This window comes from Rutilus rutilus, assembly GCF_951802725.1.
Source record: "Rutilus rutilus genome assembly, chromosome: 5".
NCBI classification, from domain to species: domain Eukaryota; kingdom Metazoa; phylum Chordata; class Actinopteri; order Cypriniformes; family Leuciscidae; genus Rutilus; species Rutilus rutilus.
The window spans coordinates 36,771,484-37,045,667 of record NC_140213.1 but is presented as its reverse complement, the minus strand read 5'-3'; the positions used below and the strand labels follow the sequence as shown (position 1 = coordinate 37,045,667).

General features: G+C 36.7%; 16 protein-coding genes across 41 annotated transcripts in view; 9 read left to right on the top strand and 7 right to left on the bottom strand.

Moving 5' to 3' along the window:
• Nucleotides 1-27,165, bottom strand: part of eea1 (early endosome antigen 1) — a 33,641-nt gene extending 6,476 nt beyond the window's left edge. Inside the window, exons 1-25 of the mRNA XM_084408565.1 lie at nucleotides 26,986-27,165; nucleotides 24,880-24,954; nucleotides 21,715-21,827; nucleotides 21,370-21,421; nucleotides 21,144-21,215; nucleotides 20,963-20,999; nucleotides 20,539-20,643; nucleotides 19,602-19,723; nucleotides 19,328-19,483; nucleotides 14,338-14,454; nucleotides 11,224-11,562; nucleotides 10,758-10,907; nucleotides 10,274-10,393; nucleotides 9,364-9,567; nucleotides 9,071-9,271; nucleotides 7,701-7,814; nucleotides 7,162-7,317; nucleotides 6,747-6,886; nucleotides 5,690-6,020; nucleotides 5,417-5,518; nucleotides 5,130-5,324; nucleotides 4,536-4,718; nucleotides 4,270-4,455; nucleotides 3,839-3,970; nucleotides 854-1,039 (exon numbers count right to left, since the gene is read on the bottom strand). Of these exons, the coding sequence (XP_084264691.1) occupies nucleotides 854-1,039; nucleotides 3,839-3,970; nucleotides 4,270-4,455; nucleotides 4,536-4,718; nucleotides 5,130-5,324; nucleotides 5,417-5,518; nucleotides 5,690-6,020; nucleotides 6,747-6,886; nucleotides 7,162-7,317; nucleotides 7,701-7,814; nucleotides 9,071-9,271; nucleotides 9,364-9,567; nucleotides 10,274-10,393; nucleotides 10,758-10,907; nucleotides 11,224-11,562; nucleotides 14,338-14,454; nucleotides 19,328-19,483; nucleotides 19,602-19,723; nucleotides 20,539-20,643; nucleotides 20,963-20,999; nucleotides 21,144-21,215; nucleotides 21,370-21,421; nucleotides 21,715-21,827; nucleotides 24,880-24,954; nucleotides 26,986-27,009 (3,612 nt within the window). The 5' untranslated portion in view covers nucleotides 27,010-27,165. The remainder of the gene's footprint in view (nucleotides 1-853; nucleotides 1,040-3,838; nucleotides 3,971-4,269; nucleotides 4,456-4,535; nucleotides 4,719-5,129; nucleotides 5,325-5,416; nucleotides 5,519-5,689; nucleotides 6,021-6,746; nucleotides 6,887-7,161; nucleotides 7,318-7,700; nucleotides 7,815-9,070; nucleotides 9,272-9,363; nucleotides 9,568-10,273; nucleotides 10,394-10,757; nucleotides 10,908-11,223; nucleotides 11,563-14,337; nucleotides 14,455-19,327; nucleotides 19,484-19,601; nucleotides 19,724-20,538; nucleotides 20,644-20,962; nucleotides 21,000-21,143; nucleotides 21,216-21,369; nucleotides 21,422-21,714; nucleotides 21,828-24,879; nucleotides 24,955-26,985) is intronic.
• A 3,765-nt stretch (nucleotides 27,166-30,930) lies between these two features.
• On the bottom strand, nucleotides 30,931-55,608 carry nudt4a (nudix (nucleoside diphosphate linked moiety X)-type motif 4a). 2 transcript variants are annotated; one of them, XM_084409349.1, is made up of 5 exons: nucleotides 55,003-55,608; nucleotides 43,915-44,025; nucleotides 38,293-38,337; nucleotides 38,046-38,133; nucleotides 30,931-32,677 (listed from the first exon to the last, which is right to left on the bottom strand). In XM_084409349.1, the coding sequence occupies exons 1-5, from the start codon at nucleotides 55,228-55,230 to the stop codon at nucleotides 32,472-32,474; spliced, it is 678 nt and encodes a 225-aa protein (XP_084265475.1). In that variant the 5' UTR covers nucleotides 55,231-55,608; the 3' UTR covers nucleotides 30,931-32,471. The 2 variants fall into 2 exon arrangements, with proteins under 2 accessions (XP_084265475.1, XP_084265474.1); XM_084409348.1 differs by having other exon boundaries at nucleotides 38,046-38,130; nucleotides 55,003-55,373.
• A 1,296-nt stretch (nucleotides 55,609-56,904) lies between these two features.
• Nucleotides 56,905-65,239, bottom strand: ube2na (ubiquitin-conjugating enzyme E2Na). Of its 2 annotated transcripts, none has more exons than XM_084408540.1 (4): nucleotides 64,852-65,239; nucleotides 60,830-61,076; nucleotides 59,469-59,609; nucleotides 56,905-58,116 (listed from the first exon to the last, which is right to left on the bottom strand). In XM_084408540.1, the coding sequence occupies exons 1-4, from the start codon at nucleotides 64,879-64,881 to the stop codon at nucleotides 58,070-58,072; spliced, it is 465 nt and encodes a 154-aa protein (XP_084264666.1). In that variant the 5' UTR covers nucleotides 64,882-65,239; the 3' UTR covers nucleotides 56,905-58,069. The 2 variants fall into 2 exon arrangements, 1 of the variants encoding a protein (XP_084264666.1); XR_014627343.1 differs by having other exon boundaries at nucleotides 57,966-58,636; nucleotides 58,777-59,609; nucleotides 64,852-65,005.
• A 613-nt stretch (nucleotides 65,240-65,852) lies between these two features.
• Nucleotides 65,853-68,728, top strand: c1qtnf13 (C1q and TNF related 13; the record flags this gene model as incomplete). The annotated part of the gene is made up of 2 exons (XM_084408649.1): nucleotides 65,853-65,880; nucleotides 67,430-68,728. The coding sequence occupies 2 exons, from the start codon at nucleotides 65,853-65,855 to the stop codon at nucleotides 68,512-68,514; spliced, it is 1,113 nt and encodes a 370-aa protein (XP_084264775.1). The 3' UTR covers nucleotides 68,515-68,728.
• Nucleotides 68,729-69,277: 549 nt separating this feature from the next.
• On the bottom strand, nucleotides 69,278-80,282 carry LOC311290937 (chitin synthase chs-1-like). The gene is made up of 19 exons (XM_084409731.1): nucleotides 80,154-80,282; nucleotides 77,453-77,588; nucleotides 77,145-77,333; nucleotides 76,034-77,046; nucleotides 74,562-74,651; nucleotides 74,330-74,488; nucleotides 74,070-74,244; nucleotides 73,897-73,998; nucleotides 73,665-73,806; nucleotides 72,328-72,528; nucleotides 71,954-72,238; nucleotides 71,661-71,840; nucleotides 71,183-71,570; nucleotides 70,988-71,019; nucleotides 70,827-70,891; nucleotides 70,463-70,573; nucleotides 70,130-70,347; nucleotides 69,851-69,923; nucleotides 69,278-69,766 (listed from the first exon to the last, which is right to left on the bottom strand). Exons 1-19 carry the CDS (start codon nucleotides 80,159-80,161, stop codon nucleotides 69,659-69,661), a joined length of 3,675 nt encoding a protein of 1,224 aa, XP_084265857.1. The 5' UTR covers nucleotides 80,162-80,282; the 3' UTR covers nucleotides 69,278-69,658.
• Nucleotides 80,283-83,692: 3,410 nt separating this feature from the next.
• Nucleotides 83,693-100,165, bottom strand: nr1h4 (nuclear receptor subfamily 1, group H, member 4). Of its 4 annotated transcripts, none has more exons than XM_084409721.1 (11): nucleotides 99,947-100,079; nucleotides 99,508-99,629; nucleotides 98,423-98,601; nucleotides 94,674-95,051; nucleotides 91,705-91,845; nucleotides 91,043-91,179; nucleotides 90,483-90,581; nucleotides 90,130-90,229; nucleotides 88,462-88,608; nucleotides 85,481-85,594; nucleotides 83,693-84,934 (listed from the first exon to the last, which is right to left on the bottom strand). In XM_084409721.1, the coding sequence occupies exons 3-11, from the start codon at nucleotides 98,517-98,519 to the stop codon at nucleotides 84,696-84,698; spliced, it is 1,452 nt and encodes a 483-aa protein (XP_084265847.1). In that variant the 5' UTR covers nucleotides 98,520-98,601; nucleotides 99,508-99,629; nucleotides 99,947-100,079; the 3' UTR covers nucleotides 83,693-84,695. The 4 variants fall into 4 exon arrangements, with proteins under 4 accessions (XP_084265847.1, XP_084265849.1, XP_084265848.1 ...); XM_084409723.1 differs by having other exon boundaries at nucleotides 98,423-98,598; XM_084409722.1 differs by lacking the exon at nucleotides 99,508-99,629 and having other exon boundaries at nucleotides 99,947-100,165.
• A 5,571-nt stretch (nucleotides 100,166-105,736) lies between these two features.
• Nucleotides 105,737-116,634, bottom strand: slc17a8 (solute carrier family 17 member 8; the record flags this gene model as incomplete). The annotated part of the gene is made up of 12 exons (XM_084409720.1): nucleotides 105,737-106,270; nucleotides 106,791-106,918; nucleotides 107,164-107,274; nucleotides 108,411-108,543; nucleotides 108,656-108,805; nucleotides 108,907-109,049; nucleotides 109,251-109,337; nucleotides 110,809-110,896; nucleotides 111,343-111,457; nucleotides 112,891-113,009; nucleotides 113,833-114,088; nucleotides 116,537-116,634. The coding sequence occupies 12 exons, from the start codon at nucleotides 116,632-116,634 to the stop codon at nucleotides 105,926-105,928; spliced, it is 1,773 nt and encodes a 590-aa protein (XP_084265846.1). The 3' UTR covers nucleotides 105,737-105,925.
• A 3,998-nt stretch (nucleotides 116,635-120,632) lies between these two features.
• On the top strand, nucleotides 120,633-138,171 carry bmal2 (basic helix-loop-helix ARNT like 2). Its single transcript, XM_084408828.1, has 17 exons — nucleotides 120,633-120,942; nucleotides 129,101-129,227; nucleotides 130,492-130,545; nucleotides 130,647-130,688; nucleotides 130,894-131,051; nucleotides 131,206-131,285; nucleotides 131,458-131,550; nucleotides 132,151-132,268; nucleotides 132,784-132,930; nucleotides 133,777-134,017; nucleotides 134,883-134,989; nucleotides 135,612-135,762; nucleotides 135,870-135,937; nucleotides 136,422-136,539; nucleotides 136,924-137,014; nucleotides 137,115-137,214; nucleotides 137,884-138,171. The coding sequence occupies exons 1-17, from the start codon at nucleotides 120,885-120,887 to the stop codon at nucleotides 138,033-138,035; spliced, it is 1,905 nt and encodes a 634-aa protein (XP_084264954.1). The 5' UTR covers nucleotides 120,633-120,884; the 3' UTR covers nucleotides 138,036-138,171.
• Nucleotides 138,172-144,010: 5,839 nt separating this feature from the next.
• Nucleotides 144,011-148,561, top strand: LOC311291229 (guanylyl cyclase inhibitory protein). The gene is made up of 5 exons (XM_084410149.1): nucleotides 144,011-144,218; nucleotides 147,182-147,314; nucleotides 147,758-147,907; nucleotides 148,053-148,158; nucleotides 148,290-148,561. The coding sequence occupies exons 1-5, from the start codon at nucleotides 144,142-144,144 to the stop codon at nucleotides 148,409-148,411; spliced, it is 588 nt and encodes a 195-aa protein (XP_084266275.1). The 5' UTR covers nucleotides 144,011-144,141; the 3' UTR covers nucleotides 148,412-148,561.
• Nucleotides 148,562-149,882: 1,321 nt separating this feature from the next.
• Nucleotides 149,883-182,760, top strand: ppfibp1b (PPFIA binding protein 1b). Of its 8 annotated transcripts, XM_084409754.1 has the most exons (28): nucleotides 149,900-150,013; nucleotides 156,304-156,387; nucleotides 157,343-157,548; nucleotides 158,206-158,292; nucleotides 159,750-159,863; nucleotides 161,134-161,265; nucleotides 163,255-163,347; nucleotides 163,511-163,603; nucleotides 165,857-165,974; nucleotides 166,356-166,400; nucleotides 167,887-167,948; nucleotides 168,024-168,108; nucleotides 169,584-169,723; nucleotides 170,829-170,929; nucleotides 171,377-171,436; nucleotides 171,643-171,703; nucleotides 171,950-172,121; nucleotides 173,890-174,031; nucleotides 175,740-175,871; nucleotides 176,077-176,227; nucleotides 176,368-176,479; nucleotides 176,634-176,722; nucleotides 177,344-177,466; nucleotides 177,553-177,678; nucleotides 179,240-179,428; nucleotides 179,532-179,699; nucleotides 181,539-181,604; nucleotides 181,744-182,760. In XM_084409754.1, the coding sequence occupies exons 2-28, from the start codon at nucleotides 156,324-156,326 to the stop codon at nucleotides 181,828-181,830; spliced, it is 3,018 nt and encodes a 1,005-aa protein (XP_084265880.1). In that variant the 5' UTR covers nucleotides 149,900-150,013; nucleotides 156,304-156,323; the 3' UTR covers nucleotides 181,831-182,760. The 8 variants fall into 8 exon arrangements, with proteins under 8 accessions (XP_084265875.1, XP_084265873.1, XP_084265874.1 ...); XM_084409749.1 differs by lacking the exon at nucleotides 163,511-163,603 and having other exon boundaries at nucleotides 149,883-150,013; XM_084409747.1 differs by lacking the exon at nucleotides 166,356-166,400 and having other exon boundaries at nucleotides 149,883-150,013.
• An 827-nt stretch (nucleotides 182,761-183,587) lies between these two features.
• endouc (endonuclease, polyU-specific C) lies at nucleotides 183,588-187,476 on the top strand. Of its 8 annotated transcripts, none has more exons than XR_014627428.1 (9): nucleotides 183,588-183,830; nucleotides 184,245-184,304; nucleotides 184,391-184,490; nucleotides 184,575-184,686; nucleotides 185,642-185,763; nucleotides 186,025-186,137; nucleotides 186,234-186,384; nucleotides 186,490-186,866; nucleotides 187,338-187,476. XR_014627428.1 is itself a non-coding variant. In XM_084409269.1 (8 exons), exons 1-8 carry the CDS (start codon nucleotides 183,820-183,822, stop codon nucleotides 186,748-186,750), a joined length of 930 nt encoding a protein of 309 aa, XP_084265395.1. In that variant the 5' UTR covers nucleotides 183,592-183,819; the 3' UTR covers nucleotides 186,751-187,476. The 8 variants fall into 8 exon arrangements, 1 of the variants encoding a protein (XP_084265395.1); XR_014627429.1 differs by having other exon boundaries at nucleotides 183,592-183,830; nucleotides 186,490-186,996; nucleotides 187,196-187,476; XR_014627430.1 differs by having other exon boundaries at nucleotides 183,592-183,830; nucleotides 186,490-187,011; nucleotides 187,182-187,476.
• Nucleotides 187,477-188,805: 1,329 nt separating this feature from the next.
• polr3b (polymerase (RNA) III (DNA directed) polypeptide B) lies at nucleotides 188,806-210,363 on the top strand. The gene is made up of 28 exons (XM_084409268.1): nucleotides 188,806-189,064; nucleotides 189,167-189,199; nucleotides 189,658-189,714; nucleotides 189,917-189,981; nucleotides 190,686-190,761; nucleotides 190,900-191,000; nucleotides 191,113-191,204; nucleotides 191,334-191,451; nucleotides 191,624-191,732; nucleotides 193,395-193,517; nucleotides 194,918-195,034; nucleotides 195,240-195,374; nucleotides 198,154-198,315; nucleotides 198,733-198,933; nucleotides 199,137-199,299; nucleotides 199,892-200,045; nucleotides 200,192-200,266; nucleotides 200,377-200,475; nucleotides 201,614-201,741; nucleotides 203,441-203,650; nucleotides 203,862-204,020; nucleotides 204,118-204,235; nucleotides 204,329-204,471; nucleotides 207,406-207,509; nucleotides 208,960-209,126; nucleotides 209,394-209,507; nucleotides 209,606-209,779; nucleotides 209,909-210,363. Exons 1-28 carry the CDS (start codon nucleotides 188,999-189,001, stop codon nucleotides 210,036-210,038), a joined length of 3,393 nt encoding a protein of 1,130 aa, XP_084265394.1. The 5' UTR covers nucleotides 188,806-188,998; the 3' UTR covers nucleotides 210,039-210,363.
• Nucleotides 210,364-213,136: 2,773 nt separating this feature from the next.
• Nucleotides 213,137-232,458, top strand: rfx4 (regulatory factor X, 4). 2 transcript variants are annotated; one of them, XM_084408864.1, is made up of 18 exons: nucleotides 213,137-213,337; nucleotides 215,884-215,970; nucleotides 216,214-216,274; nucleotides 216,997-217,120; nucleotides 217,925-217,986; nucleotides 218,884-219,097; nucleotides 219,633-219,710; nucleotides 219,872-220,035; nucleotides 220,847-220,947; nucleotides 221,046-221,104; nucleotides 221,217-221,361; nucleotides 221,901-221,995; nucleotides 223,104-223,221; nucleotides 224,006-224,125; nucleotides 226,580-226,741; nucleotides 226,958-227,084; nucleotides 227,188-227,323; nucleotides 231,164-232,458. In XM_084408864.1, exons 1-18 carry the CDS (start codon nucleotides 213,295-213,297, stop codon nucleotides 231,431-231,433), a joined length of 2,166 nt encoding a protein of 721 aa, XP_084264990.1. In that variant the 5' UTR covers nucleotides 213,137-213,294; the 3' UTR covers nucleotides 231,434-232,458. The 2 variants fall into 2 exon arrangements, with proteins under 2 accessions (XP_084264990.1, XP_084264989.1); XM_084408863.1 differs by having other exon boundaries at nucleotides 226,919-227,084.
• An 892-nt stretch (nucleotides 232,459-233,350) lies between these two features.
• ric8b (RIC8 guanine nucleotide exchange factor B) lies at nucleotides 233,351-250,397 on the top strand. Its single transcript, XM_084408504.1, has 10 exons — nucleotides 233,351-233,615; nucleotides 235,519-235,566; nucleotides 235,708-236,325; nucleotides 240,761-240,855; nucleotides 242,462-242,612; nucleotides 242,693-242,788; nucleotides 242,896-243,040; nucleotides 243,170-243,314; nucleotides 243,456-243,575; nucleotides 249,492-250,397. The coding sequence occupies exons 1-10, from the start codon at nucleotides 233,532-233,534 to the stop codon at nucleotides 249,601-249,603; spliced, it is 1,614 nt and encodes a 537-aa protein (XP_084264630.1). The 5' UTR covers nucleotides 233,351-233,531; the 3' UTR covers nucleotides 249,604-250,397.
• Nucleotides 250,398-250,696: 299 nt separating this feature from the next.
• LOC311290180 (NAD-dependent protein deacetylase sirtuin-3) lies at nucleotides 250,697-265,462 on the bottom strand. Of its 6 annotated transcripts, none has more exons than XM_084408509.1 (9): nucleotides 265,164-265,462; nucleotides 263,055-263,127; nucleotides 262,229-262,357; nucleotides 257,269-257,452; nucleotides 255,647-255,826; nucleotides 255,339-255,571; nucleotides 253,213-253,313; nucleotides 252,967-253,128; nucleotides 250,697-252,336 (listed from the first exon to the last, which is right to left on the bottom strand). In XM_084408509.1, the coding sequence occupies exons 4-9, from the start codon at nucleotides 257,442-257,444 to the stop codon at nucleotides 252,049-252,051; spliced, it is 1,140 nt and encodes a 379-aa protein (XP_084264635.1). In that variant the 5' UTR covers nucleotides 257,445-257,452; nucleotides 262,229-262,357; nucleotides 263,055-263,127; nucleotides 265,164-265,462; the 3' UTR covers nucleotides 250,697-252,048. The 6 variants fall into 6 exon arrangements, with proteins under 6 accessions (XP_084264635.1, XP_084264631.1, XP_084264634.1 ...); XM_084408505.1 differs by lacking the exon at nucleotides 265,164-265,462 and adding an exon at nucleotides 259,477-259,597 and having other exon boundaries at nucleotides 263,055-263,252; XM_084408508.1 differs by lacking the exons at nucleotides 263,055-263,127; nucleotides 265,164-265,462 and adding exons at nucleotides 259,477-259,597; nucleotides 260,560-260,658 and having other exon boundaries at nucleotides 262,229-262,359.
• On the top strand, nucleotides 264,731-268,835 carry tmem263 (transmembrane protein 263). Its single transcript, XM_084408511.1, has 3 exons — nucleotides 264,731-265,011; nucleotides 266,608-266,678; nucleotides 267,669-268,835. Exons 2-3 carry the CDS (start codon nucleotides 266,615-266,617, stop codon nucleotides 267,965-267,967), a joined length of 363 nt encoding a protein of 120 aa, XP_084264637.1. The 5' UTR covers nucleotides 264,731-265,011; nucleotides 266,608-266,614; the 3' UTR covers nucleotides 267,968-268,835.
• Nucleotides 268,836-274,184: the final 5,349 nt, after the last annotated feature.

The window sequence follows — 274,184 nt, the reverse complement described above, 5'->3', positions numbered from 1 at the left end:
CTTACTAATCGTAAATAATAATAAATATTAATATTAACAACAAGAACTATTATCAATATAATATTTTAACCCTGGATCACAAAACCAGTCACAAGCAGCATGGGAATATATGTGGCAATAGCCAACAATACATTGTATGAGTCGAAATTATCGATTTTTATGCCAAAACTCATTAGGATATTAAGTAAAGATCAAGTTCCATGAAGATATTTAGCAAATTTCCTACCCAAAATGTATCAAACATTTATTTTTGTGAGTGAATGCAGCACAATTGCGAAAATAAATGGACAAATTTAAAGGCGATTTTCTCAATGTTTCGATTTTTTTGCTCCCTCAGATTCCAAATTTTCAAATAGTTTTATCCCGGCCAAATATTGTCTTATCCTAACAACATACATCATATTTATTTAGCTTTCATATATGATATATAAATCTCAATTTCAAAAAAATTTACCCATGTGACTGGTTTTGTGGTCCAGGGCCACATATAAATATAATAGTATAATATAATGTGGTAACACTTTTGAATAAGGTTCATTAGTTAACATTAGTTAATGTATTAACTAACAATAAGCAATACATTGGTTACAGTATTTATTCATCTTTGTTAGTGTTAGTTAATAAAAATTAAAAAGCTGTCCATTGTTTGTGCATGTTAGTTCACAGTATATTAACTAATGTTAACAAATACAACGTTTGATTTTAAAACATTAGTAAAAGTTGAAATTAATATTAACTAAGATTAATAAATGCTGTGGAAGTATTGTTCATTCTTAGTTCATGTTAACAAAGGTAGTTAACTAAAGAACCTTATTGTTACATACAATATAATGTAATATAATATAATCCGTACCAATTGCTGGTGTAGTTTGTCGGTCTCAGCTTTGAGCAGCTGCTGTTTTTGTTTGATGGAGTCTCTGGTCTTCTGATGCTCTCTCTGCTCCTGTTCCAGAGATGCTTGAGCTGCCTCCACTTTCCCCTGCTGCTCCACCTTCTGCTGGATCAACAGCTGCTTCACTGCCTGAAGCTCCTTCAGCTCCTGCGACATACAAACCATTATCCCAGTTAGAAACACATAGTGGGATTTGAATCTGCACTGTTTTTGGTTGCAAGCCCAGATCATCAAACCATGTTGCATAATGCACAAGAATTCAAAAGTCATCAAAAAAAACTTAGGATAGAAAAATAGACAATTTATGTTATTCTAAGGTGCATTTACGTTCATGTTTCGTGGGCTGATTCAACGTGGTCTTTTACTTTATACTCAAATTTATCAGGATAGATACATTACTATCCAAAGGTTTGAAATAAATGCTGTTCTTCTGAACTTTCTATTAATCAAAGAATCCTTTAAAAAACGTGTCCTGGTTTCCACAAAAATATTAAGCAGGCTCAGCATGACTGTTTTCAACATTGATTATAAGAAATGTTTCTTGAGCACCAAATCAGCATATTAGAATGATTTCTGAAGGATCATGTGACACTGATGCCATCCAAGATATCCATGTCTTTCTTTCCTCAGTGGGAGAGAAATTATGTTTTTTGAGGAAAACATTTCTGGATTTTTCTTCTAACAATGGACTTCATTGGTTACCATCGTTTTTAAGTCCAAATCAATGCAGTTTCAAAAGTCTTTGAAGTGTTTAAACGGGCTGTACGCGATCACAGCTGAAGAAGAGGTTGTTATCTAGCGAAACGATAGGTCATTTAATTTTTAAAAAAATAATTTATAGACTTTTTACCTTCAATAGTTCGGATTGAGCTGATCAACAAACGGACAGGGAACTACGTCATCAAGTTGAAAGGCCGGCAATACTATTTGAACTACTATTCATATTCATCAGAATGTTATTCATATACTATTCATATTAGTATTCACTGAATACTATTACTATATATATATAATAGCAAACAATACTATTTGAACTATCCTCCTACAAACGGTCGCATTGTAAACAGTGGGGCGGTACTTCTGCTGGCGCCGGCGTGACCTTTCTATAAATTATATATATATTTTTTAAAGGAGTCATAATGTAGAAATTTCACTTTTCCACGAGAATCAATGTATGTTATGATTGCATAATGATTATACACTGGCCGGGAAGCCGATATTTAAAAGTGAAGCGTTTGTTTACCTCAGGGTTTGTAAACAAATAGGCCACGTGCACGCGCACGAAAAAACGAGATTTTGATTTCTTCCCCTTCTTGACGTCAAGACGGGGGAGGATATACCAAATATGGACACCGCAAACCTATGCCGCGGGAAGCCCGCCCCTCTCCCCCTCAGATTCAGTTTAGTTGACTCGAGAAAGATGGAGAAATCGAGTGCACACCTGAGATGCTCTGTGGGTGACTGCCACAAACAACATGCAAATGTGTTTTATCTACCAAAAACGGACGAAACTATCAGGGAACAGTGGATGAAATTCATTTTTAATGACGCTGTCCCAACAACTCTTTCAAGTGGCGTATCGTTAGGTGTGTGTGCTAAACATTTTACACCGGAATCTTTTACAAATTTGGGGCAGTATCAGGCGAACTTGGCCTCGAAGCTCCGTTTGGGAAAAGGTGCCATCCCAACCATCAGGGACTTGCCAGAAATTGAAAAGGTAAGACTGTGTTTTTATTGCTCTACTGTGGTTAACAAATAGCAGCTAACTGCTAATGCGGCTATTGTATGTAACGTTACCTTCGAGGTAAACACGGGGAATGGACTCTATGAATGCTAGCCACATCTTTCGACTTTGTTTTACACTAGCAGCTACAGTAGTGACGGTACAGGAGTCCATGCTCAGTGGCTAAAACTGTTTAAATGCAAGTATGAAAACAATATACCACTAAACATTATTAGCCAAACTCATGCAAAACATGCAGTTTGAAAATAGCTTTCAGTTAGCTGCGGTGTCAACCCCCCTCCTTCCTGCAACCAATCAACGCGCCCCTCATTTGCATTATTATAATGACCGTCCACGACAGCCAAAACATCGCATCAGATCTCGCGAGACAATAATGCCTTTAGAAATAAGGGTCTGAGGGGCTCTGTGTTGATTTTTTTTCCACTTTTCTTTTTTAGAAGTGCCTAAAATACTGTAATAGAGCATTTGGGTATCCAAGGTAACACAACATTATGACTCCTTTAAATGACCTATCGTTTCGCTAGATAACAACCTCTTCTTCAGCTGTGATCGCGTACAGCCCGTTTAAACACTTCAAAGACTTTTGAAACTGCATTGATTTGGACTTAAAAACGATGGTAACCAATGAAGTCCATTGTTAGAAGAAAAATCCAGAAATGTTTTCCTCAAAAAACATAATTTCTATCTTGGATGGCATTGGGGTGAGTAAATTATTAGGAACTTTTCATTTTGGGGTGAACTAATCCTTTAAATATTAATATTTTACAATTGTATTGTTTTTACTGTTGTGTATTTTTGATCAAATAAATGTAGCCTTGGTGAGCAGCCTTGATAAGCATAAGAGACTTTTGAACACTAGTGTACAGTCTCACACAAAGGTGAAATATTTCACCATTCCAGAGATACCATTACAGAAGTACCCATCTGTCATGATTCATTTATTCAGTAACCAAGAATGTATAAAAATAGATCACTGAAATAAAGTAATTTTGGCTAGACATTTAATCTCAACATGAGGGTCCCTATGAGGGTGGGGGTGCAGCTTTTTTATGACTCATTCATAATTAAATTATCTTGGGGGGGAAATTAGCAATTAGTAATAATAGTAACTTTTTTTCAATGAAAAAACAGTGCACCTTTAAACAAGTTGCTTTGATTCATAAATGTGTATATAAAGTGGGGTTAGAGGTCAAGAGACTGACCTTCTCATTCTTCTCGGCCAGAGCTTTGAGATCAGCAGACAGTTTGTTTTTGTCCTTTTCCAGAGCGCTCTGGCACTCTCTCAGCTCTTCGCATTGAGCTTTCTCCTTCTCCAGCTGCTCCTCCGTTTGTTCCTGTAAAAGACACAAAGACACACAGTAAGCTGAACAACTCGACATTTCCATAAACATTCTGAAATTATTCTCCATGTCTGTGTTGATAAGCAAATTCAAATTATGACTGTTCTGTTTTATTCCAGACACAGTGAAACAACACAACCTTCTGTTCTAGCCAGGAATAGAGTATCGCCACAAAAATCGAGCCCGGTGGTGTTTATTTCCGTAACTTTCACACCACAGAAAACCCTGTGGTTCAAGGCCTCGCCTGAGGGCACAATGGTTATATCTCAAAAACCTGTAGCATATTTTGTTACCTGTTGTTTCTGGAGTTTCTGTAGAGCCTCCACCTGCTGTTCGATCTTCTCGTCTCTCTTGCCGAGGTCTTTCTCTAGCGTTGTGCGAACAGTCTTCAGCTCCTTGATCTGGGTTTCGTGAGCACCAAGCTGGTTCCTATTGGCCACCAGCTCTTCCTGAGCTAGAACCAGCTTCTCCTCACACACCTACATGGAAAATAACAGATAATAATCAGACACTGCACATAATCATTTATTAGGATGTTCTTGTACTTTATAAAACTGACCTTGAGGTCCTGGCGTACAGCAGAGAGCTCGGACTCTTTGCCGTAGTAATCAGACTGAATGGTGGCGAGACTCTCTTTGGTGCTGTCGCTGGTCTTCTGCAGCTCTGCACAGCGATTCGTTTCAGAGGTTAAATCTTTAGACAGCGCCGTCACCTGCTCCTTCAGCTTGGCCTCCTCTTCGGCCTGAAACACAATTCAATGTTATTTGAAGAAGTAGTTCAGTCAAAATGTCCAACGACATGTCAGATTCAAAGGCATCATCAACCCAACATTTTTAATTCTGCCATCATTTACTCACCCTCTTGTTTTTCTGAACCCATATGTCTTTCTTTCTTCTGCAGAACACAAAAAAAGACATCTTGAAGAATGTTGGTAACCAGTTTTGGTTCCCAACATTCTTCAAAATATCTTCTGGCGTGTTCGACAGAAGAAAGAAAGTTATACAGATTTGGAACGTCATGAGGGTGAGTAAATAATGACAGAATTTTCACTTTTGGGTGGACTATCCTTTAAGAACAGGAAATGAAACAGTCGATTTGGGTGAGTTAAGAGTACATTTATGTGCATTTTATGACTTAAGAAGACTGTACGTGCCTTCTTAGCGAGGGAAGCCTGCAACTCAGACACTTGTGCCTTATGTTTCTTCACTTCCTGGCTCAAGGACCCCTGCGTAGTCTTCAGCTCTGCCTGTAGCTGCTGTGCACTCTTTTCTTTCTCTTTCAGTGTATCTTGAGATTGTTTAAGCTGAGTGTTCAGTAAGGTCAGCTGAGATTGTAGACCCTTTTCTGCCTAGAAAATTCAACAATTGCGAAATATGATTCACCTAACATGGGATTAATGTTTCCTTGAAACTTAACAGGAGTTATATTTCACAATCTTACCTCTGTTGATCTTTCGAGCAGACCTTTAACATGGCTGAGCTCTTTAGAGGTGGTCTCCGTGTTTTTCTGAAGTTCTTGCTGTGCTTTCTGATAGATCTTCTCCTAAAAATTAGAGTAAAGCTGATAATTAAACTTCTTTTTGAGAAATGTTTTGCTTGAAAACTGTTGCCAAATGTATTGAGATTTGTTGTACAATGCCATGACTTTAATTTATTTTTTATACATACACAAGTTTCCAAATACTTTTTGATGACAAACTGTCATGTGACCAACCTTCTCTTCCAAAGTGGCCGTGCTGCTCTTCTTTTCTTTCTCCAGTTGAGTCCGACTCTCTTTCAGGGCTTTAGAAGCTTTGCTCAGAGCCTCTTTCACTGTTGCCATTTCTTTAGTCTGAGCTTCCTTCTCCTCCTGAGCTTTCTGGAGATCTGCACTCAGACCCTGAACTTTCTTGTCTAACTCTGCCTGCCGCCTCTGACTCTCTTGAGACAGTTTATCCAGGCTGGCCTGCAGGGTCACACGCTCCTGCTCTGCCTTCTCCAGCTGTTGTCTTGTTTCGGAGAGGGTTGAGGTTTTCTTCTTCAGCTCCTCTTGCTGGTTGGCAGCTCTGAAACAGAAAGGAAAGGGAAGATTGACAAGTCACATCTGTAATCTATACTCATCAAATTTAAGGTTTGAGGTTGGTGTTTTTTTTAATGTTTTTGAAGTCTCTTTTGATCACCAAGGCTACATTTATTTGATCAAAAATACTATTGTGAAATTTAAACTGTAATAAATTACATTCTAGAATAAATATAATTTATTCCTATGCCGTTAAAGCTGAATTTTCAGCATCATTACTCCAGTCTTTAGTGTCACATGATCCTTCAGAAATCATTTTAATATGCTGATTTGGTGCTCAAGAAACTATTTTTTTCTTATTTTCAATGTTGAAAACAGTTGGCTGCTTAATATTTATTATAATAAAACCGTGAGACTTTTTTGTTCAAAAGAACAGCATTTATTTAAATAGAAATTTGTAACATTATAAATGTCTTTACTGACACTTTTGATCAATTTAACGCATCCTTGCGGAATAAAAGTATTTTAAAATTCTGCCCCCAAACTGTTATGCTAGCACATACACATATAAAAGGTATAATCTTTCTCTTCCTGGAAACTAATTCAACTGTATGTATGCATGTTAATGTTTGTTTTAAAATCAGAATTAACTTTTCGATATGTCCTACTCTAATTTCCAATTTCAATAGGAAATACACAAACATAAAAACTGTTCCAAAACAAAGATATTTCAGTCTTTAACATTGCACATTTTCCAATATGAAGTACCTACCCTTGTTTTTCAGAGTCTAAAAGACGGTTCAGCTCCTTCGTCTTCATCTCCAGCTCACTGATCTGCTTCTTCAGCATCTGCTGCTCCTTCTGAGCTTGTTCCCTTCCAGAGCGAAGCTCAACTATCTCAACCTCAGCTTTCTATGTCAGACAAAAACACACAGAAAACACATCAGATCACAAATGTTTCGTTCAATTAATACAACGGCATGTAGCTTTCAAGTATTTCTCAACCAAGTAAACATTTCAAGTAATTATTAGTCAATAACAAACAGCAAATAAATAAATCAAGACCAATTTCTTGTCAACACTGTTGTCTGATTATTGACGTTTGACATCTAACACACAGCAGGCGTGAAACATTTCTAAAATGAAGTCATGTTGACGAAGCAGAAATGTGCTGCAGTGACGCTGACCTTGGTCTGGGTCTCCAGTGTCTCTATCCTCTGCTCTGCAGTCAGCAGTTTGTCTCTGCTGTCTTTCAGACCGGTCTCCAGCTGAGAGCTCTGCTCCTGCTTCTCCTGCAGCCTGCGGCCCTGCTCCTCCAGCTGAGCCTGCACTTTACTCAACTCCTGTGCAAACACACACAAATGAACTCTTCTATGAACTTACAACCCTCGTGACACTCTTCTATTTGACTCATATAGTTCATCATCATTATGCCGACTAATATAGCGATCAGATGTGCTCCTACAGTAGTCACATTCAAATCCAGACTCAAAACACATCTGTTTAGCTATGCATTTACTGAATGAGCACTGTGCCACTGTTCGTCCGACTATTTGTACTGTATTTTCTTTTCTTTTTTATTCTAAACTGTTTCAATTATTCTTATTGTAAAGCACTTTGAATTACCATTGTGTATGAAATGTGCTATATAAATAAACTTGCCTTGCCTTGCCTTGCCTAATGCAAATATAATAGGATAAAATGGTGTCACAGCAATAGTACATACTTGTTGCTTGTCTTGCAGTGCATTCTGGGCAGTCTCTAGATGGTTCTCTAAGTCGGCTCGCTGAGCAATTTTTGCTGCTTCGGCAGACAAAAGCATCTCTGTCTTGGCTTTCATCTAAGAAAAAAAAAGGCATGAGGTTTTTTTTAGATTATTCAATGATAATAATTTAATATTAATAAACTTGACCAATATTTTAACACATCTAACATAAGAAATCATTAGACTGGGATAAATAAAAATAAAAATCACTCTAATGTCACTTTGCATTAAAGGTACAATATGTAAGAATTTTTGTATCAAAATATTCAAAAACCACTCACACAGTGTTATATATTTCTTTCAATTGTGTACTTACATTATCCTAAATGTTTCCAAGAATTTGTAAATTCGGAGAAATTCACAATTTTAAATAGTGTATTAAATAATTTTTTAATAATCCCTTGTCACTTGTCGCCTGTCAATGACGTAATAGCCGCGTTATCCCTGGTTTCCGCTTGTACTGCCATAGTAACCATGGCGACAGACGTGGACAACTGCGTTACGTCTAGCGGCACGCTCACGCTGTTGTTGTTTCGTTCAAACATTATGGACCATGGCAAGCAGACTTTGGGACAAAAGTAGAAATAAAACGAGGATCAATATCGGAATGGCGTTTTTGAGAAGCCGAGAGCTCCACGACAAACTTAGACTTAACAGAGCTTCACGAGTCACGACTTTACAGAGACGCCGCTCTTGCACGACAGGTGTTTCTTAGACAGGTGAGCAAATCTACATAAAACTAATCAATGTTATATAGCTCAACATGATGAAATGTTAGAATATGATCAGTATGTTATTCTCAAGTTGATCTAGCTTACTGCTAGTCTCATATAGCAAACAAACTAACACATAGATTAACATTATAACTTTCAACACACTCAAGTGCAGTTTAGTATGATAGTGTAACGTCAGACCAAGTGAAACAGCGCTGCGTTGACTGACTCACAAGTTTAATTCGTCTAATAAAATGACCAGTGTGAATAGTAATTCAGCACTTGTGTGTAGTTCGGTAGAATGAAATGTCCTTATTCCTTTATATCCACGGGACTCGTGTGTGGCGCTAATATCTGTCTCTCATTAGCAATCGCGCCCAGCTTCATACCACAGTCATGTTAAAAAACATGAATGTTTTCACTCATCCATAAACATTATTAGATCCATCGGCATGACAACAAGTTCCATGATTCCACTTATCTCTGCGTCATCAATCTACGCCTTTGTTATTATAAGAGGTTAGCGACCCCTAGCGGCGAATTTTTTTTACATATTGTAGCTTTAAGAGGTGCATCAATATTTGGTCAATATCTTATGAACTAACACAACACAAGTACCTGTGTGTCTAGCTGGACAATCTTCTCTTTGCTCTCTGTGAGCTGAGTGTTAAGTTCAGAGATGGTGGTCTCTAGGCCCTGGCATCGGTCTTGCGCTGAACGCAGGTGGGTCTTCTGCTCCTGTACCTGCTCATGAAGGTTGTCCTGAGCCTGTTTGTGGCTCTCTGACTGGTTCTTGAGCTTGTCAGTAAGCTGCGTAATCTAAATGAACACATGAGTGGAAAGCTAGAATCAGAATTCTGCCCTGTTCATAGTGTAGGATTGTCTAGTAACACAAGTGCAGTGTCCAGTACTTGTTCCTGTAGTGAATGATTTTTCTCCTGTAGTTGGTTCAGCACAGCTGCCTCTCCTTCACCGGCCTGGATCTTAGCACACAGATCCTCTCTCTCGGCCTCCAGCTGGCTCACGCTGTCCTTACTCTTCTGCAGCAGAGCTTCAAGATTCTGGATCTTCTGGTCCTTGTCCCCGATCTGACGCAACACCTGCTCCAGGTCGTTCTGCATGGGAAGGTCAAAGAAACATGTATGTATCATGGTTTCCAAAATGACACTAATGACTGGAGTAATGATGCTCAAAATTCTGTTTTACCATTACAGGAATAAATAACATTTTAAATATATTTAAAAAGACAAAGTTTTTTTATATTGTATTAATATTTCACAATTTACATTATTTGTGATCAAATAGACTACTTTCAAAAATAAAAAAAATCTTACTGACGTCAGATTTTTTTAAATATGTTTGAAAGTAGTCTCTTTCATCATAATATATTATTCTTTAACTTTATATATAATTATTATAATTATAAACATTATTATTATATATAATAATATATTATTCTCTTTCATTATTATATATATATATATATATATATATACACACACATTCACACACACACTAAACTAAAGAATAAAGGGTAAAACATTTGTAATTTTCTTTCCAAAAAATACAAATAATTATGTTTTAATCTCAATAACATCTTGAAATAATATAGCAATAATGTCATAAATACATATACACATTTTTGAAAATGGCATATACTGTAAGAAATGGGTCATCTTTAATGTTGAGCCCTGCCAGTTATGATAGCAATATCCTTACATATGTCTGAAGATATTTTCATGCACAGTGGAAAAATAATGTTTTATTTTTTTGAAAAATCCAGTTAAAAGGCTCTTTATGAGATGCTACAGTTATGTTTACCTGTGCTTCTCTAAGTTTGCCATTAGTGCTCTGTTGAAGGGTTTGTAGTTCTTGGTTTTGCTGTTTGGATTTGTCCAGCTGATGCTGTAGGTCAGTAGACTTGGCAGAGGTCTCCTTTAACTATACGAACATGGTCACAGATATATCCAGACATACAGAGAGAGAGAGAGAGAGAGAGAGAGAGAGAGAGAGAGAGAGAAAGAGAGAGAGAGAGAGAGAGAGAGAGAGAGAGAGAGAGAGAGAGAGAGAGAGAGAGAGAGAGAGACATGCAGTGGTAAAAAGTGAAAACAAGACACTCAAGCCCACCATAGTAATAATTATTCTGTCTGGCTTGTGCACGTAAATACACACATTATAAATTTAGAAGCTGATTAAACTAATAATTACTCTTAGTGTGCATCACTGCATTCGTGTGCTCCAAGTCTTCCAGCTTGTATGTCCAATCCTGAAAAAATTCTAATAATCAGCCATTTTCTGTCTTTACCTGTTCATCCAAGCGGGACAGTTTAAGCTGCAGGTCTGCCACCTGCTGCTCCCGATCTTTGAGTTTCTCTCCTGACAGCTGTCTTTGCTCTTTAAGCCGGCCCTGCAGCTCCCCCAACTGACGCTCGGTGTCCAGCAGCTTCGCATGCAGCTGAAGAGGAGGAAAATATGAGAGCCTGATTACGACGATACAGCTTGATATAATATCATCTTAATGTACAAGTATAAATGTGTAATGGATGGATGGGACTGATCCTGGAGAAATGGATTTGAGGTTGATTTTGAATGGATTTGATGTTGATTATGATTGCAAATAAAAAAAAAATGAATTGCATGGATGAATGGATAAATTTGATTCTGAACTAAAAGATGGATGGATTTGACTCTGAACTAAAGGACAGATGGATGTGATTCTGGATAGTTGGACGGATTTGATTCTAACTGGATGGATGGATTCTCTTTCTCACCTTGCTAATCTCACTTTGCTGCTGCAAGCCCTGGTTTTCTTTATCGTCTCTCTGCTGTTGGAGTTGTTTCCTCTCTACCTTCAACTCCTGGTGGTTCCTCTCCAGCTCAGTGAGTTCCTGTCTGAGTCGTGTGACCTCTTCCCCGCGTTCGGTCGATTCAGTCTGGACCCGACTCAGAGCTGCCTCCCCTGATGACACCCGGGCTTGGCTCTCCTGGAGGTCCAGGTCTTTCTGGTGCAGACTAGCCTGAAGACTCTTCTTAGAGGTCTGTTCCTGACCCAGACGCTCCTCAAGCTCCTGATTCTCCTTCTCCTTACGAGATAACTTCTCTGACAAAAGCTAAGGAGTGGCAGAAAGATTAGACACTTACTCTCATTCATACAACATTTATTGTCTTTTAATGACAACCTATAAAAACGCAGTAAAACAAGCATTCATCAGACCAGTCAGCAAACTGTACAGAACATCAAGACTCAATAAGATGGCAAACAACAGTGTTGCGGCATGATGACAAAATGTCTGAGAAATCTGAGATATCTCCCAGACGTCTTTTATGAGTTTTTTGAGGGCAGGGCTGGATAATTGTGTTCTGACCTTTACTTGTGACAGCTATTAAAGGGCAAGGAGGATAAGGGCGCAGTGACTAACACAAAGGTGACACGAAGACGATAAATACATCATATCCTGAGCTTTGCTTCAGTACATAATGTCAAGGTTGAGAGCAGCTGAATACCCTTTCCCTTTTCGTCCAACATCTTTGTAAGCTAAAGGCTGCAGTCTCATTTGGTCATGTGTTGCTGTTAACAGTGTCTTCTTGCATTATTCCATTTTCTATTTAGTCCTCCAAGTGTCTGAAAGAGTCTTAAAGGGATAGTTCTCCCAAAACTTAAACATTTGTCAACATGAGGTTTGTTTCAAACTTGAAATACTTTATTTTTTCCCCAGTTACACTTTCCATTATTTTAGAGCAGTGGTATATTTTATATTTATTACATGGCTTGGTTGAATTCTAATGTAGAATGCGGTCTGTTGTTTCTTGATAACAGACCGCTGCTAAGGATAACACACCGTTGCCATGAAAAACAGAGCGGTGCTATGGACGCAGGATTCTGTCTGAACAGCCTGTCGGGGTTGTATTCGCTATAACAACCGCCTCATTCTACATTATCCCTTACATATATTCAGTATGTATATGTATATGTAAATATATACATATACAGTCAAACCAAAAATTAATCAGAAACCAGATATCATTTGTTATATTTTTTTTTACTAGTGGGTGAGGTGCACATAAGTGGTGCGCAGGTGCGCATGCACGACCAAAAATAAAAAATGCACTGGGTAAATATTTTCAGACAGCTCATTTGCATACCGACATGGTTGACAGCTGTTAATGAACAAATACCATTTTAGATCGACACTGTAATACTGTATAAGATTTCCATTTGTAATGAATGCATTTATGTGCCGGTTTCAAAGCAAAACTGTGACATTCGCTTCATTCGGCAGTGCTAAAAGTACTTACTTCCTGGCAACCCACCAAAATAAAAGCTTGCTGATTTTAGGTTTGAAAATTGTGGGAATTCTTATAAAAAAAATTAATAAAAAAATGTAAATATTAGCATTTTATTTTTTAAGTGTACTATAAAATAGTTGTATTTTAATTTAATAAAAAAAAATGTTTTTAAATATAGTATTATCACACTTTATTCATTATTTTGTTTATTTTATAAAAATAAAAAATAAACACTAAATAAAATGCATGGGTCACAATATGTGCAATGTGAGCACCAACCCGAATCTCCAGGTGCTCATGAGAACCAGACGGAAAAACTAAATAAATTAAACTGTGACATATTATACCCAATAATTCTTCATACAGTGGACTACCAGTAAAATGTATAAAAATTTGGGACAAAAATTTATTCAGACACTTTGACCTGACCATGTTATGCTTAAGTGTATTTTCTTTAATTGCTAATGCGACCTTTTTACACCACATACTGAACAAAATTAACCATTGCTGGGTAACTGGTTGACCTAAATCGGTATCATCTAATTGTGTATTTAAATTTAACAGCTGACAGCGATTCAACCTAATTCATTTGTGACAGTCAAACAGAAGGATGGCTGATTTGATCTGAGTTCTTGTCATATTTTATTACCATTTTCTAAACTATAACGAATAAACTGTGATAATGTAAGAAATGTTGAAGGTGTCTGAATCAATTTTGGTTTGACTGTATGTTCTGTAATAATGGTTCACTCTTCAACATGCCCAAATGCATAAACCTAAGTTCAATTTTACAAATTAAACCTCATTATAAAGTGTTACCAATAAATAAATAAATAAATATATATCTACTAATGTTATGCTGCCTTTAAAAAGTTATAGACTAGATGAAACAAGTGAGTAGCAAGTTTAAGTTCACTCTCTCTCTTATTCCTGTCCTTGAAAGACCTTGAAATTATCGTTTATATATATCCCGCAGTACGTTTCACAGGGATGGTTCTATTAACGACCCCTTAATCGCCCCTATTTCACTTCCCGTCAGTACCATGGTCCACGTTTTCCAGAAGTCAGCGGGCCTTTGGACTCTGATCTCCTAATCCCGTCCTGACAACTTAAACAATGGACTAGAGAGTTGTGGGTCATTACCTGCGGCCGTATATCACTCTGACCATCAAAACAGGCACGAGACGAAACATCCCCTGCTGCTTTAATTACACAGCATCTGTGATGCATATGTCAACACTCTTTAATGGCCAATCAAAACACACAGTGTGCTGACAGGTCAATGGGGCCGGTTTGGACTGGATACACGGGGCCAGCAGCCCGAGCAACTTCCTGAGAAATGTGTCAGGCCGTTTCCTGAAAGCCAACTGGTAGTGATTGTAAACAAGAGGTACAGTAAACTTAAATTTGGAAGTGGGTGCAGAGGCCGGCAGGTCTTAACATAGTCGGCATTGGCGTGTGTTCTGTAAAGCCATAAAGTAGGCCATTAAAATATACAGCTGGATTTGCTGTGAGCATACAGCACATGCCTTGTTGCTTAGGGGGGTCCAGTAACAAGACACAACATATCTGCGTTTGTTTGTGTATGTGAGTGTTACCTGGGTCTGCTGCTGGAAGTTGTTCAGGTTGCTCTGTAATTGGTGGATCTGTTGGGTGTAGACCGCTGCCTCCTGAGGACCTTTCTCCAGTTCCGCCTTCAACTGAGCAATCGTTGTCTACAAACAAGCACACAAATGTGAGACCGCCACAGAAATCAAGTCTTAGCCTGTAGTATGGCCTGTAATTCATTGGCAAACAAAATAGAAGCTGAGAGGGACAGAAGTACAGTCTGTTGCGGTGTTGGGAAACTGGGTGTCAAGCATTCAGCTGATGAAATAAATATTTAAGTGTTTTTTTATTTATTTGTATTACTTTTTTCCCAGTAACAGAATTAAATTGATCAAAAGTTCAAGACATTTATAATGTTACATAGATTTCTATTTCAAATAAATGCTTTTCTTTCGATTTTTGTACTAATCAAAAATTCTAAAGAAATCAGTTTCCACAAAAACATTTGCACTGTTTTTAACATTGATAATAAAAATAAATGTTTTCTGAGCACCAGATCAGCATTAGACTGATTTTTTAAATGATCATGTGACACTGAAGACTGGATGAATGGCTTCTGAAAATTCAGCTTTCCCATCACAGGAATAAATTACGTTTTAAATTGATCAAAATAGAAAGCAGTTAACGGTAATAAAATTCCACAATATTACTGTTTTTAAGAGACTTCTTTTGATCCTAAACTTTTGTATGGCAGTGTATATGTCTATATGCTGTTATGTACATATTCTACGAAGATGACAGCCCTGCTCACAGAATACCAAGCAACATCTGCATGACTCAATTACTATTCATACATCATATCTTAATTTTGCATCACATTACAGACTTCCTTCTTTGTTGATAGTGTTGAATAGACATGGACACGGACTTAAAGACTATACTACCTTCCCTCACGTTGTCATTTTTGCTCACATCACTTTTAATGTCATCTACTCGGTTTAATATTTTTGCATGTGTCAAAAACAAGAAAAGGATTTTAAAAGTGAGTGAGAAATTAAAAAGAGCATTGCATAATGGTGGAGAATGTGGGTAAAAAAAATCTAAAGAAACATAAAAGAATGTATGCTGCGTCCCCATTCGCATACTATCCGTCCTAAATAGTATTCGGAATTAGAATTAGTGTGTCACAAATAGTAGTATGTTGAAATGAGTATTCCAAAGATACCCGATTGGTTTACTTTTTCCGGGTTAGAATCCAAAGTGCAGATCCATGTACACACTTAATGGCTATTATTGCCCACAACCCATTGTGCATTGGATAAGGACTCGATTAGAACAAAACTATTAACATGGCAGATATGTGAGACTGACGTTTAAAGGGATAGTTCACCCAAAAAGTATGTATTTTTTCTTAACAAAAACAGTACTTACTTTTAGGGTATTGTACAAATAGGTGACAGGATGCAGTAATAAGATATTAAGAGGGACTGCTTCAAGAGGGACTGCAAAAAGGTTACCTCGAGTTTATGAATCTCCAAGAGAATGCAAAGCAGGTGCAGTGTTAAGTGAAGGGTGAGAGAGAACAAGGGAGAATGACACACAATACACAAACCAGTGAGGTGAGACAGGACATGCAGTACAATGACAGAGGTGCCAATACACTGCGCCTACAGGTTATGACAAGTACATTGGAGCAAAACACTGGCTGTGTTTCAAACCCTAGTGAGCTGCCTACCTAGGTGGAATTTTTAGTAAGGTTTTTAAAAGATATTCATATTTTTATTCAAGTCTAGAATTTATATAAGGCTAGAATATCATATTAATAAAAATAGCATTGTCTCTGATGCATCATACAAACATGTTATTCGCGGTAAATCAAGAAAACAATGGAATCAATATATATAAGATTAAACATGTTGAGGAATATAGTAGGGCTGCAGCTATCGATTCTTTTTGTAATCGATTAATCTAGCACTTTATCGATCGATTAATCGAGTAATCGGATAAAAAAATTAGTGTGTTTTTAAACAACCAAAACAAATAATGCATAACGAAAATGATGTGGCTGTAAAATAATCAAGCATTTGGCTTTTAGCCTATTTCTCAAAAAAAAAAAAAAAAAAAAAAAGAGCTATTTATTCCAACTCCAACATTTGGCTCCAAAACTAAGCCTATTTATTGTACTTTTTACCCATTTAGTGTTTATAAGTGCCAGTGCCAACAATTATATAACAATACAGTTAAGTCAACTTTATACTGTAAAACATGTATATTATAACATGTAAAACTATGAATACAAACTTAAATAGTAAAGGCCATTTGGCCTTAGTTTTGTCTTCTTAATACAACATTACAAAAAAAGGATCGCACCTTCTGCAAATTACCCACCGGAGAACAAAAATAAATTAAATGAATATAAAATATCAAGCCAAACAGGTAGGCTACACAATGTATACAATTTATAAAAAAATAAGTGTAGCTTTAAAAAGGGGAATGTTTTATTGCAAATATGTTAAAAAGAACAGCATTTTGTTTCTCACTTAGGCTAGTTGAAGTATATTAGCACGTTTTGTAGTATTATATTTTTTGGTTAATTGAAAATGTTCTATGCTCAATTACTTTGGTAGCCGATTATGTCTTCCCCAAAAGTACGAGTGGATTTGGAGAAGCAGGCTGGGGAGTTTCATTTTTTGTTGTTGTCTGTAACTATTTGGCAGACGTGACAAACAAGGTTTGTCGCAAAGACTGCAATGCAATATTTGTTCCTCCATCACGTCCCGGTGTATACAGTGAATGCATGCTGAAATTATTGTTGCGTGACTACATAAAAGTTTGAGCATTTGTGATGCATTGCCGCAATTGGTCTGACTGGCGCGTGAGAGAGACGAGTGTGCGTGTGTGTGTGTGTGTGTGTGAGTGTGAAGGGGTTCTTTTTTAGGCTATACTCTCTTGCAGTTAAACATGAATACATTTACTACTTTAAAACATTAAAGCTAAACATCATATCTAGTAAAACCGCATCACGACATCACTACAAATACAGTAGGCTATGGGATTAAAATCAGCGAACATCAATGTATAGGCTTAGGCACGGGCGGAAATATTGGCGCTGGGTTAAAAAAAATGCGGGGGACAGAATCGTTACCTTGTTTCAGCGACGCTGGAAGGAAGCGATCCCAAACTTTATGGACATCTTTACTCTCCGCCATCGCGCCAACTAAATTCAAAATGTATCACGCGCTATTGTGCTTCCTGAACACTGAACAACGGTCCGTGTGAAATCAGATCCCTGCGCGTATAGTGCGCGTCATAGGAATTTAACGAGGCTTCGAGGCAGAGTTTTTGCCTCGAGGAATTTTTGTAATCGAGTAAATCGAGTAACTCGATGAATCGTTGCAGCCCTAGAATATAGCAATGATTAGTTTTCTATCGATAAAGGTTACAAACAGCTCACCGGTCTAATAAAACCAAAAACATTAAAGCATCTTTGTTGTTTCCGTGGTTTCTACTGAAGTAAAACCGGACATCGAGGGTAAGGCGGATATGACGTCACTGACAGGCGACGAAATGACACGGGACGTTACACTGGTTAAAATGCCGAATTTCTCTGGATTTAAACATTGTTGGAAACATTTGGGGTAATGTAAGTACACAAGTCAACAAAATATATAACATTGTTCTAGTGTTTTTTTTGGATATTTAAATAAATAAAAAAATCTTACATATTGTGCCTTTAAATTGATCAAAAGTAACTGTAAAATTCTATTTCAAATAAATGCTGTTCTTTTTAATTTTCTATTCATCTAAGAATACTGAAAAAGTTTCCGCAAAATGTTAGCAGCACAACAGTTTAACAATTTAAACAATTTGAATAATAAGACCTATTTCTAGAGTCCAAACTAGCATATTATAATAATTTGGAGAGACTGTGAGACTGATGACTGGAGAAATAGCTGCTGAAAATTTTACTTCGTCATCATGGGACTAAATTACATTTTAAAATATATTAAACTAGAAAAGTTATTTTAAATTTTAATAATATTTCACAATTACTGTCTTTACTGTAATTTTGATCAAATAAATGCAGCCTTGTTGAGCATAAGAGACTTCTTTAAAAAATATATAAAAAAATCTTACTGACACTTTTGAAAGGAAGTCTTGGAATATGTTTAGTACTGAAAGAATCACATTCAAAATGAAATAGGTAATCTAACTTTTGGGCGTGTGATTCATGTAAGAAACAAATCAGTTATTAAGTTGCAGCTTATTGCTGTACTAGGCAGCTCTCAAGAGTCTGGAACAGAGACACCATAATGGATTTATGGAGGTATTTTATGAAGAATGAGGTTTGCAACCTTAATATTTCCTTATACAGTCACTAGATGGCAGCCTTTGAATTGAGTAGACCAACCAAACTCAAAAAGGAATATCTGGAAAAAGTGCACTCAAGTAACCTGTGTGTAATGATCTATGAACCAGGACTATTCTGCTTTTGAGGGACCTTATATAATGAGAAGCAATATTTAGGTCAAAAGTGCAGGCGATTACAGGCATGTTTACAGGAAACACTCAGAGGTGGGAGGCCTGGCAGGCAGTTAATGGTTAACCTCAGGAATCTGTTCGAAATGACAGTCAGTGTGACCCTTAGACATTTAACAAACACGTCCAGATACTACATTATGATTGTAACCTACAGTATAAAATCCCTTGAGAAAATATCTTCATAGTTGTTGTCTAGACGGGGTAACCAGTAATCTACAATCGGCTATAGTCTTGGTTTGCGTCAAAGGGCAAAGTGACGTCACTGGTGCACCCATTCAAAGGTCAGCTGCTTATCTCTGTCTCAAAATGACCTCTTATTATCCCTGCCTTCACGAGCTATTGATTCTGGCATGAGTCTACATATTTGCCAGATACTATCAATACCTACATTTTCCGAATAAACAGCACAGAGATCAATTGTTTATAAAGCAAACATCATGGTAACTCCGTCCTTATGTCAGTACAGTCCAGACAAGGTCACAGCAGGTTTGAGCTCACCTCTGAGGTAGTGAAGTTCGCCTGCAACAGTTCGTATTGGCTCCTGAGGCGCTCGGACTCCTCCTCCCTCTCTCGGGTCATGTTATCCATGAGCGTCTGCACCTGCACCAACTCTTTCTTCAACACCTCCACGTCTTCCACTCCAGGCCTCTGAAGCTGGAGGAGAGTCAATGACAGACCGGATTAAGCTGGGAGAGATTGATGATGTATACGCAGCAGCAGCTGAGAGGATGCGAACTCATTAATTATCATGAGACAATAAAGGAGACGTTACCAGCTCCGCCGCCAGTTTCTCCTTCTCCTGTTTCTCTCTCTGCAGATCTTGGTTTAGATTGGCCAGCCTCTGCTCCAACATTTCTCTCATGCTTTTCTCCTCATCATAACGAGATTTGATGTCTGAGATATGAAACACATACTTATTTTGAAGCCGTTTTATATATATATATAAGAAATGTTATATTTAATAACTTCTGTATTTATATATAAAAGAAACAAACTCGCGGTGGCTGAGAGAGCTCATTGCGCATCTTCATCAGTATGACAACATAAGTGCTGCAAATGTTCACAACGCAACCAAATACCAAATGCCTGCAAATACTGACAACGCAACAAATACGGAAACGCGCTGCAAATCACAGCGCACATGCGATCAGGATGTCAAAATAAACAAAATCAGCTACATAAATTCACCAGCTAATCATTCAGAAACGTACTGTTGCTTCTACATGTTGTCACCTCTTCTTGAGTCTCTCCATCATTGTCTGACTCCGGTTTGAACATAGAAGGCTAAAAAAGTTTTTGAAATGTTCAGTGTGTGTCTGTTTGAGGTAATCAGAGCTGCTAACACACAAACACACACACACACACACACTTACACACACACACACACAAGCTCTTGAAGCTCCGCCCCCTGTGCTGGGAGCAGCAGCTCATTTACATTTAAAGGAACAGACACAAAACGGTGCGTTATTGCTAACCCTCAAAAGTGACAATTTTAACATGCTATATAAAAATATCTGTGGGCTATTGTGAGCTAAAACTTCATATACACACTCTGGGGACATCAGAAACTTATTTTACATCTTGTGGAAAGGGCATTATACCACCCCTTTAATTTGCAGGTGTTTTCCTCAGTTGCAGCCCGTTGAGCTCTCTCGGTCACCGTACAAACTGCATAAATATAAAAGGCAGGAACTTTCCTGCAAACTTACCAACTACCTCAGTTGCGAGCTGAGCAGCTTTCTGTTCAAATAAGTCTTTCATCTGTTTGATGTTGAACTTCTCTGTCTCAGATTCGTTGAGCCTTACCTCGAGCTCTGAGAAGATGATACAAAATGATACAATACAAGACACATTCAGTTGTCAAAATTATTTCCAATTATATATATTTTAAATTGATGATACTGTACCACACCATACTTACAGTACAAGTAAACTTGGCCAAAAGGTTTAAAAGCCAAAATGTGAAACTCTTATTTTTAATATACACAAATTTTAAACAATTATATGATTACAGGATATTTCTAAGAATGCAATCATTGAATCAATGTAATCCCACAGATCTATTGATTCAGCTTAACTTTTATTGAACCTGCTACATTCCTTTAAAGAACTAATTAACACTACTCAACTAACCTGATTGTTCTCCACTGGTACCACCACTCTGCGAGACCTAAAATCAATACACATCCAGCCATTCAATTAGAGAACACAGCAAACATTCCTTCAGTAATCAATAGACATTATTAAAAGTGTAAACCTTTCTTAAACCATCTTTGATCTCTGTGTGAAAAACCAAGCATTTCTAAGGATTTACTTTATTAGTCGATAGTTGTCCTTGTACTTTGTCTAACTCTTTTTTCAGTTCCGCAGAATACCAGCGTTCCTCCTGAAAACACACACCACAAATTTCACATCAGCAATTTCAAACCCAATAGACATATCCAATGGAAAATAACATCATTGAGTAATGGTGTTATGAGTAGTGCGCATTTCAGGCATGCTAAGGCTGATAAAAAGGGTGGGAGTCAAAGGCAGAATACCTTCAGTGAAGTTTGTAAATCTTGGACTTCCTGTCGTAGGACTAGATCCTCCCTTAACAAGAAAAAGACATGCCTTTATAATAAACTTTTCATATTATGCAGTTTTCTATGGAATAACTTGTCGCAATACATGATGTTTCTTTGATGGTGAACATGATGTGATGGTCCACAATAAAACAAACTGACTATTTCTTTCTTTCTTTTCTGTATTCCTTACTTCATAGCATATTTCACATTAAGATTAAATTCAGCCTAAATCTCAGGATGGCAAGATTATCTGACTGAGCAGCTGAGTTTTCCTGACGGGAAAGGGAGCAAGAAGGGTTTAATACTACAGAAGCCCACCTGCCAGGGCTGAAGGGGGACGGCTGGTCTCCTGGCTCATGGAACACCTCATAATGTTTGAAGAGCTCCTCAGCAGAGTTATGTGACTTCATACACTGGGGACAAATGAAGCCCTGCAGACAAACAAATTAACACCACAATGAGATTCGAAAGAGCAAAGAACACATGACTTAACATCATCATGCATCCGTTATTAAAATGAGAGTTAAAGAAAGAATTTATATCCTCTCATCATTTATTAACCCTCATTTTTTTCTAAAACCATTTGATTTGATTTCTTCCATTGAACACAATAGGAGATGTTAGGCAGGATGTTCAAGTCAGGAAATCCTTTACCATACTAAGGAGCCAATTACACGGAACGTGTATTTACATCTAAAAAATTGAGACACGGGAATGAAAAATTGGGTCTCATTCACTAAGCATATGTACACACAAATTTGTGCTTAAAATCGGCATACTAACAGAATTTTTCACAAACAAAACATGATTATATCAATAAATATTACAATTTAACTTCATCTTAAATATAGCCTACAGTGAAAGAGTAAGAAAAGCCGCGTTATAGCTTTAGCTGTGAGGTTTAGATAATGCAGATTTACAGCTGAATATTGAGAGGTCTGTAATCTGCGTCTGAATAAAAGGTGTTTATTGTGTTTGAACTGGTTTTGAGAATGACACACTTGGCATTGCTCGAGGATCTGGCGAGAGTGCGGCGTATGTTTGACGAGTGATGAAAGGCTGTAAAGGGAAGGTTGTGTGGAAAGTCCTTATGTCCTATCCAAATGACTAACCTCGTGCACGCGGCCGCTCATTTAGAATACTCGATTCACTAAATTCATGTGCATACGCATGTGTTGTGAAGATTTTTCGTGCAATGTTCTCCTATGCGTACAAATATAACATAATCCACGCAATTATTAGTGAATGAGACCCAGTGTCTAGACTTCTCTTAACTTCAGCGGCACATTTAGAATGCTGTTTCAAATGCAAGACACTGCAAAACATGCCAGACATAAAAGCAACGGTCAAATGTGATCGTCTAGCATGTTTACATAGAAAAACAATGGAAAAGCAGCAAAGTGAAATGCAAAAACATGTTCTGTGTGACCGGCACCTTGGAAAGTAAATGTGACCACAAAACACACACACACACAAAACACACACACACACACACACACACACACACACACACACACACACACACACACACACACACACACACACACACACAAGACTTTAATTTGTACAATTAGAATATGTACATATTCAAATTTGGCACATTTGTGGTTGGATACAAGTCTTGACACTCATTACCTGAATATAAATGCAAATGTCAATGAGATTTGAGAGCTGCTGTGCGACAACAACTTCACTGAAATGTAAGTTTATTCCTCACAATGCTCACATAAAGCTATAATATGACTTTGTAACAGTTGAGTAATATGGACTCATTTTATGGTGCTTTTTTGCCACTTCTGAAGCTTGTAGGGGTGTAACGATACCTTCATGTCACGATTTGATACATATCACGATACTGAACAGACAATACAATATTATTGCGATACTCCAAGATATATGGTAAAAAGTTAACAAAAAAACGTACAGTTGATTAAAATGCTAAATTTAGTATTACACGGTGGGTTTCAATGAATAGGCTTGGACTTGGTGCTGGTAACCCAATGCACAGGACAATGGTGACACCAGAATAAACATATTAATGATTCTGAAGCTGCTTCCCCTATTGCATTATTATACATTATATTCAACATTATATATAGTAGTTTAAAACTAACATTAATACTAATATTAATGTTAAGGCGAGACACTACAGGTGAATAGGGTAACATTTTAAAATAATAGATATCACCATGAAACTTCCTCAGTTGATTACTTACAAATTTCTAAAACTTGTAATACATTTTTTTTATATACTTGTGTATGTTTAATAATGCAAATTAGTCATTATCTCATTAAATATGCACGATTTTGCATATATTTTCGGTAGATAGATCTGAACATATGATAAAGCCAGGTGCAAAATTCTTTTTTCATTTGTTTACACACAAGATGAAAATAAAAATTCAGAGGGATTTCAGGATATATGCTTTCATTACCTAGGAAATCAAAATATACTGTCCATAGCCATAAAAAATAGATTTTCGCCTTATTTTTTTTTATTAAAAAGTCACATAAATCAGGCCAGGAATGATTTATTAACAAATCCCTCTGAAAATATCTTCACATTACTGCTAAGTGTATAACTGGAAAGTTTGGTGTACATAGGTGCTACATGGACTGAGATGTTTGTACTGGAGAATGACAAAAAACTCATTTTGAGAAAACGGCATTTAAAGATTTAAATAGCTCTAAATGAGAAATCGTCGTAGCTTTAAATCCCCCTTTGGACATTCACGATTGGTTACTGATAGAAAGGAAATGCCCATATTTGGGTTACATAGCGTTGTGCAGGAGACTCAGAGCTTTACAACGATACAGGTCATGACAGACTTCAGTAAACAGACGGGAACTCGGCATGTCGCGTTGGAATACTAACTTCCTGGGAAATTCGGGAGAAACTTACCGCCGCAAGTAAACAAAATGTAATAAAATAAACATCTAAATGTATATTTTCAACGTTTTCTTTATAGCAGCTTGAAAGAACACATATTGAAGGAGTAAACTAGCCCAAAATCTCAAAACTGACCACTGCATGAAAAATCGATGTTTTTGCCTGCCGTGTCTCGCCTTAATACTAATACTAACATTAAAACTCTGTAAACTTGATTTTTTTCTCACACAGTCATTTTTATTTTGGGTGAACTATCCACAATACAGATTGTCACTATCCACGATACATAGTTACATTTTTGAATTGCGATATATTGTGACACGATATATTGTTACACCCCTAGAAGCTTGACGGACCCTGGTCACCATTCACTTTCATAAGAGTAGAGTGAACATTTTGATAAACTTATTTTGCAAGAAAATCCTAATAAGAGTGAGGGGCTAAATGATGGCAGAACTTTCATTTCTGCGTCAACTATCCCTAAAGTCCTGAATGCAACACTGATATCATTTTAGCAAATGACAGATAAAGATATTAAGGCAATGAGGCATTTGGCAGTAATATGGTAGGGTTATACATTTAATTCGGCTTACCTCCGAGGACTCATTATTCATATCAGCAGACGGCTGCTCAGACTCCGAGCTCTGGGATCCTCCTTTCCCAGGAGTCTATTTCCACAAAGATATGTGCAGAGAAAGTAGAGAAAGGAAGGATTTGAATCAGATGTCAGCTGCGATGAAACTCATCTCATTATTTCACACTATTCATGTCTGGCACAGCTGATCAGGTATCTAGGCAGCTGATCAAGAATGAGTGCTCATCATATCATGTCATTCACAAGGTGTAAAGGCAAAGATCGCTTTGTTCACTTCTTGGGATGTGCTCGGCATGGCTGTCAGTCATCGGGCTGAAACGGTATACTCAGCAAGAGGGTAGTTTAACGTTTCCCTCGATCTTGGCAACCGAGAGCAGTATGATGTCAAACAATACTGTTCTCTAACATTGATACGCCCTTGACATTTCATATGTGCCTACTGTCAGATCACAAGATGTCACAACAGGGATACAAGTGGCCGAAAACTACGGCTTAGTCATAATTAGACCTTACTTTCAGCTTCCCTTCCACTTCTGAAAGAGAATAACTTTGACACCTCACCACGCAACACACTGGCTTGGTTCAAGAAATATTTTTACTAGTATAAAAAAAAAAGGTATGTCAAATAAACAGGACTTTCAAATGTCAAAACTCTCTGTATTAGAGATGGGAGTTGGGTCAAGAAATATTCATGTAACACCCCAAAATCAAAAGAAAAAAGAACCTTTACTTTGCATAATTTTATTTTTATATAATCTACTATTAAGACCCTTAAAACTTTTTGCACTATGATATAATTTTTAGGACAAATAGTAACATTTTATCCCCCAATTCTCATTTGAGTCATTTACTGTAATTCAGTCACAAACACTGTTTTGCAATGATTTAAAATAAATTAACTTTTAAATAAAGGCAGTTCCAAAAATTGGCATAAATGTATAAATACTTATAATATCTTTTTGAATGAAATTAAACTTTTATTTAGCAAAGATGCATTAAATAGATCAAAGGTGACATTTATAATGTTAAAAAAGATTTATATTTTAAATAAATGCTGTTCTTCGCAACTTTTTATTCATTAAAGGATCTTAAAAAAAAGTATCAGTTTAAAAAGACATATTAAGCAGCACCACTAAGTTAAGAAAATAATAATAAATGTTTCTTGAGCACAGAATCAGCATATTAGAATGATTTCCGAAGGATCATGTGACACTGAGGACTGAAAATTAAGCGTATTCAATAAATTACATTTTAATATACATTAACACATTAAACAGCTATTTGAAATAGTAATAATATTTTATAATATTACTGTTTTTTTAATCAAATAAATGCAGCCTTGGTGAGCATAAAAGACTTCTTAAAAAAAAAAAAAAATCTTTTGAAAGGTGGTGTTTATACACCACACTACACAATTTGCATAGGCACTCCAAGGCACTTCATTACATGTTATTATAATGTTGCATGTCCAAAAAAACTTACACTACCATAATGGATGACCCAACTACTGTATCTGCTGCTAGACGAAAAACCTATGGTCGATCCACAGGATCTTACAGGAATATTATTAAGCAGAAATGAAAGACTCAAGGACTGTCAGCTGCTGCCTAAAATATCAGGTTGTATAACTTAACTATTAGCAATAGGATATGACAGATCAGACATTTGATTTAATGTTCTATTAATGGGGAAATCATCTAGTGTGAGTCACAGCTTGACAGATGACTGAAAAATACATTCACACCAGCTATTTCAACGGGACACGTCTTTGGGACAACATTATCAAAGCTGACATCTTGTTATTGCTTGTCGTTAATCATAAAACGACTTATGAATAAGCAATTCGACAAAGCTATGTAGCTCGCTAACCGGCTAACAGCTCAGTCTCCATGTCAACATTCACCCAGAATGACATCATCAGAATATTCACTGTTCCTCAAGAACAAAAGAGATCTGATCCAGTCGCGATTCGAGACTGTCGTCAAGAAACCACAAGCGAAAAGTCATTTTAATCAATCTTGAGCAAAGGCCATCATTCTGTGTCAGGCCCGACGAGCTACAAATCACATGCAACTGAATGAGTGTCTGTGTGTATTTCACTCACCATCTGTAATATTCGTCTTAACATTCTGGTCCTTTCCCTGGCTAGAACTATGAAAAATCAATTCTTAAAAGTTTTGCGCTAATGAGGGAGTGTATAAATATTGTGTTGTTGACACCTGCAGACACACACTGCTGCTTCTGTAGAAGCACACCGTTTCCTGACAAGTCCCGCCCTTCATCTAATCAATGTTTGCGATGATTGGTCCGCCTGCGTGAATGGCTTCTAAGCTGGCCAATTGTAGGCTGTCTGAAAGGAGCGTCCACCAATCATTGAAAAGAGAGATTAGGTTAAAGGCGGGATTTGTCGGAATGGAGCGCAACAGTGACCGTTCACTTTTCCTTTATTCCGGAAGTATTTTCCCATTCATTTCTTTTTCTTCAATTAGGATTAAAAAAAAAAAAAATCATCTGTAAAACATTCTTAGCCATTAACAAAAGCAACCAGATCAGACATTAATCGCAACGTAACAAACATTATTTTTCAAAAAAGTGTTAGAAAATCGGAGAAGTGCAGAAAGGTAATGAGGCCATGAACTACGCATCCCACGAAGCATTACGAATGACGTAATAGAACGAATTCTACGAATGGAGAAATAGCAAAGAGTATAGAAGTACTTCTATACTCTTTGGAAATAGTCAAATACAGATAAATACAAGTTGTTTGAGAGTGTGGGTCGTCTGACTCGATTACTTTATTTGCATTGCAAATGAGCGTGGAAGTTCCTTGCTCTCTATCCAGCCAAAAGTGTTAAAGAGATTTCATTAAGATATTGATTATTCCTGTGATTTTTGTTCATAAAAAAAAAAAGGGGGGGGGGGGGTGGATATGGGGGGAAAATAGAAAAGGAAATATTTCACGAGTTCACACGTACATGGAATCTGATGTAGTATTTGCGTATTTGGCTTGCTGTCCAGGGGAGGGCTCCGAGCTCGGAATTTGGCCCGAACCCAGAGTACTCCCCCCTTATACTGGGGTAGACCCAGCCGAGTGTGAGGTGATGGGGTGGTGGAGGGATGCTGAGAAACTTGTCGTGAGACAGAAGGTGAGGAAAGGCTTTATTTATACCAGCTTCCTCTTGTGCTGATTGGTTGATTACCTGAACTTTAATTGTTACATGAAACTTCATTATAATCAAGATTAATCATTTCGATAGCTGTATTTAGGCTATGTATTATTCCAATGAAAATAATAATAATAGGCTACAATTTTCTTTTACAATTTTACATAGGCTACACAAAACGAACAAAAACAACAATAGACAAGAAACATGAAAAGACGAGCATGGAGGTGATGGATTGGAAGGATCCACATCAGAGAAAATATACTGATCTGTGAAATTCACTGTTATATGAACTGCATTGAATAATTCCCTTTCTGCTGCTGTAAACAGTTGGCTACTCAAATGAGTTCAAATTGATTCACTTCATATTACACGTGTTATATGTTTTAATTATCAGGAAGTCATGGATTTTTCAACTTTAAGTTTGCACACTTTTTTATTTACACAGGTTAAAGGTGAAGAGGGACGATGATCTGCATTAGGAGGAGTTGTAGTTGCGGTTGTGCTTGTTGATTTACAAGTGCTTCAGTTTCGGATCGTTCATGTAGCGTTCGAGCAGCAACTCTTTTTCTCTTCTCCTCTTTTTTCTTGGCCTTCTCCTCTGCCCAGGTGAACAGAACAAGCGGCACTTTTCTTTTTCACTTTTTCTGGACGTTCACATTGTGCTGGGTCTCATTATTGGGACCATCAGGAGAGGCTACAGAAGAGCTTCATCATGAGCTCATTGATCTGTGAGGCATCATCTGAATGGCCTTGTATGGCCTTGGAGTCTCCCATTTCACTGGGGTCACCTTCCTCTTCCTCAAATCCCTGGTTTTCCACCAAAATGGTTTTCGAATAGAATGCAAACATACTCGCTATGTTTTTGCAACTTCTTAATAAGCTCATACTTATAGGGTGAATGTAGACATGTCATTTAGATACCTAGATATTTTCTTCTTTTCTTGATTACATAAGGTCGTACATATTAATTTGCAAGGTATATACCAACAAAACATTATAGCTCTCATGCTCTCCAGACAAATTTCATTTTGCAACATCCTACAAGGTTAAAAAAAAAGGATGACTAGTAATAATATTCACGTTAATCAGATATTGATTGTGTCCAATGTGTCCGCTCCTACACCCTCATATCAATATCAAATGTATTTCTAGAACACAGTTCCAGTAGTGGGATTGAATGTGAGATTGAATAAGTGCACTCAATAACGTCCACAATTGTTTCAGACTCCCAAATGGCTGTTCCTTCAAATAGTGCCATATTTAAAGTCTCTATGAAAAGTTTTTTGGCTTTTAGTATGAATATGTTAGCCTTACTGTTATCTATAAGCTAGTGTGCTCCAAAATAATTACAAAATTCGCATTTAGAAGATGTTAAAAATGAAAATCAGGTTGATGTCAGAATCCAACGTCAGATTGACGTCAACGTTGGACAGATGTTGTATTGTGGTTGAAAATGAAAACCGGGTTGACGTCTTTCCGACTTTCATTTCCAAACAAAATCCAACGTCTGTCCAATGTTGGATGTTGACGTCAACCTGACGTTGGATTCTGACGTCAACCCGACTTTCATTTCCACCAAAATGCAACCAACCCCTGCAACCAAAATCATCCCCTGACTTACTACTAGTTACCACTTTCTACTCGAGGACCTTGACAGAATTGTAGTGGAATAAAAAGTACGATATTTGTCTTTCAAATGATGAAGTTGAAGTAAAAAGTTTCCAAAAAATATGATACTCAAAAAGTGTAGGATACTTAAGCACAGTACTCAGGTAAATGTACTTTGTTACTGTCCACCTCTGCGTAAAATACACAAGTTCACTCAATTTCAAATTCAAATTCAAAACTGATAGTAAATGTTGTTTACATGAAATTTAATGAAATCTGAATGTCAAAATATTCAGAAATCAGAATGTGTGTGAAAATGAACTCTCAACATTAAAAAATTGACTATAACACATGCAACTACAAGGCTAACAAAAATTTAAGAGGAATATTTCAAATGGTAACCATATATTGTAAAAAAAAAAACAAAAAAAAACTCTGTCTGTTTTCTCTAAACACCTCAAATTAACTTTGTGTCCAAATGTTAAAGCTTTATACTACGCATTTAAATGTTACTCCTCTCAGACTTTCTTCACACCACAGATTAAACTTAATGCTTTGCCTTCCTTTCTGCTCTTTCTTTCCTTTCTTCTATTTCTGACTTGAATTTCCTGACTGCACTTTTTTTTTCAAAAAAAGTAGATTATACACATCAGCTATTAAATAACCAGAGGATGTCAATTTATTTAAAGAATTGAAATATAATTACTGAAGGTTAAAGGTCGCCCACTTTACCTAAACCCCACTGGCCCACTTTATCCAACACATTCAGCCAAAGTGGGTCAGCTAAAATTTGCACCTTACAAGAAAACTAACAAATGTTTAAACATTTTTACATTCTTACAACAATTTTATTCCTTGTCTGCTGTAGTAACAAACAAAATGGTAACTGTCAGAGTAATATTTGTATATATGTTAAAAATGAAAATCTTATGTCAAAGGGTTTTCAACCTTTCACCTTGAGGGAATCTTCCTTTGAGGTGTGGCCACACCCCCTAATGTCATATTGCATCAACCATTATTTGAATATTTAAAGAAATAGAATATCTTTAATAAAGACCATTGTTATGCTCCGAAAGTATAAACCCATTGAGCACAGTACAATCAAGCTTAAACGGCCCACTTTAGCTATATGCCTCCAAGAGAAGACCTGCCACATGACTTTCCAAGGAAATCCGTACCTGATTCGTATTCCCTTTAAGCCATGTTTTTTTAAAGCAATATATGCACACAGATAAGCTATTACAAATCACAGTTAACATCCCGACTTGTTCTTTACAGAGTTCATTCTGAGTTTGGAACAGAGATGAGTTTATTTTGTTTGAAAATTTTGATTTCCGAAGACAGGCAAAAAAAAACAAAAAAAAATTCAATTTCTGTCAAATCACATTCACATTGTGGACATTTTAACACCATAATGTTTTACATATCAAACAGTGTTCATTGAGCCTCGCTGATAAACAAGTAAAGAGCTGAGGTGCCTGTGTTTTTAGCAGTGCAATAATTTAACTTTAAATGTCTAAAACAAACTGTGGGACTCATAATACCAAATAAACTACTAAGGCAGAAGCTGACATTTTTAATATTAAAACATATTTACAACCTAACATGCAATCTTCCCTCTGAAGAAAGGTAAGTTTACCATTTACAGTCTTAATAAAACAGTTTGGCCACATATTCCATCCCGTTCAGTGAATTCCGCATAAAAATTCCACTGGAAAAAACAAAAAAAAAACATAGTGGAAGATTACAAAGGCCTCAAAGGAAAAGCATTATGCACAATTACATAAAATTCCTCCTCAGCTATTTAAACTCCCAAGATTTAGCTATTTATGCGTGAATTGTTGCAATAATCAAAATAAATGTATACTGCATTTCTGCAGATCTTAGAAAAAACTGGTTTGACAAGATGTATTAGGGTTAACATTAGGTGTTTATGCCTTTTTTTTTTCTGAAATATTCAGAATATCACTTCAGGCAATATAAACAGCATAACATTACATAGTCTTTCATGGACCAATGACACCAGACTTTTATTTTTTATTTTTTTTCTCACATTTTACCAAATGCCATTGTGTCTTAAAGAGACAGTGGCTCAGAAGTAATTATAGGAGATGGAAAATTAAACCTTTATGTGCAAAGAGAAAGAAGGGTAATCACATTGCACCGCTTAATGTGGCAAATTCACATTTAAGACCAAACTGTGAAAAGACCTTCAACTTCACAGCATGTTAAACCTATATTACAGGTAGATATCTGTGATGAAGGCATCTAATATAACCAAAAGTAGCCCAAATCCTCTTTTAGACTATTTACGTATTCTATAATTCATGATTATGATATTTTTTTTTACCCCTATTTGGTTCTTTATCAAGAATTTTACTCAATACCTAACAAATAAGAGTAGTTATCTATTAGATATAAATAGACAGCATTTCAAAAAGACCCATCCTTTATCCTTTCTAAACAACAATCAGTCCTTTTCACATCCATCATTGTCTTCCTCCACCTAAAGCATCTGTAAAATAATATTTCTAAAATATCCATCACGGCACGCGTCTCCATTAATATGCGCTTACTTGACGTCACTCTTCTTCAAATAACTTTACCTTATTTGGCTTGAAATGCACGTTTACGAATGAAATATTATGAAAACGACTCTCCTTGTTCTTATTGACCCGGAAACTTGCAGGCATTTCACGACAAGCCTTTGGTTTCTACACTTGAAAAAAATTTCAAATAGTAAACATTGAAATTATACATGCAAAACTGTCTTTTCCAATAGTTTTCCTTGCATCGGTGCCTTCTAGTGGCAGTTCTATCTGTGCAAACGGGCCAGTTCGCAGTCCTGTGAGGCTGTCTGGCGGAGGGGGGCGTTGTCATCCGTGTTCTCCGGCTCCTGAGCATTGCCGTTTGTGGGGCCGCAGTGAGGAGTGAGTTTGCGGAGATACTCTGCGTGGACAGGTTTGTGGCACTGTAGCACCCGGATCGCCTCGTCGATCTTGAACCATTTCCGCTTCCGACCTGCAAAACATATTTCAGAGCATTTTGAAATATTTAAAAGCATAAAATACAGTAGTCTACGGATCCCCTTAAGGGACATGGTGATGGGAAAAAAATTCGATGGGAGGAAAAATTGTGTCAATCCTAGATAAATCAAATTTGTCATATCGTGATATAAGATATTGGTCATATCGCCCTCCCATACTCACGAAAGTTTTGTGTTCCCCTTTGTGCAAAGTATGGGTAGGTGATATGACCAAAATCTTATATCGCGATATGACTATTTTATTTCACAATAACCATATATATCACAATATAGTTATTTTTGCTCTAAATAAGGTTATGATGATATCAATAAATAAAATTACTAGTTAAAATGACTAGAAATTTCATAATTCTTGTCACCATTTTCAATATGACAAAAACAACAACTCTAAAGCTTACTGAAGACTTGCAAAAAGTGATAAAGAAAGAACAAAGACACAAATTGTAAAATTCTGTCATCATTTACTCACCCTATGAATTTCTTTCCTCTGTTGAACACAAAAGAAGATATTTTGAAGTATATGGGTAACTAAACAGTTTTTGGTCCCCATTGACTTCCATAGTATGAAAAAAATACTATGGAAGTCAATGGTGCACCACAACTGTTTGGTTACTGACATTCTTCAAAATATCTTCTTTTTTGTTCAACAGAGGAAAGAAATTCATAGGGTGAGTAAATGATGACAGAATTTTCATTTTTGGGTGAACTATCCCTTTAACTCTTCAAGCCCAGTTTGTCGTCAAAAAGCACTCAGTTCAGTTCTCACGCGCTTTATGAGCAGCGGCTTAATGCGCGCGCGTCTCTCAGACTGTGTTGAGAAATACAGCGCGCATATAGCGAAATGAGTCGTCTTTTGTTACTAACTGCGCTTTAACGCTTGTTTTTAATCAGCAATAGTTAAAAATGCATGCAAACAATAAGCTTTCGTGACTGCGTAGGACAGCCACGTCATGTGAGCCGCGTAACCGCGATAGAGCAGATAGTCCAAAATCCATACCGGTTGAACATTTTTAACCGGTTAATACGTGTATACCGCCCGCCCCTAAGTAAGAGAATGCAAAAGCATTGAAAAAATATTTGTTCCTCATTTTAACCATGTTTTTTGTCTATTGCCTGAGGTGATTCATTTTGTACTCGCAAGAGCTACATTTACTTCTGACATAATGAAAATGCCCAGCTAACAAAAATATGTTCTTAGAATTCTAAGAATCCCGTTAAATTATGAAAATGATATTAGGGCCCGAGCACCAATGGTGCGAGAACCCTCATTTCTGAATGTTCTCTGAATGTTCAAAACAAGTAGTAACATTTAAAAAACATTAGACAAACATCCAACTAAAACGTTTCAGAAAAAAGCGAACAATGCACAAATAACATTATTAAAGACCAAATAACTCTGAATTAATGTTCTATTAACATGTTTGCTCATAACTTTGAGAAAACCTTGCCAGAACATTAGCCAAAGTTGAGTTTATATATATATATAAAAAAAAAAAAACACAATAGCACAAATATATAGTTATCCAACAAGCGCAAATAGGGGAAAGGGAGGCAACAGACATCCAATAAAAAATGTCCAATGTTCTTTATACAGTCCAGTAAATGGAACGATAAGGGTGTCCAGGCATCAATAGTAGCAGGTTTAACCTTGTTAAGTTGTGCATTAATATTTTACTATGTTAAGAAAGTTATATATCCAGTATGGGTTGGTACACATATGTGGCGTAAACCAATTTTGAATTGCTTCTTTTTTTTTCGGACACAAAACCAGCCAACACAAAGATCAGAATCATCATTAGGAAGACACAGACCTGAATTAAAGATCTAGACGGCTTGAAGACTTGCTGCTCAGTTTTAAAAATGCACAGCTTTATTTAAATACAGTACAAAAGGTCAACTTCACAGTAAACTTGACAGACATTTGGCTGCCCAACCATCTGACGGACAAACATTCCACTGTATTTATAGTCCTCAAAACGGTCTCTCACAAAGTGCTGAAACTTAAACATTTCACCTTAAGCATTTTTAAATATGTCACATATGCAGGAAGGTTAAAGGTCATTACTTTGACAATCAGACTATTGAGCTTTTCTATGCATTCAGCTCAGCTCTGTGTCAAGTACACCCGCTTCCTCTCCGTGTATTGAGGTTATGATGCCCTATTTGGCAGCCGAAACTATGGTACAAGCAGAGCGAGGCCAGCGTTAGGGGGGTGTAGTGACGCTAACTGGAAAACAACTGTGCCCCTGCTAACAGCACGCCTCCCTGTGAACAAACTACGGTCTATTTATACGGCTGCTTGGACTGAAGGATTACCTGTTTTTTTTCCTTTCCTCACCATCTACAAATAGTGCAAGTTTTGAATTGCGCTGTCTGTGGGAAAATGTTATTATTGTGTATCCTTCCTGACAACAAAAATTCAGTAAGTAGAAGGTTTTAAGTGGCTAATCATCCACATGCCTGCTCTATATCTGTAATAGCTTTGGAGAATAGTTACATAAATCCCCATATTTGCAGCTGCTTACAGATCAGCAGTTGCGCCTTATGAAAAGAAATGAGCTGGTTATGATAAGCTTGTCTAAAACTATTTAAATTCTGTCCTGTTAGCAGACTAAGCTGTTTGTAGACAAATAAAGTCGCGACTATTGATTTACTGCAGACTTGGGAAGAGGTCACTTTGTTACAGGTGAACTTCTCTGAAGGACCCAATTTCCATGGTAATCAATGCGGCCTGTGTGCTGCAATATTCCAAGTGTTGTTCTGAAGCCGTATGATAGCTTCGCATGAGATTTGAGAACTATGGCGGAGAGGAGGATTTTTAGTCAGCAACTTTGTCAAATGGCTTCAGAAGAATTGTAATTTAGCACACAAATCAGACTACTTTCAAGACGTTTTTTTTTATTTTTAATCAGGCTAAGGGTACATTTACACGAAAACAATGTACTAAAATGGAAAACGGCGTAAAAAGTTTCACGTTTTTAGTTGAAAACGGTGTCGTTTAACACTAAAAGTGCCAAAATTCCATAACTACTAGAACTGCCGCAAGCGGTCATTTTGACCGCTAGATTCAAAACTCTATATCTTTAATGATAAATACCCAATTGAGAGATTAATGCATTTATTGTATTAGGATGTCTTTTAAAAACAAAACAACACCAAACTGTACATTTAAACAAGTTTAATTATACATCTATCAATAATAATATCAGTAGATGTCCTGAACAAAATGACGGAGTAGCCTGTTTTCATGTTTACACTCGATCGCGTCCGCGCCCGCCGACACACAAACACACACACGCACACACATACACACACACACCATAATTCCATTGCAATCTTGACATCGCAGCCCGTTCATTACTGCTCGATATAGTCAGTAGCCTAGGCTACAATTCGTACCATTTTGCGCATGTGAAGGATGATTTTTTCCGTCGATTTTGGAACACGAGTGAAGTACAAAGCCTATAATAAAGAATAGTTTACCATCCAAATACATCGCATGTTGAAACATTTTAATTCTAATTAGAGAGTTACGTGAGCCCAATGGCGCTTACTTTCACTTTCGCTTGAAAGTAGCCTAACCGATTTCATTTTGGCTTGTTTATGGATTATTTATTTGTTATTGTTCTGTTCTGAATATCATTACATTTAAATGATTTGTTGTGGAATATGTTTTGTGTATTTTTTACCACTTTTTATTGTTGTGTATATTGGTATATGTATAATAATACCGCAAAATTCAGTGCGGTCAATATGACGGTTTATGGCCGAAATAGGTAAATATGTTCATTTGTTTTTTTGCCTTATGTGTAATTTATATGAAAAGCATTTTAAATGAAAATACAGACACTTTTAGGAAAAGTCAGGTACCAGCAGGATTTTATTTATTTTTTCAACAAAGTTATTGCAGATATAAAATTCAAAACGGTCAAAATGACCGCCATGGCAGTTCTAGTGTTAAAGGCACACTATGCAGTTTCCGTTTTTCTCAAACAGCGCCCCCTAGAGTCGCTGTGGAGTACTTGTATTTAACGTTTAACGTCTCTGCACTCTTCCGACCGCGCTTTCTTTGTTTTCTTCGTCGACTCTGCCATGATTCACGTCTGAAATGCGTGCTAGTGTCTTCCATAGAGGCTGCTTCATATGTTGTTGATGTATCTGACGTCGTGCCGTAAAGCAAGTCGTGATTTGTCGGGGCGCCACCTCTCAAACTTGCATTGCTGCGAGTTCGTTTACCATCGAAATTATTTCGAAGCTGTTATATTAAAGGAGCTGTATGTAAGAAATGTATTTCAATTAATCATAAAATGGCCCTGATATGTCACTAGACATTAAGAAATCATGTTCATTTCAAATACTTATATCACTGACAACGGTAGTCCGGCCAGGATATTGTCATTTAAAAAGTGAAGTTGCAGCCCTCAACTGATGTTGATGTTGTCATCTTGTGTTTTGGCCTGAAGCCCCACCCTCCACCTATCTACCAATCACGAAGTCAGTAGTGTTTCGGCATCCGGGTTGCCAGCTCTGCTCTAGTTACCACAGCTACGTAGGCTGGATCCTGCAGCCTATCTGGCAACCTCGCGTCAGGGGGGAGGGGGAGGGGATACACCGCTCTATAGTAATTTGAAAGTGATTGCAGTACCAGTTTTGGCCACAATCTTACATACGGCTCCTTTAAGGTACAAATCTTGCATAGTGTGCCTTTAAACAGCCCCTTACTCATCGTTATAATGAAAAGTTCTCAAGAAATTCTACAATATTACTTCGATCAAGAATTAGTAAACCTTTTTTTAACCTTTTAAAATAACAGTTTAGTTTTTTTATGGCTGTATTTATTTGATCAAAAATACAGTAAAAGCAGCAATATTATCTGAATATTACAATTTAAAATGTAGTGTCACTGTCACGTGACCCTTCAGAAATCATTCTAATATGCTGATCTGGTGCACAAAAAACTTGTCATGATCAATGTTGTAAACAGTTGTGCTGCCTAATATTTTTGTGAAAATTTTCCAGGATTCTTTGATGAATAGACAGTAATTAAAATAACAGCATTTATTTGAAACAGAATTTTTTTGCAAACTTATAAAAGTCTTTACTGTCTCTATTGATCAACTTATTGCATCCTTGCGCAGCAGAAGTATAAATTTCATCCAAAAAAGTAAATCAACTCAAAAGCAAATCCAAATCAAATGTGATCTGATTCACAAGTGAACAACTCTTTTGAGTCGGGTTCATTTTAGTGAATGAAAAACAATTATGAATCACATTTCAGCAGTTACTGAATTAATCTGAATTTGTATATACAAAAAGACAGTCTTATTCATAATATCAACTCACCAATATTGACCGAGTCCTCCCAGTCTTCCAGTGTCTCTGTAACAGTAAGCACATACACGTATGTCCGATGCTTGCTGTCCTGGTTCTGCTGTACAGAATGAGAAATATAAAGTTATCACATGGCTACACAATGTGCACTGAGTAGGTGTGAAGATAAGATATTTAAGAATGTTTATGAAATAAAGCCTTGTTTATTGAAGTATCAGTGACAGCGTCTTATTTATATAAGGCAGTTTGGCAGTCTTACCTCAAACACCCCCAATAGCCTGCCAAGGGTACCCCTCACACCAGCCTGTTTAAGCAGGAATAGACACGGAAAAGGCATTAGAGAGACTCACTTTTGTCCCAACCTACAAGCTTTTTCAGTTTTAAAAATGGTTGAGGCATCAAACTGTACATCATACAGAAATATAGTTGAATAACAAAAAATATAGTCCCATAACAAATCAAATGACTTCGGCTATGACATAAGGTGCAGCATGATTCTATCAGTGCTAACAGCGGCTTAACATGAAGATGAACACACCAAATTTCTGGAACCGTACCAGCTGACACCGACACATCAGGCCAAAACATTAGCCCCAGCTCACTGATCCGGGAGACCGGAGCTGCGTGTTTCCATAACACAGGAGACTCCCGGACAACATAATGCTCATAAGGGAACATCATGTCTTCATTCAGACATTGCAAAATGCCCCAACCAACCTGAGCTCACCCTGCAAATTGGGTTGATACGACTGTTCAAAATCGGAACTGACAAACAACAGGGGGCGATTTCAGGGACTATGAGAGATTTGTCTATTTAAAATGCCCTGAGAGTGTTTCTGTCATCTCTGTGTATCCTCATCTGACACGATCATTTAACATGAGCACTGCCCTAGACAAACCCTGAAAATAAACATCATAGCTGGAAAGGGACCAAATTTAAACCTTTCATGTCGTTTTTATGTCCCATTCAGAGTTTTGGCCTAGCTACATTCATTTAAAGAGGACCTATTATGCCCCCCTTTTACAAAGTCTTGATTTAGTTTTTGGGGTCAATTAGAATAGGTTTTCATGCTTGAATGTAAAAAAAAAACAAAAAACGTATTTTTCAAATATTGTTGCAGCACCTCGCTTCCCAGTCTGTCAGTAACTATCTGTTTAGTTCCGGTCTCTTATAAAGCCCCTCCTTTCCCCCTTGATTGGTTGGTTGGACCAACGTGTTGTAATTAATCAACCGCTTCAAACCTGTTTTGGAAATGTCAAACCCTTTACCATAGCTGCGAGTTTCAACACACTACAAATGCAACTCAACCAAGAGGACTTTTTTGTGCATGCCTCAGGCAATAAATATTTCAATGTGGGATGTTTGTGATGTGTACGTTCCCTGAAGAAAACTCAAGATTACACTACTCCTGGGCAAAAACAATAGGCCAAGCCAAAAATGGCTAAATATTTAGTGGTCTTTTAATACTCTTAACCATTTTAATCACAAATCACTGGTCGGGAAATTAGTAAGAATTGCACAAATACTGTAGATAAAGTAACTTAGGAATAGCCTTTCTCCAACTAGCCTTTTTACATGAAGAAGAGTCAGTGTTGTTTCACTGACAGTTCATTAAGAGTTGAAAAATGTCTCCCAGTTCATTTGAGTTTATTGTGAGACCAAATATAGGGTTCAAATCTGGACTCTGACCAGGCCAAAACATGAGCCTCATGGACTTGTTCTCAAGCCACTTCTTGGTTGTCTTTGCAATTTGGGCCGGAGCATTGTCTTGTTGAAAAATAACATCTGATAACAACTTTTCATTTGTGAAGCAAGCCATTCTGCAATATTCTCCTGTACTCAAAGCATTATAAGACTTTTCACAGTGACATAGCTCACCAATACCAGCAGCTAAAAAGGCCACCACACAATGACTCCTCTTCCTCCATGTTTCACTGTGGTAGAGACGCATTCATTGTTATATTTCTCACCAGATTTCCGAAGACACCGCTCTGGAGCGTCACCATGCAACTCATGCTTCATAGTGATTAATCACTCCACACACATAGGAGTGCATTTGCTTACATTTTGCTAATTTCCTGACCAATAATTTGTGGTTACGACAATGAAAAGCTTAGTGTTTAGCCATTTTGGGCTTGGCCCTTTTGTTCTGCCCAGGAGTGTAGTACAATTGAGGCGTTTCAGGGAATTCAGAAACAGTTCTTACTGATATAGAGAATAACTCACTTTGGAGTGGACTTTGTACTTTGTAACTTTGCAGACTTTTTTAATGTGCATTGTGCAAACAGCAAAATTACATACTTAAGAGACTTGGAATGTAATAAAACATAATAGGTCCTCTTTAACATGTCAAGCAAACAAATTTATTAAGTTATCATTAAATAATAAAAAAAGTTCCTTTTTACATGAGGCCTGTTATAAAAAAACGACCCGCTTTGCAAGAGCTTTGGGACATCCCATCCCTGGCAAACCCCCGGGGGGGTAGTAGTTTATGTCCCATGAGTATTGCCATAGCCAGCAGCAGCATGCTGTAATTCACAGACAGGTTTATGGTCTCCTCCAGGGTCTCCCTAACACTCGAATGGCTTGAGTTACACCTTTTAAACCATTATGTAACAAATAAATCCCTCGAAGTACAAAATAAAGTCTTATGCATGAAGGAAAAAATAGGCCAAATATTACTTAGTTGGGCAGGGTTTTTTTTTTTCCAGTGTTATGCAATTATGCTTTAGTTAACAAAAATGTAAAACTCATTCAATCGATTTTCAATTATTGAATTGAATTCAATATGTTATTAAAGAAAGCATTAACGCTGGCTGATTTATTTTGTTATACAGCCAGATAGCGTGTCCAGCCCTGTTGTAAATGTCACTATTCGTTTAGGGAACAATAATTAATTTCATACTTTAAAAAAAACATTGACCGCTGTAATTAAGCTGCATTCACATTGGGCAACTGCAAGTGTCCAAACACCATGACTCTTGAACCTCAGGGACATGTGCATTTCAGACGGACGAGGCCAACGGTAACAGGACACGGTTTCTAAATGTCGCTGTAATGCTTCACAGCTGTCAACAAATTACCCTCTTGGCATCCTCTATGATGGCTCTTCAATGTCATGACACAGCCCATCCTTGAAATGGACCACATAACCATTAGCAGGGCCAAACATGAAAAGATTCATTTAGTGAAGCCTCTTAAATTGAAGATGAAAGAAAACGGGCTGATGTACAGATGGTGAATGATGATTGAGGAATCTATATGGTGGTGGTGGTGGTGGTGGTGGTATCACATGACCATAGCTCTCATACCGAAGTCAAAGGTGTGGGCAAAAACTGAATGGAATGCAGTGTGAATGAGAGAGTTTCATGGACTTTTTATAGATAATTGAACTGCATAAAACATTAAAAAAAAGATAAACAAAGATGTGAGCTTAGTCTTTAGTTTGTAATAACTAAAGTCATTATTTGAGACATTTGTCCACAACTGGATTAAAAATTGGTTTACCAAGATGATGATTGGTTGCAACTTGCTGTACTGTGTTACTTAAAAAAAAAAAAATAGTATGCAGCATATAGTATATACTGCTAAGTATGCAATAAGCAGTATGGCATGGTGTAAAACAAAAATTCCTGGTGACAAGATATGAGACAGCTGCAAACCATATCTCTCACCTAAACATGAGCACGGTCTCTATGTTGGCGCTTTAAACATAACTACAGTACAGTCAAGCCTCATTTAGGACCTTGGACCTACCGACAGACCCTCAGAAGTCTGAGGGACCAACATTACCCAACAGACCACCTGATGATGCAACCCCCTTCAGTAAACCAGAGAAGATAAGACAAGATTTTTATTTTACGCTAATAAATACATAAATAACAGAGATCAACTGATAAGTCACAGTTACTGATAAAAAACAAACAAAAATAACAACTTTATTCAACAATTTCTTCTCTTCTGTGTCAGTCTCCTACGCTGTTGATGTTGTAAACACAGTGTAGCGCTTCCGGGTTCTACGTCAGAACGCCGGCTCATTATCGGCCAGCTCCAGGGTCAGCATCACATGTATGCGTCGTGGTGATTACGTGAACAGCGCCGGCCAATAATGAGCCGGCTATCTGTCGTAGAACCTGGAAGCGCTGCACTGTGTTTACAACATCAACAGCGTTGGAGACTGACACGGAAGAGAAGAAATTGTTGAATAAAGTTTTATTTTTGTTTGTTTTTTACGCACAAAAAGTATTCTCGTTGCTTCATGACATTACAGGGCTGCAGACTGCGACCAAATGGTCGCATTTTGCGACCAAAATTTGAGAGTGTGCGACTAAATTTTACATCCAGTCGCACATGTGCGACCAGTAAATTTCATCTCGTTCATAGTGGGCGACAACCGACGTCGCGTCTGCGATGCTTTGTTTACGACATCACGACAAGAAGACTAGCATGTTTAATTTTTTAACGGTCCTCCATGAAGGGTTCCGAGTGAATGAGTGTGTGTGTGTGCGCGTGTGTGTGTGTGCCCGGCTGCCCGCGCGCAAGTGAGTGAGTGAGTGAGCGAGCGAGCGAGAGAGAGAGAGTGAGAGAGTGTGTGCGCGAGTGAGTGAGTGAGTGCGTGTGTACATGTGCGAGTGAATATGTGTGTGAGACGGCTCGAGATGACTGGTTGTAAAGCAGTGTGTAGTCTGACAATGTTTCTTGTCCAGGACATGACAAGATTTTTAGGAGTCGAAATCGTGTAATCTGATACATTGACTATAATAACAGACAAAAAAATTGCGTATTCTGAACCAGGCATAACTATAACTATGGTATACGGTTATGAAAGTAGCCTACACATCTTTTTACAGCACTTCAAAATTATATCCTATTAAAATGTTTGTTTTTTTTAATGTGTCGACCAAAACATTTTTGTTCATCCTTTAAAGATTGTCTCTATTTATAAAACTGAAAGTTTCAAGAAGTAGGAAAACTCACACTTATTTTTTTTAAAAAGAAGACTAAATTACCATTGTAAACAGCTGCTGAGGGTGCTTATTGGCTATTTTCACTCCCTAATATCTATTTTGTCACTCATTTTGCTTTTGAAATAATATTAAGACATTATGAAGGATAATAATTAAATTTAACTTTATCTATACACCTCAAATTTATCTCAGTGCTTTGTCATCCCACAGTGCTACCAAATACTTTCTGTAGAACTTAGAGCCGCGGCCCTCAGATGTTAGTCTGGAGCCCTGTGATCTTAAAATAAAACTGCACCATAATTTCTGTACGCTTAATCTATTTATTATCAAAGCATTTGTCTGTAATAGTTATTTAGGGGGAAAATGTGAAGGTGTGCCCCTAAATTTTCTGCTTGCGCTCCTAAAATTTTAAGTCAGGGGCTACAGCGCTCCTAATAAAAAAAGTTAGTCTGGAGCCCTGCATTAAGATTGAAGCACTGTAGTCACATGGACTATTTTAACGATGTCTTTACCCCCTTTCTGGGCCTTGAAAGTTGCAATGACATTGCTGCCTATGGTTCAGAAACCTCTCGGATTTCATCAAAAATATCTTAATTTGTGTTCCGAAGATGAACAAAGGTCATACGGGTTTGGAACGTATCAGAGTGAGTAATTAATGACGGAAATTTCATTTTTGGGTGAACTAACCCTTTAAATCTGCAGTGGTCAGCTAGTAAAAATCATAGCTCTCAGAAAATTACGAGTTTACACTTTGTAATTACAAGTTCAACAAGCACGTGAAGGCTTTTTACAGTTCAGAACTGTTACTATAATTATGAAATGGTGTGAAAGCAACTTTCACTCTGCAGGAATTTGGAGCTTCAGGGCTAGAGTCGAGAACCAATGAGGAAGAAACCTCGAGGACAGAGCTCACCTCCTCATAGACCTCTCGAACCGCAGCTCCTCCAGGCTCCTCTTCTGGCTCCATCCCTCCTCCTGGAACGATCCACTGATCTGGGTGTCGACTGCTGCTAACGAGCAAAACCTGCCACACACACACACACACATACACACACACATTCACAAACAGAGCTTAGTCAGCTAGTCCAAATCCAAGTGCTCATCAACACTTTGTCAGGACATCTTGATTGTATAACTAAGCCTAACCTGATACTGCTCAAAGTACCATTAGCAAAAATACCATCCATCTGATAAACTTCCTTGCACTCTAGAAGAAATGTTGGCCTCAGCATGTACTGTAGCAATTCATTTCATTTTTATTAAGAGTGATAGTTAATGTTTTGACAGTTTTTCAGTCTTCAGTGTCAATTGTTCAATGTCTTAATATTCTACATCCCTTAATCCTCCTATCCAATACCTAAACTTAACAATTACCCAACTAACTATTAATAAGCAGTAATTAGGAGTTTATTGAGGCAAAAGTCATAGTTAATAGTGAGAAATGGTTAATTCTGTTAATGTTTTGACGTTTTTTGTCCATGCAATGAATGTCAGTGGGTTCCAAAACAACATTGGACCCCATTGCCTTTCATTGCATGGACAAAAAAAGACATTTCCCCAAATATCTTTTAGAAAGTTTGATCATAGTCTTTTACTAAAATTTGTATATTTATTACAATTGCATTTCTGCTTCCATAATGAGCTAATACATTAATCTCGCTCAATGCTGTCACTCTCCACCACTCTTCTAGAAGGCAATCGTATATCTGTGGAATCACATCTTATAAATAAACTACCGGCAACAGCTGTCTCAGCCATAGCGACAGATTCTGTCTGCTGAGAGTCAAGCTCTGCTTTGGGGTATGAGGTGTGGGAGCAAAAACAGCTGCGGCTAGACCAGGTGACCAAGAGAGATGTGGAGAAATCTCACAGGTTCCGCCTTTACATTTCTCCTGAAGGATCACACGGTTCAATCACAGCCTTGGTTTGGGAAAACCTAAGAATCAATATGCCCACTAACGCAGATGGTTCAGTTACAGTAGTTGTTCAAGGATAAAAATACAGCATAGTAATTAGAGTTAAAGTTGTTCACCTTTATTTTTAGCAATTTAGTGCACTTTCATTTCAGCAAGCATTGCAGTCAATATTTGGCTACGTGAACTGTTTTGCAAAGTTCCCCACCAACTGATAGCTTTGAAAAAAACTTTTTTGATTCAATCATCCTTGCAACTGATAAATTGATAAAACTAAGCCACAAGGTTAACAAATCTTCTGACTACCAGCACAAAACAGCAAAGGTAGATAGATACAATTTTGAATAATTATGGCTGACAGGCAGAATATAATCCCTGATATGTAGACTACATTATTAACCATCAAATCAAGAATCTCAAATATTTTTATTATATTTTACATTGAGTAAATTAGAGCATTCTGGGAAATGAACTGTTCTGCCACCATAGTCTATAACATAAGTTAAATGATTAATAAATATACATTTATAAAATTTATATAAATTAAATTCCTACATTTGGAATTTCAAACGCTTCTAACTAATATAATTTCCTTATTCTAGAAATATGTATGACAACATTTATGGGTATAATTCAATTTTTTTTAATTAAATGCATTATTCACAGATTTTTGCAGTTAGACATTTCACTCCATTCTACTTCAAATTGCAAGAATTCTGTTTGTAACAGTGTTCACTGTATTATTGTTATTTTGGAAATTAGATATTATAGATTTTATTAATATTTTTCATTTTAAGATCTGTTAAAGTTTTAGTAATTTGTTTTATTTGTATTATTTTTTAATGGCTATCTATTTATTAGGCCTATTATTTATTTATTTTTCAGTTTTAGTACATCAAGTTAAGCTAAATGATAATGAGAAATACTGTCTTAGCAACTAGAAATAATATGGGTGTAATTTTTGTTTTATATTTTGTGACGACCCGTGTCTTTAGTGGGGTTTTCCCCAGCGCTGGCTGGATGTCTTCGCCATCCTAAATGGTCACATTGTAGACACCTGTTGCTTACTTCCCTTTGGGCCTTTAAAAGAAGCAAGATGGATGACAGACGCGGGCGGCCTACTTCATTTGTTTCCTTTTATTCTTTGTTTTCTTGTGCTTCTTTTTGCACACACCACAATGCCACAGCATATTACATTTCCCTGCATTCATTTAGCATCACACTACTGATACCTGACTGCTACATTACACATATCTTTTGTATAGTTTTCCTTTTGTAAAACATTTGTTTCAAAGTTCGGCTTTCTCGTGTTTCTCGTTCCTCGTTTTGAATGGTGCAGATTGCACAACCCTGCTGTTTATAGAACACTCTACCAACCGATGACGTTAAAAATCAAGGGTAAAAGGACTGAATCAAGGACTGTCTGAAAGCCACAACAAATGGATAACAGTTTCTATGACTTTAAAAACAGCCCATTCATCTGAATAGCATTACTTGTATAATCAAGCAATTACTCAATATTTTTCTCCATTATAAAAATGATGATTTATTACTCCAACCCCTCATAGACCTGAGCATCTGCTGACATACTGACCCAGTTCAGAGCCCCACTGACACTCAAGATGAAATGCATGTTAAATCCCAGCCTGACTCTGAGGGGCACGTGTGACCCCATCGTCATAAACATGACCAAAGAGAACGTGAATCTTTTCAGTTGGGCAAACCCCAGCAGACAGGCTGTCTTCCAGTCACGATAGGCATGAGGGTCAGGGCTGTGTTTGACATTTCAGGAAAGTCTGTATTCTGTAAATGTATTTGTGGATTTGATTATAAAAGGTTTTACAATTTCACAGATAGGTTGCAAATTTGAATGCAAGACATCATATTTGGCAAATGCTTTTATCCTATAGGCTATTATCCTATTACAGTTTTTCTCGATTGTTTACACACATTTTCTGAAAGCATGCCTCATATTCTCAGAACTCTACACACAAATCCAAAAACACACACACAATGGGCAAAACCCCTCAATTCTCCTGCAAAATGAAACTTTACATTCAAAACAATGTTATTTCTTCTCAAAATGGTATTTTGTTTTCAAATGACACACACAAACCATCATATGAATAGACATTTATAAGAACCAGTTGAACACTGATGTGCTCAATGTAAAACACTATGATGAATGGAAAACACTTCTTCTCCATTCATCATAATGATTTAGGCCTTTTTTTGTTCAGTGTTACACTTACTACAGACAGTACATACATAAGTGTGTTGTAAAATATCTGAGAATATTGTTTTTATACTCAGAACACACAAATACACGGTAACGAATATATTTTATTTTTCCCACAAAAACAATGTACACAGTGTACATCCCAACCATCACAAAGTACATACAGTGGTCTACATACAAAACAACAGAAGAATTTACTGTATACAGTTACAGTAATAAAAAAAAAAAAAATCCAATGTTGGCATCCATTGCTCCATTGAAGAGCTCACCTGTTGCCCTTTAATGCTAAAGCTCTGATTGCTAATTGTAAAACTGTCTGACGGGTGTTTGCCCATGTGATGAGTCAGTGTGCATATTTGAATGGCAGTGTGTTCCTTGTGAAAACAAGAGATTTTCTGCATGAAAATTGTGCCAAAAGCAGAGAATTGTGTGTAGTGTTTTGAAAAAGGTGTGTTTTAGAACTGCAATTTGAGTGTAAAGCAGGAATTGTGCTTGTAGTTTAGCAGAATTGGTTCAGGGGGTTGGTGAATGAGTTACATGTTGTGGTCATTGTGTCTCAAGTACCAGAAAATGTGTGTAAACAATTGAGAAAAACTGTAAGATGTGTTTTGTTCGATCGTATCACAAGTAGACGAGGGAGACACATTCCAGTTCACACCTGGTGTTTTAATCCATCTCTTTTGTCCACTTTCAACCATTTCTGTCCTGATTTCTTCGAGGGGCGGGTAAATGTATGGGCTTTTTCAGATCTTTCGATCTAATGGACAAAATAAGCTTGTGTAATTTACATATGAACGCGCACGGAGACGAAAGAAAAACATACGGAGAGCATCAGCTTTAGTTTTTGATCTGATATCCACAAGACCATGCCGAACGTGAAGTGCATGTTAGAAATCATGGTGAGAGAACATTGTGCTTGGTACGTATTTCGTCTTCAAGCCAAACTTAGGTCTTCAGCCGACAAAGTCTAAATCCAGTCTGGCTAGTGGGCTTCCCATAGGTCAGTATGCGGAGAGGAGGCGACCTTTTGCGGCTGTTCAAACGCATTGAACCACGTGAGCGTCTACTACACCATGAAAGCAATCCGGTCAAATGCATTTTCGACTACTTCTGGAAGTGGTCAAAAGTGGACAAGCTCAAAACTTTTTAGACCCCATTTACACCTGTATAAAGCATCGTCCACTTGTGATCCGATCGACCAAAACACATCTTAATACCAGGTGTAAACAAGATCCTAAACTTCTGAAGCTATATAGGCTATTGCAGCATTAGTATGTGTTCCCTGTGAATCAAACCCACGACCTTCCAGTTGCTAACGTAGTGCTGTCCCAGACGAGCTACTAAAACAACTCACATGCATAATAGCACAAAACTAGGCTACCAAGACATTCACGCTTTCAAACCTTTCACTTCATTTGCAAGTTTGAAATGTAAAGCTCACAAGCTAAAGGAGGAAACGCTTGCGGCTTAAAATCAGTCACGTACAGCACGCAACTGAGTGCCATTTCATTCTGGCTTGTTTTAAGGGTCATTGTTCAGGTTCAGTCCACTGTATCATGTTCGCATTTAAGGGGATCATTGTTGCTATGACAACTCTGGCACAACTGTTATTGAACCAGTCTGCTGAGCTTGACAATTCAAAAACTGAAATAAAGTCCCTGAGGCGAACGTGGTCCTTTTGGTAGACCAGAAATGACTGTTTATCCCTAACATAATTCTTTGTATATTTAAAGCTGAAGTTATAAAATCTGCTTTTGTTTGGGACAACTCTGTCCAAAGAAAAACAGTTCAGGCACTTTACCAAGATGCAAAACAAAGACTAGCAAAGCCACCACATTCAATAAAAGTCTTAAGTGGGCAACAGAATGACAGTTGCTCAACCGAAACACACACCCAAAAACACAAACACATTTTTCAAAAGCACTGTATCAGCAGTATTCTTTCTGAAAGTAAATACACATCCCAACCACACTGTCATGAGGAAAGTCAACAAACCATGTTTGGTAAAATGACATGCTTATTACTGTTGTAGTATTACCATTCAATGCACACAAGCAAATTATTGTTGTTTAGAATACTGTACCTGTACTGTACAATTCAATACGCTCAACTTTTGACCTTTCCAGTGTGATGAATGAACTAGAAGTAATATTCTGCATAATTTTTTAACACCCTTTGAGAGATTATTTGACTGATTATTTGACAAATACGTGCTATATAGTTTACAAGCTATTGACGTCTTTCCGTGGTTGAAACACTGATTCAGCGACTACATGAGACATGAGACATATTACAGATTTTGGTAAGTTGTATTGTATCTTTCAACATACCTTATGATGTTCATTCATGTTTATTTTATCCTGCAACTAGTAGTAAAGAGAAAGAGCTGATCAGTTCACGTGCGCTCTGCATTGCTTGCCACTTCGATTGAGTCATCAAGAAATCCAAATTGACCATATTTACTATAGCGCACATTGCTATTCTTGTGGTGAACAATTAATCCATGGTAATTTTTCCACGCTTCCACGATTCCAAGCTTCCACTCAGGAATAGAGTGGTGCAGGTATGACTTCACTTTGTAGGCCAACCAGCAGTTAGCATCACACTGGTTCCCTCGAGAAAAACCCAATAGGATTTTCCCATAGGCTTTTGGATTGTCGCTAAAAACAAGCTCTGTGATCAACAAAAGTTTATGATACTTACACGTTTTGTTCATAATTTTCACAGATGAACACAACTTTTATGAATTTTGAAGCCTAAATGCAGTCACCAGAAGTAAAAAGCAAAAGGTAGGCTATGAACGAACTAGCGTACATCACGGTCCCACGATTTCAACGTCACCATCACTAAGCTTCCGACAACTCTTTCGGTTATCTTAAAGACTTTTCCCCAGAAAGTTTGGGTTAGAATAGTTTATAAGAGCACAATTATAAGCATAACGAGGCTATAAAAGCGAACTGAGCTTACATGTTCGGCATAATGACGTTTAATCTCCTTGACTGCCTCTGTAGTCCCATTTAGCCAATTGTTAGCAACCGCCAATAAAAGTGTCTTGAGCTTGTGTTCACCAATGACCTTATTTCAGACATTTAACAAAAAACCCATTCAAAAAACCCATTGACTTCGGGACGATGGAACTGGAGGTGCTTAAATGCTAACTCGCGTCCACGTTTTGGCCTACAAAGTGATGTCGTACCTGCACCACTCTATGACGTTCCTTCTCTGATGACGTCAGTTTGACGTCTTGGGTTGAATATCCTTAACCACTTCCCTCAAACCGTCAGTCTGCTATGAGCAAGGGATGGAGAGGAGGTGTGCTAAAGTAAAACCCCAATTCAATATTCTGTTTCACTGGGAAATACGTCACAACACTGAAGTAAAGTCGGTTCCAACTTGTGGTTCACAGGGACTTTAAATAGCGCCAAAATGATATTCATTGTTTGAATTTCATTATAAAATTGACAGAATTTGAAAGCTGAGACTTTGTTTCATTACAACAGTAACAAAGAACAAAGCTTATGGTGCAGGTATGACGTCAGAACCCAGAAGTCTAATTCACCGCTGGTTCCTTCGAGATTTTCCTGTTGGGTTTTATAATGGGAGTTTTCAGTTCATGTCTTGACGATACTTTGACATTTTTTTCTACAACATACACTGCACACACCCAAAACTGTCATTTAGTTACTTATTAGAAACATATGTTTCCAAAAATAAACACAACTGCTTTAAAATTAGCGTTTTCGATATGGGTGTGAGTAATTTACCTTGTAGAACCAAACGTCGTCAAAGTATCGTCAAGTTATGTTTACCACGGGCTTTATTTTACTCATAAATTGAAAAACCCATTAAAAAAAAAAAACATAGGAAATTCTCTAAGGAACCAGCGGCGAATTAGACTTCCGGGGTCATACCTGCACCACTCTATTGCGATTTATTGGATGGCAGGCACGCACGCTACAACGTTTTGTTCATTAATCAACTGAAAACAGCATAGACCAAAAGATCGATTCTTGGGATTTAAGGCGAGACACTACAGGTGAATAGGGTAAAATTTTTAACTAGCAGATATCACCATAAAACTTTCCCAGTTGATTACCTACATTAAGATGAGAAAAAAATTTATTACAAGTTTTCTGTAATTTAATGTTTAAATATGCAAATCAGGCAATATCTAATCAAATATGCACTAATTTGCATATATTTTAAAAAACGATATCTCAGTATTGGATAAAGCCAGGTTAAAATTTATTTTTTCATTGTGTTCACATATTAGATGGGAAAAAAATTACAGAGGGATTTATGGATATCTACTTTTGTTATCCTGTAAATCAGAAAATACTGTCAATAGCCTTAAAAAAAAGATTTTCGCCATGTTTTTTGGAATAAAATGTTATATAAATCAGGCTAGGAATAATATATTTACAAATCCCTCTGTAAATGTCTTCATAATATAACTAGGTACAAGTCTGGAAAGTTTGGTGTATATAGGTGCTACTGAAGTGGAGATTTCGGACTTGGAGAATGAGAGAAAAGTCATTTTGAGAAAACGGGCTTTAAAGATTTTTCATCAGCCAATGAGATTGCGCATTCAGCCCTTTTACTTTCACGATTGGTTGCTGATAAAAAGGAAATGACCATATTTGGATCCGACAGGATTGTACACAACATAGAGAGCTTCCTAACGGTGCTTCTGATGACAGGCTGACGGCAGAGATCGCGGAGCAGCACGTTGATTAAGAACGCGAACTTTTGTTGAATTTATGAGAAATCTACAGACGCAAACAGACAAAGTGTAATAAAATAAAGACCTAAATGTGTATTTCGGACTTTTTTTCAACACAAGTCTGAAAGAAGACGTGTTATTGAAGACAAATATCCCCAAATCTCAAAATTGACCAGTAAAAAAAAAACGATGTTTTTGCCTGCCGTGTCTCGCCTTAAGAAAAAAAAAACGAGAAACTGAGATTTTCCCCCAGCCCTGTTATGAGGCTTTGTGAGGTCTTGTAGGACAAGAGCACAAACGGCAGATGAGCTGAAGGGCAGCACTTCTCTCGAGTGAGCTATGTTGTACCTTGTACTCAGCTAACTATCACCACGGCAGGAATGCATTGACGTCCACAGTGGAGTTCCTGTACTCAACACTTCAAATGATCAGAAGAGCATAGAAATACACAAAAAAAAGAGGTAAGATCCTTCCCAAAGAGGAGGATAAAAGAGAGCTAAACTGCAATCGGATAAAAAATTTGAAAGAAAAGAGACATATTAAAAAAGTGGAAAAAGGACTCGGTCAGGGGACAGTAATTGCTGTCATTCTGGTTCTATAAATTGCTCCTGATATGTCACTTGGAGCCTTAGAACATAGTGTAACTTACCCCCTCCCCTCTTAGTGCTAATCACATGGAGGAGAAACCTAGGAGACCAGGTCCTGTTGCAATGCGGAACATTCAGGGTCGGAGGCTCCCGTGCCTCAACATGCTTTATGTAACTTTGACAACTCTAGTATTACTTAATTAAAGATTCACTGACTTGGTAGTTTGGTCAAGTTCATTTAAGGAAAAGAAAACTATGGGGGAGTATTTGTGTATACAACAGCATTTTCCTGTAATTTCTGAGTGCACTTTCCACATCAGGTCAAGCCCTCGTCTCAGGAGTTCAAGAACACCTCGACTGTGACTGACAAGTTTCATAATAGACAGTATTTTTAGTCTAAGCAGAAACTACTTTCGAGGAGGTCGCAAAATGCTGCGGGTGATAGTACTTTTCAATGAGAGACTAAATTCTGTGGAGCACAAATTATATTTTGAAAGACTTTCAATGCATAGACAAAAAAAAAATACATACACAGATTAAAGTAGGCTAAGTCATTCAGGTTTAGAATGACATGAGGGTGAGTAAATGATGTAAATGATACATTTTTGGGTGATTTAGATCTAAAACTGATTGTTTGTGACTATCCGTTTGACATCTTGAGCCTAAAGGTGCATAAATTGTCCGTACTGTACATGGCAAGCATTCGCCAGTCAATCACAAAAACCTTACGCACTGAATCCAGCTCTATAAAACAACATATAGTTCTATATAGTCGGTCTTAAAAAAATACCTGAGGCTGAGACCAAGCAAACTAGCTCTAAGAAAACAAAATCTCATACTATACAGTACATTTAAAGAGCTTAGGTAACAAGTGCAACCCTGCTTATTAAGAACATTGTGTTCCTTTATTCTCGGTCTCATATACTCATATTGTTACCTGTTTTGAACAGCTGTCATTACTCAGGAGTAAAGCTCACTGCTGGCTTTTAGTGTGCTGATCTCATTGATTACATTTATAAAACCTGCCATCAGTCCTCCATATATTTCTAGACATGAATCATGGATTAGTGGTCACTGAGCGTTGAGAAGCTTATTGTAAAGTGTAATCTTTATTTGTAATATTATTTAGTTACTTTTAACTATTCAGATAAGTATTAGAACATATTCCTGCTTTTGTGATACTAGGCTATTTAAATAGACTCATTCATTTTTCATCTTACAAGTACAATTTTGGTAACAGTTTAGGGTCCAATTCTCACTATTAACTAGTTGCTGTTTATTAGGCCTAGTACTTATAAAGCACAAATGAATGCCTTATTCTGCATGACAATATTCTACATCCCTTAATCCTACCCAATTCCTAAACTTAACAACTAGACTACCTTACTAACTATTAATAAGCAGTAATTAGGAGATTATTGAGGCAAAAGTCAGAGTTAATAGTTAGTTAATAGTGATAATTGGACACAACTAAAGTGTGACCAATATTTTTAGTTGAACTATTGTAGCAATTCTGATTAACAACTGTAATTTAAAAAAATGGTAGGCCTACTGGTAACAACACAGCTATCAAATAAAGCTTAAACACATACTATTAGGATAGTTACTAGTAACAATAAATAAGTACTAGCCTAGTACCTATCAAATAGTTGCTGGTAAATTTGGATTACATAACTGCTGCATCTGTTATAGCCGGAAGGCCATGTTAGCATCGGGCTAATTTACATATTTACATGTTAATATCACAACACAATCCATAAAATTATAAATGATTATATAATACATTTCAACCTGACATATAAAATCTAAAATACATGTGGGTGAACCACTCTGAAATATTCCATGTTAACATGTTTCTAAATAAAAGCATTTTCTAGCTGTATCATAAAAATGACAGTCCAACAGAATATTTGTTTATCAGTCAAAGGAACTTGACGTGAGACATAAAGGAGGAACTTCATAGTCGGAAGATACTCAACAGCAAAAGTTGCAGTGGAACAGTTACAAAGTAACTAATTAGGTGCTCACATGTTACAATAACGTTGCATTAGTGAACATGAACTAACAATGAAACATACTTTTAAAACGTTCATTAATATTAGTAAGTTTATTTTAAACGTTTACTTATAATAAATGATTCCAATCAAGTTCCACTTCCATCTGTTAATATTAGCCTATTTAATGCACCTGAGCTAAAACTAACTAACAATGAACAGTTGTACTATTGTTAAAGAACGTTAAAAAAGATAGTGAAATAAATGTATTGTTCATTGTTTGTTAGTTAATGCATTAATGATACATTATGTTTAAGTGTTATAGAACAAGAATCTAATGATTCTAGTCACTAATTGTTGGTTTACATTGATTTAAGAAATAAGTCCTGGTAAAATAAAATAGCCTACTAGATAGTAACAAGGAATGTCACTTTAAAACAGGTTGCAATATCTATTTCTGACGTGTCTGTAGGCGACAGTAGTCGTACAGTAGTCGATAGCACTACATAAACCAGCAACCACATTTGCACTTTTCTCAGCCTTACCTCGTCCTCCCGATCGTTCTTGAAACATAGACACGCTGCTCGTTTTTTAAAGCCCTCTCCGTCATATGTCCTTGTCTGATTTGGCTTGAATTTCATCATGTGGGGTTTTCTCCGAACAAAACAAGAATACAAGTGTTCTCGGTTGCCTAGTTGTTGGATCGTACGCTCAACGCAACTGCCTTTCAGGCCAAGAGCTGAAAGTCGTCCCAGATTTTCCAGGCTGATCATGCAGTTTGCATTTATAAGACGTGCCTCATGTTGAAGACATAATTCCTCTCTGGAAAGCGGAGATCGTGAGTTGGGCTGTTCTCATCTTGACCATGGTGTCTGGTTGGTGCTGTGTGAAGTGTGAACAGTGAACACTCCTCTGCTGCGGCTCTTCAGTTCTGCGCAGTCGCCTTAAATCAGCTGCAATAGGATCTGCGTTACAAACCCAAGATGCCATCAACAGATAGGCGTTTCCCTTATTGGAAATATGAATGAGACATCATCTCAGCCGCCAGCGGAAGGGGGGAAATGATTCACCGACGCTTGAAGCGGGTATAATTGAACTATGCTGCATCGCTATAAATTTGATACAATCGTCGGTTATTGATTTAAAGTCGCAGAGACAAAAGCAACACTGCAGCGTTATAACTGAGATTGTGATGATGTTGTATTTGCGCCATCTGCTGGTACCTGAGTGTTAAAGGGATAGTTCACCCAAAAAATAAAAAATGTGTCATCATTTACTACTCCTAATGTTGTTCCAAACCTGTTTGAGTTTCTTTCTTCTGTTGAACACAAAAGAAGATATTTTAAAGAACGTTGGTGACAGTTGACGGCATCCATTGACTTCCATAGTTTTTTTTCAACTGTCGGGTTACCAACATTCTTTAAAATATCTTTTTTTGTTTTCAACAGAAGAAATAAATTCATACAGGTTTGTTTGGAACAACATGAGGGTGAGTAAATGATGACAAAATTGACATTTTTGGGTGAACTATCCCTTTAATGGAATAGTTTTAAGAGTTAATCAGACAGTAAACTAATCATTATTTTAAGTCGGATCTTTTCGATGCTGAACCGTTCCACAAACAAAACATTATCTTATAAGTTAGCCTATAACGGACTGAACCGTCCTAAATATTCTTGAATAAACGATTCACTGATTTTTATTTTGACAGGTTACACTTGATAAACCAAGAGTGAATCGAGGATTTGACTTATGGAAGGAAAAGAGCGTTACTTTAATAGTTGAAATGAAACAAATAAAATGTAGCCTACTGGAAACGTTTACGTAAGATTAATTAGGCCTAAGTTACCCAACAGTTTTCTCACCACACAATTTTTTATTAAAGCGTGCAACTTTGCAGCCAACAGATGTAACTTAGTTTAAGAATTGTCTAAACAACTTATTAATGTTCTAAAAGAGACTGACCATACCCGTAATGTCAGGCAGCCTAACGTTAATCGACGAAGCGTTTAACCGTTTCTTTGAAACCAGTTGAGTGAAAGAACCGATTCTATGAAAATAACCGATTCATAGAAAGGAGTCGGACTTAGCGTTACTAACAACAAAAGAGCAATTCTGTGAAATTGCATGGGAAACCAACTTAAATGTGTAATCCGTAAATCCTTAATTATTAACAATTAATATAATTTAATGATGATGATGAACAACCATCTTCAGAACTCACAAAATCCTTTAAAGATGTAGGCTACTTGGTGGAATTTCTTTAAGTGAAATAAATCTGTAATTGATCGCTCCAGGTTATTTTGGAGTCATGATAAACTTTAAGATGTGACTAACATTTCCTTATGAAAGCCTACTGAAAGGTAGGAGAACAGCATAAGAAAAAACAAGCGAGCAGTTAACCTGCTTATCATTCTCAGAAATGTAATAAAAGCACCACATAAATATTTCTTATTAATCAACAGATTTTATTTACAGAAAGAACAGAAATATGTGTGTGGACCGTTGTCATCACATTTTATAAAGTAGGATTTTTTTTTCCCCTTTCTATAGAAAGCAGGAATTTACAAACAGATTTGAAGTTGACATTTTAACCAAAGACCAATCGAGGAAATTGAGACAAAGCCTTTATTGATCTTCTGCAATGTTTCTGCAAACATTCCCACCCCTCATCCCTTTACTAAAATCGTACTATTTATCATTCGTCTCCAGTCTCCTGCAACCTTGGCGTTTCAAAATAAATGCTGAAGGGAAGAAACAGACAAATGAATCTCAATGCACTGGACTGTGATGGACACAAGAATAAAAGCACGCAATGGAGTTTCAAGAGTGCAATTAGTACAGCGATGGCAAGATAGATAAAACAAAACACTAAAAACCGGATATGATGACAGAATTGTTATACTAAAGAAATATTACGCAAATTCTCCCTTCTCTCTAGGCTCTACCTTACCCATAGTCCAGAACAAATTCTACATTAGGGTTTACATCTTCAACAGTTTCTGTGATGGTGGAAAGACTTTCCAGTTGAACCATTTCCTAGGTGAAATTGTTTGCATGTGGTTTCAATCTTGCGTCTCTTTTCCGTTTTAAAGAACCTATACTTTTTTGCTAGGTTTTTTTCTAAGAGGGTAGGTCTGACAAGTGTTCTAAACAGGGGCTAGTCTGCTGCTCCTCATTAACAAAGAGCAATGAGAAGAAAAAAAAAAAGGTTAAAAGAAATATAAAAAGTCCCCCCCACCCCCAAAAAATGCAATGGGACAGACAAAATGACAGTCAGTTTTAATGCACGCTTCATAGCAGAAGTCTGTGGCTACCTCCCCAACCACTGTAAAAGAAAGCCGTATGAGTAGATCATCTGCCCATGCATCAGAACAGCAGTGAATCAGGACAAAGACGCGTGTTTTTTTTTTTGTACTAATGTGCATTTAAATCACAAATTGTCTGAAGTTTTCTGTTTACTTTTGTTAATATATTCTTTTCAGTTTATCATAATTTTTTTTTGTTTCCTAAGACTTGTGTCCTTTACATGAAAATGAATAGGTCTTGGCAGAACATGGAGTTGTTCACTCTTGACTTCCATTTTTTTTTTTTTTGTGCCCCCAAACATTTCTAGACTTCAATATTGTTTCCGGCATAAAGCCTGGTCCATGTTCGAGCTGAAAAAGACAAACAAATGCAGAGTTAATACACCCCCAAATGCTTTCTCACACTCTGTAGAGATAAATTACTTGGCATCTTCAGCACAAAACTGACTTCAACTACAGTTGAGTGAATAAAAAGGGTGTGGATTTTCTCTAATTAGCAATAGCCAAACAATGTACTTCAAAGACAGCTACATGAAAAGAACTATTCTGCATTATCCTTTGCGACAGAAAGATTATCAATAGCCGCTTTTCCATCATCAGGCCAGTGAGAGCCAGGACTAACAGCGTGCCGGCGGGGCCAATAGCCTCAAGGCTAAAATTAAGCAGCGTTTCCATTGTCAGGTCAGTCCCTGACCTAGAGCTACCCTAAAACCCGCCTCCATAGAATAACGTCACACCTAGCAGACTGAAAACTACATAAAAAGAGAACACATACTTATTCTGTCGCACCTGCTTCCCATTTATTTGTTCACATCACATTTCCCATGAAATGATGTGCTCTAAGGAGGTTTAAAAGATCTCTCCTGTCTCACTATAATAATTAATAATAATTCGTTACATTTATATAGCGCTTTTTCTGAGACCTCAAAGCGCTTTACATATGGAAGGGGGGAATCTCCTCAACCACCACCAATGTGCAGCATCCACTTGGATGATGCGACGGCAGCCAACTATACCGTTATCCTTTCAGCCAGAGCAACAGAGGGAGCTCACGGACAGAAAACAGGAGTTATACGTGTTGTTAACCGGAGAGTAATTCATAACAAGTCTAAGTTCAAGTCCGGTTTCAACCGGTATATGATTATATATGAAGGTCTCTGGTATTTTCCATATTCATATGTGTATTTAGTTTCACAATGGTTAGCATAAGCAGCCTTCAGCATCACATATATTTCTGCCTCATACAGTGATCAGAATCCCCATTGGATCGCAATCTGACGTTATTTTAAACACTCACTGGTGTCTGAAAGGAAGTTTGAGCTGAAATTTGGTTTAAATGTTGAGGTTAGAAAACAGCTGTGTTGACCCTCTCCTGACTCCGCCTTTGTTCATGATCACTTCTCAAGCCCCAGTTGGACCGATTTGGACCAAGGTACTTGGTGGGCCAAAAACCCCTGGCTGTTGACCCCGAGGAATCCCAGATGAGGCCCGATCAAGCCCCGGAAGTGACAGTGGAAACGCGACTGGCCCTGGCACGCACTAGCACGCTCGCTTTTGTCCCGACAATGGAAACACAGCTAATGAAGTAGTGCCACTGGCCTCTTAAAGCACCAAGAAAAACCTCTGATTTAAATCAATGCGGACAAATAAACATTAGCAATATCTATTCTTCATTGAACCATCCCTTTAAACGCAGCACCCACCTGTCTCTATGGCTTGAGCTTCGTTAGACTTCCACTGCTCTGCGACATCATTTGCTAGAGGATCATCAGGGTTGGGTGCACTTAGTAATGCCTGGATTGATAGCAGCACTGTGCGGATCTGCAAGGCTGGAGACCACTTATCTGTTTGACATCATGCCGTGGAGAGAAACAAGAGAAAGCGCATTAGGAGAAAAGTACCTGCTAGCTTTCATATGCGCTAAGTCTAGCCATGTACAGTTGAGCAGAGGGATCATTCACTATGGGGTCAAAAGTGTAATCTGAGATCCTCAATCTTCCTAAAGAGATTAAACGGGAACATCTTTCACAGTATGTACATGTCAGGTAAGGGAGCTATAAAATTTAATAGACTCAAACTGCCATTGCTCTGAGGTAAAGATAAAATTAGTATTTTCCAGAAATCATGACATTCATTTTTTTCCCATACTCTCTAGGGACAAGATCCTAATGTCCTTTATTTTAATAGTACATTTTATCACCTACTTCACCTAAAAGGGGGTGAAAAAGACAAGACATCATTTAACATTTCTACTGTCCAACATTTTGCCAGTACTAGCAGACTTCAGAAATAAATAAATATTTTGAATAAAAATGTTAAATATGTTCTTATGTATGCGTTTATTTTTGGCAATTTTCTGCTTCTCCCATTTTCTGTGCTCTCTCTCTATATGGGTATCAGATACAAACATAAAAAATCTTGACAATTAATGATAAATATTGATATTGTAATATCTAGCATTCTCACTGATAAATGAATTGACAATAAGCCATTACTCCAGTCCTCAGTGTCACATGATCCTTCAGAAATCATTCTAATATGCTGATCTGGTGCTCTGCTCAAGAAACATTTCTTATTATTATCATCATCAATGTTGAAAACAGCTGTGCGGCTTAATATTTTTGTTGAAACCATGATAAATTAGATGAATATGTTTCACAATTCTTTGATGAATACAAAGTAGTCCTTAAGATTTTTGTGAACCCCTTGATACATTTTCAGGATTCTTTGATGAATAGAAAGAGATAATCTTGAAATAGAAATCTTTTGTAACATTGTAAATGTCTTTACTGTCACTTTTGGTAAACGTGACGCATCCTTGCTGAATAAAAATTAAGTCTGCATGAAAAAGGCCCTTCAGAATGAATAAATGATAACTGACTAATTGAAAATCTAGTGATCATCTCAGATTAATTTCAAAGTGTAAATATTGCTATTTAAAAAAATAATGGCATTCAATTACAATAGAATTAAAGCATTAAACTCTTAATCATGTTTAGGTCATGATGAGTAAAAATCAGTATAATCTGAAAGTTTTAGAAGATGGAATAAAATGGTCTCTCACCTTTCAAAATATCTAGACATATTCTTCCCAGCTTGTCTACATTAGGGTGATATATTTTGGTCATGAAGCGTACTTTCGGAGCTGCCATGGGATATTCTTCAGGAAGAAAGAGTTCAAGTTTAAAAGTCCCCCCCTCAAAGGGGGAGTCTTGAGGTCCGGCGATGACCACGTGGAAGTAGCGAGCGTTCCCCTCATCTGGCTCTGCCTTTATACCTGGCACCGGCTCTGCCAACAAACGCTGTGTTTCCTACACACACGCATGGAAACAAGATCAATTAGGCTGGCTGGAACATAAGGCATCTCTACACACTCAGCTGATTAGCCAAAGCACTGGCAGTGAGAAGGTCGAGTACACAGGAGTAAACAAAACAGTAGAAAGAGCCAACATATAATGTACACAATGACAACAGAATTTTTTCTTTGGAAAAAAACGGTATAACTTCACCTTGTAACCTTGCACAATGGCTATGTAACAAAAGACAAATTGTCCTGCATCAACAACATTCCAATGGCAAACAAACCTGTACAGCAAAGTGATTCATGGACTGACAGGTCATGAATAATTTTAGGTTTATAATTGTATGAATTTTTTTTTTTTTGATATTAGATATTGGTTTGGCCAGGCCCACATAGACTTTCAGCACTGATTTTAGGGTCAAAATGGGTAAACATGGTAAAATGTGAGTCCTACATTCTCATTTGTAGACAAAACCATTTAAAAGACCTCTAGCTTAATTCAAATAAATGCTATTATTTTGGACGTTCTATTAAATCCTGAAAAAAAAAAAGATCATAACCGTTTTCAACACTGATAAAAATAAGAAATGTTTCTTATGCAGCAAATTAGAAGTGATTTCTGAAGGATCATGTGACACTAAAGACTGGAGTAATGATGTTGAAAATTCAGCTTGGTCATCGCAGGAATAAATGACATATTAAATGTAATTATTTCCCAATAATAATGCTTTTACTGTATTTTGATCATATAAATGCAGCCTTTGTGCGCATAAGAGACTCCTTTCAAAAACATTATTTAAAGAAAAACCAAACTTTCGTATGCACAACTATGTTAACCACGAAAAAAAGTCACAAATTGTATGTGTGCTTAAATATAGTTACCAATGTCAGAACTAGAATATTTACAGATAATACAGTATCCTTAACCTTCAGTAGGGCAGAGGAAGATCTTACATCACCACAAATGTTACTGGTTAGGCACTATAAATGTTTTCGGTAAACACTCTCTTAGTTTGCAGTGCATTAGAAAATACAGTATCTTGCCTTTTCAATATCAAGCACGGTTTTATATCTTTTTATTCCATGATTAGTCTTGATGCAGTCCTGTATCTGCATCTTGCACTGCTCAATGACATTTAACATGGAGTAATATCTCAAAATACATTTTCATCTAAAACCAAGACTACAAGGGTGAAACTGACAGCCATTACAAGCCAATCAAGACAGACACTTTGCATTCAGTTAGAGAGAGAGAAACGGGGCTGACCCTGACAGTCCTTTGGAAACACACACCCATATGACTAATGAGAATCTGATATCACCTGTGGAATGCTTGAGTCTGGAGACGTTGTTCATCTGAGAACTGCTGTACTATGCTGCACTCTACACCTTATAGATTGACTGTTAGGCATCTGAGAACTCATGCCAAAACGTGGATATTACAATCTCAGTGTTATAAACTTATGTTCAAAAGCTACCACACCTGTTCTGCAACCTGGTTCAAAAAAGGAGGGTTCTTTGGCCATATGATAATGAACCTGTAAAACAAGACTCTCTTCTATTTCCAGTATTTCAACTAAACAAATCTAGCATTATATATTTGTATAATCCTGATACTGGTTAATAAAAGCTGTCATATACAATTCAAAATCAATCAACCAACCAAGAAAGAAAGATCTAATGTAAATTACCCTTCAAATGTTTGGGGTTGGACTTTTTTTTTTTTTTTTTATGTTTTTGAAAATTTAATTTAAAATAACTTCTATTTAAATAGATCTCAAAATGTAATTTTTTTCCTGTGATAGCTGAATTTTCAGCATTATTACTCCAGTTTTCAGTGTCACATGATCCTTTAGAAATCAATTCGCTGCTCAAGAACAATTTATCATCATCAACAAACAAGTTTTCAGGAATCTTTGATGAATAGAAAGTTCAAAAGAACAACATTTAATTGAAATAGAAATCTTTTGTAATATTATAAAACGTACACTATAGCGCAATCATGTAAGGAATAATGTGCATTAATCAATTAATGCCTGACTGCATGATCAGGACCTTAATGTGATGATCTAGAGGGGTTTATTGTGTGATGACGACTCTCAAACGGTTTATCATCACATTCATTACATTACTTTGATCCTTTAACCTAGCATATACATTGTGCTCAGAATGAAATTCCTCGCATGTTTCAGATATCCTACAGACAAAACCATGCAGAGCAAACACAGACAAGAGAGGGGCTCCCTGTCATGGTCTCATGCTTGGGGAACGGGCCATCAAGGATGCATTCCCATCCCACCCACTTCATTTCACACGCAAACCTACTGCAACTGTTTCAATGTCTTATTCAGAGGACGGTGCAAATAAAAGAACGTTTCCTCCCTGTGGTCAAACATTCCTGGAAGTGCTCGACATATAAGCATTAATTACTGGACAACAGCAGTAGTGAAGAACGCAAAGCGAGAAACCTTCTTGATAACATACACAAAAGATGCAGAAACATACGCATTCAGACTCACGGTAGCACTTTATTTTACAGTCCTGTTTCGCATTTATACGATGTATGTATTATAGTTGTTACAATAACTGGGTAATAACTAGGTACTAACCCTGACCTTAACCTATTTAGTTACCTTATATTACCCAGTACTTTCTTAAGGACACTGATACATGTAAGTGCACGTACTGTACAATAAAATGAAACCAAACTCAGAGTTGTGATTTTTATCAGGAGGAAGCCATTTACGTAATTTCACTAGCCATAAATCTGTAGTTATTTTCATTGTGTTTTTTAAAAGAAAATTCTGTCATTATTTGTTCACTCTCCTGCTGTTCAAAAGGAATATGACGTTTAGCTGTGAGACTAGAATTTTGCATTTTTTCACACAATGAAAGTGAATGGAGACTTTCATTCTGTCTAACATTTCCTTCTGCGTTCCAGACTGACATAAATATGTTGTTTTTGGTTTGCAACACCATAAGTTAATAAACGATGACGATTTTAATATGATTTTTGGATGAACTGTCGCTTTCCTCCACCGTTACAAATATTGACTTTTTCCGTGAGAATAAACAACAGTTCTCATTAAGGATGGGCCGTTCTTTAATTAATGTTACCTCATGTTGTGTTTTATTTGACATTTCTGCTGTTTGGGGCCTGCAGTCATTAGCTCGTTTAGCAAAAGCATCGCAACAGCTTCCCTAGCCAACAGGAAGCGAGCGAGACAAATTATATTGCAAATGTTCGTGCCCTAAATGGCCAGACAAGACAACCTACACGCAGTGAAAATGGTATACATATATAATCTATATGTAAAATCGTTGTGAAAATAATTGTGACTGCTTAAATCGGATTATATTACAAAGTTTTCACGCCTAGCTAGCCGTCTCTGGAGCTGTTAGCAGTCTCGCGAGCTCACACACACACACAACAGCTCGAGCTTAAGCAATGAATGGCCGCGAGCGAGCCACTCTCATTTAGACTTCAGTTAGTATGGGAACGTTTGTCATTTCTTACTGCTTTTGATTCTGTGCAACATATAGTAATGAATAAGACACAGGCCCTCCGCCATTTTTCACAGCGGTGAATGTATTTTTAACCCACCCATATTCGGGATACGACTGAATGTACCGAAACGGAAGTGGCTAACAAATACAGTGCCAAACGCTAAGCCATCTGTCGCTTCTCTTTGGCTGATAATTACAATGATATTTGAGGATTTCGTGGAGTTGTGATAAAAAAAAGATAGACTAAAAATGTGCAGTGTGTCTCACTTCACGATTACCTTAATGATCCTGCGGGGCAACCCTGCCATCTTGTCTTGAATGCGGATTTTAGCTTTGACTCTCGGTGCTTCTTACTTCGTTTGCATTGACGGCGGAGACGCAGTGCACACACGCCTTCCGGCGCGTTGCGTCTAGACGCACGCGGAAACGTGCGCAATTGATGATGATGATGATGACGATGATGATATCGAAGTTGTTGTAGTTTTGTATTGAGGGAAAGCTGTTTCTTTCACCGAAAAACACACCTGAGTGAAGTTTTTAATACAGAAACTTGTTTCCACGGAATAGAAAAAAAAAGAATAAAAAAGTGAATTGCTACTTTTACATCTCACAATTCTGTGAGACTTTTTTTAGAGGATAAAAAGGTGAACATTTCGAAATGAGCACTTTTAAGAAATATTATATGGGCATATTATGAAGCCTACAATAATAATAACTAAAAATAATTCTGTAAAAAAACGGCAATAACGTAAAATGACCTTCTCGTAAAAATGTTTAGAACTGTAATTTTACATACAATCTAGTTTTTTCTTTAGCTTTTTAAAGTTTAATGAAGGATGTTTACTTGTGTAAAAACAATAAAATTATCTGTAAATAAGGTTGAACACTGCTATATACAAATAACCACCCTTCTAATTGCAAAATAATGTTTATTCTTAGTTTTTATTTACATAAATACTTAACTCTGTACATTTCCATATTTGCAGTCTTGAAATCATAAAACCTGATGACATAAAACGTAATAAAAATATAAACAATCAATTTGATTTAGGTTGAAAAAATGTATTCATGAAGCACCTCCTCTCTCTCTCTCTCTCTCTCTCTCTCTCTCTCTCTCTTTCTCTCTCTCTTTCTCTCTCCCCCTAATACCTCTTTTATTTGGACATGGGAGGCACTAGTTTTTGGAGAGAGTAGATGCCACACAGAATTAACTTTTGGACCTCTTCACAGCGGTGTACAAACCGAGGCTTAAGAGACAAGGGAGCAGGTCATCACAGAAATGAAGTTTCTGCAGATACTTAGACCAGGTATGAAAACTGAAAACTTTTCTTATTGTCTTTAATCAGTAAGATTTATGCTCAAAATATTGTGTTACAGTAATTGGAGACAATAATAACTCTTCTTTTTGTTGTTTGAATCTACAGTGCATTCTACAAAATCATATTCAATTTATATTGAATAACATAACCTGTTTAATAACACCTGTTTAATATAGCAATTCCCATTATTCACAAAACCTAGCTAAAACTTTAAGATTGATAGGCCTATTTTTATGTTATGCTCTACATGTGTATTCTATTATTAAGCATTCATATTTATTTATATTATGTTTATAAGCATTTACATATCAAAATATATTCAAAAGAGATGAGTAGGTCTTAAATTGAAAGACTGAAATTTAGTCAGTCAATTCTCCCTCCCAAATATGCCTTTGTTCCAGCACATAGGAGCAGATGAACCAATGTCTAATCTATTGCCTTTTCCCGGTGCACACTGTGAACAGACAATGCCAGCTGAATTAGAGGGACTACTGCTTCCTGAGCACTTGATATGAACGGCAGAATCCATTCTGACAGCGCTAAACCTAACTTCCTAGCACGTTGATATGGCATTTTAACCAGTTCATTACACATTTAATATGCCAGAAGTACAGAACTTTGATGTTGTTTTTTCGAGTGATTAAAAGTGAAAAAAAAGATTAGATACAAATCTTTATATAACCCTTTGGTATTCCTTATTGTTTCACACTTGTGAACAGGAGAAAAAAAGGATAACTTTTTAAAAAGGAATGTACTATATTTTGGTTTGATAATATTTACTCTTTAATATTTTGTATTTTGAGGGGATTTTATTGTACTAGACAACACACCTCTAAATTATGCACATTTATTTCTACATAAGATAATTATAATATTGTAATATTTATTTTCAATTAATACAGTGTTTAAATTAAAAATAGAGCATGAGTTATTTAAAATGTAATGTAAGGAAGGCAGATTTGTGTCTTCATGTCAAAATCATGTTATACTATAGTGCAAACACTAGATGTCTGCAAATACATATTTGGCTGGGTATTCCCCAGTTGTTTATAAGGGCATTTTTAGACATTACTTACTTTTAGTAGGTTTTCCCTTTGGATATACTTAGACAATATCAAATACTACTTGATTTGTAGACAGTACCACAGAAAATTGCTTTGTATTTTCGTATTTTTTATATTTCCCATTCATTTCCTATGGCTGTCAAGACAATTTAGCCTTTTCTAATCAGATCCACATTCATATAGCGATATAATTTCGTATAATTCCGATAAAGTGAAAAAATGCCATAGCCTACTGACTGAAGACCACCAGAGTTAAAACATCCCATTAACACCCGTTAATCACATGATTAAAATGTTTGATTTTAAAGTAGTATACAGTATTAAAGATTTCATTTTGTACCTTTGGTGCAAAATACATAATGGCACACTGATATATTTTGGAATAATTACTTATTAGAGTTGTTTGAGAACTATTTTTTACGTTTTCAACAGTGCCAAGAAGTGACATATAACGATAATGTATTTTTCTACAGCAGCTGGCGTGACGTTATGGAGACCAAGCAGTGGTGTGTCCTGTTTACTTGGGCTGGTCACATGTCTGGGCTGTGTAGCATCCCTCAACATCCCCCAAATGACTTCAGGCCCGCGCTCTGCCTTTTCCGCCACACGTAGCAGCAGCGTGTTGGGTGGCACTCAGCGGGTCGTGACCTTTGACCGCCTTCTCGTCAACATCGGTGATGACTTCAACCCAGATACAGGCGGTTTCAGATGCCGCCTGCCTGGTGCGTACTACTTCTCGTTCACCGTGGGAAAGTTTCCCAAGAAGATGCTGTCTGTCATGCTGGTGAAGAACGGGATGGAGGTGCAGGCCATGGCGTACGACGGATACCGAAACCAGGGTCGCAAGGTGCAGAGCCAGAGCGTGATGGTCAGTCTGAAGCCCATGGATACGGTCTACCTTCTGCTTCAGGAGAATCCCGACTACGCCATCTACAGCAACGTTGGACCATACATCACATTTAGCGGTTATCTCGTCTACCCAGACTCCACATCATCTGTTGGATATCTCAATAACCACCTATCTCCTCCAGGCCTCCATATTCCAGGTTGTCCTCCCCCTATAGATGCCCATTATGACTGGAGAAGAACAGCAACCATTGAGGAACCACGTTCTGCGTTTTCAGTGGCAAGAACATCATCAGTGCTGGGTGAAAGCAGAGGGCATCGGGAAAGAGAAGCTCTCACGTTTGACGTGGAATACGTTAACATAGGCGGCCACTTTAATAAAACTTCTGGACGTTTCACCTGCCACTTCCCCGGTGCGTACTTCTTTGCGTTTACGGTGGGGAAACACCCTCGTCGGGCGTTGTCGGTGAAGCTGATGTTGGGCAGAGGGGAGGTGCGGGCCATGGTGTTCGACGAGGACTTGTCGCGGAGGAGAGAGATGCAGAGTCAGAGTCTGCTGTTGTCACTGAAAAGAGGAGACAGTGTCTGGCTGTACAGTCAGCAGGATGACGGATACGCCGTTTACAGCAACCAGGGACGTTACACAACATTCTCTGGATTCCTGGTCTATCCTTATGCCGATTCCATGAACATAGACAGAACTTTCCCCTAAGAACCAGTACTGAATAATTCATAGCTCCGCCTTTAACCTTTTGTTTTTGTACTAAATTTGCCAATACATTCGGTCCTCTAACATAGTGCTATTGTTATGTGCTTTTATACATCACAAATTATTATGTAAATATTGTATAATTTTTTCAGGTTAAACTTAAAGATATGGCAACAACTTTCATTAATGACATTAACAAACATTACATTGCATATGGTTAGCAGATCACTAGTGACTGTACGTTCAAATGGAATTCATATATATTCATGTTTGAATGTAAATGAACTATTGATCTAAGCTTATCATATTTATTACCTTATTATTGAAAGCTGTTATAAAGGCTTCCCATTTTTGTATAACTGTTTAGAAAGACATGCTACTGTGACTCTCTCATATTGTTAGAGGCAAAATGCTCTACATAGACATAGTTGGTGCTGATTTTTATTGTACCATTGTATTTACTATTTTGGATATAAACTAATCTAAATAAACTTTAACTTAACCATGTGTGTGGGTGTGTGTGTGTGTTTGGCCAACATTGTGAGGATCAATATAATAAGTGTAGCAAACCTAATAACTTATAAATGTATTTATATGTCAAATTGTCATTTAAACATTAACAAGTAAACACTACCATCGGCCTTTCTACAATTAATTAATACATTAATTTAAATGCACCATTCATATGTCACATCAATGATGGCATAAAACTGTGATCTATTCAATAACATTAAAACGTCTGGAGTCACAATGAGAGACGATTACAAAAGATAATAGATCATTTTTATTTAAACACACTCAACAGTAAATATGTACAAAGAAATCATTTAAAATATTTTTTAGGATTGTTAATTTAAAAGGTCACTCTCTAGAAATGTTCATATATATCCAAAGCTTTATAGGCAGAAATAATGTCATATTTAGCAAAAACTACCCAGTATCGGTGATTGCTTGTGATTGATCTGATTATTAGTTGGCATATCATGTAATTAACTCAATAAAAATCATTAATTGACATAGTTTTTACTCTTTAAATTTTAAATAATTAATAAATTAATAAACTCCTTAAATAAATAATTCAGAAAATGTTATTAGTGCTACATTAGTATCTATAGGACAATAAATCTTTAGATTTAAATACAAATCCTTATACTGAAGTCACATTTCTTCTCAAAACAGAGGGGTTCTGAAAACATAAGGCTGCATCTGGCTCATACGTCTCATACTGGGGGTTTGAGTCCTGGATCTGTGCAACCTATTGAAACGTGGACATCGTTAATAATACAGATAAATAAATATACATTTAAAATGGCAATTTAGTGTGGATCTATTGGCTCACCTGATGTGACTGCTTTCTACAAGCTTTAATTTCTGTATCAGCATATGCCACAAAATGGATTAACGTGTAGACTCTGAAACAAAAGAACATAATACACCATTACTAAAAATAGGAATGATTTATCTTCAGACTTTAGACTGGTTTTATATTTAATGTAGGCCTATTGCATGATCTCCACTTTGTGATTTAGCGAAACACTAAAACAAAAAGGTCTGGCAATTTTAACCATATAAAAGAATCAGTGATAATGATTTTATTCTTTTGTGCATGTTTAGTTACCTGTGGTATAGCATTGCAATAAATTGCACTATCAGCAATAATGCGAAGCTCAGTAGAAACATCAGTGCAATCGGATCAAGGGAAAACACTTCTGTTGGGGATCGAGACCCATTAGGATAAATCTTTGGGATCTTTATGGAGATTGAGTCACCAATTGTCTCAAGGAAGAAAGTTGCCACTAGCCAAAGTGCATTGCAGAAGAAAAAGGCAAATGTAACCTATATGAAAGAGAACAGCAAAACAGCATGGAGACAAAACTTTACTGTTTCAGAATATATAGACAAAACCACATACAAAGTCATTTTTGCATACTGACAAGCGTACGAGGCTTACCTTATTTCGAAGTTCTCTCAGATCATTAGCTATTTTTTCCTGTTGTTCTTTATTCTCTTTAAGAGGTTCTAGATATTTCTTTTGCAATTCTCTCCAGAAATCGATTTCATCCTGCATGTGGTGAAACAGTACATGTATATTATGTGTGACATATCTGCAGCAACCAAGAGCAGGGCCAGTTAGCACAGCCCCCAAAAAAGCGAGTTTCTCCATTGACAACCATTCAAATGTAGCCATGTATTATGGCAGAATAATAATAAACATAATTATTTTTGCAAAAATAAATAAATTATAAAAAATTATAAACAAATATGATATAATATAATTTAATATAATATAATTTATTTCTACCAATTCGTCTTACCATTGGAAGCGCAGATTCATGCAAGGGAAAGTCATAAGATTTCATCTGCAGATGTTCAATCCAAGCTTTTGGAATGAAATATATAACCGTTTTAATCGTAATCTAATTCAATAAGTCAACAGCTAGAATATTAGGATATTAAGTATGGAAGTCATACTTACTTTGATGAGCACTGAGTGGGAACTCCTCTGCCCTACATTGTAGGAATACAGTATTATTAGTGATAGTAGTATTAAAAACATCCACTGTAATCTGAAAGTAATTAATTTGTCAAATCTATATAAAAATTCTACACAGGTGGATAGAAATGAGATGAAACAATGTGAATTTGTGCTATAGTGTGTGTTTTTTTTTACCTTTGTGTTTCCAAAGGAACATGTGGCTTTTCCGTTTCTGTTATGGTTTCTGCAGGTAGTATCTCCTTGCTCGAATCTTCTTCAGATTCCAAACATGGACATTTGCAACATGTGGCATTCATGAACTTCTTCTTGATGGTATCGACTGCTGTAGTCTTAGCCTGGCCGCCGGTTTCACGAGTGCCCCACGTGACATTGTTCATGTTGACTATAGAGTAAATGGCCAGGAGTAAATACCCGCTGGGAATGCAGAGGAAGTATAACAACCCATAGATGACCAGTGAGAACTCCTGAGGGTGTAAAGCTGCCGTAATGATGTACAACACCACCATGCCGATGAGGAAGAGACCACTGGGGGTCAGAAAAGTTTTTTGCCTCACTAAATCCCCTATGAGAGTAGAAATGAGGAAATAAAGTATGTGCAGTCTAAAAATATTGAGTGTCTATAAATAGGCATGAAAAAAGACATAGTCGTTACCTATGATGCAGAGAATTGTTCCCGCCATGAGAAATGCGTAGAACACACTCATAATTGCTGCAATTTTAATCTGCATGTCAGATGTCAGTTTGAAGCACAAGATGAGATAGACAGTAGGGGGCACTACGGCCAAAGCAAGAGCAATATTTTCACCGATTCCCGAAATGAACACAAAGCTTCCTGCAAGATAAAGAAAGCACTTTAATAGCCCCTTTTTTTTCTGCCATAAAACAGCACACTGAATCTAATGCAAATAAATGACTGTCAGTTTTTCTATGCAAGCAAATCCTTACCTGATATCATGAGACAGATAGTGGCAGGGCCCAAGATGGAAGCTGCCATGCTGATAATCTGGTACAAGATGTAAAGTTTTGAGATAGAGCTGTTCCTCTCAGAGGTCAGTCCTCCTGAGCCCAAGAGGTCGATGGTGTTGGCCATGGTAGAAGGTCCCCAGCGTCTGCGCTGGTTGTAGAACTCTTTAAAATCCTGAGGCGCATTGGTGTAGGCATCAGATGCTGCATTATACTCAACCCTCCACCCCTGCTGCAGAAGCAGAGTGCATAACCAGCGGTCCTCACCTGACGTTACACCGAAAAGAGGGTGAATTTGTTTAGTCTAGGCTGAATTGATATTATTTGTCATGTGGTTAGCTTCATGTAGACATTACCTTGATCATACTGGACGTAGTGGCTGGCTTCACTTGCTTTAGTTGTATACCTCTTCATGACGTTGTCGTCCATGAGTGCGGCTCCTCTGAAAAGACTGAAACATCCAGGGCTGCACAGTACACAGCCGAACACGTGCTCTGCGGTCTTTTGCAGCCAGTGGCCTACCGCATATTCAAACTTCTGATACCACACCATGGGCCCTTTAAGCATAATATCTTATTAGTCAGTTTATCACCTTTATGATCTATACTATACGTAAGTAGTCGCAAGTGCAGTTTTCTTTAGAATAGATGAGTGGATCTCAGATTTTACAATGGTCATCAAGCGGCAAAATAGTTAAACATGGTACCATATTTAATGTAGATGTTTCCATAGTTTTCAAAGATGAGTGCATGTCTATATTTGCGACTAGTTTCTACCAAATGACAGATGAATTTGGTGGAAAATACCACCTATGATTATAGCTATCATAACTGGCTTTATCCCTACAGACAATACATACAGCTCAGACATATTTGTTTGTTATCTTGATTTTATTTTATTTAAAAAATGTAATTTATTTATTTAAATTCTCTTTGAATGCTTTTTCTAATTTAATTTATTAGTAGTAGTTTTATCTGGTTAATTATTCTTCACACTTCCTCTGCCTCATACTTTGAAAACCATTCTAGAAAAGTTTTTTTAAAAGTTTGGGTTCCAGGAAGATTTTAAAAATGTTTTTGAAAGAAGTCTCTTATGCTCACCAAGGTTGCATTTATTTGATAAAAAATACAGTAATAGTCATATTCGAGTTTTATGGCTTTTAGTCAATGCCTATTAGCTTCATATAGTCCATAGTAGTGTACTCCTTAAAATTGATGTGAAATAATATTATAATTTAAAATAAATATTTCTTTTATTAATATATTTTGCAATTGTAATTCCTGTGATGGCAAAGCTGAATTTTCAGCATCATTACTCTAGTCTTCAGTGTCACATGATCCTTCAAAAATCATTCTAATACACAGATTTTCAGCTCAAGAAACATTTCCTATTATTATCAGTGCTGAAAACAGTTGTGCTGCTTAACAATTAAATATAACCATGAAACATTTTTTGCTAAATAGTTAAAAGTAACAGCTTTTATTTCAAATAGAAATCTTTTGTAACATTATAAATGTCTTTGAATGTGCCCTTGCTGAAAGTATATATATATATATATATATATATATATATAATAAAATCTTACTGAACCAAAACTATTCTATTCTAGATGTTTAGAAAATTTTACAGTAATGAATCAAAAACAATAAAATGACCCGATAAAAATGGTTTATACTTAATATATATATCCAACCTGTGCCTGTTGGATGAATCCTGCCACAGGCAGCCCCAACCTCTGGGTAGAGTTTCAGTCTGTCAATTAACAGCATGACTGCGGACGGCTGGAAATCAGTATCCCCATCCAGGGCCAAGATATACGTGTTCTCCTTCTCTCTCTAATGAGCATTGCAAACATTCAGAGTCTAGCTGATATTGTATTATTCTGTAGAAATACTAGTGGTGAACTTTAAAGTTAAGCATCTAACCTTCAATTTCTCCTGAAGGTCATCCAGTCCTTCTCCTACCTCAAACCTTTTGAAGTACTGTCTGTTAAGTCTCCAGCCAAAAATGTAATACAAGTACATTATCTGCAAACACAGATGATTAGTGAAGTTCTGGGCGCGTTTTCTTCACCTGCGTTTAGCTGCATGACCCTTACCTGAGACCATCTTTTTTTGTGACGAATAAGTTGCTTGTCTTTGAAGTGAACCATTATCACATTGCCATTAGGAAGGGTGTATTCCAGACGACCTCCATAGGGGGTGTTTATGATCTTCTGCCATGGTAGTGGTGGCGTCTGCTTGAATATACACGGATCCTCCTCACTAAAAATGCTAATGCATGTGAAGTATTATTAGATTAGTTTTTCCCATAAATTCTCAGTAACCATAAACAGATCAAAATAAAGAGGATTCTTACGTGTAAACTTCTTTAATTACATCCACAAGAATTTCAGCGTATTCATTTGCATGGCGCTGCCTTCCATTATCAACATCCATGAAAGCGTCATCAAAATAAATATGGAATTCAAACTGGACATCACTGTGTTTGTCGGTCTTGGGCCTGTATTTATCGAGCCTGGTAGTAAAAGAAATAGTATTCGATTACAAGTACAATTCAATTGAGACTGAATGAGTGAGTGTATGTTTACCTGAACATAGAGATGATTATCTTCATCATTTCATCGTAGGTCTCATGCCACATCGTTGCACACAGAAACACTCTGATGGTTTCTTCTGTGCTGAGGAACACATATTAAGAAATCCAAAGGAAAATTGTAATTCCTCAGAGGTCGCTCTCAGATACATTTCATTTAATTACTAACATTTGTAAAATTACACTGTAAAAAACATTATCGGGATTTTAACAGTAAAAGACTGTAAAAATGCTACAGTGAAAAACTGGTAATTGGTTAACAGAAAGTTTCCTTACTATATAGGGTAAATAACTGTGATAGATCTAATGGTATATTTAATGTAATTTTACTGTAAAATATCGTTAAATTTACAGTTTTTTGGAAGTGAAAACAAATAAGTCATTGTATAATTTACAGTGAAAAACCGTAATTTGACATTCCCACAATTCCCTGCGTGACACTTCACATTTTATGTATTTTTGTTGAAATAACTATGTTTCGGCATAGTTTTCTTAGTTTTTTTCTAATCAGTTATGTACATTAGGGTTTTATGTTACATTTAATGTTGTTAAATTAATGTTTATTGTATTTTTAAAATTTCATGTGTGTTACCATGATGGTGTTTAATGTTTGTGTGAATGACACTGTGTAGCAATATTAACTTGATTGTGTGAAAGCTGCTTGTGATGAGCTTTGATTGATCATGTGACTCTCATCTTCACTGTGATTGATGGTTGTCAGTATATTACAATGGTACAAAACAGATATTAATACTTCAATAGTTCGGTAAATTAACATTATATCAGATAATGAAATACGGCTTATTAATGTAAATTTTAAGTCTGTAAAACCTAAAATGTTGCTACCGTATTTTTTACGGTAAATTTCTGGTAACCACAGCTGCCAGTTTTTTACCGTAAATTTAACAGATTTTTTTTACAGTGTAGAAGCAAGTGAATCAATTGTTAGTTGACATAGAGTAAAAGTATAAAGCTACAAAATTATGGCATAGCTGTGATAATTTGGATTTGGAAGATTGTGATAAGACGTGTTTGAGTTCATATTAAAATTCTTTTTTATTAGAGTTTACTCGAGCAATTCGAGTTTTATTGCAAACTTTGGTATTTTCACGAGTGTACAGTCTGAGATGCTGAAACTCTTTTAAAACTATAGAGGGGATACATGTAAAATTAAAGTCTTTTTGTCAGATGAAACATTTGACAAAAAATCTCATTTGTAAATTTTAATGGGAGCACATTTACTGTATAACATTACAGTATGAAAATGGATATTTAATTACTTTGCATTTAACAGTGGTATTCAAATATTAGTGTTTTTATAGATGGACATGAAGTAATAAATGTAAAAAACAATGAGAATGCACCATTAAATATTCAACATCGATACAGATCATTTAAAAATCTCTAATATTGGCTGATATGAACAATATGCAACCATACTTAGAGTTAGAAAGTTGAAACACTTACCACCGTTTCTCCTTGATTTTCTTTCTGATTTCAAAACGGGTGTTCAGCAACATGGACTGTTCCAGAAACGCTCCTTCATACATGCGTCGCACGAACAGATCTTGGGTTCTTTCTATTCGATGGATCTTCAGGAACCAGATGTAAAATGTACTGAGCATGAGTCCCAACCACCAGCTCAGAGCAGAGCAGATCAAACACGCCAGTCCTCCTGTACTCATTTTTTTCACGATGTTCCTGGCTTGTAGAGTATTTGTAGCATCAGTCAACATCAACCGCAACAGTGTATCACTGGATTTCGACCGAACGTTCTCAAAACAAGTAGAAGTTTGATTAGACCCTGGGAGTTTAAATGCAAGTGGAAACAAAAACACTGCCAAAACTGCAATCGAGGCCATGTACATGGGCAAAGCGAAGCTGCGGTGCAGGGAGTGCATCTTGCAAGCCACAACTACAAACCAGCGGCACAGCGCAGAGGATACAATCTGGAGCGCCACCAACGAAATAATGACTGTTTCGAAGACGGATTTGACCGATTCCCAGTTCTGACCAGACAGAGGAACATAAGCTACAACCACAGCTGCAGTAATCAGGATTCTCATCAAACTGGAGATGATGCACACCACATTACGGGACTGAGCGATGTCTTTGGAAATGTCCTCTAGACATGAGATGGAGAAGAGCGTGCTGTAGTTTTCCCACCAGTTCACAGAAACACAGATGGTCCCCACGATGGCAAGGCCAATTGATATGCTCATCTGAGGGGACTTTTCGATTGCCAGATAACTGACTGCAAAAAGCACATAACCCAGGACGATTAAGAAAATGGAGCATACGGGGAGCATTATAAGCCGCTTCCTCTCTTTGGCGAGGCACTCAGCGACTACCTGGAACACTGCTGACAGGATGCTCACACTGTTTAGGATCATCACATTGGTGACAATGTCAAAGTGTGGCATGGCTACTACTGTTAGAATTGCAGCTCCCAGTGCTACCAGGAACTCAACACACAGGACCTAGAGCAAAGATCAAATCAAAGTCAGAAAGGTTACTGCCATAACAATCAGTTTCTCTGCTACTATACATCTGTTTAACAAAAACTCTGTTTGCTTACCCAAAAAACAGTTTTTTTAGAGGGCATGGCTGCACTCTTGAAAATGAACTTCCATGTGCTTTTTAGCAAAAGGAGAACACTCGGCCCAACCAGAACAAAGCCAATCCCAAGTAGGGCGGCCGGCTTCTTTTCTGAACATATAATTTCAGTTTCATTGTTCCCAAATGTTATCAAAAGCAAAAATGATGTCTGTAAAGAAAAAAAATAGTTTCAGTCAAACCGAGCCTTTTGTGTAATATTCAATAGACAAGTTAATTGTTATCCTATCATCCAAAAATGATTAGCCAATGATTATTAAAGCAGCTCACTTTACTGAGCAGCGCAAGGGCAAAGACAAGTACGCCAACAATGGCACACGAGAACCATTTCAAACACCGCACTCGTTTCTTTGGTATCTGCTCATCTTGAATGATCGGCACTTCTCTGCACGCATCCCAAGGTCGCCTGTTTGGGAAGAAAAAAAAGGGAATAGCTTAATGGAAAATTTAAAGTTCATTTGAACGAGAAATTGAAAAGATGTAAAAAATGTTTTGGTATTTATCATGCTAGAGAGATTGAAGGAATATATGCCAGGAATAGGTAAAGAATTGTTCTTTATAAAGAAAGCAATTTGAGAGAAAGTGGAATATTAAAAATGTTAAATTCGAAAATAAGCATTTAGCTGCATAATTAAATGTTTGTGGAGATCTTAATTTTAATTATTTTATGTAAGTTTGATCAATGAAAAACATAAAATGATTACCTGAATTCATGTCTTTGCTGCTTTTCCATAGTGATGTTTGCAAGGCAGCAAAAACCTTTGATTGACCATATGTAAAACAGACCAGAGCCTTATAACCAGGTGGGAGGGAGTTTCTATGCTGTGACTTCTATATTTATCTTTACACATAAATCATCTACCTGTCCATATTCAGTTTAATTTCCCACTCCCTTTGATGGTGAAAAGAGTTTTTCAAATATTTTAAGCGACTTACTGGATTATACAACTACATGGTTAAACAAATGTGGTAAATCCCTTCTAATTAACGGATTATACTATGGCACACAATTACAGGGAAGAAATATTGTAATGCCACACTATACAGCGACATTCTAGATCATTCTCTGCTTCCAACTAATGGCATTAATTTGGGGGAAATATGGGGGTAATGTGCATAAGGAAATGGAGTTCGTGCGAAAGAACTAGTTGACTTACAGCACACAAAGACCAAGTGAGCATATGCAAAGAACATTAATGTAACTGTCGATATGCAAGATATAAACTGATCAGCCACATTAAAACCACTGAAAGGTAAAGTGAATAACATTGATTATATCGTTACAATGGCATCTGTCAATGTGTGGGATATATTCGGCCACAAGTGAACAGTCAGTTTTTGAATTTCATGTGTTGGAAGCAGGAAAAATGGGCGAGCGAAAAGATCTGAGTGACTTTGACCAGGGACAAAGATGACTGGGTCAGATCATCTCCAAAATGGCAAGTCTTGTGGGGTATTCCCGGTACGCATTGGTTAGTACCTAGCAAAAGTGGTGCAAGGAAGGACAACTGGTGAACTTTAGATATGGTCACTGTCTTCCACTGAACTGCCTCTCTGTGAGTGTTATGTATGTGCAACCAAAGTCTCTTATATAAAGTCTTTGGCGCGACTCAAATGCTTTGCTCTCACTCAGGTATTAAAGCTGTTGTCTGTTAATTTGACGAATGAACATTCACCTCGACTTTTTCAAATGTGATAAGACTTTAAAAATGATTTTACTTTAGTCAATATCACTATGGTTATAGTTGATAGATCCTGTTGTACATTCATACAGAGAGTAGTAGGGGTTATCAAGGGCTTTTCATCTAGAAAAACAAGGAAGAAATGTTTCTAAAGTTATGCAAGCATGAGCACAATTTGAAATGTACTGACTAACTGCCTAGTGACATTTTTATTCAGGGGAAGGGGCCAACTGTAATGCTGTAGACCCTTAGCCTCAGAAATGGACAGTGGAGCAATGGAAGAAGGTTGTTTGGTCTGATGAATCACATTTTTAAGATCAGGTACATGGCCAGGTGCATAGTTTACCTGGGGAACAGACATTTGGACAAATCTGATCCTTGGAGACCCCTCCTCGCATCTTGCAGAACTTAGAGGATCTGCTGCTATTGTTTTTGTGCCAGATATCACATAAAACATTCAGAGGACTCGTGGAGGACATGTGGAGAACATGTGCAGTCTGATGAGGACCTACATGATATACGGCATGTGGCTTTAATGTTGCGGCTGATCAGTGTACAAGGAAGAAGGAAATTAAAATGTAAGGGAGAAATCCCTTCATGATCTAGGGTTTCCATTAATGCGCTATGAGTAAAACATTCATGAGACAACAAGGAAATTGATATTTTGAAAATAGAGTTGGCCTCTGATCAAATTATTTTCTGAGACTCTTAGATCAGGAGTGAAGTTATCATTCTGTAACTTCACTTCATAGCTAGGACAAGGGCTTTCTTAGGACCCACCAAGAGAGGTGTAATCAATCTTGAGACCCAGCAAACACTTTTTAAACTTTAAAAGTTAAAGAGCTAAATAGACCTATGATCTATTTTAGTTAATCTTATACTGTCCTTGTCAAATGACAGAGATGGCTGTATTTATGAGGCTAATGATGCATTGGCATGGAACTAGCTGTTCTGACGGATTCATCTGACTGATTTGGCTACTCAGAATTATTCTTTACAAAACTGACTCAAGTAATTTGTTTCTGAATCTGAAGCCTGTCTAAAATAGTTAGCTACTTTTTTCATCAAATGTGATCCAGTTGTGTCGTAGGTTGTTGTCTCCTATATCTGTCACAATCCTCAGTCACTAGTCCTGTCACCACTGCACTACATTTTCCATGATCCTTCCTGGCTCCCACACTCATCAATCATCCACACCTGCCATCATTCACCTTCATCAGCTCCACTCCACTTAAGTCTGCTTCACACACTCATACCCGATACCTACCCTGTGGAAAACTAGGCCTAACCTATGCATCGAACTGTCTCATCCTTCTTCATCTTCAGTCTCCTGTTCATCATCGTCTGCCAGTCTCCGGTCACTTCTCTCTGTCACCTACAAAAGATAAGACTTTCATTCACATGCCAAGTATCATCAGCAATCCAGAGACTGATCCTGCTGATAACCGGTGTCATTCAATACACTCCATTCAGAGTTTACCTTTGTCTGCATTCTTCTGTTCCATGACAATATCAATACAAACAAAGCAACATGATCTCACGACCAATTCGTACGAATTCGTACAAGTGATAAAAAGGTGGCGAGTGAGGTCGTACGAATTTGTACAATTTGTTTAAATCCACGTGATGGGTAGGTTTAGGGGCGGGGTCATGGGTAGGTCATTTGTATGAATTTATATGAATTGGGCAATTCGTAAAATATGTTTGATTTAGCAAAAATCTAATTTGTACGAGTGAGGTCATATGAATTCGTACGAATTAGCCACCTCGTTGAATTCGTACAAATTGCCGTGACTATTACAATATAAATCAATTAGTGATGAAATCTGTTCTGCAACTTAATCATGATAAATCCTGCATGACTTCCTTCTGTAGAACACAAACAGTGATTAGTGATTAGAGTCAATTGATTCAGTTCACAAAACCAGGTAAAAAGATTTGTTCAGATTCTAACAATAAGCTTATCTATTGTTCAGCCCACTTAACAGCAGTTGACAGCCGGAATATGTTTCAGTAAATGACTTTGGTCTCTTCGTCACACAGTTAACATGTTTGAAATGTCATGAAGATGAGTAAATTATGACTTGACGTTTACTTTTTTGTCGGTAAACTATCGCTTTAATTCAAGTTAATTGCAGTGACACATCTTAAAAGGATAGTTCACCCAATTTTTTTTACTCACCCTCGTGTCGTTCCAAACCCGTGAGACTTCCGTTCATCTTCGGAACACAAACACAAACCTCATTGGTTCTTTCAGAAGCTCAAATGGCTTTGGAACACACGAGAATTACCTAATGCCTTCTCGCGTGTCAAGAGAACATGCTTGAGCTTCCGTTTACCCCAACTGATGTGTGAGTTGATCAATGTTTATATGTAAATAAAAGCCTAAATTTAATCTGTTTATCATTTAAAGAGATTGTCTCTTCGGAAAATTTGGACTAATAGTCCAGTCATTTTATGAAAAAAGGTAGGACAAATTGCAACAGAAGCAAACTCAACTGATTTTGTATCCTCAATATGTCCTGAGTAAAAAAAAAAAAAAAAAAAAAAAAGCCCAGAAGAATCCCATTAGGGGAAAGTTTTGAAAAAGACCCAAATATAGCCTATTCATACGCCTATTCATTATTTTTCTCACGTGAATAGGGTAAAAAATTTAACCTTTAGATATCACCATGAAAATTACTGAGTTGATTACTTACATCAAGACAAAAAAAAAAAATGTATTACAAGTTTTTTTTAATTGTTTGTTAACATGGGCATAATATAATTACGTATGTGCTAATTTGCATAAATACCACAACAGATCTAAACATTGGGTACAGCCAGGTGAAAATGTCTTGTTGAATCTTGTTGACATATAAGAGTAAAAGACTTAATGTTAAGGTCTGAATGGAACCCATTTATGAGCATTAATACATAGAGGCAGGAAGAAGTACTTTAAACCAGCCTTTATTCATTATTATTGTAGAGATGGGGTTTGGGGCTGGGTCCATGGGACTGACTCTTTTTCGAAACTTTCCCCTAATGGGATTCTTCGGGGCTTTATTTTCCTTACTCAGGACATATTGAGGATACAAAATCAGTTGAGTTTGCTTCTGTTGCAATTTGTCCTAGGTTGACCCCCATTTAGCTTATAAAATGACAGGACTATACACCGCTCAATTCATTTGGAATAGATTTACAATCTCTTTATGAATGTTTTGAAGCATCAAAGTGGTAGTTGCGTGTTGCTGTCAAAAGAGGGACCAAAAGCTCTCAGATTTAATCAAAAAGACGAACGAAAGTTTTACGGGTTTGGAACGACGTGATTTTTGGGTGAACTAACCTTTTAAGGTTGGGCACAGGTGTATGGGAAGGGTCAAATTATTTGTAATTATTACAGAAATTGATTACAGCTGTATTACAGGTAGATATTTTTTAAATATAAGTACAATGGGAAAACAAAACAAAAACAAATCATTAACTTGACAAATAAGACACTTAAATGGATAGTTCATCCCTAAATAAAAATTCTGTCATTTACTTACCCTCAAGTTTTTCCAAACCTGTATAAATGTCTTTGTTCTGCTGTAGCCTACTCAAAGGAAGATATTTGGAAGAATGTTTGTAACCAAGCAGATCTCTGGCCCCTATTGACTACTACCATCGTATTTTATTTTTTCCTACTGTGGTAGTCAGTGTCTCTTTGACATATCGACAACACGGTCTTCTCAAATGCAGTTCAACTAGGCCGTGTCCCCTTTTTGCATATTCCATGGGTGGAGATTATTTAAATGAGTAACATTATATGACTTCCAAACGAGTCGTTCGTTTTAGTTCTTGGAAAGTGGATTCTGTTAAATAAAATATCTCCCTTTGGAGTGGAGCTTCGTAACCTTGCAGATCTTTATTATGCTCGAACAGCAACATTACACACTAACTAAATTTGAAAAAGTAAAAAAGCATAATAGCCCTTTAAAGCTCATAGTGGCATTATCTGTAGCCGTCCTGATGTATAATGCAGGTATAACTGGAATCCAGACTTTGTTGGGACAGCATTCTTGCAATGCACGGAGAAAAGCCATTTTTAACTCTTCATCTGTGACATGCTCACTTACAGAATCAGACACTGCCGCAGATTATTATTATATCGCTTGGTTTGTTGGTCCGCTTGTTGGTCATTGAGCGTGAATGCCGTGTTTAGGCCTAAACAAACCCAACTAATAAGGCAAAAAACGCACCAGGTTCCGAAACAAATGCTCGAAACGAGCCAGGTGTGAAAACGTGCTTAGTGGGACCGAAAGCCTTCCCAGAAGAATGAAATTGTAATGGAGGACTAATCCTATATTAATAAAGTTTTGAAATACCGTTCAAAAAAGCACACATGGGTGCATTCAGGTGTCCATGTACTTTTGGCCATATAGTATTTAACATCAAATAGTTTTTGGGCTATGTAGGCCTATACCATTTGATGAAAACGTATTGGATGGAATTCTTTCATTAATTACTCACCCTCATGTTGTTCCAAACCCGTAAGACTTTCGTTCATCTTTGGAACACAAATTAAGATCTTTTTGATGAAATCTGAGCTTTCTGTCCTTCAATTGGCAGCTACATAAATACCACTTTGACGCTACAAAAAGTTCTTAAAGAGTTGAAATCGTAAAGCTAATCCATATGAGCGATTTATTCAAATTTTCTGAAGAGAAACAATCACTTTATATGATGAACAGATTGAATTTAGGCTTTTATTCACATATAAACAATGATCAAATCACACATCAGTTGTGGTAAACAGAAGCTCAAGAATGTTCTCTTGACGTGCGACAACCAATGAGGTTCATTCTCGTGTGTTACCGCAAGAGGTTTGTTCTCGCGCGTCAAGCAGGTTCGGTTCAGCTTTTGTTTGTTGGTCAATGTTTATATGTGAATAAAAGCCTAAATTAAATCTGTTGGTCATATAAAGCGATCGTGTCTCTTCAGAAAATTTGGGCTAAACCGCTCATATGGATTAGTTTTACGATCCCTTTATGAACTTTTTGTAGAGTCAAAGTGGTATTTACGTAGCTGTCTATTGAGGGACCGAAACTAAAGCTCTCAGATTTCATCAAAAAGATTTTCATTTGTGTTTCGAAGATGAACGAAAGTCTTACGGGTTTGGAACAACATGAGGGTGAGTAATTAATGACAGAATTTTCATTTTTGGGTGAACTTTCATGGTTTTGTGCTCTCTCTGCACATGGGTCTGTTGATGTGTCCTCATATATTTGGCCATAATCTGAATCATATTTATAATCTGAATCTGAATCATAATCATATCACTGAATCTGTATGTATTAATGTACTCATAATGCTGTTTATACAGTATACAGTGGTAAACACCAACTTCCAGATAAACACATATTTATGCACAAAAGAAGACTGGAAATGTACATGATTTTCAAAATGTGAAGAGTGACCACAGGTCAGGAAGTACAGATTTTGAGAACCTTAAAATATTTAGATGAATTACACAATACACAAACAGACATAAAGTGTAAAAAGCCATGTAATCCTCAGATTAAGCAGATTTTAAACAAATCAAGTAGCAAAGGCCAGGTAAACATTTACAAAGGTATTACAATATCAAAATGTGTCCCTCAATCTTTTCTTGAAGAGCTGATAACGTCTTAAAATAATTTTTACTTCCTGCTTTACTTGACATTTGACAATGTATACCGTTTACATTTTATACTTTAACAGTCAAATTCTCTCAAAAGTGTGTAAACTCCTTTATTTGGCAGCTTAGTAAAAGTCTTTGGTATTTCTCCTTCATCCACCCATTTTGTCCCCCTGCATTTTCTGTCACAAAGTCACTGAACGTCCCAGATCTCACAGAGGAGGGGGGTGAACTTGTGGTCACTCATGCGCCATGACTCTAGCATTTCGGCGTGGTGGTGGTTGAGGGTGCGAAGCTCAGTTAGACGACCGAGAAGCCTTGCAAAGTGCTGGGGCTCCTGAGGGTGCTGTAGCTTACAGACCTTCCTCAGCACCTCCAACATGGGATCCTGCAGACGCTCCACTGCCTGCTGGTCTTTTACATATGGCCTGTCTGTGGTTAGATAGAACAGTTTCAGTCAATTGGAACACTTTTTTTTTTTTAAAGCTTAAAACAATGACAAAAATGTGGTAGCTTCTCTATTGTGAACTTATTAATCATTAACCATTTAACTTATTATTAGAACAGAACAAATTGCATAATTGCTTAATTACATAAGAACCAAAAGTGGGTTTTAGATAGTTTAAAGGTACAGTAAGCAATTTCTTTGAAACATTGTTGATATTTGAAAATTCAGCTTTGCCATCACAGGAATAAATTACATTTTTAAAATATATTAAAATAGAAAACTTTTATTTGAAATTGTATTAATATTTCATAATATTACTGTTTTAACTGTACTTTTGATCAAATAAACAACCTTGTTGAGCATAAGATACTTTTTTTTTTTCAAAAACATTAAAAAATCGTACCGTACCCAAACTTTTGCACAATTGTGTTCTTTTATTTTGCTCAAATAAGAAATAAACCAAACTAAACTAATTAATCAGCATTCTGCAACTTTTTATTTAAAACATTAAGTGACAGATATCTGCTCACCTGGTGAGAGGATTGTGATGGCAGTAAGTAAAGCATGTTCCTCTTGCATCATCTGCAGCTCCCCAATGCTTTTATAGAAGTTAAACATGGGTGTCATAAACTCTTCAGATATTCCTGAGGAAATAAAGCGCTTCATGAAGATATACACCAAGCTTTGTGGTTATTTTCTAAATCACTCAATTGAAAGTCCAGTAATGACAACATGAAAACAGCAGTCATTTATTACCTCAGCCACCTGTAACCACTCCAAAACATATTTCTTAGAAGCTATAATTACATTTAAAAATAACCTGCTGAGCACAATGCGCATATTTACATACTGGCTATTACTAAAGTTAAAAGAAGCATGCATTCTTTCACGTGGCACTAATCGTACCTCCATACATTTTAATTCATTAAACTTCAATAAATAAATCTGAGTCACACTTTTAAGTATTCAGTTGTAATTAAAACTGTCTTTGTTGAATGTACAAAATGTATTTGTTTTAGAAATGGCCTGTTTCATTCTGGGGCCTCAGGGTGGCAGTGTTGCCTATATTTAAAAGCAACAGTGAGTGTCCTATGGATTTATTGAATCACACAATTTCAGAATCCAGAATCCACCCATCCATCATTAATAAACATTCATGGCTACATTTCATCTTATGCACTATTTAATTACATTTTCTTGTTTTCCCTTTAAAACATGTAATATTCTTTAAACTGTGTAAGGTAAGACTTAATTGTTTTCAGATATTACATCTTGAATTTTCAGCACAAATTTCACTCAAGTTTGGTTTGAATTATACTTTAAATGAGATATACTATTTGCCTGTGAGATAAGGCAAAGACAATCATTTAAAATACATTTTTAAAGGGTTAGTTCACCCAAAAATGAAAGTTCTGTCACTACCCTCATGTCGTTCCAAACCCGTAAGAATTTCAATCATCTTCGGAACACAAATGAAGATTTTTAATGAAATCTGAGCGATTTCTGTCCCTCCATTGACGGTCTATGAGTTCCGAAGATGTACGAAAGTCTTATGGGTTTGGAACGGCATGAGGGTGAGTAATTAATGACAGAATTTTCATTTTTGGGTGAACTAACCCTTTAAAAGAAATATTCATATCTTGTGATAGTAAGTTAAAAGATTATATCTCTCATTTTAAGCTGTTTGGTTAGATTTATTATTTAAATGACATAAAAAAATAAAAAATAAATTGTCAGTGAGCCATAAGAAAAATTAAATTAATTTAAAATCCATTCTTAAAATAATATTTCATATCTTTTTGTAAGAAATGTATACAATTTGACAAAAACGAGAAATAAGATCATCAGGGGTCGTGACCTTGTTGCTTTGTGTTGTCTGTTAGGTCCGAGCTGATCTGAATCTGGCCTCGGATCCCCACAGCTGTGCGTTTCCACATTCAGTGGGATTCTCGGTAACAGCAGTTCATTTGAAGCCTGTATTTGAAGGGCTTTCCTGTGTTTTGTGCGAGGTCTTTGTCTTTATCATTATCATTGATATAATTATCATACTTTGCTGGCTATGCAAGCCGAGAGCTCTTTTCTGATGTAAAGCATTCAGTGTGAAGAGCCGTAAGGGTTTGGTTTACAGACCGACCAATCAGGGAAACCCGACACACCGAAGACGCACTGATGCAGCTGGGACATTAAAAACATGACTTAACAATTCAGCTTTCCAAAATGATAATATTAAAGAAAAACAGTGCTGGAGTGTAACGAACTTTTCAAAAACTCAGTATAAACAAACAGTCGCCACCCGCCTCGAGAGATGAAATGATCACAGCACGCAGACTCCTTTCTCAGTTTCATTCATTTCCCTTCAGATGAAAGGATAACCTTTGTCATAACTTTCCAAAAAAAGAGAGCAAAAAAAAAAAAAAACACACTGACACTGACGCACTTCACGCTAGAGAAATGTCAGAGGCGCTGAGAGCCAGAGAGTGGGACAATAGGCCTCTCGATGTTTAGATAGAGAACAATAGTCTCTTTAGACAGTGCATCTATTTTTCCCCCGCTGGCCTTTTGCGTGAATATTCCCAAGCCCATGCTGGAGGACTCAAAACGGTGTACACCACTCTGCATTCATCTGTCTGTTCAGAAATATCACTAACTGGACGGATCGCTACAGCTTTTCAAATACTGAGAGGCTGAAAGCAACAGTCTTTGAAATAAAGGTGATTCAGCGTGGAGTAAACGTGTGGCAACAACATAGAGATAGTTCACCCAAAATTGAACATTCTGTCATTTACTCACCTTCAAGTTATTCCAAACCTGTAGGGGTTTCTTTATTCTGTTGAACACAAAATATATTTTGAAGAATATGGGTAACCATACAGTTGATGAGCCCCATTGACTTCCATAGTAGGAACAAAAATACTATGGTAGTCAATGGGGCATGAAATCTGCTTGGTTACAAACATTCTTCTAAATATCTTCCTTTGTGTACAGTAGAACAAAGACATGTATACAGGTTTGAAACTATTTGAGGTAAACGATGACAGAATTTGTATTTTTGGGTGAACTATCCCTTTTAAGATGCTTTAAAGTGAGAGAATTGATTGTGCATCCTACTGTAACACAACCAGGTGTTCTACACAATTCGATGTGATATAAAGCAGAAGATATGATATTCACTAGCAACATGCTGTATGAGGGCTTTCCTCTTTATGCTATTCCTGGCAGTCATCCAGTGCTTAGACTTCTGTGAAACCGAAACCAGTTGGACTTTTAGTGTCCTTTTACACGTGTAACATACACCACGCAAATTGGCAAATTTCCTGACGTTATTTAGGGCGGACAGATACATTATTAATATAACTTGCCCATTGAACTTTATGAACTTTGTTCTGGGCTTTAAGGGGCTCAACAAGAAGTTTGAAACCCAATCCCAGAGTAATGATTCCTTTGAACACTCCACAGAAGCAGTTCATGAATCATGCTGTAAATTATGCTGCAATCCAAATAATGAGCTTACCGCTCCTTCTGATCCTGTCCTCCAGCACCTCTGTGTGTCCGTTGGGCAGTTTCTTGGTGAAAACCTGGGCCGAACGCAGGAACATCGCCTCTACGGCAGAACCTTTCAATAAAGCGATCTGATCTTCGTGATCCAGAGACTGAAAACCTGCTCAGAAAACAAGAACCTGAGTATATTTGCTTAGAACTGGTGGAGTTTATTGCAACCTCTTCATAGGACATCAGTGTAATATAAAAAGTGTCACATGACCTTATCTTAAAGGGATAGTTCACTTTGAAATTAATTTTTGGTATGTTTTAGCTTACCTCAAGGGCATCCAAGATGCAGGTGTCTTTGTTTCCACAGTAGTTTCAAATTTGATATTTTTAGGTCAAACCGTTCTTGTCTGTCAGTCATATAATGTAGGTCGCGTTCTGGCTTAGTGCATACGGTATTGTTTTCTTTTACGTCGGTTTAAACATCCCGGATAAGCGCAAATTAGTACCATTTCTATTAGCCGTCAGAACAGAGATTGTAGGTAAGACGGCTAATAGAAATGGTACTAATTTGCGCTTAATGATATGACGCAGCACCTGATAATAGTCCCCAGCTCAGTAGCCTATTATCAGGCGGCATGCGCTACGTCATATCATTATGCCTGCTGGACTCATGGTACGGCAGCAAAGTTTCTTGATTATTACGCAGGAATGAGAGTATAGTTCCTAGCCATATCAGCCTAGAAAATCGCAACTTTTTATTTTCCGTTGGTCTTAGTACACGATGTAACTACAGAAGAGTCAAGTTTTAAATAGGAAAAAATATCGAAACTCTTTGTTCATTTTTTTGAGAGAGTTGCTAATGGTCTTGTCCGGTTCAATTCATTATGCTAAGCTATGCTAAAAGTGGGACCCCCAGACCCGGAGATTGGCTGAATGGATTCGAAAACGGTAAAACTCAACTGTTTAACTCTGGGGGAGTTGTCAAATGAGCCTATTTCCCAAAAAAGTGGAGTATCCCTTTAAACCGACGTAAAAGAAAACAATTACGTATGCTTGCGCAGACTAAGCCAGAACGCGCGCACACGTCACACACCAGGAAGCATGCGCGCCCTCAGATCACTTGGACGTGGTTGTGTACAAGAGGTAAAAACTATATAAATACTGTTCGTTTTCTCACACAACCCGCTCATTTCGTGTCTTAGGCCATCAATGTGTACTTATGATGGGGAATAGTTTAATTTGGACTTCTCTGTGCATGCTCTTTGAGGTATTGACCATAGACCTGCATTATATGACTGACAAACAAGAACGGTTCGACCTAAAAATATCAAAATTGAAACTACTGCGGAAACAAAGACACCTACATCTTGGATGCCCTTGAGGTAAGCTAAAACATACCAAAATTTTATTTCAAAGTGAACTATCCCTTTAAACTATGTGATCTTGTCTTTTTTTGTTTTGTTTTTTTTCAAACAAGTTGTATATAAACTACTATACACTGTAAAGAAATTATATGATCAATAACTTACGACAAGAAGTTATACAAAATTCTAAATTTTTCTAAAAGTCAGTTTAATGTAATATTGAAGTTGAAATTACTTAAACGTCCAAGTTGATTGTACTTAATGTAAGGCAGCAACTTTTTTTTACAGTGTAGAAATAGCTGTTCTAGAATTAGAAATAACAGTACCTGGTATGTTTTTTGTGAACTCAACCAGCACCTGGACATGACTAGTTGCCATTTCGGTCAGTAGAAGGAAGTTTTCTTCTGTGTTAAATTGCTCTTGTAGCTATGGACATTAGAAGGGGGAAAAAATATTAGCATGCAAATGAGCCACTTTTGTGACATTGGGTTGGCAATAACCTTGGTTATATAATGATTTAACAGAGATAAGAAAAGGCAAAGTTGTTTACTGATTTTAACAGTAGCATTTGAATGCTTTGTACATTAATGAATCATAAAAAGATAAAAGATTGTGATATAAAATAAGATAAGTAAGGGCGTAAGGTTGATGGGTTTTTTGTTATTTCCAGAAGACATACCAGTTTTTTTGCCATATCCTGTGGGATGCGATGTTTGTTGTGAGCGTCAACTATATAACTTATTAAAGCCTGCTGGTCTTGGCTCAGTTCTATATTTTCCTGAAATGAGAAAATGTGGCAAAAAGTCAATGTATAAACCTTTTTTTTCTGCATTTGGATAAGGGGAATTCAGATACGTGGACTAAAGAATAAAGGTTGGTGGTGTCAATTTTTTGGTGGTGTCACTGTCAACTAACCAACGTTTGATCCTGCACAGCCATTTTACAACCCTCCATCATATAATCTTTCAGAAGTAAACGTATGTGGGCAAAAGTGAGAAGAATCATTGAGGTTGCCCTTTAACCTTTTATAGCACTTCAATAAAAGTTGCTATAGAACACCCTTAACTTTAGTTTGCAATTATACCTGAAAAGTTATATTATAACAAGCATGGCATCAAGGAAACTGTATCTCAAAAACTAAAGTTGAACGAATCAAAAAGCGACATTTTTGCATCATTTGTTTTGCTAGAAACTCACAACTGATTATAATAATAACCCAATCAGTACCTGCGCTCTTACCTGGGAGGGTTTTGTGGTAGATACAACCTGTTTAGCATCTCTACTATCACCAACATCATCCCCTATACTTTCGTCAGATGAGGCTTTTGTGTTTTTCCTCAGTCTTTTGGATTTGCACTGGATTTCGGTTAACAAGCCTGAGGATGCAAATACAAAAGAGATGCATAAACTAGATTGACATACTGGATACAAGCAATCTGTTTCTTATCAAGGTTTATGAACAATATCTTTTGAACGACAGACTCTGTTGTATGCTAATTAAAAAGAATGATTCTAGGTAACAATTCAATATTTTCATCCATCCTATTCATGTGAAACTTTTCTATACAGGTGGAGCTGGGGAATGTGGAGGGTTTCTGAAAGCACACTGCAACTGCTACAGCTAATGCCATGTATTTGAAGGTTCAGCACGTGAGCTCATTGGCTGCTGATACAGCAGGAACCAATCAGCTGTGCCCTACAAAAAATGATGTGATTATGAGCAGGTTGAGTTAGGACCTATTAGCCTGCGCCATCTAGAGTTTCAAGACAGAACTTTGTATTTATTGAAAATGGCTGTTTTACAGATCAAAAAGGCCTACGAAATCAGAAATCATGTGATCTCACATTATTGCGTGACTTTCAAGCTGACGAGGAACAAAGTTTGCAGTGCTTTTACTCACATTCTGCAAGCATGCCCATCTCTTTGCACTTCCTGAGTCGACACTCTTGGCATTTCCTCCGCATGTACATGTCCATCTCACAGTTTCCTCCACTCTTACACTTATATACAGCATTCTTTGTGATACTCCTTCTGAAGAAACCTTAGAAGAAATACCATTGCATCAGTAACATAGTTATGGACGTCTTCCTTTTCGATAATTGTTTGATGTCTTCTTTTTGCTTATTTTATTATTATTACTAGAAAAAGAAAAAATCACATTTTGTTATTTGCATTTAGCATTGTTTTTTTTTTTGTATTGCACACCTATAGAACAGACCTGAAATCCATTTTGGGGTCACAATTTACCCCCTAAAAATCCACTGTTTTAGTAAATATGTATTTATTTATTTTTTACCCATCATACTATCAGTTGTCTAGCATACAGATGGCAAGAATATACATACAAATTCAGGTGCAAAATTCATTGCTAAATAATTTGCTCTATAACCATTCTCTTATTCTGAAAACTATAGTAAAAATACTAGAAGCAAAAGTGGCTACAAGCCTAGACTATTAGCAGAGACAAGAAGGTCAATTTGTAAACACAGATCAAGGAATAGGTTCATTGCAGCCCAGTACATGTAACGTATATGGTGTAATGTTTAAGACATTACGTTCAGTACTGTAATACCGATACTCCTGGATGCTTGATTTCCAGTTCTAGGCAGCAGACAAACATGTGCAGTTGTTTTTGGAACAGGTAATTATTCCAGCATGAGCCCATGAGCACAATGACACACATTAACTTTGCATGGTGGCGTGTGGCTCTAGTTGCCTACATCATTATTCAGCAGAAAGCTGAGAGGGAACCCAATCCAGACTGAACGTGAAGGTGCAAACCCAGCCAACCCTATGGGACTTGGGACACATAGCCCAGAATCTGCCCTTTGGGCATTGTCCATGCACAGGTGGAATTACACTTGCAGTCATTCAGCCAATGATTTTCCAAAGAGCTAAAATTGGCGCATGCATGGGGTATACATGTCATTTATTACGTCCTTCATAAGTTATGTAGCCATGGCTACACTGTAAGACTAGGCACACTGCAATATGAAGGTTAAAGAGGTCACAGAACAAAGGGTGCAACTGCACGTTATATATCAAATATAAAAAAATGGCAAAGCTATGTTTGACCTTAAAGCTTATGTGTAATTTATATGTCTCTTGCATAAAATAATTGTTTTCAAAACAGCTTTCCATTATGTCTTCTTTGAGTGAGGCAGATAGACCCGCTCCAAACTCACACCATTGGTTGAGCCAATGTTGCTATGTCAGGCTGTTCGGATAAATATATTAAAAAAAATATATAAAAAATTTATTTGTTCAAAATTAACAAAACGTCATACATTTTTATTGCAAAACATGTTTTAACCTGATTAACTATGGTGAACCAACCTATTATACGTTTTTTTTTTTTTTTTTTTACCGGTCGGGATCGTTTTCGCGGGAAATTGCGTAGGCCTTCGTCACTCGAGTGTGCGTTTGTCCTATCCGGTGTCCCAGCTACTTTTTAGGTAAGTTATCACCAGCGAACCAAACCAAAAAGGTTGACATGGAGTAGCTAAATCTTAAACCTCCGGGGAATCACCGTTTAAAACAACAACAACCTCCGAACAGAGCCTGCTGGCAAAAAGAGAATGAGTCAGAGCTCGTAATAAAACGAACAACAATTGGCTCGGCTTTTCGGAAATGGCGTGAACTGAGGAATTTGAAATGTTGTAAAAGCGAGAGATTGTGTTTTTATTACTCAATAGGCGAGTATAGCTATTTTATTGAAAAGATAAATTGCCATATGTAACAGATTGTGGAGCATTATCTGTGAAGCGTCATTTCATTGGGTTACTGTAGCAATGTGCTGGAATTTATTTTCAAGGAAGCAAGTTACCGTGTCTATTTCTAAACTGGTTATGTCTCTAAAGCTTAGTAGTGAATTTTTTTTATGAGCTGTAGGATAATCTTTATCCCTTATAGTTATGAGAAAGAACCATCTGCACAGTCACACAGCTGAAGCATAACCAAAACACTGTTCTTTCGCAAAATACAGTTTTGTTTTTTAACCGCTAGAGGGCCAAAAGTAAAAAAAAAAAGTAGTGTAAAAAAATACACTTTACATAGTGTAAATAAATAAAAAAGATGCAATCCAATAACAGGCTATACAGCAACACTAACACCATATTAAAATTTCAACATATTTAAATGATTCATGTTTATATAAAAACTATTAGCCTACTGAGAAAATCTTAACTTGTATCTTTATCTACATGTTGTCATATGAACAACCTGTAACTATACTGATCTCAGTATAGCCTTTATAGTTCCCATGGAGGGTCACAGCCCTACCGAGTTTAGCTTAAACCTCAGTTAAACACACCCGATCCAGCTAATCAAGTCCTTCAGGCTCATTTGAAAAACAGCGCGTGGAAATGTAGTCCGATCCGATTGCCGAAAGTAGCCTATAATTCATATGCTGGTTCTTTTTAGTCAAGCAAAACCATACACCGCAGCCAGTCTTGTCAGGTTCCCGAACTAATGACTAAGCATATTTTGGAGAATCAAAAACTAGTGTAGTCCGATTCCTGATAATAATAATCTAATGAATCGGTTCTTTTTAGTGAATCAAACACAAACGGCTTACACAGGGGTTTCAAACTCAGTTCCTGGAGGGCCACAGTCCTTTATAGTTTAGTTCCAACTTTGCTCCAACACACATACCTGTAGTTTTGATTCACTTAAAAAAGAACCAGCATAAAAGATTCATTAGTTTGGCAATCGAGCTGTCTGCTTCATTCAGTAGCGGTGTTCCGCGGACGTGGGAGAACCATTTACAGAACCGTGGAACTGAATAAGAACTAAGAACGGTTCCCAGCCCTGTGAAAAGCTTGAGCGTGCCAAATAACGGCTGCACAATAAAAGTAAAATGGGATTCACCTTTACATCCTTCACATGTGAGTGCATTGTAGTGATACCCTGATGCTGTATCTCCACAGACAACACACAGTTCTTCGCCTTTGGCCCTTCCGGAGTGGGCTGCGTGTCTGGACCTTTTACACGCGCTCGGGACTACGGGGCAAGACTCGTCGAGCTCATTATCAAAGCTGCCTTCCAACGGCCCTTTCCTCATCTCAAACACATTGGATGTAGAGTACCACTCCTCCCCACTGTACTGTGAGTAGCAATGCTGATTGGAGTAGTATGATGGTGATGACATGGAGGGCTCCACCGAGGTGTACTGCATGCTGGGATAGCTGGTGAAGGGCATGACCTCCTGGTCATGTAGCAAAGGACTGTTCTGCTCTGCCAGAATATCTGAGGAGAAGATGGCAAGAGTGAGTAGTGCTTGTCAGTTTACATGTGTCATGGAGAAGCAAAGATCAGGTTAACCTTACTGATTTAGCCCAGCACAAAGTGCTAATAGTTCTTATGCCAACAGGACGATTAGTGAAACTACAACACACTGAGGTACTGTTACCTTGCAGACACCCTCAGAGCCATTAAAATCTCCACTACTGATAAGTGAGTATTAAAAACATAACCAGCCTCTATCTAAATAGTAGCAGGAGATTTTGTGACACGTACTGTACATAATACAGAAGTCGAACACACCCAGAAATAAAACAAGAAATCATTAACCAAGATCTTTTTTTTTATATATATATATATATATATATACACAAGATCACTGACAGGGTTTTGATAATATTTTTTTTATTATATATATTTTTTATAACAATTTTGGTTTGTCGATATTTGATAATTGATAATTGTCACTTTTGTGGGTAGTAGGTTTAAAAGCATTCACTTGCAGACTTTTTCGGCTCTATTAATAAACAAGACAAGTAGGGATGCACGATATATCAGCCACCATATTGGTATCAGCCGATATATATTTATTTTTAATTGTATCGTTATCGGCCTGATAAGAAAATCTGTCCGATATATTAAAGCCGATAAATAATGGATTATTTCCTTCAGATGTGCACTGTTTACCATGATGGTTTTGAATTGCTTGAAATATAATTGGAATCACTTAAAATACAGTTAAAGGAGACATATCATGCTTTTAAATTGTTCCTTTTTACATATAAATCATACATTTGTAGTCTATATAAAGCGGAACTGCAATGCTTGGGTCTGAATTCCTCATTATTATAGCTCCACAGGCCCCTTTTTTCCCCTTTTCTGATGTGCTTCTGAAAGCAACTCGTTTTGGTGCGGTCTCTTTAAATACAACTGAGACACTTCATACCCCGCCCCCTCTCCAGGATGCAGAGGTTCAACTCCACCCCGTTCGGCCATTTTTGTAGTCTGATAGCAGAGATAGGATTATCTAGCGGCACAGAAACTTTTATACACACGTTATTAACAAAATGTCAACAACGGAAGACTTGTCCAGCCAGCCTTACATGTTCGAGCCAGAGTCGGAGCTGGAGCGAGATGAAAATGAAGACGACGAACCTGCAGAACAACGTCTTCATATGGATGTATCGCAATGGTATATTACTGTATTTACACATGAAACTTTGGTCTTCCGACCTTTTACCACCGTGTCGATTTATTTTGATTAATATGTGCGAGGGAGAGAGAGCAAGACAGCGTCTAGTTTGGAGACGGTGATGTCTTGTTTACACTTTCGCCTGGCTCTGAAGAGAGAGAGTGAGCGCGCGCGCGACCGGGTCTCTCTCTCTGCTCGTTCTTTCAGTTAAACATGCTCCTGTCACAAGCGCGGCAGTTCATCTACATTAGACGGTGTAATGAAGCGTGTGGGTTACTACATCCAACAACCGAACATTTTAACTTACCCTCTCATAACTTCTGCACCCTTTAGCTTGGACTACAAAATTGCAGCGAGAAATAATAATGGCGGATTGCTCGAAGTGTTGGGCCGGAAGTCAATGTCCTTATTTGGCAGTTCCGCTGCAAATACTGTGACGTATTAGTTCAAAAAACGTCATAGATAACAGAAAAATCTGAACCGGTTGAAAAATATGACCAAAACAGAATATAAAGATATCAACGAAGCACCTGAAGAGAATAATTTCATCTTTTCTGTACTTCTAAACACTCCAAATATACAACAAAATGCATTTAAGGGCTAAAAAAGTGCATTTAGCATGATATGTCCCCTTTAAGTGCAATACGCAGCGCAAATCTGTCATATAGGCTACATAAAATTGTAATGAGAACATTCAAATTTAGATTTATCGGCCAAGATATCGTTTATAGGCCACAATTTTCATATTGGTGCATCCTTAAAGACAAGTAACACTTTATGCATGTACACAAACGGATACAAAAGCGCTGAGCCAATGCATTAGTTTCCACTCCAAGGGAATATCTTATATATTATATAATATATTCATTTCAAATATCTAGTCAGCTTAAATTGAAAACTCACCCTATCCATTTTCTAAATTAAGTTTAGAGATGCTTAATTTTTCTTTTTAATTTGAGCTTGTAATTGTTCATTTTTCCATTGAAACGATGGATTCTCTGATGTCATATGCCGTACTTCTCCAATTATTTCGTATAAGCCCCGCCCCCCTTTCTTACAATCAACTACAAGCTCGCATACAGATCTGCCTCCATCCAATCAACAACCGAACCGATGGATACAACCTAGTCCCCGGCCTACCTTTTTTTCATGTTCGATAATTAACACAGAAGAACAGATTTGTTGCTACTTCTGTTACATTGCGGCTTTAAACCGCATTTGTTATTATTTAGGTTAGTTGCTGTAAACATGTTGACTTTAATTAACTTGCTTAGCAAGATTTTCTTCACATTGACCATAAAAGAAGACACTGCTAATAACCAATACAGTGCCTCATGTGGCAGCATTGAGAATTTTACAAGCACTTTCTTTTACGTATTGCGCTATAAATGGTGGTCTGAACAATTTCAGAACACAATGATGCTGGAAATAAAGTTAGAATAGTGTCTAAAAATGTTGCTTGCATTAAATATGTTTCAAGCCTAGCTCTTTCAGTCATCTATCATCTGCTCTTTTCCTTTTTTATATTCATTATTAACAAATATGAAAAAAAAACATTTATGCCCAAATGTAGTTCAGTTTCTAAAAAAAAATCACAACAAACTCCTTGCAACCTGCATGGCAATTCAATAACTTTCAAGTAAAAAGCCATCTAAAAAGTTTGTACTATATTCATAACACAATATATTATGAGCACTGTGTCAGTATCATGAGTGGTACCGACCTGAACCCTTCTCCTGAACCATGGCCATTTCAGTGCGACCCAGTAAGGGTACTGATGATCATTAGCTGTGTCGATTCCTAACCATCCAACTCTATTCCTTCAACTCCTCAGCATGTGTCTTTGTGTCTCTTTTCACAAAGTATTACTGTTCCTGAACACTCGAAATCCTCAGAAGTGCTAGTGTGAACAAAGGTTGCTATAGTTGCTCATTAACCTGACAGTCACAGTTCCCGGTCTCATAACAGGTAGGATCGATCTAGTTTTATAAATGTCATAGGACAAAACATGCTGACGCGTGGTGGTAAAATTAAAGGTGACAGTTTCTGCTAATAACAGAAATTTGCTTCAGTTAGTTTCATAGTTTCTGACTCATAGTTTTATTACATCACCCATGGCAAAATATATAGGATTAGCAAAACATAAGAAAGAAATCAGTGTGAATTTCCAATATAGCCTACTCACCAAAAAAGTGTGAGCCCTCTGATAGAGGGAATGCATCGCTGGTTGGGATCTGTAAAGGTCCCACCACATTGACGTCATGGCCCACCCACTCATTCATTCAGAAGCCTGTGTGTGTTGAGTCTTGGCGTCCAAAGATCCCTCAGTTCAGAATGGAAATGATGGGGTTAATCCTGTTTCTTCTAGACAAATGGAGGAAGTGATTTCTTTACTTGCATATGGAGGAAGGTTTTATTGCAAATTAAGGTATTGACGCAATCTAGTAAAACACTTAACATAAATTGTTACACTTTGGTTTAGGTGCAATATTCAGGACAAAAAACAGTGATTAACCTTTTATACTACAGCAATATCGTTCAGATTTCATTCAGGTTCCCTTGTGAAACCATTCAGGAGGATAATGTCCTGTTAATCTTATGGTTGTAACTGTTAGAAGTCATTTCAGATATGTAGGACATAATTATCGTGGGTTTTTTTTTATTTATGGGAAATGCTAGAAATAATTGCAGTGACCTTTGCACCAGTTCCAGCTCTGGTCGTGTTATTTAGCACACCTGAACAATCTGGCACTAAATTTCATGATGTCTGCTTTTGCCATGTTTTTCAATAGCTAAATTACCTATTCGTCGTCTTTTGGATTATTCACTCTATGTTTTGATAGCACAGCACAATATTTCATCCAGTAATCTCAAATTCTTCTCTATAGGCCAGGTTAGACCAGGCAACTATATCATTTTTATAAAAACATAGTGTTTATAAAAACCTTTTATAATCTTGACAGGTAGAGAGGGATCATTTAGTGTTCGCCTACCTTATGTGGCTGAAATGAAATCTATATTAGATTCATGTTCAGAAGTTTTACTACATTGGGACTTTAAATGAGGTTTTAATTACTTTAACTTTCAGCACTATGAAATTAGGTTTTAATTACTTTACTTCACAGTGCTATTACTTTAAGAAACCATAAACTGAACAAACTTGTCCAGGCAGGGAAATGTTGTGTGTGCTTAAAAGTTCTTGAAATATCAATATTAGCATGACTGCTTTATGTTCTTTTGAAACCGTATAAAGCAATTCTAGCGCCATACCTTTGAAAACTTTGGAGGTAACACACCATCTTACGCCCAGCAGCAACGCTCTTTTTCCATCAACAGTGCCGTTTTATGATGTTCACGCCTTTCTTGTAAAATAATACAAGATGAAACTGGTTCTTTTAAGAAAAGTAACAGTGTTGTGATTTAGGATATGTGGACAAGGCCACAGTGTCACAAGCTACTATTAGACCAGGCCTCACCCATTAGCGATATTGATTAATACATCAGTCACAACAACCAGTTTCCCATTTTTATATGCAATTAATCCAATCTATAATTTCCCATGAGCTTACGTGCTCATACACACGGAGGGTCTCATAACATAGTGCAATTTCAAATCAGTAAATCTCTTCACCCACCCTCGCCAAAAGTTATATAAGCTATCAAAGCTGATTTATTTTAGTAACAAATATCAGAAATGTTATTTTCTTACCTATTGCTTTAACAGACGCTGTGTGCTCTGTGGTCCCGTTTTGATATTCAAAGCCATCAGTATTTGGGAAGAGGCATCAAGCTTTGTGTGTAACTAGACAGTTCTCGGATGGGGTCATGGGGAAAAGGGACAGTGGTTATTAATTAAACGATCTCTCTGTTTCTCCTCATGAGTAGTAGCAGTCCCTCCCTCTCCCATGTGCTCCAAACTTTGGCTGACAGGCCTACAAACGCAGCATTACCTCCTTAATAGTGAGAGATAACCCGTCCAGCACACCCTTCTTCCCAACACATTCCCCAGTGTTGCACCCCCACATACCGCTCATGTAAACACAATTATTACTGAATAACGCCAGTCTCTCATGCAATTCAAAGCATTTGGATAGAAGCACATCAGCTCTATTTTGGCTCATGACTGAAAACTTTGATATCCGATACTTGTCTTCAAATTATAAGCTTGATCTTTGATGGTTTGGTTCAAAATTATGCATTGCAATTTGGTCACATTACATATTACATGAAGAGAACGGTAGACTACTTCAGGGTCTGATGAATTGCTCAGTGACCAATTATACAGCAACTTGGCTCATGATATTCTAAACGGGCATGATGACACATTTGGTAACACATGGCTGGCTGACACTAGTGTCAATTGCTGGAAATAAACTTTAGACGATCTGTTTCACTGCGCTTCTCAAAGACCATTCCATACTATACACATTTACTAGAAACGTTTGCATCATTTGTGTTCCTAACTTTGAGATTATTAGAATGTTTTCAATCTTCCAAGGAATTTTTAGAAATACTCCATATACTTCATTAATCAAAATTCATTAAAAAAAATTATATTATGCTTATTAAACTATAATTTTCGAAAACATTAAATTGGATTACATTTCTAAAATGTTTTGCATTTTTTTTGTATTATGTTGGGTCTTCTAAATAAATGAATAAAAATAATTGATTTGACAAAAAAAAAAAAAAATACTTTGCTACTTGAATGCAACAAAATTTAAAAACTGTTTGCAGAACCCCCAATATATTTCTCAAAAAAAAAAAAAAAAAATTGAGACAATCACCACAATACACTGTAAAAAGACATGTAAATAAAACTATTAAAGTACGTTTTACAAGAAAATACTACTTAAAATGTCACGTTAAATTCAATGTGTTATTTGCCGTTATTTTACCAGCAATTTAATACTAGTAGTTCAAATAGTTTCAAATTAAATCCTTCATCAATTTATTTTGTGTACAAATGCATAGATGGTGTACTCTTCGAAAAAAAGTTTTAATGTGGTAAAACCCAAGGGATCTTGACTCAATTTTAAAGAACACTTTATGCCAAAAAAGGCATAATACTTTCATGTTGTTATTTAAATTGTATCTGATAAAATATGTTTACACGCTGTTTAATTCATAAAATATAAGTATGTTAAAAATTAATTCATTAAAAGTAAGTCCATAAAATGATGGAAACCCTTAAAAGGCTCTATATATGAAGCGCCTGACAGAAACCCTATAAGGTTCTATATAAAACCAAGAGTGTATAATTTCTTCTCTATGCCGTGACATTTAGGTGAGTCACACCCCACTTGTGAGGTGTAATTTGACCAAAACGTGATGAAGTCCTGCATCTCAGTATAATTGCAAATGTATCTAAAAACAAGCTCTTAATCATTTACCGGCTGTTGCTCCATCCAGAGAGGGCCCTTCTGAGTCAACAGACAGCACTCTGAAATAAACAAAACCTTTGCCATAGGCTGGCAGTCGTTTTGAACATGGAGGGTGGGGGAGGTATGGATGGCCTTGTGTGAAGGACACGCTCATGGCACCATTTAAATATCTTTTAACGCTATCATCAAACACTTCAGCTATTTTGCGAGTCACGCGGCACACACAACAGTCCATTTTAACAGTTTTAAATGCACTTTTTTTAAATGAAATTTCACATCAAAAATACTTTTTGCTGTCTTATTGAGGTGTCCAAGTGAACGTAGCGAGCGCTTAATCTTTCTCTATGTATGTAGTTTGATAAACCTAAGCCAAAGCAAACTAAAAGGTCTGAAATGCAAGAACGAACGTGCTATCTCTAATACATTCTGAGTAATTACAGCTATGGTACAATAATGGAGAGTAGCTATCACCTAAAGCCCCTTTATGTTTGACATCTGATAGTTAATCTCAAATAAAAAGTGCTTACTGTTTTAGAACCGCACATCAAATCATAAAAGGTAGATGTAGAGATAAGACCATCAAACAGTACTACAAACCAGTGAGAGGCTGCATATCAGCATGTCAAACATGAGCTGTCGCAAAAAATGCCATTACACACCATAACAAGGTCCACAACCTTGAACTTTCCCAAGATTTACCCAAAAAAGACCTGTTATCATGCAGTAGTATAGTCAACCAAGCACATCAAATGATGTTACATTGAATTACTGAAAACACACATTGCTGAAGTGTCACTTTACTCTGATCTATTCTTTAGGCTGTGCTGGAACTAGAGATTCAAGAAGGTGAACCTTGAGGGCTGAATAACAAAGTTTCCACATATACGGTTTATGTTTGATTATATGGTGGCACTGTTATTTGCACATTTTATGGTGGCAGTTACATTAAAAGTTTTTCTTTAATGTTCTTAAACTGGATAAAATAAAATTTGCATTAGGGATTTCATTGAATTTTCTTTTTATAAAACATGGCAACCCATCAGAGTTATTTAGTGTATCCATACATTTATTAAAAAAAAAATTTATTTAGTGAAATAAAGCTGAAATTAAATAAAATTTAAATATTTAAATAAAAATATTTAAACAAGACAAATGTTTTAAAAAAATAGTAAACTAATTTTACTAACTAAATAAAAAATAAAACTAAGGTAAGACTGTCTTAAACTAAAACTGAAATTAAATCAATTAAACCTAAATAAACTTTTACAATTATAATTCAATATTAATAAAAACTATAATAGTATATAAATAATATACTAAAATAAACCCATCAAGGGAGAACACTCTTTTCAGTGGACTGCATTTGTTTATTTTTATTTTTTTTACTTGTATTAATTGAGAGTAAACCTTTTTTTAATATATATTTTTTTATATTTATTTAATCTTTTGGACCAATTATGAAATGTATACTGTATATACACTTTTTTTTTTTACGCTCTGCAGTTTTCTGTGACGTTACGTTCAGAATGTCAGTACAAATCCTATTTTTGTGCGTATCCGATTGAAATCAGATCAGATTTAGCAAGTGTGAACAGCCAAAAATCACATGAAATGCATTCAAATGTCTATCTCTGATCGAATTTTGCGTTGTTTAGGTGACTTTCTCACGGCAAGTAAAACGTAAACGTCAGACGTTGTTATAGGAAACATGCTGAAAGTTGCTGCAGAAACAAGGTTGTGTCGTTGCAAAGTGCCAGACAAGCAGAAAATGACAATATAATGGAGACCCTGTTTTGAAACCGGTGGAGACGACAGCACAGAATAAAGCCGCACGTTCCAACCTCCTACTGTTCTGCTGCTGCCGCCTCAAGACGCAGTAGTCCAGCTAGTGTCATGTTGTTAATAAGACAACATCTATTGCAAACCCCTCTATGTTGCTGTTGTCGTCTTTGGCGTAACCTACCAACGCAACGTCATTGCCATAGAAACCAATGCAGATATTAGATCCAAATCGGATCTAAACAGTTACGATACACAATGTGGAGAGTCAATGATTTAGATTGGATACCCAAATAAGCAGATTTGGACTGACAGTGTGAATGTAGCCAAAGTGTCATTTTAATGCCCCAGTAAAGAGATTATTAAAAAATTTGAAAAAGTTGCCAAGTAGTTCACGAAGCTTTGGGTGGTCAGACTAATTTGTTGTGTACACTGTAAAATGCTGCTGTGAGTGTGAACATGTGTTTAAGAATAGCGATAATGCGAAGGATGTTTACTCCCACATGACAGAAACCAGGAAAGTTCTGTTAGCTCCCAACAAAGACAAAGTGAGCTAATTTAAGAATCCCAGCGTAAACAAGCTGTTTGAAAAGCATCTATTTTCTCTGAGAAAGAACATGGCGTGAGTTAGAAGTCTCGGTTACGTGTACTTCGATTTCTTTTGTTCCACACTCAGCTCATTAATAGAGTAAGATGCTGTTTAAAGAAGAGCAACCGCTGCTGTAATGTAATGTGCCAACCAGAATGAATTATGCATGTAATCTGAGCCATATTAAAATGGCATTATTTTCTATCACATATAATTGAATTAAAGTAAAAGATCAATTGAAAGCGTTTTTTTATTCTCCTCCAAATAAACACTTAAAGAGACATCAGTTACAATGATGCAATGGTAAAGTGCACATTTCAAACATCCATGTAAGCGATGAAATGTCTTTTCATAACCGGTATTGTGCAAAAACAAAAGGTGGGGGGAAATCAGGCACATTGTGGATTTTTTTTTTCTTTTTAAATGAAATCCATATTCAATTTAATAAGTTCTTCAGTACTAAAATGGTTAATTTCTACATATTCAACCACACATAAACTTCATCCATGCTCTCCCACCTAAACATATGTAAACGATAAACTGAACAATGAGATATTAATGGTGGTCATACTGCATTTTTCAAAGGCATTCCACTAAATACACATCCCTTTTCAGACCGTTATTAACTTTCAGGATAATACAAGGAACGATATTTTCTGAGAAGTGTTAATCAAAACCAGCTAAAAGGTTTGTGGAGGCTGCACAACTGCATGCAAGAAAAGCCATGGAAAAATGTTTAACCTGCTTATGAACTATACGTCTGCTTTGTTTGCATAGCTGACAAATAAAAAAGAACTGATGCATTTTTTTGCCGTCAGCCTTATAATACGGTAGATATAAAAAGCCTTTGGAACAAAATTAAGATTTACTGTAAAATGAAGTTTAATTTATTCTGGCATGGTCTATTTTACTGTAAAGCTTTTCAATGCATGTGTTTGTTCTTTGTTCTGTTTCCAGACTAAATTACAGTATCCTCAAACGTATTTGGACTTAAGCCAGACTTAATATATGAATGTCATTGCATAGGTACAAAAAATATCAAATCTAGTGGCACTTATTTTAGAAATGTTTAGAAATATAGCACAAGCACACTTTTTAAACAAACGATTCACAAAAAGTTATATAAATACAATTCGGACTATCTGCAAATAACAGTGAAATCCGTTTTGAGAAAGTTCTAGAATTATGTGATAGCAGATGCCACGGTTTGATATTTATTATCTAATGCAAAGGCATTCAGACATTTTTTAAGTGTCACTTTAATATCCACCTTTTGGGACCACTATATATAGACTACATTTTAAATATCTGTTTTCTATTTTAATATATTTTAAAATGTAATTTATTCATTCAAAGCAGCCATTACTCCAGTCTTCAGTGTCACATGATCCTTCAGAAATCCTTCTAATTTCATTTTAATCCTTCTAATCCTTCAGAAATCATTCTTAAAACATGATCCTTCATTCCTTGTGGAAACCGTAATACGGTTTTTTTTCAGGATTCTTCAATGAAAAGAACGTTTAAAAGAACCGCATTTATATGAAAACCGAAATCTTCTGAAACATTATGAATGTCTTTACTGTCGCTTTTGATCGACTTAATGCATCCTTGCTGGATAAATATTAATTTCTTTCAAAAAAAGACAAACTTTACAATGATAGCGTAGGCTCCAGTTGAAACTTTCTTCACGGCTACAAATCTCCATCATGTCAAATTATCTACTCAGATCTGTCTCATGTGACTCTTCCTTCAGGTTCTACAGCAGGGTGAAATAATTAAGGAAGCCATCCAAAATATTTCTTCACAACTCAAATCTACTGTTGTGTCGAACGTCAAGTGAAATGCTGTAGCCCCTGGTTGGGGTTATTTCTGCAGTTGCTTAAATAAATACTCCTACACCTCACCATTCAGTCTTGGGCGTTCGATAACCAAAATGTCATTGCTGGTTCTGATATTCCCCATTTTCATAATGATTTGATCCGTGATCTTCTTCATCAGCTTGCATGGTCACGCCTCTCTTCTTCTTCCAGCCTTGCCTGCGGCCTGCAGAGTTCTCTGTTGTTCCGTAGGTCTTCTGCTTGGTCGCCAGGACACTGTCGCTGCTGGGTTCGGTCTCATCAGCCAGCTCATCTTCCCCGATGATGCCGCATTTCTCATCACTAGTGCTCTCAGGATCAGCCCAGTCCTGCTTCTCACCAGAGGCAAAGATGGCATAGAAGATCACGCCAGTGTAATGCACCATGGACGCGATCATAAACACGTGCTGCCACTCCAGGCGAGTCTGTTGAAGACAGAAATGTAATGAGGTTGAAGTATAATTTCTACCTGATCTGATCAATGAAATGGTGTAACCTAATGTAGTCAGGTTGATTTTATTATATTCCTTTTTTCTTTGCTTACATTAATGAATTGAATGAAACATGTAACCATGTAACATGTAACGATGACACTGCAAAATAAAGTGTTACCTAATACTATAAGAAATACATTTCAATTTACATATTTTATTTTAGATTAGAGATCAATTATTTGAATATATTAATAACAATTATTAAATTAAATACTTTTTTTACTTGAGGCACCCTTGGAAGTTTACTGAGGCCCCCTAGTGGGCCCCGGCCGACGAGCAACACTGCTATAAATATTCATGTCATGTATTTAAATACCCAGGAATATTCACACACTCAAAAATTCCCTTTATCTAATATAAGGAAAAAGACATGTTGCGTGGGCTTGTATCTCTTAGGTTAGAAAAATAATACATTTGGTTCTCTATGCACAAGGATAATCTGATTTAGTACCTTGTGTTTAGTAAGTGCTCCGACGATGAGGGGGCAAACCATGCCAGACAGGGTGCCTACTCCATTAGAGATGCCCATAAGAATACTGGCATAGCGAGGAGCGATGTCCAGATGGTTTACATTGAATCCTGTGTTGTAAAACAGAAATACATTTCACAGATTTAGATTTAGATTTAGATCTAATATTGCAGGTTGCATCATCATGCACTCTATACTTTGTTGTTCTTCTCCTATAACTGAGCAACAAAGAAACATTCAAGAAAAAAAAAAATGTTACCATATTTTGAAGGAAAGGTTAGAATCAAACAAAGCAAAACGGCAAAGGGTGATGTTGATTGACACTCTGGTGACTGACACCCGTCTCATGAGTCACCTGATATCGCAAATCCACTGAAGCCCACTGCCAGGATGAGGAATGAGATGGCCACTGCACGTGTGTGTGAGAACCCGACCACCAGCAGCAACGTGGCCTCCATGCCAAAACCTATGGATGATGGCAGAAGTCAGATCAGTGTGTCTTTATACCCGTTCTCGTTCCTTGCCCTGCGTGCTTCTCGCGTTTTAATCGCAAAAATGCATTCTGTGTGAATAGCCTCAGGAATAGTTCGCCCAAAAATGAAAATTCTTTACTCACCCTCAATTTGTTCCAAACCTTTCTTCTGAAGAAGATATTTTGAAGAATATCGATAACCAAACAGTTGATGGGCCCCATTGACTTCCATAGTATTTTTTTCCCATACTATGGAAGTCAATGGGGTCCATCAACTGTCACCCATATTCTTCAAAATAGCATCTTTTGTGTTCAACAGAAGAAAGAACTTCATACAGGTTTGGAACTACTTGAGGGTGAGTAAATTACGACTGAATTAAAAAAAATTGGGTGACCCTAAACACTATGAAGTTTAACCTTTAAAACGAGACTTTAAAAGCAATAACGCTTTTGTGAACTGATCCTATTTTGTTTTTTTATTATTTTTTACATGTAAATGTGTGTATTTTTATACTTTCTCTTATCCCAATAAAATATGCATACACTCTTAAAAATAAAGGTTCCAAAAGGTGGATTTCACAGAACAAAAACATAGAAGAACAAACCATTTTGGTTATCCCAAAGAACCTTTCAGTAAAAAATTCTTAAAAGAATGTGAAGATCATTTGGTAACACTTTATTTTGATGGTCCCCTTTAGACATTCTGTTGACTATAAGTAACTCTGCACCTAAATGTCAACTAACTCTAAGTTTATAAGTACTAGTAAACTGTCTGCTTAATATCTGCTAACACTTTATTTTTATGCTCCCCCAACAGACATTATACTGACTAAGTAACTTTGCAAGTACATGCCAATTTATTCTTCTAACCCTTTAACCCCTTATTCTACTAGCTCTAATCCTACCCCTAAAAGTCTACTAATACTCAAGGTGGAACGTTATGTACGGTCAAGAGAATATCTAAAATGGACCCTGTTTGTAATCAAACATTTTTCCACTGTAAAGAACTTTGTAATGGAAAAGTTCCATGGATGTTAAAGGTTCTTCATGAAACCATAAGTGTATGTGTAAGTGAATTCTCAACCAATGGTGTGAGTTTGGGGCGGGGCTTCATGGAGAGCTTAGCATACCTCCACAGTTCATGATTTTTCGCACGTTTGTAGTAGAGAGGATTTTCCGACTCCTCAGCAAGTCAGCCAGCTGACCTCCTATGGGCACAATGATCGTCATCACCATGTGCGGCACCGCTGACAAAAGGCCCACCTGAAACAGTCCAACATCAATTAGTTAGCCTATTTTTAGCGGGAATTGGTTATTGCAAAGGACTGTTCATTTAAATCACTGATAGTTCTGTATAAATCACATAACAGCTCACTTTGCTGATGGGGAACCCAAAGACCTCTTCAAAGTACGCTGGCTGACTAATAAGCAGGAGGTAGAAGGTCCAGCTGCGGCAGAAGTTTGCCACGATGATGGCGTAGACAGGCATAGATGTAAAAAATTTACGCCAAGGAGTTTTAAATTTCTACAAAGAGAATATTTGAATAAATATATGGGGAAAAACCTCCTTCTCTGTATAACAATGTGCTTGTTGTACCAAATGCATGACAGAAGACTTAGAACTACCTCAGTAGAACTCATTAAATTGGCTCCTTCCCCAATAGAGGCCTCTATATATGTTCTTTCTTCTTCACTGATGGTGGGATGTATCGCTGGACTATTATAAGCCAGCAGGAGCCAGAAGATATACCATATAATGCCAAACACACCTGGATATGAGCACATAACCACATATCACTTGATATTTGAATGTCACATTATCACACTGTCCACTAAATGTAGGCTACATATTTGGAATGATGAGCTATACAGCTGACTGGGAAATCAATCTAAATCATTGGAGTCATCTCTTATTTTTGGTGTATAAATCATCCTTTACCAATACATTTCAAAAGCTTATCCTAACTCACCATATATATAGAAGACAGAGGGCCAGCCCACGTACTGCACTAATATTCCAGCCAGTGGCATGGCTATCACAGCTCCTGCATAAGATCCTGTCAACCAGAACACACACACACACACACACACACAAGTGTAATTAAGAAAGTTCAATTAAAAGGGAGGACATTAATCAACCTGTAATATTCACCTCGCATGACAGTTCAATCATTTAAAGCCATTGCGGGGGTTTCCTTTTAGATGACAGAGGAAAACCGAGTGGTTCAGCTTTGAGAAAGCAGATTTGGTTTTGGACATTTTTACTAGGGATGCACCGATAATATTTTGTTATTATAATACTGATAACCAATAATTCTTTATATTTGAAAGCTGATAACCGATATATTGGCCCGATAAATTTAAATCCAAATGATTATATAATATTTGAGAGCCTGATTACAAAATCAAAAGTCTAAAAGCCATGTCTCAAGCACACAATTGTAATGTTCTCATTATAATTTTATGTAGCCTATATGACAGACTTGCGCTGCACTTAACTGTATTTTCCTTTTTTGAAGTGATTTCAATCATATTTCAAGCAATTCAAAACCATCATGGTGAACTGAAGTGCCTTAGCTGAAGGAAATCTATCATTTATCGGCTTTAATATATCGGCCAGATTTTCTTAGGCCTGTAACAGTAACATTAAAAACAAACATAATATTTACCGATACCCATATGGTGGCCGATATATCGTTCATCCCTAATTTTTACTGTAATAAATTTTACATTTAGTTTCAGATTCTCATAAGTTTGAGGAAACTTTGTAGCGATAAATGCCCGAAAGCATTCAAGTCCTTAGGAGGAACAGATCTGCATGTGCAACAACTTCACACCTCCGTGCAACACGTGCCTCTGCCTGAAGCAGCACAGCAGCAGGAAATTAGATTTTAATGAAAAGGTGCCTTAATGTATATTTTATTACTGGGATGCACTTGTAAACCTTCCTGTTTGGCGCAGGACAGGATTCTCGAGTGAGCTTTTGAACATAGAGAGCGCTGCTTAATTTGTGTCATCAGGAGAAATCCTCTTAAACATACAGAAGGTGAAGCTGTGTACGGATCTTAATTTAGTTGTCATGTCAAGAGCTGTTTGAATGGCACCTGTTTATTGTGGAATATGGCTATTTGAATGCATTTTAAGGGGCAATGAGCATTGGAATATAGATCCTCCTCAGTTGGCTCTGATACTGGTCAACTGGACTGTGAGCAGTCTTGAGTGTTTACTTCTAATGCAGAAACAGGTACAAACACATCCCTTTCGCAGCATTTTTACGTTTTTGGATGCAGCCATTGAATCATTCACTCATTGATTCAAACAGTGATTCATTCAGGATTCACCACTACTGTGTTGATCAGAGACGTAATGGTTGTTCTGCTTTGGCTTCGTGTGAAACCATTTTTCATTGGTAATGATAATAAATACATTGATAAAGTAAATAGTTTGTGTTTTCTTGTAATTTCTAAAACATTAAACGTCTCCTGACCATTTCTATAAATAATAGGCCTATTTCACAAACCTACTCACCACAGAATGAGGTAGTAGCCAGTCGACTTCTCTCCAACGGAGGAGCCCATTTGCTCCACATCCCATGGCAGGCTGGATATGTGACACCCTGTTAACATCATGCACTGTTATAGTATGTTTTATTATTGTTTTTTAAACCAAAATGGCCATTTAAATTAATACTTGAAACAATTCACTCATATAATGACTTGATGAATAATAAACCTTCATCACTCAAAAGCTACTGTATCGTATGGCTTCAAATGACTTAAAATATAGTGCATGACTACTTTTATGGTGCCTTAAGCTATTTGTAGAGCTTAAATAAATAAGCATATGGAAAAAGACTATGGAAATATTCTCTTCTGATCTTGTGTGAAAAGAAAAAAATGAATTGAGAATGACAGAATTCACATTTTTACTGATCAATAAATAACGTACCATTTACAACGAGTATGTAATATACAAAGTTACGTTATATGTAAATAAATTTTTAAAAAGTTCATAATTTATGACGTGACATATTTGAAGATGAGGTCACTGATGACCACTCACCTCCACCAGACCTTGTAAGATTCGCACAAACAAGACACAGCCGTAGTGAACCCTGGCAGCTGACGGAATAAACATGTTTAGCAATGACGTCAAGAAAATGGCTGCTCCGAACACCCTGAGAAACAATTCAGAGACATTTGGTAATGTTAGTTAATTCAGGTATGGACTGAATTAAAATGAAGCAATGTAAAATCAATGAAGCCAAAAATAATGAAGAATTAAATAGGATTGTTGTGGAAAAACATGCACAGTCAGGACAGGTAATTCCATAATGGTATCTGAATAACTGAATTTAATAAATCTAACAACAGTTCTGGAATTCTGAAAGACATTAATCATTAGTAAATTAGTGACACCTAAAGAGTATTTTTTGTAACTTGAACCTTGTGACAGAACCTTTTAAAGTCACCAATTGACAAGTCTTGCTTTTTTATGCAATATTGCAGTATTTATTATTTATGATTTATCCATTCACATCATTATTTTTTCTTAACAAATTCATGTGCCCTCGTAATCTTTAATCAAAATATATTGCACATGCAACAACATATCTTCTCTGATGATGGGTTTACTGGCACAAAGGCGGGACACAACCTGTCACTCAAATGAGATCATAGCTATGATCTGGGGGAAAAACTACAATGATCCAATCAATTCCTGACGGATAAAACCAAGTTCTGCCCTATATATATATATATATTGTTCAAGAAGCTGTTTCACTCGGACATCAAAAGACTATCACAACTTCCGTTTCATGGCAACTTCAATATCACAAGACAGTATCAAAATGCATTAGAATTTCACTGAATAGTTTGAAGCGTCAGTGCAACCATCATTTTAAATGAATATTGGATTATATTTTGTTTTATTCAGGAACTTTATGTATTTTAATAAGACATGACCAAAGGTAAACATTTTTGAACTATTTAGTCTAGTGGTACAGCTTTTATTTAGCATGCACAGGTTCAAATCCTGATTGATCAAATATGCATATGCAAATGACCTGTGGACAGTGCAACTTGATTGGACTGACCAAATTAAGATTTTTTTTTTTTTTTTTACCTTGAATATTCATGCAATTTAATTATCACAGACCTATTTTTGCATTCAAAATCCACTTTGCTCAAAATCCCATTAGTTTGAATGGGTATGATGCTTGCGATTCTAATGATTTTAGAGGCCCTGCACACTCTCACACAGCTACATCACCGAAGAGAGTCATTTTGGTTCATTCATTTATCCTTTATCTCCATTTAATCCATCCATCTGCCTCTTTTTTTTTTTCCAAAACACTGTGTAAGTGACACTTGTAATATTCTAGTGGCTGGTGTTTCAGCGAGAGATCTGCTGCTGGATCTTTCATTATTAACTCTGTCAGCCACGTGTCCTCTTTTCCTGTGAGGCTTTTATTACAAGACCGCTATCGCCCCTCTAATCAACACACGGCACAAATTTAACCCTCGCGGCCCAAACCACTGTGGTCCCTTGGGTCTTGAAACACCTCTGAACATTGAATGTAATATGAGAGTTATACTATAACATGCTCACCTGTTAGCTGCTAGCTTATTGGAGATGAATCCTCCAGGGATCTGAGTGACAATGTAGCCCCAGAAAAAAGAGCCATGTATCAATCCCACTGTCTCTGGATCCCAATTAAACTGAGCTGGCTAAAGGACACAAACATCAGAGAAGACCATATTAGCTTGAAAATATTAGATATAAAAAAAGAAGAAGAAAAACTACAAACTTGTTGCACATTTTTGTGTATAATAGGGAAAATTCAGGTTGATTTATCACGAGACATACATAGTAAAATGTCCTTGTTAATCTGTGTGTGTGAGTCATGTCTTCTTCCCAATATCTCTTATGAAAGGAAATTACAGGAAATTGTGTCCGCTAACTACCAAACAAATCATTGATGAGAATAAAGAATCTGTCCTGTGAACTTGATAGCTGAAGAAGTAAAATGTATTGTCTTAACAGTCTAAACTTTTCGTGCCAAGGAACTGATTATAGGGACTCACTATGTAAAAAAATATATTAAAGCTGTATATTTTCATGTATTAAGACCAATTGACTGTGTGAGAAAAATATTTACCGTGATCAAATTAAGCAATTATTTTCCAATATATACTCATGTATATATATATATATATATGTGTGTGATTGGAAATATGTGTGTGATATATTCTCTCTCTCTCTCTCTCTCTCTCTATATATATATATATATACACACACACACACACATTCACACAAACACATCTGATTAGGAAATAGATACACTATATATGATTTTCTTTCACAAACTGTTCAAAATTGGAGCTGTCAATATAACAATTTCTACATTTATTTAATTTCCAGCCAGTTTTTTTTTAAATCAGAATAAAAAAAATATATATGTTGAATTAAGATAAATTATTAAGATAAATTTGATTGTACTAAAAATAAGATGAGGGATGTATGGGAATGCCATTATTTTCCTGGTTTCACCTGCATGACGGCAGTCCCGTTGATGTAGACAGTGTTGTTGTTAACCATTTCTACAATGGCCACACCGAGGTTGCAGCGGATACCAAACGAGATGCAAAAGCCAAGTCCGCTGAGCATGGCGATGATGTAACGTTTGGGAAGGCCAAAGCAGCCACAATCCAAAAGGGGTGGGCTACGATTAGGGGCTGCCACTGGCCGGCCATCTTCTGTCAGCTCAATGTTGTCCTCTTCATCCACATTAGAGCCATCAATCTTCCTACCATGGGATAACAAATGGGTTTAGAAATGGCTTGAGTTCACAGACAATTGAGTTCTGTCATGACAACTCTCGGAGTGTTTGGCATGGTCATGGATATGACAATGCCGATATGTTTGGTCACTGCTGCTGCTGTAGGTTATTGCTGCTAAAGAGCAAGTACAGGACTTGCTACTGCCAATACACACATGACACCCTGCTGTGAGCAAGTAAGATGCTGCTGCTGTACAATAGCATACATGAATTACCCATAGCAGATATATACAGGTGGAGCTGGGGAAGTTGGAGGGTTTATGAAAGTGCGCTGCAACTGCGATCAAGTATTCAAGTATTTGAAGGTTGAGCAGTGAGCTCATTGGCTACTGATACAGCAGGAACCAATCAGCTTGGCCCTATAGAGAACGATGTGATTGCAAGCAGAATGAGTTACGGAAATATCAGCTTTCGCCATCTAGAGTTTCATGACAGAACTTTGTATTAATGTTCAAGAAATATATAAGAGATATCAGGTTTTTAATCTCTTCTTATGTCCTAGATATTAAATACAGTATGTATGGATACCAAGAAAGCTATTGAATTTCTGGCCAAGGTTCAAAGTGAATGTATTAGGTTTGTGCATGATGATGTAATGATAGTGTGCTAGATGCCGTGGCAACAATTTGAACTGGACTGCTTTTCGGATTGCAAATTTATCTTTAGCTTTACCCATATTATGATGTACTGGATGGACAGAGTAAATTTTGGTTTCCAGAGTGTGGAGTAGAAAAGGTCACATTGCATTTGGCGCTCGCCCCTCTCGCCTGCACGCACCTGTTCCATTACTGAACCTGCATCTTTCCTCTCATCCCCCACCTCACAGGAATTACTTTCATCTGTCTATTTTGAAATGCACACCTGAGTTCTTCCATGTACAGAAGAAGGGAGCTCACTAAAAGCTGGATACTGGCAGATTGTGAATGGAAGATCAAGAGGAATCATTTTAAGAGCCGTATGTTTGTTAACGCTGTTATTGCACAAAAGCCACTTTAAGATGAAGTCCTGGTCTGGTGCACACTCGAAACGGACCTCACACAATTTTTTTTTTTTCTATTGTGAACAATGCACACACTTATTCAGATCAGAAAAACTTTATTTTCCGTCTCTGTTTTTTGGTTTTGAATGAAAACTCTCCAGACACTTCTTATCATTTTGATTTTTTTTTTTTTTTTTTTTTTGAATTGCCATAAGATAAAAAAAATAAATAATGAAAGTAAAAAATAATCAACAACACAGATGTGGAGAGTTAAAAAACTGTAACCTATATCACCTCTTAAATCATAAGAGGTTGGCTATAGCTGCTCAATGTGCATCGCTGTTGCCATCAACAGATAATAGCAGCTTATATATTAGAAAGATTTAGCCAAGATAATACATTATTCTCATTTCACCACAAAAAAGTAAAAATAAGATGCCATGTAGATACCATTCTATGAGCATTGCATTCTCTCAAATAATACCTGTCACTACACTTATTTTCTAGGACATAATTATAATGATTATATTAATACATATAATTAATTATATTAATATATTGTTTTTGGAAATGGCAGTGCTCTAGAGCAACTGTTACACAAATCTACTTAGTTAATACACAAATCTAAATGTACTGTACAGTTTAAACATGGAAGAATTAAGCAAATTTTAAGTAGGAATGAAAATAAATATTGCATGACTTTATTATTTGGTGTGCCCATATATTCAGTTTTGCCAATCACACTAGCTAGATGCCCTGGCAATATTACTCAAACACAGGAAATTATTTACATTATCTCACATATTAAGCTGTCTAATGTGCATGCAATTTAAGAGACATACATCTCGCTCTTACATGGAATCTTCAGTTTTTTAATCTCTTCAGATGAACTAGATATTAAATATGTATGTATACACACCTATAACACTATATAATGTTTTTGAATTACTGGCCAAGGTTCAAAGTGAATTTATTAGGTTTGTGCATGATGATACAGAGATATTTAAAAGCTTGAATCTTACATTTATAATGTAAGGTTTTCTCATTTCTTACTTTCTTTGACAAACAGTTTGTAACCGTTCTTTAAACATTATGGCATATTGAAAACAAATTATTGAATATATATATATATTTAGCAAAATTATACCAAAATCCCAATACCTATATTATAAACATCATATCTATCTAGGCTATGTACTATACATCCTGTACTTTATTTATTTTACCATTTCATATATATATATAATCATTATTATTATTAGGCAATTTCTCTCAAAAATCAGCTGCTCAATCAATTTTGAGTTGATTTCTAAATTCTATATCATTTCCAATTTCATTCAATATACCAAAAGCATGATACAGTAAATGTGCACAAGCAATCTTCTCACATCTTCCTTTTAGCGCTTAGTTTCCCATTCAACTGCCATCACACTTACTTCTGCAGGTTCCCCAGAGAGTCGCCCACATTGTTCTTCAACTCCTCCTTCCCCGGGTTGAGCTTCTCCTTTAGACCCGCAAACCCCCCCAGTGGCATCTCTCCTTCCCTTGCACTTCTGTCCCTCAAACACTTGTCTTCTCACTCTTCTGCTCTTGCAGAAAAAAACAGCAGGATATCCACTAGGCGCTGGTGCGCATCCTCTCCTGAGCTGGACTGAGATGCTCTAGGTGTGCTGGAGGGGAGGAGGAGGAGGAGAGATGCCGAGCCAGGGACGACAAGAAGACACACGGAGAGAAAGAAGAGGAGGGACTTTGGTTTTTGACCGTCTGGGTACAATCCTTCATGCGGTTTGGCCACAGAACATCCAGAAACAAGGCACAAGGAGAGAAACGGGACGAATCCAGGTGTCTTCGGTTCAGTGTATCAGCATTGCGAAAGTTACATACATCAATAATGGAAACTCCAACGTTCTCCTCGGTCCCCTCACAGACAGTGACAGAAGATGCCGAACACCTTCCTCTTCTCCAACCCCTCCCTTTTCGGTCTTCTTGGCTATACAACAGCAGGCCAAAAAGAGTGACTAGCAGAACTCATCAAATATTGATAGAGAAGTCAAGGATCGCAGGCTCGAGGTTGTATGATATGAGCAGGTGTAACAAGACACTGCGTCCTACAGTCCCAGTCTAACCCTTATCCCGAGGAACCGTTCCAGGGGTTCACGGGTCAAACGTATCAACGTCAACAACCAAACACTGACATAAAGGTTCAAACTGTGAGTGCCAATGTTCAAATCTCACATTCGCAATGGAATTCTATTGCTTTTGTGAGTGAAGCACTGCACCTTTTTCCTGCGAAAGCCTCTTTTACGCAATAATCATCAAAAACGCAGTGTGCTTTAAAAATTCATATATTGAGGTCTAAAAAATTCATTGGTAAGTCTGTATGGTGTTGCGCTGGACTCCCAGGCTCTGTTTCACCGATGCTTGTATGCCATAAATAAAATCTGTCTCACTACAGGTCTGGCATTCAGTGCAAGACCCCTGCAGAAATCGGGATTTAAGCTAGGCCTACTATTTTCATATGCAATCAAAATCACCAGGTGTGCAAAAATTGCAAATGAAGATTCTTTACACACAATGTGAATAAAAATCATCTTTTTTTTGTGTGTGTCACATAAGGTTCCTACCCGTTGGTTGCGCAATACTGACAATGATTTGGCAGACAAAATAATTTTGAATTTTAATAATATTGCTCCAATGTTTTCCTCCAAAATAAATAATGATAAAAGGTTATGTCTTATGGCGACATTTCTTTTTCTCAAGAAATTGAACCTCGTTATTTCTGGACTATTACACAACCTAGACAATTTTACTTTTTTTGGTAACACTTTGCAATAAGGTTTCATTAGTTAACATGAATTAATAATGAACAATTCTTCTAAAGCGTTTATTATTCTAAAATTAAAATTAATTTCAACATTTACTAATACATTATTAAAATCAAAAGTTGTATTTGTTAACATTAGTTAATGCATTGTGAACCAACATGAACAATGAACAGCTGTATTTTTATTAACTAACATTAACAAAGATTAATACATAGCATAACAAATGTTTTGTTCATTGTTAGTTTATGTTAATTAATACATTAACTAATGAGACCTAATTGTAAAATGTTACCAATTTTTTAAATTTGTTGAATTTTTATGTTTTTTGAATAACATGACGAAAAGGTTCCATGTCAGTGACCCATATACTTTTACTAAAAATTATTTATTATTTAGTAAGTTCTATATTAATATTTGCATATAGTGATACTATTGTCCACGACACTTTCTGTTTTTAAATAACAGAGTGACATCTAGTGGTTCACAGGAGTTCAAACATTGATGGGCCCCATTGACTTCCATAGCATTTTTTCCCCCATGGAAGTCAACGGGGCCCATTAACTGTTTGGTTACCCATATTCTTTCAGTTATCTTCTTTTGTGTTCAGCAGAAAAAAAGAAACTCATTCAGGTTTGGAAAAACTTGAGGGTGAGATAATGATTTTTAGGGTGAACTGTCCCTATAAGTGTTCAATTATATTTGAGCTTTACTGTGCTGGAGACTATCAGGGTTTTAAAAAGAAATTCATGAAGCATTTGTCTTGCATCACATAGTTTATGGCCAGTTTAAAGCATTAGACGCAACAAATTAAAATAAAATAATAATTTTGAACTATATGCAAATATCCCAAAGCACACTATCTTTATGTAGCCTATGCTTTTCCTGTGCCTCATTTATTCTCCAAGCTCTTCATCATTATTATAAGGGCTTTTACCATTATTAAAAACGTGCAATTACCTGGTGAAACATATATAGAGAGCTGAGCAAATTTACTAAACTACAGAAATTCTTTACTTTTCTAGGCTTGGAAATAATTATTTAATTGCTTGTGTGTATTTGTGTTGTTTGTGGCTATAACACAGCTTAGTTGCAGCTACATGAGATCAACAGAGTAAAATAAAAATGATTAAGATGTGCAACTCTTGTCCACTAGTTGGCGCTAGTGTTTATTTTTCCATTCAGATATGCTTAATCAACCGTGTAGATGCAAACAGAGAGGGTAGTACGGTTTTGGCAGTTTTTTAATCATAAGACAAAAATAACTCAAAATAAACCCTCATATATGTATATTAGGCTACTTTTTTTTATTGCTGATCTCACAATATACTTTGAACCCCTTACAAACGTGAGATCACAAAACAAAAGGTATAAAAATGTTAAAGCTTTTCAAATGAATGTTACTGCCCTAATATTAACACTTATAATCCCAATATATTTGTGTCATATATATGTGTGTGTGTGTGTGTGTGTGTGCTCATTTTAGGTTATAGATGTTGTTATTCTGTTTCACAGGCTACTCTGAACTGTATCCTACTACAATTACTACTTATATTTGCCTTGTAGCCTACTCTTTGCATTGCATGTCTGTAACTGAACTAAATAAAAAAAAATGCAAAGACACTTCCATAAGATACATTTAAATTTAGTTTCTTCAGATCACAATGATTAGAATCGAAATAAGAACAGATGCCGCATTAAGAACAGTCTTTATTTTTTCACGTGACCCCCCCCCCCCCCTTCCACGCACACACACACACACACACACACACACACTCGATTCTCAAATATACAATAGGTCCTCTACAAAAAATGTATGAAATTTACATAGACATTTAAAAACATATAAAGGGGCGTTTCATGTAAAACAAAAACATGCCATTTCACTTTTTTATTTCAAAGATATTATTACCTATAGCTATCATCGTTTTTATTAATTTAGTTAACAGCATGAACGAGCAAATGTTTGATTGACGAGGTTTTTTTTTTTTTTTTTGCATTAAATAATATTTCCCGGTGAAAGCATTATACACAATGATTACTCAAATAATGATTACTCGAATTGAACCGGTAAATTTAATTGCCACAATGAATAAAAACAAAACAGTAGGATTCATGCTCAATTTTAAAATGTCATTGTGGTTTGTAAGTCTTTGTAGGCTACTTGAAGTAGAATAGTAGATTTCTAAAATATGAATTTGCTGCAAACAAATAGGCATATGAGAATATTTACAGGCGATGTAAGACATTCTTACAATCGCTCCTTTTATGACATAAAAGGCTTTAAAATATGTTGACACTCTTAACCAAATAGAATAGGGAGCTTAACTAATGTTTTTTTTTTTTTTTTTTTTAATAGGCTACTTATAAACTTACCCCAACAAATAATCAAAACAACAGGCCTATGTTACTTATGTACTTTCAGGTAATGCCTTAATAAAACAAACAGTTCTGGTCTAAATATAAATATGATGGTGCAGAAGCTGAATGCGACATGGTCGAATCACATTGCTGCAATCGAAAAGATGACAGTGTCCAGCAGCGCCCGGTTCCGTTCAGGACCCGCATACCGCCATCGCATCCGTGACCGCATTTTTCTCGGCTTGCGTAACATATCGCGTGACTTTACTAGGTTAGTAACGTGAGGGTAAGGACAGCACGAGAAGGCGGTGTGATGATGGTAGGAGGAGATTGTGCGCCGTCGTCTTCCGCGTTTCCCGGGATTTCAACCACTGTCCTGCTTACATCGTGTCCTCTCCTTGCACGTTTTTACGCTCAGCCCACCCTCCCAATTCAGTTAGTTGAAAAGAAAAATAATTGAATCAATATACAGGCCTCGCCGTCCACCCCCCCTCCGCCGTCCCCTCTCCTTTTTCTCTCTCCCCCCTTTGCAAATAACCACCGCCTTCGGTTCTCCACATGCAGCATCGGAGTCCTGGGCCGCGGCGTACCGGCTCCAGCCATGTCGGCGAGGAATACAGCGGCTGGCGGCGGTGACGGAGCGACGGGGGAAAAGACAGGTAAACGCCGCCTGAAACAATACAAGTTAGTCCACCCTCAACGGGTCCGCATGAAGTTGGGTGTAATTGCGCTGTGTGCCGGCCGGGCGGAGGAGAGGGGAGATCTCGGTGTTCCCCGCTGATTGGTTTGCACACTCGCGTTCGCAGCGAAACTAGGTCAGTAGTTCAGTAGAGCGAACTCTAGCAAACACAAGCAGGGCTGCGTAGGAGCTGCTCTCAGAGGCACATTTGGATCTTTAACGCCGCGTTTAATCATATATTCTGGTTTTAATGTGACTGACAGGCACGTATTTTAAATGTAGCATGTTTTATCTGTAGATATTTTGCGAGGCCTTGGCTGATTGGCTGCCGTCGCATTCAGTCAGATCAGTTGTGGTTTATTTTAAACGTCTTAATAAATTAATTTACATGCTACCAGCGACTTTTTCTTTTTTGTTTTGTTGAACTTTGTTTCGTTCATATGGCCAACTATTTTTATATAAAGGCTATATTTTCCTAAACCTACTCCGAGGATCGAAAAAAAGAATCGGATCTTATCCGGAAAAACACGTCAAATCGACGATTTACTGTGTTTACATTTGTTTGGAAATCGTAATGTAACTGTTCTGTTTTCCATTCTGATAGGCCTACATGTTTTAATTATTCCTGTTCCCTAACAAATTTAGCCATTCTTTTAATAGTACTTTTGAGGAATAATGTTTCCACATAATGGAATAATGTGTAGAAATAAGTACTGTTTTGAACTCAGCACTCTATTGTTGAACACAAAATATACAAAGTAATCAGAAATTAAATGTAAAATTCTGACTATTAACTGAGACATAAATGCGTTTAAAAGAAAACAGTAAGTTAAATGGTAAACAAACAGGAAATGTGATGACTATTAACTGATTCCTTCAATTATTTGTTATAATATATTACTGATTACCACAAACCCCCATGTATCTCTAAACGTTGTCATAACCAATCAAAAAGTAGTCAAAAATGTTTTGGTTTATTTTAATAATGATTGCTATGTTCTCGGTTCTCAACCATTAGCTTACAAATAGAAAACTAGGCTATAATGCTGGTTTCATACGCATTCACTGTTGTTTTGATAGTGAAATGAGTTCACAAAAGATCACAAAAACTCTGTCTAGCACAGATGCCTTTCCCCTATTGAATTCAGTGTCCTCTTTAATGAGTGAAACTGCATGTTGTTGTGACGTAAATGTGAATCATTCGCATTGTGAGGTCATCGTGCTGCCTGATGTAGTCTGATTTCTTGTAACGTGACCTTGTAACGTGAGGGTTGTGTAATATGTAGGTCAAACACTTACACAGCGCACGTGCAGGCTTGGGCTGTGATGCCCTCCTCTTCTTCAGGCGTTGCTTTCTCTTTTCAGCCTAACACAATCAGTGAGCCTTTGCATAACTAGCCTATAAACAATCCGAAACAAAGCTGTTTAATGGAATGGACCGATTGTGCTAATAATTCCTGCTAAACGTGTAACCTAAATCTGCTGCCAGTTTGGTTTGTCTGGTCTCGTGACAGACACCCCCTCCCTTCCCCAACACTGAGAAACGTGACTGGAATTTTGGGTCTTATCTGGAAAGTGTGTCTCTTAGGTAACTGGCCTTTTGAGTTATAGTTTCCAGTCATTTCACTGATAGGCGTTTTGGCAGGTCAGTTATTTACTTTCTGGCCCGTCTGATAAATTATAACTTAGCTGACAAATAAATGCACTTGCCCTGGCAAATTGTCTGGTAATTATTCATGGAGGAACAAGACAGCATGACATCAATACCTTCATCTCTTAATGATTTAATGTGGGGTATACCTCAATGACAATATGTATTAATATTTGGAGATAAAGAAAATAAAATGTTATTTAAAAGTGCATTGCAAAAACAATACAATGCATTAGAAAAATGCACATAGAGCTGAATTCTTCAGAGTCCTACATTTATAATATTATATTTAATCTATTATTTACTATATTTAATTTTTTATATTTAGTGCTGTCAAATCGATTAATCGCATCTGACATAAAAAATTGTGTTATATTATACATATGTCTGTGTGCATGTGTGTATATAGGCTATACATACTGTATACACACACACATATATGTTTATGTACATGTATGTAGGCTATTGTCGAGTTGACTGGAGACGGTTCTATTCAGACATGATTCACTAACACACAGACACTTGAGTGTTTTTGACCAAAGGGTTTTGAAACATTTAGGATTCAGTTATGTTTAATTAAAAAATCCATCACAGTATAAATATGTATGTGAGGTATACAGTACAGACAGACGTAAAAACATCAAATGTTTTATTAGAAGTTCATAGTCTTTCATAAAAGTAGGTCAGAAGAACAGGGGTGTATTACGATGCTTTTGCACTGTTTAAACAACACTTTGACCACTGCATGTCTAGCTGTAGATGTAGATGAAATGTGTTGCACCATGGCTTGCTACACCTGATTCTGAACTACAGGGAAGACTTTACATCTCAGAGGACCTTATTGCATGAAAGTCATGGAGAGCAAGTATTTGTTGTATTAGTCAGTAAATTTGTTTGTCGCAACTTATAATCTGTTCTTTTTAAGGAATAAGGAACTGTATTTTAGTACAATTAAAATGAGAATTATTCAGCATTTAAGATTGTAGTATTAGTGGGTCATCCCTGTATGTGTTGCATATACACGTTGTCATGGTCCTTGAAGAGGTTCTCTGATTTGAATGGCGAGGCTATTTTGAGTATGCGTTTGATTAAAGTTCTTTTCATGGTCTCGTCCTCAAGGACCTCTTTACAACATTGTTTTTAAATCCTGGAGATCATAGTCAGGAGTGATTGTTTGGCTGTCAGTCTTTCAGATTATCCCATCGCAACTCTTTGTGTCAGTTTTATGGCTTGCACTATAGACTTCCTGTCAAAGAGATGGTTTCCGGTTGCCTTCATGTCTAGACATCAGAAAATCATGTGATTGTTGATTATGCTATTTAGATGTTAAGCATTTTTAACTGATTGTCTTGCCTAGTTTCACGTTCTTGGTTATTCGTGTTTGTATAGTGATTATTATTTATGTTAAAGGAGTAACAGCATCAAGCAAGTTTATCCAGTTTATAACAAATCCACATCAAAATTATGTGTTATAATAAAATATAGTCAAACTTTCTAAACTAAAACATACAATATAAAGTGTAATTGGCAGATAAAAGGATTAGAAGCAATAATAATTAGTACATTTAAAATGTAAAATTCTATGCCACAATTTTTCTTATACATTAAGAGGTAAACACGAATAAGCGTGAGACTAAACTCATGTGATCCATTAGAAATATGTACGGTTTGTAAAAAGAATGATACTTTTATATAGCTACATAATACTTTTATTGTTGCATTTTTGAGTTAGTTTAGTGAATGCTTTTTTAAAATAGTGCTCTAGCTTATGTATGTGGTGGTTATAGCCCTGTATTAATTGCCCAATTATCAAAATGATAAAGTGTTCTAAACTGTCAGCTGTGGAGGCAAGGCACTTTTGTAATTTGTTAGAAAAATTAGGTCATGTCTAAACTTGAATACCTTTTTTAAACTAATTTGTCACATTTATGGATTCTCACATTTTAGATCAATTTCTAGAGTAAAAAATTGCGCGTTTTGAAATTAGGGAAAGTTGAAGTCATTTTCACTACATTAATATGAAAAACTCTGGAAATAAACATCTGAGTTTTGCTTTCGTCATGCTGTTTATTGCCAAGATGCTTCAACTGGCTTGGTTTGTGGTTTTAAACAACCTAGACATTAGTAATTGACTTTAGTGACAGGAATGTGCCAGTGTTTTATTCAACCATGGGAAGAATTAACATGGTTTTTCATCTAAATAATGAATCATTTGCTGTTAAATTTTAATAAGGCACTAAACCATTTGTCAATTTCACAGTTTATCAGTAACCATAGCTTTTCTTTTTAAGCTTAAACCTCACACAACAAATAATTGCAAGATGTCTGTTTATTTAATCAATATTTCATGTGTATATATTTATTTATTTAGTTTGTTTTTGGCAAGTAGCCATTTAATAAGTGGAATAATCTACATTCACCCAGTCATTGATGGAAAATAAATAGCAGACCCCTCAGCCACAGTGACTTTTTATCTCTCAATTCTGACTTTTCTTCTCTCACAATTGTGTCTGTTGGTCTTAGAGGCTTAACGCAACAGGTGAAGCAGGTGGAAAAACAGATTGCACTGTGAAAGCCTGTTCATGAATAAGTTGCTCTGCTCACAGGGAGTTTGTGAATGGATTTTGGTGGTCAATGGCTGTAACAGATGACAAATACAGCTTCATTATGTCCCTTGGTGGCAGGTAAAAAAAAAAGTCATACCAATTTTTTTTTAACAAATACTATGATCACCTCATGTGAAGTGAGTTTTTTCTGATTTATAAAGTCAGAATTGCGTGATATAACTTCAGAATTGTAAGCTGGAAAGTGACTTTATAACTCGTAATTGCGACTTTACAGTATATCACACAACTCTGAGGAAAAAAAAGTCCGAATTGCGAGTTTATATCACATAATTACGAGAAGAAAAATAATAATGCATTGGCGGAAACAAGTTTCCGTACCCTCTGTTTCATGTCGGGGTTCTGATCACCCTGTTGTGATTTATTTTTGGGATTACTTACGTTTTTGTGTCACGAGTGATAAATTGGTTGAAAATGAAAAGCTGATTTGGCAGCGCAAGTTATTGTGGTACCCAACTTAAAGATGAGAGCTGATAACACGATGTGATGACCTGTCTGAGCTCATGCCGCGAATCACAAATCATTCTTCACTCGCAAAACCTCAAAGATGCCAGCCAGCTAGATAACTTAACCATGTTGACGTATTTAAAGTTTTGCAGGACGCAAACACTATGATCAGCTAACAAATGACAATGCGTCAGCAGTAGTTATTATAGAACCTTGTGTTTACCTGTCAAACATTTAGCTGAACAGTCACTTAAATGCTTAACTCAGCAAAATACTACCAAGGTGTGGTGCCAAAAGTGTGCTAAAATCGATTCCCTGACCTACTTTCATGCACTTTTGTCACATTTCTTTGCACAATGGTTGAAGTAAATAAATTGAGGTCGGACACGTTTCTCATGCAGCTCTGTGGTCACAGCGTAAAGTATAGGCTTATGAATAATTAGCTCACCTTATGACATGATCATTTTTCTGTGCGATGACTAGTGTTCACAGTGACCGTTTTTTCCAAGTAATTTAGTTGGACTATCTAGTACTGACTTGACTACTGAGGCACTTTTGCAAAGTGTGGGTGTGTATTGCTTTTAATGCTTTTAAAGAGTATAATTACACTCACAATGCATTCGTTTTGAGAACGAAGCAGGTAAGGTTAATATGTTGAGTGATGTTTTCGTTTTGAGGTTGAATACTTACTACTTTGGAATATGATTGTTCCATTCCTACGCATATGCATGCATGTATGCATGCATGTGTATGCGTTTGAATCAATGGTCCTTGAAAATCTTCACATCAGTGTGAATAGTGAGTCAGTGAAATGGCCTTTCTCTTGTGCAAATGACATCACACAGTTGTCATGAGCGCGAGCATCTAAATGCAGGTCAGTGGAGTCCAGATAATATCATGAGCCAGTGAAAGACGGAGCTCTTCATTGTTGGGTACGGCCTCATAAAACCAAATAATCCCACCGCAGATCTTCACTCCAGCGCGCAGAATTAAAAATCAGGTTGTTGCCGATCTGTTAACGTCTATTTAGGTCACAAGGCTCGCAGAGGACTGTTAAATATAGGAGCCAGGGCCACAAGCTGTGTTTGGCCTGGCCCGTGCCATTGTCGCCCGAACCTGATGGCACTGTGAAAACACACACACGGTACGCACGTGTACACATGCCCGTGGACGAGCGTGTCTGCTGGTCTTAGAGGCTTAAAGGAACAGGTGAAGCAGGCGGGAAAAACAGATTGCACTGTGAAAGCCTGTTCATGAATAAGTTGCTCTGCTCACTGGGAGTTTGTGAATGGATTTTGGTGGTCAATGGCTATAACAGATGGCAAATACAGCTTCATTATGTCCCTTGGTGGCAGGAAGTGCTGCAGAGTTTGATTTAAAAAAAGTCACACTGCAGTTATTTGAACAAATATTATGATTGAACTGAAATGAACCGCCCTCATGTGAAGTGAGTTTTTTCTCATTGTAACTTTACTTCATCATGGACTAGGCTAGTTGTTGTTATTATTTCAATAGTATCATTTTTTTCGATTAAAGTTATTATTATTATTATTGATTGTCATAATAATAATGATAATTACAATTAATTATCATTTATTGAATTTTAAAATATAGTAGAAAAATTTCTGTTTACATTTCTTTACTTTACTTTGAGTTTGGTAGAAAATGTTTTAATATGCTTTCCATTCTTGTGAAATGTTGTCATCCCTTTTCAGTTCCCCAGTTGTTATTTGATTTGTTTAGTGATAATGTGGCAAAAATGTTCAGAAAAAGTAAAGAGAAGCCGCAAAATCATGTTGTGAACCAAGCCACTTTTTTATGTTTATATATTTATTATGCACTGCAATTTTATTGTATAGCCTACCTGATGTGCAATGACAATAAAAATTCTTATCTTATCACCTGCTAGAGTTTGTGTGGAGTACTTGCCCTTTAACTTTGAATATATTTGTTTAAATTGCACTTTTCTGCATTTATAATCACACTAGGCCAGTTAGCCATGGATTTTTTTTTCTTTCTTTCGATAAATAGAAAACAAAACTGAAATGGTATCTATTGACGTTAAAGTTCCCGTTTTTCCTGTGTTTTTGAAGCTTTGATTGTGTTTACAGTGTGCAATATAACATGTTCATGTTTCGGGTGTAAAAAAACACAGTATTTTTCACACAATTTACTTATCTGTATACCGCTGTTTTCACTGTCCTAAAAACGGGCTGATGACTTGTCCCTCCTTCAGAAATACGTAAAGAGTTCTGATTGTGCCAGCGGTTCCTGTGTTGTGATTCGACAGCAGCTTAGCGCACGTTGCCCGGAAAGGTCACGCCTCTTACCATAACGTGGAGATGCATGCGCTCAGGCCAAACAAAGGTGATTTGACTCCGGGATGAAAATAACAGCGTCTCGACGACATGGCGACAAACACACTCTACAAACGCAACTCTTCCTCTTCTCCGTAGGAGCGCAACAAGACCACGCCCCCTTTTTTGTGTATTCCTGTCGGCGGAGGATAGTCAAAAAACTGTTCTAGTGACGTCATTAAAGCAGGAAGTAGAGGGATGTAGTCCAAACCGGCCGTTCGCTGTAGGCTTTGAAAGGGGACTTCTGTTAAATAAAATATCTCGCTTGGCAATGAACTTTGAGCTTTATAATTTTACAGGTATTATTTATGCCCTAACAGCAACATTACACACTAACTAAAGTTTGAAAAATGGGATCACGGAGAACAGGAACTTTAAGAGTTTTTTTTTCCCATCAGATTCCATTGCTTTCATTTGAAAGAGTAACTAAATACTGCTGAGTGAAAAAAATAATTCTTCTTGTTTTGTTTTTTTTCCTAAATCTGTTTGAACTCAATGAACCGTATGGTGTTTGACTGGTGTTTTGTCCTCAGACTGGATATAATGTAAATAAACCTAGATACACTGCCATAAAGGCTTCTGGTTATGAAGCCTTGTTTGTACAGGAAGCCAAAGACTGTATATTAATTGATGTTTCATTGTCTAAAATGGGCCGATAGATGAGCATAAAGGAAGGAGTGATGCAAGTTCTAGCGGTGGTGAAGTAGGTTGTCTGTATTGTGCTTATGGTCGGCCTGCCTCAATACAGCAAGTAGTTCTCTCTGAACTTCCTCTGTTTCTAAGAACCAGGTATAAACTGGGTTTGTGGGTTTTAAGATTACACTCTAAAAAATGTTTTTTTCTTGTGACTGCTTTCACAAGATAAAAATGTCCTGTTTATTATTTAGGTCGCCACACAGACAAAAATTCACATAAAAATCTGTTATGAAATCTATTCCACGGTGCCCTGGTTCAGATATGTGGCACGTGGTTGAACATTGCAGTCCTGCCTACTTCACAATGTTTTGGCACGTTTCTTTTTGTCACTTTACTAAAATAAATCCCTCCCACTAATGGCAGGAGATGCATTAGAGGAACCCCAGGGCCTCTCCGTCTCTCTGTCTGGTTTGATGACCCCCAGCTCAGTCATCGGCATGGCCTCAGGCATGGAGCTGCCCAGGAAACGGAAAGGCAGCATGGACATCCCGTAAGTACATTTTTAAATATTTTTTATGTTTTTACTAGTAGTGGTTTGACAAAAATATGTCAGTAACTGTGCATATCACAAAATTGTTATTTTCACAGTAAAATAAAATTAAAGATGAAATGTTTTGTATATTAACAATGTAAATAACAGTATGGTATTGCCTTTTTTAAATAATAAAACATTAAGTAAAAAAAAAGAATGATTTAATTAAAATTTTTCAGAAGTTGTTTTATTTTGAAAGAAATTAATACTTTTATCCAGCAAGGAGCACAGAAATTTTTTTTTTAAATTTATCAAATGTGACATTTATAATTTCTATTCCAAATAATTGCTGTTCTTTTGAACTTTCTATTCATCAAGGATTCCCGAAAAAAAATATATCACGGTTTTCACAAAAGAATTAAGCAGTTTCAGCTGTAATAATGAAATCAGCATATTAGCATGATTTCTGAAGGATCATGTGACCCTGAAGACTAATAATGATGCTGAGCGTTTATCTTTGCCATCACAGGAATAAATTACATTTTAATTATTTATTATTTGAATTTATAATAGTATTTCACAATATTACTGTTTTGCTGTATTTTTGATCAAATAAATGCAGCTTTTATATACACAATTTTAAATGTATTATTTAACTCTATTTATCTCCTTTGTATAGTTTATTTGTTTATTAGGAAGTTGATAGACACAAAGCAAAAGTAATGTTTGTTCATAAGTTAATAAATATGGCAGCAGTGCAAAAACATCTTCATATTGTATAACTTTATAACATGAATACAAATAGGTAGTTCTGTCTCTTAATTCTGATTGGTCACTTGTGCATACTTGCATATGTTTAATTCTATTAATTTGGCAAATTGAGAAGTTGTACTAAAGCTGTAAACAGCTGATCTTTTGGGTTTTGCCTAACAACATATTAACTTGCCTCTGCCTCTTTGATTTTTGCATTATTCTCTATTTTTATTTGTTATTTTTAGTAAAAAAAACTGTGCTTCCCACATAAATGATGATATGCCATACCCCCCAGCCTCTAGTGTCTAGAAAGAGTATATATGTGGGTTTGAGATATTGGGCTGATTTGTATGACTAACATCCTCTTGTTTGGCCTGTTATCCCCCGTCCTACTTTTCTGAATGAGTCGAGATGTTTTGGGAAGGGAAGTGCGTGGTCTGTGTATAATGTCCTATTTGAATCACGGCAGCATTTCATGAGTCACTTTACTCATCTCACCACTTTGCTCATCTCACCACTTTGTTTCCAGAGAAACAAAATCTGCATCAAATCTAGACGAGGATATGGAGGATGATCAGGAAAGGTATTGCGCCAACTATCGATACGAAGTATGACTCACCCTGATCCACAATTTTATTCTTTATTTTTAATGTCTGTATGCCTTTTATTATTTTGTTTTTATAGATCAGAAGGAGACGACCAGCACTTAAAAATTAAGTGCATCAGGTACTTATTGTCTCTAAATATTTATGGGGATTATTTATTTGTTTGTACTTTAATTTATTTATTCTCATTTACCCCCTTTATTTATTAATTTGTTCCCCCTTTTAATTTGCAATTTCAACTCCCATTGAAACTCAAAGACTCAATTGACGTTATATTTCAGCAACGTTGAGTATCTCGGTACTTACGACATAATGTCGTCTTTTAGGGAACCTCACAGTCAGATCGAGAAACGACGGCGAGATAAGATGAATAACTTGATTGACGAGTTGGCAGCGATGATTCCCACCTGTAACCCCATGTCCCGAAAGCTTGACAAGCTCACTGTGTTACGAATGGCTGTCCAGCACCTCAAATCACTCAAAGGTATCTAGACGACTGTCTTTACAATTAGCTTTTTGTGTAGACTAGCATGCACAAAGATTAATATTGAGCTTGAAAATGTATTTTTCCTCATGAATACGTAATTAAAGCATAACAAACATGGTCATACAGTGGTGTAATGGAGTCCTGTTTTTAGGAGCGACCAACTCCTTTGCAGAAGCCAATTACAAACCTGCATTCCTCCCAGATGATGAGCTCAAGCACCTTGTCCTAAGGGTAAATCCTACAATTTATAGAGCTATGCATATATAGGTGAAGAAATATCACAGCAAATTATTGACAATGTGGGTGGAAGGTCCTCCCAAAATAGCTTTTGGACATTTTGACTGTTTGCAATTGCGAAATGACAACATTAAACTTAAACGATCTCTCCCTCTCTCTTGTCCAGGCTGCGGATGGATTTCTCTTTGTGGTTGGCTGTGATCGTGGAAAAATTGTCTTCTTCTCAGAATCTGTTTCAAAAATCCTGAACTACTGTCGGGTAGGAGAATTTGACTCTAAAAAGACCAACTATTTGCCAAGGTTTTTCAATTGAAAGTAGCTAAAGGCTGCTCAAAAAATCGCTAGATGACGTAATTCACCAACTGTCTGCAGTTTACATCGTTTCTTTACATCGGTTTTCTCTCAGTGCTCACATACTGTAATTTTTATATAATATATGGCCACCAAATGTCCAATACAGCTGTTCTTATTTACATATTTTCTGTCAGATAATGGAACGAGTATGATAGTAGTCCAAAAATTTGCTAAGTCGCTATTTTGAAGAAGAAAAAAGTTGCTACAGAGATCTGAAAAGTCGCTAATCTAGTGACAAAGTCGCTAAATTGGAATTCAGTCATGTGCCTATAAAAACAATTTCAATCCTTTAAGCATTAGATTTTTGTTTAAAGGGTTTTATGAGGTCACAAGTAACATAAATCAGTCTAGAATGTCCAAACATTTTACTGGTAGTATAATATTTGAAGTATTTTGAGGATCGTTTAAAAAAACCCTGATGATAACAGTTAAGCTGATGATATTGTGAACTGTTAGCAGAATATATTAGTCAGATCATGGCTCATTTGAATATTTTTCTCCCCAGACTGAGTTAATTGGACAGAGCCTGTTTGATTACGTTCATCCAAAAGACATTGGAAAAGTGAAGGAACAGCTGTCTGCCTCTGAACTCTACCCACGGGAGCGCCTCATAGATGCCAAAAGTAAGCATATTTAGGCCGTATAAATGTTGTTATCTGTGTCAAGTTTGTGCATGCATCCTTAATGCTTTTAAGTGCTTAAACAGTTTTGTCTTTCCGTGCTTATACAGTTTTATGTCTTTCCGTGCTTATACAGTTTTATGTCTTTCCGTATACACTGTGTTCACCCTGCTTAATAAATTAAGTAAACACTACCATTTAAAAGTTGTTTTGGAAAGAAGTCTCTCATGAGTGTTTAAAGTGTTAGTTTATTATTCGTTTATTACCTTCCCACATGTTTCAAACCTGGATCCTGGCAAAAAAGCACAATTAAAAGTAGTCCAAATGACTCATGGGCTGCATTTGAAGCCCATCGAAGCCATAAAATAGGTTTTTGTAAAGAAAATAGGATTGCTTTTTTGTAAGGATTTGGAACAACATGAGGGTGAGTAAATGATAACAGAACATTCATTTTTTGAGGAAGCATTCCTTTAACCAATCCAACTCTCTCTTGTGTGTGTGTGTGTGTGTGTGTATAGCGGGGTTGCAGGTGCAGGCTGATCTCCCTGTCGGAGCGGCTCGGCTGTGCTCTGGAGCCCGGCGCTCATTCTTCTGCCGAATGAAGTACAATAAAGTTAGCATTAAAGAGGAAAAGGACTTTCAGGCTGGTGCCTCAAAAAAGAAAGGTCAGTAGAATTACAATTTTACAGTCAAGTTGTTAAAGGTAGTTTTCTAATTCCAGAGATGACATTAAATGAATCAGAAGAGACTTGTGTTCATGAAGCTAATCGACTGTGTTGAAACACATTACTGAAGTCTTTTGTGATTGCTCTGTAAAAAAAAAGAAATAGTAGAAATTAAAATAAAGTTTCAATTTCCTTGACTTCAGACCGCATATGAGCGGAAAACATCTTCATGTCTCTGCTGAGAACCAGTTATCCAAGTGGTCATTTTGTGACGTGTTGATGACGTGGCCTGCATATTTTACTCCATTACACACGTCATCTTTTCTTCTTTCTTCTCGCCACATGCAGTAGTGTGAGCACAGCTTGTGGGATTTTATTCCGACAGCTGTATCCCTACAAACTTGGATAGTTGGATAGTGACTTCACTTTGGAAAGTGTTGTGCTGTGATGTCTGGACTTGGATAGCATTGATGTTTCTGTTCTTGGTGAGCATAGTCTTTTCCAAACTGGCCCAAGCAGTTAGTTGACTAGTCATTCAGACAGCCCCGTAAAGCTATGCATTTATTATTTTTATGCATTAAACATGCATTATCAACTATTTTTTCAAAAATACAATTTGTTCAACATGTTAAGCAAAAGCTTATATTTAAGCTTTATGTGTCACTTTTGGCACAGTACAAAAAAAAAAAAAAACATGTTTTTCATCACACGTTTTTAGATTTAAATAGAGCAAATCGAAAAGGGAAGGAAACGTGCACCTTGTGTCCCTCTTTAACAACATATGGTGGAACATTTGGCTCACAGCTCACCTGTAAATTGATTCGTGTTGATTGGCTGCCCCGTCAGAGTCCCAGCGGTACTGCACCGTGCACTGCACGGGATACATGCGCGTCTGGCCCACGCGCCAGCTGGGCACGGAGGGGGAGGCCGAGGTGGATAAAGAGAGCTCCCACTTCAGTTGCCTGGTAGCAGTGGGCCGTGTGCACCCCCACACCCTCCCGCAGGCCAACGGAGAGATCAAGGTCAAGCCCACCGAATTTGTCACCCGCTACGCCATGGATGGCAAATTCACCTTCGTGGATCAACGGTTAGTTTACCCTCGCTTTAGGACGAACTAAATGTGTTTTTTTACTTGGAATCATAGTTGTTTGCACAAAAATAGCCTCACAGTATGTAATTACCTTCATTTATTCAGTAGTAAGTTGACTTTACGTGGACACGACATTCTCACTAGAGGGCGGCATGTGTTTTCTTATCAAAACTTGTATTAGTTTGGCACTTGTTAAAGGGAGACAACTATATTATTATATGCAACTTTTTCTTTTTTTTCTACTACAAAATGTCATGCTTAATTCAATGTTACTTGCCGTTTGTCTGCAATTATTTGTGAAATTTACCAGCAGAGAAAATTTGAGTAAATCATAAACCATTTTTCGTAATAGTATTAGTACTTAACAGTATTTTTCAGTAATCGATGTAAATTATTTAAAATATAATACAAATTAAAATATTATAAATATTTAATACAAATACTTTTATATAATAAGAATAATTATGGAAAAAAAATTCTAGTTTCTTTTTAATCTGCTCAAGTTTGAAAATCATTCAATGATAATTGAAGCTGATAGTTTAAGATGAACTGAATAATTTCTGGTGTACCAAATATAATGAATGCTTTGAAACCGTCTTTTATTTATGTCTTTTTTATTATTTTGTAAACACTCTCATCATCTGCAATTGGTCGGAAATGCAAATAGTCCCGCCCCAAACTCACAGCACTGCTGTCATTTAAGGATAGCCGAGATTCTCAAATGATAAGGTTTGATAGTGCCACAGTGTTTACACTTTCTCTGGGAAATCAACCTGCCAATGGTTTACTTACAGTTGCCTCTGCATGTTGTGATAGGAGAAAGTATTTAGCAAGTATTTATCCATTTGTATTATGCACACAGAGCCACCATTATTCTGGGTTACTTACCCCAGGAGCTGCTAGGCACATCCTGCTATGAATACTTCCACCTGGACGACCTGCCTCATTTGGCGGATAGACACAGAAAAGGTACAGTGCATCTAGATTCTTACTATTAGGAACATTGGAGCTGTAAACACAGTTTCCTGAAAGTATTTTCCAAGAAACTGGGCAGATTGCCTAGAACAGAGAAGGACACGAGTAGCCAAATCCTCCTCATCCATCGTTAATCATTAGTCTTACTTCTAAAGAACATTAGAACAGCTTTCAATGGCAGATACGCAAGGCCAGTGCCTCAGAGAGATCCTCGTAGATTTATATTGGATTACTTGCATGCATGTGCAAGTACAAAAAAAAGAAAAACGGTCATTGTTTACTTGCACTCGTGTAAATCCAATCCTGTATATGTTGATGGTACTGACCACTCGTCCAAATAAGGAAAGTGAATGAGGGCCCGTCAAGTTCCTCAAAATATAAAATAAGAGTTGAATTGACTGCTTTTGTGGTGCTTTTTGCTCATTTTGGAGCTTTGACAGCCTGGATCTCCATTTACTTTCATTATATGCAAATAAGCGATCCGTACATTCAACGTTATTTATTTCATTAACATTAAGTCATATGGAATTGGAATTTTGTGAGGAAATGACATCAAATTGTATTTTTGGGTGCACTATCCCTTTAATGTGTCATTTTGGTTGCTTCCTTTTTACAGTGCTGAGGAGTAAAGAGAAGATTGAGACAAATTGCTATAAGTTCAAAACGAAATATGGCTCTTTCGTTACCTTACAAAGTCAGTGGTTTAGTTTTATAAATCCCTGGACCAAAGAAGTAGAATACATAGTGTCAACCAACACCGTTATATCGTAAGTACTATTACTCAGTATCAATGTCATGATTCAACCTGTCGAAGCCAAATTCTGAGATCGATGAGATAACAGATTATTATCGACTCTTTTTCCACCTGACTCAGCGGTAAAAGTAATCCAGGTGGATCAGGGGATAAAGCCGAACAGCCTAGCAGTTCCAAGGCCTCGGAGGGTGAGTATTAAGATCTACCAATGTTGTAAATATGGTTAGTTTCTAGGTGTGTGCCTATAATTTACATTTTGGATTGCAAGATCATACACAAGGGAAAAGAGACAAATAGAAATACAAATTGGTTATTCAACGTGCCAGCTGTATGAATGGAAGTCTAGCCTTCCAGTTAAAAGAGCCAGTCGCCTTTTTAGATAGATGCATCACCTTTTTTTGCTTTTTTTAACTGTACTTGTATGCCCTTTGCCTGCATAAAAAACACCTGAAGGGGAGAAAACTGGGAACATTTTCCCAGATCCTCTATATCTATAATACAGCTTACTCACTGGGCCCATCAGTAAAAAAAGTTGTCCCAGGCCCTGTGAATTGTAGTGACGGCCCTATTTCAAGAGTAGCATAGCCCCTGTGTTTCGCAAGCCTCTGTTATCATTAACTTTAAACATATCTGACTATGGTCCGATAGTAATTTTTGTGTTTTGTTTTGTAGATGATGCCAAGAAGTCTCAACAATTTCCAATCATCCCAGGGATCTCCAGTGCATCAGGCATGATTTACGCTGGATGCATAGGGACCCAAATCGCTAATGAGATAATGGACTATAATAGGTAAACCAATTATGTAGCTTCCTTTCCATTATTATTATTATACATTATTATTATACGTGATTTACAGTGAAATATTACAAGCAATGAAAATTGCAAATGGATTGAATGTAAACTAGTTATCCAACAAATGACTTAAATTGTAAGGTCAATTAGTTTAAGTTTTTTTCCTTCTGTATTTAATATTTTTTTAAAAATCAGATTTGACTTTTGATATTTTAGCAGCAGTGTTTTGGCGTACTGTACTTTATCTGTTGTTGCCAAGCAGTTTGCATGGCAAAAGATACTTGGAAGCACTGCGTCAATTAGTCAGTTTTGATAATATGCAGTTCTGCACATCCCTAAAGAAAAGCTCTTTGAATTCTGATGTCACGCTGTTTTCTTAAGGATGAACTCCTCACCATCCAGCGGCAATACAAGTCCGTTCAGTGTACTGCAGGACAAGTCTCCACTGGCCCTTGCGCAGGCCAGCAGCAACGTGAGTCTGCCGAACAACTGTGTCTGTGTGTTTAGAAATGAGTTTACTGGTTTTGTGCTTTATTGCATTCTAACACAACGGTTACTCCTCATGCTGTAAGGTGCCAAATGGGGAAGCAACAGACGTGGAGATGCCTGGCAAATCAAGCTCAGAGGATGAAGCGCGGGGTGGGCCCTTCACAGCGGGTGAAAATCTCATGGGTAGATAAAACAGCACTATATTTTATTCAGTCATGTGGTACTAAAGATACTATAGCTTTTCAAGAACATGTCTGGGTTTTTCCTGGATGGGGGAGGATTGTTTTGTAAAAAGAAAATTAAGCCTGTTTTTTAAAACAGCTTTTTTTTCACATTATGTAGTTTTGTTTTGTTTATTCTCATTCATATTGATTCTCATAATACAGTAATATGAATTACATTTATGCATTTGCCAGATGCTTTTATCCAAAGCAATCATGGTAGACATAGTATCAGTTTTTGCTTTCTCTAGGAAATGAACTCATGACCTTGGCCAGGCAAGCTATGAGAATCATGCTAATTATTATCAAATATATATATTTGATGATTCGTTAGTAAAACGCTGATCAATATTTTTGTCATGGCAGATGAATGATGATTGGGTCAAATCTATGCTGTTGACTAAGACAAATTTATCAAAAACTAAAATCAATACTTTTTTGTTTTACAGTTGTTCTTATTAAATGTAGATGTTTTGTCCCTTTTGTTTTTAGAAATAAGTGTGGAAATCTTTTTGAAATTATGTTGCGCTGAAGATACTGTGCAATACTTTGCTTTAACCAAATGAAATATGGCAAAATATGGCACTCATTTTTTTTTTTTTCATTCTCTTCCTCTGTGTCTGTCCTCCAGAGGGAAGCTCTCAGTTGGATCTTGAGGGGGTTCCTGGGTTGGCCGCTCTGAGCACTGATGAGGCAGCCATGGCAGTCATTATGAGCTTACTGGAGACCGATGCCAACCTGGGTGAAGCCGTGGACTTTAACGAGATGCACTGGTCTCTGTGAACACACAGCTCTTATTTTTTTGTTTTGTTTGAAGACCAGTCTTATCTGGAGCTTTTTAAAATTAACCATCCATTAATTTTCACTAGGCAGCCGGCCTTCGACAATTCTTTGACTTTTATGTTTTTAATTTATTAGTGTTTTTAAATGCGTATGGACAAGCTGCGTGGCAGGTTATCTGACGTGGCTGGCCTTGGATGGTGGATGGGGGGGGTCTCTCGGAGTACCTTAAGCTGAGTACCTTAAGCAACAGGACCAGGTTTTATGTGGTCTGGTGTGCATTTCTTCATCTCAGCTCTGAGGTCACTCTTACCCCTTGACAAGGATCAGAAAGGAGAGACGTTATTGGCCTGTTTTGCCATGTTGAGGAACACATGCCTCAGCCAAGCCATAAGGCAAGAACTAAAATGCTTCACTGTGATCCAGTGGCGTAAGGATTTCAAAATTGTTTCCTTAGTCAATCAACACTTGAACTGTACATGGATGCTTTGAGGCAAAGCTGGACGGATTTCTTTTTTTATATGTGCGTGTGTATATATATATATATATATAAAAACGTCATAGGATTCCTTTGGCAAGGGAAGCCTGGTAGTTAATTTTCCCTTTTAGAGCATAAATTGTCTTGAATTCAATGTTTCATGATGAACAACAGTGGAATAATGGGGAGGGGTATTGGTGAGCGCTTGTGGTTATTTGTAAAACAGAACTACTTGAAAATACTGTGTGGAGAAATTGGAAATTTGAGGATCACCGTTAGGCCTGACATTTTTGTTTGTTTTCCTCTCTAGTCTACAAATCTGTGTGCGAATGTGTGCTTTTCTGTCAGACCTTAGTCTGACCTGCCAGGGCTACGCTACTCTTGAAATAGGGCCGTCACTACAATTCACAGGGCCTGGGACAACTGTTTTTTTACTGATGGGCCCAGTGAGTAAGCTGTATTATAGATATAGAGGATCTGGGAAAATGTTCCCAGTTTTCTCCCCTTCAGGTGTATAATTAGATCTTCTGTTCTGAAGGAATGCCTGGATGGAGATCAGCAACCAGTAAAATGGTGATTGGAAATTGGACAAAGTTGTCCGCAAATAAGGGCAGGGTCTCTCAGGGAACAATTCATGGAAACCCCGTCTCAGAATCCTTTGTCGGATCAGCCAAGTACAACTTTTTAGACACTTGTGTTAAGATGTGTTAAAACTTAAACTTTGTTCTTGGCTTCATTCTTTCATTAGGTCTTGTTCAGTTATGTGCAAAGAGGTATAACATGATTATGTGAGAAGCATTTAGTAGGTGATTGCTGTTTAAACTTTGTATTTTAGAATTATATCCCATAATGTAATTATGGGAATAAATTTATTTCTACTAAACTTCAAAATACTAACAATCACTTTGTATAGTGTAAAACTCAACAATAGAGTAATGGGGAGAGATGGTCGCAACTTCTTCTTGCTTCAAGCCAAGATTTATTATAAATCCAACCAAGAAGTAATTTAAAAGTATAATTAACCATAAAATAATAATTTAAAATAATAATTTACTCAACCTCATGTCTTTTCCAAACTTGTGTGACTTTCTTTTATGGAACAAGTTTAGAATTAAAGAATGTTAATAGCACTTTTTTTCAAGTAATGAAAGTCGATTGTGACCAGGGGCTGTCAAGCTTAAATGAGGACTTAAAAGAATCATAGAAGTATAGTCCATAAGATCTGTGCGCTAATTTAAATACAACTTCCACCTCTGCAGATCTCATTTGTGACATTTTCTTGGTTTCAGTGTTGCGTTTTACCTTATCTTAAGGCTGGAATACACTATACAACCCTGATTTCGACCTGGTAGAGTGTGATCCTCAGTCGTTCAATGTATGACGTTATTTGCTCTGAGGTCTTGTTGTATGATGCCTAGTAATTTAAAAAAAAGTTCCGATTTAAAGTCGTGTACTGTAAATCAGCCATTTGGAAAAAAAGAAAACACATTTAGAACAACAAGAAAGTCATGGAAATGTCATTTTTGACCGTACTCTTACTTTAACCTAAGGCAAGAGACCTAAGAACATGTTTTTAAATGGTATTACATTAATCTTTGAATAGATCTATCAAAAGACAATGTCCTCTGCAGATTTCAGCCTCGAAAACATGACACCTCATTTTGGGCAAATGACCTTCATAGGCTGTTAAAATGATTGAATGATGCCCTTTCTTATAACAATTCCCTGTTTTTTATATTATAATTGAGTTCTTATTTGCATATGCACATCCTCGGGATAGTGATTCTCTCTGTGTCTTTCTCTTTCTATGTTTCGCACTCTCTTGTAACAAATATTTTCCAAAACAGTTTCTCTCGGGTAATCGTTCAGCTCAGTGAATTCACATTTCAGCCTGGCTTTGTATCCGACTTTGCACATTTTCTTCCCAAATTTTGCTTCCCTTGTTTCTGGTGACCTTTATTAATCAGGCGGTCAGCGTACTGTACTGCTTTACTGTGACGGTGCATATGTGCCACAGGAGTCTCATGACCTGGTGATGGAAATGGCCGTTTTGACCAATTATACCAAAGCGATTTGACCGCATAGACATATTTCAAGTACCCTTAACGCTCAGCTGCCCTGTGCTGTCAGATGTCTTGTGATTCTGTGACTATGGTGTGAGCTGCTTTTAAAAATATGTCTTCATATCATCGTCTGCTCTGCCACATGCTGCCATGAGCTTACTTGAAGGGAGGAACCCACCCAGCCCATCCAGCGGAAATGAAATCCCGCTAGATGATGTGAACATAATGGGTTTTTATTGTGAAAACAAGTCTTGCCGCGATCCATCGCTCACCCAACGCTTGGCTTTGTAAACGTACCGTATTGCCCCCGAAATACAAAAGTGTAATAAACCTGACTGAAATTTCATGGGATCAACTGTTAGTGCTTGTCGTACAGGTGGTTAGATGTGTTAGCCAATCACAGTTCTTGTAAGATGGCCAGGTTTTGATGGGGCAGTTTCAGCCTTAGGCACAGGAACAGCTGCTTTGTTCGTCCCGATGTACGAGCGTTGAGCCATAACTGCAGGCTGGTGCAATTGTAAAATGACAATTGTGATTTTTATTACTATCCACTCCCCCACATAACGTCACTGGTTTTTAACGTGACTATGTTCTGTTTGGAGTGTCGTTCTGCTGTTGCACTCGGCAGAAATCAAGTACTGTACATGAGTTTAAACCACAGACCTTTTCTGTCGCTTTTGTTCTAATTTCAGATCTCTCTCTCTCTATGTAGAATTTCTTGATTTTATATTGTTCCAGTACATTCATGCATGCCTTTTTGTGTACCCTTTGCTTTGCTTTTCTTCTTTTGTTGTTCTGTTAGCTGTCTAATGGTATTGGATAAAGGTTTTTGCCTTACAAGACAGTGAAAGACTTGTATGTTGTTCTGTTTCTCTTTGATTGTTGAGTGTGTGATGAAATGGGTTTGGATACTCTGAAGACTGTTCATCATTTCCGTGAATATCTCAGTCGGGGGAGAGCAGCCGTTGGGTCAAGCCACCAGATCTGCATGCGTGCGCCTCGTCGCTCTGTCCAGGGGCCTCGTCCAGGGAGGGCCCTTTTTGTCCTTTGCTTATTTCCTTCTCCTCTGTTTGTTATCAAGCATTGGTATGATGCCATCGCTGCTGCTGTCAACACGTCTGGTTAGTAGCAGAGAATCTGTCTCTCCAGATTGACATGTAAAAAAAAAAAAGATTCTTAAATAAACAACATTAGTTTCCTGTACATCTGTGTTGGTCTGTCATGTGTTGAAAATACCTTTTAAATTTTGCATTAGCACACTTGCTTGTATGTTTAAACACTACCGCTCAAAAGTAAGTGTTAGTAAGATGGTTTTTTGAAAGCAGTTATACTTTTATTCAGCGAGGATGCATTAAATTGATCAAAAGTGACTGTAAAAACGTGTTACATATCATTTTAGCAATGTTTTTACTTTCTATTCATCAAAGAATCCTGAAAAAACAATATATCAGTTTCTGCAAAAATATTAAGTAACAATCATTTTCAGCATTGAGAATAAGAGTTTCTTCAGCATCAAATCAGCATATTTGATTTCTGAAGGATCATGTGACACTAATGATGCTAAAAAAAACAGCTTTGAGATCACAGAAATTACATTTTAAAATAGTGTAGGCTATATTATGGTAGAAAAGTTGTTTCAAAATCTAATAATATTTCACAATATTACTGTTTTTATTGTATTTTTGATCAAATAAATGCAGCTTTGATGGGCATTAGAGACTGCTTACAAAAACTTTTTTATTTTTTATTACTGTCCCCAAACGTGTTTTTTTTTCTTCTTCTTTTTCTTACAAAATGAAAAGATGAAATTTTCAGTTCTTAATTGTAAAGTTTGATACAATTTTGTCAACAAAAAGCTACGAAGAGACTCCAGAAAGAGTGTTCTTCAGTTCAAGGGTATTAAGCGTTTTCTGGATGGTAATTTTTTCAGCGTTTGATTGATCATTTGCATGGTGTTAGGGGGAAACATGTCCATACTTGCTCAATATATCATATTTTGATGCAAATACAGTGCTATGCATAAGTTTAGACACCCATGCTAAAGTTGACTAAAAAGAGGAATAAAAAATCATCTTTTGGAAATTGACCTTAATGCCTTAATTTAAAAAATTAGGAAAAATCCAACCTTTAAGGACACCAATTTTCTTTGTGAATGAATAATGTATCGTAAATAAATAAATGTTCTTCCTTAAAATACAGGGTGCATAAGTTTGGACACCCCTATGTTAAATTCCCATAGAGGCAGGCAGATTTTTATTTTTAAGTATTTAAAAAATTTGGTCTACTATGCATCCTGATAAAGTTCCCTTGGCCTTTGGAATTAAAATAGCCCCACATCATCACATAGCCTTCACCATACCTAGAGATTGGCATGGGGTACTTTCCATAAGATCATCTCTCAATGCAAATCAAACTAGCTATTAGGCTAACTGAAATAAAACCATGCCAATCTCTAGGTATGGTGAAGGCTATGTGATGATGTGGGGCTATTTTAATTCCAAAGGCCAAGGGAACTTTATCAGGATGCATAGTATCCTAAAAAATTTTTTTTTTTTAAATACTTAAAAATTAAAATCTGCCTGTCTCTATGGGAATTTAACATAGGGGTGTCCAAACTCATGCACCCTGTATTTTAAGGAAGAACATTTATTTATTTATGATACATTATTCAATCACAAAGAAAATTGGTGTCCTTAAAGGTTGGATTTTTCCTAATTTTTTAAATTAAGGCATTAAGTTTCCAAAAGATGATTTTTTTTATTCCTCTTTTTAGTCAACTTTAGTATGGGTGTCTAAACTTATGCATAGCACTGTATTAATTTTCTACTCCTAGATTATTTATTTATTTATTTATTTAGGGCTGAACTTAATTTAAATGATTTAATCATTTAAAATGTTACTAATAGTTTGTTTAAAATTAATAAGTAAATATTAGTTTATTATTGTATTCTTAGGGAATAAATTGGATCAGACCTGAACTAATGACTTTCCTCCAATTTCTTTGAATTACATTTCAGTAAATTCTTCTTCTTGTCATCCCAATTCAAATTCCAATTTCCAGATTGGAAATCAATAGCACCTTCACACTTCTTGTTTAAGCGGTTGAGCGTATTGCGAGAACAATGCTGACTCAAATGATGAATCTAGATCAACCACAATCTTCCGTGAGCATCTTTGATGGTTCACTTTTCTGAGAATATTCACAAGCTTTCTCAGCAACAAGCACAAAATGGTTTTTACTATTTGTTAACTAGGTCACCAGAACAAGTCCGCTCACAAGCAACTGACACTTGATGCTTCAAAGGAAAATATGGAGATGCAAACAATGTTTTATGTAATGTTCTGCATAATCCTCAACTGCTGCTGGAGAAGCTAGTGGATTTCAAGTGTCACTCATGTAATGTGTCTTTGAGATAAGTCATTTGTGTCATTTGCCCTCCTGCGGGGTGATTACTTTAGTTTAATTTCAACGATGAAGAAGGGTCTTGGTAAGAATGATTAATTAAGAGAGAAGTAAGCTGGGCTTTGCTATATATGCGCCTCTGCCGTTGTTGATTTTGTTGCACTGATGAAGATGGGACAGACTGCAACCTTACCCTGCAGAAAAGGTGGTACCTACGTCACCGAGCTTTATGAATGGTTCAGGTAAGTGTGCAAAATATTAACTACGTGACTACAATGACAGCAGCTGGTCTTTAGGGAAAAATAGGACACATAAGCATGGGTTCATGTCATCTGAGATGCTTTTATACAAGACAACCCCGACCCCATTCTGGGACTTTATTATTGGAGAGTAATTACACAGCTGTAAAATGTGTCGAGAATGGGTCGTGCCATACTGGAGATTTTTATTATAGGCGATAAAATGCCAACCATGACTGTAAAATCAAATAAACTCTATCTCAGCATAAGTAGGTCATCTGCAAATTACTTTTTTATTTTGACCTTTTACTGTAGCCAATCTTTTTCCTGGAACATTTCAGTTCATGATGTACATAAGACAATTGCTTTTTTTAATAATCATTCATAATGTTACTGTGTTCTAGAAATCATGCTGACAGAACACATGCAGCGTCTTAAAGTTATCAAGTGTCATAGCTATTAATTACTATTTTACATTGGATATATATAGCCTACTGTATTAATGGCTGCAACTATATTACAAGTGAACTTCTAGATATAGCCTACTACTTACAGTTTAGATAAATACTTGTTCCACATTTTTTAGTAAATGAAAGTACACTTTCATCTGAAGTATACTCCAGTACTGGTTTAGTAGTTTTATACTGCTACTTGTAATAGACAAGAATTGTATGGGCCTACTTGTAAGTTTTCTTTAAGTGAACTTGTAGTTTACGATTTAAATATTATTAATGCACTTTAAGTATAGCCTACTAATATGTTCCTTTTTTGGTATTTATACCTTTAACTGGAATATACCTTTAACTGTTCAACTCTTTCCCAACCAGCATTTTTTTTTTTTTTTTTACAAATATTTGAACATGCAATAGCCTATGTCAAGAAAGAGTGTCTGTGATTTATTAAAAAAAAAAAATTCTAACTTCATGCATTCTATTTTTTTTTTTTTTTTAACCAACATATTGAACAAAAAGCTGAGAATATTGTGTTTTGTCAAAGACTAGCCTAGCCTACATCCGGATCAGATTCAGTCAGAGTAATTCCATGTAAGCAATGCTTCTATTGCTTGTTTCTGCTGCTTCTTCGGATGTGTGTTGATCAGTCTGTAGCCTACTCTTTCAGAAGATTCATAATCGCGCCATTTAAAAAAACAAACAAAAAAAAAGATTAGCATTAGCTATAGCGATCATATTAAGCTCCTCCTCATCAAGAGCAATCATATGGAGCTCTATTAAATATGCCGCGACCGCGGACTTCATACTCAGAATTGCTCAGAACAGAAGATAACAACAGACGCATTTTGTAATCTGTAATCTGTGAGTATATATGGGCTGGTTAAACCCTTGAATCTGATTATTGTCAAATTCCCTTGATATTTGTGAAGATCCCCTCACAAAACGTCAAATGATATAGATTTTAACAGAGGTGGACAGTAACAAAGTAACGTTACTTGAGTAGGCTAGGCTACTGTTCTTAAGTACACCTTTTGAGTATCTGTAGGCTACTTTACTTGAGGATTATAATTTTTTCTGGAAACTTTTTACTTTAACTTCATTAGCCTACATTTGAAAGACAAATATCGTACTTTTTACTCCAGTAACGTTACATTTCTGTCAAGGTCTTTGAGTAGAAAGTAGCCTATAGTAACCTCAGTCAGGGGATGATTTTGGTTGCAGGGGTTGCATTTTGGTTGGAAATGAAAGTCGGGTTGACGTCAGAACCCGACTGTTGTTGGTTTCTGACGTCAACCCGTTTTACATTTTCAACAACAATATATAACGTCTGTCCAACGTTGGAGATTAACGTCAATCTGACGTTGGATTCTGACATAAACCTGATTTTCATTTTCAACGTTGGGTTTGGTCTTCTAAATGCGAATTTTGTCATTGTTTTGGAGCACACTAGCTTATAGATAACAGTAAGGGTAACATATTCATACTGAAAGCCAAAAAAATGTAAATAGGGCACTATTTAAGGGGAACAGCCATTTGGGTGTCCGAAACCATTGTGGACGTTATGAGTGCACTTATTCAATCTCGCATTCTAGAAGTTCTAGAAATAAATTTGTGAAATAAAACAATGCATTGACATTTACTTTTTACTTTTGATAATTCAGTACTTTTAAAAACAAGTAGCCTAATATTTGACCAGTAGGCCTAATATCTGTACTTTCACTCAAGTAACAAAGTTGTGTAGCCTACTTTGTCCACCTCTGGATTTTATACTTCGCCCTTGGCTAGGGGTGATGAAAAAAGTGAATTTTTTTTTTTTTTTTTATCAAATTTTTATCTTTGTTCCAGGCCAGCTAGTATATATTCTAAAAGTATATTTCTGAGAAGGCCTACATAAAATGTAGACTGAAGTACACTTTCTTATTTTTAGTTTATAAGAAGTATACTAGTAATAGCACACTTGAATAAACGTGTTTTTTTTTTAAGGATAATGTTTATGTTTGCTGATGAATATGTGAATAAAAGCCTAAATTCAATCTGTTCATCATATAAAATCCAGAAAATTTGGACTAAACCACTCGATTCATATGGATTAGTTTTACGATCTCTTTATGAGCTTTTTGAAGCGTAAAGTGGTAGTTGTGTGGACTGTCAATGAAGGGACAGAAATCGCTCAGATGGGTTTGGAACAACATGAGGGTGAGTAATTAATAATGAAAGATTTACATTTTTGGGTGAACTATCCCTTTAAATGTCCTAATTGAACTAATGTCAAATCCTGACTTAATCTAAACCCTGTATGTGAAACCAGGCCTAAATGTTGTATAAAATGTGTCTCAATGTCAATAAATATTAATCAGTGGTTTAAGATAAAAAAAATAACTTATTAATATCAGTTTAGTTTTAAATTACACTGTTATACCTTTAGCTTTATAAATACCTCTTCAGATAAAAAAAAAATATATATATTTCTAAATATTTTATAAAATGTGTCCACTATGTGCTTATGTCTGGCAGAAAATTCCTGAATGAGTGTCCCAGTGGACTGATCACTCTCCATGAGTTCCGACGTCACTTCTGCAATGGAACCGTGGGAAAAGAGTCAGCGGAGTATGCAGAGCAGATATTCCGCACGCTAGATAACAATGGGGTATTACACAGCTCAAAACCAAATAAGCTTTGAGGCCTGACACATCTGATGTTTTAAGCCTGGTGTTTTAAATGGAATCATCTTTCACACTGCCTTTACAAAACATGCATGTTGACTTGTTAAAGGAGGAGGTGTAACAAAGAGACATGCATGACACTCTACTGACTCTTGTTCCTTTTTTACAGAACTGATTTTAAAAAATGAATTAGATGGTTTATGTTTGTCAGAAAAGTGGACCCAAAAAAGTATCGAACACATGTTGAAAAAAACAAAACAAAAAAACAGACATGTTATGTTATGAACATCTGTACAATTGTGTTCTGCAGTAGGCTACTCTTTGTTTGATTCTTAAGATTAGTCCCAAATCATGACAGAAATGTGTTTTTTCCCTACACTTTCTCGCTATTTGTTTAGAAAGTGTGATTATGATTGCCATTTAACAGGATGGAGTTGTGGACTTCAGAGAATATGTGACGGCTATCAGCATGTTGATCGAGGGCACAACGGTGGAGAAACTGCGCTGGTCCTTCAAACTCTACGACAAAGACAAAGATGGAGCCATCACACGGTCAGAGATGCTTGAAATCATGCAAGTAAGTGATTATCGTTAAACTCTATTACTTGCTATTCTAATTTGATTTTTACCATCAAATCGAATTCCAAATGGTGTTTGTTTACTCGATTCCGGATTGCTCCACTAGAGGGCAATATATAATCAGAATTAAATGCTGTTCTCAGGCTGTGTACAAGATGAGCGTCGCAGCATCACTGACCAAACCTAACCCGCTCACTGCTGAAGAGTGCACCAATAGGATATTTTTACGGCTGGACAAAGATAACAATGGTACATACATTGCTATCTAAAGTACCCCAAGTCATTTCGACCACTCTTAAAATTCAAAGCACTGAACTGTACCAGCGCAAATTACAGTTTACAGAAAGTTATGTTCATTCTTTGTCTTTCCATTTCTATAGCCATAATCAGCCAAGATGAATTCATTGAAGGTGCGCTGAATGATGAATGGATCAGAGAGATGTTGGAGTGTGATCCAAGCATAGTGAAGATGGAGAGGCCTCTCAAAGGCCACGCACTATAAAACTGTGGGTCTGTTAACATTAAGGAGGTCGTGGATGTTGGTGCAGCATTGAATGTGATGGGACTGTTTTGGGAATGCCTTAAAGATGAGAAGTTCATGCATTATTCAGTATATTTAGTTTGAATTAATGTAGACCTAAATGAACACAATCAATGACACTCAAATTAGTTCAAATTCTAATATTAGACGAATATTAGGCTACATGTTTATTTATGTAATTGATTTACAATACTGAAATAATGAAGTAATGGCTGAACTGGTCAAATTGTAATTTTTTTGTATGTATCTTTTTTTCAATGTGAATTTACAAAGGACATCTAAATAACAAAATATTAGTTTTATTAGGTTCTTATAAGGCTGTTTTCAGAATAAATACGTCACTGCCCATCACAAGTAACTTTTAACTTGCAGCTTTTAACTTGATTAAATATTTGGCTGCATCCGAAATCCCATACTTACATAGTGAAAACAGTACAGTATGTGACAAAATAAGTATGTCCGAATTCACAGTAGGCTACACAGTAAAAGTAGGCAAAAAGTACCTGGATGACTTACTTCCGGCGAGATTCTGAAGTGTGCATACGATGGACACTTTACTATCCCATGAGGCCACGGGAGAGGATTTATGAATGGCAGTGAAGCGACGCAACTGACTCTGGTAGGTCACATGATAATGACAACATGGCGGATGTAGTACGTCCAGATTACATTCGTACTACACACATTCATACTTTGTACTCTTTTTGCCGTTGTGAAGTAATTATTTATTCAAAATAAGTACCTACTCAAGATGCGATTTCGGACACAGCCATGAGTCTCAGTCTCACCTCCTTAAGTTGTGTAAGTAAAGCATTTATTACCTATTGATTACAAAATACAAAAATAATTAGTTATTTTAATAATTATTAAAAATAATCAAATTCTTGTGCCATTTTACATTTGCATTATATTTGCATTTTTTCATGCAATCGGTTTTTATTTAATTTATTATGACTTGCTATCACAGCTTCAGTTCCCTATATGGTCAGTATTCTACAATGAATTGTGTTCTGCGCATTACTCTTCTACTTTTCTCACAAGTTACACAGAATCTGAAATCTCTTGGCAGAGTGATAAACTTAGCAGTTGATTTATGACAAACACTTCAAAAGTGGTCAAAAGGGTTTTTTTTGTTTAGTTTTTTTGGCGTGATTCACCATATTTGTGTTGACATTTTCACAATATAGCCTCACAAGTATTGCCAACGCAAACATATTATACGTTACTAATGCTATACTATGGCGAAGGCTCATTGTGAATATTAATTAGATAGCGGTGACGCAATATGATAGCCTTCTTATGGCGAAAAGCTGTATAGTGAATATTAATTAGGTTGCTCGGTGTGACCATCCAATGGTAAAGACGTGGCTTATGAATATTAAGCAACAAGCCTTCGCCGTAGTAGGATGTTCCCTGCCTGTGACGTCCCACATTCCCACTTCCATTGTCGACATGGCGCTGGCGAGGTGGGAACACCAACTACGGAAAGAGCAAATCTCGTAAAAAAAAAAACCACAAGGAAAGGATTACATTTTCATACTTTAGACGGCAGTCCAAAATTTGGTAAGCAATCTCAACATACTTTTTGTCAGAATAATTTACAAGTATTTGTTCTCTGTGAATTTACTTTGCTTTTCTAAACTTGCTTGAGTAGCAAACTTGCTTGTAATTGTGTCAAAATCTTCTTTTTTTTTCCGTCGTTGTTAAAAGTACATGACAGAAAATTTCATAAGTTAGTTTTGTGCGTAGTTATGCTATTATCATGTCTTCACAAGTAGTAATATTTCCATAGCCTAAGGGATTGATTACAAACAGCATTTATGTACATGTGCATGAGGTTAAATTCAGAAAACTGGATCGCTAAAGTGATGTTTAGAGGTATTGTACAATACTTAACACAAAACACAAGGTATATTTTAAACTATTTAAGAAATATTAAGACACATAAGGTATGATATTTACAGCAGAACTGTAGGTAGCGGTTGTGTTTGTGAAGAAGTGATTCACACATTCCACGTAGCCACAGAAGAACAAGAGCTGCCGTTACACGAGTTTCCTTTACTTCATCCTCACCTGTGATCTGGACTGAAAAAAAAAAACATACAGAACATGTCACTTTTTAGCTATGCAGTCTACAGAAACATATTCCTCTATTAAAATGAACTTTTGTGAAGGGGGAAAGTTAAAAGGGATATCTAGCAGTGCCTATATGGTTTTGAGTCAAGTCAATAACAAACGTGTGTTGTGTAGTAGTTATCTGCTGTGTTAAAGGAGAACTGTATAAGATGATATATTTTAATTAAAAGATTTAACGGCATTCTCAACAATTAATTATTTGTTGACCAAAACAGTGTTTAGAATTTTTATTTTTCACATTCGTGATTTTTGTGGTTCGTTCTATGTTTGAAATTGACTAGAAAGCCTATAATAGACTGTTTAATGACCAGTTCAATTGTGATAACTAACCCATATATTGTGACATGTTCTGCAACTGGGGCATGTTGTCACAAAAGTTTTTTGTGAAATTTAGCTGTATCCTTTCAATAAAGGAGTTTTTAATTTATTTATTGAAATTGACTTTAAGAAATAAATTGACCTGCGCTCTGGTACCATAACATATGGAACATTTTCATTCCACAAAAGGTTCTTTATAGTGGAAAAAGGTTCTTTAGATTGACTAAAAAAGTTGACTGTAAGGTTCTTTGGGGAACCCGCAATTCTTCTATGGCATCATTGCAAAAAACAAAACCCTTTTGGAACCTTAAGAGTGTGGATAAATTGACACTGCAGTGACTAACCTTAAAACCTAGTCCTTGTAATTGCTCTGATAATGCCATTTTCTGAATCCAGTCAGTCACACATCTGTCAAATTGGTGTGATGTTTACAGTAAATGTCTCCATTGAAAGACTTCAAAGCGCATCATTTGCAGGTGATGTTCTTATTTGTTGTTTGATTCTTGTGCTTGTAGCCCAAAGTAAGCCTGCAGCTTTCATCAGACCGTCTCTTTTTTGTTGTGCAACTAAATTCTGTTACCATCTTGAAGGGCTAAATCACATGAGTGCATGTGAGGCTTTGATATTTGCATTTTGCAGACACATCTGTGCATTCTTTTATATTTTTACTGTTACCTATAGATAGCATATGAAACGCCTTCGCCTTGACTACAGACAGACGTCCCTTCTCTGTTCCATGCGGTTATGTGAAGTATGATGCATCGTATTCTACGACAACGCCTTGGCTTTCATATCAGTGTCAGATGGGTGTCCCTTTAGATGGGTTGAGCGTGTGAGCCCAGTCAGCGGTGGTGTTTCATTGGCAGCTTATGTATAAAACTCTGCTTAGTGACGCCCCAATATAGCCACAAATATGTAAAAGTGGATTTCAAAAAATGTAATGTTCCATTCTGTTTCTATTTCTGATATATCTAAGAAAAGGAGCCTGTTGTAACCAGGGGCTGTCCTCCTCCCACATGCAAAGGCTGGACTGAAGGCTTGTGCACATCTGTGTTTCTCTAGTTCTTGCACGGGACCCAAACATCTTTTATAACTCTCAGCTTGGCTCAAATGCAGCAATCACGTGTGATTGCTTTTTTCATTCATGTGAAACCTTTGTGCAGTCGAAAGATGCAGAAAAACATATACTCGCACAATCAATGTGACAAAAACACGTATCATGTATCATGGCAATACCATGTTTTTGTTGTGTAGAACATGTACCATGGTATTCTTTGAACTATATATGATGCTCACTACTTTACAAAAGTTTTGGGTCAGTCAGATTTTTTAACGCTGTTGGAAGAAGTAAATATTGTGAAATATTATTACAATTAAAAAAAAAATTAAAATGTGATGCAAAGCTGAATTTTCAGCATCATTACTCCAGTCTTCAGTGTCACATGATCCTTCAGAAATCATTCTAATATGCTGATTTGCTGCTCAAGAAACATTCATATGGTCACCAGTTGGGCTGCTTAATATTTTTGTGGAAACATACATTTTTTGAGGATTTTTTTTGATGAATAGAAAGTTCAAAAGAACATAATTTATTTAAAATGTAAACTATTTTACTGTCACATTTTAAAAAAAAGCATGATTTAACGTTTATCATTGCTTGATATTGAATATTTAATTGTGCATTCTAATTTCACCTATTTTTACATTTAGATTACCTTTTCTATCATCTAACACTAAAATTAATCTCTAAAAACAATAATTAAATAACACTGAACGTTAAATGTAATCTTTACCAAATCGCTTAATGAATATAAGTTTTTAATGCTATACAGTGCTGTACATAATGTTGTGATGTTTAAATTAACTTTTGATTGATTTTTGTTTGTAGGGTTTCTAATTAATTTAGCAGAAATATTATAGAATTTATAAGAATTTTCTTGATCCAGAATTCCAGATATTATATCAGCATTTACTAGAAAGCTTGGCATGCATATTTATTTATCAGATGAGCATGTGCTTATGGGTCCATTAAAAATGTCTTTCCCATGACTCTCCAGCATGCTTCTATGCTTGCTTTAGCTTGACTTGAGGCAAGTTTGCTGGCTTACACGGCTCGCCTGCCATAAATGCTTTTATTTCTGTTGAGATGAATGACCCGAAGGCTGCTATTTTTCTCCAGCATGTGCCAGCAGAGGTTTTTCTGTCAGTCAGTCAGAGCGCTTCAGAGAGGAATAGTAGCTAATGCGGCTCAAACAGAGTGTGTGGCGTGGATAAAGTTCACACACACAATGCCCCTTAGGTGCCCGACTGATGGATTTGAAAGGCCATTAGAATTTCTTTCCCCTTATTCTCACGCTCATCCTCATATTCATAACTTTTTATTCTATGCCATCTTGAGCCCATTTCAAGAAAAACATAAAAATACTAATATTTACTTTCCAAAAACAGAGTTGACTGCTTCCTTTTGACCATTGGTTCTACATACTTGTGTTCTGTGAGTCTAGGAAAATGTTTCCAAACAAAGGACAGGCTTCGTTATAGTGTCATTATTGGCATGATTTCTCCTAAGATTTGTTCCAAGCATCGTTGAAACACTTGCTTCAAGATTGTCCTTTGTCTGTGGTTTTAAACTAGTGTTCTGCACATGCATAAATAGCCTTGTTGTCTGATCCGAACCTAGAGTCTTGATATTTCTGTTTGACTTCATCCGATTCTGAGAAGAAATATGAGGTTCATAAAGGTTCATGCTTTTTGCAGGCTGGAAGCCACCGTGTTCCCGCCATGAGAGGAAATTCCAGTCATGCAAAAATCTGCAATGCAAAGCAACCTGTGCTTAGCTTGTGCTTGAGTCTATGCTGTGTGGTTGTTAGCTCACAACAATCTTGGTTGTAATGATGTATAAGCTCTATAGCAGAATTATTATGATTAACTGAAACTAAAACAAAAACCATAAGACAAAGTTGTTGCCTGAATTTTGAAATAAATATGAACTGAAATGAAATAATAATAATATATATAAATAAATAAATAAATATAATATATATAAATAATATTTCAGCTAGTTGCTGTGGCAACATTTTTCATTTTGATTTAGTTTAACTTGATGTACTAAAATAATAATAATAAAAAAAAATCTATAGAGATTTTTTTCTATATAGAGAGACCACAAAATTAAAATGAAAAGGGAAAATATAAAAAAAATCAAAATATTAATAAAAACTAATTAAAAATATTAATGTAAAAAAAAAAAATATATATATATATATATATATATATATATATATATATATATATATATATAAAACTCATTCGAAATATTAATACAAACTATAAAAGTATCTCGACGACACTAAAATAACACTAAATAATGATATTAATGTAGATAGACAGAATTGTTTAGAAACATACTGGAAAAGCACCAAATCTGGCTGTGTGAACATGTGATGTTTGGATAGCACAGCTTTTCTAGACATAACATGAGTCTCCACACACGTTTTTGATTCGTTATTTACATAAACGGTTAAGTTAACCGATTGAAACTCCATAATATTTTGGACTAGACAATTATTTTAACAACTACACTTTTTTACATGGCGCATTAGTTTACTCCTTGATTTCATAGCGTCTTTGAAAACTTTGACTTTACATGATCCACTTTTCTTTTGACAGAATGGCTATGTTCACACAGTCAGTGTGTTTGGGACTGAAGAGCTTATTTACTAACAAGTGAGGCTCTCAAATCCGGCTGTACATATCAGCAAATGGGACGATGGGTTACCTCAGTCCCCTTTTCTAACTTGCAGTGGCCTTGCGTAATGTCTGTAACCATAGCGACGGGATACTAATTTTTTAGATACAATTTTAGTTTTTTGGTTTAGTTTTGCAACTATGCATACAATTTTTTAAAAAACTCCAACTTTCACTCCAAGGTCAATAACTATAACAATAATGATAAAGATATAGTTTTAAAAATCGTTCTAAATATAAAAGAATAGCAGAGTCCACAGCACGACTATAACGATAATGACACAGAGAAATGATATCGTTGGAATCACTTTCAGAACGTTTTTTTCCCAACTGATGAACGATAAAAACATCCAATCAGAATCCCTCCTACTACTTTAAAGAGTTTATAGTTATCGTTCTTGGTGTAAACGGGCCTTTTATAGCACATTTTGCGTACTTTTTGATCTGTATACATTAACCTTTGGCCTGTTATGTTTGTGTATTACGGCAGAGAGCTTTAACAACACTGGTGGATGGGATATCAGAACATGACAGGGTGTCTCTTCACCTCCTTGTTTTGAGGATTAAAACTGAGAGAATGCCGCCGCTGTATTCCCGGGCCATGAGCCAAAAGGGCCTAACAATGTGTCCCCGCTAGTCCCCCAACAAAGTACCCAGTGTCCCCTGCAGCAGCACAAGCACTGTGCCAATAATTGAAATAAATGGCTCAGTTATTCTTTAAAATCTGTGGCTAATGGTTGGAGCTCGACTGCGTTACCCAGGGAACAGCAGAGAGCTGAGAACCAGCTAACCTTTCACCCAAAGGATGTGTTTTGCTCTCTGGAACCTCCATAGAGAGACCTGTTTCAGATAAATACGCATTTAGATACAAACATCATTGGGAAGGTTGAGAAATATAGACATTTCGATGAGCGCTAGTGTTAGTCGGCATTGATGTTTTTGTTATTCAACCATAAAACCTCATGCAAAATAGTTTCTGTGCTCACATCAGTGTTAAAGCTATTGCAAATCATAAATATAAATATGATGATAGAAATGTTGCTTTGGCAACTAACTGAATTAAAATAAGTTGAAGCTGAAGAACTATATGACTAAAACACAAACTAAAAATAAAATAAAAGCTAAATAGAACTGTTTAAAAAACGAACTAATAAAATAATTAACCTAAATAGTATTATAATTACTAAAACCAAAATAAAATTAAAGCTAAATAGAAATAAAAAATGAAAAGACAAATAAACATGACAAAAGCACATAAAATAACTAGGCTAAAACTTATACTAAAATTACTAAAACTAAAAAATATTACTAAATACTATAATATAAATAATACTAAAACAACTCTAGTTCACATTTGTCTGTGTATTCGGCCTCTGTATACAGAATGTTATTCTGTTCATCCTATCTGGCTCTAGATTCTGTTCAATTCACCAACAACTGAAATTTTTTGTGTCCATGTAATACTTTCCTGAGAGTTTAAAAATATTACTCATCATATCTCAAATCAGCAGCACATTCGCATCGCTTTCTGTCTTATTCGGTGCCTAAGCTGTCAGAAGGTTTCTATTAATGCATTTAGAGATGACTTAAATGCATTTTATACTGTCGAGTGTCGACTGTAAAATTTGTTCTGCTATTTTCCCTTTATGCAGGATTAACAGTGTTGAACAAGATGATGTCTGATGCCAGTGACATGTTGGCAGCCGCCTTGGAGCAAATGGATGGTATCATAGCGGGTAAAGCTTTTTAATATTTGTATTAAACTACATACAAAATTTGAAATGAAACATCTATTCCAAATGCAGCTGTCCCTCCACATTTCAATCTGACAAAATAATTCACTTCACGTTGGTGAATTTGTTCATTCTTTCCGGAATGGAAATATTCTGCAGTGGTACAAAGAAAATCTCAGACTCATTTCATGAAACCTTTACAGAGTAAGATTAAACTGATATTAGTAGGCTGACCTAATGTTTTGGCATTGCATATGAAGTAATTCATCACTGGTTTATTATAAGGCTGACATTTCAAGTTGGAGTCGCCTGTCTAATCACATGATTTCCTGAGGTTTCAGCAATTAAAGCATTTACTCTGACCTGGTTCTGCTTTCAAGACTTGAGTGGTTATTCACCCGTAGCATGTTTTATTATAAGGTCATGCTATCTTTTACCCCACAGTACATGACAATTGTCTTCTATAGTGATTTCTCATTGTGCTAAATGTTAACTATTGTAAAAGATTCAGTTATTCATGTATTGCCTGACTCTCCTGAACATTTATATGTACAGGGTGGGCCATTTATATGGATACACCGTAATAACATGGGAATGGTTGGTGATATTAAAGTCCTGTTTGTGGCACATTAGTATATGTGATGGTCACCACCCATCTTGAGGAGTTTGCCCCCTCACATATACTAATGTGCCACAAACAGGACTTTAATATCACCAACCATTCCCATGTTATTACAGTGTATCCATATAAATGGCCCACCCTGTATATTGTGGAGCTCCACCAATTTGCTTGCACGTAATATTGTCTGAATAAAATGTGATCAACTCCATGGTATCAATGTTTGTGATATGGCTATGTTGGTGTTTAAGTAGAAACCCTCTAAAAGTTCACTCTGACATACATAAAATCAAAATCCCCATTCACCACTTTATTTATTGTTTTGTCGTTGACATTCAGGCTCCAAGGCGGTGGACTACTCCAATGGCATCTTTGATTGTCAGTCCCCAACATCGCCCTTCATGGGCAGCTTGCGAGCCCTGAACTTACTGGAAGACCTGAGGGGTGTTCTGGAGCTCATGGACACTGAGGAGAGAGAGGGCTTGCGTTGTCAGATCCCAGACTCTACCGCAGACAGTCTGGTGGAGTGGCTGCATGGTCACCTGGTGCGTACGCCACATTCCAGAACTCTGGAATTCACCGTGTCTACTGTGTGAACATGAGCTAACATACTATGTGTTGCCATGTTGTAGGGAAGCGCATGGTTATTTATACTTCCTATATTTATAGTAGTCAAAAAGCATGTAGTCTATTTTCAATGATAGTCAAATACGCTATGTGTTGGTTTGTGCCTATTGGAAGTATTTTCATGCTGGTATTGCTAGACCTAGGCTGACCATTTTCATTCTGACGTAATACTAGTGTTGGAACTTATTAATTGAGCTATTATAGTATCGTGTGCATTAGTTCTATTCATAATTAGGACTCTGCAGTTTGTCATTGCCTTAAGGTATTAGTTACGGCAATTCAAATAAACATTATTCTTGTGTGGTTTGAGACAGATTGAACAACTGCCAAGTGAAAGTCAACACATAATACCATATTTAGTCAGTTTACATGGAGTATTATGTTCGTTGACCCAATGTTTTGTTGGCACAATAAATGGTGCATGAAAACCTTAAATATCAAGTGACCCTGTTTTTCTTAGTATCACTGACTTTGAAAAGAAACTTAAAGTTAACTCCGATTGTTTCAAGACATCTCAGGTTGGATTTCAAAAGTCTTTTATAATATAATCTTTTTCTATTTTCTTTTTCTGACAGTCAAATGGACACATTTCAATCACCGGTGATGTTTACCAGGACAGACTTAATCGTCTTGAAAGTGATAAAGAATCCCTTGTGCTTCAGGTAACTTTATATGAACATACAGCACATTTAAAAGATTGGGGTCGATAAGATTTTAAAAATGTTTTTGAAAGGCTCACCAAGACTGCATTTATTTGATCAAAAATATATTCATATTGTAAAGTATTATTACAGTTTTAAATAACTGTTTTGAATTTTTATATATTTTAAAATGTTTTTTGGGGTTTTTTTTTAAAGGGATAGTTCACTTTGAAATTAATTTTTGATATGTTTTAGCTTACCTCAAGGGCATCCAAGATGTAGGTGTCTTTGTTTCCGCAGTAGTTTCAATTTTGATATTTTTAGGTCAAACCGTTCTTGTCTGTCAGTCATATAATGCATGTCGATGGTCACTGGCTCAAAACACAAGCACAGAGTCCAAATTAAAACAATTCCCCATCATCCAAATGAAACAATTCCCCATCATAAGTACACATTGATGGCCTAAGACACGAAACGAGCGGTTTGTGTGAGAAAACGAACAGTATTTATATCGTTGTTATCTCTTGAAAACAGCACACGTCCAAATGATCTGACGGCGTGGGCGGGTATAGATATATACATAGATGTCGCCTTGGCTACTGCAGTTCATTGGAACGAAACCGTAGCCACGCGACATCTAGTGTATATAACTATACCCGCCCGCTGGCGGGTATAGATGTATACACTAGATGTCGCCTTCGCTACTGCAGTTCATTGGAACGAAACCGTAGCCAAGGCGACATCTATGTATATATCTATACCCGCACGCGCCGTCAGATCATTTGGACGTGTGCTGTTTTCAAGAGATAACAACGATATAAATACTGTTCGTTTTCTCACACAAACCGCTCGTTTCGTGTCTTAGGCCATCAATGTGTACTTATGATGGGGAATTGTTTCATTTGGACGTGGGGAATTGTTTTAATTTGGACTCTGTGCTTGTGTTTTGAGACAGTGACCATAGACCTGCATTATATGACTGACAGACAAGAACGGTTTGACCTAAAAATATCAAAATTGAAACTACTGCGGAAACAAAGACACCTACATCTTGGATGCCCTTGAGGTAAGCTAAAACATATCAAAAATTAATTTCAAAGTGAACTATCCCTTTAAGGCAAAGCTGCTTTTCAGCAGCCATTACTCCAATCTTCTAATTCTAATATGGTGATTTGGTGCCCAAGAAGCATTTCTTCTTATTATTATTTGTTAAAAACAGATGTTTTAATATTTTTGAGGAAACCATTTTTTTTCAGGATTCTTTGATGACTAGAAAGTTCAAAAGCATTTATTTGAAATAGACATCTTTTGTAACATTATACATTTCTACTGTCACTTTTGATCAATTTAATGCATCCTTGCTGAATAAAATGATTAATTTCTTAATAAAATATACTCTTATTGATCCCAAATTTTGAACGATTGTGGAGATAAGCAGACAGATTATGCCTAAGTTAAATGCTTGTCATTCTTTGAAGGTGAGTGTTTTGACTGATCAAGTGGAGGCACAGGGAGAAAAAATAAGGGACCTAGACCTGTGCCTTGATGAACACCGTGAGAAACTAAATGCCACTGAAGAAATGTTACAACAGGTAGGTTTAAAGATATTCCTTGTTTATTGGTGACATGGTCTGGTGGTTGGTTACATGTGGGTTTTGCATGGTGAAGTAGGGCTGGGCGATAAGACCATAACAATAATTATCGCAATATAAATGTCCTCGATAAAACGATACACGGACAATTTAGCTTTTGAGCTCGGCTCAAAGTTCTAATGGCAGTGCAACGCGAGCTTACTATAGCAGACGTGTTTACTTGCTGATCGGTCTCGGTTACGCGACCACTGAACAGTGCTGTGAGATCCAGTGAGAAGCGCTTGAATTTAGCGAAGAACACAAATGCCTGATTTAAACTAGTTTAAAGCCAGATCAAACAGCGCTGAAAAACAGGAGAAACACTGTGCACAACGATGCAGTCAGAAAGCTTTCTACAAATCATCATTTGTATTGTATTGTATTGTATTGTATTGTATTGTATTGTATTGCACCATGGTATTGTGGCAGAAATTTGGGATATTCATATTAAGTTTTATTATATTATTACCATATAGATTTTACCTTGGTAGTGAGGTGCAATAAGCGTGGTTTTAACTATGGTTATCAGGATCTAAATGTATGCTACTTTGGAAGACCAATGGTTAATTTTGATAAAACTCAAGCAGTCAGAATATTACAATTTTACCATATAAAAATTTGGTTGTTACCATTTTTACAGATGTTACTGTTTTTGTTAATGAACATACGTTTACATCCGCATCCTATCTCATGCTACTACTACTGTTAACTCAAGCTACTGTCATATGTGCATTTCTAAGAGACCAACATGTAATATTATTAATATTGCAGCCTGCACTGCAAACTTTGCTGAAGATGCATGTCAAAGTCAGACAACACAAACCTGTTTCATGACTTAAAACAATATCACCCATTAGCACATGCAGAAACAAAGATATAAAATACAAAATATTAATTTTGTTAAGAAAAATTGACAACACGTGAAATGTTTCTCATGTTATGATAATAAAGAGTAGTTTAAAACCACAATTAACTTTCTGGTTTCTACAACTTTCATTTAGGAGTAAAAATCTGTTTTTAAAATAAAGATACAACATTTATCGTGATAATTATCGATATCGACTGATAAAAGTTTATTAATATAAGATAATTGTTTGGCCATATCGCCCAGCCCTATGGTGAAGCTTATTTCCAGCATTTCTTTACTGTCCAGTTACAAGCAAAAAGCCCATAAAAATACATTTCTACGACTCATGCTGTAGTATGTTCATTTTTAAACTCTTTTTCCAAGGAACTCTTATGCCGATCAGCCCTTGAGACTCAGAAGCTGGAGCTGATGGCTGAGGTTTCCAACTTGAAACTGAAGTTAACAGCCATGGAGAAACATAGACTTGATTTTGATGATCGATTCGGAGAGAGTGAGGTAAGAAACATGCATACATGCATGAGAGAAATAATTGTGTAATGATGTCTTTGTTTGAAAATGTCAGTGGCTGTGCTTTAATTGTAATTCTAGTCATTGGTTAATTTGTCATTCCGCCGTTGGTGCACAGAGCCCTTTTGTTTTGACCGCTTTAACATATTGCAGTTCGCTGGAAAGATGACATGAATGTTTGTTTAGAATCGTGATTTAGTAGTATAGCCAACCTTTTGTTTCTGTACAAGCCTGTAGCAGAAAGACATGCATTCAACAATGCACTCTGTTAGTGCTCGGACATCTACCAATCACGTCATGTTCCGGGACAGAGGTCTGTTCCAGTACACTGGAATGTTGGGCTTTTAACTGTTCTCTGTTTTGTTTGCTGTCTGGGCAAAATGGCAAATGCAAAAACACCCTTTACCGGATACCATTTCCTCTCCAAAATTGTTTTGGGTGGCCACTTTTCTCTCTAGAAACTAGTCATTACCACAAAGGACTAGGTCCCACTGTGGATGTATGGGAGTAGGAATGGTCCTCAGCAAGAGGGGTGTTGGGAACCATTGGAATGGTTTTCCACACTGGTGGTTTCAGATAAACCTGCCCCTAAACGGCACAAAAAAACAACGAACTATAGCCGGCTGCTTTACATGTCGTTCACAAATAGACTTCATGTCAAAGTGGGCGTTTCTTGGTCCAAATAAGCTGAATACTCGACCAGACTTTTTGTTTGTTAAGTCTAGCTACTTGGTGGACTTTAGGAAGGGCTGTTATCAAAATTCACAAGAATGTTTGAGTCGGAAAACATGCAACAATGGAGAAAAACAAGAGGTTTTGAAGGTTTAGCATGAAGCACAGACATAGAGATCAGCCAGTCTCTGCACATGTGTGTGTGTGTGTGTAAGACCAGTTTTGTCTCCTTGTTGACATGCTTTCCCCTTCAGTTCAATTTTCTGTGATTGTGCCATCCATTATTCCTAGAATATTCGTGAACAGAGATATAAATTATTTATTGTTTAAACTGTGCACTAAATTGGCAAGCGTGTTTGGTCTAGGATAAACACATTTTTTCAAAGATATAAATTATTTCTGCCTTTTCCTGTGTTATTTTGCTGCCACAATAATTTACTGTCTCAGCAAGACTCCAGTTTGTTTGCCAAAATGTCCTTTTTTATTCTGTTAAGACTGGGTCCATGATATGTCTTTCTAGATTTTGAAGAATTACCAGAATTGCTGTAGTCTGTATTACTCAATGTATACTATTGTTCAAATGTTTTTGAAAGTGTCCTATGCTCAACCAGGCTGCATTTATTTGATGATAAATTACGGTAAAAATGGTAACATTGTGAAATATTATTACAATTAAAAAGGACTTTTTTCTATTGAAATGCATGAACTATATTTAATACATTAAATGTATTCTGAGTTTTCCGGATCACTGCTCAAGGTGAATGTATCTTTTTTTTTTTTTTTTTTGTTTGGAGCATTCACTGAGTGTTTACAACTGGAGGCTGTTCTGTTGTTTATTGAATCATAAATCCATGGCTGAATGCTAGACATCCTGACAAAGAGCTTGAAAAGGCCTGAGTGTTGAATGGAAGCTTGTCACTAGATTCTTGTTTTTTGCTCGTAAAGCATTTCTAAAGATTGAATACTTAGTCTGTTTGCTTAACAAACCATTTCAAACAGGAGAGAAGGCTCATCTTTGAAGCTTCATGAATGGGAATATGGCTTTGATAATCCGTATGCATTAAGAAGGGCGTTATTAATATTATTATTATTATTATTAGGTTCCATGCATTAGCTTCCCTCTGTTATTGAAACTGAAATTGTGTAAATAGGTATTTTATTTTGATGGTAATCAACAGCATACATATGCAGTCAATAGAGTTTAACTTAAACCTATTATTTATTCATTTATTAGTTAATTTCACATTATTAAATTCATATTAATAATGGAGATTGTTTGCATTTTAAAGACTTCTTTCTTTTTAGGGTTTGATTTTGGAGATTAATGAACTGAGATATCGCATTTCTGAGATGGAAAGTGAACGGTTACAGAATGAAAAGAAATTGAAATCCACTAAGGTGAGTTTCAATACTAGTTAAAACAGTACTTGATGTTTTCATTTTTAAGCTTGCGTAGGGTTTTCTCTACTGCTCTTGTCTCTCTTGCATAACCTGTCACTATTCTTGTTATCTTTAAGTGTCTATTTTCCTTTTCCTCCTTGGCTAACCTCTCTGCCGCTAGTCGCTAATGGCTAAACTCTCTAGCCTGAAACTCAAAATGGGCCAGATGCAGTATGAGAAACAGATGAAGGAACAAAAAATCCAGGAACTTAAGGTCGGCATACCTCAGGGTGGTTACTGCTTGTGGTTGTGACCCAAAGACCTTTTATTTACTTATTGTTGCACTGTAACTTTGCTTTCAGGCACTTTTATTGAAGCCTTCAGTTTAAAGTTTAAGCATTTACTCATATACAGTGGCCATTCTTAATATTTTATCAACAACACAATGACATTCGGTGTTTCTTTAGAGTCCAAATACATTCCAGGGCCACTGTTGAGTGTATTCTCTCATATCATTACAGAATTAAACTTTTAATCGTCTTGAGAGCTCTATAGTAGCTCCATAGCCCTCCATTATACACCGTTTAAAGGGTACAGACAAAGTTCTCATCATGGTTTGAAAGCTGCTCTTTAAATCTGCCCTCTTCTCCAAGCAGTGGCACCAGTATAAGATCTCAGCATGTTTAATTAACCACAAGTATGCTTTAGTGTGAGGCTCTACGTGATGTTTAAGCTGAGAGGGCTAAATTTCAGACTGCTTTATAATGCAGGAGAAGCTATTTCTGTCGCTACTTCCTACTGTATTATACTGTTAAGCCACACGCTTCAAAAAGCTCAGTGTGAGGTTTGCATAAATGTGCTACTCTATTTTATTTTTTGTGTGTGTGTGTTATAAACAGCTCTCCCACCTTGGCAATGCTTTGAACTCTTGAATGAAGTTCTTGAATGTGATCCTGATTAGTTGTAGACTGATTTGAGTCGACACTTTGCTATTTTGTGATGCAAGATAATTCAATAACCTTGCATGCTTGGCCAATTAACACATTTTAACAGTAAAATGAATGAGTAAAAGAGTACATTTTGTATAAAGTGTTTTAATTTCAGAAATTTTGTTTGGTTTTATGTCAGTAATATGTCATATTTTATGAAAAATATTATTATTATTTATAATAATAAATATTATTAATATAAATATCAGTATTGAAGTCCCTTGACATGGATTATTTTATAATGTTTCCTGGGGTGCCCTTATAATGTTAGTATGTTTTTAAGAGAATTTTTTTTTATAATTTAGAAATAAAAGGCATTTTTCCTAGCCTGATTTTAGCCTCTGATTTGAACACTCTGTTTGAAGGGGCGTGTCTGCTGTGAGACTTCAGTGTAAACGCCCACTGCTGTGATTGGCTGTAAGACTTCAGTGTAAACGCCCACTGCTGTGATTGGCTGCTGTGAGACTTCAGTGTAAACGCCCACTGCTGTGATTGGCTGACATGCTTGCATATGAAATAGCTAGCATTACATGTGGAACTCTCTCGAATACTTTTACTATTACAGCTATTATACGTTTTTACTATTACAGCTATCGAGATTAACGAATCGTGAGAAGTTCAAGTATTTAGATCTATTCCCATCACATAAAAGGTTGCAGTAAGAGCTTCGTTGTGCAGCGTAACAGCGTCATCGATTTCATAACGAGTATTGGCAAGTGTCCAGATAAACTCGCGCTGTGTGATTGACAGCTTGGGCGATTGGAAAGGGATTGTTCTTTGATTGCTTTCTGTATATATTTTAATCACAGTTTAAATATTTTCATCCTACCAAGAGAAACGATTGACTGATGCATAAACAGTATTGAACGATTTTGAGAGAAAGATTATCTGTCTGAACTTGAACAATTACACATCAGAAATTGACATAACCCACTGGTTCTTCAGAGGCCCGGATGAAGGAACTAAAAAAATACTTTTTTGTACATCCAAACACTGAGCAACTGCCATGCTTCGCTCGTTTGCAAGCCATGATGTCTCTCGAGGAAAAACCAATATCGCGCTCGCACAGCTCATTTTCTCATGGGCGGGCCAAATTCTCTTTGCGGGCAAAGAAGAGAAAGGGGAGGTAACCTTTCCCTAGATTCGCTAGATTCGCCCGTCTGAGCTTTCATTTTCTCAAAAATACCCAGGGCTTGGTTTATACCTATCAAAATGTCTAGCCACTGGGGGACCATAGGCAGGCTAGGGGAACTCATATCAATGTTAAAAAAAAACTCATAAAGTGAAATTTTCATGTCATGGGACCTTAAATATTAATAATGATAATAATATTTGTTTATATTACAAGTATTATTATATCTGTCTCTGATCCCCAAAAAATTATACATCACACAGAACTTTTATTTTGCATGAGCCGTGTGCTGAAATCTCTTATAGTAATTAGTAACTGCATGGTTTGGTGTTACTGGGCTTTTAACCTGGTAACTTTGTTGGTGGTCGGATTCAGTGTTGTGAGGTCTGTGTGTTTTAATGTTCAGGAGGAGCTGGTTACATTGAGAAGGCAGCTTGATGGGAGAGATAGTGATCTGAGAAGACTGCAGGATGAGACGGGGTCCAGATCCCCAACGCCTGCAGGCCTAGACGGCACAGAGAGAGGTGGGTCATGTAACATAATCACAGCGTTGCCTGTCCCAGCATGCCCTTCAGTTTTGTCTTGTCATTATGCTGGATCTGTGATGCTGTACTGTCTCATTTAAAACAAAAACTGGAGTAGATAAACTTAATCTGTTTTTATTACATTCATTCATTTTTTTAAATTACTTTCTTTACTTTTTTTTTTGTTGTTGTTGCTATTTTATTGTTTTATTTCGGGTTGTTTTTGTTTAGATTTTTACTTTTTATTTTGCTTGACATTTGCTTTTATTGGTCTATTTAGACTATTTAGTGTTCTGTTTTTTTCTATGTAACTTGTTATGCATAGCACTTTATTGGTCCAATAACAGAATACATTTAATATCATTACTCTGTCTTAAACAGTTTTCCATACTGAGGAAACATTAAAAAAGAGGCTCAAAGAGAAACGTAAGGGGGCACATGTCTACCTTCTACACATTCACCCTTTTTCATTTTTTAATCTTTGTACTATTTTTGTCCTCTTAGTCCTCTACTTCCTGTGCCTGCATGTTTGGGCATGGTACTCATGAAGCTTGCTTTTCTATGACACAAAGCAGTGCAAATTACAGACTTACAGGAAGTTAATGGATTTAAAAATAGCAGTTATTAGGTATAGGAAAGTGCCTGCAATTAACACTCACCAAGCGCCAAATGCGAGTAAAAATTGGAATTGGCGAGTATATGAAACGGTGTTAATGGCCGGTAACATTTTTATGAATTCTAACAATGCAATGTTGTAAGAACATGAACAAACATCAACGACACTCAGAACAGTTGGCGGGTCAGTGTTGCATCACCGCAAAAGTTTAATCCTTTTACAATTTAAATATTCAAGTGCAAGAAGATGCGAAAGGGATCTCAATTCATTACTCGCACACTGTGGGAAGTTTTCTGTGCCTCAACATTTGAAGCACGTCCCCAGAAGTCTACGTCTCTGACAGTGCACAAATACTGAATTGAGCTCTTTTTCACGGCTTCTTGCGCTTGAAAGAACACATTCACACAATGTATCCTAGTTAACATAGTCGGTTGTGTCTTAAGTGAATGTAAATAATTGAGAAAGAAAATGCATGTGTACAGTATCACTATACAGGATCCGTGCAGGCCTTAAAGTGACAGCATCCTAATAATCCTGCTGCTGTCTGTGTCGTTAATGTTAATCAAACAACAAAACACAAAGAGAAAATCACTCACTGCTCATGTCTGAATAACTTTTTTAACTTTAATAAGCATTAATCTAATTTATAGTTTAATTTATACGGTGAAGACTATGTAGTGTTATTTTACATTTTGATTACATTTCTATACCTGAAAATTGTGAATTATCACTGGTATCTAAAATTTTGGTGTCATTACTGCCAAAAATAGGTACAAAAAGTCACCGGTCATTGGCAGGTGTGGCAAAAATGTATGTTTTAGATCCAGGAAACGAGTAATAAATAACAATCCTTTCTTATTTTGTAGCTCTGACAAGAGTCAGATTGTGGTCGCCATCTGGCATGTCACATTTACATGATTGTCTGTTTGTTTCTTGCCTGTCACCTCCTACTGTAACACCTCCTGTTCCCCAAAGCTAGTTTCTTCACCTCACTTCCTCTCTTCCCTCCATTATCAGCAGTTGACCGTAACCCTTGTTCACACTCCTCATGACCTCACAGGCTGGACGTCCACCCTTATCTGTGGCTGTATACTCTCACGTTTAATCCCAACAAGCTCCTCCTCGCTTCTGTTATGTACATTTCTCATATTTATCACAGAAGGTCACTGTTGTGTTTCAGCTCAATGTGTCTGTCTACAGTTTATGTGATGCTAAATGTCAGGCCTGAGGCCTAATGTTTCTTTGCCCTTTGGCGTTATGAAATGGTCTTTAGTTAACTAAGCCTGTGCTTTGCAGATATGGAAGTACAGAGGATGAAGAAAGCAATGGAGTCGTTGATGGCGGCAAATGAGGAGAAGGTAGTTTTGGGTCAGAAGTTTCCCATTGCTTTTGAAAATCTTAACATTTAATGCTGATAATGATGCTTTGTGTAGGATCGCAAGATTGAAGAGTTGCGACAGTCACTCATGCGTTACAAGAAAGTGCAAGAGATGGTCATGTCAGCTCAGGGGAGAAAAGGTGATTTATTTTACTCACTTTTAATAAAAACAATTCCAAAGGGATGTGAATAAAGTGCATTTATTAGTATTATTTATATACTATTTATTAATGGTTTGAAATAGCTTTTTGTATATTGAGTTTTTATTTGAATTTTAAATTTAGTTTAAGTTTAGGAATTTTGTCGTGTACTTCTGTTATTTTATTAGGTTTTGGTTTTAAACATTAGCTTTTATTTTTAATATAGTTTTAGTGCGAGTAATTTAGTACTAATGTATTACAGTGTAGTACAATTTAAAATGTTTGTCTGTTTTTTTTCAAGTTGACGTTTTTATATTACTCTATTACAGTAAAGAGAAACACCATGGGGACTTTCCTTTACAGGGGAAAAAAATCATAATATGAGGGGGAAATTATATTATATGACATTATATTATACTTTATTATTTAATACTGTATTATGAATGTGACCTTGACATGTTTTCTAGATTATACTACATTGGGCCCTATCTTACACCCAGCTAGTTTTTTACCAACCCAGCTTTTTTTGCTAGTTTCAGTCCGACGCAGTTATCATTTTCACGTCCTGCGCTACGTTGTTTAAATAGCAAATGCATGTGCGCCCATGGGCTGCTGGTCTGAAAACGAGGTGTGTTCTGGTGCATTGTTGGCACGTTGCTATTTTGAGGCAACAGAAATAGACTGCACCATTGACCAACTGAAACCTGGTCTAAAGTCAATGGCGCAGTATTCTTTTTTTGTTATTTAAAGAGCACGTTAGTAATGTGCGCCTATAGGCGGGTCCACAACGCGCGTGCACTCTGCTGATTAAACACACAGGGACTCACAGCAGCACACAAACATGCCAAATATTTTAAATAAAATCATTACAATGTAAAATATTAGTATTGTGTACATAAAGATATGGTGGAATCCGGCTTGTCCCGTAGATGGTCTGCTTGCGTACTTTTACCTCGCGCACAAGCAGTTGGAGACGCGATCGGTCTTTCCACTATCAAATTCCGTCATGTAAATAGCGAATCTGCCATGGCGCAACTGGCATTTAAAGGGAATGGGAGATGAGACTCTGATTGGTTTAACACACCCATTACTCATTAAGAGAATATAGGGACAACCCGACCATTTTTCCCATCGTTAAACTAGTAAAAGTGGATTCGGACACGCCTGTGCGCTTTAGACCATGCGCTTATATCGTTAAAATAGGGCCTATTTTATATTAATTATAATATAGTATAAGTATATTTATTATATTATATTATTATATAGTACTATACTATGCTATATTACATTACATTTTATTATATAATACTGTATGATGAATGTGACCTTGATATGTTTTCTAGAGATTCACCCAATTAGTTAAATCCCTTAACATGCTGTTGTTAAGTGACAGGCTGTATTTGCTCTCATGGTGCTGAGTGGCGTGTTCCCTAGCTAATGATCTGATCTCCCTCTTCTCCTGTCTTTTTCATCAGATAAGGTCAAAGACGGAGACAGTGATGAGAGCAATAGCGACAGCTCCCTCTCCATGTCCACCGCCCTCTCCGTTTCCATGGACACGGAGAAGTCTCTGCTCGCTTACACAGAGGAAGTCGCTGTGAGGGGTCAAAATGAGGTACAAAGTTTCATATATAATTTCCCTAGAGGTTATACCATTCACTTTTGGTGGTTAATCTGCATATAATATTTTGTTTTGCCGTGCCTAATATGAAATCACTGCACTGCAAGTTCCTGCAACCTATAATGTTCTTAATTTAGAGCAACACAGGCTGATTGACAGTTCAGCAAAGTTGTGTTGTTGGTGTTTTTTTAGGCTTAAAGCACAACTGAACACTTGTAATACATGTAGCTGGCTCATACTGTCACTGACGATCTGAGTATCAGATAGTCACTTATCATAGAGTGACGATGTCTTCAGATATTACTGTTCAGAAGTGATGGATCGTTGGAATGAGATGCATGCAGTAGGATTTGTCAAACTTTTTGAACCAAGGACTCCCAAAACTGATGTTAATGAAATTTGACATTCCTGTAATCAGTGTTATTTATATACTATTATAGTATTTATTAATATTGAATTAGCTTTTATTTTTATATTTTGAGTTTAATTTAAATTTAAATGTTTTAGTAATTTTATGTGCTTTAGTCATTTTTATTAGTTTGTTTTTAGACATTTATATTTAGCCTTAATTAATTTTATTTCAGTTAGTTGCTAAGTCAACAGTTCTAACTTTCATTACATTTTTTATCTCATATTTATATTTTATTTTATTTCAGATTTTTTTTCAATTCATGAAAATTATTTTAATAGTTTTATTGAACAATAACCACTCCCTTTAATACAAAAAGATATGCATTATTTAAATAGTAAATTATTTATAAATTATGAAAGGTGTACATACTGTAGTAAAAATAGAAAAAATATAGTGATGTTTTTACTGCATTTCAGTAATGAGAAACACTATGGAGACTCAGAATCAGAATATGTAATAGGGTAAAATGTACTTTGTCATAAAAATAGTCAAAATGCACAACAAAAAAATCCTTAATAAAAAGGCTCAATCAAAATGATTTAACTTAATTAAATTATATAAAATATTGTATTTTTATGCTTGAAAGATTGTTTGAGGTGGACCTCCGTGGGTCTGCATTTTGGAGATATACTGTTGTAGAGAATTTACTGTTGTGAATTTTCCTTTGCATATTCTCTTCATATGTAGGCGGCTACATTTGTCAGTACATTCCAAGTGCCATCGTTCACAGTATCATCCCCAGACAAAGCAGACAGCGATTCAGTACTGGAACACATGCAGTCATCAAGGTATAATCTCAGATCAGTACATTAAAACACACATTGTGTCTGCTGAGGTTGTTTTTTCATGCAGGCTCATCATCTGACAAACTCTGGACAAGCAAACATTCGTTCATATCATAGCTGTGGCTGTAGGTTTACATCCCGAAGCATCCCATCTATGTTACAGCCTACTAGCTAAGCATCCCATTCTCCATGTTGCACCTTTTCCTTTCTTGTGTTTTTATGATAGCATCCTCCTTCCGTCCTTTGAAATGCCTTTTGTCTATTATCTATATCAGAGTTCATGATGATCACCTTCTTCAAGCTATCTCATCATTCTATGGCGTTTTATAGTGTCACTTTCTCACTTTTAGCACATCAGCGTATGTCTGTCTATCACCTCACCTCACTGCTTACCCATCATGCTTTGCCACCACCTCTGCATCCCAATGCTTGTGTGTTTGTCCTTTGTAGTGATAAAGAGTGTCAGGAGCCAACACAATCACAGGAGACCCCATTACATGAGAGTCCCGAGTGAGTATGCGTGTCTGGTGGAGTTCGGTTACAACAATGGCACATTTTGAAATGCCAGATTTGGGGTAACCTGAAATGCCACTATTATTGTGAAACAAATTGTGTGTCTGACACCTTAACATGGTGGTTTGATACCTAGAAGATGCCACTTATGAACATCTGTATGTTGGAAATAGTGATGGTAACAATGTCTTTTCATGTTTTAGAACATCAGAGGTCACTAAATCAGGAAGCCAGGACAACCTCGATGGAAAAGCCAGTGAAAAGGTGAATTTCAGCTTAAATGAAAAAGCCTTATTAGTTTTCATTAGGGATAGGAAATATATTGAATACTTGCAATGTAATTGTGAGATAAACTATTTCTATTTTGCCATTTTTAATTCTAGAGGCCTTTAGCAGTAGATCATAGGCCAGCAGAGGTTATTCTATTCTATTATTAACAGAACCCATTTTTTAAATGACATACATGAAGGTATTTGAGGTTTCTGAAATGTTTTCTTCCTGTTCTTTTAGAGCAAATCTTTTGATGAGTTCAACAAGATTACAACTCTACCACCCAAATCCCCATGCTCTTCTCAAACTGCTGAGGATGACAGCTTCGGCAGCAGGAAAATGAGATCTTCCTTTGGACGGGGATTCTTCAAGATCAAGGGAGGGAAGAGGACTGCTAGTGCCCCTAATTTAGGTGAGACTATCTTACTTCTAGATAAATATGCCCTTGGTCTGCTAAAGTTTCACTGTGATCAAAAAAGCTCCAATAACTTTGGAAAAACTGTGCTCTGTTTGTATGTACAGTAGCAGACAATCGTTTGGACATACAGACTTTTGACTTTTAGACTAAAAAGTTCACGAGTCAAACATATGCCTGGTACTGTAGGTATGCATCTGTTTTAGTAGTAGTAAGGACACTCTTTTATTGGCTAGACCTGCTGTATGGCCTCTCCGGAGAAAGACAAAGCAGAACTTGGGTGTGTTTTTCTTTCTTTCTTTCCCTTCAAGGAAAAATCCTTCAACGCAATGCATTTTTTTTTCCCAAACATAATAATCTATTGGCTCTCTGACCATTTTGTACCATATCAAACATAATCACTCCTTCTGCTATTAAAGAGGTCATGTGAAGTGCTTTTATAAAGTCTTGATTTTGCTTTTGGGGTCTACTAGTTGTTCATGCTTGAATGTTAAAAAAAAACACATTATTTCTCACATTTTATATTGTTGCCCCTTTATTGTGTATACGTTGGGCGGGAATTATGTAAATTAGAAATATTGTGACGTGCACTTCCCAGAAGAAACAGTTCAGAAGTAGTTCAGAAACAGTTCTTACTGATATAGAGAATAACTCTTTGGAGTGGACTTTTTACTTTGTAACTTTGCAGACCTTTTTCATGCTCAAATTACACAAAAAAAGCATAATAGGTTAGGTCCCTTTTTAAGCAAATTTCAAGTCATACTTGAGACTCAAGGGTGCTTGAGGAATTACATTGTTCAGTTCAATAGGGGTTGCAAATTAGCCTATTGGCTAGAAACCTTTTATGCAACACATCTACACATATTGTTATGGCTTTGACGTGATAATTATGTATGTAATAATGTGCACTGCATTGTCCCTGACAAATAAACTAATAATAAAAATAAGTTGCTATATGAATATAGAGATCCAACAAGTATTTTAATGATTTTGAAAATGATTGTGATCTCTAGCATATTGTAAAAGGGACCACATAGTTTATTTTAGCTTGATTTGAAAAAGTCTCTTTCTGAAAATAAGCAATTTAGGGCCAAAGTTGGTTTATTTTCATTTTTTTACTTCATAGCAGGAGATGATAATTATGTTTTTTTAAGTGCTCCTTGTCAAAATAATAGTCTAAATAGACGTGTTTAAACATTGAGCTCTTGTGGTAACCAGCGTGAGCCCTTCAAGATGAAGAATATGGAGGTTCTGTCCTCATCGCATGTTATTTTGTTGACCACATTACCCAGCATTCAAATATTCAGACCACATTCTCACAGCTCTATATGTGCCCTTCACATCTAGACTACTGTACGAATGTAAGTTCAGCCTGCATTTAGTGCCATTCAACTACAGAGATGTTATTACTTCCATTGTGTTAACTTGCATGTCAGCATGTGAATTTGTTCCATCGTTCCACTCCTAAAATAAACCCAATCCAGTTGTTCTTCAGTCCAGACGAGAAGTCATCTGCAATCTTGCCCCGTGATGCTGATTCCAGTAGTTCCAACGAATACGCTGTAATTTTTGGGCTTTATTTCTTTTGAACTTCCTGTTATTCATGACATTTTTACTGCTCTGGTCTCCAACTGAACAACTGCCTTGTTTTTTTCTTCCTTCCCATAATCCTCAGTTTATTTGATGCTCGACTAACCATGGCATTGTGGGTAATGTTGTTGTGCTGTGGTGACAACAGGTCTTGTGTGTGTGTTTGTTTGCACAGCTGAGACGGAGAGGGACGGCACTGACCATCTGGATCTGGCAGGCATGCCGCAGAGGTCAGCTGACAGTGACAGCACACACACTCTCCCCATTTCCCCGGAGGGCAAGAAAAAGTCTAAAGGAATCAAAGCACTCTTTGGAAAGTGAGTCTGAAACGGAGGTGCGGTATTGGATGTTTTGGACATCCAGCATATTTCATATCCTAGAAGTGTCGTTAACTAAAACTGTTAAAAATAGTTTTTGTTCATTTGTGGAAAAGCAATAAAAAAGCACTGAAATAAAATAAAGTATTAATATTAGAAAAAAAGAAAAAAAACGTAAACAAAAATGAGATGTTGCCTTGGTAACTAAATGAAAATAAGTTTAAGCTAAATATAAATATCTATATATAAAAAAAAAAGACATGCACATAACAAAATTAATAAAATCTAAAATTAAATTAAAAAGAAAAACTAACTCAAAATATAAATAAATACTATAATAGTAGACAAATATTAATCTGTTTTATTTAAAGCAATTTTCATTATTACTTAAATTGAATATTAATATTTGAATATTATATTATAAAAAGAAATTGTTCTGATTTTCTTTAAACGTCCAAGTAACCTTTTTTACAAACAACACCCTAAATGTAGCAATATAAATGTATATTTTAATATACGTGTGTGTGTGTGTGTGTTTTATTTTTATATATATATATAGATAGATAGATAGATAGATAGATAGATAGATAGATATAGATATATAATATAAACATACAGTATATATGTGTGTGTGTGTTTTATTTATTTATATTATTTTAGATAAATGTGGAAAAACTTGTCAAACTGTCATTTAAAGCAGGGGTTTTCAAACTTTTTGTGTGTGTGGACCACTATTTGTAATCAAGAATTTTCGCGGACCACCTCATAATACACATAATAAAATATGTCTACTCTACACACGGATTAATTCCTACCTGAATTAATCCGCACCTCTAAATAGGCTTACTAGCGCTAAAACTATTCTGGTCATCACATCAGTACATACGGCTTGTTAAAAGAAAGTTTACTGCACACAACGGCTGTTTACATATTTTATTTATTTATTTACTCAAGCGCCCGAGGGCATAATCAGGTTCATTTGAACAACAGGCTTATTTCCATAGCAATGGAGTATGAAATCTATACAGTAAGAACACTTGGATATAGTCAACATTTCAAAACCTTTGGCGATTTTAAGGGATTATTCATCTTCAGAGTTTTACAAGTCCTCAAAAAAGTAGGCTTGAGTTTGTCCACTTAACAGCACATCCACAAAACATTACAGAAACGCGAGATCAAGAAACTAACTGGAAATTAAAATAATAACAGGCCTTATTCATTCCATTTATAAACATTTCGTTTCATATAAACTGCCTATAAACTAAAGGCTATGCGTGTGATGTGATGATGAGAACACATTTGCCTCTGCCCTTTTCTCTTCAGAGAACCTGTTGCTATCCACCGATCCACGTTGTGGTTCTAACGGCACTGAACTTGAACGTCACGGCCAATTTTAGTAATCACACAATAACTTGACAATTTAATTTAAATTGTATATCAATATATAGGCCTAAATATTCCTTTTTTACTTTTTTTTAATGGGAATTTCCTGGTAAAATGAAGGTAAAAAAAAATATTATTTTATATTTTATTTTGCCTCTCCACGGACCACCTGCAGTACCCTCACGGACCACTAGTGGTCCGCGGACCACAGTTTGGGAATGGCCGATTTAAAGCATGTAGTATCAATAAATTTGTAATCTGCTTAGTTAACCCACCTCAGTTTGAGATGAACATGATAAAAATGACTTTCTCCTCTTCTTTGAAGACTCAAAAGAAGTCAATCAACCACATTCAACCTGGATGATAACCTATCAGAGAGTGAGTTTAAACGGGGTGGAGTCAGAGCCACAGCTGGGCCCAGACTGGGCTGGTCACGTGACCTGCAGAACACCAACAGGTCAGTATTCACAGCGACACAGGATAGTGCACCTCCTCAAATTGGAAAGATCTGCTGTTTGTACAGACACCTTGTTGACAGGTTCATATGCATAGTTGTTGATTTATTGGTTCAGTTCCTCATTAAAAACTCTTCTTTTTTTTGTTGTCTAAGTGACATTTTAGTAGTACATGCTGTGTGAGATGTGCTTGTTTGTGTTTTCCAGCGAGTTGGATGCTCCGTTTGCACGCTGGTCCCGGGAGCAGGTGTGTGATTGGATGCAGGAGCAGGGACTGGGGTTGTACGTGTGCTTGGCAAGGCAGTGGGTCTCCTCTGGCCAGACGCTCCTTCAGGCATCCCAGCAGGATCTGGAAAGAGTGAGTTCTTATTACTCTGAATCAGGATGAGAGCATATAGTGGAGTCCAAACTTCTGAGACCACGTTTAAACCTGGCTGGTAATAATCAGTTTTCCTTCTGAAGTTCATGTTTAAGGACTGTTCTGCCCTCTCTATGCAGGAGATGGGAATAAAACACCCTCTCCACAGGAAGAAACTCCAGCTGGCCCTGCAGGCACTGGGCTCAGAGGAAGATGACAACAAGGGCAAACTAGACTACCACTGGGTGACAAGTAAGGAATTGATGTTTATTTATCCACAGTATCATAGATTGGTTGGTTAAATGATGGTTAAATTAAGGTCAACACTTAGATTGAATCATTTTCTTGATTGATTCATAACTGATTGAACTGTTTTTGAGTTGCTACCTCTTTCCTTCTGCTCTAGGGTGGCTTGACGATATCGGCCTCCCGCAGTACAAGACTCAGTTTGACGAGGGACGTGTGGATGGGCGGATGCTTCACTATATGACTGTGGTTAGTCTTTTTCTCAATCATTTCATAAGGTTTTAATCATTAAATGAAAGGTTAAACTAGCTTTTAATATACAGGTACGCCACCATTCAAAAGTTTGGGGTCGGTACGATTTTTAAAATGTTTTTGATAGAGGTCTCTTATGCTCAGCAAAAACTGTAATGTAATGAAATATTTTTACACATTTTAAAATGACCGTTTTCTATTTTAATATATTTTAAAATGTAATTTATTCCTGTGATGGCATTACTCCAGTCTTCAGTGTCACATCATCCTTCAGAAATCATTCAAATATGCTGATTTGGTGCTCAATAAGATGTTTCCTATTATCATCAAGGTTGAAAACAGTTTTGCTGGTTAATATTTTTGTGGAAAATGTGATTTTGTTTTTCTTTTCTTTGAGGAATATAAAGTTCAAGAGAACCGCAATTTTAATTGAAATGGATTTTTTTTTATAACATTATAATGCATCCTAACTGAATAAATGTATTAACTTTACTACCCCTAAACCTTTGAATGGTATTGTAATAAGAAACGAAGTTGTTCGGTTTGTTGAGTAGCATCAGCTTTCATAGAAAGGTGTTGGTAACATTTTAGTAATGTTTTTCTTCTCCCGCTAAACAGGATGACCTGTTATCTCTGAAAGTGGGCAGTGTTTTACATCACCTCAGTATTAAGAGAGCCATCCAGGTGCTCCGGCTCAACAACTATGACCCCAACTGTCTACGGCGACGACCTTCAGATGAGGTAGGAAGAGAGACTAAACTCTAATTTGTGCTATCCTGTTATTTTTGCACTTGTACTAGCATTCCTTATGCTCACCATCATTTCAGAACAACATAAGTCCTGCTGAGGTCTCTCAATGGACCAACCACCGTGTGATGGAGTGGCTGCGGTCCGTTGACCTGGCTGAATATGCGCCCAATCTGAGGGGCAGTGGAGTACATGGAGGACTGATGGTGAGAAAAGTCTATGTACTAGTTTAGATTATTGATTGAAATGGTTAAAGCTGTACTCATAAGAGAAAATTTGTAAGTTAAAAGCCTGCAAGAGTTGATCTATATGAACACTGTACCCCTTAAAGGGATAGTTCACCCAAAAATGAAACTAATTACCCTCAAGTTGTTCTAAACCTGAATGAGTTTCTTTCTTCTGCTGATCACAAAAGAAGATATTTTGAAGAATTTTGGTTGATGGTAGCCATTGACATCCATAGTATTGTTTTCCTACTATGGAAGTCAATGGCTACCGTCAACAGTTTGATTAACATTCTTCAAAAAATCTTCTTTTGTGTTCAACAGAAGAAAGAAACTCATACAGGTTTGAAACAGCATAAGGGTGATTCAATGATGACAGAATTTGTAATTTTTCGGTGAACTATCCCTTAATGCCCCAATATATATTCCCAGCAAAGTTCTTTTTCATTCTTTGCTTAGGGGCAATAAGAAATTCGAAATTCCTTTTGCACCGGTATACTTTTAGCGAACATCGCAACCCGTTTAGGTGAATATGTAAATATGTGCTGTGCTTTCTTTTCAATAACAAAATAAACAACAAAAATGACTGCAGTGAGAAAACAGCGATTAACTCTTTCCCCGCCATTGATGGAAATTTCCATCATTCGTGAAACAACCGTTCCCCGCCATTGACAGAATTTTCTGGAAATCCTTGTTTTCACTGTTATACTGTAAAGGGGTGCTATTACGCATCTCCTGATCAAAACACATGCGAAGAAGATGCAGAAACGAACAATATCTTATGTAATCATATGCATACCGTATGTAAAATAGCGCAATCACCAACATTAAATCAAAACTGCCTAATCTTACTGAATGAATTGTCGACCCAAGATGAGTTATAGGACTGTGAAGCTTTAGAGGTGTTGATGGACTCGATCTACTCCATCTGTGTTTTGATCATCATTCTGAATCTGATCCAAATGTAGTCTCAAATTGCTCAAAATGTAGCTTTTTTTTATGAAACTTAACCATATTCAAGTGTTGATAAAAAAAAGAATCAGTGTCAGACAGTGTCACAATTAGAAATACAACTTACATTTCTATTATGCAACAGCTCTCTCTAGTGTGTTCATGGTTTTATTCGAGTCTGACCTCATTGGACTTGTTTATGGTTAATGAACTAGATATTTCCTTGTCAAATAATGCGAAGCCACATATCACATCTACCTATTACGTAATCGCCACGGACCAATGGTAGTTTGAAGGTGTTTACCAGCGTTTCGAACTCCCCAAACAAACTCCAAATGAACGGCATTATTTTGTTCAAAATGACGTCGCAACAGATCATTCTTAGATTTCGCTGTAAGTATATCGGGCTCCAGGTTGCTCAAGTGGAAATGAAGTTTAGATGAAAGCGTCCGCAAAATGACGAACTGTGCTGATCAAACCACATTTAGAGAAAACTTTTGCTTTGTTGCTCTCAACCCAGCCTCTTTGAGTAATAGAAAGTGCAAGTTTGTTCCTAAGAAATGGGTGTCTTTTTTTTTTTTCTTTGTTTCAGGTGCTGGAACCTCGCTTTAATGTGGAGACGATGGCTCTGCTGCTAAATATTCCCCCCAATAAGACACTGCTGCGGAGGCATCTGGCCACTCACTTTAACCTGCTGGTGGGTTCTGAGGCCCAGCAACACAAACAGGAGTGTCTAGAGAACCCAGACTACATCTTACTCACTGCCACGGCTAAAGTCAAGGTATGATGCAGAACATATCCAGGCCATTTACTGCAGAACTGGAATGTGATTGATTCATTCAATTTGGAGTATAGACATACGTTTGTGTCTGTGTCAATTTTAGCCGCACAAGCTGGCGTTTGGGGGGTTTGGTAGGAAGAAGAAGCAAGAGGACAATGAAGAGTATGTCTGTCCCATGGATGTGGAGATGCCCAAAGGACGCAGCTTCCAGAAGGGCTACAGAGGCATGGAGCTCCAGATCTATGATGATGACCTAGATCGATTCGACCAGGTAGTGATAGAAGCTTGTTGGTGCATGATGTGGTCAGGATGAACATAAAAAAAAATAATAATAAATCAGGAATTTATCATTGTTAACATTAAATACTGCAAAACACATGGAAGACTCACTGAATAATGTTTCATTTTAACTACAATATTTTAATTATTTAATATAAAAATATAAATAATAAAGTGCTTCTTTCAATGTCTTTGAAGGAAGCCTCTTATGCTCTCCAAAACAACATTTATTTGATCAAAAATACAGTAAAAACAGTCATATTTTAAATATTATTACAATTTAAAATCAAATTTCCTGTTTTAATGCATTTTAAGATTAATTAAATAAATTTAAGAATTTATTCCTGTAATGCAAAGCTGAATTTTCAGCATCATTACTCCAGTCTTCAGTGTCACATGATCCTTCAGAAATCATTCTAATATTCTGATTTGCTGCTCAAGAAACATTTCTTATAATCAATGTTGAAAACTGTCATGCCGCTTTATGTATTTGTGAAAACCATGATGATGATGGGTTTTTTTTTTTACGGAAAAAAGAAATTAATACTTTTATTCAGCAAGGACGCATTAATTTGATCAAAAGTGACAGTAAAAACATTTAAAATAATACTGAAGATTTCTATTTCAAATGAATGCTATTTTTTTTTTTTAACTACTCATTAAAGAATCCTGAAAAAAATGCATCTCTGCAAAAACAGAGATATGTAACACTGATAATAATTGAGCATCAATAATAATTATTGAGCATATTAGAATGATTTCTGAAGGATCATGTGACACTGAAGACTGAAAATCCAGCTTTGCCATCACAGGAATACATTATATATTTTAAAATATATTACAATAGAAAACAGTTATTTCAAATTACATTATTACGTTATTTACAATATTTCACAATATTACTGTTTTACTGTATTTTTGATCAAATAAATGCAGCCTTGGTGAACATAAGAGACTTAAAGGGGTCATATAATGCCATTTTTGTACAAGCTAATATGATTCTTTAGGGTCTAAATTAAAAGTTTGTAATATACTTTAATTAAAAATTCTCATTAGTATTGTAAGAAAACACTCATTTTACCTGGTCAAAAACAGCTCTGTTTTCAGCACGCCATTTAAGTGCATGTGTCTTTAAATGATAATGAGCTTTGCTCACCCCGCCCCTCTGTTCTGTGCGTACACCGTTTTTAATAATAACACAATAACCATAACGCGTTGTTCGTTATAAACGTGGGATTATGAATTACATTGAGAACGTCGTACATAGAAAACATGCGTAATGTACCCTGAGTGTAAACAGCCGCATTCATCGTGAAGCGTGCTAGCGATTTGCAAAGATTAATATAAATATTAATATAAAGGTTAATAAAACGTTACACTCACTTCTTCTTCTGGAGGTGCAGCAGGAACACGAATAGTTGGTACCGATCCTTTTTTCAGGAGCAGCTTCTTAGCAAAACCAGCTTTATACTGACCCTCTGTGACGTCACACGGTCGAACGGCTTGATTTGAGATGGGGGAAAACATATAAGAAGATTAAAAAAAAAACACTGGATGGATTTTTATCATTTTTATGATGGTTGTGTACAGGCACTGCCAACACACATTTCAGTACAATCAACTTGTAAAAGTGCATGTACCATTATATGACCCCTTTAAGAAAAAAACTTAAATCTTTAATTATTCCAAACTTTTGACCGGTATTGTATGCTGAGTTGATAAATCGATAATCAAGAACCTTAATCGAATAATTAAAGACATTGAATCAGTCATTAATTTAATCACTAACACCTTTATGGCTTTGTTCTTCTTTGCATTGTTTTTGATCCAGATGGATGACTCTGAGGGGACAGTAAGGCAGATCGGCGCTTTCTCTGAGGGCATCAACAACTTAACGGTAACAAGCAGCTGCACATCTGATCTCACTTGCTGCTTTACATGTGCATATATATACATATACATATATACATATACACACACATATGTATATGTATGTTTCTTGAGCCTAAACTGTGTGTCATGTGTTTTGTACTCAGAGTATGCTGAAGGAGGATGAATTCTTCAAGGAGATCTCCACGCCATTTCCCAATGCCAGCTTAAAGGATGATGACTCCAACGTGTGAGGGCACTGCAGGGACCGTCTCACCCCTAGTGCTGCTGCTTTAATCGGAAGTGACTGTGCCAATTCCTCTGCCAACACCTCCACACACACACACACACCTCCATCTGAATGCCAAATATATCAATCACAGCCACGTCAACTCATCAAAACACCATTTTAAAGTATTTCAGTTGCCTTTCAAGAACATTTTGTTGAATTAATATGTCTCCCGAAGGTAGATGGAAGAATGTCTGCCCTGTTTTTTAATCAGATTGTTAGTGGTCATTTTTGTGGATCGATATGATATGAAAAGCAGTCCTACTGTAGTTTGCTGGTCTGAAATAAAATCTGTGACAGGTTTGTGCCAGTTATGGTGGCAGAAGAGCACAATGACACTTTCAGTCAAAATCAAAGATATATTTTATTAAATTGTTGATAGATTGAAGTTGTACATTGCCAATAATGAAACTAGCATGTATCATCAATATTTCAAGTTCTAGGTCCAGTCTTAAACATAAATGTTGGAAGTGTTTTTTTTTTTTTTTACCTGTACAATTTATAAAGCCAGTACATGCATCATTATTGCATATGTTTCACACATTTGCATGCAAAACTGTACAATATATTTTACATCCAGTTTGTAAAGGTTTGCATGTTATTTAAGTCTCATTTGGATAAAATATTTGTTACTTTAATGAAAGTTCATTGTGAATTATTTTTACACTGCTGCAGTACTTTAAGGATAGCAATAATGTTCTCATTTATGAAAATGCTATCATGTAGCATGAATGAATCTTTAATGCAATACTGGCATGTGCACAAAATTATAAGCAGCTGAAAAATATATTTAAAATATAGTGCCACTCATAACAATTTCAAAGTTACATGTTTGTACTTCGTTGACTTTTGCTCGTTTTCAAAGGTGAATAAAACACTGAAAACATGCAGGCTTTGTTTGTTATTCGCGTGTCAATTTGTAAATTCTATAACCAATGGTATATGACTTGGCAGAGCAAAATTTCTTAAAAGAATGAAGTATGTATGATGCACTTTGAATGCATTCCTGCATAAATTTACAAGCTAACTATTTTACTAAGAGTTACATTGCTGCCAAAATAAATACTATAGTTCATAGCGATTTTTTCTAAAATACAAATGAGGCTTTTTTTTTTTTTTTTTTTTGCTTTGAAATTTTAAATTACATAGCCATTTGCAATATTTTAGCGGCTTTTTTATTACATGCTTTAAAGTTTAAAGCATGTAAATATAATATAAAGTTAAAGTATAAAGTTTAAACTATTACTATTTTGTGTAAGGAACTGTATATAAGTTGATAAACAGCGCCATCTGTTGGACAGTCTGTAGATAGTTGCTTGCTAGCATTTTATAATGATTCCGTGTTCTTTCCCTTTGATCATAAATCAAAATTGACATAACTTGCTTCCACCATGCTTTCAATGTCAGGTTTTGAATCAGGTTGTATAGTATCCTGTTTTTGCTTTCAGTTTTTAGAAATAATCTGATGAAATGAACTGAATCAGTCCTTGTACTTAATGTCAACAATGTTGACTTTTTCCTGTGTGCTTCCTACCCTTTGTCCTATTGAATATATGTTTTGCACTGAAATGTATCGTTTTCTGAATTATCTGATATACAAATGGGAATCGTTCTTTGTTGTCTCCGTGAAAATGATTAAATCAAAATCCGTCCCGACCAGCGCAGAGAAAATAAATTAGTATATTGTAAAAAACACGGTGTCTCTGTCTACCCTTCTTGGCCAATCACAGACAACTTATCCTAAGCCCCGCCCATTTGTTGTTTTGGTGTACATTTTCAATCTAACGTTACTCCTTTATTCTTTTTCGATGCAAATGGTTTGACTCAGTCAGTCAACGTATTGGGGTGTATTCAGTCATGAGATAATCGTCAGTGGTCACTTATATAAGACCAACAAAAGAGGAAAACTACACAAGTTCGCGTTCAACTGTGCACGCGCATCAAAGCAACAACCATGCGCAGAGGGTATGTTGAACACTATGTTTTTCATATACACTTGTACGTCTTTAAAGAGCATTTTAATAAGCAGAATAGTTTTACAAAAGGTCATTCAGTGTAACGTTGTGATTTTTAATACCTTGTTTTGTGGACCTCTTAAGTCGCATTTATGTTTGTAAGTTCATGTGTTTATTGTTATTTACAGTAAACGGTCATTTATTAGAATATCCTCTTTGGTTTTAACTTTTGCGATTTGATATTGCATTTCTCTTTACTGTAGAGCAGCAGGTTAAGTTGTATAAACTTAAATGATATCATTGCATAATTTATGTCCATTTAAGTAGGTAGCAGGCATGAAATATACTATACACAAATATACATACATACATATGTATACACATATAATCACACACACTACATTCTTATGTTTGTATGTTGCAGGTATGATTGTGGATGGATCCTTGTGCTGTTGGCACTGTTTAATTTCAGTGATGCAGCAAGGTAAACTATTTTCCAATTTGACCTGTATACATGAATGCAATGCACAAGTTTTAGACGATTCACTTTTTTTTTCTCTACACTCTCAGTCAAACTGTCAACCAGGAGCTTTCGAATATTTTCAATGAGCTCTGGAAGCTGGATGTGAATCGCCTGAAGCCTGGAACTGATTACAGCATCACACTACAGGTATCAGTATTTTTTAAATGTCCCACAATATTAAGTATAGTGACCAATCATGTATTACATTAAAACATCTAACATTTCTTTTAGGGCAAAGCTGGTTACATAGCACAGGGAAGCACAAGTGCGGTAGACCATGCCTCATCCCCACTGTTTTCCAGTGTCGATGAGGCCAAATTGGACGGCATTACCACTTATGCACGTATGTTTCTTTTGTAAAAACCCAACACCTAAAGAAAAAAGATTCTTAACCCCCTTTAATCATTTTGTCAGTTTGCAAAAAAAAGAAGAAGGATTTTTCCATGCAGCTGTGCTAAAACATTTAACAGAGACACACCAAGAGCTGCATGTTTAGGCAGGCAGTTCATCTTAAAGTTGATTGGTGGAATGTTCTATGTTGCTTTCAGTCCCTTCTTTTGGTGGAGTTAGGGTTAGGACATATTTTCCCTGGGAAACCACTAATATATTGGTTGATTGATGCAACACTTTAACTTTACCAGAAAAATTTGAATCTGAAATGTTATTTTAAAACCCTCATGCATATAAACTTAAATCACTTCACATATTTGGGATTTATGAGGTTGAATAGGATAGCAAAATATACATGATGCAATTTTTATTATTACACATTTTCACATTTACAACACAAGACAGGGAACATACCAGTTTCATAAGGCACAATTATTAACATACAAAAAAGTAAACATTTCGACCTTGAGGATCATACATTTTCTGTCTTTTTGCTTTAATTTTGAAGAACTTGAGACTTTAAGGGTTAGTTCACCCAAAAATGTACTCACCCTCAAGCCATCCTAGGTGTATATGACTTCACAATCAGCCAAACACAATCAGAGTTATATAAAAAAATATCCTGGCTCTTCCAAGCTTTATAATGGAGTGAGTTTGACCCTAGATTTTGAAGCATCATAAAAGTAATCCATACGCCGGCTCCAGGGGGTTAATACATTTTCATTTTTGGATGAACTTAACCCTTTAAAAATTCTCACAAAATCACAAAGAAATAAAGTAAAAGAAGGTTTACATTTCTTCCATTTACATGTGTATGAATATGATATCTAACCACCAAAATGACCAGAAATGAAATTGTTTTCACCAACCAAAACTGGTCTTCTGTGATTTTTCTCATCTCTCAACAGGTTTCATGAAGCTTTTGGACAACTATGAGAGGTCCACTGGTGTGGCAGAGAAGGTGACCGCTGATGAGGTGACCGAAAATAACTCCTTTCTGGATGCTATCTTAGATACCGCAGTCATGAAGGTACAGTATGACTCAAATTATACCCTTAACCAAATAAGAAATCTCCTTCTCTTGTTTCTCAAGGCAATACCAAAAAAAAAGAAAAGTATGTAAAGTACTACATGTAAAGACAAGTTAACTTTTTTTCTCGTTGCTAACCAAAATATTGTGGTTGTTGCCTGCCACACCCTTTGACAGCTGCTTATTATGAGTGTGGAAGGGCGTATTATGATTCTGGGGTCATTAGTTCAGTTTTATATGAATGGTGTTTTACTCCCTCAGCGTGCCCACCGGTACCTGATCGGCAAGGGGAAATCACGCTCAAATCTGAGACAGTTTAAGAGTCAGTTGTACTACATGTGGTTCCGCCTTTATCATAGAGACAGAAATGGAGGGTAAGCAACATACACCAGCGTAACATGAAAAATGTCTATCTTTTATTCCCTATCTGCTCTGTTTATAAAATGCATCACTCTCTTTCTTCCAAAAAGGGAGGATTCCAGTGGATTTGAGCATGTGTTTGTTGGGGAAACCAAATTTGGCAGAGAAATCATGGGTCTTCACAACTGGGTCCAGTTTTACCTGCAAGAGAAGCAGAATCTTCTTGATTACAAGGGCTACAAAGCCAGGGACAATAATGCGGTACTTCTTTCATCAATAAATACGAAGATAACACAACAATAGATAATAATTGATTGTTCTGTGTGTAGACTTTGCTGAATGTGTGTTTGTTTCTCATCCACGCAGCCTGAAGCCGATGATCATGTCTTGAACGTGCAGTTCAGCTGGCATGGTTTGGTCAAGCCAGTGGCCAGCGCCTTTGTTGGTGTGAGTCCTGAGTTCGAGATGGCAATCTTTACCATCCTGTTCCTCACGTCCACTGAGAAGACCACCACAGCTGTGGTCAATCTGGATGAGTACCAGCTGGAGATGGTGGTGCACAGACATGGCCGCTCTATCGGGACCGCTTATCCCAAGCTGCTTAGCAGCAACAACAGACACGTATAAATCCCACATACTGTGTGCTGACAATAGCTTTTCAGATTTTTCACATTTTTAAAAAGTTAGTTTTTAAAGGCACATTGTAATTTTAAATGTGTAGATATTTGTTTTGTATTCAATAAGTCTTCAATTTAGATGCTTGTTTACTAATATGTTAAAGGAACACGCTGACTTTTTGGGACTTTAGCTTATTCACTGTATCCCCCCGAGTTAGATAAGTACACACATACCCTTTTCATCTCTGTGTGTGCCGTAACTCTTTCTGATGCACCCAGCGCTAGCCTAGCTTAGCACAAAGACTGGAGGTAAACGGCTCCAGCTAGCATACTGCTCCCAATAAGTGACAAAATAACTGACATTTTCCTATTTACATGTTGTGATTTGTATAGTCAAAGCGTATACAAATAACAAGGTCACATGAGACTTATTGAGAGCAGTATGCTAGCTGGAGCCGTTTACCTCCAGTCTTTGTGCTAAGCTAGGCTAGTGGTGTGTGCGTCAGACAGAGTTACGGCACGCACGGAGATGAAAAGGGTATGTGTGGCCTTATCTAACTCTGGGGGATACGGTGAATAAGCTAAAGTCCCAAAAAGTCGGCGTGTTCCTTTAACAAACAACAGTATTCTCATTTAGAGAGTTTTTCTGTTTGCCTATTTTGACCACGACTGCTGTTATATACATAGTTGGTTACGGAAAATAGAGCTTTCACATTAAAAAGAATTTCTTGATCCACTTGTGTTTGTTTATTTGCAGAACTCATTCCATTTATTTATTCGACTATCTCTACGATATACGTCACAATGGTGAATTAAAGATAATCGCAACTTCTGTATCATGCCAACCTTAAAAAAATGCTATAAACAACTTAGAATTATTGTATAATTGTTACACATACAGATTCATGGCCTCATACAAAAATAAATCAAAATAAACAATGTGATTCAAAATATATTATTAAAAATATGGTGACCAGTTAATCCATCTGTATACACCAAATATTCACAATGGGTCCAAAGGTTTAAAACCACTAGTGAAAAGGCTTCTATTTAGCATTTTTCCATTCAAAAAAAAAAAAAAAAATGTATTAGATATGTCCATATTTTGCTTTAATAACATCAGCACCTGAATTTGAATGAATTTAAAACGTTTTTCGAAAACCAGATGAACGTGCTCCAGAAGAGCATTTTGTGCTTTAGTAGATTATGGTTTAATAATCGTTTAATAAAAAATTTGAATCCTGGCTTTTAAAGGTGCTGTATGTAGGATCCAGCGGCCTCTAGCGGTGATGTTTCAGATTGCAACAACAGCGCTCGTGCTCGTGAAAAGCAATAAAGTTACAACTGTAGTCTTTCACATCAGATAACGTTAGCAAATGGTCGGCGTTAGCTGGCGAACTAATGATGTCTAACTTGAGCCAACTAAAGCACAAAATCACAATATATTTTACATGCTTTGAAGTATTGTTAGCTTACCTGTCCAAAAGGATGAAAGCCAACTCAGGGTCTGTTTTTATACCTAAAACAAAGCGGAGGTCTCTCCATAATTCAAACGCTCTGCCAATGTTGATCCGTGTTTTCGTCCTGAGTCGATCCGATTGACGATTGATTGACGCCTGACGAGCTTTTTTTTTTTTTGGAGTTTGGTTGTGTTGTACACAACAGCGCTCGTGCTCGTGAAAAGCAATAAAGTTTATTATTATTCTCTATAAGAGAGGCTCGGGAGCGCGCATGCACGTCACATCCGGTGGATTTCGCAGAAAATCCGACCCGGAGACTTCACATAAAAATAGGAATACTGGCCTTCAGAGGTAATAGCAAAACGCGAAAAGTGGATCATTGTAATGTGTGATAACAACCCCTTCACAGACGGGCAATAAAAAAAGGATTCATTTTATAAAAAAAGTTACATACAGCATACTGATAAGTTTGGTATCAGACTTAAAATCTTAATTTTGAAAAATGTTGTGCATGTTATTTGACAACTATCCTTTTGTATTTGTGTATTATTTTATACATATTGTCACATGTACGTTATAAAAAATAAAAAATAAACCGTGGACATGAGTCGGAATACATATGTGCGCATTGCGTTCCTCCCCGGTCTGATTTTCATGTTACACCTCACACTTTCACGTGTAGCGCAAACTTCCGTTCAGAGTGTTTTTGCACTTTGCAGAGTGACTGCGGCGTGTATGATGGTTTCCTAACTTGTATTATATTTCTCAAGTTCATTGCTATCTCAGCTAATAGCAGAAATGCTGCAGGAGGAGTTTGGGGAGATGACTCCCCAGCAGCTCGCTGCTCCCGTACACACTGTGGAGGTGAGTGCTATTTCAAAAAGAGCAAACGTTAGTACATTTGTTAGATATGAATGAGAGGCATTGCAAGGCAATTCATCTGTCCCCTTCTATTCTATACTGCAGGAAAAGTGGAAGCTGCTTCCAGCCTTTTTGAAGGTAAAATCATGTTGTCAGCGAAACTATAATATTATATATATAACAACTAACATTACAAATTAAACATAAGGCGCGTGTCAAGCAATGACAGCTGAGACATGCTGTGATATTTTAAATAATAAATAGTTTAAAACTATATTACACTTCATTTACTACATCTACTTTGATCATTATTATTCAAGACATTTTAATTACCACGTTAATTGAGACTACATATTTGGATTTAATCTGTCACACTCACACCACAGGCATATTTAAGTGAATTGCAAAAAAATAATAACTTGTTTGATTGTAAAATAGCTGATTTAAAAAAATGATCTTTGCCAAATATCTATATATGCGCATTCTTATACATATCATACATCCAGCAAGATTTATGTTGAATGATGATATTATGTTTACAGCCTCTAAGCCAAGGTCATATGTATGTAATATTTCTTTTTATTTTATTTTTTTAGGTTAAAGGCTTAGTAAAGCAGCACATTGATTCCTTCAATTACTTCATCAATGTGGAGGTTTGTTGATTTATTTAAGGATGTACCAGTGTTCTGCACATATTTTGTAAATGCAATAAATGTATTATCAGTTTATTATCCGTTTCCTTTTCACTTGGTTTCCATTGCATCAGGTTGTTTGTTGGTTACTTTTTGTACCAAAATAATTTGATATCGACAAAAAGCTTAAGTAGCATAAACAAATGTCTACTTATCTCTCCAGATAAAAAAGATCATGAAGGCGAACGAGAAGATCACGAGTGATGCCGACCCAATGTGGTATCTAAAGTGAGGATATTGTTTAATTAGACTTTTTTGCACATTTGACTTTTTTTTTTGCATTTTTAACACGTTATTTTAGTGTTATCTTTATACTTTTACTACAGTATTTATTAACTTTTATTAGAAAATTGTTTATATATATATATATGTGTTTTTTTCTATATTTCTTATAAATCCTGTCTTGATTATTGATTAATTGCCTAATTGTTGTTATTCAATGAAATTGCAATTATTTGAGAACTGCAATAATTGTGCAGTTTAAATTTCAATCATATTTTGCCAAAGAATATAAAAAAAACACTTGTAAAGTACACAAATATAGTATATATGAAATATATATGAAATGAATGTTTGTGGGTTTGATCAGCCTGCATATTATATTATATTATGCTTACACTGTAGGTGACATGAACAAAACATAATTAAATCGTTAATTGCAATTATTTGTATGACAGTAAAACTTCAGCACACAATTCATGAACGTGACCGGCCTAATATAGCTCTAATAAATGATTTCAGTTTTAAAAATGTTAGTTCTTTAACTTATTTTTTACTTGCCAAATTTTTTGTATCTTATTCACCTAATATGTTTTATTTTAATACCAGCTTTTGAAATAAACGACCGAAATGTGAATAGAATTACCGAAAATGATTTTTAACAGTTTTATTAACAATAACAACACTGCCTGTTACATCTCATCTGTCCCTAGATATCTCAATATTTACGTTGGCATGCCTGACGTAGAAGAAAGTTTTAATGTAACCAGACCAGTGGCACCACATGAGGTAACATCTTTGTTTTCCTGTGACCTAATGACTATTCTTATTCAAAGCGAACTTAAAAGTTTGTTGAAGAAAGTAAAAAAGAGAACGAGCTCTAGACGGCAATATTTGCTCATGATGATTTTGCTTTTTGACCACTAGTGTCGTCTGAGAGATATGACATACTCAGCCCCCATCACTGTGGATATAGAGTACACCCGAGGCAGCCAGAGAATCATCCGCAATGCTCTCCCAATCGGAAGGTACATAAATACAAATACACTTATTGAAAGATTTGCATACACCTCTTAATATGCGTTTCCTTTTTTATTTCAAATGACCTTCTCTTTTTTTTTTTTGTTTTTTTTTTTATAGGATGCCAATAATGCTGCGAAGCTCCAACTGTGTTTTGACAGGAAAGACCCAATTGGAGTTCTCTAAGCTCAATGAATGTCCCCTGGATCCAGGTTGATTATCATTAAATCTCAATGATATTTCATTGTTTGCATGCCACAGTATAATGCAGATAATCCTATCTGAAGCTCATATGTGTGGGATCAGGTCGTGGCGCATAAGTAGGATTTGTCTGTGTGCAGGTGGTTATTTTATTGTGAAAGGGCAAGAAAAGGTCATTCTCATTCAGGAACAGTTGTCCAAGAACCGCATCATTGTGGAGCAGGATCGCAAAGGTGCTGTGGGAGCCTCTGTCACCAGGTGCTGGAATTTGCTCTCCTGTATAAGTTATAATAATAATCTTGATTTAAAGAGCAATTTTAATTGATATATTTGCTCAAAGTGTTTTACGTTCAAATGTTATTTTTCATTTCATCTCTAAAGCTCCAGTTGTGTGCTCATATATCTTTCTCTTTTTCTCTCTGGTTTGTAGCTCTACGCACGAGAAAAAGAGCAGAACCAACATGATTGTGAAACAGGGACGCTTTTACCTAAAGCACAACACCCTCTCTGAAGACGCACCTATAGCTATCATCTTTAAGGTGAGAAATCGGTTCAAGACTTTGATTTAGACTAGAGCATGATGGTTTTTGTATCTTTGTCTGCTAAGTTGAATTAACTGTATACTTTTTGCAGTTCTCATGGTTTAGCTCATTGCACACTGCACAGTCCATTACTTAGCCGTGAGGCCGCATTCTGTGTCCAACCAGCAGATGGTGCGCTTTGACAAAGAATACACATTTAAACGCATTGCTAAAATATTTTATATCAGTACGGTTCAAATATTTGTGGTGTTTTTTTTTTTTTTTAAACAAATGAATCCTTTCTTTCAGCAAGAATGCATTAAATTGACTAAAAGTGACAGTAAAGACTTTTATAATGTTACAACATTTTTCATTTTTAAACTTTTTTTATTCATCAAACAATCCTATAAAAATGTATCATGGTTATCTCAAAAATATTAAGCAGCACAACTTTCTTTCTTTGTTTCTTTCTTGAGGACCAAATCAGCTCCTGAACAATTCACTCAGATATTCTGATGTTTTTTCAGACAGTGAGGACAATCTAGAACAGTGGTTCTCTAGAATGGTTTCTGAAAACCAAACTTTTGAAAGGTAATATTTCCTCTTGAAAGGATGTCACTTAATGAATTTGCTTCAGATAGCTTAATCTGTGACTGTTTTCTTAAAATAGAATGGTGTCTTGCATCTTATCGCTTGCTTTTAGCAAAGATGAACCTCTTTGTGAAGCGTCCTTGAGCTCAGGAAAGGCAATATATGAATTAAAAAACTGGTGTGCACATCCAAACCACCCATATTGGGCTCAGGTGCAGGACATCAAAATAACATAAACAAAAAAAGAAAAGTGAAGTCCGCACACCGCATGCTGCTCAAGATAAATTTATTAAAAGCACAACGTTTCGACCATCAGGTCTTCATCAGGTGCAATCAATTTAATATATAAATTAAACACAATATTATAATTATATATTGACCGGTCAGCCTCCAGGACTGCAGAAATCCGTTTTTATAATGTCTTTTTAAGATGTTGGAGATAACTCACTGTAGATATACTTTGTTACTTGCCATAAGCATTAATAAGTATTTCTCAACTATTCAAAATGTGTAATTGATAAGTCTTTCCTGAAACATTTGCTATTTTAACTTTTTAGTCTTCCTCTCTATGCATTTCAATGACATTTCTTCTGTTCACTGACACTGCTTGTCACCTGACAATTGAAACCGATATTTAATTACAGCTCAAATCAGAGAACCGTCTCGTACCATGACGGCTGTTCCACCCAATTCCCTCACCCCAGGCTCTCTCTAAACATATGGGTCTGATTGGTTAGGGACAGGGCGCGGAGTAAATGGGCTGTAGAGCTTGTTTGCTTTGCACTTGTCTGTCCACAGCACATTCCACCAGGATTTCCTTGCAACACAGCAGCCGTGCCAAACGGTGAAGACCTTTAAGTACTGTGATCCACCCAGTCCTGTTCCCACAGTCCCCTATTAGCATAAATAAATGTCATCGAGGCCTATGGCACCATATTCACCTTTACAGCAGAGCAGAGTCCTACATGCTCAAATGTTTTAATACAAAGTTCATCTCTTTGCTTTAAATATACAAGTGTATACTGTGTGTGTCTTCTATGACCTTGAATAAGTACCTTATTCTCTATTAATCTTTTTGTCGTCCACAAGGCCATGGGAGTGGAGAGTGATCAGGAGATAGTTCAGATGATTGGCACAGAGGAACATGTTATGGCTGCATTTGCTCCCAGTTTGGAGGAGTGTCAGAAGGCCCAAATATTCACCCAAACTCAGGTACCTCCGACAAGATCTTTGCCATCATTTAAAAGAATGGTTTGCATCGCATAATACATAAACAACAGTGCTAACATAAATGTTACTAGAATTACTACTGAATGAATTTCATTAAAGATTAGATCACTGAATATTGTTTATAACCTGAAAGTTTTCAACAACCAAGTGTCCAACTTTAGTGAGTCATTTTTTGGAGGTGTATAATCAAATGCTGAGGCAGAGTTTGCTGAATCTGAGATGTATTATTCATCAGAACACCCAACAATGGGTCAGCAAGGACCATATCTGCTTCCTAGCAACCTGTGTCTGAGCGGATGTGAATGCCTGTTTATGTGGTTGTGACAATGTGTGGGCCTCATCAAAGGTCCACTAATAAGCCTACATGTGTACAGACCTCAATTAGATTAGATGTGTCAGTAGGACTGAGAATCAGTCAAGAGTTTTTGCTAGTTTTATGACCACTAGGGGCAGTCTTATTACATTTAGACATGAATTGGATCATCTTAACGTGATATTGGACCAGAGTGCATACATGTGTATGTGTATATATATATATATATATACTAAAAATGTTCACAAAATATTAAGCAGCACAGGGTCATGTGTCACTGAAGACTAGAGTAATAGCTGCTAAAGATTCAGCTTTGTCATCACAGGAATAAGTTACTTTAAAAAAAAAGTTTAAATAGAAAACATTTATTATTTATTTATAACAATAGTAACAATTTCACACTATTACTTTTTTTTTATGTATTTTAATAAAATCTAAGCATAAGAGGCTTCTTTCAAAAACAGCCTATATGACAAAAGTTAGTCTACTCTACAGTATATAAGAACAAAATACTTAAAAAAAAAAAAAAAATTATGGTTTGAGTTATTCAGAGAGTTTTGACATTTGTAGCAGCTAATGCATTTCTCACAAAATAAACTGGAAACATTAAGTAGTTTTAGCTTAGCTTTAAGGAACAATACTTCAATTGCACATCATTCCATGCTTCAAAGTGGGTGGTCTAATGGAGAAGGCTAATCTGTGTGACCTTTGACCTCTGGAGCAGAACGAGTTGCTGGCTCAGGTGTGTGTGTGTGTGTATGCAAGTATCTGCAGAGAATGGAGAGTTCCAGTTCTCTGATACCTCTTTAGAGAGCCAGTGAACCTTGCACCGGCTCGGTCACTCCAGATTAAACGGTCTGATTTGATGCATTTAATCTTATTAATTGAGGCTCTAAAACATTATGCTTTTCGTTCTTTATGACTTCATTCATCATAACATACTTTGAAATGCAAATCTGCAATGCCATCAAGTCTAATACAAGAGAATGGTAATCCTATTGAAAATATTTTTTAAAGAAAATTGTAAATGTTGCATCTTAATTACTTGTCTTTTTGCATGTCCTTTCAGGCACTAAGATACATTGGTAATAAAGTGAGGCGTCAGCGCATGTGGGGCGGCCCTAAGAAAACCAAGATGGAGGAGGCCAGAGAGCTGTTAGCTTCTACCATCCTTACCCATGTACCTGTACGTCATTTTTAAACATACGTAATACGTAATTCTTTTAAACATAAATTTCTTGGTCTCCCCACTTCCAAACAGGCTTCTGATAATCTTCCCCATGCCTTCATTCTTCTTTTAACTGTCTTCATTATGGAATATGCAGTTGAAATCAGAGTATAAATAGTTTGTTAGCTGTTTTTTGGACCTGTCATGTGTTTGTGTCTCGCAGGTAAAGGAGTTTAACTTTCGAGCTAAGTGTATCTACCTCGCTGTGATGGTACGTAGAGTGATTCTCGCTCAAGGGGACAACAAGGTGGACGATCGAGATTACTATGGAAACAAACGTCTGGAGTTGGCTGGCCAGGTATCTGCTTCTTTAATAACAGGTCTTCTATAACTTCTGTATATAACCATTCAGCAACACATGCAAAATGTCCTTAATTGTAAAGCAGCCTTTGTTTGTTTTTGTTAAAAGAAATGTGTACTTTTCTTCAGAAAAGATACATTACATTGATAAAGTGATAGTAAAGACTTTGTTCCTTTGGCATTGTTGTGAAAAAAAATTATATTTAAAATAAATGCTGTTCTTTTGAACTATTAATCAAAAACTCCCGAAGCAGCACAACTGTTTTCATTAGATAATATTAAAAAAAGTTTTTTGACCACCAAATCAGCATATTAAAATGATTTCTGAATGATCACGTGACACTGAAGACTGGAGTAATGATGATGAAAATTCAGCTTTGGCATCACAGGAATAAATTACATTTTAATTTATATTAAAATAGAAAACAGTTATTCTAAATCGTAATAATATTTCACAATATTACTGTTGTTACTGTATTTTTAATTTTAAAAAAATCTGCCTTGTTGAGCATAAGAGACTTCTTTCAAAAACTGAAAAATTTAGAACAGTAGACTTAGTGTATGGTGATTCAATTCTCTGATCTTCGAAATGTTTTTGTGTTCAAAGGGTTCAGAAATGGCATTTGGTTGGTCCATTGATTGAGCTCTGCTGTTCATATGGGAGAAATAGTTTCGTGTCATGTCCTGATTCCGTTAAAGATTATGATTTCACTTTTCTAACTTCAGTTAGTGTGTAATGTTGCTGTTTGAGCATAAACAACATCTGCAAAGTTACAAAGCCAAAGTTCAAAGCAAAGGTATTTTCTTTTAAAGAAACTGCTTTTTAAGGACTACAACAAACGGCTGGTAGGGACTACACGAGCTTCCTCCCGGGTTAGTGACATCACCAAACCTAAAATTTGCATAAACCCCGCCCCCGGGAATACAATTTATAGATTATCATGACAGAATATGCAAATCAATGACTAGAAGATAACTACACATAAACTATCTAAAATCATCAACTAACCATTCAGAAATGTCTACATGTTGTCACTTCTTCTTGAGTCTCTCCATCATTGTCTGACTCCGGTTTGAACAAAAAAGGCTAAAAGTTTTTGAAATTTCCAGTGCATGTTGTGTCAGGTAAAAGGACACAAGCTGTTGAAGCTCCGCCCCCTGTGCTGGGAGCAGCAGCTCATTTGCATTTAAAGGGACAGACACAAAAACGGTGCGTTTTTGCTAACCCTCAAAAAGTGTCAATTTTAACATGCTATATAAAAATATCTGTTGAGTATTTTGAGCTAAAACTTCACATACACACTCTGGGGACATCAAAGACTTATTTTACATCTTGTGAAAAGGGCATTATACCACCCCTTTAAAAAAATTTTTACGGTACTGCTCAAACTTCAGCTGACTGATGTTTCCAACCGCTTGGTATTTACGCAGATGAACGCAAGGCTCATGAAATATTCACTTTAAAATGAAGAAAATACGATGACGTGCAGCGCCACTTTTTATCCATCCATCCATCCATCCATCGCTCTCCTTTATTCCATCTCTGTCTGCCTTTTCCATTCACACCCCCTATAATTCTATTAAGAATGACTGACAGCCCCTCCAAGCTCAGGCCGTTAATTATGATAATGCTTGTTTATTTATCTGTTTTTATCCTGCGTGGCACAGACAGTATTTGGAAGCTGAACTAAAGATTAGAGCGCATAACGTTTGTTCAGTATCTCTTTTGAGATTGGCGCTCCTGTACGGATGATTTCATATTACAACCTGCATATGGGCGCCGTCTCGCTTCTGCGAGCAAACATTTTCTGGACTCTTGTCTAACATAACTGATCTCTCTTTCTCAGTCTTTACTCTCATTAGACGCACTGTTGGCCTCTCATGAAACTGATCAGAAGCCAAAACCAGCAGATACAGGCTTGGCTAGCGCCCAATCCCTCACCTTCCCTTTTGTTTCTTCTCTGCTTGTCATTATAATACCGTCATTATTTTCCCAATGCTTTGTTTCATCTGCGCCCCCATTCTTCTGCCTTTCTCTCCATTCCCAGCCGTCCCGCTTTTGTTGTGGGTGAGATATGTGGCAGCAACGCCCGACTGCAGCCCAGCCAAACTCAGGGATTTCTCCTCTTTATTATAATTTAGCCCGGCTATGACAAAAGAATAGCCGCCTTGACTGGAGCGATTGAGCTAATCCACCAGCCCGACTGTGATAATGTAATTACCGCTGTCTTAAGTCCTTTAATTTCCCCCCACCAGCTCCGAGGTGGGGTGTGTTTATGTGTGTACGTGCTTGCTTACATTAGTGTGTGAGCAATTCGGAGTTAGTGAGTGACAGGAACCCTTTCAGCAAGGCTTTACACGCACATGCCCACTTTCCAACACCTCCAATCTCTTTTCTGCTCATTTACGATTCCCTGACATTCAACTAATTGGCCTGGCTGGGCCATGGAAGCTTAATTTCTTTATTAATTTTCGATGAGGATGTTTATTTTCACGTATGCAAATATGGTGCACAAAAAAGCCTGAAAGGCCGGGTCAAATTTATCAGAGCATATAAACACCTGTTTATTAAATCTGGGATAAGACGACGGAGAGAGGGAGGTTTAGAGCTAGATAGAGAAATTAAAAAAAAAAAATTATGTGGTAATTTCAAAGGCTGTTAATGACTGGAATACAGATATAATGTAGTGTTGTGTTGCAAGATAACACACCGGTGCAGGTTTTTCCTCATTTCGGGGAATCAATTTGTAACGCTTTATGTTTCTGCGTTCCTTAAGCTCCTGTCCCTGCTGTTTGAAGATCTGTTTAAGAAGTTTAACTCAGAGCTGAAGAAGATCGCCGACCAGATCATCCCCAAGCAGAGAGCAGCTCAGTTTGACGTGGTGAAGCACATGAGACAGGACCAGATCACCAACGGCATGGTTAACGCTATCTCTACTGTGAGTCCAGACAATCATCAGTCACCAATGCACAGGGCAAGACACATCAGGAACTTAAACAGCATTGCAAGAGTTTCTATGTTTGTTTCACTATCCATACCATGTTTTGATTTAAAAAGAATTGTCTGTAAAACATTTCAATCAATTTCAAATATTTAATCAAGAGTCTTTAGAAGATTTTTAAGAGAATGAGATGCAGATTCAGTCAGGTATGTCTAAACTTTTGACTGGTTGTGTATTTAATTCAAAGTCAGCACAATGTTACTTAAGTGTTATTTATATACTGTTATAGTGGTTTTTTTTTTTTAGTTCGTTAGGTTGTCATTATATGTGCTTTTCATTAGATTTTGCTTTTTAAAAACATATTTCTGTATAGCTTTAATTTTTTTCTTTAATTGTGTGTAATGTGTCTTCCAGGGGAACTGGTCTCTAAAGAGGTTTAAGATGGACAGACAGGGTGTGACTCAGGTTCTCTCCCGCCTCTCCTACATCTCAGCCTTGGGCATGATGACCAGGATCTCCTCTCAGTTTGAGAAAACCAGGAAGGTTAGCGGTCCCCGCTCCCTTCAGCCCTCCCAGTGGGGCATGCTGTGCCCTTCAGACACACCTGAAGGAGAGGTCAGTGTTTCTCATTTACAAAACACCACCAAATTTTGAAGAATTTTCACACTGCTCTTTTTCCATGAAGTGAAACTGCATACATTTTTGCTTAATTTTTTTCAATTCATTTATGCAATCACATCAATTGTATCGGTTGACCACTAATTTATTGTCTTTATAAAAGTAATTTCTATTCTCACGGCTGTATAATTGTTGTCTAGGCTTGTGGTCTGGTGAAGAATCTGGCTCTGATGACCCACATCACCACTGACATGGAGGACGGCCCCATCGTCAAGCTGGCATTTAACCTAGGAGTGGAGGACGTCAACCTTCTGTGTGGAGAGGAGTTGTCCTACCCCACGGTCTTCCTCGTCTTCCTCAATGGTATCTGCTGTACACAGGCAGAACAAAAGCAAAACACCATGTTCTTCTCCCCTTTTTTTTTTTTAAGCACACAGACAGACTACAGGCATTTGAATAATATTCAAATGAACCTCTGCCATTCCACGACTACAAAAGAGTGTGCCATTGATTACCTTTTAATGTCATGTCACAGAAAGCTCACCCCATTAATTCATTCATGTATATGTTTTTCACAGCGCTGATAAGTTACAAATTATAGAGGCCTCCGCTGTGGCTAATTAATTAGCAAACACAGCAGGTGTCAATGCATAAATAAATACAATCCCTCCCAAGTTAATCCACAAACATACTTGCCCACAAATTGACTCACAACATTGAGGCTGTGTATGCATCTGGGTGGCACCATAGTGGGTCTCTCATATTGCTCGAACAATCCAAAACTTTTCCTTTGAACGTGCATTAATACTGCTGTCACACATGTAAATCTTAATTAGCTCACGGTAAGCCATATTTTATGCTTATTTTTTAGTGTGTGAATGCACCCAGGCTCCTTATCAGGCATGAAACTATAGTTTTATACTAAGTAAATAAAAAAATTGGGTCCTTTTTCTAGGTAACATTCTTGGAGTGATCAGAGACCATCAGAAGTTGGTCTACACCTTCAGGCTAATGCGAAGAGCTGGTTTTATAAACGAGTTTGTGTCTATCTCAACTAACTTGACTGACCGCTGTGTGTATATTTCTTCTGATGGGGGCCGTTTGTGCAGGTACCAGAAAAAGTGTTTTTTTATATATATATATATATATATATATCCTGAAATTATGCAAATAAGTGTTTTAAAACCAGTGCCAGATGTTAGTTTCCTTATATTGCTCAAAGACATGTTGTGTTGCATTCTGTGTGCTCTGGCAGACCCTACATCATTGTGAAGAATGGACAGCCAGCTGTGAAGAACAAACACATTGAGGAATTGTCTCAGGGCTACAGGTGCGTTTGAAGCCGATCAATATTTGAAAGTTGCATTTGAATGGGGAGTCCAGTATGCAGATTTATGCATGCCTTTTCATTGTGTTCCTACCACCCATTTTTCCCTGTAGAACATTTGAGGACTTTCTTCATGAGAGTCTGGTGGAGTATCTGGATGTAAATGAGGAGAATGACTGTAACATTGCTTTATATGAGCACATGATCAGCAAGTGAGTACTCATAAGCCCAATAATTCAGGCCTTAAAAGTATTTGGACACTTGAACCACACCTCAAAATGTATAAATGTCATTGCAATAGAAAACCTGTTTAGTGTTTAGCTTGAAAATGTGACATTCTTTAAAATAAATGTTACCTGATGTCTTATTTTGTTATCTGATATAATATAGCTGTGTGGAAGAATGATATATCTGTACCATATTCATTATCTGATAATATTAGAGAATTTTATTTCAAATTGTGTGTATATATATATATAAATATAATTTTTTAAATAAATTGTAATAATAGTAGCTACTGGGTATTTAATTGCACATAAATTACTTGCTGTTCACAAATTCTATGATATTTTTAGATTTTAGGGTTTTATTTTGAATTCACTTCATAAACAAAAAATGTTAAAAAAATTTATTATCAGCCATCATAAATATTTAACTGTATTTTCCTTTTTTGAAGTGATTCCAATAATTTTTCAAGCAATTCAAAACCTGAAGGAAATAATCCATCATTTATCGGCTTTAATATGTCTGGCAAATTTTTTGGGGGGGTAATGATAACATAAAAATTTTACATATATCGGATGATACCGATTTGGTGGCCAATATATCATTCATCATATCGTTAAAAAAAACAAACATTAATTCAGGTTCAATCTTCTGAATATTCCAGCTATGCTATATTAGATTAGATTAGATTAGATTCAACTTTATTGTCATTACACAAGTACAGGTACAAGGCAACGAAATGCAGTTTAGGTCTAACCAGAAGTGCAATAGCAGCAAGTGCAGGATATACAGTGGTTCATAAGTGCAGAACATGGATATGTACTGAATAAATATAGAGTTGAATACTATTATAAACAAAAATTTACAGATAGATTGTCCTATGAATATAATATACAGATAACTATTACTGTGAACAGAGTTACAGCTAGATATGTACTGAATATAATAATATACAGATGGCTATTACTATAAACAGAATGTTTACAGATAGATATGTACTGAATATAATATACAGATGGCTGTTACTATAAACAGAATTTTACAGATAGATATGTACTATGAATATATATACAGATGGCTGTTACTATACTATACTATAAAACATATACTATATGTTTTATTCAGGGAAACGACCCATTTGGAGATCGAGCCATTCACGCTGCTGGGGGTCTGCGCTGGTTTGATTCCTTATCCTCATCATAACCAGTCCCCCAGAAACACCTACCAATGTGCCATGGGCAAGCAGGCTATGGGTAAGACTACTACAGTCTCCATGTCCAAGCATCCTGGAGGACTAGTCGCACTTACAAACGCAGACATCCACACACACTCCTATTCAGTCACAGACACACTCACTTTCACACTGACATTCAAAACCTTTGACGCACACACCACATTCTGTATGTATGTGGACATCAAACATCGCCTGCTTGCGTAGCCATGCTTTTGTGAGTGTGTGTGTGTGTGTGTGTAGAGGCCTTTCCCTGCCAGTGTCTCTGAGTGTCATTAGGCATTCATTGTGTCCTGAGCTCAGTGTGCGGAGCAGGGTTAGTGTGCTCAGCTGCGCAAGAGGGAGAGAGCACACACACTCCGCTGCCCTGGTTACCAAAACTACTTAAACCTCTCCTGGCCACCACCCCCATTACAAAACCACTGAGACTGCTACTATATTTGGCCCAATATCCTCAGCCTTGTCTTCTTTTTTCTGGACGGACAGCCCCATACATGTGCAAATCCAGTTGTGTGGCCCCAGCCCTATTATCACACACTGTGTGCTTGTACCCTGATTGTGGAGTAATAGCATCTGACAAATGTCAAGGCCTCAAGGGACGCCGGCTATTATACTATAACCTAACCCCCCCCTCCAGAGATTTTAACACTGCCGACACCAGCCTTCACACCAACACCCCTCAGACAGTCAGTTAAATGTGATTAGATATGCAATAGTTGTTTCATATTGTTTAAATTTGATATTTTAATGGAGCGCCAAACCCTTTAAGTTAAGAAAACCCTTAGTAGTAATTGTAAAGGCTTTTCTGGTAATATTTTACAGTAAGTTTCTATACATTAACATTTGTTAATGCAGTATCCAGGACTAATAAATACTGCAAAAATATTTTCATGATAGGTCATGATGTTAAAAATGTATTAGTATAGTACAAATTGACATTAGTTAATGCATTATGATCTATCATAAATTAACTATTAACAATAGTATATTATTAATTAACATGAACCTAGACTTAAAAATGTTAAAGTATTGTTCTTTGTTAGTTCATGGTAATGCATTAAGTGTTAAAGGGATAGTTAACCAAAATGTGAAACATTATTTATTATTAATTCACCCTTGTTCTAAACCTGTATGATTTTCTTTCTTTTGTGAAACATAAAATAAGAGATTTTGAGGAATGACGCAGTTTTTTGTTTTTCCATTCAATGAAAGTCGGCAGGGTCTTATTTTGTTTAAATTTCCAACATTCTTCAAAATATGTTCCACTCAAGAAAGAAAGTCAGACAAACATGAGGGCGAGTAAATATTGACAGAATTTTCATTTTTGAGTGGATCAATTGATCTATTCAAATTTAACCTTAAGTGTCACCACCTTTATTAACTTCAGAGGTTTGTTGCAACCCATTGCTGATTTGTTTTCCTTTTTTTAATGTTTTGTCATTTATTAAAATGAGTTTTTCTTGTTCTAAAATCTTGCTACTGTATGTCGAATAGAGCAATGTTAAAAATACAACATAATATAGTGTATCATATATGACATTTATCAGCCAATAAAAGTGTAAAAAAAATCCCAAAATAAATTATATTAATTATGTTATGTAAAATATATTACAATATTATCTCATTTATATACTGAGGCAGCATTAAGTGATTATTGTTCCTCATTTACATCTTGCTTTTGAGTTTTTGCTCAACATCATTTCTTCTCTGTTTCCGATCAGGAACTATTGGTTATAACCAGAGGAACCGTATAGACACCCTGATGTATCTGCTGGGGTACCCACAGAAGCCCATGGTGAAGACGAAGACCATCGAGCTGATTGATTTCGAGAAGCTTCCCGCAGGCCAGAACGCCACTGTGGCTGTGATGAGCTACAGTGGGTATGATATAGAAGATGCCCTGGTGCTTAATAAGGCATCTCTTGACAGAGGTCAGAACTGAACATTTAATGCTGCTTGCTTAATTTAAACACACTCAGTTTTCTTTAAACAGTCAGAACTGTTATTAGCTTTCTGAAGTGACTATATTACATTTCCATATAAAATTGAAACACAAATCTGAGACGTTAGTGGAAAAAAGGCTTTTACTTCTATTTTGTTCATGGTTCGTTGTCATCTGTTGTTCTTCTGTCTTGTTATTAGGCTTTGGTAGATGTTTGGTGTACAAGAATGCTAAGTGCACCTTGAGGCGGTACACCAACCAGACCTTTGACAAGGTGATGGGTCCGATGCTGGACGCCGAAACACGCAAGCCCATTTGGAGACACAGCATCCTGGACGCTGACGGCATATGCTCACCTGGTGAGACTCTTAGAAAGTTATAGTTAGTTAAACTGTATTTCAGCCAAATAATCTTTAATATAGTAATCTAAGGATATGTATGTCACATCTCTGCCAGGTGAGAAGGTCGAGAACAAGCAGGTGCTGGTGAATAAGTCCATGCCCACTGTCACCCAAACTCCACTGGAGGGCAGCGCCCAGCCAGGCCAACCCCAATACAGAGATGTGCCAGTCTCGTAAGAAACTAATTCATTTTCTAAAAGCCTCGCAAAAGTTTTTTTTTTCTCTCTCCCACACCAACCAAAATACTTACTTTCTTCATTCTATAGGTACAAAGGAACGACAGACTCCTACATTGAGAAGGTGATGATCTCCTCCAACGCCGAGGACGCCTTCTTGGTCAAGATCCTGCTCAGGCAGACACGTAGACCAGAGATCGGAGACAAGTTCAGCAGTCGACATGGGCAGAAAGGTACTGCAAGGATCCAGACCGGCATATTCGCCTCTGCTTTAGTAGATACTAGCGGATAAAACACAATTTCAGCATTGTTCCGAAATTAAGACAATGGACCCGTCTTAATAACAAGTGGGAAGAGATGTTACTAAACTTGTTTTTTGATGTCAGTTTTATTTTCAGTGTCCAAGCTTTATCGTCTCAGCTGGCTCTCCCATCCTCTTCAACTTTTTTTTTTTTTTTTTTCTGCCTGTTTTTCAATTAATTAGCTTGTTGTCCCATGCCAGACTATGCAAATTTATAACAGCAGCGGCGCAGTCCTGGGAAAGTGTTTACAGCCCCCATTGTTTTTGAGCACCTCCGCTGAGAGAGCTGGTCAGTATGATGTTTTAATCAGAGCGTTAACTGGCGCCATGCATAATTCACTCATTTCATTAGCGGAGGTCGTCCACTGGCACTCATCACGGGACGTGACAGTGAGGAGGGGTCAGGGAGGGGTTAGCCGCAAACCGCCCGAGATGCTATTTACTGCTCTTTTTAAAGGAGCTTTTGGTATTTAAAGGAGCAGGCAAGTGTCGGTGGACCAGGCTAACACAGGGCAGCTAATTGTTGTTGTGAAGGATAGTGCCGTTCTCTTGAATGTCTTTTGTGTGTTTAGAGGTGGGCTTTTATTGAACGGTCCCACTTGGAGAAGTTGAGCTGTGTTTTCCAGAGGTGTGTGACTGCGCTGCCAATAATGTTCAACAGGAATTCATTTACTTTTCTATATTGCTTCGCAGCGTTTGTGGTGCTTTAATTAATGTGTCGCTATTCGCGCACTAAACGGGCACTTTAGGTGCTTTTTGTCCAAAAATTTGTTCATGAGAATGCTGTACTTCAAAGAAAGAGATTTGGCTACCTTTTGGGTCGAAAGAAAGCCCATTAAAGACGTCCCACTGTGGTTTGGAGCCATTGGCTTTTAGAAAGATTCACAGGAGTTTTGTCTTACTCATTTTAAACCCCTCCTTCGTCCTGCGCCCCCATTCTGACCAGCCTCTACCACCCTCATAAGATCCGGTCACCGGAGAACGATAGGTTAATTATTTACCGGTGACCCAAACACACACCGAAGCGCTCGCGCACACACACATATAAACGGACACACACACTCTGATACTCACACAGCTGTCTTGGCAGGGTTCATTGTGCGAGCCGCCACAGAGGGGCTGTATAGCCAATGATGGAGGGCCATGGACTCTTACTGCTGTCCTGCTTTTCTTTGCTGATTTCATGCCTCTTTTATCATTCACTCTCACACAAAACAAACAACACAGAGGATGTGTGCTATGGGAACCGCTCTAGCTTATCTCTCTTGCTCTTGCTCACTTTCTCTCATCTTCCCCTAAGAAATCCTTCTACCTAATAGGGCTGCTACTAACGACATTTTGGCCATTGATTTGTTTCTATGATTTTTTCAGCAAACAATTATTTCCTGTACTTAATGTTATTTGATTACTAAAAAAATATGCAAATTGTGCAAAAATCTGTTTTTTAACAGACACTACTTTTGAACAGTAGTGTCTGTTAAAAAGCTTATTTTTGCACAATTTGGGGTTGGGAAGATTTTTTTAATCAAGGATGCATTAAATTGATCAAAAGTGACAGTAAAGACATTCATAATGTTGCAAAAGCTTTATAATTCAAATAAATGCTGTTCGTTTGAACTTTCTATTCATCAAAGAATCCTTTAAAAAGGTATCACAGTTTCCATTAAAATATTAAGCAGCACAACTCTTTTCAACCTTGATGCGAAAATATATGTTTGTTGAGCACCAAATCAGCATAGAAGGATCATGTGACTGAAGACTGGAGTAATGGCTGCTAAAAATTCAACTTTGCCATCAGGAATAAATTACGTTTTAAAATGCATTCATATAGAAAACCGATATTTTAAGTTGTAATAATATTTCACTATATTACTGTTTTTACTGTATTTTTTTGACCAATAAATAAAGGCTTTCTAGGGCACAAATACATTTTAAATTAAATACAAGTCCAAACTTTTGAGCAGTAGTGAAACTTTTATTTCCTTTAAATAATTGGAGAAAGGGATCATAAAGATCAGGGGACTACCATAAAGTGACATCACTGCCAGATGTTCCCTGATTATCTACTATGAAATTCGTTGTTTATTTTCATTATCAATTTTTTTTGTTGTTGATTCATTGTTGCAGTGCTTTAGGCTCTTATTTTGGTCTTACAAATATTATCAAAATATTGAGTAATCTGTGCAAAATTATATTAATGTGTTTAAACTATTTCCAGTATGAAAAACTGATATATGAATAGGATATATATATCTAAAAAATATATTTTTTGACTGCCCAAGTTCTCGAGAGGCCAGATTATTTTATTATTTTTTATGCATATGGATGTATCGCTCTCCTCAGCTGAACCTGTCTTTGTGCGCTCTATGGTCAAGGGGAAACTATGGGTGTATAATCCCCTTCTCACTGTCCAGCTAAGCACCTCTCCTCACTTCCTGCCCCTGTTCTTCTCTCTTTTATCACTTGCAAATGGCCAAATAATGTGTTTGCTCTGGCTGCAGGAAGAGTGAGGAGCTCTTCTGCAAACATTTACACTCTCACTGACTGCTTTGGACCACTTTCACTCCGTCCTGCAGCCTGAGTTTCCAACGGTTCCACTTCAGCAGACATGAATACGTCTGCTTTATTGGCCGTTAGACTAGATGAGTTACGCAAACCTCACACTTTTTCATCTAGCATTTGTATGTGATTGAAATCACTCAAAACTCAATTAAGCTTTATGGGAAAGGGCTGCTCTAACAGGGTGAAGTTAACATTTTGCATATTTGCAGCCAGTTTGAATATAGGGATGTCTTTGATTCTAACTTTAATAATTAAATGCATTTTATGTATCTGTAAATAACATGGGCCACTCTCTCTGTAACAGGTGTGTGTGGACTGATCGTTCCTCAAGAGGACATGCCCTTCTGTGACTCCGGAATCTGTCCTGACATCATCATGAACCCTCATGGTTATCCCTCCAGAATGACTGTACGTCCTTTCCCATCATCAGATTATTTTACGTTTATCTTTAATGAGTTTTGGTAACACTTTTGGATAGTCTGCTTTAGACATTCTACTAACTATAAGTAACTTTGCAACTACATGTCAACTAACTCTCAATAGACTATTAGTAGAGTATTAGTAAACTGTTGGGTTTGGGTTAGGTATTAGGGTTCAGGTTACTAGAGTAAGTTGACATGTAGTTACAAAGTTAGAATGTCTGTTGTGGGACCATCAAATAAAGTGTTCGCAGATATTAAGCAGACAGTCTACTAATACTTTGAGAGTTAGTTGACATAGTTGCAAAGTCAGTAATAGTCAGTAGAATGTCTAAAGTGGACCATCAAAAGTGTAACCAAACTTTTTATTCTAAATTATTTTTTTATAGAACATTTTAAAAAGCAGTTATGCAAGACATTTTATGCATAATTATTATTGATCTTCAGATTTTAAAATATATTTTGAATATTTAAATATTTTATTAGGATGCTTTATAACACAGCTCACTGGAATACTGAGTGATGTCCCAGGCAATATTTTAAGTCCATTTATGTGGTAATAAGCCATGTAATAAGCAGGATAAAGCATATCAGCTGGCTATATATATATATATATATATATATATTTGATAATATTGAGTCTCTTATGCTCAACTAAGCTGAATTATTTTATAAAAGTGCAGGAGAAAAACAGCAATATTGTGAAATATTATTACAATATACATTTTAAAATATTCCTGTGATGGCAAAGCTGAATTTTTAGCATCATTACTTCAGTCTTCAGTGTCACATGATCCTTCAGAAATCATTCAAATATGCTGATTTGCTGCTCAAAAAACATTTCTTATTATCAATGTTAAAAATGCTTAATAATTTTATGAAAACTCTTTTCTTGATGAATAGAAAGTTCAAAAGAACAGCATTTATTTCAATAGACATATTTTTTTAACATAATAAATATCTTTCCTGCCACTTATGATGCTCCTTTGCTGAATAAAAGAATTCATTGATTTTAATTAAAGAAATATTACTGACTGTAAACTTTAGTGGATTTCTGGAATGCATGTTCCTCTTTTCCTAAGATTGTCAAAGTTTTTTGTCTTGTTTTCATATACAATGCAGTTTTCAGGGACATAAGTTTCTAATTTTGAACTCTGTGTTTGGGTGCACACAGCAGGCGTCATATAGGAAATAGTTTGAGCCAAGTAAAAAGATTCCTCTCAGTGACAGAGAGGGGTCAAAGATCTTCCGGCTCTTTCTGTGCGTGACCTCAGTAAAGGCTACTGTCGTGCAGCGGTGCGTGACCTCAACATGATGTCACACTCGCATTCACCAGCTGCAGCGTCAGGAAAACTGTCCTACAGAGAATCTACACCGCTGCATTAAAGAAATGTGTTAGGGTCCCATGATTATTAGTTGCCTGGTTTGTTCTGTGTCAGGTTGGGAAGCTGATTGAGCTGTTGGCGGGTAAAGCCGGGGTGCTGGATGGCCGTTTTCACTATGGCACTGCTTTCGGGGGCAGTAAAGTGAAGGACGTTTGTGAGGATCTGATCCGCTATGGATACAATTACCAGGGCAAGGATTACGTCACCTCAGGCATCACAGGGTAAAAATTGTAAATTTACATAATCGTTTATATTTCACTAGTACAAGTTAGTTATTAAAGCTTCATTTAATATTGATTGATCAGTTACTGTTCATTTCACTGATAATATGTACCTTGAAGTCGCTTTGGTTAAAAGTGTCTGCCATGTGTAAATGCATGTACGTTAGTTATATTTGCATATTTGTATATTGCAAAAATAAAAAGAGCCACCAGAGGGTGTTTTCCCTATGGCACTTTACCTTAATTAATTAATCAATTTGCTCTTAGGGAACCTCTGGAAGCCTACATCTACTTCGGTCCAGTCTACTATCAGAAACTGAAGCACATGGTGCTGGATAAAATGCATGCCAGAGCACGTGGGCCGAGAGCGGTACTCACTAGGTAAGAAAGTCGAAAATGTGTGTTCTCTAAAATTTGAATTGTAATGTCTGCTCAATAAGGTAATTGTATTATTCAGGATTCTATGTAATGTAATGCAGGCAGCCCACTGAGGGTCGTTCCAGGGATGGTGGTCTCCGTCTGGGAGAGATGGAAAGAGACTGTCTCATTGGCTACGGAGCCAGCATGCTGCTGCTCGAGCGGCTGATGATCTCCAGTGATGCTTTTGAGGTGGACGTGTGCGGGCAGTGTGGCTTGCTGGGATATTCAGGATGGTCAGTAAAATTGTACCCCAAAAAAAAATCGGCAATAACTACTTTTCAACAATAATCATATAATGGTGTATAATAGTCAAATGCATCACATGGATTAATTAGTGAGAATTTTCTGTCTATTTATGGCAGGTGTCATTACTGCAAGTCTTCGTGTCATGTGTCGTCTCTACGAATTCCATATGCCTGCAAACTGCTCTTCCAAGAATTGCAGTCCATGAACATCATCCCTCGCCTCAAACTGGCTCGCTACAACGAGTGAAGGGGAGTGATTAGGTGTCATACAGTATTAACATCTGCATAAGACATTGTTTAAGCCTCAAGTGAGGCTTTGAAAGATCTTTTCATTTTTGAAAAATATCTTATATCTTATATTAGTTCTGTTTATGTATAAAAAGAAGTGGCTGCTTGAATATTATTTTTTTTTAAATGAATTGATTGATAATTGGCATTTCCTTTAGTTTATGGATGTTTGCTGTCCTAAATATGTAGATTTGTTTACCTTCAGAATAAGATTTATTCTGGATAAGTTTTTTTGTTTGTTTGTTCTTTACAATAAACTAATAAATTGTGAATGTAAATGATGTATAATGTGTACATTTGTTTTTATGTTGCATGTCATGACAGTTCTTTTTTTTCTTTAGTGCGATCATTAGGAAGTTTTGGGGGTGGAAGTATTGAGCAATCTTGAAGTGTTAATGTGACAACACTGACAGCAGAAAGGAGCTTGTTGCAACATTGACCACCTTCCCACTTTGCTGCTACTTTTTTTTTTTTTTTTTTTTACATTAAATCATCCACTATTCAGAGATTGCTCCCACCCACTAAGCAGCCGTGGAAGGCTTTGATTGGAAGAATGCATCTCACATCGGTAGAATGGGCTCTGACAGTGTGGCTCGCTCACTGGTGGGGGGGGTATAGGGGTCTGAGGGTGTCTCTTTTTGCCGGCTGCACCTGTCCTAGCTAATGAGGGGCTAATGAGACTGAGAGTAGACGAACAGAAAAAGGAAGTCCTCTGAGGAGAGGATGCAAAGATTCCCTTCCTCCTCCCTCCTTTCCTTCACAGCCTCCATCTTTAAAACTGTAATTAAGGAAATTTTCATTGATGTTTTGCTCTCTCTTGCCATACACTTCCCAGCTTGTTAGAGGTGCTGGTTAATCCATACACTTTCAAATGACTGCTGGGATATTGGCCTTTTGATGAAGCTTTCCATTCGTTTTTTTTGTTTTTTTTCTGTTTCTTTGATGCATCGTAGTATTAGTTCTAATTTATGTTTTGTTGTTGATTCCGTACTCATTGTCAAGATGAGAGGCACATTACTGTTCCAAAGATTGGGGTTCTTAAGATTCTTTTAAGTTTTTAAAAGAGTTCTCATATGCTCACCAAAGGCTGCATTTATTTGATCAAAAATGGATTAGAAACAATATTGTGAAATATTATAACTTTTCTATTTTAACATATTTTAAAATGTAGTTTATTCCTGTGGTGGCAAAGTTTTCAGCAGCCATTAAGTTCCGTTCACACCAAGAACGATATCGTTTTGTCGCCTGTCGCTTAAATGCTCGAGCTCTTTAAAGCAAGATTGATTCTGATTGGCTATCAATGGTTTTTATCGTTCACCTGCTGAAAAACGAACAAAAAAAAGTTCCGAAAGTGATTCCAACGATATCTTTTCTCTGTGCCGTTATCATTATAGTTGTGGTGTGGACTCTGATTTTATTTAGAACTATCTTTAACGTTATAGTTATCGTCTTTGGTGTGAATGTGCATTTTCAGTGTCACATGACTCTTCAGAAATCATTCTAATATGCTGATTTGGTGCTCAATACATATTTATTAGTATTATCAATGATGAAAACAGCTGTGCTGCTTAATATTTGTCAAATTATTTTAATATTTTATTCAGGATTCTTTGAATAGAAGGTTCAACATTTTTAAAACATGTCTTGACTGTCACTTTTAATCAATTTAATGCATCCTTGCTGAATAAAAGTATTAATTTCAAATATAATGTAACCTTCCACTTGTGATCTAGTGTTTGTTTGCTTATAGCCCCCCAAAAATATTTTTTTTAAGATGATAATCAATGGCATCTGCAAACAAATGAACTTTAAATAAAAGTTTAAACTTCTACAACAGCAAGTAAATCAGTTCTCTTCAAGTTCACACATGTCTTAGTGCAGTAATTAATCACATTACCCATCATCTATGGAAATTTTCCACTAATGTTTGACAACCAGAAAGTGTCCAAATACGTTTTAATCAGTATATCTGTTGCTCGTGACATTCATTCTTTTAAATGAATGGATGTTGGTTTGATTTTTTGGATTCTTTTATCTAAGTGTCCGATGGCTACTGTACAGCAGGTTGTTCCATCTAAACCTCAAATACCCAAAAAAATATCTCCAGGTGAAGTCCGACCTCCTCGCAGCGAGAAGGCCGTCGCCAGCGCAGTCTATAGGTGTAGCGAGCGTTCCTTTGCCGTCCACCAAGTGGGGAGCAGTTCCACCATAATCCCCCTTTCTCCTACTCGCTCTCTCTTTCCCCCGTGGTTCCATTCATATTCTAATCACAGCTTTCCCTTCTGCAGTTTGTAGGCACTCCATCAGAGCCCTCCCTGCCTCGGGCTCTACACTTTTACTTCCCTCTTTTGTGGCTGCGCTCTCCTCCCAGCACACTAAAATAAGGTTGCTTCAAGGAGAGAGAGAGAAGGGGAGGGAGGGGGGGGTCCACCAAACTTTCTCTATCCAGTTTTGCCAATGGCCTATGAAGTTTCTGGACTTTTGGCTTCAAAAGATGACGATGAATATGTTTGCGTGAGACTTTGATTTTGTTTTGTTTTTTTTGCACTGATTTGAATTAACTCAACTTTCACGCTCCCGTTTCCAGACCTATTAACGGCATCGCAGACATCAAAAAAGTTCTGCAATGGGCCAAAAAGTGGCCCTTGGATGGAGAACTTTAAAACTAAAGCAGCAGGGGCAGAGTGTGTATTTGCGTGTGAGGAGAGGGTACGAAAACGTATTAAATGCTATAATGGGAGACGGGGAGGCCACAGTGCTGGGATTGCGTAGATCTAAGCCTCTTTTTTTTTTTCTGGGAAGGGAGCTTTTCTTATTCAAAACAGCCCCACAAAAGACTTCCAGTGAGCCTTGCCACATCCCCATCTGACTCGAAGCCATTCATCAGCCTGCCGAGCCTATCAATGACATGTCCCCCATCAGGGCTCCTATAAAATCAGCCCCTTTCCCATGAAACATCAGCAAACATTTTGACGGCTCTGGCTTTTCCCCCGCTGGATCTCTGGAGTCTGTGACCCCCCCCACCCCCCCACCCCACCCGCTCCTACAACCCACACCCCCACCTCCATCACCATCGCCACCCTCTCCACGGACCTCACATCTTATGCATCTCTACGACGGGCAGTTCTCTCGGAGAGACGGAGGGAGCTGAGGAGGGGGAGTCCAGCACGGAGCCATTTTCTCAGAGGAGCCCCTGGAACGTGCATGGGAAGAGGATGCATTGTGGGCTGCTAGAAGAGCCTGACATGGATTCCACAGGTTGGTTCCTGCTGCACCGCCGTGACATTGGGACGCCTGGGATCTGGGCTCTTTTGGAACGCGAAACGGGCCTTGGGATTTTGAGACCTGAGATTGGCTTCAGAAAAAGTTATTTAACCTTTCGTCCGGGAAGCTCTTGAAATCTAGTACGGCAAGAGATAAGTCGGCGTGTTTTTTGGCCTCGTTTTTAATTGCTCCGGATGGGTGTGCTGCTTCTGAGAATATGGTTTTACACAGTTTTGGGACTATGTAAAGTTGGACGGCGTTTTTACGGAGTAGCAATATGACCTTAAATTGAGACTAAACTCATGCAAGGTCACAGGTCTGAGTTTGTTGTCCAGTTTAAAAAAAAAAATTGTACTTTTTTTTTTATGATGCATGCACCTGCTCAAGCTAAGTTTTGACTTGAGTCAAAATTGCACTTGGTACTATTGCTCAATATAATTGCTTCTCCTGAAGGTATAATAAATTGTAAAGACAACATTATTTCATATAATGTGGAATTTTCATTCCACAAAATGTTACTTGTTTACTCATTTCAATTCTAAAATGTAACACTCCGCGTGGCTTCAAAAAGCAGTGTTACCCATCGCTCAATTCTGTTCAATGCAGTTGTTTTGTGAAAAAAAAAAAAAAAGTGAATTATTAGATATTTGGGGGACTTTTCCACGCTGATATTCAGCGCAGGATTATTAATGATCTCAGATCAGTCTCGCCTTTAGATTGGATTTAATCCAATTATTTAGAGAACTACTTAAACTGTTCACAGAGCAAATGATTCAATTACAGACTGAAAATCTGATCTCAACTGACTATGAGCCAACACTGACAGAGATGAATTAGATTCTGAGGGAGAAAAAAAACAAAAAAAAGATTTGTTGAGCTTCAAAATAACAGCTGCAGTATAATAACAATACTTTTTAATTTAAATTAAATAAAATGTCAGCAAAATTAAAAATGATCATTTGGCATTTCAAATGCATGTTAACACTTGAAATAGTTTATTTCAGCCTGTTATCACTGATTGTAGCCTTTTAAAAATAACCTTATAAAATGTATAACGCAAGGAATATTTCACATTAATTAAATTTAACTTGTTTAAATTATTTTTCTCCATCTCATTGCAGGTTTATTTTGCCTAAATTGTGTGAACTTCTCATAAAATCCAAAGCCTCTCAATAATTGTCACAAAAATTAATACTTGAGGGAAATTTAGTTTTCTAGTTAGTAAAAACTTTGTCCAGAACTTTAACAAATATATTAGCTTACTGATAAGCTCCTTAGCATTGTGTAATATGTAATAGGCTATTTTTGAAACGTAGCTTGATTGTTTCTTGCTTTTTGAAAGGATGAGGATTTGTTTATTATGATAGGAAATGAGCAAATCAAAGCTGGGCCTGATTCACAGTAATGTTAGCATATTTTCAGCTTTTAATTTGCTACCAAATATGACCTCCATAATCCATTCAGTTAAGAATGTAGATTTTAGCGTATTAGTAATTTCATCAAATGCAAATTTGCCTCACTGAATGTATATTTTAATCAAGTCAAAAATACATATCACTTTTTTTGTCTGAAGCCTGTCAAATAACGTATCCAAACAAGTGTTAAGTATCATAACTTTCTCCATAACTTCAGCCGCGATATGAAGCATCAGTAGGCTATTGGTTGCCCAGTGACTCAGCCGATGCTATAGTAACTGTTGTCATGGCCCGTGCAGGAAAACATGATTGACTTAAGTTCGAATCGAATTATAAGTGTTTCAGTCTTGTGATGTAAGGACACCAGTCGGCTTTCTAACATAAGCATAAATGAGAATGGCGCTAAAAAGGTTCTATTATGACGACACAGCAATGGAGGAGCGGCGAGCGCGCAGAATCAATTGAGCGTGCGCGCGCCTGTAATTCGCCTCGGGAACAATGAAGGATTCCTGCAGTTCTTGCTGAAAACATTTCAAATAGAATCCCAGCTGCCCAAAGATCCGCACAATCGATTATAATTGAATTGCCCCGTCATTATTATGCCCCTCAACTCTTTAGGCAGTGGCTGCAACGCAACCACGTTTTCTAATGTTTATTGCACTCGTCCACAAACTGACAGGTAATGTAACTATAGCCAGAGACTATTTATTATAGCATATGCTATGGAATTTTAAATTACAAAAGTTCAACACGTTCACAAAATATTTCAAGTTCTGAGGGGAAAAAAGACGAATAGGCCTAACGTTAGTTATGTTTAGGAACGGCGCGGTTGCACCTGTTGCCTCTGCCGATGGGAATAGCCTAAATGGATAAATCATATGCTGTTGAAATATAGGCTATGTTAAATAAGTAAATAAAAATGGAATTGAATAGAAAAAGGCCAAATTAGATTGCTACATAAAACGTTTGTAATTTCGTTTCGCCTACTGTTTAAAACAAAGTTTGTTTCATCTAATAAATAAATAAAAAACCTAGAGGACGTGCCAAATAGGGCCTACGAGGAGACAGCCGTGTGCCTACGATAAAAATGCATAATGTAATAATATAATTCCCCTCTTTTTGCAGAGAGCTGGATTGAAAGATGTCTGAACGAAAGCGAGAGCAAGCGCTTCTCCAGCCACTCTTCTATTGGAAACATGTCCAACGACGAAAGTAAGTAGTAATGTATCGTCATGAATAAATGAAATCAAAATAGACTGCATGAAACATTAATAATTTTGCTCAAAGAGAACATAATTTGAATGTTATCAGTGACTGAATCTTTAAAAAAAAAAAACTTTAATTTATAGGCTACTGTATATAAAATTTGATAAGATATTGTTTACATATATTTCATTATGTATAATTTATTTATTTTATTACTGACTCTGATTGTTGTTTTTCTTTTGATAAAAGACGAAGAGAAGGAAAATAACCGAGCATCTAAGCCACATTCAACACCTGCCACATTACAATGGTGAGTCTAATGTACACCAGAAATGTACATCACTTATTTTCATACCACCGCCTCACACAAAGTTGAACTTTTGAAAGGTTTTAAAGTAAAATGATAAATATAGTAATTAACTTTTATATTTTTAATGACATCTGATAGGAGCAAAACGGCTTCAGTCTGTGGGAAAACTCCTCCTTAGGTTTGAGATATATACGCCATTTTGTAAAATATGACAAATACAGTTTCTTGCTTTATAATTTTCAAACAAATCATTCACTTTTCTCGGAATTCTAGATCATAAATAAGCAGTTGAATTTCCAAATGTCATGTTTGCAGTCCTGTTGTTTGTAAGTTGTCAGTTATCAAGTATCAGAAAGAGACAAAGACTTATAACCTCACAGAGAAACTTTACATTTCAAATTGCTTATTGAAAGTTCAGTCAATAATACAAAATCTTGCTCGTCTATGGCAAACAAAACTAAACTCGAATTTTTTCAGGCCATTTTCACTCATATTGATACTGTTATACTTGAACTGCACAATTCGAAATTTCTTTAAGAAAGAAAAACAATTTGCAAAATGTTATGTTGACCATTGCTTGAAGATCCCTCCAGTAGACACAGTAATATTTGTTTTAGAGCCCCAGAACTGCCTCCCTCCACTGCAGAGTTTATTTAATATTGACTTCTGATGCGTAGACCCTAGTTTTCTATGTGCGCTGACCTAACTTGTGTTCTCATTAGGTTGGAGGAGAACTATGAGATCGCAGAGGGTGTTTGTATTCCTCGCAGTGCACTGTACATGCATTACTTGGACTTCTGCGAGAAACTCGATTCACAGCCGGTCAACGCTGCAAGCTTCGGGAAGGTATAGAAGCCTGCATTTAATAACTGTTTTGATGAGGTAATCAAATGTAAAAACGCTTAGTTTCCTATAAAAATGCATGTTCACATGAAAGAGGAAGGAAAACATCTGTTACAAAAAAAAAAGAAAGAAAGAAAGAAAAGCATTACATAATACTGGGTATTATGAAGAGCCACAGCCAGTGGTCTTTTCTTACACCTCTTCTGCAAACTCATAGCTGGACAATAAAAACAATGAACATGTTCACCCTTGTTCCCACAACCCCTCAACCCACCTACTCATATAGCCACCCCCCGACACCCTTGTCCCGCTCCCCCGGGTCCTGTCGGAGGATATTGAAAAAGAGAGGGGGCCTGGATTAATGTGTAATTAAAGGAAATTTGGAAGGGTGAGATGTTGCGGAATGTTAGATCAGTGGCTGGAGCAGCGTGGGGTGTCCTTTAGGAAGGCTTCATTGATTCAGGACAAAAAAGAGAGAGAGAGCTGGACCTGCCTCCCTGTCTGCTCATTTATCAAGCCAAGCCTGACAGAAACTTCACAGCTTGGCCTCTTTTTTCATCCCGCACAATAGAGAGCTTCACTGTTTGCAAAGTTTTCTGCACCAGGAGCTGGACCAAGGAGCTCATGGACAAAAAGCAGAGAGAAAAAGAGAGATTGGCCAGAAAAGAAATGTCAGTGGACATGTATGAATCGAACAAGATGATTGAGAAGATATTTTTTGTCGTTGTTGTTACAGATAACACACTGATGTCACAAAAAAGGTCTGGCCAGAAAAGTTGAATGTGTGTGTGTCTGTGTGTTTTACAGATAATAAGACAACAGTTTCCTCAGTTAACCACACGGAGACTAGGAACGAGAGGCCAATCGAAGTAAGTTCCTTCTCCGATATTATAGAACTTTTCTAACTTTTCACATTCATCATATCACTAAATATGTTTTGTCAAGTTGTTGACAATCTGAAACTGAGCCAATATTACTTCCAAAAACTAATAATTATGATAATTAATTTGCAAAGTTATACTTTTCTCCCTTATCTATCCACCCTCATGTTGCTCCAAACTCCAAAAAAAAATGTTTTCCCTGTGAAGTAGGAGTTTTTAAAAATGTATTCATAATTTATTTTAAAAAATATTTTAATCACTAGTCAAAAGTTTGGAATGATTAAGATTTTTTAATTTTTTGAAAGAAGTCTCTTATGTTCGCCAAGGCTGCATTCATTTAATTTAAAAATACAGTAATAACAGTAATATTGTGTAATATTATTACTATTTAAAAGTTAATGTTTTCCATTTTAATATATTTTAAGATCCAATTTATTCCTGTAATGGCGAAGCTGAATTTTCAGCAGCCATTGCTTCAGTCTTCAGTCACATGATCCTTCAGAATCATTCTGATCTAAATATATTATATATAAATGACATTTTAAAACATGTTACAATAGAAAATAGTTATTTTAAATCATATTTCACAATAGTACTGTTTTTACTGTATTTTTATATATTTATATAGAAATCAATGTATAAATGCAGCCAAGGTGAGCATATATATATATAGTGTTACTTGGGCCTGTTATAAATTGAGAGATATATTACCATTTACACCGCCACAATTTTTTTTATTCATGTATAAAAAGAAATGACCACTGCAAATCTACTTTATACTTTGAACACTTTCTAATCATGACTGCTTTAGTACAGCAAAATTTTCAGCAAGCACATTAAAACTCATATATAATCTTCATCCTGCCACTCACTTGTCCCTTTTAGGTATCACTACTATGGAATCGCTGTGAAGGAGAGCTCCCAGTACTACGATGTGATGTACTCTAAAAAGGGCGCTGCGTGGGTGAACGAGACGGGCAAGAAAGAGGTCACCAAACAGACAGTGGCGTATTCACCGCGCTCCAAGCTGGGCACTCTCCTGCCAGACTTTCCAAATGTCAAAGACCTAAATCTGCCTGCCAGTCTGCCAGAAGAGAAGGTAAACACATCACTAAAACCTCTAACTGCTAACCTCCAACTCCAACCCCCCTCTCCCTCCTCCTGCCCGCTACCCACCCCTCTAGATCCTGCTTTCATGTGTCAGGCGGACCTTCCCTGGGCCTGGATTTAGATGAGGACCTGGAGGATTTATGTGTTGGTTCCTAGCGAACTCTTAATCTTTCGAGTAGATAATAAGATCTCGCATTGGACAAAGGACGGGCACTAGCTGTCTCGCTTTAAAAAGGTGCCTGTAATTTTAAATGGTTTGTGAGTTTCTGATCTTTAAAGCCTCTTTTCATACACTGGTTTGGCAAGACCTTGTAAATAGGCATTGTTCGTGAAAGCAGCTTTTTTGTTGTTTGGTATTTGTATCCTCTTTCTTTAGTGTTAGAGTCTTTTAGTGTCTTATTAATGCATGACCATGAGTCAGGAATGAATTTGGTATGACATCATTAACCAAGAGTTTCGTTGAATTAGTCTCTGTGGGAAAGTATTATAAAAGTCGTTTAAATGGGCTTTTTTCTCTCTACAAGGTCTCAACCTTTATCATGATGTACAGAACTCACTGCCAGAGGATATTGGATACAGTCATACGAGCCAACTTCGATGAGGTTTGACATTTCTTTTTTTTTCTTTTTGGTTGCATGCATGCATTAAAATGCTTTGAATTATGTTTTCTTCAAGCTTTTTCATCCAGTGGCATTAATGGTTTACACAAGAAAAGGCTTCCTTCATATTTTTTCACAATGTTTATTTGTTTGTGTATATATAGGTCCAGAGCTTCCTGTTGCACTTTTGGCAGGGCATGCCGCCCCACATGCTCCCTGTCCTGGGCTCTTCTACAGTGGTGAATATAGTGGGTGTTTGTGACTCTATATTGTACAAGGCCATCTCAGGAGTCCTCATGCCCACCGTCCTACAGGCTCTACCTGACAGGTGAGTCCCATCCCTTGAAAGTGCTGCATTTCCTGGCATAATTCTGGGTGAAAGGGGCAGAGGTGTAAAGAGTACCTGAAAACCATACTTCCAGTCACCAATTCCAATACGACTTGAGTAAAAGTCTTAGTATCTGATTTTAACAGTACTTGAGTATTTTACTCATACTGAATGTATAGGCTCAAAGGTGCACTAGTCCTCAACACCTAAGAGACATGCCAATGAAAAACAAGAAATAGTTGATTTGTGAGGAGAGCAATCACGTTTATTTTCTAAGAAACCTCAAAATTGCTGTAAATCAAGGTTGACACAACGTCTCAAGTCTCATTTTAAGCTCAAAAAGGGCTTAAGTAAACTAATATCCTTCAAAAAGGTCTCTTCAATATAACTGATAAATAAAAATCAGCCAAAAGTCAAGTAAAATCACATTTTATTAGGATAACAAAGATTTGTTAAGATTGTGAAGATGTTTACTTGCATATTATATCTGATACTATATTTCACATTCAACATCATCAGAATAGCCTCAGTGCTGATTGAACTCCAAGCCTTGAGACTTTTTTCTTTAGTCAAATGGACTTTTGTCTTCAAGCTAAATAAATACCTTTAATACTATTGCCACAGAGATCATGCTAGCATTGCATATCAAACTTTTGCGTCAGGGTAATTAACTTACCAGATTACCTGTCAATGACGCATGACTCTTTGATTTATATTGCTCCAAACAAGAGGTAAACAATTTCATTGCGTCAGAGCATTCTTTGTGTAACACATTGCATGTTTTTATACATTTATGTCCTTGTTTACTCAGCCTCACTCAGGTGATCAGGAAGTTTGCCAAGCAGCTGGATGAGTGGCTGAAGGTGGCATTACATGACCTACCTGAGAACTTGCGCAACATAAAGTTTGAATGTAGGTGCCAAATATATTCAATACTCTCAAAAACATCAAAATGAACTTTCCTAGTATTCTAAGGCTAATTTTGAACACATTTTGTTTTAAATTCTCAGTGTCAAGAAGATTTTCCCAGATACTTAAACGACAAACATCATTAAACCATCTCTGTCAGGTATACAGCAGATTCATGTTTAATATTTAACTTTTTAATATCATGTTTTTGCAAATGTCTATGATCAGTCATAGCGCATGGAGAAATTTTAATTAAAATCTTGCTCTTGCAGGCCTCTCGGACGGTGATCCACAGTGCAGACATCACCTTTCAAATGCTTGAAGACTGGAGGAACGTAGACCTCAACAGCATCACTAAACAGACTCTTTATACAATGGAAGACTCCAGAGAGGACGAGAGGAGACTTATCATCCATTGTAAGGAATAGTGGTGCATTTCACGATCGGATTTTAATGAAAAAGTATCAGATAAGACATAGCCGGACTGATTCAGATTTATTAATTAGTGTTTCTGTACTCCACCACATGCAGTGTTATTGCTGCAGAATCACATGCAGCGCTGGGTTAAAAGCCCCACTGGTTTACGTTTCGGATTTCACACAGTAGCTGTCAACCAGAGCTGAATCATTCCCACGACCATGAGCGTCGAGCTTTAACCACAGACACTGAGAGGTTAACCCTCACAGTTTGACACCCCGAGGAGCATTTCAAATTCATTTCAGCGTCAACCTCTCACATGACTGATCAGGTCAAAGTTCAAAGATTCTGTCATGTCATCCTCAAAAGAGGATTCTGAGCTCCTCTTTCTACAATTTCATACGGAGATCTCAAATCTGTGCCAATAGTATTTTTGTAATTGTGGATTAGCAACCTTTACAAGCAATTAAAATGGAATTTGACCAATTTGAGAAATGCATGCTTCAAAATAGAAATTTCTTTTCTGCTGTTTTTCAAAGTGTATCAAGAATTTGACAGACTGCTGGAGGACCAGTCCCCTATTGAAGCCTACATCGAGTGGCTGGACTCTATGGTGGAGAGATGTGTCGTGAGGGTACGTGTACGCAGAACATGATTTCCCCAAGTACAACATGTTCCTGGATCATCATCTTTGTTGATCCTGGAACAACCAATCAGATTTGAGGGACAAGTTTTCAGTTTATGTCAACTTTAGGTTTACAACCAGGGTTAGGTGCTTCTACATCAGTGTTATTCACCTATCATTTCCCTCTGATTTTAGGGATAACTTATGGGTAGGGTTAGGTTAGGTGTAGGGATATGGTTGGGACTAAATTTTCAGACAGGAATGTTGTTCCAAGATCAACAAAATATGTTGACCCAGCAAAATCAGGCTTGATTTATACTCTACTACAGTATGATGATCCTATAATTAGATATCTGATTGTATAGCTAAAATATAGGCCTATACAAATATGTAAATATGAATAATAAAAAAACCTATACCTTTCAAAAGTTTGGGGTCGGTAAGTCTTTCTCTAGGCTCCATTTGTTTAATCAAAGATACAGTAAAACAGTAATATTGTGAAATATTATTACTATTCAAAATATTTGCTTTATATTTATATTTTAAATTATCATTTTAGCATCGTTTTCAGCATCATTACTCCAGTTTTCAGTGTCACATGATCCTTCAGAAATCATTCTAATATGCTGATATGGTGCTTAAGACAAATTTGTTATTATTATCAATGTTGAAAAGAGTATATATATATACATATGTATGGATGTATAATTTAGATATTTCAACAGAAAAATAATCAAGAATTGTCATTACACTGTTTTTATGTTCTTCCAATCCAAACTAAGTTTACAGGTGTCCAACCCACGCAACTCTCTAAATGCCGTCACAACATACTTAAGACCTATCGTGATGCAATTCCCCAACTTAATGATGTCTTCATGGCCCCCTTTAGCGGGGCCTCAATTATAGTCCAGATATGGGCTTGTAAATCTGGTTGCCATGGGAACTTATACTACCTACCAGACAATAGTTCAATGGGAGGGTGTTTCCTTAGGGGCAAATCAAATAGTTGACTTGTTGACGTGTTTTTCGTACTTAGGGGTTAGGCCCCAGTATGGACCCAAAGGTTAAGGCCCCTGTGCCTTCCCCCAGGCTTTTCTAATGGTAATACTCCCTTTAGGTGGCGGGGAAGAGACCCGGATGCCTGAAGAGGGTAGCTCAGCAGTTCCTGCTCATGTGGTCATGTTTCGGGACCAGAGTTATCCGGGATATGACGCTGCATAGTGCACCCAGCTTCGGTGAGTCAAGCTGCACCGTTTTGTCACGATCATCCTGTTAGAAACAGTCAAAACTTCTTACTGATTTTATTTGTTTGGAAGCTTGAGTTTTTCAGGTTAACTAAAAGTTTCTCAATCCACAACACCAAGTGTCAACTTTTAACTAAGATGGCAGCTTTGTTAACTCTTGGCTTACACCATCTAGCCGTCTATGGCAAAGTTACTGAAAGAAGGGCCATAAAAGAGGTAAAAGCCCCCTCCCTGTCAGCTCTGTCTGTGAATATCAAAGGCACAGTTGGTTGCAGTGTTTTGATAATGCAGCTCTCTGTACAAAACAGCTAATTAACAAAGGCAAACCCCCACCAAGTCTTTCCCCCTTCTTCCCATTTTATGACCGGGCAGTATTGCGCCCAGTCCGCTGAATAGCAGCGATGTTTATTATGCACATAGTGGCTGGAGTTGCTAACACAATGTGAGGATTGTGCCATGCTCCTTATGAATTCTTTCCCCCATCTCATTCAGAAAATGGACTCAAAGCATCATATGCTTCAGTAACTCTGTAGAGTTTATGGTTGGACCGCTAGTTTGGTTCTGACTTGATTTGAGCTCTTACCGTTTAAATTGTGCAATAGTATTGCCCAGATGACAACATCAAATCATTTTGATCTCTCAAAGCTCTCAGAGATTCAAATTCAGAATGCTTTATGGTAGTTGTCCACGAAGCCTTCATTTATTACTTGTTTCAGACAGGAGACTTGAATTGGTAGGAACTTTTTATGGTAAATTGGATTCTTTATATTTCTAGGCTCATTCCATCTGATCCACCTCATGTTTGATGACTATGTACTATACCTGCTTGAGTCTCTGCATTGCCAAGAGAGAGCCAATGAACTGATGAGGGCTATGAAAGGAGAGGGCTCACCAGGTAAGATCGATTTGTTACAAGCAATAGAGCTGATCTGTCATGACATCAAATTTGTAGACTAACACAGAAAGCTGATTTGTCATTAAAACAGTCATTTTCATTAGTATGTAGTTGACTTTACTTGAAGAGAGTTTCAAGTTTTGTTCTGCAACATAAATGACACACAGTCAAACCTCAAATAGGAATTTTGAAGTTGCAATTTTTCAAGTTTATAAAGCCTGCTGTATCAAATTTCCAAGGCCTCTAAATTATCAACATGAACAAAACATTGCTGAAAAACCTGTTGTACACAATCTACTACATATTCTGTCATCGTCTTTTTGCTGTGAAGTCTCTACTGATTTCTTTTAAGTAGATATAAGAATAACTTTTATATTGATAATCATATTTCAGTATGATCACTTGCTGGACTGTACCAACTTAGGTTTACTTCATTATCCATATAATTTTTTAGAAATATCATGTTCAAATATGATTCATCAGGCTTTTGAGGAATGTTTTTTTACATGTCTCTCAATCATCATTGTATTGGATTTCATTATATGAAAGAGCTTTGAGCTTTGAGCTATGATCATAAAACTAAGCCTTTAAAAATCATCTTACAAAGACATATAATTAGGAGATAGACAACCAATTCTACTGAACAAGTAGAGTAACAACCGATATTTATATGCATTTTATGTACAGTAAGTAGTCTGCTATATTGTTATTAAGATCTCATTGATTTACATTACAAGCCATTAAAATTTCATATTGCTTTTTGGCCATATTAATAAGCAGAGGTGGACAGGAACAAAGTACATTTACTTGAGTACTGTACTTAAGTACACTTTTGAGTATCTGTACTTTATTTGAGTATTATGTTTTCTGGAAACTTTTACTTTAAATTCACAACATTTAAAAGACAAATATCTTACTTTTTACTCCACTACATTTCTGTCAAGGTCCTTCAGTAGAAAGTAACATCAGTCAGGGTATGATTTTGGTTGCAGGGGTTGCATTTTGGTTGGAAATGAAAGTCGGGTTGACGTCAGAACCCTACGTCGGGTTATGAGTAATGACGTCAGAACCCGACGTCGGTTTGACGTTGGATTTTGGTTGGAAATGAAATCGTGTTGACGTCAGAACCCGACTGATGTTGGTTTCTGACGTCAACCCGATTTTCATTTTCAACCACAATACAACGTCTGTCCAACGTTGGAGATTAACGTCAATCTGAAGTTGGATTCTGACATCAACCTGATTTTCATTTTCAACGTTGGGTTTGGTCTTCTAAATGTGAATTTTGTCATTGTTTTGGAGCACACTAGCTTATAGATAACAGTAAGACTAACATATTCATACTAAAAGCCAAAAAACTTTAAATAGGGCACTATTTGAGGGAACAGCCATTTGGGTGTCCAAAACCATTGTGGACGTTATTGAGTGCACTTATTCAATCACATTCACATTCAATCCCACTACTGGAACTGTGTTCTAGAAATACATTTTAAATTGATATGAGGGGTAGGTAGGCAGGTATAGATTCAGAAGCATAAGGTACTGTAAGTATACACAACAATGCAACAATAATAAAAACAATGCATTGACCTTTACTTTTTACTTATAATACTTAAGTACTTTTAAAAACGAGTACTTCTGTACTTTTACTTACGGTAAGTAAAAATCGGTTTTTACAACTTTTACTTGTAACAGAGTAATATTTTCCCAGTAGTATCTGTACTTTCACTCAAGTAAAGAAGTTGTGTACTTTGTCCACCTGTTAATAAGCAACAGCACCAAATTGCACATTTTTGCACAGCTTGGACCTTCCCTCCTTAAGTATGAGCTACATATTATCATATATCATGGCCATAAAAGTATAAAATATGATTCTTAACAAAAAAAAAACACATGCAAACTTTAACAAATATATATATATATATTCTCTATTATAGATTCAATAAACTGTTCCATAAAAAAATAAATCTGACTAATATTTCATGTCCAGCTTTACAGGATTAAAGGTTGCAATATAATGAAAACAATTGTTGTCCAATTCAAACCCACATCCTTGTGGTAGTTGTAGTCCTTGTTAGCTACTTGTTCGCTCTTTATATTCTAGATGCTGTAAATCAGCTTAGACCAGCATGTTTAATGCTAGATAGAGCTGGTTTGGTGATGATCTATCTGGTAAAAGAGGTTGTCCAGCATTGTCTTTCTAGCTAAGCTGGTTGACCATAGCTGGGAATTCAGGTTAATTGGGACACTTTTCTCCATTCATCTCAATGGCAAAATAGCGTCCCATTCACATCTGGTTAAGGTTGTTAAGATGTCTGCTGGGGCATCTTACATCAGCATCACCCAAAACATGCATTGTGGTTATTGCAGCAGAGAAAATCTAAAATATTGTGATAGTTTTCAAAATCGCAAAGATTTCTGAACATTTTAGGCTTTTGTTTTGGGCTACTACAGCAGATACTGGGGAAGAGCAGATGATCATAGGCTCCACCCCCACATCTTCGTCACCTGGACCCTACTCTCCTGCCAAGTCTGTTCACTCGGTGGGCGTACCAGCAGTAGGTTCCCCCAATTCAGCCCAGTCTCCGGAGTACACCAGCATATCAGCTACCACAGGTAAATGGTGACTCCGAACTGATTATAACACTCAAATCTTACATCACAGTATCACATTCAACAGTACAACTAGCACAGGCCCATTCCATGCATTCATTAAAACTGTATCTCACAGTAAGCTCATTTAATTAACACGCCAAACACGTTTCTTTGTATATGTATGTCTGTATGTGCCAGGAGCTGTTCAGTCATATACCTGGTCCCTTACATACACAGTGACAACCTCAGGTGGCAGCCCACCCGATACTGGATCCCAGCTTTCCTGCATGAGAGGCGGACCACCTCTACACAGCTCCTCCTCCACCCACAGGATGCCAGTTTACCCACATCGGGATGAGCATGGGTGAGCCCCCAAAATCAATGACAAGACATTAAATGATGTTGAAAACAACATTACAGTGTGGATTGTGAAATGTTTTAAGAGATTTGTACTCCATTTTCTCCAGGTATACTGGCAGCTATAATTATAGCTACGCAAACCAGCACCATCATGCCATCCAGAGTCAGTACTCCAGTTTAACCCATGAACCAGGGCTGCCAACCCCTCTGCACTATTCCTCATACCACCGGACCTCCGCACAGGTCAGGCTCCTCCCACCCAAAATCCTAAAATCATACACTACAGTATTATATTAATATGATGCTATTTATTTATAAGCTTAGGGGAATTTCTGAACTATTTATAAAATATCTTAAAACATGATTTTCACAGGCTACGCCTTCAATTTCACAAGTTCGTCAGTTATGTCAATTAAAGTCACATTAGTTCAGTTTACGCCCATTTCCACTATACATAAGGGGGAAAATATTCAATCAAATTAAATGATAGATCATAAGTATGACATAAAAAGTCAAAATTAGGCCATATTAACTGATAAAAAGTCAAAATTGAGAAACCGTCAATTATAACATAAAAAGTATTTTTATGTCACAATTTAAACTTTTTATCTCATAATTATGATTTAATAGTAGTCAAAATTGACATACTAAGCTATAATTTGAAGATAAAATGTTTAAAGTTTGATAAACTAAGTTATATTTTTGTCTTTTTATCTCATAATTATGACCTATAGTAGTATGTCATAATTAAGACTTTTTTCTCATAGTTATGACCTAATTCTGTATAAAACTTATTATTTCAATTTTGACTTAGTATTTTATTATTTTGACTTCTTATGTCAAAATGATGACTTTTTATGTCATAATTATTGGGAAAAAAATCTTTGGTAAATCATGTGTCAGAAAAGGCTTACACGTGCATTAATTGCATTTTCAAACAATTTTCAATGAGAAAACATATTAGATGGGACAAGGAAGTTTCAGAGTAAAATCTCTTGATTAAAACCTACAAAAGCAAATAATTTTTTTGCAGATGAATCATGAACAATAAGACTAGGAATGAGTATTAAGAAAGTAAACATAATAACAGATGGAAATGGGTGTGTATTCCCCAGTATTTGGTGTGGAAGTGTATTCTATCCTCTTTTAGTATTTAGTGTATTCTAGTCTCTTTTACTGGGTTTGTAACTGAGAGAAGAATACTATGTACATACTGTGAATGTGAATGGTGGTTGATGTATTACAGTCATTAGCATCTGAAATGTTCTTTTAACTGTTATCCACAGAGTTTTATGGATAGAGAATGCATGCTTGCCTCAGCACACACTGGGGTAATAGGCTGAACTCCTCCTGATCAGAAATACTGGTCATTTAGCATATGTATTTAAAGTGTATTGACTTCTGAAAGAGAACAAAGGTGGAAAAGCTCAGTTAATTGTCTTTGTTAAACCTCTAGACAACTGCTGGGTTAAAGTTTGATGAAAACAACACTCACTAAATCTCAAAATGCTGCCGTCACTTTAGCGTGAATCAGCCAAAGCAACATTTTCCATCCAAATATTTAGAAAAGGTCAACTTTGAATACTGGCCTGGAAAAGTCTTGTTTAAATGTTAAAATTCCCTTGATGTTTGAGGCTTATATAGCTGGAATGTTTGAATATTTGAATTTTAAAGTAGTATTAGCCTATATATTTTAAGTTTGAAGGATGTGCAATCTGAATAATGGAGTAGTTTGTTCTGGGTGCTAGTTAAAACCTTAAAAAGAAAGAAAGAAAGAAAGAAAGAAAGAAAAAGACAGATATCTATGAGCTTTTTGATTATCAGATACACGAAAACCATTCGTCCGATCAGTTTGAAAAGATATAGCCAGAGGTGGACAAAGTACACAACTTCCTTACTTGAGTGAAAGTACAGATACTATGGTCAAATATTACTCCGTTACAAGTAAAAGTTGTAAAGACCGATTTTTACTTAAGTAAAAGCACAGAAGTACTTGTTTTTAAAAGTACTTAAGTATCAAAAGTAAATGTCAATGCATTGTTTTATTATTGTTGCATTGTTGTGTGTAATACTTACAGTACCTTATGCTTCTGAATCTATGCCTGCCTACCCTCATATCAATATCACATTTATTTCTAGAACACAGTTCCAGTAGTGGGATTGAATGTGAGATTGAATAAGTGCACTCAATAACGTCCACAATGGTTTCGGACACCCAAATGGATGTTCCCTCAAATAGTGCGCTATTTAAAGTTTTTTGGCTTTTAGTATGAATATGTTAACCTTACTGTTATCTATAAGCGAGTGTGCACCAAAACAATGACAAAATTTGCATTTAGAACTCATCGTTGAAAATGAAAATCAGGTTGATGTCAGAATCCAACGCCGGACTTACGTTAATCTCCAACGTTGGACAGACGTTGTATTGTGGTTGAAAACGAAAATCGGGTTGACGTCAGAAACCAACATCAGTCGGTTTCTGACGTCAATCCGACTTTCATTTCCAGCCAAAATCATCCCCTGACTGACATTACTACTTTCTACTCAAGGACCTTGACAGAATTGTAGTGGAGCAAAAAGTACGATATTTGTCTTTCAAATGTAGTGAAGTTAAAGTAAAAAGTTTCCAGAAAAAATAATACTCAAAAAAGTACAGATACTCAAAAAGTGTACTTAAGTACAGTACTCAAGTAAATGTACTTTGTTACTGTCCACCTCTGGATATAGCACACTAAGAAGCCTGTGCAGGTCTGTGCCAAATTTAGTAGATATACTGAATTGTGGACAAGCATTGCATTGTTGCATACAAATATACTAAGTGTATACAAAATTTACTATGTTACTAGTTCCGAAACTGAGGGAATAGTTGAATGTTAAGTAGTCTTTATTGTGCTTGAGATTGAGAGAGTGTGAATAGTTGAATTAAATTGTTTAGTTGTGGATGGAGAGGAGTGGGTCTGGTCACATATATTGAAAGTCAAAGCGGGTGTGATGGTGGTCCAGCCTGCATTTGTAATGGGGGATCAGCTGGTCCTCAGAGTTCTCCTCCACACAGCGGATGCAGCCTCTGAAAAGTGGACCGGCTAGAGCCAAGAGAGCCACACACACACACACACACACACACACACACACCCACACACACCCAATGTCTCCTACCATCCACTCAATGACCGTCTCAGACAACTCAACTAGCGGCCGGAAATCCAGATGGAAAAGCGTGTTTATTAAAATATTGTTATTCAATGGTCTCTTTTATCTGCATGAACAAGAGGTCACCAAGCAACACATCTAGGTCTCTGACCCCGCCTGACTTTCTTTTTCCGTGCAGCAGCCGTTCATAAAAGCTCTGACTGTGGACGGTTTCTATTTAGAGAGCACTTATAGATTTTTACTTCCACTTATTTTCCGTCAACTTAAAATGGAGACAATGTCCACACTTTGTTCAAGAGAGCTACTCTGAAGGAGGCAATGGAGAGGAGACAAATGAAGATTTTGTTGACTTCCCCAGAGAGAACAGATTGTTTTATATAGACACATATCTTGAGCTGACATGCTCAGTTTTGTTTTTAGACTGTTACCCACAGCAACAAAAATACTTTTTTTAAGTGCTATGTTAACTTATCTTTCTTATTTTATTTTACCAGTACAAATGATGGTGAACTGATGCACTTTTAGTTGATTATTAGATAGTCTTGCATCATAATTTTAACAATAACAAAAAAAAAGCCAAAAAGATTGATTGAATGCATTATGGGGACGGATATATGTCCTGTTTAGACAGTTGGTCCAAGTTTTATACTAATCCAGTCCTGTATGAGTTTCTTTCTTCTGTTGAACACAAATGGCTACCGTCAACTGTCTGGTTACCAACATTCTTTAACATTTCTTTTTTGTGTTACACAGAAGAAAGAAACGTATACAGGTTTGGAGCAAATGATGTCAAAATTTTCATTTTTGGGTGAACTGTCCCTTTAACATGAAGGAAGATTAAATGAATCGTTTACAGAATGCACAACATCACTTGTTGTTGTAACTTGTGTTTTGTTGCAATAGTCCTCATGCATGTCTCTCTCTGATTTGTAGTATCCACTCAACAGCCAGATGTCCAGAATGGAGTCCTGTTTGATGAGTGGGTCTCCTCTTCTACACTCGAGCCCTGTGACCCCCCGTTGGCCAGAGATGCCCTCGGCCAACAGCTGTTACACCAGCCCCACAGTCCACACGTCACGCTACTCCCCCGGAGACATGTACTCTCCTCTGGCCCCACGCAGGAACTCTGAATATGAGCATGCGCAACATTTTCCAGGATTTGCCTATATCAATGGGGAGGCCACAACTGGGTGGGCAAAATGATTGTACACTTCCGAGAGTCTTCGTCCAAGACAACAGATGTCTGCGTGTGGATAGCTGAACAGATAAAACAGCAGCCGCCCATATTTAACCTAATTACAGAGAATGTATTTGAGTGGAATTGAGTGGAAATGTTTTTATTGGTGTGGTCAGTGTTTACAGTGTAAGCTGCCAATGAAACTCTTTTCGAATCGCAATCATTGTGTGAGTGCAAAAAGGCAGTGTCCCAGTTGTGCCTTTCCTCGCCTTTTTTCTCATTTATCTCTATCTCTATACACATTATAGACCATTATACTCTCATTTACTGTGCAACAACTCTCATCGCTGACCTCGTTTCAGTGTAAAAATGCGCACATCTCACAGCATTCTGTCACCACAGGTTGGGTGTTTGACGTCAAATAGTGATCTGTTAACAAAACCACAGGGGTTTTTTTTCTCAGCCCCTGTCAACATCAAAGTGTGCTGCTTTCCTAGCATAAACATAACACATTCTCAGCACCAGGAAGAAATGCCTTAATATTTCACCTCAGAACGTCCTATTGGCCAGCTGCCAGGTTGCGAACGTCATAGGAGTCTAAACAAATAAGGGCAGCTCGCATGAGTTCGTGCTGCATGCGAACGTGAACATAAGATTTCTCATATTACACAAATGCAGAATTACCCCAGTGTGATCCTGGGAGAATATTAGAGATCTTTTCTGTAGCTTTGTAACATTGTGTCCCTTTGCATTGTTTATCTGTGTTTGACCTGTATATCCAGTTTTGTATGATTTAGGAAACCGAAAAGTGTTAACCTAGGTTTGTGTGTTTTTGAATGCACTCAAAGGTACTGTGGACCTATTACCCTATGGGTAGGAATAAAAAGGAAAGAATATGAAAATGTAACATTTATTATCTTTAGTCACTTTCTCTTGTAAATAAAAGCACTCAGTAACTTCTGTGGTGACAGCTGTTACTTAAATGATATATGTGGAATTATTTGTTGCCACATAAAGATTTTTAAAAACCCAGTTTGGATTGTCTTTGTTTTTTTTTTGTTTTTTTACTTGATATGTCTATATGTTTTAAATATATATTAAGAAATTCATTTGACATATTTAGCTATAAATTACTGACAAGTATCAAACACTAATCAGGTACTATTAAACCTTTTAAAGTTTTTAATAGTTTACTTTGTTAAACCAGCACTGAAGAGTCTAAAAATCAGATTAATCTGCTGAATTACACTTTTTTCAATGGTCACATCTTGATAATTCAACTCAAAATGTAATGATATGTATTTATTTATTTGTGCATGTATCACTGTAAATTGTTGCCTGCATCTATGAATTTTGTGCAGTGACCATTTACATCTTACACTATAAAAAATAACAAAGTATTCATTCAAAAATTACACTTTAAAGAAATGTAGAGGGAGAAGAAATAGTTAATATGATATCATGCATAATGAAAAATAATACTGCAGACAGAAAAACTTAGAAGCTTGGTATTTGACATGAAGTATGGAGCCAAACCCTCAGATAATTCCTTGTATGCTCTTATTACTGCAGGTGATATTTATATTATAAGTTATTGAAAATGTTGGCCCAGAAAACATTCTAAACATCATGTAATATTTCGTCTATTTCTTGTTGGAAAGACTATCTGTGTTTTTTTGGAACAATGTAGCTGGTTTTCTTGGATCTAGCTTGGTTGACTATCACGAGCTATCACGTTATAAAATATGTTTAACCATCCTAACCAGTTTGATTAATTATTTTTTATTTATTTATTTTTTGACAGTTTTCAGCCCAATGATGTTGTAAAACTACCATCTTAACTTATATTATATATTTTTATAGTCTTGCTGTTCCGACTGCCACTATAAAATTTCCAGTGTACAGTGAATATTATTATAAGACCTGGTACATTTGGACACTATCCAGGGAGCTTTGAGGAAATCCTCATTACTGGCATGTGCCTCAGGCGAGAAACGTGACGTTCAACGGGTGAAAGTTGAACAGATGAGCGAAACAGGAGGTGTGTAACTCTCATCTGGTCTGTTGTTGTTGTGAGAAGGACTGTCAGTGTTTCTAAGTGAACGGCAAAAGCAACATTCAGAGATGAGTTTAAGTGCTATTCTATCAGAGATCGACGGTGGAGATGACAAGGCGGTTGAAAAGCTTTTGCAGAAGTATAACACAGAGGTAAAAGTGGCTGCTGTTAGCTTAACGTTACTATCTTATGTTGTTTTAATGCGCGCTAGCAATGTAAATGGTTATTAGCCAGTTAACGTTAGCCGCTCGCTAATCTCAATATACCCAGTGTGTGTGAACCAACAAAAAGGTTTATGATCTCTGCGAAATAAATGCTTTGTTTCTGAAATTCAAACATGTACTTCATTTGTATTTAGCGATGATTAAAGCCAAGAGGCGTTCGCCTTGTGATCGTAAACTAGCATCCTCCAGCTGTTAGCCATGATAGAACCTATTTGCTACATCCAACTTGACTGTTTTTAAACAAAAATGCCATATTTGCCCCCCATGTATGAGCAGTGTGTGAATTCTTGGGGGGAAATGGTAATTGCTGACGAATAGAGTAGAAATTAACTTATGTATTGGTTGTCAAGTTATGGAAGGCTAAAGTAGGTTAGCTTGACAGCTGTCAGACAGGTAACTTAACAGCAGAAAATACTGCTGGAAATATTACTGTACTGCCAGTTTATCAACGACACATGCCTGTATGAAGTATGCTGGTGTGTTAGCCAAATATTCGGTGTTTACAATGATTTTAATGACGTCGAAATGTAATGCAAATTTTTTTTTTTTCAGGGTAACGTTAACGTTCCAGGATTTTTCTTTACCTATTCCTCGATACATGCTTTGAAATAAACCACATTTAGTTAACAATTTTTAGAAAGAGACTGATACTGTTACTTATTCTAATTCTAATTCAATCCATCAAATCAGATGTATTGCTGGTAAATCCATCTTAAACTGGTTGCTTTACTTTGGACCATGCCATGGTAACGTTAGTTGGTTTCTAGCTGGTTTAAGATAGTCATTAGTTGGTTGAACATCATTTTAGACCAGCGACACAAATTATTTATTATAATTATAAAGTTTGGCATATGTAAGTGCTACTGAAGTGGAGATTTCTGAATCTGTGCATGAGGGGAAAAAAAAACTGCCTTTAAACTATGTAGCCTACTTTAATTGAAATCTACAGAGGCTAATAGATTATGGGCTGGTTTCACAGACGGGGCTTAGATTAAGCCAGGATTAGATGAACTAATTTAGTTAACTTTTAATTTTAAATTAAATTAGGACAAGTAGCTAGCTTTTATAAACGCGCCTTAGAAAAAACATTAGCCTACTGGTAAACTTTACATCTTGAGAAAAAAGCAATGGCACTGACATATTTAATATAATATAAGTTATAATATCTCTAAATTGACCAGTGCATTTAAAAACAATGGTTTTGCCTGTAGTGTCTTGCCTTTATTTGGTCAAGCTTGTTTATGGAATATCATAGATGATCAACTAGCTTAGACTAGGGATGCAGGATATAGGCTATCGGCCACCATATTGGTATCGGCCGATATATGTTAGTTTTTAATGTTATCGGCCTGATAAGAAAATTTGGCCGATATATTGAAGCCGATAAATGTATTATTTCCTTCAGATGCGCACTGTTTGCCATGATGGTTTTGAATTGCTTGAAATATGATCGGAATAACTTTTACGTGCAACATGTCTGTCATGTTGTCTACATAAAATTATAATGAGAACATTATAATTGTGTGCTTGGGACATGAATTTTAATGGTGAGACTTTTGTTTTTGTAATCAGGCTCTCAAAAATTGTATAAAAAATTTGGATTTAGATTTATTGGCCAATATATCGGTTATCGGCTTTCAAATATAAAGAATTATCGGTATCGGCATCGGCCAAAATTTGGTGTGTCCCTAGCTTAGACCAGCTAGAATTTTACAGCAGGATTAGTGAACTGTTTTACTCATGTCTGGCTACTCTATGACTTTACAAGGATGCAAACATAGGACTTGTTTATCCCAGATTTATATTGTCTCATGTCACGTTTTCATTTCAGAACAGCCACACGTTCGCCTTTGACCACAAAGAGGAGGATGCACGAATTGTGAGTAACAGATTTATGGTCTGTTATGTTTTGAATCTCAGTATGGTGTGTTCCATGTTGTTTCGGTATGTAGTACCTTGTTTTATTTATAACGATCAATGACATTTTTTAACCTCTTGTGTTTTGTGGTCCCTTCTTCAGAAGTTGTGTCGGGGTCTTCTCACAGTTCTCCGCCGGTCAGATCTTCCACTTTGCCAAAGCACCTGCCTGGAGACCCTGCGCATCCTGTCCAGAGACAAGCGTGTACTTGGTCCCGTAGGCACCAGAGAGGGCATCCTCACTCTAGCAGGGCTGGCCCGGATCCGTGTGGCGGGACACGACGGAGAGCCATTAGAGGTGGCGCAGTCAGCAGAGGAGGAGAGGGTTGTGGTGGAGGCCCTCAAGTGCATGTGCAACGTGGTGTTCAACAGTGTTCCGGCACAGGAGGTGGGGGCTGACTTGCAGTTGGCGGAGGGCCTTTGTGCCTGCTTGCATTCGGTCAACTCGTCCCATCATGAGGTGAGCCTGTTCTCCCTTCGGCTGCTGTTTCTGCTTTCCGCCCTGCGGACAGATGTGCGTGGCATGCTTCGGAGGGAGATGGGTGCAGTCAGGCTGCTCACCAACGTGCTGGAACGCACCCTCAACGTGCGTTGGGTGGGGCCATATGAGGTTGCGCCCCCTGATCCAGAAGCCCCTCCTATTTCACCAGAAAACAACGATTGTGCCATGGAAGCCCTTAAAGCTCTGTTCAACATCACTATGTCTGATTCGAACGATGAGGTGAGATTAACAGTATTTGTAGAACAGCAAAATATAAATATTTTATGATGCTTTTTACATACCCACTATATATTTTTATATCCACACAGAGCCTAAAGTTAACACTCGCTAAGCGAGTATATGAAACAGTGTCAATTACCAGTAGGCCGGTATAATTTTCATAAATTCTAACAATGCAATGTTGTGAGAACATGAAGGTGAACAAACATGAACGACTCTCGGAACGTTTGACGGGCCAGTGTTGCATCGTCACGACGCTTGTGTACAGTATCAGATCCAATATACAGGATCCGTGCAGCTCTTAAAGGGTAACAAAACCCCTGGTCAGAGCCCAGAGGATTAACTTTAGCCTAACCATAATTTGTGATTAAAATATATATGATCACTCACATCAAGACACCGCTGCGGTGGTGGAGTCCATGCAGGAGTAGCAGCGTTTGGCACTGCGTCGCTTTTCAGTGCGAGCTGTGTGGAGAATCCCATTTCCACCCGCGTAAAATGCAGGTTGCACACTCACAGTCTTCCAGGCCAAGTGCATGCAACCACTGGCGCCTAATTTCCAAGTCTGCTGGAAAGCTATGCAGTCCAGAAGTGGCCTCCTGCCCACTGTACTAAATACAGATCAGATAAATCTCATACCAGGGGCGTGGTGAGCTGGAACCTGCTTACGTCACCTGCCACCGCAAACATCCAAAAGGAAAATTCAACTGCAGTAGCCACCGTTCAACCTGAAGAGGGCAGCACTCAGACGTTTTTACACCATATATTGTAAAATTAAAACCCTTTATACCCAGATGTCAAAAAAGTTACTCGAATCAATGAACAGCACTAATAAAGCCCCATTCTTACAGATCATTAACTAAAAAAAGTTGGTTTAGGGTTTAGTTACCCTTTAAAGTGACAGCATCCTAATAATCCTGTTGCTGACGGTGTCGTTAATATTAATCAAACAACAAAAGACAACGAGAAAATCACTCACTGCTCTTGTCTGAATAACTTTTAAACTTTCGTCAAGGATTAATCTGTTTAATTTATACAGTAAAGACTACGCAACGTTATTTTATTACATTTCTGAACCTGAGGCCCCTCATATACTGTTACACCTACCTGAAAAACGTCCCTGTAAAGCAGTTTACTTAATTTGTATCTTTGTTCTGTTGTATTTGTGCTGTTACTGACTGCTTTTTTGTCTTTAATAATGTTTTAAATTGATATTAGTTAGGCTAGAACTTTTAGCTGTGGTATCGAAATTGGAATAGAGAATTGTGAGTTTTCAATGGTATCTAAAACTTTGGTGTCATTACCGTTTCATGGTCGGTAAAAAATATTTATGGCCGGTAAATTTACTTCAGTCACCCCACCGGCCATTGGCAGGTGTGGCAAAAAGTTAGTTCAGGCCTTGCATCCATACTGTATACTGTGCAGTACACCAGAATTAACCTGAAGAAAGCAGTACTGTAAATAATTTACAAAGATGGGTAAGATTTAAATCACTTGTGTATCTCACACCAACAACAGAATGGAGGGCTTAGTTTTCCGGTTATACTGCTGTTGAATAATTGATGCTTGCTGAGTGGAGTTGGTGCTCTTGCCCCCAGCAGAGTGAGGAAAGACAGGCTTCTTTCTCCTTAATCAGATCGTAGGTTCATTGGCTTTGATATTTTTAACACCAAACTTTATAAAATCTAATTCCAATGCTCTGTTGGCCTCTTTTCATTAGCTTTGGCAAGATACTCATGTCTCTGGATCATTAAACCACTGTCGTTTGACATCCACAATGTTTAGCCTAGATTTAGTTTAAAGTGATAAAGCTGTTGTGATAATCAGCAGTGTGTCAGCCTATTTGTAATGTGTTTGAAATGTCTCTAAAGTGCTTTGCAAATTTTTAAAGAACACAAATGATGGTTATGGCTTCATCTGTGGTACTATATCATCACTATTACTATTACGCATACTTAAAGGTACACTATGTAATTTTTTCGCCGCCAGAAGTCGCATTTTCAAAACAACAACAAAGACAAAGCTTGATGAGGCTATGAAGGAGGATGGAACTATGGGAGATGTAGTTTTCACCATACAGAGATGTGTAGAATTCACAATCATATAAATTAGGTATCAGCTAATAAATTAGTTTTTGTATTACTTGTATGTTTGATCACACTTTATGTCATCGTAACATAACATCGTAACTGCCGGCGGCGAGAGCGTCAAAGTGGCCGGAAGCCATTCATTTTCGATGAGAGCCGGCAGCGAGCTCCGGCGAGGCCGGCGCGTCTTGGACGGCGAGAGGAGTTGAAATCAAGTCAACTTTATGGAAATAAGCTATGGCGCGGTTCGGTGGCAACCAATCGGAATGTAGAAGTCCTCCACCTGAGAGGAAAAAAATCATGCATTCTAATCTATGTCAGAGCGTCCCCGAATCTTTCTACGGCGTCGGTGGCAGGGCGACCGGCGGCGGTGTGAACGTACAGTAATGAATGAGCTGCCAGGAACATGAAATGTAATGCTATATTAGCCTGTTACTAATATGTGACTATTTGTCAAATGATTTGGTGGGTTTAGCCTATACTGCGCAGTTTTACACATTTAAAACAATCGTACTAAAAGTACATTTGAACAAACCCACAGTATTTGCAAGTAATGGCAAAATATTTTAGTGCAACACATAGGCTACTTAATTTCACTGCCATAGACTTGGTCACCAGACTTGATAAAAGGCGTTTCTGAAGTACAAACAAAGTGCAATATAACTGTAGTGTACAATAAATAATATATATTTGCTTACCTATCTATTAGAACACATGCAAGAGCAGAGTCTCTGTCGACAGATCAAGTCCAAGTTTGTTGCGAGGCTCTCCCCATCCTCAAAACAACACGCCGATATTGATCCTTGTTTTATTCCTCCGGTTTTCCCAAAGCCTGGTCTTGATAGGCGACAATGACCAGGGACGAGACATTATTAAAAACTGGAATTTCTCTGGATTTACAAATCCTTGGGAACTTTTGGGATAATGTAAGTACACAACTGCATGAAATATATCACACTGTGTAAGTGTTTTTTGAATATTGTATTACAAAAATCTTACATATTGTACCTTTATGTATTATTTTCGTCATCTAGCGGCAGTGTTATGCTGCTATTGTTGAGAGACTACTACAGTATAGTTTATAGTCTCTATATATTTTTTTTTTATTAAAAAACGTTAGTACATCAAGTTAAACTAAATGAAAATGAGAAATGTTGCCTTAGCAGCTATTTTATTTCAGATAATGTTTTATTTCAAGTGATGAAAATGTTTTAATGATGAAACTATAATAACCCTGCCTAACAATTTGTACTAAAACCATGATGCCTGATTATACCAAAGGCTATGTATACACCAAGACGGCTCACTCACTCGTATTAATATGAACAGGTGAAAGTGCAATGCGTAACATGGCAGAATACGTTCCAAATTCTAAATAAAAGCCAATCACAAATCGATGAAGTCCTTGCATCACTTCAGCTGCTGTTCGAAGCTCCGGTTTTCAGTAGAAACAGTCAGTGTCCTGAGATGCATTCTCCTGGTGGATGATACTCTAAAAAGCAAATTCAGTGTGCAGGATTTTTCATTTTATGTATTCAGAGTATGTATTGCATTTGTTGGAGAACTTTTCAACCATTGATAAAGTATGTTCTGTAAGTGTGGAGTCCACGTTGCTGCACTCCACCATTTATAGTATGAATATGACGTCTCCTCTCTCATAGCCTCATGGAATAGTAAATTAAACTGATTGCTAATTCAGAATCTCAGCCAAAGTAGTAGATCATCTGGGTATTTTTCACGAACTATTTTATAGTGCTGCGTATTCAGACATAACTTACCTATATAGTATGGAAGTTAGCATATTCAGATATGGAGCCACTGATTCACATTAAACGAGGGGCCAAGATATAATACAGACTTGTGAGTGACCTATTTTGATCACCCACAACAACACTCTACCATTGTGATCACCCACAACAACACTCTACCATTGTGGTTGGAAGTTTTGTACGTGCAAGAACCACTCACATTTTCTTTGAGAAAATGTAAAAATTGTAGTTTTAAATGCTAAAAGCTCCCACCCCCACCCGTTCACCAAGTAGATGAAACAACATTGGTACATTCCAGAGTTCTCAGCCCTTTGAATAGTTACTGAAGTAAGGCTAAGTGTGTCTCAATTGCCTGACCTTTTGTTGGTTTCGGTATGGCCAGGATCACCCTGACATAAGATGTAGCCTACTTTCTTTTCTCAAGCCAGTGGTTCTCTCAGTCCCTAGATCTCTCCATTGCCTCTTAGCTCTCTGGTTGTTTAGTTTGTAAAGGAAGCCCAAACATGGCATCAGTCTGCTATTGTTGTGAAACAGTTTTTTTGGTTTAACGCTCACACAATTTCTCCTTTATTTTGATAGGACAGTGACCACCAGCTTCGGCTCATCGCAGGCATCATGAGACATCTCCTTATGCTGAAGACACACACTGAAGATAAAACAGAGGAGGCTCACAGGTACTTCCATTCTGAAAGATTGACAGCCAAATCCAGTTTGTTTTCTCTGTATACTAGGCCTGTGTATTTTGTAATTGCTTCAAAACCAGTATAGACCAGAAAGAAAAAGAAATGCAAGTGCGGTGAATGTGAATGTGAATGATGAGATGTCTTCTCCAAGTGATTAATGACACACCCCTTTGCCCCATCGAGACAGCTCAACGCATTCTGAAACTCCCACCCGTTTATTTGGGCTTGACTCATTGTGCCCACGGTGGTGCCGTCACCAGCCCTTTCACACTCCTGGAATGCTACCCTCTCTAAATGCATTCTACAGCACTCTGAAATGACTAACTCTACGCTCCCCCTTTAACAAAGTGCGTTGAATGTGCTGAACCAGTCCTGGTCAGTAGATGTGTCTTTGTTATTCAAATTGTGTCCATGGACTGAAGGTCCCCGTCCCACCCCTCAGTGTTTTCAGAATGCCTGCTCATGTCTGTCTGCCGCCATCACATTCCTAGAACGTGACACGAGTATGTTTAATGTTATTTTGCGTCAGAGAAGATAATAAAATGAACTAATGATAGTGGCATACAAATATTTATTATATCTATTTGCACAAGGTACTTCCATGTGAGAGGGAGTTAGTTTTTTTGGCATTTCCATGTTGTCCTGTTCGGTATCACAACTTGACTTGTCTAAAATGTTATCAAGCTCTTTGCAGTTGCACTGCACACATACTACGTATATATACACTATATATACACTGAATTCTGAAAAGTTTTTTTCTGTAAAGTTTTTTGTGCATGAGTTTAAGAATTATATGGACTCCTTGTATCATTTGGAGTTAAGACCTAAATTTACCTTGAAAAATAGAAAACACAGTTTTGTGAGAATCAACCCTCAATCTGATGGTTTACTTTGCTGGATATAGCAAATGATGACAAAAATGTATGTGTTAAACAAGATAAATGGTGCATGCTCAATTTCACAATAAGTGTGCGATTAATCCCAGATGATGTAACGTATTTAATGTATTGTTTAATTATTCAACTTTTTACATAAGTCAATCATTCTCAGTTGAGAAATATGTAACTTTACAATTAGAAATTAGCCCAAAACAAAGAAAAATTTGACAATTAGTGATAACAATAATTATTGTTATTATATCATTTTAATAAATTAACCATTTATATTGCAAAAACATTGCAATATAGGGGTGTGTCATTAAACAAATAACAATTACATTAATAATAAAAATAAGGCAGCAGCTATTTAAGTGTAAATAGTATTTAGATGCTATTTATACTTATAAATAGTGGCACATACTATTTGCACCTCAGTGTTGTTGTACTTTAAACGGTATGCAATGATAACATAGTATAAATAATTATATTTAATAAAATTACTAAATTGATGCTGCCTTATTGTGACAATAAAGCCCTCCCTACACCTACCCCTAACCCATAAAAACGTAATTATTAAACTAACTTTAGACATTTTATTTATAAAACTTTCTTCTCAAAGGCCAGCTTTAAAGAAAAGTTTCTTATGCCGAGAGTTGCATGCTGTGTTCTCATCTTATTGTGTGCACTGCTTAACCTTTATCATTTGTCATTTCTTCTAGTCATGCCATAAATCTCCTGAGTAACCTTCCCGTGCAGTGCCTGGATGTTCTGATAGACGTCCCTGTCCAAGGTGGGATAGAAAAGTATGGTGGGAAGAACATGGACACAGTGCAGATGCTGCTAGATTTCATGGAAAAGAGGATAGACAAGGTATTGCACTTCTGATGAACACCTGCAAGCTTCCTCAGCTGTTGCGTTCGTTCCTGCTTCATGTGTATTTATCCACTCAGGGTTCCAACTATAAAGAAGGCTTGACGCCTGTGCTGAGTCTGATGACAGAGAGCTCGAGATACCACAGGGACATCCGCAGATACTTCAAGGCCAAGGTGCAGGGTTGAGTCCATGCTCAGTGTAATTCACTGCTACAGATATTCAGCTGAAGTAAAGATTTAGTTGCTGATTGAATGTGTTCTCTTTGTTTGCTGCTGTGCAGGTGTTGCCTCCCTTGAAAGACGTGAAAGAAAGGCCAGAAATCGGCTGCACCGTTCGAAACAAACTGGTGCGTCTCATGACTCATATTGACATGGCGGTGAAACAGGGGGCTGCTGAGTTCCTTTTTGTGCTCTGCAAAGAGAGTGGTGAGAGCTCTGCTTTTTTTAATGTCTGAAATTGTCTGTTTTTCAATGGATTGTTTGTAGTTGTAATCTAAAATACAATAATTAATATTGAATGAGCTTATTGTGTCTCCTGTTGGTCATGCGATGCAGTGGATAATCTGTTGAAGTACACTGGTTATGGTAATGCTGCGGGGCTGTTGATGGCACGAGGGTTGCTGGCCGGAGGTAGAGGAGAGACGCAATACTCCTCTGATGAAGACTCTGACACTGATGAATACAAGTCAGCCAAACCTTTGTAAGTGCATTTTGATGTATGCATAACGGCTGGTCTTAGTTCAAGTTATGAAATTGAATCATATTTTTACTCAGCAATCCTGCATTTCTTTCTGCATTCTTAGATTCATTCTTGTTTTTTTTTTTTTTTCTTGTTTTTCAGCATTAACCCCATTACAGGTCACATAGAGCACCCAATGCCAAACCCCATAGATGAGATGACAGAGGAGCAGAAGGAATATGAAGCCCAGAAGCTTGTCAGTATGATTGATGAATTATCAAGGTGGGTTTTTTTTTTTTTACAATTAATAATTTATGCGATTAAATAGTAACAATTCTGAAATAATAAGAAACTTCTAATTAACAATATTAGTATCAGTATTATTAGTAGTTATAACATTATAATTACTATTATTGTTGAGAGTGTTATTATATTATTATAGCTGTATTTGTTATTATTTTTTATTATACATTTTTTTTAGGGCTGTGCAACAATTAATCGCATCCAAAATAAAAGTTTGTGTTTACATAATATATGTGTGTACTAGGGGTGGAACGGTTCATGTATTCGTATTGAACCGAAACGGTACGGGCGTCACGGTTCGGTGCATAAATTTACACGGAGAATACACTGTATAAAAATACATAAAACTCGCGTGCAAATTAATTACTGTAATGCGGAACTACTGTTAGATACGCGGGTTCTTTAGGGACACCAAATCTGTGTGTGAGAGAGAGAGAAAGAGGCGCTGGCGCGATCGAAAAGTCGCAAAGTGTTTACTTATATTTGTGTGTGTGTGCCTGTGTGTGTGAGGCGCGATCGAACAGTGGAAACAAAAACATAGCCTACTCCGTCATTTTGTTTATACAGGACATCATTCAAACTGCAAAGTGTTTAAGTTACTGTTAATTAAAATAAAATAAAACAAATATATTAATCTGAAATGTAGCAAATTAATTTTCAATTCATTCAGGTACAATTACCAAACATATCTTTTATTAATTTAATTAATAAACTAATTATATAAAACTATTGTCAGTGCACTACAAATAAACTGGTTCTATGCCTTTACTTTATTAATAAAATTAATAAAAAATTTAATTTATTTTCCTTTGGTGGAACAGCCTGAGACATGCACTAGCCTTCTGCATTTTTGTTTTGCTTTTCCCTCCGTTTTACCGAACTCGTACCGAACCGTGATGTCTGAACCGAGGTATGAACCAAACCGTGACTTCTGTGTACCGTTCCACCCCTAGTGTGTACTGTGTATAATTTAGTAGAAATATTTTAATATTTGAATGTGTATATATATTTATAGATTATTGTATTATATAGAAATATAAATATTTTATATATACATAACACATTTTTCTTAAATATATACATGCATGTGTGTATTTATATAAAAAATAATTATACACAGTACACACACATATATTATGTAAACACAGACTTTTATTTTGGATGCGATTAATCGTTGCAAGTCAAGTCAAGTAAGCCATCAATCTTGAACATTTTCGGTTAGTTCACCCAAAAATGAAAATTCTGTCAGTAATTACTCACCCTCATGTTGTTCCAACCCCGTAAGACCTTCGTTCATCTTCGGAACACAAATTAAGATATTTTTGATGAAATCTGAGAGCTGGCTCACTCCATAGACTTCTAGGTGACCGAAACTTGCTGGCCCAGAAAAGTTATTAAAGAGATCGTTAATATAGTCCAGGTGACTACAGTGGCTCAATCTTAAGTATATCAAGCGACGAGAATACTTTTTGTGCGCAAAAACAAACAAAAATAACGACTTTATTCCACTATTCATTTCCTTCTATCTGGGCCTCGATAGAACGTCACCACGTAGGCTCACTATTGGCCGACGCTGGTCGTGTGTGTGATGCGTGTGACGAACAACACAGATGCGCTGCGCAAATACACTATGTGAACCAACTCGAGGCCCAGATAGAAGGAAATGAATAGTGGAATAAAGTCGTTATTTTTGTTTGTTTTTGCGCACAAAAAGTATTCTCGTCGCTTGATATACTTAAGATTGAGCCACTTGGACTATATTAACGATCTCTTTAATAACTTTTCTGGGCCAGCAAGTTTCGGTCACCTAGAAGTCTATGAAGGAGTGAGCCAGCTCTCAGATTTCATCAAAAATATCTTAATTTGTGTTTCGAAGATGAACGAAGGTCTTACGGGGTTGGAACAACATGAGGGTGAGTAATTACTGACAGAATTTTCATTTTTGGGTGAACTAACCTTTTAAGTAGAATTTAAAATGTTTTAATAAGCAGAAATGAAACCAAACTTTTTCCATTTTATTTGCTGCAATGTATATTCTGGCCTTTGTGTTTTACTCTTGCTCATTAATATCAGTCAATCGCTCTTTCTGTTTTTCATCATCTTGTACGAACCGGTTCATAATGCCTTCATAGGTGACTCCATCTGCTAGAAGCATTGTGCTTGTTTTCTCATCACCCTCCTTGGAGGCTGGATATGTGCAGGGCCGCATTCATGTTGACCTTTTCCTAAACAACCGGCGGCGTAAACTAGCGAGACACCGGTGAGAGGTGCAGTGCCGTTGCTCCCAGCGCGCTCCTTACCAACCGCTTCATTAAGGCAAGAATCCTCCAGCATCGTCCTCTGCCTCATTTACAGCTGGCCTTCCACATTCAACAGGAGTCAATGCACACCGACCGGCCACCGCAGCCCCGCTGCATTAATTACCAGCTAATTGGCGCACACAGTGGGGTCGCGGGCTCAGGCTCTTTTGTACAATACACTGAGGTTTCATAATACATATATACGTGGTTCTCTTTCATACGCCGCCTGTTTTATTCAGCCGGGGTGCCAGACATTGTCCACGGACGTGAAGTGGTTTGAGACACTGGCTCAATTAGGGGTGTGCGCGTGTACGTTAGCTGCCGGGCGATGTTAAATAAGTTTGCAAACACAACCTCAGGACGAGTCATTGTCCATCTACGGGGTGTTTGAGTCGTAATGAGCAGCGTGTGCCCAAGAGAGGCAGATTCCTGTCTTTGAGAATGAATCCTCGTTCCTTCTCTCTTCCTCCTATTCTTTTTTTATCAAGATGAAGGAGGTGTTGTGTGGGAGAGGGAGGGCACTGGTGCTCCCCGCTACGGCTGCTGGGGAGACGCAACATGTCCATGGAGGAATGTCCCTCCCGGTGTCTGCTGCTTGACTTGCTGTCCAATTAGTACTGACTCTCCACCCCATATCCACACAAACACACACACACAAGCAGACGTACGTACGTAAACACACAATTGCTCAGGCTGCTGATCTACACAGATTCTGTTGATTGGATGACAGATACAATTTGGTGTCTGGTTTTCGAGGGACGCAGTGGAAATGTCTGTTTTCTTTCTAGTCGACTTATCTTGTTTTACAGTCATCATGACTCGTGTTTGACGTCAAGGTTTTCCTTTGCAGCCAGTAATTTGTTTCCTTGCATTTTTGTAGATAACTTTTCATATAAGATGTTATTCCATTTAGTAGCATTTAATACTTCTTTATGCATTTATACACAATTTATCTGTAACACTTTACAGTGAGGTTCTGTTTAACATTAACTATGTTAACATGAACAAGCAATTGCAAATACTTCTAAAGCATTTATTATGCTTAGTTAATGTTAGCTAATGGGAACTTATTTTAAAGTGTTACAAGCTGATCTGTATATGAATGACATAAATTAATGCAAATGAGCTTTTTGGCGGCTTTGATTGGATAATGCTCTTATTAATCATTTTTGTCCGTGCTTTGATTGGCTAATACTCTGATGAATCATCTCGGGGTGTGCTGGTGACACACAGTGCAGATATAATTGGATTAGCGTGGAGGAGCTGGCCAGGCTTTGAAGAGATTAGAATGAGCACTGATCCTGTAATTAAACTGCAGGGCCGAGGTGGTGGTTGTGGGGGGTGCAGGACCGCTCTGGGATTGGGGTTGTGATTCCAAGGGCTCTTATTTGGCCAGATGTAAAGGGAAAGAAAGATGTTCTACACATCAACAGGCCTCTTTAGAGGACAGAACTGAATGCTGCTACAATGGTCAGTACAAAGGGTTTCTTTCAAAGAGCAGGTGGATTGTAGTGACAAATTAGTGGGCCGAAAAACCAAATCGACAAGATGTGTGAGCACAATAAATATGTAGGGTAAATGACGGCTGCTGGATTCTGGAGTTTGTATTTATTATTACAATGTAAAAGAACTGTTTTAATGTAATTTAAAATGTAGTTTATTCCTGTGATGGCAAAGCTGGATTTTCAGTATCATTACTCCAGTATTCAGTGTCACATGATCCTTCAGAACTCATTCTATGATGTTGATTTGGTGCATAAGAAACATTTCTTGTTGTGCTGCTTAATGTTTTAAAACAATTTGAAAGGTAGTGTTAGACTGCAGAATGTGTGTGTCCAACAAGCATAGATCGCAGTTCCGTTTTTGTGCAAAGAAAATCTAGACATAATGCAGGCATGAAAACAGGTCAGGGGTAAAAAAGGTGAGAAGGATGCGGGCATGCGGCATATATACCCCCCACCCCCCAAAAATGTAATGAGTGAGTAACGCGTAAGAGTTAACTCGAACAGATGAAATTCTGACTTATTAATAGAATTGAATTATACTCCATAGTGATAAATGCCCCCCAAAAACCTGTAAGCTGCATTGGCATAGTATTACCAGTGTTTGTCACAGGACTTTTGGATCACTGTGATGAGTGGACCTCTGGCACTCTAGGGGGGTTCGGGGGCATGCTCCCCCGTAAGAAAAATTTGTGCTTTTTAATGTTAAATTCATCAATCTGGTGCAAATTAAACAAAGAAATTTTCAAAACTCTTTTAGTTACAGTGTCTGTCTACATTACTGCTACAATAATAGTTATAATATTAATCCCATGATAGTAATAGCCATATATTGTAAAACAAATGCATTAAAAAATAGAGGAAACTTTCATAATTAGTTTTGTACTAATTTCTATACTGGAAAGAGTATATTTCTATACTTCACATTAAAGATGTGATTGGGCTAGCCCAGTGTAAATCAAGAAAAGAACCAATGGGCCGCTGATCTACGTGTTTCATCGGGTGTCAGAGAAAAAAAAAACTATTTACTACTATTTATCACATTAAAAATGCCCCAAACCAGTCGTCTGTATGATAATCTGAAACAAGGACTGGTGAGCCGTTGTCCTGCCTCACTTCACAGATGCTGAGTGAAAGGAGAATTATAGAATGAAAGGATACTCATTTATATGACACTTTATTCATCAGGAGAACAGCTCGTTCCGCACGTCATACGTCGTCCTTTCAGTTTCGGTTTTCAATCGATCAAGTTTTTTCACGTTCTCTCTGTAAACCACCCCTTTCAATCCGATCGAAATTATTTGTAATAGAGCTGACACTTTAAGTTTTTAACGGGTTATGTACTTGTTATTAATGTTTTTATGAAATATCTCTAGTGAATGCATAATCACATCACCGTATTATTTACCGCCATGCGAGCCACAAATTAAAGCTTGGCTGGCCACATGAGGCTCGCGAGCCGCGCAATGAATAACACTGCTTAACTGTTACTTGTTCCTGCTCGCTCAGCGATCACGGCGCCCGCGCCCGCTCGCGATATCATCTCGCCCACTATGTCAAAATGTAAAAATAATGCCATTGGCAACATTGCTGTCTGTATCTGACAGGACAGTTAACATTGTAAACTAACTTACCTCAGGCTTGCTTTCCGACGTGCGGTTCTTTGATCGGCAGTTGTCAGACTCACGGTGTAAAAGACTTTGAAAACATTTCTTCCCTAACGTTACTCTGACTCATATTGGCTGTCATGTTTTGGCATTAGGAATGATGATTGTTTTTTAAAGCTGCGAAGTTTATGGTAACTTTATAGGGGATAAATGCTGGCCTCGGCCTCGACCACGACCCCCCCCACCCCCAATAAATATTTTCTCATCGGATCTGCACAAATCACGTAGGTGACCCTTTTAGGTTTTAAAACGGCGATTTTCGCCGAAAGGTGAGGAGTTTTCATGCCTGATAATGAAATAAAAGTTTCCACTGAAGCTGGTTGTCTCTCCCTGCAAGCTTATTTGCATGTGACGTGAACATGCAAAGCTGAAGTAGCACAACAACAACATGTAAAAGTACTGAGCTCTGTCCTGCTCTTTCAACAGGAAAGAACTGATCAGACCAATGGGAGTGAGGAGGGACGGCACACTAGCGCCCCTAGGACAAGCTATCCACGAGTGCAGCCCACCACCCAGCAGTGACTCAGACTCAGACTGAACTGGAGTTCACCCAAACCCTACAGGCACCGATGCTGACGGCGAACCGTCAGTCTCACAAACTGTTCCTTGCACAAGGCGATACTTCAATTACTTTTGTTGCACGAGGGGCATGTCTTTCAAATTGGGATATATATGGTGAAGTACATATTGAGCAGAGAGAAAAGAAACAGAAATGTTTAAATAGATATCTGGATGTGGTCAGACATCAAATGTGATGTATCAGATGGAAGTGTTAAGTACGACTTATTCACGTGTCTTTGACGCTCTTTGTGAACAAGTAAATGCACTTGGTCTTCAATATTGAAGTGGAAAGGCTTTATAACGCTTACTCTTACAATTCAATGTTTAAAAGCTGTATTTATTATTACGGTCTGTGCTGTTGCTGGTTCACAGATCGAAGAATCCGGTTTTATAACGCTTCAAAATGTCTGAATGGCTTTTGAAATGTTATATGCCAAGACAAGCCATTAGATCATTTACATTGTCTTGCACTCAAATGTTTGTACAAAATGCGCTTTTTTTGTGTGTCTCTACCACTTAAGCCTTGAGTTTCAAACAATTATCTGTCTTTTATGTTATATATTTTAGCTACACAATTTTCTATATACTATGTCTTCGTTTCCTTTTTTTCGTTCAATGCTGTCGGTGTATTTTTTTTTTCTTTTTCTAATGTTCGGTTTTCTACACAAGACAAAAGCATGTAATTAAATTCAGATTTTCTAAATACTCATCTTCTATAACCACTATAATAAAAGTCAGCTGAGTAATAGAGTCAGCTGCAATAAAATAAAATCCTACAAGTCTCATTCACTCATTGCATGCAGAAACTTTTCTAATGGTTTTCATAATATTGCCCTTGAATATAAAAATCCAAAGAAATGCTAGGTCAATGAAAACACTAAACCTCGCTCTAATGCAAGATTAAGTTTATTAAACTGCACTATCAAGCGATTGCTTAAGGATATTGAATATGACTGTTGCTTCACCAAGTAAAATCCTTAGTATCCAAATTCCAGTGTTGGATTTCTTTATATTCACTCAATTTAATATTCCTTAGTTGACCAGATGCAATGTACAAAAAGATCAGAAGGTGAAGAGACAAATATGAATGTTTATTAAATACTATAAGATGCAATGTCTATTAACAGGGTAATAAAAAGAACAGATAACAAGCGTTTTAATATTCAAAGCACAAATGGCAATGTCAAGTTAACAAATGCAAGCGCAAACTATTGACCATCATATTCAACTGGAGAGGCACATGGTTCCATTTTTGTTTTAAATGCAACCGTTGCATGAATCAGAAACACTGACAAAGACCGCTGGTCAACAGGCTTTAACCAAACATGACAGACCGCACATATGAATAAATTAAAAAAAATCTTTTTATCTTTAAACATTTAAATGGGCATTCAGGCTTTTTGTCCACATTTCCCAAAATATGCCAAACTCCTATCAAAATCCTTGAGGGACATGAACATATGATCAACGCGATTACCAGCGACTTCACTGATCCTGTGCAAAATGGAATTGCGCTTATACGCAGAACCTCTCTCACACACACACACACACACACACACAGCAGCAGGATATTGGGGTTCTTTGTGGCTGACCAAAGACATTTATTAGAGTTGTGGGGGGGGGGTTGGAGCTCCCGCTTGGAGGCTGCAGTGCCTGTGAAAACACACAGTGGGGGCACTGCACACTTGGGAGGTCACGCCTCCCATGCTAATTTAGCACAGTTCGCTCACTGGGGCCAAACCAGGACTCGCGGACTATGAAATAACCTACAACTAGCAAACATGAATATATAGACACACAAACACACATTATTCCCAATCCTTTACACAAAAACCCCTTTCTGCACCAAAATATACCACCAACTTCTCCTAAAATCTCAAATACAGTTTGTAGAAAGCTAAAGGAACCTTGACATAATACATTCTTGGCTTGCCCAGAGATAATTAGCCATACTAAATTATTAAAACAATCAAAAATAAGTGCCATGTTTGTAGTTTTTCCCCCCTGCAGTAACAGGGCCTGATAAAAATGTACAATTATAGCCATTTAAGTAGAGCTAAATCTGCTAGTTCTCTGCGTATACATTACGGACTTTAAAAGAGCCAGATTTTCCAAGATATTCTGATAAGGGTTTTCAGTCAAAATAAGCAGCAGACACTGATTTCTGCTGGGTTTAAAATAATGAGTCTAAACATGGCCAAGTTTCACTGCCTGAACAAATATGGCTGGAGTTCATCTGGTCAGAAAAAGACACCGCTACAAATACAGTAAAACTGGCTGTTAAATACTGGTAAGAACACTGACATAAAACATACAGATGTGTTGAATTAGATAAATATCAATGCAGGTCTTGAACCTTTGCCAGGTCTCCATTCCATAGCCAAGGTTATTTTAAACATACAGAGCATCTCTGAGGATGATATTAATGCATGCTATCGGTCTCAGAGGAGTCACTGTTCTCACCGCTGCTACTGCTGGGGTCAGTATAGGAACAAACACCATTTTCATGGCTGTTCATCAGGTCTTGGATCTCAGTATGCCACCCCAGGATCTCTGCAAGTTTTCGGACCGAATCGGAGAGATCCCCCAGCTCCATGTAGTCGCCCCTCCTCAGGGGCCTCCGTTCAAAGGGCCCGACCGCATCGCGGTTCAGCAGCAGACGAGGCACTGTGGACTTTACGGTGTTAATCAGGCTGGCGAAGGGCTCAATCTGTCACAAAGCAGATTAAATGTCATAATTTTAGATTTTATAATATTAAGAACACATATAAAGAAATAACTCAAGAACGCATTGAATTTATAAAGCAAAAGTAAAGACTTTTACAATGTTTCAAAAGACGTTTGAACTTTCTATTCAAAGAATCCTGAAAAACAAAAACGCTTCAGTTTTCACCAAATCAGCATATTAAAATAATTTGAGGAATCATGTGAAAGATGGGAGTAATGATGCTGAAAATTCAGCTTTGCCATCACAGAAATAAAAATCACATTTTAAAAAAATATAGTAAATCAGAAAAATTATCCTCAATTGTTAGAATATTTCCAAATACTACTGTTTTGTTATATATATATATATATTCCATTAATCTCAATCAAACATTCCATTAATGCAATGTAAAAAAAAAAAGTTATTACAAAAATAAAGAACTCATAAAAGCTGTATGTAGAAGTTAATAAATGAATTAAAATCACCAAAACACTGTTTAAAATAAAGTGTAATCTCTCACTGCAAAAGAACTACAGTCAACTATACTTACATACAAAATAGATTTTTATCCGTTTATTATAGTTAATACGGTAATAATAATAATAATAATAATAATAAAGATTTTAAACCCACCTTTAAAGAAGTGCCCATGATCATGAGAAGGTCAGCTTTTGGGAAATCTTCAGCATGTTGAAAGTACTTTTCAGGCAGATCCTCTCCAAAGAAAACAACATTAGGTTTGACTGCCCCGGCACAAAAAGTACAGATGGGTACGTTGCCGTTCATTATAGCTTGCTAATAAAAAAAAGAATGGAAGATTATGTAGTGTGCTAAAACGGTGTGCAGTCTATGAGTGATCTAAATTACAAAATTGATTACCTTGGCTTCCTCTGCAGGATATGGTGTATAGCAGAGGTGACAGGCAGCAGTAGCGAAACTCCCATGAGCCTCCACGAGTTTGTCATCTGGGATTCCGCACACTACAGACAGGGTTGAGAATATAGCACACAACATGTCTAAATGGAGTTCCCTAATAGCCGCTTTCCGACCGGAGGAACCTTTTCACAGTTCCTAGAACTATTGGCTAAAGTACCCGGATGTCGGCGTGTTCGCACCGCAGGAACTAGGAACGATTTTAGTTCTAGGAACTCCATTTGTAGGAACTAATTTAGGTCCTACTTCAGAGTAGGGTCTAAACCAGCACTATAGGAACTATCCGTGACGTTAGTGTACGCTGATTGACCGAACGCACGCGGAACACCAGCACCCGCCATTTTTAAAACAGCTAGAATGTAAACACACAGATTATAGCCTATATATTTACTCCATAAACTAACTATACAAACATGGAAAACAGTGATAGATGGGTCTCTAAACCTTTATGCTGAAGAGAAAATCCAACGCAACTTTGAGGGGACCAAGCCAAACATGAATATGTTTATCTGCCCAGCTAGCAACACTGGACATCAACCACATAGGCTAATAACCTTTTTTTCATATACTGTCTACTTTCTATTACAGTTCTATCTAATAACATATTAAACTGTACTGTTAGATAGATTGCTAACTAATAAACACAGAGAATGCGAGCATTCATTGTTTGCTCTGGCGTTCTCAGCGCCGCCAAAATAAAAGTCAGTCGCGCCGTCAAAATAAAAGTCACCGTGCCTGCGTCACTCCCTTACCCGTCCTACCAGTTCCTATGGCCACTTGGCCAGTGCGAACGCAAACAGCAAAACCGAGTTTGGGGGAGAGTAGTTCTTAGAACTGTTTAGAAGTGGACAGTTCCTAGAACTAAGTTCCTAGAACTACTTGGTCGGAAAGCGGCTATTGACTCACCCTCAAGTTGTTCCAAACCTGTATGAATTTTTTTTTTCTTCTGCTGAACAAAAAGATCATATTTTAAAGATTTTCAGTTACCAAACAGTTGATGGGCCCCATTCATTTCCATAGCATTGTTTACCCATGCTAAGGAAGCCAAAGGGGGCCCCCTCAACTGTTTGGTAACCCATATTTCATATACATAATATTTTGTGTTCAGCAGAAAAAAGAAATGAATACAGGTTTGGAAGAACAATGTCCCGCATCCTCAATAAACAAGCTACAATTAGTCCAAAACACAGCTATTAGAGTTCTTACTAGGAAAATATGATCATAACACACCAATTTTATTATCTCTACACTGGTTACCTATTTAGTTCTGCATTAATTACAAAGTATTGCCACAGACCTATAAGGCCCTAAATGGTTTAGCTCCTGTGTATTTAACTAATCTTCAATCGCCTTACAATCCATCACGCTCTTTAAGGTCACAAAACTATAGGCTTTTGATAGTACCTAGAATAACTAACTAAGTCCACTAAAGGAGGGAGAACATTTTCACATTTAGCTCCTAAACTCTGGAATAGCCTTCCTGATAATGTTCGGGGCTCAGACTCACTCTCCAAGTTTAAATCAAGATAACCATATACAGTTATATCAGATCAAATGCACATGATTATCCTTGAATAATGTTATGAACATCACCTACGCTAATTATTTTCTACGGTTTTATATTGGGATGCCCATCCTGAGGTAACTAGAGAGCATGTCAGCTCCAGTTTGGATCCAGCCTATTATGAAGACTTCAGATGCCCAACACCCATGAAGAGATGGTGCCAACCAACGCGAAGACTTCAGATGACGCAAACTCTGAATCAACATGCACCAACGCTAGATTCTCTAAAATGTCAATAATTTGTTAACAAACAAGTATTCATTGCTTCAATGAGCTCATTGTATCTGCATTAAATTATTACATTGTTTAAATTAATCCATTTTTAGCATTAGATTTTGTATATTATGTACATTTCTGAAATACATAACTTAGACAGTTACCTCTGATAACAGAACACTCTAAATTATAATGGACTCATGCACTTTCTGTAAAGCTGCTTTGAAATGATGTGTATTGTGAAAAGCGCTATACAAATAAACGTGAATTGAATTTTTAACTTTAATCTCACGTTTTTCAAGTCCATCGATGTTCTGAGTGTACATGCGGAGCAACAGGCCCTTCTGATGCAGCATACGGATGAAATAGTGAACGTAGTTTGGACGGTGGTGTCCAGGGTACAGCTCTTTAGCCAATGAGAAGAAAGGATGAGGATTGTCAGAGAAGAAGTCAATGTTAAAGATGGCCTCTGGATAAGGGATGTCATACTTCGCAAGGTTTGCGTAAAGACCCGTCCCTGGTGTCCTGATATAGAGACAGTTGTTAACTGAGTGACATGATGATTTAGAAGTAGTTTAAAGGTTTTCAGTAAGTATCCACCTGAAGTCTGGTATACCGCTGGCTGTGCTGATACCTGCTCCAGCAACCACCACAATGTTTCGCACACGTCCGAGCTTCATCAGCCTGCCGATAGTTCCCAAAGCCTCGCGGGGCACAGAGCTGCCAGAGGCTGAGGAGAGAACAGATTTGGTGCTGGGACTCTGGTAGGACTTCCCTTCCCTAAAAAGAAGGAAAAATGTATAGAAAAATAAACAAACATAAAAAATAAATAAAAATAAAAATAAAAACCTGTCATTTTAAAAGATTCTCTATTTAGTAGGGGTGTAATGATACATTGTTATATTGAGATATTACAACATAAAAAGACATGTATTGATGTAATGATATGATTCACGATACAGAGTTTATCCAAAGCTCATCTTACTGTATTTATAAGGTATAATCCACACAAAAATGAAAATCATGTACTTTCAAACCTATGATTTATTCAACTTTCAAACACAAATGAAGATATTTTTTATGAAACCTGAGAGATTTCCATCCTTCCATTTAAAGTCCATTCCTTCAAAACCTAAAGATCCAAAAATGTCATAGGCATCATAAAAATGATAAATCGAGTGGTAGCATCATAAAAATGATAAATCGAGTGGTCTAATCCAAATCCAAGTCTTCTGAAGAGACACGATGGCTTTATATGATGAACAGATTTACCACAACGCGCATACTGTAATAAACACAGACGTTCAAATAATTGTGTGACGCGCGAAAACACAAGAGTGAGTAAATGCAGAATAAAAGTTTCTGGATGAATTAACATTTACAGTTTGAGTTTGAGAATTGTCAGCGGGACATAGTGAGCACTGGGAGAGTGTGTGCGCGGTTTAAGATCCACCGAATGCCTGCATTGAAAGCGCGAGTACTGCATGAGAAGAGAATGAAAGTTTACAGAGTTTCAATGAAATTACTTCATTAAACTACTATACATATTGTTGAATATAATGTATAATAATGCACTGGGAGAATATTTGTGAGTCCTGATAATAATAATATAACAACATTATTTCAATAATAAAAAAAATTAAAAAACGGTTTGGCTTAAAATATCACAATAAGTATCGTATCGTGATTTGTATCGAATCATGACATGAGTGTTTTGTTACACCCCTACTATTAAGCTTTTATTTATTTAGTTATTTATTTATTTTTAGTAATTTCAGCACTTATTTTTACTTCTGTTGCAAAGGCAACGGTTCTAATTGTTTTCTACTTTTTTTTTTTTTAAGTCAGCATGAAACAGATGGTCATTTTTTCCCTTTTCCGTGTGAAAATGCTTCTCAAACAAGAAAAAGGGGGTTTGTCCATCATTTAATGAACATGCTAAAACAAGAGAGAACCAACAAATCATTTTGTCAGATGAATACCTTAACCAAGTTTAGGGTTTTATTTTTCCTTAATATATATATATAAAAATATATATATATATATATTTTCTCTTGAATTTTGATCATTTAATCAATTTTAGGGTCATAAAAAATAAATATCTTATTTGGACATTTATGTCACTAATGTATGTTTTGCAAATGCTTAAATCTTGCTTGGAAAAAAAAGCTTTTGTAATTGCTGATTGTTTGAAAGCACAACATAAGGATGTGGCATCTCACCGTGCTAACAAGGCCTGCTGTTCACTCACGCTCATTAGGCTGAGATCATCAACAAGGCCTGAATCTGTAGGTTTAGTGCGCTGAGAGCCCTGAGTGGTGATGATAGAACTGCGGGTCACCCTGGTGACGCCAGGCGGATTGATCCTTCTGTCCCTACTCGACTTCGCCTTGCTCATGGTGACACCTGGAAAGACACATTTAAGTTTATTGGTGTAAGTTTTCATTTCTAAAAGTAAACAGCTAGATTTTAGAAGGAAATATCAGTCCTTGCAAGGCTGCAATAAATGTTAAAGATTTAAGCAAGCTTAGATTTTATGCAATGCTGTACAAATGTGCTATAGACCAGGGGTCAAGAAAACTGCATATATTTTCATATACATTAAGTATTGAGTTGAGTTGACCCCATATAAGAACGATTTCTGAAGGATCAAGTAACTGTAACACTGAAGACTGGAGTAATTGCTGCTGAAAATTCAACATTGCCATCACAGCAACAAATTACAATTTTAAAATGCATTACATTTTTTTAATCAAATAAATGCAGCTTTCGTGAGCATAAGAGACTTTCATAAACAAAATCTTACCGACCCTGGTATGCATGTGTGAGTATGTTTTTACAGTACCTTGTAAATGCTGTAACTATGCCTTTTAAATAAAATTGGTTCTAATTACAGAAGAAAAATAAATAAATTGTTATAAATTGTTATATATATATATATATATATATAGAGTGGTGGTCAAAATTGATGGCACCCCTGATAAATATGATAAAAAAATGGCTGTAAAAAATAAATCTGCATTGTTTATCCTTTTGATCTTTCCTTCCAAAAATTCACAAAAATCTAACCTTTCATTGAAGTAAAAGAACTGAAATTGGGGGGTAAATTACATTATAAAATAAATGTTTTTCTCCAAAACACGCTGGCCATAATTGTTGGCACCCCTAGAATTTTTTATGAGAAAAATATCTCTGAAGTATATTCCCATTAATATTTACCTTTTTTAGCACACCAGGGTGACTAGGAACATGAAATTGTCCAGCTATGACTTCTTGTTTCACAGGAGTTTAAATATGAGGAAACACAAAGGCCAAATTCCCTTAATCATCCATCACAATGTGTAAAACCAAATAATACAGTTCTGATTTGCATCAAAAGATTGTTGAGCATCACAAAATATAAAGTGGCTGTAAGAAAATATCTAAAGAATTGAAAATCCCCATTTTGACCATCAGGGCAATAATTAAGAAGTTATAATCAACTAAAGATGTTACGAATCTGCCTGGAAGAGGATGTGTGTCTATATTGTTTTAATGCACAGTGAGGAGGAAAGTTTGAGTGGCCAAAGACTCTTCAAGGATCACAGATGGAGAATTGCAGAGATTACTTGAGTCTTGGGGGTCAGAAAGCCAAAAAAAAAAAAAAAAAAAATTATCAAACAACCCCTACATCACCACATGTTGTTTAGGAGGGTTTCAAGAAAAATCAGATAAAAAATTTATATAATATATATATATAATTAAAAGCTACACTTTTTTTTTTTCTTAAAAGACATGTTTTTAGAAGACACTTTTTTTTTTTAAAGAGATGACATGAATTGCTAGTTGCTTTTTCCTTTTACATGTCTTAATCCACCCATCACAATATTTAAAGTGTAATTAAAATCATAGCAGAGCTCTGCTGTGCCCTGCCTTTGGCTGGCGTAAAGCTTCAACGTATTAAAACTGTCAAGCCCCAACAAAGCTAATGGTTGTAATATATTTAATGTCCCCCTCCACTTTCGTTCAACAGCCCACAGCTGTGGCAGCTTTACAGCTCGGGGAAGGGGAACGGGTACAAGAGGTGTGTGTGTGGGGGGTGAAAGTGTCCAGGATTGACTGTGTGTCAACAAACCCAGCTGGAGGTGAAAGGAGGAGGCCATTTAGACCAAAAAAAAAGGAGAGTGAATGGAGACAGATGATGCAGAGGTAGAATCCAATAAAGAGAGTTTGTGGGAAGCGAGAGGTGAGGAAGATGCCTGGAGCCTTGAGAGGACATTTCTCAAGCCTTTGACATCTTCTAAGGATGAATGACGGACAGTGACTGGGACAGACAGAGAAAGAGGGAGAGAGAATAAAAGGTAAGAGGGGATACAAAGAAATACACGCAATAAAACAAGGCCTGCGTCACAGAATACAAATGTGATAAGACGGGGCTTTCAACGACGCACCTTATCACAGCCGAAAGGGGCACCGTTATCACATTCACAATGACACTGGGTCAGTGTTCGGAGTGATAAACAACTACCAGGGGATGCAGGATGCAGGCGAGTGTGAACAAAATCTGGCAACCTGCAAAACAAGAAAGACCCACTATAACCGGCCATGACTCAATTCAACTCACTGGTTTCTTAACTGACAAAGCTAGCTGCAGATGAAATTGAATTAGTCAATTGTTGGCTATTTAATCTTTTTAAGCCCATCAAGGCAAATCCTCATGAGATTCCCCTCTCCCACTTCCAATGGTGTAATGGCTACTCCTGCGGAACTATTAAAAACTACAGGGAATGGGAGGTCACTGCCTTTGACTCCTCGCTAACCACAGAGACACTGCTGTGCACATCCAATATTTCACAGCTGAGGTTATTAAGACTCGCACAGACGGCATAAGAAATCTACAGTACAATGCGTTGCTCTGTTCTATCAAAGTCAAGGACTCAGAATGCATAAAAAAAAACCTTGTCCTGAAGTAGGAAGCCTGAGGGAAAAAAAGTCTTAATATTCATGACTTTAAGACATTATTTTTACTAATTCAGTTATATTTTAATAACAGTAATAATGACATCCAAAAATACCAAACTAGCAGCTAATAATAAAAACAACAACTATAATTATTATTAGCCACTACTTTGATTAAAAACATTAATTATTTTTAATAATTATAATTATTAATAAAAACAATTATTATTATTGATGCTATTATTAATAGCCATTAGTTTGATAAATGATTATATCTCTAAATTAATACAATTATAAAAATAAAATATTAATCATTATTAATATATGATTGCCATTAGTTTGATAAATGATTCACTATATTTTGATAAATCATAACTATATAATAACATCAATAATAATAATAATAATAATAATAATAATAATAATAATAATAATAATAATAGATTATTATTATTTTGATTTGTGTAGAAAAATAGTTTGTTAAATAAATACTTTTAATAAAATGGATAATTCTGGTCCTTGATTATGATTGGCTGGGACATGTTCAAAGCCGTAAAAATACTCTATAAACAAACCAGTGTAAAAGTAGCCCAATTCCACGGGAAAACCACGGACTCTGCAACACTGTTGCTGAGTCGCTGAGTCGCTGTTCTGCGTTGTGCCTAACACGAAAACTTAAAAGATACATTTTGGTTAATGCACTATGCCCATGGATACATTCCTGTTACCTAACGCTCACTATGGAGAGGAGGCAAAAAAATGTGTGTATATATTTTTGGCTACTTTGAAAGAATAAAGAAACATCCAGTCAAACCACATGCAAAACTATATCTTAACAGAGACTTCACCAATCATAGGCACAGGGGCTTCTCTCCAAAGAAGAGGGAAAAACCAACATGACCAGTGGTGTGACTGAAACCATGGAGAAGAGGTTAGCAACGGGCAGACAGGGCAGGAATGAGCTGGCTGTCAGACTCAGAGTTAGTAAGACAGCACAGAGTCATTGTGCTGATATTAGCACACATCTCTGGCCTCTCGCTGCAGACAAATTGAGCTTAATTAGTTGAGCTGTTTGTCGATAAGCAGAAAAAAAAAAAAAAAAAAAGACTAAGATAGAAAATTTGTTTAGTATGGAATGTTATGCTCATTTATTCTTATAATCTTTCTTTTTTTGGGGTGGGGTGGGGTGGGGTATATGTATATATAATATACTTTTTTTTTTTTTTTTTTTATCGGTTTAATGTCTCTATTCTTGCACACAGCTAGTTTTTTTTTAATCTCTGCTGCCCCCTATTGTGGAGACACTGTTACAGTCTCCATGAGGGCCAGCCGGGCCAGCAGGTCAGTAAGGGGGTTAGTAAATAAAAAATAAATTTAAAACAAAGTTTTACATATTAAGCAAGTGTATACTAAATTGATTAAAAGTGACAGTAGAATCGTTTACATTGTTACAAAAATAATATATTTCAAAAAAAGCTTTTCTTTTGAACTTAACGTATTTGTAATGCCTGCTGAAAAGTCATTTTACTCAAATACAGGCATGGACAGCAAAATAGACTTTCAAAAACACTTTCAAAACTTTTGAACGGTACTCTACACACACAGTACATTCATTTTTTTATTAAGAGATCAATAAAAATATTAATAATTGCAAACGCATTTAAGTATATCAGTAAGAGAGAGCAAGTCAGTAATAAAACTATTTAAACATCACACAAATTACATGTCCTTCATTTTGAGATCACTGAAAGTAATTTGTTAACTGTAGTCAACTGCTGATCCAGTAACAACTATTACTCAATGAACTCCTTTGATAAAAGATTTGTCAGACTGATTGATACAACCCCATAACTTGAGCAGGTTCTTTTTAACGAGACATACAAAAGACCCTCATGAGACGAGAGATATTTACGAGTGCATGTTTAAACATGCAGTCCTCAAGGAGAGATTTTATTGCGAATTTTTTTTGTGAGACATGGTCTTTTTATGTCATCACATTCAATCAAAATCAGAGTGCGGTGCAGAAACAATATTACAAACAACCAATGACAATCAGCACACTGTTCAGAAGGCCTAATGTTATTAAATGCTGCCACTCAGTGGCCAAAGTACAGTGAAATGAGGGAGCAGGGTGTAATATTAGAACTTTTTAAAGTATCTCAAGCAATTGGCTATTTGTGAATTCAAACATTTAAAACCAGTTAGGGCAGAGGGGCTCAATCCTGCTCCTGGACATCTACTTACCTTCAGAGTTCAGATCAAACCCTGTTTGTTTCTCCCGAAGAACTTATTTAGCTGGTTCAGTTGTGTTTGATCAGGTTTGGAGCTGAAGTGTGCAGGAAGGCAGATCTCCAAGAACAGGATTGGGCACCCCTGAGTTAGGGGATAGAAATTAATGCAAAGCTATCAGTATCAACATAAATCACTAAAATAATTGCTTATTGGTCATTTCTTCCATAGAAACACAACTGGAGCCACATTTCATACAACACACATTTTGTTTGTTAACTACAGTAGATAAAGTAAACTTATTATTATGAATATATTTTAAGATAAAGTCAGGTCTAGAATCAGGGATAAGGGCAAACACAATCTGTATATAAAATGGATTTATAAAGTAGCAAAGAAAGTAAATGAAGGATTGGTCATAAGCTTTCTAGAACATTTCATATGCATGTAAAAATATGTGCAAGCAAAAGCCTCAGTCTGGGTTTAAAATAGAAATAATCAAACAATACTCTGCATTAATAATACACATGAGCAGAACATGCACAATCCCGTTCTTTATGTCTCGCTTGGTTGATCAATAATCTGCACATTCATTCATTCATTCATTCATTACACTGTGATGAGCTGCAAGTGAACATTGTTACAGTGTAGCCAATAACGAAACGCTGCATTAAATATATGACCATATCAAAACTGCCCATTGCTCATGATTAAAACATAACATTTGGCGGCCACAGAAAGCTAGAATATCAGATTTTTTGCTAAAAACTTGGAATATGCCTTTTAAAGGTTAAATATTTAGTATATTATGAAACATAAAACTAAATAATTAGTTACTTGCCTTATTTGTTTACCCGACTGAGGAAGAAGGGAAGACAGTCAACACGAACTGCAGCGAATCGATAATGATAAACCTGGCGACAAAATAACAGATTGGGAATTAATTACATATATATCCACGTGATGTCTACTGCAAACTGAATGCCATATTTGACTCTAAACATAAACAAGTCCGTTCCCGCAAAACATTACAAGCTGCGTGACAATACAGGAAATACGTCATTTTATGAATAAGGGCGGGAAACCAGCTGCTGCAGATCAACAGCCAATAAGAGCTGCTGGTTTAATTTGTTAAAACACCTGTTTACATGCAGTCCGCAGTTTATTTGCCAACCGCCATAAAATACCCAAAGAAGAAGAAGAATCCGCAGTTTAGTCTTTTAGTAACAGTTTATGTCTCTGTTAAAGGCTAAAGAGCAGGATCTCTATGACATATAATAAAATAGTACTTCCTCTAGGGTTGGGCAACATTTTTAAGAACTGACTCCCTTTTGGTTTGTGAGAAAATTAGCCATTGGAATTACATAAAGTGGAATTTACAAATCAAGAAAATGTGACACAATCTTATAACAAACAATAGATGACCCGTTAGGTGTTCTTTTCGGTTTCCATCTTGTCAACACGCTTGTGGTTTGGTTTTATATAGACTGGAGTAAATTAGTGCATGGTTGTTGTTGTTTTGCATGTGCATGGTCCAAATTAATGTATGAGCTATATAAAATATACCAGTGAAATTTCAAACATTGATTATTTTATCAGTAAGATATTGATGATTGATTTTTGAATTATTGAAAATGAATGCAGGTGGTAATGTGGCCATAAGTCATGTCACAAAGCGGTATCATTCTGAAGGGGTTTATTTTGAGATAATGAGCAGGTATGTACATTATACCACTTAATGTAGCCAGAAATAATGGTTGGAATTTATAGGCCTATTAGCATATTACAAGAGAATGGTGAGATCACCATGTTGGAAGGATGTTGCCCTGGACAAGAGTCATTATTCAGAGATGTTTCATTGTTAAATGTTGTGATTATATTGCAATTTTCCATAAAATGTTTTCAGAAATACCACATATGTTGTGTGAATGATAAACATTAACCTGTTTGTATAGGTAATTGAAAATGAATGTATTTTTAAAAACCACTTAAAGCAGTGACATTAATTTGAATTTCATTCCATTTTAACTCAAAAAGGAATTGCAATTCTACTGTACATCATGTTCAAATTATTGTTTGAATTTAAAGGCATTCTTAATTCGATTCTGAATAGCACACAGCCCTGCTGCTAACAATCATTTAATGCTTTCGGATTCACCTTCACAAAAAATCTGCAGGAAAATGGTCAAGCTGGTCATTTTCTGACAGGACATTACTCACCTACATTTTAACCCTAAAATAATACAATGCGCTATTCAAAGTACAGGTAAAGCACCTTTAAATGGAGGTTTCTTAACAGCACATTGAACCCTATTTTTACAGACTTTTAGTTAATTATAAAGTGAGTATAATCACTTTGCACTCTTAGTTCTCACTTTCCAGTCCATTCTCACAAGTTCTTCAAAGAGACAAGTTAGTTGATCCATATGTCCACTATCTGGTCAAGTGAACAGAGCAAAGATAAACCCTTCATTTTCATAATACTTTACATACAGGCAAAGCATGGAGTCATCTCACACACACCAGAGGGGTATGAACAAGAAAGAAACGTCACTTCCTCTTCTATGTGTCCACATTGGTACGTGGTTAAAAACAGCTAGGACGCCACGTACACATTATTCAAAGATAGGTCTTTATAAGAAAAGTCTTGTCAGGTCCCAGATCTATCGTAATTTTAGCGTGTGTCTTTTTGAATCGCTGAAGGGAGCACCATATTTTTCCTTTGGAACAAACAAGGGGTGGAGACAGAAGTTTCCAAATTGATCTGCAGAAGTTTACAGCAGCAAACTTCTAACACAGTAAGTATACACTACAGCTGGCAAAGTTTTCTTCTTGCATGTTATACAGGGGGTTGTTGATATTTTCTTCTAGTTATATGATTTGATTCACAAGAGCTTTATCGACATGGTAGACAATGGCTGGATGGATTCTTGTAGTGTATCTCTCTTACCTAACGTCATGTAACTGTCGTTTAATGAGCTGCCGCCCTGTTTTCATGTCATTTTCTTCAAAGCTATCATTTTCTCCTCCTGGTTAACATGTTTTCTTCGAAAGGGGTTTATTATAAATGTTTATAAAGGCCAAATTCCTAAAAGTCTATATTTTGTCGTTTCCTACCTAACGCTTAATTTTAGTGTGAAATAAAACAACGAGTTAATTCATGTGCAGGTTATTGTTATTCATTCCCCGGGAAAGAAAATACTTCTCTCAAAAGCGCCACGTCAGATTCAGTTCAGAAACAGAAAAGGTTTATAGCGACGTTCGATTCACTAATGAATCATTCTTTTGAATCGTTTTCAATGACTCGTTTGAAACTGAAAGAATCCCTCCGAGCGGTTCTAGAGTTAGGCTACGTATTAAATATTTCAAATAAAACGGACTGGATATATGTTTATGACTTGATATTACAGTTTTACACTGGATACTTTAATTTAATGTAAAAATAAAATAAAACATGCATGAATAATTTATATCAGGCCTAGTTAACGTAACTTAATTGTAAGTCTAAATTATTTTTGTTTTTATGAGTTGAGTCATGGCTGCAACAGACTGAACCTCAGAACATAATGAATCCTGTCAGTGACCACGTAATGATGTAATTGGACCAGCGCATAAAATAATTGATTTTTTTAACCTCTTCTTTTAAATTCGAAAGAACCGATTCAATGACACGAGTCTGATTATCTTTACTAAAGTTCGTTTTAGCACAGACATGATACTATGGTGTACTTGTTCCAGTTGTTACGTCATAAAGTTGCTTCAAGACCCTAACACTCATTTCCACTCAATCTATGATTGCTTACGTGTAACTGTACACGTATTAATATACTGCTCAATGAGCTGTATTTTATCTTTATTGTCCTGAGTAAATGTCCCAATATATTATTTCAGAATAATAAATGATTAAACTGGAGATCTGCATCACAGCTGCTATGTTAATATTTAATTATGATTTCTTAATTTCACTCATGTTCATATGGTTTACTAATGAAAATAAATATTTCTCATTTCAATTTAATATTCATATATTTCTTATTATTGCTTCAAGCCATTTATGAGCCTTGGTATGGTAAATCCCATATGCAGTCATTTTATTTGTCTTAAAATAATCTCGTGTACCATGTTTGCAGGTTAACAGGGTTGTAATGTTAACAGGGTGTTGCAGGTTACATTTTGTTGACAGAGTAAACTGGTCCTCCTGGTCCTATATTGATGTTTGTTGGGTTGAAGCCCACATTTAGTCCCAACCTTTCACCTGGTTTCTGTGTCTGTCCCGCCCAGATTCTTGGAAGACATATTACAATATGTTCTGTGGAAAATGAATGAGTGACATATTCCACATATTCTAACTGCCACATCTTGTTTGTAATTTTTTATTTTTAATTTTTTTGCAGAGTGAAAATGAGTGAAAAAAACCAGCAACAGGAGGAGTTACCTGCATACTTGAAAGACGAGCCTCCAACAGGTACTGGAAGTTATCCTGTCATTTTAATATCAGAGTGACTTGCCACAGTTATACCTTCTTGCAACAACCAAGCTTTTATCTTAGCATAGACATGGTAAATAAATAATTTTACAGCTGTCCTTTGTACATCTTCATGCTAGAGAATGATAACCCTCTCTGCCACATAGTGGTGCTCTTGCACAATCCAAGACTGACACTACCCTGTATTTTCCAGTCTTAATTTTCATATGTAGTAGATCTGTAGTAGAAGTTTCACATTTAATTCATTGTTACTTTGTTTCTTTGTATTTTTGTATTTCTGAGTGAAAATAGTTTCTACACCCTTATGTTTTCAGTGTATAGTAGTAGATCGGGTTATAAAATGTTGCTCCAAAAAACTGTTTAGACAGTAATATATGTTTGGCATTGCTTTAGATGACAAATTTTCAAATCAACTGGCATTTATTTTAAAGCAAGATGCCACAAGCACACTCTTCAAGCAAAATATTTCACAAAATAAGTTTGTGTTTTATATGATAAACTGTTTATATGCATGAATAAATAAGTAAAATCATGCATATTGTTCATCAGAAATATATTGCCAGCTACTCTTTTTGTTCTATTTATTGAAATTGAAAGCTATAATTGAAGTAAATTAAGTAATAATTACTTGTAATTGAAATGTGGATAGTATTTTTAATTGTAGGGATTCACATCATCATTTTATTTTGGTTACACTTTATTTTACGGTGTCTTTGCTACAGTGTAATTATACCTTTTAAGGACTGACTGATATTCATTAAGAACATGCATTTACTGTATGGTTAGGATTATGGTTTGGTTTAGCTGCATGCAATTATGCATTATTTACTGTTATTATGACAGTATACATGTAACAAGGACACTGTAAAATAAAGTGTTTTTTTTATTAATTTTTTTAGACTAGAGAGCTGCTCCATTATCTTATCTGATGATATTTTTAGTATTAACATTTCCTTTTATTTCCTGTAGATACCAACAAAGACCATCCCCAACCCCAGCCTGGCATGTTCTCCAGGGTGGCCGGTGGCCTGTTCAGTGTCACGAAGGGGGCCGTTGGGGCCACAGTGGGCGGAGTCGTCTGGGTTGGAGGGAAAGGCCTTGATCTCACGAAAACTGCTGTTACCTCAGTTGCGTCTGTGCCAGCGATGGGGGTGGGGCTTGTGAAGGGCAGCGTGTCTGCCGTGGCTGGTGGCGTGAGCGCCGTCGGCTCTGCCGTTGCCAGCAAAGTTCCCATTGGCGGAGGCAAGAAGAAGGACAAGTCTGATTGAATCACATGGCTCTGAGGTACATTTGTCAGAAGCATCTGCATCATGTCTTCTTTGACTCCTGAGCGAGATGATTGTGGAGTTCATGCTTACGAGCATATTTGGACCATATCCGTCTGCCTGACCGGACCAACAAAACGTCATTCGCAAGCTGGGTGGCCTTCATCTGCTCAATGCAAGAACTTTTGTTTTTGTGTTCTATTGGAATATGACATTAAGTGTGTGTTGTATTCAGAGTCAAACTGTTTATCTCTGAACTATGAAGTATTACATTTCTGACCAGAGATTGATACGTGGACCTCTAAATGTTCCGTTTGTGCTTCACTGAGCACACAAAGGCACATGCTTTGTGTCTGTGACCATACATACAACAAATCTCATATGTTTTAAACACGTTACAGTAGAATTGCTGCAAGCAGGTAGGAATGAAGATAAAGATCAATCAAGTGTCCCTCAAGGTGCTGTTGGGGGAAAATCACAGACTGTGGGGTGCTGATGGTGGCGTCCATCCATCTGATTGAGTGTTTGTGAGATTACTTACTTTGTGCCTCTGGGGTCCACGTCGATCCATGCTGTCCTCACACAACTCCAGCGATCGCTCTCTGTGTCCCTTGAAAAACAGAAACCATAAATCTGAATGCTCATAGTACTTTTTTTTTTTTTTTTTTTTTAGGGAAACGTGCATGACAATCCACATCGAAACATCTCTGTTTTGATGACTGTATCCCAAAACCCAGTGACATTTTCTTTTTTTCTTTTCTATGTGTCATTCTATTATTCACTGTCCTTTTGCTTCTTTGTTCTGTTTGCTCTTTTAGCCCTTTAATGTTTTTTTTTTTTTTATGTTTTTTTTTTATGGGCTAACAAAGAACCACATGAGGTGGTAAAGTATAATACAGTATTTTCTTCTAAAGTATTTGTTTTACCTTTACCAAAGATTATGAAAAGGAAAAAAAGTTCAGTGTATTTGAGGATTTCTTTTTTGTTGACGTCGATATGCAGTAAACTTTATGGTATTCAGTGTACTCTCTCTTTTTAGATAGATAGTTATCAAATATATTTAGTTTTTTGTTGTTGTTTGATTTGAGGCATTCCATATTTCAATGTAATAATGTGAATTGAAAGGACTTAAATAAAAAAAGTATCACAGATGCTTGCGATTGTTTACTCTTGTGGAAGGTGGAAGGTGCGGGCCTGATGCCAGGACACACAACTTGATTCCGGGTCTGGGAAGGTGGCTGGATTTGACAAAAGTATCATTTCAAAGCCATAAGCATTAAGGTTTGTTCACACCAAGAACAAAAAACTATAACCATAAAGTTAAAAAAAAATTACTCGAACTCTGAATAGCGGAGTCCACTCCACATCTATAATGTTGACACCGAAACAATATTGAATGTCAATTTCAAGCCAGTTATTTTATTTTGTTTTTATTTTAAACTAAAACAATTAAAAGTGGTTTTAAATCAAATTAAGCTGAACTAAATTAAAATATGAATATTAGAGGCAAACTTAAAAAAAACTAGAAGTTTTGACTTGGCCACTAACTGAAATAAGTTAAAGTACGGCTTAAGCCAAGTCCCAGACTAAAATGCATGTTTTGAGCTGTATTAACTGGATCTTAAAATATGTCAGTGCCATTGTTTTGTCTCAAGATGCACACCAGTAATGTTTTTTTCTAAGGCATGTTAAAAAAAGCTACTTGAATGAATGAGGCATTTATATAGCGCTTTCATATGTACTACAAATGTACTTCATATGTACTACAGTTACATCTAATGCGCTTTACAATCATGCTGGGGTCTTTCCTCAACCACCACCAAAAGTCCAAATTGAACTAAGGCCTAATCCTGGCTTAATTTAAGCGCTGTCTGTGAAACCAGCCCAAAGTGATATAAAAGTAAATTAAACCTAAATGGAAGTATAAAAAGCAAAACGCCAAAAATGATAAAAGCATACACAATTACTAAAACAAAAATTAAAATGAAAACTCAAAATAAAAGCAGTTTCAAAATATAAATGAATAATAGTAAATAAAAATACTAAAATAACCATCCCGGCTGAAGAACAATAAAAATACAGACCACCAATCAAAATCCTTCCTTCTTTAAAGTGCACGAAAATGATGTTCACAGACCATAAGCGTGCATTAGTGTGGACGGTAATATACAGCAGTGGCCAAAAGTGATGTCCGGCACAGGAAAAGTGACATCTTTGCCCTTTATCCAACATTATTAAAAATGTGTTACATTTTTGTAAGTATACTGCGTAGTGTGCTTGATTTGTGTTAATGCCAAATTGTGCAAACATTTTTGCCAAAGCTGTCATACAAAGAAATTATGAACACATGCTAAAAGAGAGAACCAACAAAATATTAATAACTGATGATGTTGTAGTAAATGTATTCGTATAAAAAAAGATTATGGACCATGCCATTGTCCCACAGCCTCTAAATCCTCAGGACCACCACAGGCCCCATAACACATAAAGCTAAGGTACATAACTACTATATATTTTTCATTAAATGTTATCCAACCTAAATATGTACTGTATTTTATTTTCTCTTTTTTCTTTCATTTGCCTAATTGGCTGTTGAAGTAACGGGATAAAGGGTCTGCCGCTAAGGAAGGGGCTCTGCGGGACCAGAATCCAATAAGTTGAAGTGCAAGTCAGTCAAGTTCTTCCACACCAAACTCAATACACTATTGTTTTATGGACCTGCACTTTGTGCACAGGGAAATTGTCATTTTAGAGCAGAAAATACCCCAATTTACTTAAAATGTTTGTCTAACCTGTTAGTAATGGGTGTAGCTTAAATGGGCAATTAAAAATAGGGTGTACCTGAACAACAGACACCTCCCTGCCCTTCCCTTAAAAGTGTTTTGTCAGAGTAAAAGTTCACCAACGAATCAGTTAAAAGAATCAAACAAAACATTTTAGAACACACTATGTGTCTTTTGTGCAGGAAAGTGATTTTTCCCTTATATGGGTGTCTGTACCTTACAGGGAGAGGCGGCGGTAAAGCCTGTCAACGGTGAACAAACGCTTGCAATCAAGTTCCAGTCCCAAGGTCATGCCGGATGTCAGTGTCTAATGCTTAGGGAATGAGGCGACAGGGGTCTTCCCCACTCTGTCACCTCCTGGAACAAATTCATTCCTCACACTCCTGGAGCTTCTCTTTCAGTAAACACTTTAAATCAAAAGTAGACAGTGAAACTCACACTGCAGGGGCCACAATCATTGACTTCAGCCTTTTGATATTAGGATGGTAGGCGGCACTCAACTGAGTTATGAATACCCGTGAAGGGTATATGAAGTCTATGTTTTTGCTTATTCTTAGTCTGAATGCATTTAGCCATGTCAGTACTGATGAAAGATTTATCTAGCTAGAGCAATGAAGGTTAAAGGGAAGCACGGTACTGATATGTTTATATAAATCCACTGCGCTCAGACCTTCGATTATGAGAAGACCTTGTGGCTATACTCTTAATATAGGGCCACGTCCGAGGAGGAGCCGTGAGCTTGAGCTGGCAAGCGTAAATTAGCGTGGACAATGTTTGGAGGGAAAGAATTCAACATTCACATCCTGATTTTTCTTTTCTCTTTCCCCACATCCACTCCATGAGTAAGGCAGCCTTTCAGCAAATCAATATTGAGGCCTGTACTCGCTGTGAGCTGAGGGGGCTTTACACTTCAAAGACCAAATATAAGTGTTTGAGTTGTTATGGAGGTGGTGTAAGTGCTTTCCTGGACTATAAATAAATAAATAAAATAACGTTAGGGGAACGTTATAATAATGTTAGAATAGCATTAAAGTGATGTTAAAATAACGTTTGGGGAATGTTAAAGTAACTTTAGAATAACTATAAAAAATAATATGATCAATCAGTTATCACAACATATGTTTTTAGATTGTTTTAACTCATCAAAATAGGTTAAGCAATTTAAGCAATTCATTTTTTAAAGTCAGTTTAATGTAATGTTTAATGTTAAGTTGAAATGACTTAAACAACCAAGTTGATTGTACTTAAAATTTAAGTCAGCATTTTCTTGTACAGTGGTACCTCTCCTATAGGGGAACGTTAGAATAACGTTAGACAAATGTTAGAATTTTTTTTAAATAATGTTAAAACGTTCGAATAACGTTCGAATAATGTTAAAGTAACATTAGAATAGCGTTAAAATAAAGTAAGGAGAATGTTAAAGTAACGTTAGAATAACGTTAGAGCAGCGTTAAAATAATGTTGGGGGAATGTTAGAATAATGTTAGGGGAACATTAAAGTAACGTTAAAATAATGTTAGGGGTATGTTAAAGTAACATTAGAATAACGTTAGACCCAGAAACTCTATATGCTTTGACTAAAAAATGCACAATTCAGATGTTGGTTTTTGTTCCTTGTAAAACCTTTACTATATGGTTCAAAAATGGATGCAAAATGAGCATGAATGCTGTATTTCCTTGCATCGGTTCCATTAGACAAATGCGTACTGTAATCCTTCTGTGGATCGGTGACAGTTGCTCCCCATGCTTGATTTTGTGACACCATCTGTGTAGGTGAGATGTTGTGAAAAACAAATTAGCATTAATTAGGAGAAAAATCCTTTTTTATTTATCCCTCACAGTGTTAGTTTAGTATTATATATCATTTTAGCTTTTCTCATAGTTTGAATTAGGTTTTATTTTTGGATTTTCATTTTAGTTGAAGTTTTAAGTAATTTTATATTTCAGTTTTATCTTTAGTAGTCTATTTAGTATTTACTTTCAGATAGTTGCCAATGTAACGTTTTTTTCATTTTCATTTAGCTTCAATTTTTTTCAGCTAATATTTATATTTTATTTCAGTTTTATTTAAATGACTAAATGATTTAAATATTTATTTAAAAATATTTTAATAGTTTTAATATTAGTAAGCAGCACTGTTTCCTCTGTACAAGTTTCAGAGGGTTTTTAATGTTTTGATTTAGAATAGAAAAGAAAATGGAACATTTTAACACTCAGGAGAGTTTCCTCAGGGAAACCTGTGGACTTTAAAATTGAAGTTCGAGTGATGCATTAAGCCAAGAGGAAAAACGTATTGCAACTAAGCAAGGGCTCAGATTCATAATCAGGGTTTGAGGGAGAACAGTGTTGAGGACATTGCTCACAACACTCAGAACCTTCCTTTAAGGTTTAAGGAAGCATTATGTGGAGGAAAACTTGTTCTTCAGTAGACCTGACAAACAAAATTAAAATGAAGCACATGCTTATACAAACCTCTGCATTATTCATCTCTGCCATTTCACTTTATTCTTCAGCTTCAATGCCCATGTCTTAATGAATAAAAGCTTGCTTTCTTCCTTTTGTCACACTTTGACAGATGGATTGGAACTTTAAATCCTTTAGGCTTTAAAAGGTTTTTAATCAAAAATTTTTTTTAAGATAAAAGCTTCTGATCCAAAATAACATGCGTTGAGAGATATAGGCAAAACAACAACGTAACATCCAAATGCTTACATTTTTCAACAATAGGCTCCTAATGATATATGATTTATATGTATGTGAGTTTCCTCTTGTGAAAGCGACTGCTAAAGGATTACATTTTCAGCCATGTTTAGGATCAAGTTTGCATGAAATACAGTAAGAAAGTCATGTCGACATACACATCCACCCATTCCACCCTTTCTGCATCACAGTCTTCAGGCTCCGCACAAGGACTTCTGAAAGATCAATTACAGTGGGCGAGCAAAACACTACACAGGAAATTAGGGAAAGCATAATTTATTTACATGACTGCTCTATGATTAAAGTAGCCTAGAACAACAAGCAGCAGGGAACTGATTCCTTTTTTTATCATCTCTGTTTTCGCCGAACAGTGCAAGGAACAATCAAAGAGTTTGCTTGGCTTTGATCTTGAAAATACATATCATGTTTTCTTATCCGAGCATGACTGTCGGTTAAATATGTTTAATCGCCCCCAAAGAAAACAGATTATCAATTTTACGTTGGTGCCTTGTTTGTTCTTGACTTCTAATAATTAACTAATAATGAGATGGCAGTGCAACTGTTTAGGGGCTCTGTGCAAATGAACCAATTGCAATGTTAATGTGAGAAACTAAGTCTATTTTTCCTCATGCAATCAGCACATTTGTCTTTAAAGAAACATCCTCTGGCAACGATACTGTAAATAGCTGTAAATGTGACTTTGACTGTCCTCAGCAATGATCACGTAGACACTGACG

Excerpts from the sequence above, each read along its gene's own strand:
- ric8b (XM_084408504.1), top strand. The coding sequence starts at position 233,532 with ATGAGTTTAAGTGCTATTCTATCAGAGATCGACGGTGGAGATGACAAG. Across the intron at positions 240,856-242,461 it reads AAAACAGAGGAGGCTCACAG|TCATGCCATAAATCTCCTGA; the intron begins GTACTTCCATTC and ends CATTTCTTCTAG. Across the intron at positions 243,041-243,169 it reads TGTGCTCTGCAAAGAGAGTG|TGGATAATCTGTTGAAGTAC; the intron begins GTGAGAGCTCTG and ends CATGCGATGCAG.
- rfx4 (XM_084408863.1), top strand. The coding sequence starts at position 213,295 with ATGCATTGTGGGCTGCTAGAAGAGCCTGACATGGATTCCACAG. Across the intron at positions 215,971-216,213 it reads AAACATGTCCAACGACGAAA|ACGAAGAGAAGGAAAATAAC; the intron begins GTAAGTAGTAAT and ends TTTTGATAAAAG. Across the intron at positions 217,987-218,883 it reads GGAACGAGAGGCCAATCGAA|GTATCACTACTATGGAATCG; the intron begins GTAAGTTCCTTC and ends TGTCCCTTTTAG.
- LOC311290937 (XM_084409731.1), bottom strand. Across the intron at positions 71,020-71,182 it reads GTTCCTTTGGAAACACAAAG|GGCAGAGGAGTTCCCACTCA; the intron begins GTAAAAAAAAAC and ends CCTACAATGTAG. Across the intron at positions 69,767-69,850 it reads GTAGAAAGCAGTCACATCAG|GTTGCACAGATCCAGGACTC; the intron begins GTGAGCCAATAG and ends ACGTTTCAATAG.
- nr1h4 (XM_084409722.1), bottom strand. The coding sequence starts at position 98,519 with ATGAATGAGTGGGTGGGCCATGACGTCAATGTGGTGGGACCTTTACAG. Across the intron at positions 90,582-91,042 it reads CTACCACAAAACCCTCCCAG|GAAAATATAGAACTGAGCCA; the intron begins GTAAGAGCGCAG and ends TTCTCATTTCAG. Across the intron at positions 88,609-90,129 it reads GTTCACAAAAAACATACCAG|GTTTTCAGTCTCTGGATCAC; the intron begins GTACTGTTATTT and ends TTTTCTGAGCAG.
- ppfibp1b (XM_084409754.1), top strand. The coding sequence starts at position 156,324 with ATGATGTCTGATGCCAGTGACATGTTGGCAGCCGCCTTGGAGCAAATG. Across the intron at positions 172,122-173,889 it reads TGCTAGTGCCCCTAATTTAG|CTGAGACGGAGAGGGACGGC; the intron begins GTGAGACTATCT and ends TTGTTTGCACAG. Across the intron at positions 179,429-179,531 it reads CTGCCACGGCTAAAGTCAAG|CCGCACAAGCTGGCGTTTGG; the intron begins GTATGATGCAGA and ends TGTCAATTTTAG.
- LOC311291229 (XM_084410149.1), top strand. The coding sequence starts at position 144,142 with ATGAAGATGGGACAGACTGCAACCTTACCCTGCAGAAAAGGTGGTACC. Across the intron at positions 144,219-147,181 it reads GAGCTTTATGAATGGTTCAG|AAAATTCCTGAATGAGTGTC; the intron begins GTAAGTGTGCAA and ends TATGTCTGGCAG. Across the intron at positions 147,315-147,757 it reads GCACGCTAGATAACAATGGG|GATGGAGTTGTGGACTTCAG; the intron begins GTATTACACAGC and ends GCCATTTAACAG.
- endouc (XM_084409269.1), top strand. Across the intron at positions 184,305-184,390 it reads AATTTCAGTGATGCAGCAAG|TCAAACTGTCAACCAGGAGC; the intron begins GTAAACTATTTT and ends CTACACTCTCAG. Across the intron at positions 184,491-184,574 it reads ATTACAGCATCACACTACAG|GGCAAAGCTGGTTACATAGC; the intron begins GTATCAGTATTT and ends CATTTCTTTTAG.
- polr3b (XM_084409268.1), top strand. The coding sequence starts at position 188,999 with ATGCTGCAGGAGGAGTTTGGGGAGATGACTCCCCAGCAGCTCGCTGCT. Across the intron at positions 191,205-191,333 it reads TGAATGTCCCCTGGATCCAG|GTGGTTATTTTATTGTGAAA; the intron begins GTTGATTATCAT and ends GTCTGTGTGCAG. Across the intron at positions 199,300-199,891 it reads CTTCCTCGTCTTCCTCAATG|GTAACATTCTTGGAGTGATC; the intron begins GTATCTGCTGTA and ends TCCTTTTTCTAG.
- tmem263 (XM_084408511.1), top strand. The coding sequence starts at position 266,615 with ATGAGTGAAAAAAACCAGCAACAGGAGGAGTTACCTGCATACTTGAAA. Across the intron at positions 266,679-267,668 it reads GAAAGACGAGCCTCCAACAG|ATACCAACAAAGACCATCCC; the intron begins GTACTGGAAGTT and ends TATTTCCTGTAG.
- bmal2 (XM_084408828.1), top strand. The coding sequence starts at position 120,885 with ATGTCGGCGAGGAATACAGCGGCTGGCGGCGGTGACGGAGCGACGGGG. Across the intron at positions 120,943-129,100 it reads AGCGACGGGGGAAAAGACAG|GAGATGCATTAGAGGAACCC; the intron begins GTAAACGCCGCC and ends CACTAATGGCAG. Across the intron at positions 135,763-135,869 it reads TCAACCAACACCGTTATATC|CGGTAAAAGTAATCCAGGTG; the intron begins GTAAGTACTATT and ends CACCTGACTCAG.
- nudt4a (XM_084409349.1), bottom strand. The coding sequence starts at position 55,230 with ATGATCAGCCTGGAAAATCTGGGACGACTTTCAGCTCTTGGCCTGAAA. Across the intron at positions 44,026-55,002 it reads AGAACGATCGGGAGGACGAG|GTTTTGCTCGTTAGCAGCAG; the intron begins GTAAGGCTGAGA and ends TGTGTGTGGCAG. Across the intron at positions 38,134-38,292 it reads GGCTATTGGGGGTGTTTGAG|CAGAACCAGGACAGCAAGCA; the intron begins GTAAGACTGCCA and ends CATTCTGTACAG.
- LOC311290180 (XM_084408509.1), bottom strand. The coding sequence starts at position 257,444 with ATGAGCAAGGCGAAGTCGAGTAGGGACAGAAGGATCAATCCGCCTGGC. Across the intron at positions 255,572-255,646 it reads AGCGGTATACCAGACTTCAG|GACACCAGGGACGGGTCTTT; the intron begins GTGGATACTTAC and ends TCTCTATATCAG. Across the intron at positions 252,337-252,966 it reads TCATGGGCACTTCTTTAAAG|ATTGAGCCCTTCGCCAGCCT; the intron begins GTGGGTTTAAAA and ends GCTTTGTGACAG.
- ube2na (XM_084408540.1), bottom strand. The coding sequence starts at position 64,881 with ATGGCAGGGTTGCCCCGCAGGATCATTAAG. Across the intron at positions 59,610-60,829 it reads ATGTCTAGATATTTTGAAAG|ATAAGTGGTCTCCAGCCTTG; the intron begins GTGAGAGACCAT and ends GATGTCAAACAG. Across the intron at positions 58,117-59,468 it reads AGCTCAAGCCATAGAGACAG|CTCGAACATGGACCAGGCTT; the intron begins GTGGGTGCTGCG and ends TGTCTTTTTCAG.